General features: G+C 38.3%; 3 protein-coding genes and 1 long non-coding RNA gene across 8 annotated transcripts; all 4 read right to left on the reverse strand.

The window, feature by feature from the left end:
• Nucleotides 1-1103: 1103 nt before the first annotated feature.
• Nucleotides 1104-24284, reverse strand: b3galnt2 (beta-1,3-N-acetylgalactosaminyltransferase 2). Its single transcript, NM_001011210.1, is given in 12 exon segments — nt 1104-1306; nt 1810-1866; nt 5093-5252; nt 6316-6441; nt 11750-11933; nt 13128-13206; nt 13751-13861; nt 15348-15443; nt 16584-16774; nt 17143-17243; nt 19946-20093; nt 24058-24284. Coding segments are annotated over 12 exon segments (1467 nt in total). The 5' UTR covers nt 24137-24284; the 3' UTR covers nt 1104-1171.
• Nucleotides 24285-47270: 22986 nt separating this feature from the next.
• On the reverse strand, nt 47271-68279 carry gng4 (guanine nucleotide binding protein (G protein), gamma 4). Of its 4 annotated transcripts, none has more exons than XM_012963128.3 (4): nt 68039-68279; nt 66990-67128; nt 55160-55267; nt 47271-51345 (listed from the first exon to the last, which is right to left on the reverse strand). In XM_012963128.3, the coding sequence occupies exons 3-4, from the start codon at nt 55256-55258 to the stop codon at nt 51217-51219; spliced, it is 228 nt and encodes a 75-aa protein (XP_012818582.1). In that variant the 5' UTR covers nt 55259-55267; nt 66990-67128; nt 68039-68279; the 3' UTR covers nt 47271-51216. The 4 variants fall into 4 exon arrangements, with proteins under 4 accessions (XP_012818582.1, XP_012818583.1, XP_031757631.1 ...); XM_012963129.3 differs by lacking the exon at nt 68039-68279 and adding an exon at nt 67516-67645; XM_031901771.1 differs by lacking the exon at nt 68039-68279 and adding an exon at nt 67218-67492.
• A 7300-nt stretch (nt 68280-75579) lies between these two features.
• Nucleotides 75580-229649, reverse strand: lyst (lysosomal trafficking regulator). Of its 2 annotated transcripts, XM_031902458.1 has the most exons (53): nt 229464-229649; nt 210162-210360; nt 187604-187694; nt 183728-185780; nt 181133-182045; nt 176855-177013; nt 175500-175653; nt 173164-173375; nt 171214-171280; nt 169624-169733; nt 169105-169504; nt 168678-168819; nt 166311-166484; nt 163061-163221; nt 160347-160537; nt 158436-158681; nt 155583-155756; nt 155046-155195; nt 150205-150342; nt 136004-136202; nt 135125-135256; nt 132997-133624; nt 131642-131819; nt 131191-131360; nt 129510-129740; nt 127326-127492; nt 126864-127016; nt 122360-122521; nt 120899-121090; nt 119804-119982; nt 117138-117344; nt 115720-115896; nt 113805-113881; nt 112655-112843; nt 111430-111575; nt 110940-111036; nt 110424-110485; nt 109489-109544; nt 108589-108741; nt 107081-107325; nt 104740-104806; nt 103270-103426; nt 99423-99563; nt 97443-97660; nt 93724-93954; nt 93071-93260; nt 92808-92944; nt 89847-89945; nt 84761-84900; nt 84564-84661; nt 80000-80156; nt 78694-78765; nt 75580-78044 (listed from the first exon to the last, which is right to left on the reverse strand). In XM_031902458.1, the coding sequence occupies exons 2-53, from the start codon at nt 210351-210353 to the stop codon at nt 77906-77908; spliced, it is 11373 nt and encodes a 3790-aa protein (XP_031758318.1). In that variant the 5' UTR covers nt 210354-210360; nt 229464-229649; the 3' UTR covers nt 75580-77905. The 2 variants fall into 2 exon arrangements, with proteins under 2 accessions (XP_031758318.1, XP_002935877.2); XM_002935831.5 differs by lacking the exon at nt 122360-122521 and having other exon boundaries at nt 77906-78044; nt 229464-229648.
• A 5684-nt stretch (nt 229650-235333) lies between these two features.
• Nucleotides 235334-238325, reverse strand: LOC108647668. Its single transcript, XR_004222829.1, has 2 exons — nt 238114-238325; nt 235334-237320 (listed from the first exon to the last, which is right to left on the reverse strand). It is a non-coding gene; the product is annotated as an uncharacterized LOC108647668 (long non-coding RNA).
• Between the last annotated feature and the right edge of the window lie 50033 nt (nt 238326-288358).

A 288358-nucleotide genomic window follows, 5' to 3' on the forward strand; every position in this document is an offset into this window, starting at 1 on the left:
AAAATCCAGCGCAGAAAGGGACAGATCAATACTGCCAAGATTATTATCAGATATTAAGCATCATTTTATTTTTGGGTCCTTATCCTAACTAATAATTCTGCATTCACTAGTATTTCAGTTGACAATAGAAATCAAAGTGTTTCAGTGCTAAGCTCCATGGGGAGATTTTGTCTGATGGTGTTGGACTGACAAAAAGAATTCTATAAGTTGGATGTAGTTACATGGGTCAATATATAATGGGACCGATAGAAAAATCTGATGTATCATCCGCCATGACACACTTGTAGGAATGGAATACTGCATGTAGTGCCTCCATTCAACAAGATAAAATCTTATTGTGTCTGACAGTTTTTTTTTCCTCATTAAAATACGACTGTCAGATACAGATGCACAAGTTTCTGAATTGATCCGACTGTACATTACAGCCTATGGAGATCAGATTTTGTAGGATCCAACAAAATCTTGTGCTGTTGCATGACAGATAAAATCTGACGCACAAAATCTGATCAATATCTTCAGTGGTTTAGCCCTTACTTGCAGCAGACTGATTAAAGATAACTTCTGATTGGTAGTGTGACAGATGGATTGCAGTCCAGAATCATGCAGATTTTGAGGCTCCTATGAATGGAGAAATGCTGTTTATTTGAATATGCAACCTGTGAAACAGGTATCAAACTCCTAAATGTGCACACACTGGAAGTTGGCTTTGCCTGGTGAAAACCCACCGTTCTAAAAAGCTATTTTTTCTTGGTTGATGGATGTTGAAAATACCACTTTTTTTAAGTAAGAGCTCGGAAGTTTGCTTTGTCCTTTTAAATATCAAAGAACAGGAATTTTGGACAGCTTAGAGGTGCTGTCAAAACTCCTTGTGTGCTAGAGCCTGGTTTTTATACAGCATTTCCCCTCCTAGCAAGACTTAAAGGCAGTTTTTTATCAAAATATGAAATTAGAGCTCACCACAGAACTCACCCACTTTCCATTCATTCCTATGGGATTTTAGAAGCGTATATATCTAATCCAACTTTCACAATTCTAATCTCATATTTAGATCAACCTGCCCCTTAATCTTAAATGCTCTAAAGAAATTATTTTATATACAGAAATTTTGCAGTATAAAATTTATTATAATATGCATCGGAAAGTCATTTCTATGAGAGGGCAGGTTCTTTGGTCATCTGTCTTCACATGCACAAGGATTCCCACATCGTTCTTTCTGTTGCCAAAGCTCCAAGAGTTCCTGTGGAGTGTACTGTGGTGACGACAGCATCCCAGCCTCGCACTTCTTTTCACACAGCCAGTGACTATCCTAAATATAAAAATAAACAAACAAATCCTCCACCTTCTGTGATAACCAAAGAAAAAGTGAGTAAAGCTGTTGCAGAGAAAGGTGGGGTCTAGAGTAAATATGTAATGTTATGTACTTGATTTGTAGTCATCCTTGCAGTAAATACTCAGTATCTTACTAAACAGTAGTATTTTCTGTCACCTGTTTTAAAGCAAAAAATCGTATTGATGGCCGAAGGTTACAGCACCTGGGCAGACTTTGTGCCTTTACTATATATGAGAGTTTGCATTGTATTATGTATTCCACTTTATAGAAATAGGTTCAGTCGTTGCTTGCTGCCCTTGAACTTTGAGTTGTAGGTTTTGTATAGTACCTGACTTTGTGGGTGATATCCCTTTTTAAGACTAACAACCAGGCCCAGAGATTAGCAGTTATAAACAGAACACCAGACAGGCTGGAATATTGCAATAAATGCTTTCTAAATGCTGAGCCTATTAAAAGCTTTATTTTGACCAGAATCTCACCTGATATCGGCTTGGACCAATTGCAGACATCCAGATGCCCATACTCACGTCTTCACCCTACAAAGGAATGATTTCTGGTAAAAACCATTGAACCAGAAGGCACTGGGTTTCTTATATAATTGCCTAGCTTTAAAACAAATTTTTCTTTTAGAAACAGACATTCAGTAGCTATTAAAAAGGGAATGTATACCAGGGGTGGGCAAACTACAGCCCCCGGGCTACATCCGGCCCGTTGGCCTTTTCAATCCGGCCCACTGACTCCGGCCCCCTTAAAAGAATGGTGGGCCCTGATTGGTTGCACCCTGTGTGTGCGACATCAGCGTGCACGGGGTGCAATCATATAAAAGAATGCAACGGTGAGCCGGGGGACAGAAGCAGCCAAGGACAGAGGAAGCAGCGGGTCGCTGGATCAAGGAGCCGCAGGTCATGGAGGATGCTGGGGGGAGGATTTTGAGGAGAAGCTGGAAGATGTTGGGGTGGGGAACTGCAGGATGCTGGGAAATGGAGCTGGAGGATGCTGGTGGGTGGGGGGGGGGGGGGAGCTGAGAGACCCTGCGATTTCTGATGGCAGTCCTGTGCGTAACGCTGGTCCGGCCCGTCTGTAAGTCAGTGTGGCCCCTGAGCCAAAAAGTTTGCCCACCCCTGATGTATACTGAAAATAGGGTTGAGTATCATTCTTCCAGCTAAAAGGTGTGAGGGCAACTGTCCTATTTGGTACTTTGACTAAGCCATTCTGCAAAACTACACAGTAATCGTTTTATAACCTTAAGCGATACTTTATGTAAAATTAGTGTCTGCCCTTGCACACTTCGTAGTTGCCTATAATCTTTTACATCTCATCTGTCAGAGCCCTAAAATTATCTTAATGATATCCATTGACCCCCCTTTGAAGCAGCCCTACCAACTCAAGGACTTTATGTGCATTTTACTACTTTTCATTGGACAGGGACACCCATTCTTTTACTTTTAAAAATGGAAGTTTTATTATACTTCTAAGTGTCAGTTTAGGAATGCTCTCTATCTTCAGAAAAGCTACACAGAATGTAATTTAGCAGCAAATTTAAACAAACACAGAACTAAAATAATAATTCTCTTGCGTTTCTTTATTTTATGTATTGAAAGAAATAGCACAAATATTTCTGCTTCTATGAATTGATGCCTTTTTCATGCCCAACTCTAAACACCAGATGGTGCTGCTGTCAAGTGTTTGTTTGACTACCACTTAACTGGCTAATCAGTGTTAACGGACATCATAGCAAAGCAAATTTATGGAGTTTCTCTAAAGTGATATTAGTGACTCCACCTGTATTGAGAAAACATTAAGGGACCTGCTAAGCAAGTTCTGCAAAATGTTTTACACAAAAAAAAACCTAGTGAAAATAAAATGAGTTATAAAGCATTGTTATTTTTCTTACTCATGATTAAACACTATCCATCACTGTATCTGCAATCAGAAAAAGATTTATATTTAAATAGTTTATATTTCTGGAGTAAATCTTAAGTCTACTTTTTTGCTACTCGCATAGCTGCGTCTTGGGACAGTGCACTCACAAGTTCTTGGAATATGTTTGCACTTTTTTGTATATTTTCAATCACATACCCCTCATGTATGCCAGTGGCTAAACATTTTTTTATTATGGGCAACATTTTGTAAGGGCTCAAACTCACAAGGTAACTCTCAGCGGCAGTGCTCTTCTGCGTTCCACCGCAGGGAAGCGCAGGAAGAAATGCACCCCATTCTTCATAATGGGGCTGTAGTACAGGTTAAACACACCAAGTTGTTCCTGTGTTAGTACAGCCCCTTTGGGAATAATGAGATTTGTTTCTTCCAGCGCAGGCAGGAACACTCTTGCCCTAAAGTGCAAAATGGTTACTGCACCTGGACAGATTTTGTGCCTATTATTACATGCTGTATCGGGGAAAACAAGAGAAAATGAGAGTCAAACTCTGCCTTTTTGTTAGAACAGGCAAATTGAGTAATGGTCACTGCACCTGAGCAGATTTTGTGCCTATTATTATATGCTGTATAGGGGGGAAAAACAAGCTAAATAATGACAAAAAGTCAACACGAATTTGATCATTTTGATCATAAAAGTGTATTTAAGTTACACTTACAAATGCTTGGAAACTAAGCATCAAAAAGTCCTCTTCTTATGAGATCCCAACTCCCTTTGCTTAAACTCTTTACATAAGTAACAACTGACTAAATGCGTTGGGTTTTTCATTTGGTCCGACACTGCAACTTAGATGCCCTTGAGAACCAAGTTGGGTGACGCAGGGACTCTCATAGGAGGAGGATTTATGCTTGATTCCGTCTGTTTGCAAATGTAGTTAAAACACACTTTATGTTAAATTCACATCAGAGCCTGTTCTTTGTATTTTATATTATACAGCTTGATATCTGGCCCAAACATAACAGATTTATAACTGTAATATATTATTGGTTTTAATAGATTTATTTTTTTTTAAATATCATATTGCATTTTATTAAGATTTCCAGTGGCTCCCCAGTGCCCCCTGTGTATATGTGTATTGACATAAATAAATATCAGAAAGGTAAATAACTGTAATACTCAACAGGAATGTGATACCTCTATCACAAAACTGAATGAGAATGCCAAACAGTCATATTCCCGGAACTGGCTTGAGACTGAAATAGTATACTGAAAACAAGCGATACAACTATCTAAAATGACAGCAATTTTATTCTCATTCCAGTTGGGTAAATGCAAGAGACCCCTGCCAGGCCCTTTAATATTATGTGCACAGCTAGTTGAGAAATCCAAATTGTGCTTATCACTGGCATATACTGTAAAAGTTCCTGCATAACATTAAAGTATCCCTGTGTATAGTCTGAGAAAACCTAGGGAGACGGCACTGTAAACGGAATTCTAGGGACAGGCCCCAAAGACAGAGGGCCCCAATTTATTTTTTTGATAGGGAACTAAAATGGAAAAGTGAAAAAGGTTGCAGCCACTCAGAATTGAAGGCAATGCCAGCTTAGGAAAGATTAAAACCATATTAAACCAATTACAATACTAAATACATTTAATATAATATATTAAACACAGCCAACAGAAAAATAACAGTAAAGTATGGTGGTCCTGTTATTTTACTGGTTTAAGAGCTCAGTTCCTAAACATAGATGCAATAAGTTTTGATCCCTGATTAGCTTGCAAGTACTAAGCCAGTTTCATCCACACTTTTTTTTCCTCCAACCCCACATCTATAAAATTGAAGAGGTGGGTGAAATTCTTAGAGGATATAACAAAGTACAACTTACCTGGTAAGTCTTCAGTCTTTGAGAGTTGCTTGCAAGCCACTGGACAATATCTTGTGAAATAACATACCCAGAACCACAGGCAAATGCAGGGTAGGCTGGGCTAAGATATTCCAGTTCCTGCCATTTTCCAGTTCGATCAACAGCCCAGTTCAACCTAAAACTAAACCAATCTAGGATGTTAATGTAAACTTAAAAACCACCGATTTATTATTAACTGTAAAGATTTGGTTGTAAAGTCCTGCCATTTTTATTGCAACCCTTGCTTACTATGAGGTAAGCTGTTTTGAGAAATTATATCAGTTTAGGTAAATGACATCCTCTTTATAAAGCCACCAAACTCATCCTGAGTTAGGGGTGACACTAAAACTATTGTCTTTATCAAACAGCAGCGCTTCATTATGTCACTTACTTACACAAAGTGCAGACCTTAGAAGTCTGAGCAGGGCCACCATCATTTATCACTGGGAACCATACTACTAAGTTAGCAGGGCCCTCTCCCCAGGTTGCCCTAATTATTAGCCAACTGGGCTCCTAAATTCCTGGGATTGTGGGATCTGCCAGCAAATAAAGTTGGGCCCCCAATGAAAAAGGAGTCTAGTACCACTCCAAATTACCCCAAACCTCGCCCTGTTTGTAACCTCTGAAGTATGCTTTTCAATCTCAGGGCCCGCGTTTGCCATGGGGCTGCTGACCGGAGTACCCCCTTCACAGAGAACCTGAGTAGGTGATCATTTTTGAAAGCATGAGGTTGCAACCTAAGGGCTGATAACAGAACATCTTCCATCTATATGATCCCTACCGTCTCTGCAGTGCAAGCTCTGGCAGTACCTTAGATAATCCCTTGAAAAAGGACACTGCGTTTTAAAAGTACAACAGTTGCAAGGATACACTGACACCATTGGTGCTTTGCAAAATATATTTTGAATACCATAATTTCTCACTTTCAAAATCATCCCTTTTTAGTCTATTTTGAACTATTGGGCCCAATTGTATTTTAAAGGTTCACCTTGCTCAGTAAAGCGTAAAGCTTAGATTATTCAGCAGAGGGACCAAAAATAAAATTAATACTTTATCTTTACCAAAAAAAATTTATTACAGACATGAAATATTGGATTCCCTGTTCCAAAATCAAACTAAAAAAATGGCCTGGTTTAACAGGCATCTGGTATGGCTTTCTGAAAGATGTAAAGGACTAAAACGAAAAGTGACATTATATGACTTACTTTCCCCACCAAGTATTTTCCTTCTGTAGCTGCTTATGAGCAATCTTCTCTAAAACATTTTCAATGTCAATGAAGCAGTCATCATCAGTCTTCAGCAAAAACTCAAAGCTTGTAAATTCTGCAGTCCTAATCAAGGAATGGCCACATTTAATTACTTCACACAGGCAACACTAAAGAATAAAATAAAGTCATTAGGAGCATTAGGACATTCATTTATAAAAATTATTGTATAAGACTACTTACTGGTAGATGCACATAGCAAGTACTTTAGCAGTCCTCTGTATTCCTGCATTACTTAACCAAACATATAAAGCTAGCTAGAAAGCCATGTAATGTGATACAATCAATATTAAAAAGGGCTTAAAAATAGGAGGCTAACGCATAAAAGAAATAGGTGAAATATTCATGGTTCGGAAGGATAGCTGCAGTAAAGATGTCTATTCTCCCAAAATTCCTCTACCTATTTGAAACACTGCCAGTCAAAATCCCACCTAAAACGCTCAACGAACTGCAAAATAACTCTCCATAGATTCATCTGGAACCACCGTAGACACCGGATCCCACAATCAGTATTAATGTCCCCACTCCAATATGGAGGACTAGGGGTACCTGCGCACAAAAAATATTAAGAAGCGGCACACTTGATGCAGTTACTGGCCTCGTCCCATTGGACCCCACGAACCACCTGGGGCCTAATAGAAAACGCTATGGCAGGGGACATTCACATTAACTCACTTATCTGGTTTACAAACCAAATTTCAAAATACCATCAGCCTTACTAAATTCAGCACAATTGACATTACAACTATGGAACAAGCTGCAAGGACAATAAAACTTAAAATCAACACATCCCGGAATTACAACATATCTTAAAAACTCTGCCTTTGAACCAGGCACAACACCTTCATTTTACAACAGATGGTCAAAGACGGACCTCTTCACTTATTGGTGACTTGATAGATCCACAAACTCATACGATCTACACTTACCCCAAACTAAAAGAAAGAGCACCAAATGTAAAATTACTATTCTTTGAATATCTCCAACTTCGCAACTTTATAACTACATACATCAAACCAACAACACCCATCCAACCTACAGCATTTGAAATAATAGCTAAACGAGGCCTTCCTCAAAAGAGCCTAATATCAACTATATACTAGATATTAACTCAACCACTATCAGACCAACCACCTCACCATTCTTACATGACCAAATGGAATGCCGCACTTCAAACACTTCTCTCTGAATTAGACTGGGACTCCATATGCTCCAATGCAAAAAAAAATGGTAACATGTGCACGACAAAAGGAAAACATCTACAAAGTAATGATGCACTGGTACCACACCAGACCAAACTCCACAAGCTGTTCCCAGACTGCTCTCCCCTATGTTGGAGAAATTGTGGGGTACAGGGCACCCTAATCCATATATTCTGGGAATGCCCACTTCTCTGACCACTATGGACAGAAGTAGCCAATATGCTAAACCAGTCCCTAAGGAATATCAACCTTTCTACTAGGCAAGCCCTTCAAGCAAATTACATAAACACACTCAAGCATTATTCAATCAAATTCTCACAGTTACAAGGCTAGCAAAAGCCTCCAAATGGAAGTTAACAACCATACCAATGATCGCCGAGATTACAAAAAAAGTAAACGACAATAGACTCTTTGAATCCAGAATGCTCGCTATACAAAATAAAACAACTACCTACTTAAACATCTGGTCCACATGGGAACTAAAAGGATATGTCACCTACCCCTAAGACATCACTCTAAAGCTCCACAGACCGGTATTCCCCCAAGATATGAGAGTAAGCTCCGTAGAACACTATCTACAAATAGCAACAAACATACCAACAGAACAACCGCCACCAAAACAAAAATGCAACGAATGTGTCTTTTATTTTATATACGCGCTATATATTTTGTTTGTATTAATCCCCCCCCCCTTCTTTATAAAACTCAATAAAAATTATGTTACAAAAAAAAAAAAGAAATAGGTAAAACACTTTACATCTTGAAGCAGCTAATATTAATAACTTATTTTCTTCTACTACCCCCATTAATAATCCCGGAGGCTATAGGTCTTCCCTCTACATCCTTTTAACCTCTTTCCCACCTAGCATTGAGTCTACAAGTTTTTGCAAAATATGAGAATCCAGTTATTACACAATAACCTGGTAAAAAAAAAAAAAAAAAGACATGCATCTATCGAGCCGATGCGGTCACCGATCAGACAGAAAAATCAAACCTGCCTGATTGAGTTCTGCTCAAATTTCAGGCCAGATGACAGTCCAGAAGGCCTGTTTGTGGTGCCCATACACGGGCAGATAAGCTGCTGAATCGCTCTAAACGTCCAATATTGGCAGCTAGAATCGGCCCATGCATGGCCATCTTTTCGGGGACAATTCAAAAATGGCAATCGGACCAGTCCCTGGATCAACTTTAAGAGGTATATTTATCATGCTGTGTAAAAAGTGCAGTAAAACATTACCAGTGATGTTGCTCATAGCAGCCAATCAGATACTTTGCTTTGGTTTTCTAACTGTTGAAATCTAATTGCTAATTGGTTGCTGTGGGCAACATCACTGGTAATGTTTCACTCCACGTTTTACACATCATGATAAATATACCCCTAATCCTTATGGAGTGTCAGAGATTGTATCATTTTTGACATTTCCCATTTCAAATGTTCCCAGAGATTTCAGTTTGGTGGAGGAAGGGTGACTATGAAGGAGTCAGGACTTGTTGCATTTCCTTAGACCTCAGGTATTCTTTGTGCAGTTTCTGTGCATATTTGAGCTTATTGTCCTGCTGGAAAATGAATTTAGCCTCTTTGCAGAGCACAAAGAGAAGTGGTATTTTCTCTCTCAATATTTAAATTAACATGAAAAAGGCATGAGCTCTAAAAAGGTGAAACACCACCAATCCACATGTAAAATGTACCAATGCTAATGACTAGGCTCGTGCTCTGGGATAGGCTGCTTTTCATCAGCAGGGACTGGGCAACCTGTTAAAATAATTCAAAGAATATGGTGCAACAGAACTTTTCAGTGAGATGAGCAAACATTATTTTTTAGCAGGCTAATACTTTAAACAGAAGGCCAAAGTAACAATGGAGCAGCACAGAAACAAATATGATAGTATGTTCTGCCTGATCTTAACCCAATTCCCTTGAAATATTTGAAAAAACTAAAGGTGGGCAAGCATCAATACCAATACGTGATTCTGCAAAATCCCAGCACATTTATTGGTTTGCAAGACTCAGATTTTGGAAAATCTTTTTCCTAAATTGATTGCAAATCCTTATTATCTTGTGACTTTATGGACTTCTAAAATCAAAACAATTTTGCTAACAGATTTATGCAATGTCTATGAAGGTTTTCATTCATCCAGGTCATGGTATATCTAGTATAAATAAATCTAAAGCAACTGGACTTGTTTGGTAATCATTGAAGACGTTTCACTACTCATCCGAGCAGCTTCTTCAGAAGCTGCTCGGATGAGTAGTGAAACGTCTTCAATGATTACCAGATCTGAAGAAGCTGCTCGGATGAGTAGTGAAACGTCTTCAATGATTACCAGATCTGAAGAAGCTGCTCGGATGAGTAGTGAAACGTCTTCAATGATTACCAGCTCTGAAGAAGCTGCTCGGATGAGTAGTGAAACGTCTTCAATGATTACCAAACAAGTCCAGTTGCTTTAGATTTATTTATACTAGATAGATTATGCAATATTTTAATTTTACTAAAATTACAAAAATTTTGCAAAAACTGTGGATTTAGTAGATGCCCAACAATAAGGCAAAATCACAAGGTGAAAAATCTGGTGCATACTTACCCCAAAAGACTTAGGGCCCGATTCACTAAAGTCCGAAATAAGGAGTGCTATTTATAGCATGCGTTAAAAATCTTATCATCACTTCTTATTTTTCGCTCGATTCACTAAAAGGACACTTGTCATAATTAAGAAGCGATGTTCTTGGCGTTATTTATCTTACGATGACATATTTTAATGAAAAAAACTATGCGATAAGCGTTATAGGGGCCGATTCACTAAAGGTCAATAACGCTTATCGCATAGTTTTTTTCATTAAAAAGTATCGATTCATCAAAGTCATTTCTCATGTGTTAATCCGCATATCGCATGCACAAAAAAAAACCGCATTGCGTTAATTAGCGAATAGAAATAGTACTAACGCATGATTCACATGCGTTAAACGTGCAAAATATCGTGTTAATCTGTGTGAATATTAACCCTACTTGGGGTAGGCGGTACTTAAAGAAAATTGCGGTTCATGAGCTATTGGCAACACAACATGGAGTTTGCAGTCGTATTTTTTCAAGTATATGTTGGCCCTAGAGTGATGCATCCTCCAGTTTTCAGGGAAATGGTGGTTTTCAGAAAGTAATGGTTATGTGCGTAATATATTGCGCTCTGCGTAAAATATCGCACGCTGCGTAATATCTTCTGCGCTGCATAATATATTGCTTGAAAATATGTCATCGTAAGATAAATAACGCCAAGAACATCGCTTCTTAATTATGACAAGTGTCCTTTTAGTGAATCGAGTGAAAAATAAGAAGTGATAAGATTTTTAACGCATGCTATAAATAGCACTCCTTATTTCGGACTTTAGTGAATCGGGCCCTTAATCTGTTATTTCTAAAGTTCTGTTCACAGATTAATAAAGTGTGGGCACTAAAAACAAAGAACATACCGTATATACTCGAGTATAAGCCGATCCGAATATAAGCCGAGGTACCTAATTTTACCTAAGAAAACTGGAAAAACTTATTGACTCGAGTATAAGCCTAGGGTGGGAAATGCAGCCGCTACTGCTAAGTTTCAATAATCAAATTATTTAATAAAAGGACACTCACAAGTGCTTACATGACTACCATATTAATAAACACAAGGTATGGGCTGGAAAATGAGGCGCATTTTATTTTTCCTTTTCTTTGTTCACAATTTATCTAGCCAACTCCTATAATTATGTGACCCACTTGTCGCAGCAGGTCCACACTAATGTTGCTACGTATGAGCTGCCCCGACAGTATCAGGATACCTAAATGATTCTGATACGAGCTACTGAAAGGTTACTTTAGACTTGTATTTTACCTAAATTATTATATGGTACATATTTCAAAATATTTCCCCGCACTTAGAGCCTTCTCACATCCTTGGATTAATAATTATTATGTGCACCGGTTGAGAGAGAGGTGCACAAGAAGTAAAGTAGGCCCCATTGGTTTCTATACTGTGAATATGCAACGTTTTGTTTTTTTAAATGTAAATGGCACAATACTACTGGATGATCTGTCACCTATCTTCTGTTTATCCCTTCTAACTAAAAAAAAGCCAGTAGACAATCAGAAGGCCAACAGAATTCTAGGCACAGTTAGAAATGAATAATATAAATGCCATACCATTGATAGAAATTTAGTAGTTTAGAAGGAACATTTCTGTACGTGTCAACAACGTGAACAAAAACAATATCTTGAAAAGTTGTGCTTTCCTCCTGTAATAAGGCATCTTCTTTTTCTAGTGCAGCTAAATGGATCTGAATTCTTTCTGGACGTGTCTCTAGAGTATTCAAAAGTGCCTCACCTTCTGTAAAGAGAATTTAGTCCTTAAATGTGACATTCAACTGGTAAATGTTAACACTGCTTCCAAGAACTGTTCTGTTGTAAAATGGCTCTGAAATATGCCAAAAACTCACTAGGGAACACTGACAAGTATAAGGTTGGCACAATCCTATCATATTTAGTAGTATTGTAAAAGAAGGTTTTTATAGGAGAGTAGAGGAGTAGGAATTGCCTACTTTTTGACAGCTACATACACAAAAAGACCTAATTTTATTCCCTATGTGTAGAGCCCAGTATAATTCATAAAATATCCATTTATTCCATAAAATGTGCAAAAGCATTTCTGATCAACTAAAAAAGAAAAATGTCATGTAATATGTTAAACTGTGAAACCTTGTAATATGACAGAGAATCATCTTCATTACATAGCATACCTATGCACTACCTTATAGAGTAGTAGTAATACCACTGTATTCCCTGACGGCAGGAAATTGAAAGAGGGGGAAAGTTTTAGAAACAAATCTATTTCCAGCATAACTTTGTCTGCCTTAGCCTGAAGTAGTTTGTATGAATTGGCAATATTCATTAAAAGGCTTTTCTGCACTGTAATGCAGGGGTTCTCAACCTTTTATTATACTGACAACCCAAATGGAACATCACAACTGAAATTATATTAGGCTGCAGGTATTGCCATCATTTCTGTTACAAAGTTAAATTGTTTCCACATAAAAAGTCATTACTGGAAACATAATTTATAAAGTAAACAGACTTTATATCTTAGAGATAAACATAAATTATTCTAGAATTAGTTCTAGAATCAAATCTAGATTTTGGATAATTTTTAGTCCAGAACCAAGAAGGGCAAGGAGGGCACTTGTGCCTTACGAGAATTAAAAGTGTTTCGTAAGTGATGTTGGATTTACAGTTGAAACATTTGTCAAATATCTTTCGTACACTAGATAAAAAGCCTAAATGAGCACAAGGGGGAGAATCCCCTCAGGTTTTGAGGTAAACCATTTCTATAACTACTAGCAACATCAACCGCCCAGGTCTGGATTAGATCTGACCATCTGCATTTACAATTACTAGCTGTCATACTGATTAATCTAGCAAAAAAACGTTACACTACTTATTCAGTTCATAAAACAGAATACATGATGTGACAAAATCAGATTAAATTTAGTGTGATGAAGGCCAGAACAGATTATAAAGACCTTACCATGAATAGTATATGTAAATCCTCCTGCAATGCCTTCAACACCTTCTGTGAATTCATAAGGCAACAACCCCTCTTTAACCTAAATAATCACAAACTTTAATGTCAGTGGCGCTTTTTTATGTATCAAAATAAAAAACTGACAGCAAATGTATTTAGCCCTATATGGGTGAAAAGGAGCAATGTTGCAGTAAAACTAGGAAAAAACATGAACATTACTTAAATAGAAAATCCAGTTATACCAAAAAAAAGGGGGATGCACTCACCAAAAGTAATAGGAGCCCAGGTGCTCACGCCCCAGATGGTTAGGATTGTTATTACTAAATTACTGGCATCAAATTCAAAACAAGCATGTGTTTTTCAGAAAGTTATAACGTTTCTCAGTTTCAACATTTTACATCTATTTAGTCTTTGTCCTATTTGCAATTAAACATAGGATTAGATTGTTTGCAAATCATTCCATTCTCCTTATATTTTTAACATTTTACAGTTTCCCAACTTTTCCGAAAACGGGGTTGTAGCAAGTGCTCAACTAGAAACTAAAATGGAATGATTTGTGTGTAGGTTAGAATGTGCTTCTACGGTCGCGTGTTATGTTTATAACCGCTGCATTGTAAATTACTCACTGTAGTAATCCTGAATATCCCACCTCCATCATTTACAATGACACGGTGCACATTTCCTGAAAGTAGACCTTCTGGGTCATGGCTCTCCCATACTACAGTACCTTCAAAACCCTAAAGAAAAATGGGAAATAGCAACCTGAACTCTGCTTATCTGGTAAATTAGAGCTGGTTAGAACAGAAAACAATTGTGTGATTAAATTACCTTAATTATACATTTACTTTCCCTACAGTTGTTTAAAGGTAGAATCCAAATATTCTTTTATTGTGGTTTAAATAGACTGTCTAGTGAATAGCCCAATCATTGGCTAAAAAAGGAAATTTATTTTGGAGCATCTGGATGTAAAAGCTCTTTCCATCACTGGAAGGGCTGGAGATGTATTTTACTTTTATGTCCAGGGAATGGGTTAGAGCAGTGCTGTCCAACTTCTGTGGTACAGAGGGCCGGAATTTTTCCAGCCTACGTGGTGGAGGGCCGATAATGGAAGCCAGTTTTGATCACTCCCCTTTTTAAACCACACCCACTTGAAACCACACCCCTGTTATCACATGACCATACCCATATTAATGGTTGTAGTACAGCAAAAACCTGCCATACTCTGCTTTCCCTACCCTGCCTGTGTGTGCCATACTCTGCCTTCCCTACCCTTTCCTCTGTGTGCCATACTCTGCCTGCCCTATGTTGCCTGTGTTTACCATACTCTGTCTTTCCTACCCTGCCTGGGTGTGCCATGCTCTGTCTTCCCTACCCTGCCTGTGTGTGCCATACTCTGCCTGCCCTATGCTGCCTGTGTGTATGGCACACACAGGCAGCATACATTGACACAATGCTGGCACTGCTCCTACAGTCTGCACAATAACTATATATTAAAAAAACTTTTTAATTGCAGTTCCACCTCACTATATGTAATTTTTGTAGTGTGCAGGGTTTATTTGTGGGTGTCTGAGGTGTGAACAGGGGAACAATGTGGGTGATTACAGCCTGAGCCTGAGGTGTGAACACTGCAGGGGGTGAACAATGTAGGTATTAAAAGGTGTGAACAACATAGGGGATTACATTTTTAAACAATACAGGGGATTTACAGCCTGAATCTGAGGTGTGAACCATGCAGGGGGGCAGTTAATCTCAGTACCGATACCATTTAAAGCTTACACAAGAGTAAGCCATCAAAGCAGCCAGACAGGTGGGGGGGCCACACAGAGGGGGGTCACGGGCCACTAGTTGGACAGCACTGGGTTAGAGGGTACTTTATTGGTGAAGGATTGCCACTTTCAGCTTGGAAATCTGCTTTTTCCACCTAAGGCAGTGTATTTTACCAGTAAATAAATTACCGCTCCAATTGAAAAAATGGTCAAATATTTACATTTAACCATGCATGTAAATGGGTAATTTAGACTGACCTATCTATGATAAGTCAGATCTCTATGCAGAACTATGGGCTCATTTACATCCACTTCTTGGGCAGTATATTAGATCTTCCATATTGCTTGATATAGATAACTGCACACACTAGCCCACAGTAGCCCTCATACAACATAATACGACAAAATTGTATGTAAAATCTGGACATATATGGATCAGCAACAGCGCCTAACTCACCTCTGGTAATATGAACTGTTCCACAGGCTTGTACCATATTCCGTTTACTTGTACACCAGAACTAGCAGGACTAAATCGAGCACTAAAGAGGGCTTCCTGGTCAGAAAAAAAGATGCATATATTGAAACCATTACAAAAGAAGAGATAGGTAAGGCTAACTGTGCATCTGATCTTTAGGAATTTGTAATCTAAGCACAGCAGTTCATAAATAACTACTTATTGCACTAACATGAACTTTGAGACATTTATATTCTTAGACACACTATATACATATTCAGGAGCTAAGTGGTTAAAACAGGAAACATCTGAATTTAAATCAAATTCTACGTTTGTCTCAAGTAATTCCTTGCAAGCTTCTAGCTAATGCAGGCAAATTGACTCCATATTTATTTCTGTTTCACAAGAGGAAAAACAGCCTACTGGAGGAAAACCAACGGCCTTTCACCAATTACAAATAAGCATATTAATAAACATAATATGGCATCACCTCAAGCATATTTGCACAATTTTTAGTGGTTTCTTAGATATTAGTAGTTTTGCCTGCAAATAAGAGAGGAAAAAGTCAGCTCATCAGGTCATGTCAGATCACTAACAACAGCTAAAACTCTGGTGTTTGGAGCCATAAACTGCTGGTTTCTAAGAAATAGAATAAGAGGTCTTTCCGTAATTTGGATCACCATAAGCCAACAGGATTGTTTTGCCTCCAATAAGGATTAATTATATCTTAGTTGGGATCAATACAAGGTACTGTTTTAATTACAGAGAAAGAGGAAATCATTTTTAAAAATTAGAATTATTTGGTTAAAATAAAGTATATGGGAGATGGCATTCCCGTAATTTGGAGCTCTATGGATAGCTGTTTTCAAATAACGGATCCCATACTTGTATAAAAAAAAAAGTATGTAGACTTGAAATAAAGAGATCAAAGCACAACAATACATGCTACTGTAAAACCAAATCAAATCATATAAAAATTGTTCACCCTACCAGAGATGTAGGTAAAATTTATGGCCACAGTTTAAAGTCATCATTAAATTTAAAACATACAGTAAGTTAAAACACAGTAAAAATACATAAATAAATAAATAAAATAAATAAATAATAATAAATAATAATTTAATTATTAATAATAATAATAATAAATAAAATACAGTAAGTTAAAACATACAGTAAGTACTCGAAAATAAAAAAAAAACTGCACTGCTCATTAGTTTAATAATAAAATGACAAATATACCTCATGTTCTGTTTGGAAAAGTTTAACGGTTATATTTCTGTGGAACCCTGCAGCACTGTCATGCTGAAAAACCCCCAGTCTGGTGATTACAACAGGGTACAGAACACGAAAGTTTACGTTGACAACATGGTGCTCTGTAAGTAAAGCAGCGATATCTGGGATACTAAATGATTCTATTTCCTGTTTGAGTGCTGTAAAAAAAAAAAAAAAACCACAAATAAATAATTTTACAAATTCTATCATTTCTAGATTTATATACCGTAACTAAGGGCCATATTCACAAATCTTTATGGGTCGAGTGACTATGGCTCATATTTAAAGGTGAACTCTACCCCCAAAATGAATACCTAACCAACAGATAAACTGTAATAAGACATGATAAAAAACAAATGTTGCCAGTGTTAGAAAAGTTTAGGTTTAAAGAAGACAAATACCTATTACATGCAAACCTATAGGATAATAAAAAAAAAATTGCTGAATAAAGTTCCAGAAGGGGGAAACTTCTTTCCTGACACACTCAGAATCAACTTAGAAAGAGCATATATTTTCTTGTGCATACTTGGGTTTGTGATGTTTAGGAGTTTGCAGGAATAAGGATCTTCCCGATCTTCCACAGGGATGTCACACCCATGAGATCCTATTATGAATTTAACAAGGATGCTGCAGGAGAACAGAAAAGAAAACGGTCAAATCAAATATTGGTACCATCCTGTAGAATTTACACCATTTTGATGCCATCCCATGGGAAAAGTCAGACAGCAACCCTAAATGGGAGGCATTTGATATGGGGGTAATTAGATGGCAGATTGAATTAAAGCACTTCTGTTAACTTCTATGTACATGCATTTGGTCCTTATGAAATGCAGATATCTGATTGGTCATTGGTCATTTAGCATGCCTTTGTGGGAAAAGGGGTTGATATTAGTGAGCCAAGAGTAGCTGGATGGGCTCTGAAAATTTTTGTTGTATTCCATATATAAAATAATGACTTGTGGTAACATGAAATAAGACATGAAGGGGCCCCAAAGATATATGCAGGGCCACTGTATTCAGGAGCCCAGTGTTTCTTTTGTTCTTTTTTTTTCCAGAAGCACTTCTTGACAACATTGTGCATGAACAGATGAACCCAGAAAAGTTTAATTGTTTTGTTCATAACATATCTAATAGTGATGAGCGAATTTCTTCAGCAGGCATAGATTTGCAGTGAGTTTCCACATTTCGCCTTTAGTCGCGCGTCGAAAAGAGTCACGTGTGACAAAATGGTCGCATGACACCCGGGACAGATTCGCTCATCACTAATATCTAACACATAAAAAATACACAAATGGAACATGCAGGAAAACCATTTGGTCCCTGCAGCTTGCTCATTTATACTTTCAAACTTTTCATCTATACATTTACAGATTTTCATGTTGTCATACAACATTATGAAGCCAGGAAAAATTGGAATATGTCAGTACAGAGTAGAGCAGTGAAGAATTCACAATTTAAGGCACAAAATGCATCATTTCCTCTGGTGTAGAATGTCAGTAGTGAATATCATAGTTTTGTTCTTTACTGGTTAGTATTAAAGGAGAACTAAAGCTTAACTAAAGAAGTAGGCTAGAAATGTTGTACATTATGTTTGGGGCTTCTGTACCAGCCCAAGGAACCACAGCCCTTTAGCAGGGAAGATCTGTGCCTCCAAATATGCCCCAGTAGCTCCCCATCTTCTTTTCTGCTGCTTCCCTACACATGCTCTGTGCTGCTGTCAGTTACTGAGCTTAGAGACTGATACACAATATACTGTGTATATATACAGAATTTTAATTATTATTACTAACAAGTATTTATAAATTGCCAGCATATTACCCAGTGCTATGACCCCTAAACTTAGCTTCTCAACAACTGCCCAGAGCATACTCAACATGTGAGTACTGCAGACACTTCTAACAGATTCTAGTATGGTGTGACCCCCTGTGACAACTTTGAAGTACTAGAGCAGTGCTGTCCAACTTCTGTTGTACCAAGGGCCGGAATTTTTCCGACCTACGTAGTGGAGGGCCGATAATGGAAACCGCACCCACTTGAAACCACACCCATGTTATCACATGACCATACCCATATTAATGGTTGTAGTACAGCAAAAACCTGCCATACTCTACCTGCCCTACCCTGCCTGTGTGCCATACTCTGCCTGCCCTACCCTGCCTTTGTGTGTGCATTACTCTGCCTTCCCTACCCTGCCTGTGTGCCATACTCTGCCTGCCCTACCCTGCCTATGTGCCATACTTTCACTGTGTGTGCCATTCTTGGCTGGTTTGTGCCATACTTGGCCTTTGTGTGCCATACTCTGCCTGCCCTACCCTGCCTGTGTGTGCCATACTCTGCCTTCCCTACCCTGCCTGCGTGTGCCATACTTTCACTGTGTGTGCCATTCTTGGCTGGTTTGTGCCAAACTTGGCCTGTGTGTGCCATACTCTGCCTTCCCTACCCTGCCTGTGTGTACCATACTCTGCCTTCCCTACCCTGCCTGTGTGTGCAATACTCCTATGCTGCCCTATGCTGCCTGTGTGTATGGCACACACAGGCAGCCTACAGTGACACAATGCTGGCACTGCTCCTACAGTCTGCACAATAACTATATATTAAAAAACTTTTTAATTGCAGTACCATCTTAGTATATGTTCTTTTTGTAGTATGCAGGGATTATTTCTGGGTTTCTACTGCTCCTCCTGCTCTGAGGTGTGAACAGGGGAACAATGGGGGTGGTTACAGCCTGAGCCAGAGGTGTGAACACTGCAGGGGGTGAACAATGCAGAGATTAAAAGGTGTGAACAACACAGGGGATTACATATTTAAACAATACAGAGGGTTTACAGCCTGAATCTGAGGTGAGAACCATGCAGGGGGGCAGTTAATCACAGTACTGATACCATTTAAAGCTTACACAAGAGTAAGCCATCAAAGCAGCCAGACAGGTGGGGGGCCACACAGAGGGGGGTCGCGGGCCGCATGCGGCCCGCGGGCCGCCAGTTGGACAGCACTGTACTAGAGCATTACTATAGAGATACTGAAGCTTTAGGCTGATTCAATAATTCAGTATATAAAATAAGACATTTCTAGCTATTTTTATTTTTAGGGTTAGTTCTCCTTTAAACAAATGAATCAGACAAGGAAGCATTTAGAAAGTTATCAGAGCGTTAACTGTGTTTAAATTCTGTATTTCAAGTATTTTAGGCTAATGGCATGCAATGCCTTTTTGCTTCTGGCAGAAAAGCGGATTTAAAAATTATGCAAGAGTAATGTTTTCTTGGTTTTTTCTTAACAGAAACTATAAATACTGAAACATAACTGTAATACATTTAAATAAAAAGTTTTACCGTTGACTTAATGATGAATGTTGCTTTAAGTGCTGAAGCCACGTGTGACGTATGACATTTCGCAGTTCATGATTATGTCGAGCAGATAATACACCCACAACAATATCATAACTACGTTGACTCCATACAGGGAACCAAGTAAATAAACCTGTAAATTAAAGGCAGAAAAAAAAGATTTATTATGAAAATACAGAAAATGCTGAATAAGTTAAGAGAAACAAAAAGCTACACAAATTGAGAGGTAACTACAGGCCAGAGGAACAAAATGGGTTTATTTGTTATATAAAGGGGCTACAGTCCCAATTCCTCCAAGGAGCAGTTCCACACAGAATAAGAAATTATTCAGCTAACCTCCTGGCCTCCTGTTGCATTCTGCTAACTTAATTCAGTCAGAAGCAAGTGCCATTGTAAAAGATACTATTTTTAGAACAAAATTTTATATTTTTTACCAGTAATGATCAGTAATTATCAGTTTTCTACTACATGAGATATACCGTTTTTACACAAATTATACATTTTGAAAGTATTATGCTTAAATATAAATGTATGTTAATCTTGATGTATATAGTGACAACCTGGAGGGCATTTTTTTTAGCTTTTTCTCTGGTGTACATTGCGGCTTGCTAGTATCTCTGGATTACAGCATTTTTTCATAACCCTAAATACTAGCAATAGAGCACAAACAAAAAAAATATTATTATTATAATAATAATGAACACATACAGACCATCTAATATAATGAACACATACAAACCACCACAGTATTCAATGCAAAGAGCAGATAATAACAAGTTGTTGATATAGGTGTTTAAAAAAAGGGGCAGAGATTTTTTTTTTTTTATAAAATTGTGCCCGTTCTAATAAAGATCCAAAGGTTCCTGATTCTTCTTCCTACCCCTAGTTTCAGCCCTCTACTAAGGACCAACGTTCTATAATGATTCACTTGCAACTGTACTGAACTTATTTTGAAGTGATGAGAGAGCACAAACTGGCATAGTTTTCCATAGTCAAGTACATCCAGAGACAGCTGGCCCCATTGTGACCCATGTGTTAGCAGTAAAAATGGCATCTGCAAATGGGGTATTGTAAGATTTGAGCAAATAGTTTTGGTCGAGACATACATTTCCCATGTGCTTTAATGGCTGATGCAAAAACACTGCCTGCAATACTCTAGTCTAATTAAACATAGTATCTATACATATTGGAAAAAAAGCTAGTCCAACCTTTAGGCCCTTTCAATATTGACGGCTCTCAAAAATGTTTTTTTTTTATAGCTGTACACAATTATACCTACATTAGTCATCGCACAACAAATAAGGGTTTAAAATTGTGGCCTCCGCAAGTAATCTGGTTATTTTTAGACAATAAGTTAGATCTTAAGATGCAACCTACACTGATTCTGTTTTTAAGAATGCCTTTTTTCTTTGTTTTTAAATATCTGTTGCAGATGCATATCCTTAAGTGTCTATACAAACATAATCAAATAGATGTAAACTTACACAAAGTGCTTCTCTGCTCACTTTTAAAATTTACAATTTTTTTTCAGGCACTTAGCACACATGCATTACCTACACTGAAGGGAACAGTAAGCGCTTTGAGTAAGTGCCTGAAGCTATTAGCATATCTTCTCTGGGAATCTTCCACACCTCCCACATGCTTATGCTAGGTGGCAATATTTTCAATAGCCTAGAACAGTGATCCACAACCAGTGGCTCATGCTAGCCATCTGTTGGATGTTGCTCCCAGTGTTTCCAAAGAAAGTGGTTATTTTTGAATTCCTGACTTTGTAGCAAGTTTTGGTTGAATAAAAAACAAGAATTACTACTAAATAAAGCCCCCTGTAAGCTGATAGTGTGCATAGAGGCTACCTAATAGCCAATCTTAGCTCTTATTTTGCACCTTCATGAAAATTTATGATGCTTGCGTTGCTCTTCAGGTCTTTTTACATCTGATTGTGGCTTACGAGTAAGAAAGGTTGGGGACCCCTGGCCTAGAACAAATTGCATATCACAGATTCATGCAAATACTTCCACTATATGGCCAAAAGTATGTGCACACATTGTTTGCCAAAATGTCTGGACTCTCCATCTAAATGTTCCTTAGGGCAAGGGCATGTGGTGTGTAAATCCGCTTTACTCAGTCCTGCATTTTTCGGCCAGGCTGAGAGCAGCAGATCTGCTGGTCTACGCTGCACCATGTGCCTGCATTACCTGCATTAAAGGAGATATATTGGATAAATGGAAAAAACCCTAATTTTGTAGGCAACTATGAAAAATATATGGTGCTGGTTTCACTTTGGGCTAAAAATGAATCCAGTCTGTAAAAATGGCCCCTTTATTGGAGCTCCCTATAGATCCCATCAGTTCTCTGTCTGTGTTTCAAATGAAAGTTGGGCGTGTCCTAACAATTCCCGCCAGAAGCACAGCAGGAGGGGGATAGCCAATCACAGCTTTGCACTCATACAAGCAAAGACGGGCTTCAGTTCCATATCAGGTCAGCCTAGCTGCTGATTGGTTCCTATCCTACAGTGCAGTGAACTGAGAGCCGCTGGCTCCCCTGCACATCCAGAGAATTCAGCCAGCATGAAGTGGAACAGATGGGCGGGACAAGTGGGCTTTTGGTGGAATTTCTCAATAAATCAATCCGAAACACAACTTTTTTAAGCACAACCCTTCTATATTTAGAGAAGTATAATTCACTGGTACATTCTTAATTTTTTATATGATATGTCTCCTTTAAAAACAACAGCAACCACCAATGTGGGCACACCAAGCATAGTGGATCGGAGGTTGGCATGGAAAACATCCATTTTCACAGTTTTCAGGCAGACACTCAATCCACTCCACTCGGTGTGCCTACTCTCAGTCAATTACAATAGTTTTTTATGCAGACACACGGAGGAGTGTAGGCAAGCGGATCTGCATCTCTTAGCCTGGCCGAAAAACACACAGGGATGAGAGAAGCGGATATATGCACCGTGTGCCCTCGTCCTAATGGACATTAAGATGGAGAGAACAGACATTTTGGCTTGGCAGTATGATGGAAAAGCCTGGGTTTGGCAGATGCAACTAGTACACTATGGGGCCCATTCATTATAGCACAAACTTTCACTACTAAAAAGCATGATAATTTCTGATGAGCGAAAATTGCGAGAAAATTCTTTTCTTGGTTGTACAAAAATATTGTGTTTGCGAACCGAATGTCACAAAGTTTTCGTATCTGAATGATCGTAAACGGCGCAAAAACCTTTCTGGCTTTGAAACAAATGTATGATGTTGGAAGCCTTCCATAGGGCTCAATGGCATTCTACAGATCCAACCTGGCGAAAAGATAGTCATGATACCAAAGCTGTAATGAATAATTAAATTTTCTTAGTTGTTGTGAAAAGTATGACTTTTTCATGGAATAACAAACGTATGAAATAATCATGGATGTTACAAAATGTTCTATAAGTTAGAAAAAATACAAATTTTTTTCGTAGTCAATCGTACTTTAATGAATGGGCCCCTATGTGTCTGAATGCGTAATGCCAACAGTAAAGTTTTGTGACACCAAAATAATGGTCTGGGGCCATTTTCTATTATTTTGGGCTAGGGCCCCTGGTTTGAGTCAAAGCAAACCTTAAGGTTACAGAATACAATGACACATGTAACAATTTAGTGCTTCCTACTAGAGGCAACAATTTAAAAAAGTCCCACCCAGTCCCAGAACAATAATGCACCAATCAACAAAGTCAGGCCTGACTTCAACCCAACGTAATGCCTGTGGGATGTATTTGAACACTAGGAGACAGTCCTTATCCCAAACATCAGTGCCAAACCCTCACTAATGCTCTTGTGGCTGAATGAAAGCAAATTCTACCAACATCTGGATAAATACTTTTCGAACTATACTTTACTGCAGGTCAACCTAGTCAGAGCATCCTAAAGTGACCATTCAATGCTATACATAGGAATTCTGCTCTGTCTACCCATGATGCTCCAAGTCTCACAGATCCTGATACACAAAACATATTAGGTGTATGTATTATCTTGGACCTCGGAGGGTTATTTGAGTCTGTGCCGGGTGTACAAGGTCAGAGCAGCCAGGAGATGTTCATGCTACCAGCCTACCTGAGAAGTTAAACAGCCAGAGATGGAAGGCGACCCCGATCGCGCAGGGACACAGGAAGAGAAGGAGAAGATGTCGCATTGGCCGCCCGTTCCGGGTGTACACGAAACATTGGGCTGCACCCCTCAGGCCTGCGGCGGTTCAGTGCAATGCTACCCGAGAGCATTAGACTTCCACACAGCCCCTACACAGTTATACACACAGCCTTCCGCTGCTAACTGGAAGCTGCTTGATCGGGAAGTGAGTATATCCATGCAGCCAATAGGAGCGCGGGATTTCCTCAAACTGCAGGCAAGGGCGTGCGTCCATCGCTCCTATTGGTTATTGGCTGCGAGAGGCCGGGTAGAGCCGTCTCTATTGGGCAAGGGGACTAAACGAGGCGGTCTTTCTGTTGACGCAAAGGTCTATTTTATATTCATTTAGAAGCTATGTCTGCGCTGTACTGTTTTACAGTATCACAAATATTATTCCCATGAAGTAAATACAATTTAAGCTGGGTTAAAGTTCTGTCAGTGTGTCATTTGTACAGTATAGCAAGTAGGCGTTTTTACAGTACACTGAAATAGATGCTTTTACATGATGGCGGAGTCTGGTTTAGTGCCAGCGTCCCCTGTGCCAAGCAGCTAATAGCTCTGAGCTCAGTTTCTAAATATAGAATGTAACCTACCAGAGCAAATGCTTGGTGAATAACTGATTTTTAATAAGGAAGAAAGTTTATAACAGATGAGGGTGCTGCAGGTGTCTTCCCTTAGCCCATACCTCCCAACATTTGAAAAGCAAAAGGAGGGACAAAAATATCTGCCACAAGGAGCGCAGCAACATATTTAGGCCCCGCCCACTTTATGGCCCCACCCCCACAGGCCCATTTTACAAAACCACACCTGTAAAGCATAACATACCCAAAGCGCACCAGAAGACAGACACGTGGCGGCCCCAATCATTTTATGACATATTGTGGCCCTAAGGATTTCATTATGCACTGTGGCACCTGTATATCATGACAGACTCAGGACAGACATTGGTAGCCAGGGCCCCCTAAAACATTGGCAGCCAGGTGTTATGTTTTGCATTGGTGCCAGAGCAGGGACCCCCTAAAACATTGCTGGTCCTCCCCCAGTGTCCCCATACTATGGGCCGCTCTCCACCCACTGCAGTATCCTCCCCAACATCCTTCAGCTCCCCCCAGCATCCACCCAACATCCTCCAGCTCTCCCCAACATCCACCCAACATCCTCCAGCTCCCCCCAACATCCACCCAACATCCTCCAGCTCTCCCCAACATCCACCCAACATCCTCCAGCTCCCCCCAGCATCCACCCAACATCCTCCAGCTCCCCCCAGCATCCACCCAACATCCTCCAGCTCCCCCCAGCATCCACCCAAAATCCTTCAGCTACCCCCAGCATCGACCCAACATCCTCCAGCTCCCCCAGCATCCACCCAACATCCTCCAGCTCCCCCCAGCATCGACCCAACATCCTCCAGTTCCCCCCCGGCATCGACCCAACATCCTCCAGCTCCCCCCCGGCATCCTCTAACATCCTCCAGCTTCCCCCGGCATCCACCTAACATCCTCCAGCTCCCCCCGGCATCCATCCAACATCCTCCAGCTCCCCCCGGCATCCACCCAACATCCTCCAGCTCCCCCCGGCATCCACCCAACATCCTCCAGCTCCCCCGGCATCCACCCAACATCCTCCAGCTCCCCCCGGCATCCACCCAACATCCTCCAGCTCCCCCCGGCATCCACCCAACATCCTCCAGCTCCCCCCAACATCTTCCAGCTCCCCCCAGCATCCAACCAACATCCTCCAGCTCCCCCCAGCATCCGCCCAACATCCTTCAGCTCCCCCCAGCATCCTCCCCAACATCCTTCAGCTCCCCCCAGCGTCCTCCCAAACATCCTTCAGCTCCCCCCAGCATCCTCCCCAACATCCTTCAGCTCCCCCCAGCGTCCTCCCAAACATCCTTCAGCTCCTCCCAGCGTCCTCCCCAACATCCTTCAGCTCCCCCCAGCGTCCTCCCCAACATCCTTCAGCCCCCCCAGCGTCCTCCCCAACATCCTTCAGCTCCCCCCAGCGTCCTCCCCAACATCCTTCAGCTCCCCCCAGTGTCCTCCCCAACATCCTTCAGCTGCGCCTTACCTTCCTCCAGCAGCCTCCCAGCATCCTCCAGCTCCCCCCGGCATCCACCCAACATCCTCCAGCTCCCCCCGGCATCCACCCAACATCCTCCAGCTCCCCCCAGCATCCACCCAACATCCTCCAGCTCCCCCCGGCATCGACCCAACATCCTCCAGCTCCCCCCGGCATCGACCCAACATCCTCCAGCTCCTCCCGGCATCCTCTAACATCCTCCAGCTCCCCCCGGCATCCACCTAACATCCTCCAGCTCCCCCCGGCATCCATCCAACATCCTCCAGCTCCCCCCGGCATCCACCCAACATCCTCCAGCTCCCCCCAGCATCCTCCCAAACATCCTTCAGCTCCCCCCAGCGTCCTCCCCAACATCCTTCAGCTCCCCCCAGCGTCCTCCCCAACATCCTTCAGCTGCGCCTTACCTTCCTCCAGCAGCCTCCCAGCATCCTCCAGCTCCCCCCGGCATCCACCCAACATCCTCCAGCTCCCCCCGGCATCCACCCAACATCCTCCAGCTCCCCCCAGCATCCACCCAACATCCTCCAGCTCCCCCCAACATCTTCCAGCTCCCCCCAGCATCCAACCAACATCCTCCAGCTCCCCCCAGCATCCACCCAACATCCTCCAGCTCCCCCCAGCATCCTCCCCAACATCCTTCAGCTCCCCCCAGCATCCTCCCCAACATCCTTCAGCTCCCCCCAACGTCCTCCCCAACATCCTTCAGCTCCCCCCAGCGTCCTCCCCAACATCCTTCAGCTGCGCCTTACCTTCCTCCAGCAGCCTCCAACATCCTCCAGCTGCTCCTTACCTTCCTCCAGTGTCCTCCTCAGCGTCCCCCTGCTTTCTGTGGCTCCCCCTGCTCCCACCACCACCCGCCTGCTTCCTCCGGCTGAGCCCCTGGCTCTTCTTCTCCTCCTCGTGACGTCACATGCTCGTCTCTTGTTAGCGCCGCAGCTTCTGCACCGTGAATCCCTAAATGTTAGAACTGGACTGAGCGGCGCAGGGGCTGCGGTGCTAAGGAGAGACGTGCGTGTGACATCATGGGAGCAGAGAACTTTAGAAAGCGGGACAGATCGGCAGCTATCCGGGACTGCAGGACAGGGTGACAAAATCGGGACTGTCCCGTGTAAAGCCAGACAGTTGGGAGGTATGCCTTAGCCCATGGGCTTGTAACCATGGCATCTGTACAGGGCAGCAATAGCCTACCCGTGCATGTTGGAAACTTAATAGATACTACTCTAGGTCTAGGGCATATAGCTCCCACCACTGGAAAAATGTTGAGGGACAAAAAGAAATGCGGAGAGTCGCCCAGAAACATTTTGACCATGCCCATTTTGCGACCACACCCTTAAATACCACTCCCATTTTATAACATTTGGCATGTTATTTAAAGTTTGAACACGTTTCTGGGGGTTTTGGGGTCGTTTTATGTGTTATTGTGTTATTACAGTTTTGGTAATGAAGGTGAAATTGCCCTTTAAGCTGCAAGTCTCAGTTCCCATAAGAGACCTGTTTAGCTTATTAGTTACAATTGTATCTAAGTGCAAGTGTGGCTTGTTAACTTTCTGGGTTCTCTGCCAAAATCCCACTTATTTAATTAAGTCTGAGAAACAATGTATCTAAGTGTAGGTGTAGCTTGTTAACTTTCTGCCAAAAGCTGCTTTTTAATTAAGATTGTATCTTTTTTTAGGTTCAGTGCAGGAGATCAAAGGGAAATGAGGGACTTTTCAGTAAGAATTGGGACTGCAGGTTGAGCTGTTAAAAGAGGGACTGTCTCATGAAAATCAGGACAGTTGGGAGGTATGCTTAGGGCTATACTTATTAATGTAAGCCTGTACATAATGTTAATGAAATAACTGATGAAATGCCATAAGGTGTCATTTAAAAAAGAACTAAACCCCCAAAACAATATTTCCTTAGGAAATCTGGCAACAGAGCTGAAGTGACATCACTTCCATGACATAGGTAGCACATGTGCTCTCAACTTTTTTTTTAGGTGAGCAGCGAGCAGGGCAGGAACAGACTGCCTGTGAAATTGCAAAGCCCCGCCCACTCTATGCATATTCACTGCACTTTAAGTAGCTCTGCTGTGTCAGTGAAGTCTTTCAGGGCAGGTGGCTCAGAGCCACATACTGAAGATTCTAAACCGGAAGCTTGCAAAGGGTCTGGGCAGAGCACAGCTTTCAAGCAGTTATGGACATATTTAAACCCAAAGGTATTAAAAATAAAAGCACTTACTTTTATTTTACATTATTTTACATGGTTTAGTGCATTGTAAACATTTATGGTGTATATATATCCCCTTTAAGCGGGTAGGTAGTCCACCTTTACATTAACTTTTAGTATATTGTAGAGAGTGCTATTCTGAGACAAGTTGCAATTTTATAACATACTAAAGGTGAAACACCCCTAAGTAAGACTTTTAGATAATATAAATATTCCGAAAAATGCTTCCAAAATACAAAATATTCATATGTTCTAACATGAATTTTATGGAGGCTTCACCTACTACAAGATCTTCCTCCTATGATGCCATATTTCATTGGTAAGCAAGTACATAGTAGTAGTAGGCAGGGTAGGCAGACCATGGAACACACAGGCAGCATAGGGCAGGCAGAGTATGGCACACACAGGCAGTATAGGGCAGACAGAGTATAGCACACACAGGCAGCATAGGGTAGGCAGAGTATGGCAAACACAGGCAGTATAGGGCAGACAGAGTATAGCACACACAGGCAGCATAGGGTAGGCAGAGTATGGCAAACACAGGCAGAATAGGGCAGGCAGAGTATGGCTGAAGTATGAACAGGTGAACAATGTGGGTGCTTACAGTCTGAGCCTGAGTTGTGAACAATGCAGGGACTATGCAGTACTATGCAGTATGGGCCAGACAGGTGGGGGCCACATGGGGATGGCGCAGGCTGCCAGTTGGACAGTACTAGAATTTTTAACTTTATTGATAGCTGACATTTTAAAACCACTATATGTCAGTGGAAACAATAAATAAAGTTACCCTGCAATGTTACACCACATTGACTGTGTCACACTGTTTCCCAAGCTGCACCTTAATGAATATTGTCATAGGAAAACATGTTTTTTTCAAAACAAATCAGTTAATAGAGCTTCTCCAGCAGAATCCTGCATTGAAATCAGGTTTTTAAAAGTGCAAACAGATTTTTTATTTAATTGAAATTCCACATGGGGCTAGCCATGTTCTTCATTTCCATGTGAATTGTGCTCTGATAAACTTCAGTCACACTTTACTGCTGAGCTCCAAGTTGGAGAGATATCACCCCCGTCCCAGCAGCCAATCAGCACAACAAAAAAGTACACCATAAAATCATGACAGGATCCCTTTAAATGATAAGATCATAAAATCACACCTAATCTTTAATTCAAATAATAGGGATGCACTATTGTACTATCTGACTGATCCCCAAATCCTTTGTGAAGGACTTGGCCAACTACTGAACCGAATCTGAATCCTAATTTGCATATGCAAATATAAGACAAAGTGTGTGGTGACAGTTTTTCAACTTTTGCATTTATATGACAAAAGGTAACGTGATTTTGTGGATTCGGTTTCGGTTTGGCCAGAGGCATAGATTCGGGCAAATCCGAATCCTACTGAATCCTGAAACGAATCTTGGATTTGGTGCATCCCTAATTATGATGTCATAATACATTGCCTAGTCAGGCACAGCAATAAATCGAATGCCTGCCCGGACTATAAACTCTCAAAATGTATATTCTAGCCATGTGTTGTTCTATAGATCTTTCTGATGGTTTGCCTAGTCATAATGCATACAGTAGCCAGGAATAGCAGTTAATAAACTAATGTCTTCACCTATTATAAGGTTAGATCTCATCTTCTCTCCATGTCTTGCACAACACCTAATGCATGCTTTACTTATTAAGAAGTCATAATGCATTACCTAACAGACATATCAGTATAAATAATGCTTCCCCTGAATGTTATGATATTATAAATTATCTTGTAGCCATAAATTACATTAGAACAGCTGCTGTGTACTCTATCTTTTATGGTGTCCTAATGTGGTGCCTTGCCAGTAGAGTGAATGCCTGACCTGACTTTTAACCATTCTGTGACCATGAATTCCATTAAAGCATCTTTGCATGCCCCACCTCTCATGATGGCATGATGTAGCAGAGCAACTTATGTCTGCCCCCCTACTATGCCATAATTTAGGGATTCTTATCCTATGGCTTGCGACTTAAAAACAGTCCCCATGCTGTTTTTGGTTTGGTGACCATGACCCCCCACCCCCGACAGTGAAATATATGATTTTTGGGTTGTGAACTATTTCTCTGAATGAATTTGTTTGCCCTAAGAAAGAAGGTTAAAGAACTGTGATAATGTATTCTCTGCCTGTGAATTTAGTTAGAGCATCTAAAGTAATATCCATCCCAACTGTTCTAAAATCATAATGTATCCTCTAGCCATTACTTTTACTATAGCTGTTAAGTGTTGTCTACCTATTATAATCCAAAAAAATACAGTATATGACATGCACTCATAGATCCCATGAACAGTCGTAAAAGAAAAAAAATCCTGTATTGCAAAAGCATGTCAGGTCCAAAAATAGCTATATGTGTTTCATGCTATAGCTATTAGTCTATGGGGCTGATTTACTAATCCACGAATCCGAATGGGAAAAATTCGGATTGGAAAACGAACATTTTGCGACTTTTTCGTATTTTTTACGACTTTTCCGTAGCCATTACGACTTGTGCGAATTGTCGCGACTTTTCCATAGCCATTACAAATTTCGTGAATTGTCGCGACTTTTTCATAGCCATTATGACTTTCGTGAATTTTCGCGACTTTTTCATTGCCATTACAAATTTTGTGAATCGTCGCGACTTTTTCATAGCCAGTACGACTTTCGCGAATTGTCGCGACTTTCGTGTTGCGCGCTCGAAAAAGTCGCAAAATACCGATCATTACGAAAAAAACGCATTCGGACGCTTTTCAGAGGTTCGTGGATTAGTAAATGTGCCCCTTTGACTAAGTGTGCTCTAGTACGAACCCCCTACAGCTTTTTTTGTACCTGACATGCAATAAAGCATTATTTTCTTCTGTGGGATCTGTGAGTACCTGCCATATAAAGTATCCTTTTGAATATGGATAACCTTCTGAAGTTGAAGTTCTGGGTCCACACATTTCATGGTTAGCCCTAACTTTTAGGCCTATACATTATTTAATATATTCTATCTGTTATAATGTCATAGACATATGAAGCATGCTGTGCAGTTTATGACATATAATTCCTGCACTAATTTATCTAGTAGACAACAAAACCCTTTTTTTTTCGAATAAATAGAGGACTCAGTGCAGCTTTTCTGTGAGTGCTTATGGCTGTATTTACATAGACCTTTCTGATAAAGCTTACTGAGTTTTTACCTTTCTTTCTCCTTTAAGAAGAATATTAATGAGCTGGAGAGAGAACAGAGATGTACTGGGGTTGGGGTTGGGGTTGTTTTGTCTGGAAAAAAGGCCCTTGCGAGGGGACATGATTACTCTGTACAAGTACATTAGAGGGGATTATAGGCAGATGGGGGATGTTCTTTTTTACCATAAAAACAATCAGTGCACCAGAGGCCACTGCTTTAGATTAGAGAAACGGAACTTTCATATGAAGCAGCGTTTTCCACGGTGAGGGCAGTGAGGTTGGGGAATGCCCTTCCTATTGATGTTGTGGTGGAAGATTCTGTTAATGCCTTTAAGAGGATGAGTTCTTGAACATAGTATCCAAGGCTATTGTGATACTAATATCTACAGTTAATATTGATATTAGTATGCAGTGGCTATAAAAAGTGGCTATAAAAAGTCTACATACCCCTGATAAAATGTCAGGTTCCTGTGCTGTACAAAAATGAGACAAAGATAAATAATTTCAGAACTTTTTCCACCTTTAATGTGACCTATAAACTGTACCACTCAATTGAAAAACAAACTGAAATCTTGGAGGGTAGAAAACCAAAAAAACTAAAATAATGTGGTTGCATAAGTGTGCACACCCTTAAACTAATACTTTGTTGAAGCACCTTTTAATTTTATTACAGCACTCAGTCTTTTTGGGTATGAGTCTATCAGCATGGCAGATTTTGACTTTGCAAGATTTGCCCACTCTTCTTTGCAGAAACACTCCAAATCTGTCAGATTGCAAGGGCATCTCCTGTGCACAGCCCTCTTCAGATCACCCCACAGATTTTCAATTGGATTCAGGTCTGGGCTCTGGCTGGGCCATTCCAAAACTGTAATCTTATTCGGGTGAAGCCATTCCTTTGTTGATTTGGATGTATGCTTTGGGTCGTTGTCATGCTGAAAGATGAAGTTCCTCCTCATGTTCAGCTTTCTAGCAGAAGCCTAAAGATTTTGTGCCAATATTGACTGGTATTTGGAACTGTTCATAATTCCCTCTATCTTAACTAAGGCCCCAGTTCCAGCTAAAGAAAAACAGGCCCAAAGTATGATGCTGCCACCCCCATGCTTCACTTGTGGGTATGGTGTTCTTTTGGTGATGTGCAGTATTGTTTTTTTGTGCCAAACATATTTTTTGGAATCATGGCCAAAAAGTTCAACCTTGGTTTCATCAGACCATAACACCTTTTCCCACATGCTTTTGGGAGACTTCAGATGTGTTTTTGCAAAATGTAGCCTGGCTTGGATGTTTTTCTTCGTAAGAAAAGGCTTTCGTCTTGCCACTTTACCCCATAGCCCAGACATAGCCCAAACATAAGAAGAATATGGGAGATTGTTGTCACATGTACCACACAGCCAGTACTTGCCAGATATTCCTGCAGCTCCTTTAATGTTGCTGTAGGCCTCTTGGTAGCCTCCCTGACCAGTTTTCTTCTCATCTTTTCATCAATTTTGGAGGGATGTCCAGTTCTTGGTAATGTCACTGTTGTGCCATATTTTCTCCACTTGATGATGACTGTCTTCACTGTGTTCCATGGTATATCTAATGCCTTGGAAATTCTTTTGTACCCTTCTCCTGACTGATATCTTTTAACAATGAGATCCCTCTGATGCTTTGGAAGCTCTCTGGGGACCATGGCTTTTGCTGTGGGATGCAACTAAAAAATGTCAGGAAAGGACAACTAGAGCAGCTGAACTTTATTTGGAGTTAATCAGAGGCACTTTAAATGATGGCAGGTGTATGCTGACTCCTATTTAACATGATTTTGAATGTGACTGCTTAATTCTGAACACAGCTACATCCCCAGTTAGAAGAGGGTGTGCACACTTATGCAACCACATTATTTTAGTTTTTTTGGTTTTCTTCCCTCCACCTAAAAGATTTCAGTTTGTTTTTCAATTGAGTGGTACAGTTTATAGGTCACATTAAAGGTGGAAAAAGTTCTAAAATGATTTATCTTTGTCTCATTTTTGTACAGCACAGGAACCTGACATTTTACCAGGGGTGTGTAGACTTTTTATATCCACTGTATATGGTTTATGTATGTGAGTGTATAGATAGGTCAGTATAGGTTTGTGTGTGCTGGGTTCACTTGGAAGGGTTGAACTTAATGGACTCTCAACCGTATGTAGTTATGGAATAAGGAAAAGTTGAGTTTTTTTAATTTCTTCTGCAACTTTTTTCGTTTGTGCTTTTTCAATTCGGATTTTTTGATAAAGGACTGACATTCCTGGAAATTAGTTTAGTTGTGGTTTAAAAAAATAAATAAATAAAACCCAAATGTTAATAAATCCCCCACCCCCCTAATGTATGATCTACTCCTTATGATATCAAAATGTGTGGCATACTCTGGAATAACTATCTGCCCAGCGTAGGATATCACAATACATACTGTAATGCTGTCTTTTATTACAACACCTAATACATACTTTACCCTTAAGGATATATATATCAGGGTGAAGGGTCATGCTTCTGCTGGCCAGCGCATAATAATGTGCTATTTTTAGATTATCTGGTTCACCATTGGGCTCTTTGATCTTGCCATGTTGCATCCTGCTAAACAACTACATGGCACAATATAGATCAGTTAGGAAACTGAAACCATAAAAGGGGTCATTTAATATGTGCTGAGCAGGAAGCAAAAATGTGCATAGTCCGCTATGATTTTTCCACTTTGTGCCCTCCCTGCACATAGCCCATTCACCGCGTCTGTGCTCCAAATTTGAGCACACAGACCTGCGTGCCCCTCCATAAATACAGCACTGCCTGCATTTGGCAGCACTGTATTCATGAGGTGCAGGTGGGGAAAAGGCACATAGATGTCTCCCATCCCACCCCATCTGTAATTTGGCACATCATTCAGACTCACAAGTTAGGGAGTGCTTGTAGGAGAGAGTCCTCACTTCTATAGGGCAAGTGGCAAAATTTTGTGCAATTTTTCAGTGCAAATAAATTTGGCTCAAATATGACCTTAACTGACCTTCAAGCTGCGATACTAGGTTTGAAATAAGAGATTGGCATTCTCCCTAAATTACACCCTAACTGGCTTTAAGGTCAAGCCTCCCTGACTGTTCCAAGTCCCCCAAAACTGATGCCAAGGCAACTAGGCAGAGAGCACGGGGTCTGGCTGCACTTTGCACCTTGTGCCGAATTTAAAAATCTGGCACACGGTGCAAAACACAGCTAATCTTGCTATATAATCGAAAAGAAAACACAGGTGGGACACTAATAGATGCACTAATGTATATTAGTCTTTATATCTTGCTAATATAGGAACAGCGCCGAATTTCGCCACCCTCTCTTCCACCCACCCCCGGCGCATGCGCATTCGCGGACACACCACCACTCTCCCCTGTAAGCGCATGCATGCACAAACGCGTGAGCCTACATTTAAATTCACATACGGAGCAGTGGGGAGAGGTCCCCATTGCTCCATACGGGAGCAAAATTTTGGTCTCGCCACAAATCCAGGCCTGTATAGGAAATCTCACCACTGTACAAAAAGAACTGCAAACGTATGGTGCCCGAGAATGAATGTTCTCAAAGTGCCAAATTTTAATTAAGATAATGGGAACGGCATATGCTAATAGCTGCCCTCAAACATTAATTACAATTGTTTCTACATCTCCTGATACCACACCTCAGCATCAGTAGGGAGAGACTAAATATTACATTTATTAAAACAGTGATTTTTAGCATAACAAAGCAGGATAAAACCAATTTGCTTTCAAGGACACCCTATCCACTATTCAGGTATAATTAATTAAAAGCCTACCTAATTATTTCACAATATTTCAACAGGGATCACTTCTACTCACATAAATGCATATGTAATAAATCTCACGCAACAGACAAGCTTTATAAATTTATTTATACAATTGTGTTCAGAATAATAGTGTTAAAAAGTGAATACCGCAAATGCATTGGGAACACTGCATATTCTGTTCTAAATCAAAACATAAAGAAAAATGTATCAAATTAGTATTATTCCTTTACAGAAAGTGAAGAAAAAAGAATATTAGACTGTTCAAAAAATAGCAGTGTCTTCTTCTTTACATTCACTGTATAAACTGAAAAATGTTTCAAGACTTTGCTTTCCTTTGAATCACTTCATTAATACAAGTATCGGACCCCTTATCCGGAAACCCAATATCCAGAAAGTTCCGAATTACGGAAAGGCCATCAGCCATAGGCTCCATTTTACTCAAATAATTTACATTTTTTAAAAATGGTTTTCTTTTTCTCTCTAATAATAAAACAGTACCTTGTACATGATCCCAACTAAGATTTAATTCATCCTTATTGGAGCCAAAACAATCCTACTTGGTTTAATTACTGTTTAAATAATTTTACTAACAGACTTAAGGTAGGGGATCCAAATTATCAAAAGACCCCTTATCCGGAAAAAAAACCCGGGTCCTCAACATTCTGGATACCGGGTCCCATACTTGTACACTTAGTTGTATAACCACTCATTCTGAGAACTGCTGCACATCTGTGTCAACCAATTTCTGGCACCTGTGAACAGGTATTTCAGCCCAGGATTACAGAACTACATTCCACAGTTCTTCTGTATTTCTTGGTTTGCATCAGAAACAGCATTTTTGATGTCATCCCACAAGTTTTCTATTGGATTAAGGTCTGGGGATTGGGCTGGCCGCTCCATAACATCAATCTTTTTGGTATAAAACAAGCTGTTGCTTGTTTACTGATGTATTTGGGGCCGTTGTCTTGTTGAAACTCAAATTTCTTCGGCAAAAGACAACAAGACCTCTTTAAGTATTTTCATCTATTCAATGATCCATGATCCCTGATATGTGATAAATTGGCCAAACCACCATAGTATGAGAAACATCCCCATATCATGATGCTTGCCCAACCATGCTTCACAGTGTACTGTGGCTTGAATTCAGTGTTTGGGGGTCGTCTGATAAACTGTCAGGCCCCTAAACCCAAAAAGAACATTTCATCATTTTCATCAGTACATAAAATGTTGTGCCATTTCTCTTTAGGCTAGTCGCTATGTTCTTTGGCAAATTGTAACCTCTTCAGCGTGTCTTTTTTTCAACAATGGGATTTTGATAGCTTGGCTTCACATAGGTGTGTTCTAATTGTAACAGTACTCACAGGTAACTTTAGACCTTCTTTGATCTAACTGGAGCTGATCATTGGCATTGCCATTTTGGCTATTCTATCCATTAGAATGTTAGTTTTCTGTTTTCTTCCATGTTTTGGTTGCCATTTTTAAAGCATTTGATATCATTTTAGTGAAACAGCCTATCATTTTCTGTACTTCTTTATATGTTTTCCCCTCTCCAAACAACTTTTTAATCAAAGTATACTGTTCTTCTGAATAGATTTGAAACAACCTATTTTATTCAGATTTTCAGAGAGAAATGCACTATAACCAACATGCACAACATTTGCTGCCTTCCTTAACCCTTTAAGTGCCAGCCGAATTCGTCATTTCGGTTCCCCCCAGTGCCAGACGTTTTTTAAGCATTTTGTACTCATTCGCTTTAACAATGTTTTTTGGTAGGAAAACCTCCATGAAACTAGGGAAATTATATATCGTTTTTTTTGTCACTAATTGGGCTTCGACATACATACCAAATTTTATAACTTTTCTGGAGATATGATGTGTATTTTGGGTGAATTATGTAAAAAAAAAAAAAAATTATGAAAAATTTCTGTATATTTTGAGTTTTTTTTCCATAGAAAAGTTAATTTTACAAACTTTTTTTTGTTGTTTGTAAAAGCCCTGATACTCCCAAGTCCAACGATACCAAATATGTGGTGGTACCCCACAGTTCCTGTCCAGAAGTAACCCCCAAACTAAGGCAATACTTAGTACAATATCACACCAGAACAAAGCAGAAAAGCGCTTGTAACAGTTAATGCAGCATAACTTATATGTAAATCTAAAATATCCCCTCATGTTTGGTATCTTTAGAAACTACAGACCTTCAGGTTTCTAGGTGCAATGTAGTTTTCACTAAAAAGCCAAATACCTTTTGTCAGTGCATTGTGAAATTTGGAAGTTTTTTTGACATTTTTTTTTTTTTCTAAAACGTAAACTTGGACGCATGATCAAATGTGGATTTGACAAAAAAAAATCTCATAAAAATTTTCTAACAAAGGCAAATTTGAAAGACAAATTTCTACTGAATAAAATGATGCCCCATATGTATGGGTGCACATAAAGACATGGGCACCAAACACTCCAAAGCAGGGGCAATGCACAAGGGCAATTACAGCTAAAAATGTGGGTGCTGTGCTCTATGTGCACTACCTGCAGTTTTTCAGTGTTAACCCCCCCTACTTGTGAAATAACCCCCACAAACTATATATTTCTGAAAAGTGCACACCTTCAGCTATTCAGAGACACCACTCTTCTCTTTCTACATAGAAAATTGTGGCCGCAGTCCCTTGCAGAAGTCAGCGCTTTGGTCAGAAATCGAGGAAAAAACTGATAAAAAACCTAGATTTCTCCCCAAAATCTCCATGGCAACTACCAAAAACTTACTAAACATCAATCTGCAAGTTCCCCTGAATAAAACAATACCCCATATGTATGGGTGCACATAAAGACGTGGCCACCAAATGCCCCAAAACAGGGGCAATGCATAAGGGCAATTTCAGTTGATATTTTGGGGGCTGCGCTCTATGTGCACTTCCTGCAGTTTTTCAGTGTTAACCCCCCCTACCTGTAAAATAACCCCCACAAACTATATATTTCTGAAAAGTGTACACCTTCAGCTATTCAGAGACACCACTCTCCTCTTTCTACATGGAAAATTGTGGCCGCAGTCCCTTGCAGAAGTCAGCGCATTGGTCAGAAATCAAGGAAAAACCAGATACAAACCTAGATTTCTCCCCAAAATCTCCATGGCAACTACCAAAAACTTACTAAACATCAATCTGCAAGTTCCCCTGAATAAAACGATACCCCATATGTATGGGTACACATAAAGACGTGGCCACCAAATGCCCCAAAACAGGGGCAATGCATAAGGGCAATTTCAGTTGAAATTTTGGGGGCTGCGCTCTATGTGCACTTCCTGCAGTTTTTCAGTGTTAACCCCCCCTACCTGTAAAATAACCCCCACAAACTATATATTTCTGAAAAGTGCACACCTTCAGCTATTCAGAGACACCACTCTCCTCTTTCTACATGGAAAATTGTGGCCGCAGTCCCTTGCAGAAGTCAGCGCATTGGTCAGAAATCAAGGAAAAAACAGACACAAACCTAGATTTCTCCCCAAAATCTCCATGGCAACTACCAAAAACTTACTAAACATCAATCTGCAAGTTCCCCTGAATAAAACGATACCCCATATGTATGGGTACACATAAAGACGTGGCCACCAAATGCCCCAAAACAGGGGCAATGCATAAGGGCAATTTCAGTTGAAATTTTGGGGGCTGCGCTCTATGTGCACTTCCTGCAGTTTTTCAGTGTTAACCCCCCCTACCTGTAAAATAACCCCCGCAAACTATATATTTCCAAAAAGTGCACACCTTCAGCTATTCAGAGACACCACTCTTCTCTTTCTACATGGAAAATTGTGGCCACAGTCCCTTGCAGAAGTCAGCGCATTGGTCAGAAATCAAGGAAAAACCAGATACAAACCTAGATTTCTCCCCAAAATCTCCATGGCAACTACCAAAAACTTACTAAACATCAATCTGCAAGTTCCCCTGAATAAAACGATACCCCATATGTATGGGTACACATAAAGACGTGGCCACCAAATGCCCCAAAACAGGGGCAATGCATAAGGGCAATTTCAGTTGAAATTTTGGGGGCTGCGCTCTATGTGCACTTCCTGCAGTTTTTCAGTGTTAACCCCCCCTACCTGTAAAATAACCCCCACAAACTATATATTTCTGAAAAGTGCACACCTTCAGCTATTCAGAGACACCACTCTCCTCTTTCTACATGGAAAATTGTGGCCGCAGTCCCTTGCAGAAGTAAGCGCATCGGTCAGAAATCAAGGAAAAACCAGATACAAACCTAGATTTCTCCCCAAAATCTCCATGGCAACTACCAAAAACTTACTAAACATCAATCTGCAAGTTCCCCTGAATAAAACGATACCCCATATGTATGGGTACACATAAAGACGTGTCCACCAAATGCCCCCAAACAGGGGCAATGCATAAGGGGGGGGCTGTGCTCTACCTGCAGTTATTTAGTCTAAACACCCCCATACCTGTGAAATAACCCCCACAAACTATATATTTCCAAAAAGTGCACACCTTCAGCTATTCAGAGACACCACTCTTCTCTTTCTACATGGAAAATTGTGGCCACAGTCCCTTGCAGAAGTCAGCGCTTTGGTCAGAAATCAAGGAAAAACCAGATACAAACCTAGATTTCTCCCCAAAATCTCCATGGCAACTACCAAAAACTTACTAACCATTAATCTGCAAGTTCCCCTGAATAAAACGATACCCCATATGTATGGGTGCACATAAAGACGTGGCCACCAAATGCCCCAAAACAGGGGCAATGCATAAGGGCAATTTCAGTTGAAATTTTGGGGGCTGCGCTCTATGTGCACTGCCTGCAGTTTTTCAGTGTTAACCCCCCCTACCTGTGAAATAACCCCCACAATCTATATATTTACGAAAAGTGCACACCTTCAGCTATTCAGAGATACCACTCTTCTCTTTCTACATGGAAAATTGTGGCCGCAGTCCCTTGCAGAAGTCAGCGCTTTGGTCAGAAATCAAGGAAAAACCAGATACAAACCTAGATTTTGGTCAGAAATCAAGGAAAAACCAGATAAAAAACCTAGATTTCTCCCCAAAATCTCCATGGCAACTACCAAAAACTTACTAAACCTCAATTTGCAAGTTCCCCTGAATAAAACGATACCCCATATGTATGGGTGCACATAAAGACGTGGCCACCAAATGCCCCCTAACAGGGGCAATGCATAACGGGGGGCTTTGCTCTACCTGCAGTTATTTAGTCTAAACACCCCCATACCTGTGAAATAACCCCCGCAAACTATATATTTCCAAAAAGTGCACACCTTCAGCTATTCAGAGACACCACTCTTCTCTTTCTACATGGAAAATTGTGGCCGCAGTCCCTTGCAGAAGTCAGCGCTTTGGTCAGAAATCAAGGAAAAACCAGATAAAAAAACCTAGATTTCTCCCCAAAATCTCCATGGCAACTACCAAAAACTTACTAAACCTCAATTTGCAAGTTCCCCTGAATAAAACGATACCCCATATGTATGGGTGCACATAAAGACGTGGCCACCAAATGCCCCCAAACAGGGGCAATGCATAAGGGGGGGCTTTGCTCTACCTGCAGTTTTTCAGTGTTAACCCCCCCTACCTGTGAAATAACCCCCACAATCATATATTTACGAAAAGTGCACACCTTCAGCTATTCAGAGACACCACTCTTCTCTTTCTACATGGAAAATTGTGGCCGCAGTCCCTTGCAGAAGTCAGCGCATTGGTCAGAAATCAAGGAAAAACCAGATAAAAAACCTAGATTTCTCCCCAAAATCTCCATGGCAACTACCAAAAACTTACTAAACCTCAATTTGCAAGTTCCCCTGAATAAAACGATACCCCATATGTATGGGTGCACATAAAGACGTGGCCACCAAATGCCCCAAAACAGGGGCAATGCATAAGGGCAATTTCAGTTGAAATTTTGGGGGCTGCGCTCTATGTGCACTACCTGCAGTTTTTCAGTGTTAACCCCCCCTACCTGTGAAATAACCCCCAAAATCTATATATTTACGAAAAGTGCACACCTTCAGCTATTCAGAGACACCACTCTTCTCTTTCTACATGGAAAATTGTGGCCGCAGTCCCTTGCAGAAGTCAGCGCTTTGGTCAGAAATCAAGGAAAAACCAGATACAAACCTAGATTTTGGTCAGAAATCAAGGAAAAACCAGATACAAACCTAGATTTCTCCCCAAAATCTCCATGGCAACTACCAAAAACTTACTAAACCTCAATTTGCAAGTTCCCCTGAATAAAACGATACCCCATATGTATGGGTGCACATAAAAACGTGGCCACCAAATGCCCCCAAACAGGGGCAATGCATAAGGGGGGTCTGTGCTCTATGTGCTCTACCTGCAGTTATTTAGTCTAAACACCCCCCTACCTGTGAAATAACCCCCGCAAACTATATATTTATGAAAAGTGCACAGCTTCAGCTATTCAAAGACACCACTCTTCTCTTTCTACATGGAAAATTGTGGCCGCAGTCCCTTGCAGAAGTCACGCTTTGGTCAGAAATCAAGGAAAAACCAGATACAAACCTAGATTTCTCCCCAAAATCTCCATGGCAACTACCAAAAACTTACTAACCATAAATCTGCAAGTTCCCCTGAATAAAACGATACCCCATATGTATGGGTGCACATAAGTACATGGCCGCCAAACCTGAAAATGCATAATATTGGGGCTGCACTCTATGCACCCCTTTTTTTTTGCCTGCACCCGAATGAATGGAATACGCTCGGGTGCAGGCACATGTAGCCGATATACGCATGAAAACGCGTGAGAATGCAAAGTCTCGCGTTTTCATGCGTATATCGGCTACATGTGCCTGCACCCGAGCGTATCCCATTCATTCGGGTGCAGGCACAAGTAGCAGGCGTAGGGCTGAATTTTCGGCAAGCGTTTTTCCACTTGCTGAAAAAATCAGCCCTACGCCATGTGTGGCATCAGCCTAACCCTTGGCAATAGAAACTACCAGAACAATCTTAGCACCTCTGGACCTTTCTAGAACAACTGAAATCAAATGAAGTTAAAATGGAATAAAACCACTAAAAGCAATCAAAGAACAATAATTGCAATGAAATCGGTGATCAGAGCCCTGGATCCACCAATGTCACTGCAAAAGCAACCTTTTTGGGGCACTAAATACACAATAAAGAACAATGCAAAGATAAAACACCATAAAATCAGTAAATTCAAATAAAAACCGCTCAAACCAACAGAAGAACAATTATTGCAATGAAATCGGTGGTCAGAGCCCTGGATCCACCAACGTCACTGCAAATTCAGCACCCAATAGCAATACAAAAGTTACAGTGCAATAGAATAATTCAAAAACAGAAATCAATTATGAAAATGCAAAAAAAACACTAAAATGCAACCAAATAAATCAGATAATTATAGAGCAAGATCAGAAATAAAGTTTTAGTAAAAAAAAAAGACTGCCAGAGAAAGCAAAGAAAGAAAGAAAAGAAAAGAAAGAAAGAAAAAAAAAAAAAAAAAAAAAAAAAAGTGTAAGTGTAAGTGTGTGTGTAAGTGTCTGTGTGTGCTTGGGAAAGTTGTAAATAAGTGTGTATGTGTACAAAAGTGTAATAATGACAAAGATAGAAGAAGAAATGGAAAAAAAAAAAAAAAAAAAAATTTTAGACAGTTGAGGTTGAAATAAGCAAAATAAACAGTGGTTAGAGAGTTGTAGTTCAGCTTACACAATGCAGGTAGGCGATCAGGGCGACCAATCTGGCAGGAAGGCAGCAGGAAGGCAGCAGGGGGGCTCCAGCAGTCTCACGTGGCAGCAGAGTGAAGAGGCGACGGCGGGGGCGGCGACAATTAAAGGGACAGCAGTGGACACGTCATCAATGCGTGTCCACTGCTGTCATTGGCTGAGGACCCGGATCGGTAAGTATGACCTTATATGCTCGTTGCCTAGGGGGTTGTGCAGGCTTTACAAGCGCTGCGCTGCTTTAAAAGCGAGCGCAGCGCTTGTAAACCCGTTAGTGCTGTAGGACGTAGATTCTACGTTCTATGGCACTTTGGTCCCTTGGTACCTAGGACGTAGAATCTACGTCCTATGGCACTAAAAAGGTTAAATAAGGGCTGTAATTGACACCTGACTTCACTGATTGAACTCCATACTGCTATTATTTTGAACAATAATCTATTATTATGAACAAAAATCTGTATAACTGAATCAATTAATGATTCAATTACACAGAATCAGCAGCATGCATGTCTTGACTGTTGGTTTTCTATTACTCTACTACACCTACTAGTAAATTATTTGCCATGTAGCAAATAACAGTGATTGATCAGGTTAGTGATGTTGGAATGCTATTATTTTGAAGACAACTGTAAAGCATCTTGCAATCTGCAAATAATACATTTTGGATGAAAAGGGCCATGTTTTATATTGAGAATGCAGCATTTTTTCTCCAGAAATTCCGACATGCAAACACTAAGGGGCACATTCATGAAATCACAAGTTCGAATCCCAAATGGGAAAAATTCGGATTGGATACGATAATTTCTGAAGATCGCAAATATCACGAAAAAGCCTACGAAAAATTGTATTAGTCACGATAATATCGCATTGACGGTATTTAGTACTGAACAATTGTAAACAGTGGGAAAACCTTTCCGATTTTGATCCTTCTGTGCATGATTTTGGAAGCCTCCCATAGGAATCAATGGCACTCTGCAGCTCCAACCTGGCCCAAGGAAAGTCACAATAATGAAGCTTGAATGAATCTGAAACTTTCATACTCGGCGCGACAATATGATTTTGTTGCAAAAATTTTGTCGCAAAGTACGAAAAAGTTGCGCAAGGTACAAAAAAGTCGCAGAAAATACGCTTACAGCGTTCGTGTATTAATAAATGTCCCCCTAAGTTTTGTCTGCCGCAACTTGTGTGCCCCAAACAGGTGATCATTTAAATCCATTTTGGTAAATCGCATTCAAGTGTGCATTTCCCTCATTGTTTATGTTTGAATGACATCACTGAGTTGTTCAAAACAGTATTAGCATCTAGTTCATTTGCTGCAAGTTGGTAGCAACAATGAGTGCCTACTGCTGAGGAAACCCTGGATTCACCAGCAGGATTAGGCTGGTGGAATTCCCTTGCATTAATATGGTTACTCAAAGTGCACCTATCACCCGAAAATTGATTCCCCCAGCAGAGGTCTGGGCTAACGGAGCCTGCTAACCAGGCCACCCGTACCAGGAGGGAGCTCCCAGTGCAAGCAGCCATGTTATTCCGTGTATGCATGTGATGTAGGAGCTGTGGATGCTACCTAGGTCACACACATGCGCATAATGAGAAAGTTGTGGCACTTGCTCCTTATGCACACGTGTGCCACAACCTGGCTGCCCACACCGGGAGCTCTCTCCTGGTGCGGGCAGCCTAGCACTGTAGGGGGCTATTTAAAAAAAAAAAAAAAAAAAAAAAAAAGACTATTGTCTCCCCCAACTGGAGTGTGGGAAGCAATTTTTGAGTGATAAGTGGCCTTTAATGTACTTCATCATAATAAACTTGGTGGGTGGAATGGAGTGTGCTGCAAATGCTTAGGAACCTTTATGAACAGCATCAATTTAGCATTTATTTGTGTGCTTAACACATGAGCAGTTTTGTCTCTGATCACCTTTGAAAGATATTCAAAGGTGATAAGAAAGATGCCTAGTGATATTGTGACCCATAATTGTATACCTTTATAAAATGATTTCAAAGAGAAACGATTGTTTATTACCAATTTTACAAATAACACTGTACTGAATTAAAAAAAAAAAAAAAAAGGTTTTGTCTCCCAGTTTGCAAAGGACATTCAAAGAGTAAAGCAAAGTACATTCAGAATGTATCACTGTTCACATTAGGTCTATAAATATATATGATCAATATAAAAGCTGTGTGCTGGCACAAGGCAAGCATGTCTCGTGTCTAAGTAAACCATTAACGACTCTGCTTTAATCAGTTCAGAAGGGGTATTGGTTGACAGCTTTTGTTTGTTGCACATTGTGGTAAGCTCTTGCATGGAACACTCTCTGTACTACCGGCATCAGCAGGTTTATTCACAGAGATTATTAAATAAAATTGGAAACTAAATTTGGTGTAGTATATTAAACTAAATTGATATACCAAGGGACCTAGATTGTATAAAGAATTATGCCTGACTGGCATGTAAATCTTGTGCAAGCCTCTTAGTTGTGAGTTATTTTCTGTCCGACACAAAAACAGAACACAATTTGCAAGTGCATAGTGTATGACAATCTGAGAGCGCATTTTGTGGCCTTTAGTACACATGGTGGATCATCAATCTGCTTCTGCCTGAATGCTGCTACACTAAAAGAAGATTGAGCCAAAAATGCTGTTTGTGTCTCTGCACCTAGTTCTTTGTTAAGTAGGCCTCTTATTTGTTATCTGCTTCACAATTGTGGCCTTTAGAAACTTGGATGGCAGCCACATGGCTAGATACAGTAGTTTTTGTTACCAGTGCAGTGCAAATAATAACATTATATGTAAATACATACAAAATCCATCAATGGTTTTTGTTACTGACACAATTGTCAGGACCCAGTTGGTGCAATCTATATTCCTGGCCATTTAAAAAGCAGCTGGTTCCAATTCCACTTTTATTTTGCCCCTGCAGAAAATCATTACAAAAATCTTGATATTTTGTAATTTATATTCATTTTTTGTTTTTAACGGTTGCTATTATTGACAGTTTTAGACAGATAATGGTAGGCTTTCTTCTCAACTTTTTGAAGGTCAGATTGTCAGCGATCCTAACTGTCTATATCTGGGGTTAAAGACTCTCTTTCAGACAGAGATGAAAATTGCTGATTGCTGTGAAGTCTAAAGCTACTAACATCTTACAAACTGCTAGAAGTACCAATTGTAATGTAAATTGCAAAAGTGCTAAGAGAAGCACCCTGAATACATTTACATTAGTAGGACTTAGGATTTAGATTCCCTTTAAAGTGACACTGACACAAAAAAAACTACTTTTCAGAATATGAATGTACGTTAAAAGTTACCTATAGGTTAATCATTTTTTTGCTGATAAGGCTGCTTTTTTCATTGTTAATTAAAGGTCATAAACCTGACTTTTGCCAAACTGACTGTACCATCTCAACCTGTTAAGAGTTTCTAATGCTAACAGGCTACTGCTGCACAAATATGGCAGCCCCCTTATAGAGGAAAATGAAGGATTAGACAAGTAATGCATTTGCATTGGGCAAATGTTTTTAAGGCAAAATTATAAATATCATGCAAAAACAATGTATGATAAATGTAAAAACAGTTTAATTTCAGGTGTCAGTAAGGATAGCTTTGATTTGCCTACCACCAATCTTTATTATTGTAGATGCCCAAATCCTGTACACAACCATACTTCTGCTACCTGGGCCATTGAGTTCATGGAAAGTTTCACAGCAGTTGATCAAGAACTACCCCAAATTTTCAGGAGTGCATTTTTTTGTGTAAATGCTTTAGGGTAATTTTATGTCCTTTAATATGTATATACTCACTGAGCTGTGTCCACATGTACAGGTCTTTAGAGACCAAAAATCCTTATTTTACATACATTGTTATCAGCTGAGTTGCAAAAGGAACACACCGCAATGCACCAAGTAACATTCCCCCTGTGTAATGAGCAAAAAGACATTGCATAAAACTCACCACAAAGATCATTAATCAAAAAAGTACTGTGTCATGACAGAAGAGGCACATCAAATTTAAATGCTGCTAAGATATGCACTCTGCAATAAAACTAAAATGTATATTTTGAAATTAGAGTGTTAAACCTGTGTGTAATTAAAGGAGAATAGCTCAGATTTGGACCATGCAGCACAAGTGCACAATTAAAAACAATACATCATTTTGTTTCAGTATTTTTATTTTGTAATTTGCTTTTAATTAATAAACAGCAAAGCAATAATTATCAAAAGCAATTGGCAAACAAGATCATATATGTACCTTTCTTCACACACTACTACTTTACATGCAAAGGGAAGAGAAAAAGGGGACAGAAAGTATAAAAGGCATTTCTAAAAGGGAATAGATTTTAGTAGTTAGTTTGTGTTGCTCAAATCTGGGGCATTCTCAGTATGACAACATTAAGCTGTTAGTATCAGCAGAGACTTCCTGATGAGGTACAGGAGAAGGTAGACTGAAATGCTGCTCTGCTTCCAAGGCAGATAGAAAGTAATTCACACAACAGTTAGTGACTTAAAAATCTTCTATACCTGGGAGGTAACATTAGTTCCAAGCAACATTTATTAGATATTTTGACCACTTGATAAATTATTTATTTGATCATTTGTTCTGCAACTCAGTGTTGTTCCCTGATGAAATACAAGAGTCGACATGTACTGCATCCTAAAGAAATGGATTTCCAGAATTCTGACTTTATAGCTGACCTGCAAGGGGTTCAGTACTTTGCTGCACATTTTGTGTTGTGTTTAAATCTGGTATATGGAATAAAATTCCTGTCTATAAATACGTTGTGAACCCTTGAACATTGCAGTTCTCTATAAAAATAAATCACATAAAAAGTTCATCTAAATAAACTATTTTCATATAAATGTACTTTTCTAGTAGTAAGTGCCATTGGGTAATCCCAAATAGAAAAGCTACCATTTTAAGAATTAAGTACGATTTCCTGGGCTTACACATACTGGTACATGCTGGGTTACATCAGCCAGTGAATGGCAGAATTCTGTCTTTTACACTTCCTGTTACAGTTCGAGCTGCATTATTTCCTGTCAGGTGATTTCTGATGGAGCACACAGTCCATCACAAAATGGTGGCTCAAATGAAAAGATTCAAAAAGCAATATTTACTGATATGTATATGCCACATTTGTAAGACTCTTTACTAGGGCACTTTTTATGATAAAAATTATATGCAGGTTAAGTATTCATTATTAAGGTATAGTTTTCCTTTTAAACCCAGCAGTGATCTGTATACACTTAAACAACTATTTGCAACAGTTTTAAATACAAGGTAGGCACAAATGTCAAATTTGATAAAAAAAATCTATATATTTGAGACAGATTCATTCCATGTGCTATACAAAAGCAATATACATAAGATCATAACTTTAGACCTTTTTTAGAATATGACTATGAAGTACTTAGCATGTCCAGTTGCTTTAGATTTACTTATACAGGTATGGGATCCCTTATCCAGAAACCCGTTATCCAGAAAGCTCCAAATTACGGAATGCCCGTCTCCCATAGACTCCATTTTAATCAAATAATTCAGAATTTTAAAACTGATTTCTCTTTTCTCTGTAGTAATAAAACAGTACCTTGTAATTGATCCCAACTAAGATACAAATAATCCTTATTGGATGCAAAACAATCCTATTGGATTTAATTGCAGTTTTATTGATTCTTTAGTAGACTTAAAGTATGGAGATCCAAATTACGGAAAGACCCCTTATCCGGAATACCCTTGGTCCTGAGCATTCTGGATAACGGGTCCTATACCTGTACTAGGTATACCTTTTTTAGAACTTCTATGGTTTTTATGCTGCAATTACAAGTTAAAGTAGATGAGGTTTCAACAAAAAGAACAGAAGCATCACACTGTAACATATGTATATAATATTTTTCAGCCTACTTTGTGTCCCTTGTCTGTAATATTTGCATTAATATCATTTATCAACCTAACAGGATCATCTAATAGGAGTAGTTTTTGCACCAGATCTAAGATTGCATTGCAAACAGATGTTTGTTTGCAACATGTGACCAGTAAATTCCATCAGATTTGATTGGTTGCTATGGGCTACTAGACCTGAGGGCAAATGTTGCCCCTTACATTTAACTTCACAGGGGGCATTATATTAAGGGTATATGATATTTTCCTCCCTTTTAGCTATATACATTTTTATTCCTTAGAAAACATGACTTTTCACCATACTTAATAAAATCTTATTTTATAATGTTTGTTTGTGAGAATCCATGAGTAACATGCCTTTTAAGGTTCAGATGTTTCTCTAGACTGGCTTTCTCAATTTGGAATGACTTGTACAAAGACCTTTTGGGAGTTAAATACCCTGGAATCTTGCTCCAATCAGCATAATCTGTTTAGCATAGCCAGCACGGAGTCAGAGACCTCATGGAGGTAAGGTGTTGATTGTATTAGCATGATTGCAGCTATTCCCAAAAACAAATTTTTACAAAATTTTGCTGTTGGCCCTCCTGCAACACACATGAGCTGCAAACAAAAATTAAGCACATATGCCACACCTTACATATAACCTATTGGTAATTTAATTGTCTACAGTAATAAGGCTAAGGTTTAAGCACCCCTTTCCAATAACTGTACGTTTGAAACCAAGGACCCTGAGATCTGATATGTGGCTAAATGATCATTCAAATACTGTACTTCTGTGCAGCTGGTTTGTTTTGAAAAAAAGGGCCACTCCCATGGACAGGGTCAAAACAGCAGGGACTATTCATGGAAATGGATGGCATCTGGCCACTACGTATACATTTTAGTAAAATACTGCTTAATGGGTCATTTACGACAGTTGCAAGGAAAATCTAATTCATTATAGGTACTTGCATCAATATGTACACATCTGTATAGTTGCGCTCAATGCTGCTGCTTTCCTATTGCCTTCTGTTTATATTTCACGCAATTGTACCTTCTGATGCAGAGAGACCCTGGAACTACCTCCACCTCAAAATCGGTAGCTCCAGGGTTCCCATATCACCCTGCAGCAAATGACACAGCACAGTTGCGCCGAAAGAATAGGGTGCACAATTCACTGTTACATTGGTCACCATAAATAACATCCAGATGTGTAAAAGATTTGGTGCAGTTGCGCCTGATTCACACTGAAGTACAAGCACAATTGCAACAGGAACACATTTCCCTGGCAACTGCAATTATGTTGGAATCATGAAGAAAAACACTGCATTGTGGGTAAAACACATTGCAATTGTACTCGAAATTGCACTTAGCCCAGTACAGTTGCAGATGTAAATAACCTCTAGTATTTTTAAAACCTTGATTACAATAATCTCAATACATTGATCTTACATTGAAAAAAAAACAGATCTAGCGAATTATATTATTTTTGAAACTACTGAAACTAAAATATGTTTCTGGAAATAAAATAGAATAAACTTTAAGGATAAAGAATTGGCACTTGCAAAGCATGCTGTTTGTTTATTATACTAGACAGGGTTTTAAAATGCTGTAAAGAATACTCATATATTTTATCAAAATCCCCTTTATGACATTTTTTTTTTAACTTTCACCTTAAATAAGTACATTTTTACTGTTCATAAAACTGAATGACATTTCATTCATTTAACTAGTAAGAGAACATAACAAAAACAAACTAAGTTTCTCCATTACAAAAATAACAAAATGGCTAATACTTTATAAAACAGTGAGTATTTACAGTTGTGGCTGTAGTTTGGCATTGGAGAGCAGTTTCAGTGAGTAAAGCCTCTATGATATTTTTCTCAGTCTCCCTTTGAGCATGTGAGAACATAATAAAAACGTGAAGAAATACTGAAATAGAAATGAATACTTCCATGAATTCATATTGCTGAATATTTGTTTTTACACTTACATGCCTTTTCTACTCCTATATTCATGAATGACTCAGCGCAATGATTACAACCTTGATTTAAAAAAAAAAAAAACAAAAAAAAAAACAAAAATCACATAAAGATCTCCAGTGACGATGCCTTGTGCTTCTAGAAATTCTGAGACAATGGTTTCAGTTGTCAATAACCTTGGTAAAGTTCTGTTAAGCTGATGACATGCTTAAACTATATTAGTATTCGACTAAGACTAATTCAGAGAATAGTACAAAAGAATTTCTTCTCTCTAAATGGATTTTCCGAAGCAGGCACTGGAAGAATAAGTGGGTCTTCTCTTACATGAGCATCGCAATAGGCCATTAAATCGGCAGCAGCCTTGGACACCTGGACAACAAACAGAAAATGGAACATAACTGAAATGAAACATTGTACCAATTCAAATTTTACATAGCAGCCATTACCATCCCCTAATTAGAAAGTAAAAAAATATTTCAATAGGTAAGTTAAAGAGGGAACTAAAACAATCAATTTTATTTCATTAGATGACCCAAGAAATATTTAATGCACCCCTTTAATTAACCATTACCATTAACAAAAAACAAATACAACAGAAGATTAATTGGTTTTTAATCTTATATATCATTTTAGAATAGTATTATATATAATACTTAATTATTATTATTGTGATCACATTTAGAAAAAAAAAAAGGGATTGTGAAAAAAATTGAATCAAAACTTCATCAAGTTTTTTTTCCGACAACCTTGGGACAAATATATATTTAAGTAAAAACTTAAATTACCCCAGTTGAATAAAGTCACAGAGACAATGTCAATTGAAAACCAAAGCAAATGAAACATATTAAACAAACATGCTTTGGGACACTGCACAATTTAGTTAATGATAGAACCATATTCTAAAAATTGTTTTAGTAACTCTTTGTTGTAGTTTCCAGCCAATCCATGCCAAACAAGTAAAGGAATGTTCTCTTAACTAGGTATAAGCATGGCAGGGCTTCTGCTAACCATTGATGTAGGATGGTTTCCTTCCAGGTGCTCTCAGTCTTTCTAAGTTTCTCTAAGATTTATAGAGTTGGATGTTGTGTGTGTTTTACTAACCAAACTCCATTCTGTTATCAGTAATGTTTTCCCAGAAATAAGTGTAATTTTCCCAGAAATAAGTTAAATGTAATGAATCTTTGGAAGAGAGGAATATTGAGCATGATGACCAGAAACAATGCACAACAGCCAGTTGCCATCGAAATCAAGGGATACCTGCACAGGCTACAAAATTGCAGCATCATACACAATATACTTGTGTCTTGACTTTACACACAGCAAGGCACAGAGAGTGATGCTACAGAGGTAAGGGAGTCCTGTACAGGTCAAAAGTACCTGCCAGGGGGCGCCCATGTGACACCGTTTTTGTATGCAAGCACTGCATTATGCATATTTTTTGCACTTTGCACCACCTATATGTAAATGAGTCCAATTGCATCTATGTTAATCAAGGCCTTCAGTAAGTAACCGTTCAGTCGTTGTGGATGGGGACAATTATACTGGAACATTGCACATCCATCTATACAGAAATGCTGAAAAAAAAGTTACCTCTAAATAGCTTTGTACTTGTTATTGGTATGTGTCATTTATTATTTATATTGTCCTTTAAAGGAATAAGAGACCCTAAATCAATTCTTTGTTTGGAGTGTTCTATCATATGGAAATGTTGTGTGTGTATTCCTGATGAGCCATATATTCTGTATCCTGTAGTTCTAAAGTTGCTGTCAAGATTCTTGTTTCCCAGTAGATCACTGGATTCATATTGTGGTATCCTGATAGGACTAATTTTCATATGGTGCCAATTCAAGTGTATCTTCCCACTATTCCCTCCAAGTCCTGTTATTAGACATTTTCCAGTTCTATACTCCTAATCAAGGTTTGTCTCTTGATTTGTATCCTGCTCTGTTTTATTCCAGCCACCCTGCCTCTGTCTGTTGGTTACCTACTTACTGTAGATCTACAGTATCTGCATAGATATAGTTTTCAGGACCACAGTGTAATATCTGTAAGTTCTTCCATGTCATAGGGATATTGATTGATTAAATGTTAGTGCACAATTACAGTGAATTATAGTGTGTATGTATATACATACACACGCATATATATATGACAATAAATATTCCGTGGCCGGCACACCGTTAAAATTTATCAAAAGTTTATTTAAGACATATTGTTAAAAAGAATCCGACTTTTCGGTCAATAGGACCTTTCTCAGAAATTTTCTAGAAAATTAAGTATTTTTCACAGAAAAGTATTGCAGTAACACATGTTTTGCTATACACATGTTTATTCCCTTTGTGTGCATTGGAACAGAACAAAAAAGGGAGGAAAAAAAGCAAATTGGACATAATGTCACACAAAACTCAGCTTTCTGACACCTGGCTCTACATTGCGACCCAAAATCCTTTGGTAATCCTCAGATTTCATGATGCCTTTCACATATTTAAGGCACCCAGTGCCAGAGGCAGCAAAACAACCCCAAAACATCATTGAACCTCCACTATATTTCACTGTAGGTACTGTGTTCTTTTCTTTGTAGGCCTCATTCCGTTTTCGGTAAACAGTAGAATGATGTGCTTTACCAAAAAGCTCTATCTTGGTCTCATCTGCCCACAAGACATTTTCCCAGAAGGATTGTGGCTTACTCAAGTACATTTTGGCAAACTGTAGTCTTGCTTTTTTATGTCTCTGTGTCAGCAGTGGGGTCCTCCTGGGTCTCCTGCCATAGTGTTTCATTTCATTTAAATGCCGACGGATAGTTCGCACTGACACTGATGCTCCCTGAGCCTGCAGGACAGCTTGAATTTCTTTGGAACTTGTTTGGGGCTGCTTATCCACCATCCGGACTATCCTGCCTTGCAACCTTTCATCAATTTTTCTCTTCCATCCACGCCCAGGAAGATTAGCTACAGTGCCATGGGTTGCAAACTTCTTGATAATGTTCCACACTATGGACAGAAGCAAATCTAGATCTCTGGAGATGGACTTGTAACCTTGAGATTGTGGATATTTTTCCACAATTTTGGTTCTCAAGTCCTCAGACAGTTCACTTCTCCTCTTTCTGTTGTCCATGCTTAGTGTGGCACACACAGACACACAATGCAAAGACTAAATGAACTTCTCTCCTTTTTATCTGCTTTCAGGTGTGATTTTTATTTGCCCACACCAATTACTTGCCCCAGGTGAGTTTAAAGGAGCATCACATGTTTGAAACAATCTTATTTATCCACAATTTTGAAAGGGTGCCAATAATTTTGTCCAGCCCATTTTTGGAGTTTTGTGTGACATTATGTCCAATTTGCTTTTTTTCCTCCCTTTTTTGTTCTGTTCCAATACACACAAAGGGAATAAACATGTGTATAGCAAAACAATTAATCCGGTGTTGCTGGTCTTTTTTTCCCGACATCTAAACCATTTACCTTGCACCCGGGATAAAAGTGCCACCCCTATATATATCCCGACAACGATCCTGTGGGGATCAAAATGTGTAGATAAAGGACTACTTTTTTTTTTGAGCTGATGCCGTGAGTGCTTTCTGCAGACACAGTATTTATATATATATATATATATATATATATATATATATATATATATATATATATATATATAGCAAGTGAAGATGTCCCACACTCACAGGTCTTAGGTGAAATAAAGGTGTTTATTCGATCCACATCTAACGTTTCGGCTGCCTCCGCAGCCTTTCTCAAAGACGAAACGTTAGATGTGGATTGAATAAACACCTTTATTTCACCTAAGACCTGTGAGTGCGGGACATCTTCACTTGCTATTATTCCTAAATCCATTGGGACTGCACCCAGGCATCGCTACTCTTTCTTTGACGTGAGTGCCTGTTTACAAGCCAAATGTATATATATATATATACATACCATCGTAATGGAAGGGCACTCTCCTAACGAAATATAAAAATTGCCTGGGTGCCACAATTGAGTATTAAAATTTACACAACTAGAGGAATTTCCAGCAGATCAAACCCTTTTTATAATCCAAGCATATATGGCAGCACGAACATGTCCAAAATATAAAACATAAGGAAAAATGGTAAAACAAGTAAAAAGAAAAACTGCAATTATGTTGCATCAGAAACAATGAATTTATCAATAAAAGTTTGCATAATCAGTACCTTAATCCTGTCCATACATGCTTCCATTTTAAGTTGTTCCACTGCTTTTCTTGCTTGAGATATACTAGTTGTACTATTGTTAGACATGCTGTCTTTCATTGTATGCTTCTGAAACAGAAAATATATATTATTTGTTATATACCCGTAATTATGTCCTACATGAGACAAGGATGAATAAGGTATTTTAAAGGAAAACTACCTCCCTGTTATTTTTTAACCATTAAGATGCACTATCCCCTCAACCTACCCCCAGCAAGTGGTTTTCAGTGTGTTTCAATGTTTCTGGTCAGTGATCAATACCAGGAATGTGGGACCGAAAGTAAAGTAGTAAAACATGGCAGCTGGGCAACCATGCTTCACAGCTCTGCGTCTGACTGGCAGGTACAAGGAACAGGGCAATTTTTGGGAGTCAATTTAATAAGGTTGGAGAAGGGGCTTTTGCAGCTTGTGCAGTGTCCCTATTGGTTAAAATGTAATAAAGGGAGCTTCTGTAAGAGCTATAAAATCTGCCCTAACCTCAAAATCATCTAACTGTATTTGTATCATCCTCTTTTCATCTCATTACTAAAATTTTCCTAAAAGTAAGGGGAATGCGCCAAAACCCACACATTGGGGCTGGTTGAGCAACATAGATAGCAAATTGCATAGCTGCTGTTGCCAATAGCAACCAAAAAAGTAATTGTAAACAATCTACTACAAGTTAGCAAAGACCTGATTGGGTGCTATTGTTGTTTGGGCAATTTATCATCTATCTTGATAAATCTACTCACTAAGTTTATTTTAAGCAATCTTTTTTAGACTGCAATCACTAATAAATTAAGACTTCTATTTGTACAGCCCTGCAAGAAATTTTGGTGCTTTCTAGGGATGCACCGAATCCCAGATTCAGTTTAGGATTCGGAAGACTTTGAGCCATTTTCTGCAGAATCACATGATTTATTTAGACCATGGGATAATGGAAGGTATTTTGCTAATGTACATATACAAATTATTGCTCAGATTTTGGACGATACTTCGTGGAGGATTCAGTATCTGGCCAAACCCAAATCAAGTGCTTTGTATTATAGTTATTTAAACTGCCCTTAACACAGCTTTAGTAACTCCAATATTGTTGTCATTGTAGTTTCAAGCCCCCAGTTAAGCCCATTTATGATTTATAATTTGACCCTTTCAATTCCGGAACATCACATAACTACACCAGTGTCAGCATGTCATAGTCCCCAGTACTTTGCAATACCTGTTAGGCATACAACCCTCAGTAAAACCTATGACAATATAAAAAAATACATATGTACCAGACTTCCTAGATAAATATGGCAATGTATTACATTATAACTATCTTTTAGTCGTGAATACAATAATACAGCCCAATTATAACAACATTTAAGGATGTTACATCCCATGAAATAATTGTGGAACACAACAACATTACAAAGTACAGGTATGGTATCCAGAAACCCATTATCTGGAATAATCATCTCCTATGGTGTTGGTAGAATGGATTTTTTTTTATAGCATTTAACATCATTTCACCTTTAAGCCAGTTTTAAGCAATATAATTTTGGCATACAGTAATGTTCCTTGTCTAGTAAATTAGCTTTTATTTCATCTAGTATTAATAAAACAATGCTACACTATGTATTTCTCTTCTTACGCCTGGCATAACCAGCTAAGCTTATATTACTTTATACTGAACAACTTGCTCTGTTGTAGAGATAATTAGCAATTTTGTTTTATATAATATGGCTTTTAAATGACTGTATAGCCTCATGTAAGCAAGCCAAGTCTTAAAATAATGCTGTATTATATTCAGACACTGAGGAATCAAATTATGGGCTGTGGAGCAGTGCTTGAAGTGAGGGACTTTATGTTTGATTTGTGTTTGGAACACTATGAGTTCTTTTTGTTTGTTTTACAAACTTTTTCCGAAGTTCATTATTTTCTTTTTCTTAGCTTTGTGTTAACAATGTGGCCTATGGCATAAACACAGCAGGGAGCACTCCACTACTGGCATATTCATGAAGGAAAAAATAGCTACTGCATTATGTAGTTAATTGTATTATGTCAGTATGATCTCGCTAACGCATTTATAGAACTAGCAGCTGTTTCAAATTAAAGGGACAGTCTCAGCTGCCAACCAAACACATTTATGTAAAATTGAAACATAGTATTTAAAAGGAAATACAAGTATAAATACAGTCACTTCAATCATTGCAGCCGTTGTGTTTGATGCTTATATTGCAGTCCATATACACACACACACACACACACACATATATATACTGCCTATTGAAAGCACTCACGGCTCCATGTAGTTCAAAAGATCAAAATATTTTATTGCTCCACACTCACTATAAAATATTTTGAACTTTTGAACTACATGGAGCTGTTTTTTAATAGGCAGTATATGGATTTTTTGGTGAGCACCCGGCGTGTATTTTGGAAGTGGCGAGTGCCGTCAAGGAGAGCCATATATATATATATATATATAGCAAGAAAGTGAGCTGCACACACCAGGACTTGGCAAAAAAAAGATAAGTTTATTTAAGCAAAGAAATCCAAATATATATATATATATATATATATATATATAGTAGAAAGAGTGCCGCACACACAGGGACTTGATACAAAAGAAAAAGTGGTTTTTCAATAAAACCACTTTTTCTTTTGTATCAAGTCCCTGTGTGTGCGGCACTCTTTCTACTATATTTTTGTTTTTTGACCTGCACCAAGGGCATTTGAACTTGTATAGGGTGTGCTCCTCCCTGTATACTATATATATATATATATATATATATATATATATATATATATAAAATCTTACAAATTGGAAGCACTCATAGAGGTATAGTGTTCTCCTTGAACCGTTGTCAGGATACCCCCAGAAGTCATGTAACCAGTTTTTATAGACTTTTATTTTTCACAACTGTAATTTCTTGATGATTGCAATATGGTAGGACTATTTGTCAAAAATGCCCCTTGAGAGGGCAAACTCAGATGACCATGTATTTTCACATACTCAATACTCTATGCTTTGTTCTTTTTTTATATAAGGAAAAGAGAAGGCTGAGATGGTTTAAGGGGGGAAGGGGAGATAGGCCAAGATGGACCAAGACAAATACAGAGGATAGGCCACATGTAGTGAGGGGATGTTTTAGGGCTCTTACACACAGGCATGCTATGGCTTCTTAATGCCTTCCACTGCATGGGAAGGCATAAATAAAATATTCTGTCTCACTTATAGTCTTATAGTACCCACTGTACCACCGAATGCAAATGGAATGCTCCATGTTGCATATCACCTACGTTTAGTGGTTCATTGCCATTGGTACTGTCAATATAGGGTAGAATGGCTTCTGAGGAACACATAAAGAAGCCACCCCACAGGACTGCATAAAGAAACACCTGTGTTTAAGTCATCGAACACTTAAAGTGTCTGAGAAGATGTAATCATCTGTTTTTGCCTGTTAATAAGGTACTCTAGTGTAAGCAAAACTACCTTTTGGAGCACTCACCCAGCACCTGACCAGGGAACTAGCACTTATATTGTAATGTCACCCACTGTGACCTACAGCACTTATACTGCATTTGCCTATTTGTGTCTGTAAGTTACCCTCCCATATAGATTGTAAGCTCTACGGGGCAGGGACCTCCATCCTCTTGTGTCTTTGACTCTTATCTTATTACAATTGTATCTATTATTTATTTGTGCTTATTGTAATACTTTGTATTTATCTATTTTAATACCCATGTTTATATTAATGTATTCTGTACAGCGCTGTGTACATAAGTAGTGCTTTTATAAATAAAGTTATACATACATACATACAAAACATTAAACAATATATCATAAGTGATTCATATATTGGCAATTCAATCTCAAGTGAAAACTTTTTGATGTATTTGAGAAAATTTGCAGTGAAATTAAGGGGATATGTCTTCCGTGATGGATTAAATTTAGCCCAGTATGGGAAATGCCATCTGGACAAAATGAGAGAATTGTTGAAGAGTGGATCTTTTTAAAATGCAGTTGCAGAGTTTATTTTACATAGGGGAGGTGGTAATGTTTGATAGAAGGGCTGAGGCACTGGAGGAGGAATTGACACTATTTTACTGAATCCACTGGAGAGTAGCAGGCACTATTCTACTAAGCAGTGGGCTGACATAGGAAGTGAAATAACAATAACCATGTTACAGTGACTTTGCCAGTGGCAGGAAATATGGCTTGAAATATTTTAAATACTGAATTTATTGCACCAGCCTAAAGGTTTAGCATCTCTATAGTAGTAATAATCCAGCTTTCACATGGGGTCACCATACTCAAGCAGTGGTGTATTAGAAGTGTCAGTGACATGCTCAGTGTGATCTGGACAACATTGGCTGAAGCTAAGCTTAGGGGTCGTCACAAATAATCAAGCAGAAAATGAGGGTGATGCTACAGGGCTGATTATTACTTTCTGATGCAAATTGCACTGGTTTCAGAGCTGCCATATACTAATAATCTGTATTATTTACTACTCAAATCTTATATTGTGATATTTATATTCTATATATACAGTATATTGTGAGTGGGTCCCTAAGCTCATGTAACAGATAGAGGGAGAGCAAGGAAGGGAAGGGAACAACAGAGAAAAATGAGAATGGGATAAAAAGGGGTGATAAATGAAAAGTAAAGGTGGTGAGTATGAATGAACAAAAAAGGCAGAGAAGTGAAGAGGGGAGAGAGAGAGAAGCATACATGAAAGAGAAAGGGAGAGGAGAGAAGGGCAAGGGAGGTGAACTGTGCAGAAGAGGAGGGAGGAGGGAATAGGTAAAGTGATAGGCTAATGTCCCATGGAGCTAGTTAGTCGCACGCGATAGATCTCTGTTATGGTGGGTTGCTCCGAAATGCCTTTCCAATGGCAATAAAAAAAAAATTAAAAAATAGATGCAATAAAATGTGACAGAGATTAAGATCTCTCTTACATTTTCTTACAATGATAACCACAAACCCCACGATCAATGAGTAATAAGCATTTCTTTGTACTAATTATACCCAAAGTGCATTGGGCCTATAACTAAGGACAATCAATAATAAGTTGTAATACTGATATTCAATATATACGGATACCCATTTTATACACAAAATGTAAAATTCATATTACTAGCAACACGCTAGAGTACCCCTATAGAAGTTCAAATTCTTGGATAATGTTGTAATATTTGGATACTGATTTGTTATTGTAGCCCAAAAAAACAATTACAATAAGTACCCACATCTCAATGAAACCACCTAAAATAGCAGATGAATGGATGCATACAGATCACTGTTTTTGCATAAAAGCATTAAAGTGCTTATTTGAACAGCGTATGCTTCATTAAAGAGCTAATGGATCATATGCCATTTTACTTATAAAGGAAGTAGCAAAACAAATATGATAAATATTAATATGCACAAATAAGAAGATAATAAGTGCCTATGTTGATGTGTTCTGATGAATAGATTCAGTAAATTGTGTTGGGATAAAATGCATTTTCCCTAGGAAAAGGGGTGCAAACATTTCCGTGACCCTTGGTTTCAACAATTTCACTGGACTTCTATATCTTGCAAACAGTTAAAACTGTAATTGAAAATGCCTGACTAATCAGTTGGAAAATGCTGCATTTAACGATTTCACAAACGAGAAGACAGTGAAGAATTCATTGTCATTTGTTCTAAACATGCAAAAAACAGAAAGAGGAGCACAACTAAAACCTGAAATCCAGCAGAGAGCTAAATGTGTCAGCAGATTTTCTGCCTGCATGCCTGCAGTCTGCATATGTTATGCCATTTTTTTTACCTTTAGGAATTGATTTAACTTGACCCAATGATTTCATTAAAAACCGCACTGCATTTTCTCTTATTCTGTCTATATCCCATATTCCTCACACAGCTACATCACATTATCTGAAACTGTTACCATGACATTTCACTTAGTATTTTATCTCAGTCCAAATTTGGTGGAGAAGATTATAACTCTCCATTGCTATCAACTAGTTCATAGATCTGGGGGGTAATTCAAAAAGTGCAACTAACCTGAATTTGGACTAAAGTGGAGTCATTTACATTGAAAAATCATCTAACACGAACATCCCAAATGTTATAACTCCACTTAAAAAAAAAGGTATTTAAAACATCAAAGTTGGACTAACTGTATTTCCAACAATTTAACTACATCTTTCTGTATTTAATGGCAAAATGGAGTCAGTGGGGCTGATTTACTAACATAGGCGCTTAATGTCTATTTACCAATTAGATTTCAACAGTCTACTGTAATTGGCAAATGCACTTGTACAATTTATTTCCATTGTCTGCAAATCAGCCCTAACATCACCAAAACAGTCAAAGAACTTCAAGTTGTTGTAAGATGTTCTGACAAATCCATGTGACTCTTAAAGCGGACCTGTCACCCTAAGAAATAAGTCCAAATTATTTTCTATATTGTTAGTTGAGCAAAATAAACTTTACTTACTCTATATAAATAATATAAATCTTGTTTCCTTCCATCTTGGAATTACTCAATCAAAGCAAGCAGGAAGGCACCATTTTGTGGACACTGTTATTAAGGCAAGCTTTGTATCATGCCAAAATCTTGTTTCTGTGCCAGAATGGGGGGACCTGATACCCATGCCCATGCACTGGCTACACAATCAGATGAGGAGGAGGGAGGGGAAACGTTAGATGTGCAGGGATATCTAGGAAGTGCTGAATGGAAAGCTAAAGTTATTGTCTGCCCCGCCTCTATTCCTAAGGCATAGAGGCGGGGCAAGCAATATACGATTGACAGCTGTGATTTTTAAATGCCTTTATAATGAGTTTGGATGTGTTAATATAAAAATGAATTTGGGTTTCATGTTTAATTTGAACAGGATTTTTATTATACAGATTTTCATGTCTGGGTGACAGGTCCACTTTAATAGCAATAAAAATGAATATAATAAAAATTACATACAAAATGATCAAATTTGCAAATCCTGAGTGAGGCTTATGTGCATTTAATGCCCTTTTTAATACAATTGTACTTCATTAAGCATCACTCCAGTTTAACTTACTCTACCTTTGTAAATAAACCCCTGATCTTTATAGTTAGCGTTTCAGAAGACCAGATCTCTATTGGGCAGGTTTGATTTTTACGTTGGATCGGGACCTGCATTGGCTCGTTGATGCAGTTCTTGAACCGCCAGTGAGTATGCCTGCCGTTTTAATTAGCCTCATATCGCCCACCCATAGGTGGGCATATGGGGAGAAGATTCGCTCACTTGGCGACCTTGCCAAGCAAGCGGCTCTTACAGTGTATGGCCACCTTTAGGGTGGAGACTTACAATGAATCCTTTGAACACGGGTCAAAAAAATTTCATTACAGTAATGATGCTTCATTGTTATTTGTATATGACAATAAACTTGAAACTTGAAAACTATTGGTGGCAAAACGTCCTACTAGCCTTATTTAATGTTTAAATTATGCTTTTATTAGACTTATGGTATGGTCATCCAAATTACAAAAAGATCCCTTACTGAAAACCCCAGGCCCCAAACTACAGGTCCAAAGCTTTCTAGAAACAATTAATCTACTTTAGTTATATGTGACAAAAAGCACATTTGTTATTTTAATGCAAAAGCCCTGATCTGACCACCCATATCTCATTTAAGTACAGAAGCAAAAATATTATCAAATGCACTGTTTAACCTAGGTGCTCCTAGACCTAATCCATGAAAATCAAACTGGTTTTATGCCAGAGATACTGATAGAGTATTAACCTGAAAATATTATTCTACAATATACAAATTAGTCATGATACCACTGGTTTTAAAGCAGTACTTTGAACAGATGTATTAAAAGTCCTCAGAAGATTATGGGAATACCTATGGGCAATCCTGGGCAGATAAGAGCTGAACCAACCACTATAAGCCAACTGCATGGTCTGGGTTTACAATAATGTTTTTAAATCATTCATGCTGAGTAGGGTTTCTGCTGTCCCCTCTGATTTCCCTGGTCTTTGAGCCATTGAACTTGTTTTTAAAAAAGAAAATCTCACTTCTTGTAGACAATATGTTGTTATATCCTTCAACCTGGGCCCTGAAACCCATAGAGTTAAAGGTGGACCAGCTGGCCTCTGTTCATGACATAGAACCAACTGGAACAAATTGTTCTTATGTAAAATAGACTTTGGTCCACTGTATCAAATGCCTCCCAATACTCCACTTCTATAAGTATCCATATTTCATAAGAATATACATAAACAATAATTTAAAATGATATAAGACTTCAGACCCAATGCTAGATACCAAGGTTAATAAATTTACCCCTCTTATCTAAACTGTCATTAACTTTTGGGTAAAATAAATGTTCTTTAAAATTGATATACCTCCAAAAGTATCTTTTTTTTTTTTTTTACAATGCCCCAGTATCAATAGAGACTTATTTTGTAAGTCAGTAAATACATTTTTCATACCATTTATTTGGAACAACAAATCTCCAGGCATTACTTAAGGCAGATTCTGCCCACACCACTTCTTTATATATTATCCTACAATCCAATGTCGCTTCATCTCTTGCTGGATCCTATTAGATTTGGAAAAACTCAACTCTAAAAGGTCTCTGTGGGCCAGCTTTCTTTTACTACATCTGTAGGCTACATAACTTCAGGTATATGCCATGTGGTGGAATTAGGAGTCTAGCTATTCTCTTACTTGGACCAACTTTCCTAACACAAGTAAAGACATTCTCAAAGGCCCATTCTTCAAAACTTTGAAGCAACATTTTGGACATCCAGGCTCAAAATTACAGTACTGTACAAAAATCTACCACAAACTCTCTAGGCCCTTTGAACGTGCATTTAAGAAATCTAAAACAACATACCCTGCTCTTTCACAGAATATTAAGAAGGAGGCTACATGACAGAGATTATTACTTGATCTCTACAATGGGTAAAACAATACACTATAAACCCCGCATCAGTTGTATATTACACCTAATATACAGACAGATATGATGGAACCCTGCCATAGGTGCAATTCAGAACATGCATAAAGTGAATTTATTTTCTAAACGTTGGTCTTCAGACGTTAAACTCTTTGACCCCAAATTAGTATTACCTAACATTTTGCCCCTGTAATATGCCATCTGGGAGTTAAGGATGATCTTGTACCCTCCAGAGCTTCAATATAAAATTATATTATACCTATCTAGAAAAAATAAATCATTTTGCAGTCAATAGGCCCAATCCCCCTTTAGTTTCTAAATGGCTCAGATTGGTATATAATACACTCTCTCGCATAAAGGGGCAATACACCCTTGTAGTGCAACATTGAGTTCATTGAATGGGGCTTGTGCTGAAAAAATCAATGTTTTTTGTTATTTCATGAGTTACTGGGCAAACAGGGAATCTGAAGGCAGGTTTAGTCCTTGTGAGGTTGCTACCTAGCAGCCCATAGACAATCCCCCTGAATAACAAACACCTGCTAACAATACAGTGGCAACAAAGGGTGATGGATTGTTGTTGTTGTTGTTGTATACTGTTAATCTAATTATCTACCTCGCAAGGACCAAACATGGAAAAGTTTTCATTTGGCCTGTTTAGCTTAAGAAATAACAGAAAACATTATTACATGTAATGTTTTATTTTGAGTTATCATTATTCCAAATATTTTACTTAAAGGAATACTGGGAAAACACGTTTTTTCAAAATGCATCAGTTAATAGAGATTCTCCAGCAGAATCCTGCATTGAAATCCTTTTTCAAAGAAACAGATTTTTAAATATTTAATTTTAAAATTTCACATAGGGCTAGCCATATTCTTCATTCCCCAGGGTACCACAGCCATGTGACCTGTGCTCTGTTTAACTTCAGTCACACTTTACTGCTGAGCTGCAAGGGATATCATCCGCCTCCCAGCAGCCGATCAGCAGAACAATGTAAAGTACGCAAGATAGCAGCTCCCAGTAGATATCAGAATAGAACTAAATAGTAAGAAATCCAAGTCCGGCTTGGGACTCCTCCAGTTACATGGGAGTAGGAGGAACAATAGGTTACCTGAAAGCAGTTCTAATGTGTAGCACTAGCTCTTTCTGAAAGTTTAGACTTAACCACAATGCACACCAATATTACAAATAAAAACAAATACATTTGTTGGTTCAAGGATACAATTTTAAATGAGTGAATTATTTGTAAAAAGTGTTCCATAAACCTCATAAAAGAATCCCTTTAATGGGTACTAGGAATTCAGAATCTCTTTAAAATAATCTACATAATGCATCATGATATGTGTCTTATAACATTCTCTACACATTCTCCTTTCTATGACCATTATTGTGTACTACTTTATTTATACTATCAGGTCAATGTTTGATGTGTTGTTTAAATAAAAATGAAATTACTCCTTTAAAATATTATCTGCAATTTAACTATGTTTTCCTTCAAATGTCTTCACTGTGTGAAACCTTTTCATTGAGAAAGGGCCTTCAGCTCTAAATGGCACAAGCTTCAGCACTGATGGGGTGGGTGGATTGTAAAAGATTAAACATACCTAAAGAGCTTCTGCTTAACCTAATTAAAGGGCAAGAATAAAAGAGTTCTACTCAATTACCAAGGCTTACTGCAGTTTGTATCAATAATTCCAAACCTTCCCAAACAATAATACTGACTGGTTACACAAACTCCAATTAATTCATTTTATTTGATTTACCAATATATTTTAAACTCTTGAGCACAATATTAAACAAGTATCCAGTTAACTTTCAATTAATTAAAAAAATATGTTTCATTTTATAAACGAAGTAAAGATTAAAAGTAAAACCAATAAATACAATTAGTCCAACATATTTTTTCTTCAACTGATAGAATTTCCAGTTTACAACTTTCTCTTTAAGTCAGTCAATGCCCACTGCTTTTAAAGAATTAATTTAATTTACTTCAACCTATTATGAACACAAGAATAGCAATTACCGATAAAAATGTCCATCTGAATATAAAAGGACTCATTTGCCAATAGGGCGCACTTTCATCACATATTAAAGGCAGAGTTGCACCTAACAGTGAATTGTAAGCCCCTTGGGTGTTAACAAGACTGTGCCGGTCTTGTACATTACGTTATCACATTACAGTACATTACTTGTGCAGTACATTATCCATAACACACAAATGGAGCACCTGCAAGTATATCTGAACCTTTTCTATTTGTACATTGTAATTTAAAGGCCACAATGTAGTGACCTTAAAACCTCTAGCACTTGTACCTTTTGCTCCGAGAGAGGGGAGAAATTGCTGCCTATCACCCCTATTAATAGTGAATGGGAAACATAGTGAATACAATTGTCCTGCTTAGAGAAATGTATTGTTTAAAAATGCAAAGGCGCCCATTTTCGACTGTTACTAAGCAGGACAAAGCAAGTCTCTGGTGTTTCTCATTCGCTTTTGATGGTAGAGATTTGTAGCATTTTGTCTCCCACACCCATAATGATAAACCATTGGGGTGTCAAAAGACTTTAAATCTCCCCATGCCATTAGTCTTAAGACTCCTAATTGCAATCACATTCATTTCAGCTTAACACATAATCAGAATGACTATAACTCCTGTACAGATAATTACAGCAAGGCAGCTGCAAACTGCCCTCCCAAATCCTAGCATTTAGCTTGTTCTACATTCTTTTCTAGTGGCAGTTGCTATGGCTCCACTCTCCAACCCCCAATTACAGTTCAATATTTCCATTGCAAACCATGATTTAATAAAGGTAAGTTAGTGGGCTCATTTTCCTAGAAGCATTTATTACTTAGCCTGAACAGTGGGTGTAGCAGAAGAAACACAACTCACCAGTGCCTGAGGTTGAATAATTTACAGAGAGAGGGTTTAGGTGTGAATTTCGAAGCACAAATAGTCCTTTTCATGCAAACCTTTTTTTATTTAGGGCAGCTGCAGAAGCAACACGGTCACATCATCCAGGGGAAATGACCTGCAAATAAATATGGATAAAAGGAAATACAGATAGACAATTTAGTGGGCTTGCTGACTGAAGCATCTGCACAATGCACAGAGAATGACCTAGATATCAGTAGCCAGCCTGACAAAGCCATAGCCGAAGGATCCACCGATGCCAGTGCCCAACCAGGGTCCGTCCAGCCCGACGTTTAACTACAATTCCCACACCTCAGAAAGATGACTGTGGTTGTAGTTCAACAAAAGCTAGAAGGCATCAGGCGGTATCAGGGATCTAAACATTCTGCCATCATAATCTTTATGCCGAAATGTCTAAATGAAGCCGCTAACTCCTTAATGCCTTATGATTCCCCTTCTCTCAAGCATCATCATTCATTCACACCCATTGACACGAAGCTCTAACCTAGGGAAATCTCCGCTTGCCTTGGCTTCTGCTCTCCAGCTCCTCCCTTTTCCTTCCCAGTACCACAGCTACCGTTCGACTTGGTGCTAAAAGGGATGCTCGAATAAAAGAAAGCAATTGCCCTCCCGGCCGCCTAGATATCACTCTCATGAACCCAGACTCACCTAAAGCGAAGGCTGTGGGAGAGCAATATGACATCCTCCCTGAGACAAGTCAGTGCATCCCGTCGCACAAAATAGGCTATGCCTGGTGCGACAAAGCATGCAAGGCAAAAAAATAGGAAATGCCCAGAGCGATTTGCCTATTCCAGCTCCCAGGCTTGAATACACCTCTAATTGATTCACTATGGAAACGCGCCGTCCCTCGCACCCACGCTGAAACCTCCCCCTCAGATACACCAGCAGCAGAGCCTGGCAGTGCCCTGGGGAAGACCTTCCCAAAAATCGCACACAGGCGCTCCCACACCCCTAATGGCGATACAAGGGATTCCCATGCACTTCACAGGTGCGTAAGCGCTAGCTACCATTTATATGAATGCTTGGCAACATTCTAGTCTTGCTTCCCTGCTGGGGTACCGAAAGAGCATTGTGCTTTGAGAAACCATTACAGGCTCAACGTGATGCCTGAGCTCCGTGACGTAACCATCGGATCCTCCGCGGCTTTTCCTGCTCTTCTACTGACGTCACAGGACTCAAACACCCCAGGATACAGAGCTGCTCCTGATTGGGCCGTGATGTGGGATCTGTATGGAATTATATCCGTGATAAAGATAGATCCAAATCGACACATTGTGGGAACCATCTGTTATTTACATTACCCTTACATACCTCCCAACATTTGAAAAATGAAAAGAGGGACAATTATTTTGACCACGCCCACTTTTGTTACCACGCCCAATTACCAAACCCCATTATTTAAATTAATTTTTTTGCACCAATGGCCCAATAGACAGTACCCTCCATAGACAGTGCCCCCCTACACAGTGCCGCATTTACCCCCACAGACAATTCCCCCCATAGACAGTGCCCCCAAATTGACCCATAGACAGGCAGTAGCCCCCATACACAATGCCCCATAGAAAGTACCCCCCATACACAGTGCCCCCAATTTCCCCCATACACAGTGCCCCCCATACACAGTAGCCCCTAATTGCCCCCATAGAGAGTACCTCCAATACACAGTGCCCCCATACACAGTACCCCCCATACACAGTAGCCTCTAATTGCCCCCATAGAGAGTACCTCCAATACACAGTGCCCCCCCCATAGACGCTGCATCTTAAGTCTCCTTCTCCTTATGCGGCTCCTTCTACGGCGGCAACAGGCCCTTTTATAAGGTTGCGCCCCGTGCGTACGTGTGACGTCACCCGTACGCACAGCGCAAAATTATAAAAGGGCCTGTCACTGCAGGAAGAGGAGCCGAGTAAAGAAGCAGGAGCCACAGAACGAGCCGGAGCCTGAGCGCTCGGCTCCAGCGAGCGCATCCCGCTGCCCTGGGATGTTCAATGAATGTTCTGCATTTCCGTAATGCGGGACATTCATTGAACTTTCCGGGACAGCGGGATGCGCTGTAAAAACCGGGACTGCCCCGCGAAAAGCAGGACAGTTGGGGGGTATGCCCTTAAAAGGGCATTAACTGCAGGGTATTGGTAGCAATACTGGTTTAAAGGGAAACTATACTTCCAAAACAATGTAGGTCTCTATAAAAATATATTGCATAAACAAGCTCATATGTAAAACCCTGCTTCATCCAAAGAAACCATTTTCAGAAAAATATACTTTTTTAGTATGCTATTGCAGGGTCGGACTGGGGGGTGCAGGGCCCACCAGGGCTCCCACACCATGAGCCCTGCAGGGGCCCCCACCGGCCACGTCCCCAAACCCACCCTCAGGGGCCCCCACCTGACGTCCTCCCCTGAGCACGTATACATTTAACGTGTCAGGGGAGGAACGGTTGGGCAGAAGGCGCGCTGGCAAGGGTCGGGTCTGGGCCTGTGCTATTGGGTACTTCTAAATAGAAAATTGCCATGTTAGGAATTAAGGACCACCTCCTGGCATCATAGGATTTACAGTGCACACAAACAAGCCAAGGCACACATACTGCTAGGCCCCATCAGCCAATTAATGGACAGAGTTCTGTCTTTTGCTCCCACACTACTTCCTGTTACAGTTAGAGCTACATTATTTCTGGTCATGTGATCTCTGAGGGAGCACCCAGCCAATCACTAAATGGTGTCTCAAGGGAAAAGATGTAAAAGGGCAATATTTACTGATATATATTCCACATAATATAACCTATCTATTGGTTAAATATTCATTCTGGGGTAGTAGTTCATTACTGCCCCATTCTGTAGTATGCTACATGCATGTGACCTAGTACCGGGTAAAACCTCAAGATACCTATGTTCACAGTTTTGAAGTGCCTTGCAAATTCTTCCCTGTTGTCCTAACAGAGAAGTGGGCCTACCACTTTCCCAAGCGGATAAAGTTGCTGCTAAAAATAAATGTGCAGTGCTTTCCATTTTCTACAATCTACAGTTGCAGAGAGTTGCCACAGCCTAAACTCTACCAGCACTTGTGATCAGATTTCGAGGGTCAGATTTTATCTGATGTTGTCATGCAACACCACGCAACAGCAACAGACTTTGTAGGATCTTACAAGATCTCCATAGAATGTAATGTCAGATTAGATAAAGTCAGATGGTTCCTGCATCTACATCCGATAGTCAGTGTATCTCAATGAAACATAAAAGTCTGACTGACACCATCAATTTTTATCTTGTCATATGCAGCGATCCCTTTCGACAGGCACGTCATGTTGGATGGCAAAAGTTACATGTAGTTTACACCCGATTTTTCTGTCAGTCCCATTATATTTTGACCACACGACTACATCCAACAACTTGTCGGATGTGTTCTGTCAATTTGACTGTGTCCTACAAATGGACGTGTGGAGTTTAACACTGCTACCACTAAAAAACAAAAAGACAAGCAGTCTTTCTGGGAATAATTGAAGAAGCAGTTTGACCATATAACTGCAGCAGGCAAGATGCCAAGGAACCACTGCCATGAGGTGGCAAGAAAGGGTGCAACCCAAAAAATAGCACTATGAATAAGAATTGGGTTGAATATAGATTCACGCTCATGGATACACTTGGAGAGCTATAGAGGAGTGATTGTTATGAAAATCCTGATAGAATGCTTCTGGCAGATTTTAGTACAGGACCACAAATTAAAATGACATTCCTTTAATAGGATTCTGCATACAAACGGAAGTCCTTCTGAGCATATGCTGCTAGGCCTAACATAGTAAGACTGGACTGGCAACAAAACAGCTGCTCCCTTTTCATTGCTAACTCATTTTTTTCAATAAGGTGATATTATTAACATATACAGTTTCTGAAAATATAACCTTGATTAAATGTGGGGTCTGCTAGAAACACAAGTTCCTTGCAATATATTCCCAAAATCAACCATAGTGCTGATGATGGTCTCTGTAAGCTGCTGCACAGTGTGAATAACAGTGATATTACTAACAACCAGCATGAAAGCGAGGCTTGAACAGCATGTGACAGCCAGGGGCATAATAACAAGAGGATACAATAATTGCTAGGAGAATAAAAGAGTAAAGATAAACTGTTTATGAAAGAGCCTGGCCTCCATCTTAGCAGAGTAGTATCACATGGTGAGCTAGAAGGTCTACTGAAGACCAGGGAAAATAAAGGAAGGTTCCCCTGCAGAGCTTTTTGAAGAGGAGGGGCTAGTGGCTCCACACCAGACCAGATGTCACTGTTGACAATGCAAGCTCAGACAGCTACCTTTTGCTCTTCATGTTAGAAGATACTGGCAGAAATAGAAGCTAATCACACTATTGCATAAATTAAAATTGTCCCTATATTGGGGGGACCAAAAAGTAGGTGAGAGATGGCTACTGGTAAATCAGGGTTATAACAAAAAATATCCTAATTTTTCTAGCCGGGAATAGTGGGAATATTGTACTGTTATTAGAGATAAAGATTTCAGGGTAAGACCTTGTGAGTAGACTGTTCCATAGTTCTCCAGAAAGGAACCATTCACCAAGTTCTCCTATTTGAACTGCCTACCTGTCAGAAAATATACCAATGTTTCCTTAATATCATACATCCAGGGTCTTTAAGAGAACTGTGCTAGATTATTAGCCAATAAGTGTTTATTTTAGAAATTCTTCATGCGCTTACCTGCCCTCAGGTGGTACTCCTGCAGCAGTGTCCTGTACACTAACAAGACCCAACGGGCTCTAGAGTGGGAAAAGATGTAAGATGATGGGATCACAACAGTGGAACAGGAGTAAGGATGCTTAAACCAAAAAGATCTTTTATCTGTGGCTGTAATAAATGGGTTAAGCACCCTTGCATAATTCAGTGTGTGAAGCTCATGTTGTTCTATCGTTGTGCTTAAATTGATGCTATGCCAAGCATCTAGGAAGATAATGCACCAGGTAAGAAATTTGGAGACAATGTAGGAACTACACATCAACATATCTGACTGCAATCCTGCCCATTATGCCTCCAAAGGAATCAGTGTTCCCATGTAGTATATCTATTTATCAGCCTCATCAAGGGTCATTGTTACTCTGTGCATCATTTGTATAAAGAAATTTAATGGTATATTATCCCCATATAATTAATTTTATGCATTTGTAATTAACTCTGGTTATTCTTTTGCTGCTAATTCTATTAATCTGTCAAAGGCGCCTAATCCAGTAATACAGTACACATTCCTGGGTGCGAGGTAGCAGTTGGATACCTGTGGTCTGAGTTTTCCCATAATAAAAATAGAATCTCAGTCATAAACCATTGCTGAATGCTGCTTAATGATTAAATGCATTCTGTGTATGATTCCATAAACAGACTTCTGTGTATTTTCTACATTTTACCTTTTTTTTCTAAAAATCTGTTGAGGATTAAATTACCAAATGGTGGAATTTTTTAATTCATTGCATACATTTAGTTTAGATGTTTGTTCTGGACATGGTTTTGTTTTTTTAAAATTTTTGTTCAAGGTAGTCAATTATGCCCTGCTGTTTTTTGCTCCTCTCATAAGAAGGAAGTCAGTAAAGATTAAAACAGCCACTGCTGTAGCCTATATGAAGTGACAGGGGCATGTAAGTGTTACTTATTCTTCTTTGGGTTGAGGAGAATATGAATGCTTTGACAGTAGTTCGTGTTCCAAAATCAACAGTTGTTTTTTTTTTTAAACAAACTTGAGCAAAAAACAGCTCAACCCAAAAGGGTTTCTGTGGTTCATAAGGAAATGGGACAAACCAGTATTGATTACATGGTAGCAACAAATCCCAGTTGTCTCTCTTACCCTCAAGCAGCAGCAATCGTGGATGCACAGCTTTAAAATTAAACCTATGGTTTACATTTTCCCCTCATGTTTGCAGTTCTGTTGAAAATTCTGAGCAAAAAGGTGGAAGCAATTTTGATCGTCCCATATTGGAGTAGACAACCTTGGGTTCCCCTTCTGCTAAAGCTTTAGAGAGGGAAACCCTGGTACTTACCCTCCAGAGTGAACCTCCTTCTCCAGGGGCCCCTTATTCTTTAGAACTGGGCTCTCTCTCCTTTCTATCACTGAAGTTGAGCAAAAGAGATTGGAGGAATTAAGCCTTTTGGAGGAAGTGGTAAAAATTTATCAGCCATGATGGGAATCTGCTTATCTGAAGAACTAGTCATTAAGTTATTTTTTTATGGTGGCTCTTTTTAAATAGCGTCCTCCAAGGAAGACTTTTGCTTCACCTTGGGATCTGCCTCTTGGCTTGAAATATTAAGCCTCCTCTCCTTTTGAACAACCAACAATCTGCAGCTTTACCTTAAAGGAAAACTAAAGCTTAACTAAAGCTTATGCAACATTTTGCGCAGCAATTAATTTATTATCTAATGGCAACTGCATTAGCAGACAACCCAGTTTTTTTTTTTTTTACAAACCTTGACTCCTTTCAAAAGAACTTTAAAAGATTTTTCATTATCACAACGGGCTCAAAGAGAGGTCTGGCTGCCTACTCATCCACGATATCCAGATGGTTGGTGATATTGATTTCTAAAGCCTATCAGCTGCAATCAAGCTAGCTCCTAAATGGTTAAAGACTCACTTGACCAGGGCATTGGCTGCCTCGTGTACAGCAGTGAATGCTCCAAGCAATCAGATTTGCCATACAGCATCCCAAGACTTCTATGAACCATTATCTTCTGAATGTGGGTTCCAGAAATAAGGACAGCATCTGGTGTTCTGATTATTACCTGCCCACCCAGTGTTTATACTGAAATATAGTGTGGTGTATGGCAGCGTTTTTCAACCACTGTTCCGCGGCACACTAGTGTGCCGCGAGATGTTGCCTGGTGTGCCGTAGGCAGGGCACCAATGTACTAGGGGGGCACTGCTCTTGGCACCAATGTACTAGGGGGGCACTGCTGCTGGGCACCAATGTACTAGGGGGGCACTGCTCTTGGCACCAATGTACTAGGGGGGCACTGCTGCTGGGCACCAATGTACTAGGGGGGCACTGCTCTTGGCACCAATGTACTAGGGGGGCACTGCTGCTGGGCACCAATGTACTAGGGGGGCACTGCTGCTGGGCACAGAGTTAAATTTTTTAACATTTTCTAATGGTGGTGTGCCTCGTGATTTTTTTCATGAAACAAGTGTGCCTTTGCCCAAAAAAGGTTGAAAAACACTGGTGTATGGGAGGGAGTTTCTGGTCTGATTTTAGGGGCAGGGAATCTACACAGTGTTAATGTTGATATAATTTTCCCTAATACTCTCTGTGTCTCTGTGTAACAGGAGTCAGTGTGTTTCCAGGTCTGTTAAAGGAACAGTAACATCAAAAAATTATTATGTTTTAAAGTAATTAAAATATAATGTGCTGTTGCTCTGCAAAAAAACTGGTGTTTTTGCTACAGAAAAGCTACTTTATAAATAAGCTGCTGTGTAGCCATGGGGGCAGCCATTCAAGCTGGAAAAAAGGAGAAAAGGCACAGGTTACATAGCAGATAACTAGTAGATAAGCCCCATATAATGGAGGTTTGTCTGTTATCTGCTAAGTAACCTGTGCCTTTTCTCCTTTGAATGGCTGCCCCCATGGCTACACAGCAGCTTACTTATATAAACTATAGTAGTCTTTCTGAGGCAAGCAAACCAGTTGTAGCAATGCAGGGCAACAGTACATTATATTGCAATTACTTTTATACACTTTAATTTTTTGGTGTTACTGTTCCTTTAATTAGCTGGCTTCTCCTACACCGTTTCAGAAGTCAGAACCAGGACAGCAGAGAATGTAAACGGTCAGACATGCTGCTTTTTATAGCAATTACATTTTTCAAATATCTTTTAAATCATTGTTCATTTTTAATGAATGTGTATGGGAAAATTCCTTCAAATTATATTTTCTTGTGCATAAACACAGTTTTTTTGCATAATAAAAGGAGGCCCTATCCCCTAAAATTTCCCTCCACCAAAGAAAGAAAGTTGCGCTATCTGTGGGAGATGCTGTTAATCTGATGTGGCACCATGGCTTATATATTTTATCCAAAGTGAGGTACTAACACCTCATTTTTTGTTAAAAATTATTTATAAAACATAAAATTGCACAATGCAATTATTATTGTTCTCTATGTGTGCAATATATAGTTTTTTTTAGCTTCTATCAGATGGTGAACTCTATGTAGGTTAGACCAAGAGGGTGCTTCTAAGTGGTGGATCGCCATACAGCCTATCCGAGTAATGGCCCAGGGCCTGAAATCCCCAGGGGGCAGAGTGTTGTTGAGTGGGGGCTGGGCATGTGCAGAGCTAGGCATGTATGGAGCAAGGGTGGGATGTGGGTAGAGCAAGGGTGGGATGTGGGTGGAACAAAGGTGGGATGTAGGAGGGTCATGGCCCAGGGCCCACTTAAGATTTGATCTTCCCTGGTTCTTTAAGCAGCTAGTTAACAGTTACAGCTTGAGGTACACCATTTTATTGTCATTAATATACTTGCGCTAGGTACTGGAAAGTTTGGATCCATTTCTAAAGTAAACCCAAAACAAAAACATACCACGCAAATAAACATATTTATTTAAAGATGCCCAACTAATTAACATATAACAGCAGACATGTATAAGAATACTGCGAAAGCAACTTTAAATAACATTACATGTAACACTCACAAGTAGGAGACTATTCTTTGAAGAATGATATGTCACTGTATATTCACTAATAACACAATAGAAAAAACAAGAGAGAGAGGCAAAAATTATAACAAAACAAACATCAAATCAAGACAACAATGAACTGAACAATATTATGGCTTAGTCATTGTAACGGCTACAATTTTGTTGATTTTTGTAAAAATGGGAGAAAAATGGAATTGTCAAATGAATTCATACACTTTTTTCTATTTTACAGAAACAGACACAATTTCCCAGCATGCAGCATTGTTATGTTTGGAAAAGCTAGTAAAGATTTTTATGTTGCTAAAAAATTATGTTAACTAATTATATTTTAACTTACAAAATCTGAAGCAAGACCAAGCCATGTTCAATGTTTTTTTAACTAGTTATTATTTGTTGAAATGCAAGGTAAAAGGAAAGACATAATCAGAATTTGATTCCTCCACAGGAAGATATCTTACCCTTATCTTAACTGGTTGTCATATGTAACAGTGAGCCATGGCCAGGCAAGACAATATGCAGAGATCTAGAAAACATACATGTCTCAAAGAAACTAAGCAAATTCAGTGACCCTTTTGGAGGTGGACATTTTGGTATGAACCAGAGACACAACGGGACAATGGTAAAGCAGGTGTTGGAGATTTAAAAGGGGTCATTTACTGTATGCAAGTGTAAAGGGTGCCCCTTAATACCTCAGCACTTGTGGTCGTGATCTTACTAGAGCCAAATTTAAACTCCATCTGAATGAGGCTCAATTTAGGGAATGGGTATACAGGGGAGAGGGAGAGAGAGAGAACACCCGTTACCCTGGGTGCAGGTCAAAAAATAGACATATAGAAAAAGAGTACCGCACGCTCAGGGACTTGGTTGGAGTTTATTCAATAAACTTTCTTTCTTTTGCACCAAGTCCCTAAACGTGCGGGATTATATATATATATATATATATATATATATATATATACTGTATATATATATATTATAAGACTGGCACACCCTATAAAAGCAATCACAACTTAATGAGAACACATGGCACAAAATGTATCCGACGTTTCGGTCCTCAATAAGACCTTTCTCACTGATTGCTTTTATACGGTGTGCCAGTCTTATAATTATTTTTTTGTATACCAAATTTGACTGTGCACCCCACTGTATACAAATTTCTAGTATCAGACACACCTCAATACAATATAGGTTTACTGGTGCAAGGTACACTCAAAAATAACCAAATAACACTGTTATTTTTACACTGCCCAGTTTTAGTCATATTAGAAGTAACCAATTCACTTTAATTACACAATATTTGAAATCATGATAGTATATTTCCTCCAAAAGAACAATAAACAATCAACTTCTATTAAATAAGACATGATAGTGCAGAACATAGAGGTTTACATATTGCTTCTCATATGAAGCATAAATGCTATATTCATTAAGCAGTAATACTCCACAGGATACACTTCAGCACTTCTTAGCAAATATCTGCTCTTACATCCCACTGAGTGAGGGAATATCATGTCTTCAGGAACAGAAGACATTCAGTAAGTATAAGACCCACTCACTTAAATGGAGGAATAAAGTTTCTTCCAGTATGGAAGGTACCTTATGGAGTAGGATTTCTTTGTAAACACACAGACTTTACTTTTTTTTACCTTTACAAATTACTGTCAAGTAGACACTGTTTTTGCAAACGTAAGACTTTAGCACTAAAACAGTGGCTTAGAAAGAAGTCTATTTTTATATGAAACAATGTAGAAAATATTTAGGAAATCTTTAATACTTTTAGATATGTACTAAATGTAAAACCTCAGTTTTACATTTGCAGCAACAAAATGTTATCCTGTGGACTGCTAAATATCCCCATATAATACAATTTTTTAAATTTCCCACTAAGTAATTTATTACTAGTTTTTGCATTATGACATCTGGCTTAATATATATGCATAGTATTTTATAAACCCGTCTTATTTTTTATATAAACCAAATTATAAATAAATGACGTCTTTACTTTTCTGAGTTGTTTATATTTAGACCAGGAGTCTAAATATAGACGATAATACCAATATGCATGTATTCAATATCACACTTTGGGTCATTTGGTTTATCTGAATGAATAACAATTCTTAAATGAATACCTTTTGAATGCTACTGTAATAAAAGCTTTAATTCAAGAATATAACTGCAACAGAGACTTTATGGTGTGTTGATGAATCAGCCAGCTGCATAGTTGCTAAGGAATGAATAGAACATAGGCAATTTTAGGCGTTGTTGGTCCTTGCGACACCAAGCGATCACTGTTCCTTCACTGTTTGCTGTATATAAATGGTGACCATCGCAAGAAAATGTAAGGCTGAATAAAGACAAGAGAGGCACCCAGTGACATTTCGTAATTACAAATAAACCCTAAGCTTATTAAACCCTTTATGACAATGCATTGTATAATGGTAAAGCATCTCACACTGCATCATATATGACATAACCCTTATTTTAAAACAATAGGATATTAAGGGGTATATTTATCATGCTGTGTAAAAAGTGGAGTAAAACATTACTGGTGATGTCGCTCATAGCAGCCAATCAGATGCTTTGCTTAGATTTTCTAACTGTTGAAATCTAATTGCTGATTGGTTGCCCTGGGCAACATCACCGGTAAAGCTTCACTCCACTTTTTACACAGCATGATAAATATACCCCAGATGCAGTCAATAGACAGGAATGACACTGACTTACTATAACTGACTTTAAAAGGTCTTTTTGAGCAAAAGGATTTATTTTCTGGACAGCAGTAAATTACATACAACATTCCACCAGGTAAAATATAATAATAATGATAAGCAATAATATAATAATAATGATAAGCAATAATGATAATTTTAAAAACTAATAAGTAGTCTCCTAAACACATATTCTTGCATGCCTTTGCCGCCTCCACTGATGCGGATGTTTAAATCAGTACATAAAACAACATAAATTATCAAAATAACTAAATAAACAATTACCTGACAATTGGTTTATTGGATTTTGGGAAAGTAATTTCTCGGACTGGTTTTAAGTCCCAGGTACTCCATAACCTTTAAAAAAAAAATAACAGTCAAATAACATTTTTTTTTAATTAAGAATACATATTTGAAGGCTATCTGTCCAGGATCTTGTTGAACTGCCGGAAGTTCTTCTTTAAAGGGATATTGCTATCAAAATATAAGGTGTTTACTTATGATGAAAATTGTGATGATGGGATACAGGCCCGGGACCAACGTGCCAATGCACTCCTCGTTCCCATGGGATTTTAAACCTGCCTGATTGACATCTGCCTGAGTTTGGTGTTGGTATCTTCAGTACACTGGCAGACAACTTGCACTTAAAGCAATTGCGCACACTTTTATACATTGCCTGCATTTGTGCCAGGTGTATCGCCACCTTACAGTCTCAATTACACTGAAATTGTGCCAAAAATGCAGCACTGTAGGCATTGCCTATTAAAAAAAATGCTACATTGTGGTCAAAGTAAACAGCAGAGAATCACTCAAACATATTAAGAGTACACACATTTTTTTTTTTTTAGAATAAAAAAAAAGATTTTTCCCCTGCTGATATTTTATAATTCATTGTTTCATAGTAGCAAGCAGCCCAGCCCTCCTGACAGAATTGGGACAGGAGCTACTGAGCAGTAAATTATGTACTGTTCTTTACCCTGTAGGTTTGGGTTAATGGTAAGTAATGTCATCATTTGCATTCATTATTTTTTTTTTTTTTTTTTACAACTTATTAAAAAAAAAAAGTTGATTCGACGTTATGGTATCTATACTTATATGCATAATGTACTTCCTTTTGCCTCATCCATACATGAAAACACTAGATAAAGAAGCAAATGATCATGTTTAATATACTATTATATAACATATGATTATCTAAAACAATGTATGTTTCCCCAAAAATAATATAATCAGCAAACAAACAAAACAGCAAAACAAAACCATGTTTGTGTGTGTGGACTCTTTAAACGCTAGTGTTGAATGACATTCTATTTATTATGTCAGGATTGGAAATGGTAAGTGTAAGTGTTTATAGCCAAAGGGGAAGTCATATAATCATACCCCCTTTGTCTCCAGCACAATCTAAGTGCTCAGTCCTCAGGCCAATTTACTGAATCGTGAATTTGGCCATTCAGAATATGGAAGGTCACTTGCAGAAGAATTTCTCATACTGAATGCTGGCTGAATGCTATGATCACAAAAGAATCAGAGTGTATACAGGCAGCTTGAATTAAAAGTATTAATAGCAGGATTGGTAAAAAAAATTTCATACCGTACAATCCCGTTTTCCAGTCCCCCTGCAATGACGTTGACAGATACTCCCTCAGGTTGATTAGAAAAAGCAACAGAGCAAATGATTTCTCTACAATGAACATGTCCAATAAGATCACCATTTACTGTCCAAAGTCTCAGATCACTGCCGCCACCAACTGAAAAAGAAACTTTGTATTGTTATTTATCATCAAAGAAATTAAAGGGGGAGGGTGGTTAAAAAGATCCTTAACACCATAGACAATTTTCTAAATAGATAATATTACCTGTACTTGTTTTTACTAATGGCTCATATAATTCAACATATTGTGTCCTCTTCAGCATTACATATATGATCAGAAACCCAGTAGTTTACTGGGTGGCATGTTTAACTTGATGCATGCAGAATATAGATCATTTGCTCAAACTACTGATTTACTTTGTAGTGCTTTAGATATCTAATATACCATGTGAAGGAGGGCAAATTATGTGAAAATAATATCAAGGTCTATAGAGCCCTGAGGGAGTTCCAGGCCCATTAAATTCCTTTGGCAGGATCCAGCCTGGGGAGACCTGACTTTATAATGCAAAAGAAAGCTGTCCAACTGGAGTCTAGGGCTGTATTCAAAGCATTTTTCACCACACTTAGGCTCCCTAATCTTGACATGATATGACATCATTATATATTATACCATAGTATATCATAGTACAACATGCATTCACTGGCAAGAGTTTGATTTATTCCATCTCTTTAGATATATATCAGGGCTGGTACTAGGGGTTTGCAGAAGAGGCAAGTGCACTTTTCTGGTGCCAGCCATGTACCGCTTCTGCTTGCCCTTCTTAATAACTGACACAGGAGCAGGAAGCAAGGAGGCAAATGATAAGTGGGGGAGTTGAAAGGGGTGACAAGCCCAGGGGCTGGCCCCTCTCTCTCTTTCTGGTTAGAGGCAGTACATCCATCAATTAAATGTATGCTTTCCTTTGACATTAAAGATTATTTGGATGTGTATAGTATATAATAACATATCTGGTGGAAAACCAGGGTTGGACTTGGCCAGGGGAACATCAGGAAAAAACTTGTTGGGCCCCGCCAAGAAGCATCAGTGCCTTCCTGCTGACCTCCCTCCCATGAGCGCAACTAGGTAAGTATGAACTATGGGCGCTGGGGTGGCAGTTATTGGACGGCGGGGGCCCATGGGGGTGTAGGGGGCCCCTGGTGCGGCAGCCCTGGTGGGCCCCACACACCCCAGTCTGACCCTGAGCAAAACTGTCTAACTGCTAGTAGATCCAGCACATACACATGCATGCACGCACATACTCACTAACTACATGTATCCCTAGATATTTCTTTCCTTCCAATTCCCTTTTAAAAACATCCAGGGATCCTGCCATCTCAACATAACCAGGCAGCACATTCCACTGGCTCATTGCCTCATGGTGAACAACCTTATAAAGATTTACTTACAATTAAACAGTTAATACACAGTATTCTATAAAAACCACTGTATAATTTAAGGAGAATACGGTTCATGAAACAACAAATAAAATAAAAGGAAAGCATGTGACCAGTGCTGATGTTATGAATAATAGATCAACACTCACTGTTACAACATTTATAAACATGCCACACAGAATAAAACTAGCTACATTCAAGTCAATGCAAGATATATCTTTAACTACAATATGTATGCCCTACATTCTATGTAAGCTATCCTGTTTATGTTAAAATGTATCAGATAGCATTCCCAGCAGTTTGATCTTTTTCCTCATTAAACATTTTCCGGAGAGTCAGGAAAGGATTCTAATAATATATGTATCAATTCATCAGAATCTGGGGTGTTAGAGATCAGCAAGAAGAGCACCTTTTGAATTGTTAATCCTCACTACAAATTGCAAAGGGAGGACCTTTTTTTTCCTAAACTGGCACAATTAGGAATTTTTTAAAGTAAATTTGAAAAGCCTTAATTTTTTCATAGACCAGTAATGATGGGAAAGATGTTAAAGGACATCTATACCTGTTATAAATTTTAAAGATATCAGCTGCCAATCATATTTTGCCTTTGATGATTGAGGCACAGCAATTACTTTCATTTCTGGACTCCCTAGATATGACTCACCTCTTCACATGCCCCCGCCCTCCTCACTGTGTTGTGCAACCTCTGCAAGGCATGGGCATTAGCCGCCCCATTCTAGTGCATATACAAGATTTTAGCATGCAAAACTTGCCATAATAACAGTATGCACAAAATGACGCCTGCCTGCTTGCTGTGGTTGTGAATTCCCAGACTGAAGGAAACATGATTTATTCAATTTATAAAGTGTAAGTTAATTCAATTTTGCTCAATTGGAATAATTGGAATGGAATAATATTTGGAATAATTTCTTAGGGTAACAGGTCCCCTTTATGGGACATTATACTGACCATTTAAAGGACAAGGAAAGTCAAAATCTATTAAGCAGTCTATTAAATAGTACTACTATTGCTGTGTAAAAACACTATATTTCTGGCTTGTCTAATGAAAGATTTACAGAGATACACATACTAGAACCTACATACTTGTTTCAGTGAACGGCGCCGCCATCTTGTCCAGCATGTCTGTATGGGCTATTGCTGAAAAAGCACAAGCCAGCCCTCCCTCAGATCCCCGCACCTGCCACAAACCCCCCTGGCTCCCCACACCTGCCACAAACCCCCCCCCGGCTCCCCGCACCTGCCACAAACCCCCCCCCGGCTCCCCGCACCTGCCACAAACCCCCCCCGGCTCCCCGCACCTGCCACAAACCCCCCCTAGCTCCCCACACCTGCCACAAACCCCCCCTAGCTCCCCACACCTGCCACAAACCCCCCCCTAGCTCCCCACACCTGCCACAAACCCCCCCCAGCTCCCCGCTCCTGCCACAAATCCCCCCCAGCTCCCCGCTCCTGCCACAAACCCTCCGCTGCTCCCAGCACCTGCCCCCCCGCTCCCCCCACCTGCCGGGTCTGCATGTCACAGAGTTCTCTGGATGCTGCGTCGCCATGGCAACCAGGCGCTCCTGTTGTGTGCGCATGCACCGCCTACAGTCCCAAGTAGCCAAGTCTGGGTAGTAGCATTGCATTATGGGAATCTTCTCTACCCTGCTCAACGTTTTTTTTTCCTGTTTGGCTTCTGATCTTCTGAACAGGTGAAGTATGGGGAGACTTAAGGGCACTATTGAGACAACTGAAGGTATGCCTGCATTTTGAGATTAACTCTTTATTAGCCTTTCCTTCTCCTTTAAGTTTTGGCCATTAGTGGTAACCATTACCTTAAAGGAGAAGGAAAGCTACTAAGGCATTTTGTTGCCAATAGATTAGGCACAATAATGCAAGGTAGAAAGCTATATTTATTCTGTAGAATGCTTTACCATACCTGAGTAAACAGCCCTAGAAGCTCTCTCTTTGTTTAAGATATAGGTAGGGAACAGCTCTCAGCTCAGATTACAGGAGAGAGGGAAGGGGGAATAGGAAAAGGGAGGGGGAGAGAGGAGCAAACTGAGCAGGCTCGTGCTGTGCCCTGGATTTTTTTGAGAGAAGGATGTCTGACACGTCATACAGAATAGAATGAAAGAAATGTGGTGTTTCTTTTCACTGAGGATTCAGAGCAGCAGTTCTGTAAGTTTTTATGACTGTACCTTTCTGATAAAGCTTTCTTTTTACCTTTCCTTCTTCTTTAAAGGGGTGTTTTTACTTCTAAATTACACCGTGTACATTGCTAATAAGTAATTCTATCATTTAAAATGTTATTCTTGAACCCGTAAATGTATTTTTTAATTTGTGCCTCATCCTGAGCTTTCAGAAAGAATCAGCTCTTCACAATGCAACTGCTTTTCAATAAAGCAGTTGCATTGTGAATAATTATTTGCATGAAAATACAGATCAAACATGGTTGTTTCAACATGAAAATAAAGCCAATTATACAAATACTTTCTGAACATGTATTAAAAAAAAAATCAACTAATAATTCAATTGTATTTTCACATTTTGTAACATTTTACTGTGCATTTTGGAACAACACTGTGGGGCTGATTTATTAAAGTACGACAGGTACGAAATACCAAAAAATCGTATTTGTTCTGTGCGTATTTTCTGCGACTCTTTCGTATATTTGCCCAACTTTTTTATACTTTGTGACAAAATCGTATTGTTGCGACGTGTACGAAAGTTTCGTTATCGTGACTTTCCTTGGGCCAGGTTGGAGCTGCAGAGTGCCACTGAGTCCAATCGGAGGCTTCCAAAATCATGCACAGAAAGATCAAAGTCGGAAAGGTTTTTCCATGGTTTACGATCATTTGGATACGAAAATTTTGTAACTTTCGGATCGCCAATACAATATTATCGTGACTAATACGATTTTTTCATAAGCATTTTTGTGATATTTGTGATCATCAGAAATTATCATATCTAATCCGAATTTTACCCAATTCGGGATTTGAACTCGTACACTGATGAATCAGCCCCTGTGTGTTGTTGTACTAACAACCTAGCACAAGTCATGTAAGATCCTGTTAGATATGAGGTAAATCTCCCATGGCCTGTGCTATATGCATTCCTAGCTGTTTACCTGAATCACAAACTGTGGCAATATCTCCCGTTGTTTCACTTGCAGAGACTGCTGTGACTGGGCTTTTGTGGCCTGTGAGGCTTTGCACGTAGCATAACCTTGAAAATAAACCATAATAATTGTGAACATGAAAAATGTATACTTACAATAAATGTTAAAATTCATTTTTTTCATATACAAGTTTGGATACTACATACCTGTTCAAGTCCCATATAATGCAGGTTCCATCTTTGCTCACACTAATTAATATACTGTAGGGTTTGCAAACAAAGAGACTGGTTATCTCTGCAGTATGTCCATAGAGGTGGACTTGTGATTCTACTTCAATTTCTAATGGCTGTAAGGCAAAAGGAACAGAAATGTTATGAGTAAATGTAATATTTGGCAGGGCCACATGGGGGCCAGAGGTTTGGGAGCCTCTAACTCAGGGATGGGCAAACTACGGCCCGCGGGCCACATCTGGCCCGTTGGCCTTTTTAATCCGGCCCGTCGGGTCCCTTTAAATAATTTCTGGGCCCTGATTGGTTGCGCTTCGTGCGTGCTGTATACGCAGGGGGCACAACCATAAAAAAGGATGCAGCGGGGAGCTGGGAAACAGACGCAGCCTAGCGATGGAGGGAGCCGCAGGTCGGGGAGATGGAGGATGCTGGGGGGGGAGCTGGTGGTAGGACGTTGGCCCGGCCTGGCCCGCTTGTGAGTCAATGTGGCCCCCGAGCCAAAAACTTTGCCCACCCCTGCTCTAACTGATAACAGCCCACACAGTTTGTATGAGATTATCATTTTTATAATATCTGGCATCCAGACATTATATGTTACTTAATTGGCTTCCTAAATTAACACAATTGGACAGCACAGCTGTAAGGTATTATGCAAAACAGCAAGCTGCTTGATATATATGCCTAGTTATTATTAGCTTCTTCTAGCTGACCAGGAATTAAGAACTGTATTATTTAATGCCTGCCACAAGTGAGGGGGTGAAGGGGCAGGTCCCAAGTTATGACACTGATATTAACAATAATTTTATAAAAGAGGCAAAATATTGTCTATCACATTTTCTCAGTATTGTTAATAATTTGAATCTAAACTGATTGAAAACAGGTATAGAAAATACCATTATCAATGCCTGTGACTGTGCCCTTAGTCAATCAATGCAGAGTCATGCTCTAAATTTTCGTCATACAGTAATAAAATTATAATAAAATATAAAGAGTGCATCTTAGGAAAAATGCACCTGACACAACTGCAGACAATGCGTCAATAACGGACACAAATGCACTTGAAATCTGATGTGAATCAGATGCAATAGTGCTGCAAATTTTGCAACAGTCTGGTTGCACCCAATTTTTTTTTTTTTTTTTTAAATCATCTCTTACATTTGTGTGGGTGGGCATTTAGGGAAAAGTGATCGTAACATGGTCTCCTTTGACATAATGTTGTAGAGACAGCTCTATAAGGGCATAATCAACTGAGTTTGATATTTTTTCTGGATTCGAGTTTTTTGGCACTTAAAAAACTCAAATGTGAGTTACAATTCGAAAACTCAAATATATTTATTAAGTGCAAAATACCTGAAAACTCGAATGTAGAAATTCGGCATTTAAAAGCTTGTGAGTTTCTATAAAAGTAAATGGGGAATCGTCACAGGCAAATTCGAGCCATACGTCAAATGTTTTGAGTTATTAGAGCTCGTAAACTCGAAAAATTTGAGATATTCAATTATTTTGTTTGCCTTATGAATAAATAAGCGACCATTCCATATGCAAATGTTTTTGTTTTAGAAAAACAAACTCAAATTCACAAACTCGAAAATTAATAAATAAACCCCTAAATTTTAGATGTGGAGACATAGATATGCAGGGCATCTCTGCAATGTATCAACTAGGAAAGGCTTTTCACAGGGTTAAACACAGAAGAAAAATTAAATATCTTTAAAATGTTGCTTAATAAGTATACACTTCAGTATATTCCCCTTGTAAGTAAGGAAAGACATCACAAAGTCAAACCTTTATGGTTTCACAAAAGTGATTGAGGTTGGTAAGAAAAAACATGCTTTTACAGCATTCAAGTTAGCTGGAACAGCAGAAACTTTCATCAAGTACAAGGAAGCCAATAAAGCATGCATAAAAGCTATCAGACAAGCTAAAATAGAGATGGAAAGGGGTATTTCCAGCTAGGAGTAAAATTAATCAAAAATTATTTTTTAAATATTTACATAGTAATTTAATGAAGCAAGACGGGGTGGGGCCCTTATTACCACAGGGGGGGTCAGTTGGTTGATGAGAACAGAGAATAAGCAGAAATTCTGAACTCTTATTTTCATCTGTCTAAACACCCAAGGAGCCAGCTAATGAAGGCTTCCTTTTAAATACACCCAGTTCTAGTAATATAACTACTAATGCATGGGTCACTCGGGAGGAAATTCAAAAGATAATAAACATGTAATGGTAAACAAAGGTCCAGGCCTAAATGGTATTCATCCCAGGGTTTTAAACAAGCTTGGTGCTTTAATTGCCAAACCTCTTCAATTTTTCAGGATTCATTGAGGTCACTGACAAACCGACATGGTGCCATTATTCAGAAATGTATCCTGTTTTCAGGCCTGTTAGTCTGACATCAGTGGTAGGAAAGCTTTTTGAAGGGGTAATAAGGGTAATAATACTTGAATACATTGCAAATCACAATACTATAAGTTTGTGCCAGCATGGTTTTATGCGTAACAGATTGTGCCAGACTAATTTAATTGCCTTTTATGAAGAGGTGGCAAGGAGGAACCTTAATGCTGGGATGGCAGTTGATGTCATCTACTTCGACTTTACTAAAGCATTTGACATAGTGCCGCACAGAAAGTTAATGATAACATTAAGGAATATTGGCCTGAAACATAATATTTGTAATTGGATAGAAAACTGGCTGAAGGATAGATTACAAAGAGTGGTGGTAAATGAAACATTTTCTAATTGGACCAATGTTGTTAGTGGCATCTGTCCTTGGTCTCTTGCTTTTTAACTTGTTTATTAAAGACCTGGACTTGGGCATTGAAAGTACTGTTTCTATTTTTACTGACTATAAGTTCCATGCAGGATGCTGCCACTTTGCAGATCCATTTGACAAAATTGGCAAACTGGGCAGCAAAATGAAAAATTAGGTTCAATGTTGAAAAGTGCATTTGCATTTTGGTAGAAATAATTCAAATGTGAGTTACACTCTAAAAGGTTGTGTGTTGAGGGTATCCTTAATTGAGAAGGATCTGGGGATTTTTGTAGATAACAAGTTGACTAATTTGAGGCAATGTCATTCAGTGGCTACTAAAGCAAATAAAGTGCCGTCTTGCATAAAAAGGGCATTGACTCAAGGGATGAGAACATAATTTTGCCTCTTTATAAGTCCCTGGTAAGGCCTCACCTTGAGTATGTGGTGCAGTTTTGGGCTCCAGTCCTTGGGAAGGATATTAATGAGCTGGAGAGAGTGCAGAGACGTGAAACTAAACTCATAAAGGGGATGTAAAATTTAAACTATCAGGTTAGATTGTCAAGGTTGAGGTTGTTGGAAAAAAGGCACTTGCAAGCAGACATGAACAAGCATTAGAGGGAATTATTATAGTTACATAGGGTTGAAAAAAGACCAGAGCCCATCAAGTTCAACCCTTCCAAGTAAACCCAGCACACACAACCTATAATTACCAATCTATACTATTACATACATAACCTATATATACAACCACTAATACTAACTGTAGATATTAGTATCACAATAGCCTTGGATACTATGCTTGTTCAAGAAGTTCCGTTCCTCTAATCTAAAGGGGTGGCCTCTGGTGCATTGATCGCTTTTATGGGAAAACACAACCCCCCTTATCTGTCTATAATCCCCTCTAATGTACTTGTACAGAGTAATCATGTCCCCTTGCAAGCGCCTCTCTTCCAAACAATCCCAACCTCGACAGTCTAAACTCATAGCTTAAAGCTTCCATCCCCTTTACCAGTTTACCAGCTCATTAATATTCTTCTTAAGGACTGGAGCCCAAAACTGCACTGCATTCTCAAGGTGAGGCCTTACCAGGGACCTATAAAGAGACAAAATTATGTTTCCGTCCCTTGAGTCAATGTCCTTTTTTATACAAGACAGCACTTTATTTGCTTTAGTAGCCACAGAATGACACTGCCTGGAATTAGACAACTTGTTATCTACAAAAACCCCAGATCCTTCCCCATTAAGGATACCCCCAACACACTACAATTCAGTAGATAGTTTGCATTTATATTATTTCTACCAAAGTGCATACCTTTGACCTTGTCCACATTGAACCTTATTTTTCATTTTGCTGCCCAGTTTTCCAATTTTGTCAAATCGCTCTACAAAGCGGCAGCATCCTGCATGGAACTTATAGTTTTGCACAATTTAGTGTCGTCAGCAAAAATAGAAATATAAACAGTACTCTCTTTGCCCACCTCCAGGTCATTAATAAACAAGTTAAAAAGCAAAAGGACCAAGGACTGACCCCTGCGGTACTCCACTAACAACACTGGTCCAATTAGAAAATGTTCCATTTACCACTACTCTTTGTAATCTATCCTTCAGCCAGTTCTCTATCCAATTACAAATATTATGTTCTAGGCCAATATTCCTCAATTTGATCATTAATCTTCTGTGAGGTACTGTATCAAACGCTTTAGCAAAGTCCAAGTAGATGACATCAACTGCCATTCCAGCATCGAGGTTCCTGCTCACCTCCTCATAAAAGGCGACTAAATTAAATTAGTATTATTATATGTTCTTTTTTTCCATAAAAATGATCAGCGCACCAGAGGCCACCTATTTAGATTAGAGGAACAGAACTTTCATTTGAAGCAGCGTAGGTGGTTTTTCACAGTGAGGGAAGTGAGGTTGTAGAATGCCCTTCTGAGTGATGTTGTGATGGCAGATTCTGTTAATGCCTTTAAGAGGGGCTTCAATAAGTTCTTGAACAAGCACACTAAAATCTACAGTTAGTATCAATGTTGGTATATATAGTTTAAGCACAGTATAATATATTATATATATATATATACATACATACATACATACATGTGAGTATATAGTTAGGTCATGATAGGTTTGTGTGTGGTTAAACTTGATGGATTTTGATCTTTTTCAATCCAACTTACAGTAACTATGTAACTGAGGCCACTGTAGGAACCTTAAAGCTACCACCTGGTTTAGAGGTGACTCCTGCACATATAAAAAGAGAACAAGATAAAAAGAAATATTTGTCTGGACGCAAAAGGTCAGACACTGTACACATACCGTGCTGTTCGTGAAACGATTTAAATACGCTGTGATGACACCACATTTGCTTCCTGTGAAGAGCTGACAACTGTCTGGCACCCATGCACAGCTTGTGACCTTTAGTGAGAATAAAACACTTTACAATACAATACCTTTGTAGAAGGTTTTCCTTCTAAAATTATTGTCGGTGAAGATGATTCTATGGTGCTTTAAACATTTCCTAACAATGATGAATATCAGCATGATACATGATCTGCCATGAACACTACTTATTATCTTTGCAGTCTAGAAAAAAAGGTATCATGGCAAGCAAATTCATTCCATTCCACACAACATAGGAGGGTTTTCTTTGCAAAGTTAATGAGGAAAAATACAGATGCCACAGATTTGTAACTCAATTCTTCTTGTTGACATATATTGACTACTACAACTCTGTCTTGATCTGCCTGTCCCCCCAGTCCTTAACCCAGGCTATAATGAGTGCTGCTACCTCAGAAACTGCTCCTCCTCTACCCTGCCATTTATATATATATATATATATGTGTGTGTGAATATAAGAATATTATATATTCTAAACATTAGTTTAAAGTAGGTGCAATAAAGCATTTGAATTTTTTAAGTGATCCATGTTTGCCTTATAGCAGTGATCCCTAACCAGTGGCTCGTGAGCAACATGGTGCTCACCAACCCATTTAATGTTGCTCCCAGTGATGACCTCAAAGCAGGTGCTTATTTTTGAATTCCTGGCTTGGAGGCAAGTTTTGATTGAATAAAAAACAGGTATACTGACAAACGAAGCCTCATGTAGGCTGCCAGTCTACATAGGGGCTACTGAATAGCCAAATACAGCTCTTATTTGGCACCCCTCTAGCAGTGGGTTGGTGAGTTGCTCCCCATTTCTTTTTATTTCTGAGTTCTTGTGCATTGGCCCAAAGCCCAAGTTTTCAAACCCAGTGGAGTCAGGTGGTCATACACTGTTACAGCTTTATGACCTCATCTCCCCCATTCTAACAACACAATTTATACTGCATATATCCCCTCTGTTCACCAGTACCATCACAAGCAGAACATACTTATAAAAAGTTTTGCTTGGACTGTGCCCTGTAAGGAGGTTAGGAGAAAAAAAACCTGTTTCTCTGACAGAAGACACAGCTAGAGCTAAGTTTCTATAGAAACCTGCAGTACCATCTCTTCACTGGTTGCTAGACAGGAGGGCATTCTTGGCAACCTAAGCTTGAGCATGGCCAGTAGCCAACAGCCAAAGTAAATTCCCAAGGAAGATGGCCAGTGGGATAGAGGAGGAGGAATTCTATTATTATTATTATTATTATTATTATTATTAATAACATGTATTTATAAAGCACCTACATATTCCAAAGCACTGTACAATAAGTGGTTTCATACATTGGACATACAGAATTACATATAACGCAACCAATACAAGAGGTGATTAAGGGGATGCTGCAGTCTTTATATTAGCCTTTTAACAACCAATATCTGGCCGAAAACCAGGCAGGTGTCGATTGGGTAGGTTTAATTTTTTTAGTCATTTCAGGGACAGCAACAGCTCAACGAAGTGGTCCTTGCACCGACCATTCCTATGTCAGTTGTTGCAATTGTTAATTCGGCCCTAGGGTCACGCACAGTTGCCTGCAGGAGGAAACTTTGCACGACTTTGCGATACTGAAGCAATGTGATGGCCTTTTCACCAGCGACTCTTATGGTGGGGTCTGCTGCACAAAAAATTCCCCCTCCTCAGCCCCCTTCCCCACGGGAAAATGTAAATCCTCCAAAGAATTTTTGTGGGGGGGACAGACGACAGCTAGTTACACCACTGTTTACTGCTCAGATGCACAATAAATTAGTAAACCCTTTTTGTTTGCCTCTGGAAAACTTTTGTAGAATTGTGCATATCATCATGCTCATTAAGTGCTAATAAAAGATCTGCGCATACATGAAACATTTAAGGGCAGTTGCCCATAAATATGTTTAACCAAGTTTATTAAAAAAAAAATGCAGCTTTAGGGTAAAAAATTCAAGGTGTAGATCTAGACTCTGCTTATGTAACCTGGCCCTAAACACTATGAAAAAGTACAATATTTATTCATAGTCTAATTATTTGCCAGGTTTTACCTGGCCATTAAGTTATTTACTTTAATCTTCATTTGCATCAAATTATGCAAACAAAGTGGCTTTTAAATCTAAAATAGGCATTTGAAAAAACAGTTCTGGTGCAGTAACTACTTTATGTTTCCTAATTCTGGATACATCTGTTGTCACCACTAACTGTATAAACATAAAAATATATTTTGTTCCATGCCCATTATCAAAATGAAGTGACATGTGTACTGAGGCAAGATTCTAGACAAGAGTCAATTTTAATGCCCCAGTGTATTAGTCACTAAGATACTACTACTCAGACAATATTTTTCTGTTGTGACAAAAACAACACTTGATAATATAGAAGCACTTTAGTTGGCTACATTGAGTTATATGACTACATAATTAAACAGAATTTGGCTGAATTGTCTTAAAATTGCTCAGTGGTGGGGGTCCCTTGGGAGACAGATTTGAAAGAGCATTGTGCAGTTAAAAGCATTACAATCCCTATGGAAAACAAAGTATTTAGTTTGCAGTGGTGCTCTCAGGGAGAATTTTAAAAAGGTCAAAGCAACACTGGCCCTCACTGATAATACCAGTGTCTACAAAAGTCAGTGTGTATTCCATTTATTCAGAAGGGAAGAGATTTCAGCTGGAAAATTGTGTTTGACTGCTACCATGTTTGTGAAAACTATTTTAACTATATGCCTCTGTTTCTTCTGGCCTCTGTTCTTAGGTACTGAGGGCATCCCTGGCTGGGCCTGGGCTTAGCAGGTTAAGGAAATGGCAATGCTACCCTGCTAAGTGTAAGTAGGATTAAAATTATTTAAAATTTTCAAAGCCAAAAGTTAAATATATTTAAATAGATCCCAGAATTACCTGATGCAACTCTGAACATTGAATGAAGTTTACTGGAGGTTCACTTTGTTTGCTTTTCAGTCTTAAAATGTTATCAGCATATCCCCAGCTTAGAATTGCAGACCACTGAATATCTGTACTGTGCATGCTTCGAACACCTACAGTGAAACATAATGAAACAGCAAGCTATGTTACTTATTTATATAGCATAATTTTTCATGCAGTGTTGTAGTCTTGTAATATTTCAAGTAATGAATTTAAATGTATTTACTTTCTTCCCATACCTTGTTCCTTACTGTAAATCATCATTAAGCAGAATTTTCCTGACAAGCCACATACAGCCCTGGTGGGTAATGCTTGTAAGGATCCAAACCTCTCCCCATGAGGCTGGCTGAAGCAAACACTGGGATCTGGAGCACTAGGAGAGCCCACATATTCTCCCCATTTCAGCCCTTTAATCCATGGCAATGGACTCTATAACAACAAATTATACGCAATGTTAAGTAAAATGTATTCTCAATAACACTGTAGGCAACAGAATGAGCACTTAAATATGAATTAATATAGTAAGTATGGCTTTAACCAGTACAAATGTTTTTTTAAGATACCATTAAAATCTATACCACCACAGAAACATGTCTAAACCTACCTATTGTTTGACAAATAATATTTGTAAATAATACTGACAGAATTGATGGTATTAAAAATCAATTGATATTAAAAAAATTGTATTAAAAAAATGCAAAAGTAAACACTCTATAAAGTGAAATTTATTTCTACTATGTTTAATATTTTATTTAATAAAAAATTCTGATATAATAAAAACTCTATATTCTGCTTCAGCACTGAGCATAAACTATTTTCCTTACAATTTTGACACAGCATATATATAGCATGCACATATAAAACAAATCAGATTAAAAAAAGTTTTACATACTGGATGTCCAACATCCCTAGAGGTGTCTCTGCTGTCTCTAAATGCAAGCTGTACCAGAAGTCCCATAGCTGCGGGAAGTTCACCTTCCATCAGAAGTTTGGACCCTGGCCTGCTCACATGTGCAGAATGAAAAAGCTGACGTGGAGTTTGTCCATATGTTTTTATCATAGTCTCTAGGGCTCTTCTTTGAACAGGATCTTCAACTGCAGAAACATCCATTCCAAAGTATGTCTGAAAACAAAAATAAAACATTAACCTTCTTCACCATTTAAATGATTATATATATATATATATATATATATATATATATATAGCAATACATATTCTGTGACCGGCACACCCTTTAAAATCGTTTATTAAAAGTTTATTTTAGATATATTGTTTTAAAAGAATCCAACATTTCGGTCCTTAATAGGACCTCGGACTGGAACCTTGGCTCCACAGACTAGACAGGCCACTCCGGTTTGCAACAAAACTAGCAGGCTCCTGTCTGTGCTTTATTTTTAACAGCAAAATAACATACACGACAGCTTCATTTTTGACAGGAAAAAGTTCAACAAAACAGAATCTCACCACGAACGGTATAACGAAAGTCCACACTGCCAACCCCAGGCAGCCTTTCTCCAGAGTTCCAGAATCAGGGGAAGTTTGCTTCCCAGTCTTCCCCTCACAGCCTCTTTAAGTAACTCAACTCCTGCTGCACACCCAGGCTCCCTTTAAGTACTTCATGTGTTGCCTAATTGGCTTCAGCATTCTCTAGCCATACTCCAGGGCACTAGCCTATCTTGCCCTGGAGATTTAAAGGAGCCTGTACCTCAGCCTGAGTGATAAATATCTGCCATCAAACAGAAAATTCCCGATCAAAGGCAAAAATTCCCCAAGTGCACAGTCAAAACTTATGTATAAAAATATTGCTAGACCTTTTGTGCGATGTGCTTAATTAAGGAATAAAGTTTTAATAAGGGTGTGCTGGTCTGTGTGTATGTATGTGTATGTATATATATATATATATATATATATATATATATATATATATATATAAATATATATATATAAGGGAAGGGGAGTGGGAGAGACGAGCAAGCTGAGCAGACTCAAACCTGTGCTCTGGAGATTTGAGCTGAGAAAAGCAAGTCTAATACAAAGAACCATGTGTACACAATACAAGAAAAGAAATGCTGTGTTTCTATTGACAGAGTACTCAGAGCATCATTACTGTGTTATATATTAGTGTACTTACATAGACCTTTCTGATACAGCTTACATTCTACCTTTCCTTTAAAATAAAACATAGCTATTTAACTTTTTGCATGTAATGGATCAATTATCTATTACATGCTCACAGTTACCACATGCTTACAAGCTAGATCCTAGATTTGCGCCAGAGAACTTTTCTTAGAGCTTTCACACCCATCTCTTAGAACAGTCAATCAGTTCAAAATAACATAAATATACAACATACTTACATTTTGACACCCCTTCTCAAAACCTTCATTTTCCACCCAGTAGCATGCCCTTGTTTTTTCTCCTTATGCTAATTTTCTGTTGAGTATATTATCTATGTTCCTGGGATTATATTTTATACACATCTTTAGATATTAAAGGAGAATGCAAGTCAAAATTTAAAAAGCATACTGCCCAATAGTCCTCCTATTGTTTAGGAAAAACGCCACACTTTTGGCTCACCTAATCAAATATTTACTCAGTCACACTTACTTCACATTTTCTAGAACAGGCAGCCATCTCTAAAAAGGTATTCTCCCTTCCTTTCCCTCCTTGCTTCATACTGCACATGTGTTTCATTCCCTCCCCCCCTCCCCTCTGCCAGATCAGCTTCTGATTGGCTGGTGGGCATGTGTAGCTCAGAACAGGAGACAGGATCAAGTTACACACATGCTGAGAGAATAGGAAGGCTGCCAGCACCATATCTCAGAGAGGCAAGCAGGGATCTGGGAATTTAGATATGCAGTAAGTACTTAAAAAGAATGCCTTTAGACTTACTTTTAATTTATATTAAACTTTCCTTGTCCTTTAAGTACCTTATATAAAACTATAATATTAAAAGAAATAATAAAAAACAAAATAAGTTAGCCAGGAAACTCTTCTGGTACCTCTGAGACCTACAGGTTTAAAATAGTAAGGATTCAGGGTGTGTGTATTTTAGATACCAGGTGGTCACATGCTAACCAAGCACTGTGGCAACTCAGTTCCAGTACTATGTCTTTTGTGAGTCAAAGGACATAGGTGCAGTGTGGCCCCACTGTTATCTTTGGCAGACATCAGTTTAAACTAGGCCTATACAGATTAGCCTGATGTTATCAGTATTTATTTTTACTATTCCCTCCTTTATCTGTTGCCTACTTAATACACCTGGTGGGACTGATGGGACCTGATTCATTTCCATGAATCCTCTTTTTTTTTTTGTTCCAGCAGCCATTTTTGGAGCATTGGCACTTATTCCTGGAAAACAATGATGTGTTTAAGTTTCAGTTGAAAGTGGGTAAAATAGAAAACAGTGAGGGGATTAACTTCCCCTTGAAGCTCGGTGAAACTGAAATCAATGCGGGGATTAACTTCCCCCTTAAACTAGGTGAAACTGAAAACAATGAGGGGATTAACGTCTCATTGAAAGATCAAGAACAGGCTGTCACGACTATTCTATTCGTCTACTATTCTAAGCCTCCATAGGACTCAATGGTACTCGACAGATCAAGCCTGCCCAATTTTTTTTGGCAAAAAAAGTTAACGAAACATTAATAAATCACGAATTATAGGAGTTAATTTAAAAAAAAAAAAAAAAAATTTCGGGGAACAACAACAAAAAAATCGACTTCTGGTAAAAACCCATTTGTAAATCTTGAAATTATCTAGAATTAAGAAAAAATCCAAATATATCTCAAAATTTCTTGGTAATTGTGTGCCCCTACATGTTGGAGAGCTTTTCCAATCAACTTGTGCCTGCCAAGTAAATATAAAACCGCATGACAGGCAGCATGGGCAATATCAGTGCAAATGGAGGAATCGTGTAATGGTGATGAAAAACAAGGCATTGTATAACTAGTAAAGCCAAGTCCCACAATGCATCTTCCGTGATTAACAGACTTGGGAAAAATGAAACAAATGTGCAAAGAACTGTGTTTGTCTTGGCTGGAGGAGAGCCCTGATCATTTTTTCCCCTGCAATATCTAAAGGGAATAGCAAAGGACAGCTGGAAGTGCTTTCATCTGCAATTTTTACAAATAACTTTAAAATTGTTGAGAATTAATAAAAAACGTATATTACAAAGTGGCTTTGAAATGTATTTCTGTAAATTTAATTATGCAAATTTGTAGGAATCCTCTTTGGTTTGGACATGTAGCAAATTCTATAGGAAAAAAAGCATATAAGTGAGATGAGTAAAGCACAAATGAAATAGAAAGTGCGGAAGAGGAGGGGAGAGTAGAAAGACAAGGGGGTAGAAAAGTAGTGGTTGTAGAAGCATGAGAGAAAGTAGGCATGGAAAGAGAAGATTAGAAAACAAGGGGATGGGTAAGGAAGCAACAAAAAATGGAAATGGGGAGTAAAAAGGGGGGAAATAAGAAAAGATAATGGGTATAGTCGACAAATAGCAAATGTAAAAAGAGAATATCTTATTACATAATAGTAATGTAGACAATGGAACAAAAAACAAAATAAATGTTAGTGCATATATATGTATGATTAAAATAAAAAACACTTACTGCTGGATGGAACACATTGATAGCTTGCACTGCTGCACGGCCCTTCTGCTTATAGCCAAACACCAGATCAATCCAATGACATATTGTTTGAGATACATTATCTGACTCCAAAGCCTGACGATGAATAAGGATAAAAAGCCGAGGATCGTTTCGGGCCCAGGGCGGTAGATTGACATGATTTACACGTTCACCATTTTGACGCAAACCAAAGTCAAAGCCTAGAAAGGTTAATTAGGAAAATTTTTTATAACTATCAAACATAAATCACGGATGCTCTAGTGTTTTAACCCACAATCCTCACATTGGTTTTATATCAAAGTCTGCATTTTGGCCAGAGCCCACCAAGATAGGATGCCCACTACCACACCTTTGTCTGGTATAACTTTTGGCTAAAGCTGGCTATGCACGCACTGATAATAATCGTACAAAACGGATTTTTGGACCGCGTGTGGGCTCCAAATTATCTTTATGATAATTTTGTACCATGTCGATTGGTTATTTAGTTAATCAGACAGGTTAAAAAATTTATTTCAAATAACAATAAAATCTGTGCAGGTATAGTGTATCTGACAATATATTGTGGGGACCTACAATGCATTTCCAGGAAGTCATTTTTGTACAGTTGGTGTCTGCCAACTATTTCATGTTCAGAACATCCTCCGATTTCTACAATTTATCCTACAATTTCAGTCGGAATGTTGGTCTTAGATTGTTGCAATTAAACGTACGACTGATATCCAAAAGATTGTCGGAAGACTTAAATATGAACCGAGTATACCGACCTTAAAGCATAACCACGTGAATTTATTTTCTTTTTTTCCCTTAAGGGACATATTTAGTGGAGACTTTTTTTTTCTTATGGTGTTATTACAGTTTATCCAATTTCATGGCTGTTGGACCTCGCATATTCAATTAACACATATACCATTTCCTTATTGCCTACCTCATCTTCAAGATCACCTGCTTGAGGTTAGTTCTATCACTAATGTATTGGGCCAGTAGGGGCCCAACCATGAGATTTTTTGCCCTGGGCCCACTGGTACCTTAAAGCACTCCTGGCAGAGGACATAATGGATAATGATGAAAGCGTTTAGTGGTTACTGTACATCTGGGTTTTACAATAAATCTATGTAAGCCACCATCACCTGTGATGTTGCCTATAGCAACCAATCAGCAATACATTTGAACGCTTACCCATAGGTTAGAAAACAAAAGCAAAGATCTGGTTGGTTACTATGGGCAACATCACCAGTAACAATTTGTCAGAATTTAGCAGTAGATATGAGTAAAGTAAAGCAATGCAAATCTAATACTATACCATTAATTGATGCACATACATTTATTTTTAAAGCAAGAGAGCGGTGTTTCAGATATAAAGTGCATGCTTACAGACTGGTCAAGTCTCACACACAAAACAGATGCCGACATGTGGTGTAGCACCTTATTTGATTCACTTGTATTTAGGGAAACTCTAAGCTTCCTATGTGTATTGCTGATACAAGATGATGAACAAGGGTTATGTTATGTTCAGGGTTATGTTAAAACTTCACCGATCATTGTATGCGATTCACCTACTGGAAAATTCCCTACCTTTCCCCATATGCTAAATGAAGTGCTTTCTCTAATGTAGATTAGAATTGGTCTTGTGACCATGACCACAGTGCCAGTCTGTTGATATACAAAAATGCCATAAAGGTGAAATCTATATTTTGTTTTATAAACCTAGGTTCCACTAAAATAAAAAAAAAAAAAACACAGCTTTAAATATATAACAATGTTTAAACTGATACTAAACAAGTTTGCTATATCATCCAAAACTACTTTACATTTTATACATACTGTTAAAAATGTAGGGTTAATGATTTAACCATTTCAAATAAACTTTCCTTTGCATGCAGTATCTATGCTTTTTATGCACGCTCTTCCCAAAATGTACATTCTTCACCTCTGATGAAATATGGTGTAATAGCTTTGGCTTACCCTCTCTGTTTACCAAAAACTCTGGTAAATAAAAAAATTCTGGAATGAGCTCTTTTACATCAGTCATTGATTCATAAGATGACAACCTCCATGTTGTTTTCATGGAATGGAATGTTCTATCTGGAATATCAAAACTTTGATCTACAATGACAAAAACAAATAGGTTATTTGCTATGCATAACTTAATATACCACCCAAACTATTTTTTTTTTAAACTTTACATATTTGAAGATGGGGGTGCTTACTGGAACAATGTGGCTTACTGCAACAGCAGGGCTTATCTGGGACCCTTAGTTCAATCATATATATCATCAAACATATATATCATCTTTGTTTAAATTTGGTAGCCCACAGAAACCAATCAGATACCAATCAGATACTAGACATCAGTTTAATAATGTCTTTAAGGAATGCACCTGATTGGTTCCTATGGGTTTCTGCACTATGGCATATTTAATTGACAGATTTTTCTTATTTATTTTCTTGTTCCAGTTATCTTGCATTTGTTTAATAATTACCAGAATTCTGTAACAGCTTTTTGTCCAGCTGGGAAAGAACGAATCAGAAATTAACTACAGACTAGTCAGCCAAGCTAAACCCTCACAACCAACTGTTGCTAGTATTGCTGTGCACCTGCAGAATCTTTTTTCCAGCTATTATTGTGCACACTGCAAACAGATATATATGTTTTATTAATACACATTAAAATCAAGTTTAAAGCAAAATTACATATAATAGATTCTTTATACAGAAATGTTCAACATAAGTGTGCAATCTAGTTTATATTGATACCTTTTCTGATCTAAAATGGTATTGTCTAACCATGGGCGTCCGCAGAAAATTTTCCAAGGGGGGTCAAGTAAGCTAGCATCATCCTGCAACAGACAAATATATATATATATATATATATATTTTTTTTTTTGCAGGATGATACTAGTTTACGTGTGTCTGTATGTAAAAATATACAATTGTAATTAAATATATTTTAATTAATGAATACATTTACAACTGTTAGTGCCTTTTACAACTACTCTGCTCTACTCAGCTACCTACTATTCACATAATTCAGTACTCAGAAACACACATTAGATGGATCAAAATTATCATGCCACATAAAAAAGCCCCCAATTGCCCCCCATGTACCAGTGCCAACAGCCATCATATTGCCCCCATGTATTTGTGCCAGCACCCAACATATTGCCCCCATCTGTACTGTGCCAGCAGCCAAGCCCCCCTCATATTGCGCCCCCAGGCCCCAGCATCTGTACTGTGCCAGCAGCCAAGCCCCCCTCATATTGCCCCCCCATCTGTACTGTACCAGCAGCCAAGCCCCCCTCATATTGCCCCCATCTGTACTGTACCAGCAGCCAAGCCCCCCTCATATTGCCCCCATATGTACTGTACCAGCAGCCAAGCCCCCCTCATATTGCCCCCCCATCTGTACTGTGCCAGCAGCCAAGCCCCCCTCAAATTGCCCCCCCATCTGTACTGTGCCAGCAGCCAAGCCCCCCTCATATTGCCCCCCCATCTGTACTGTGCCAGCAGCCAAGCCCCCCTCATATTGCCCCCCCATCTGTACTGTGCCAGCAGCCAAGCCCCCCTCATATTGCCCCCATATGTACTGTACCAGCAGCCAAGCCCCCCTCATATTGCCCCCCCATCTGTACTGTGCCAGCAGCCAAGCCCCCCTCATATTGCCCCCCCCATCTGTACTGTGCCAGCAGCCAAGCCCCCCTCATATTGCCCCCCCATCTGTACTTGTGTCAGCAGCCAAGCCCCCCATCTGTACTGTGCCAGCAGCCAAGCCCCCCTCATATTGCGCCCCCAGCAAGGCCCCAGCATCATTGTGTACCTGTGTCAGCAGCCAAGCCCCCCATCTGTACTGTGCCAGCAGCCAAGCCCCCCTCATATTGCGCCCCCAGCAACTGTACCTGTCAGCAGCAGCAGTGCCTCGAAATCCCAGTCCCAGGTGCCAGTCAGCCAAGGCCAGCAGTCCTGCTCACTCAGCCAGCCCACACCACAACCGACCGCCGCCGCACCCAGGCGCCTTCTGGCGCCTTGTGTTTCAAAGACACGCATGCGTAGGGGGGGCAACATTGCCCCCATATGTACTGTGCCAGCAGCCAAGCCCCCCTCATATTGCCCCCCCATCTGTACTGTGCCAGCAGCCAAGCCCCCCTCATATTGCCCCCCCATCTGTACTGTGCCAGCAGCCAAGCCCCCCTCATATTGCCCCCCCATCTGTACTGTGCCAGCAGCCAAGCCCCCCTCATATTGCCCCCCCATCTGTACTGTGCCAGCAGCCAAGCCCCCCTCATATTGCCCCCATATGTACTGTACCAACAGCCAAGCCCCCCTCATATTGCCCCCATATGTACTGTGCCAGCAGCCAAGCCCCCCTCATATTGCCCCCATCTGTACTGTGCCAGCAGCCAAGCCCCCCTCATATTGCCCCCCCATCTGTACTGTGCCAGCAGCCAAGCCCCCCTCATATTGCCCCCATATGTACTGTGCCAGCAGCCAAGCCCCCCTCATATTGCCCCCCCATCTGTACTGTGCCAGCAGCCAAGCCCCCCTCATATTGCCCCCCCATCTGTACTGTGCCAGCAGCCAAGCCCCCCTCATATTGCCCCCCCATCTGTACCTGTGTCAGCAGCCAAGCCCCCCATCTGTACTGTGCCAGCAGCCAAGCCCCCCTCATATTGCGCCCCCAGCAAGGCCCCAGCATCATTGTGTACCTGTGTCAGCAGCCAAGCCCCCCATCTGTACTGTGCCAGCAGCCAAGCCCCCCTCATATTGCGCCCCCAGCAACTGTACCTGTCAGCAGCAGCAGTGCCTCGAAATCCCAGTCCCAGGTGCCAGTCAGCCAAGGCCAGCAGTCCTGCTCACTCAGCCAGCCCACACCACAACCGACCGCCGCCGCACCCAAGCGCCTTCTGCGCCTTCTGGCGCCTTGTGTTTCAAAGACACGCATGCGTAGGGGGGGCGTGCCCAATACGCATGCGTGTCATGGGCGCACCGCTCCAGTATAGGGAAGGGTGGGAAGGTGGTGCCTGCGCTCAGTTCCTGGGACCTTTAGAGGGGGGTTTGGGCGGCGGTTTTATAATGGCCAAGGTGGGGATATAAATAATGTTACAACTAAAAAAAAAAAATTAAAAAAAAAATTCTTCTCCCCCTTCTCCCCATTTTTTTTGCTACTTTTCCAGGGGGGGGCAAGTGCCCCCTCTTGCCCCCTTCTGTGGACGCCCATGTGTCTAACCATAATACAGCCATATCGCTGATCCTTTGCATGCCACCAGATACATTAAAATGGAATAGCACTAACTTTAAAATACATATTGTATGAAAATCAAGAATACGCCAGGGCATTATTCTCCTCTAAATACAGAATTAATGTGCTGAGAAAAGTTGTGTTTCAGGTTGATTTATTGAAATTTTCCCCCAAAACCTCACTAGTCCCGCCCATCTGTTTCACTTCCTGCAAGCTGCTTTCCCAGGCTGTACAGAGGAGATGGTAGCACTCACACACTGCACTAGGGTAGGAACCAATTAGCAGCTAGGCTGACCTGACAGGGAACTGCAGGGCTGTGACTGACAAACTCCTACTACTGTGCTTCTGGCAGGGACTGTTAGGACACGCCTACCTCACATTTGAAATACAGACAGGGACCACAGAGGATCTATAGGGAGCTCCAATAAAGTGGTATTTTTTTAAAAATAATATAAAATTTTGGCACAAAGTAAAATCAGCACTATATATTATTCATTATTATAAATTATTATTATTGCCTAGAAGATTGAAAAGGCTTTTAGTTATATTATATGTCTCCTTTAATCATATACTTACCTTGGTATGCTAAAAACATTTTGGTGAAAGGAGGCATTCTGACTAAGAAATGAAGTACAGTCCCACTGTTTGAGTAATGGGATCCATAATGGTATGGCTGTACAGGAGGCATTGGATCATCTTCTCTATCTCCTTTGCAGTACTCATCCTCTAAATACTGAAATAATTCAAGTCATATTCAGTAGGGAATAACAAAGAATTATTTACTTTCTAATGAAAGTAATCAAAAAGAAGGCACACACTGATATTTAAACTGCTGGGACATTTGGATATTAAAGAAAATAATGCATATAATAATGGCAGTTCTACAAAAATATCTAATAATGTAGTGCTAAATACACCGAGCAGACTGTGCATAATACACTGGAGGCTGATTACATACCTGACATTATCTGATACAGTGTTTTTTTAGAAAAAGACTACTGTTGCAGGTAAAGATGGCCATACATGGGCAGATTTCAGCTACCGATTCGGGTTCTTCAGAGCGATTCGACAGCTTATCTGGCCGTATATGGGACCTGACCGATATCTAGCATGAAATTGGCTAGATCTTGATTGGAAGGGTTTCAATTTCCCCTTGATTCGGGGACCACATCGGCTCGTTGATGTGGTCCTCGGTATGACGCCCCATATTCCCACCGTATTAATTAGATCGTTTGGCCCTAGAGCGACCTTGCAAAACAAGCATGTATGGCCACCTTAAGTTATTTGCAATAAAACATTAATTGTAGTATTTAATAGACAGTCATCAGTTGATTCTGGACTCAAGTAAATGGAACACCCTCTTTTACATTCTTTTATTTGAGAACTGCCCCATGTTGCTGACTATGAACAGGTCCATAGATTTACCTGTGCTAGTTCTGAACAGATCCCAGCATATATTTACAATATTTAGTTATAAATGTTCAGATTATACTAAATGACAGAAATTATATCAACTGTATTTTAGGAACTTCAATTTGCAGAAAGTTATCATGCACAATGCCCAGCACTGGCTGGAGTGTTTTTGTTTTGGAGTGATGAAGTGTGCTTTAAAATCTGTGTGATTGGCAAATCTGAATCTGGCAGATGTCAGAACACTTTTGTCGTTAAATAATATATAGTGTTTTCTGGTCAAATGTTTAAAAGCAAACATGTTTATTGGTTGCTATTGGATACTGCTCCTGGGCAAACTTTGTGCCTTGTATTTTTATATTGATATAAATCAAATCACCCCCCAGAAAAACAATTTAGGAAATCTTATTTTCTGAGACAGGTAATCATTTGGGATAGCTAAATCTCCAACTCAACATTATTTGATACATTTATTTAAAAATATTTTTCAGTCACTTATTTATTCATTTTATATGTGAATAATGCAATATAACAGCATATTTATATTTTTATTTTCCCATATTTTTACAATGTTTATGGCATTGTAACAGCCACCAGTCTTTAAATATTATATTTAAAAATGTGGGGGTAACATACCTTGTAATTGTCTATATAGCGATCCTCCTTTTCCTTTGATTGAACAGCAATAGGTTTTGCAAGATTTCTGGAGATAAAAGACAGCTGTGTAATTATAGTAAACTAGCATTCTCTCTACACAAACAGCCTTTGTTTGGTTATATTTCTTGCTGGTAGATCAGATTAATTTGCTTTAGACTTAATTCACAAGACAGCTATGACTGAGCTGATCCCTTTGAATTAAGACTTTTATTATCAAAACTGCTGTGATAAACTCCATTAATTGGAGGGGTCATTCACAAATATTGGTGGTTTTGCTTACTGTACAACCCATATCAACAAATCTGAATTTAACTTCTACAAACTTAAAGGAATACTGTCACGAAAAAACATTTTAATTTCAAAACCTTATTTATTAAAGTGATACGGACATGAAAAAACTACTTTTCAAAATAATAATGTATGTTCAAAATTACCTCATGTTGGTCATGTTGATCGTTTTTGGCTGATAGGGCTGCTTTTGTAAGTAATTGTTACCTGAAGTTCCTAAACCTGACTATTTTGCCAACCTGACTGTCCCTTCTCAAATTCAGTTATAGCTTCTAATGCTAACAGACTCCTGCTGAACAGATATGGCCGCCCCTTCATAGAGGAGCAATGGGGATTATTTTGGTAATGTTAACATATCTGGCAAATACTTTTATGGCAGAATTCTAAAGCTCATACAAAGACAGTGCAATGATAAATTTAAAAAACAGTTTAATTTCAGGTGTCAGTATCTCTTTCAGATCACTGCTCTAGCAGAATTCTGCACTGAAATCTGTTCTTAAAAAAGAAAAAATATTTTTTATATCTAATTTTTAAAACTGACATGGGGTTTCCTTACTTTCCCAGGTGCACAAAAGCCATGTAACTTGTGCACTGATAAACTTCAGTCTCTCTTTACTACTGCGCTGCCCTCCTTTCCCCCCCCCCCAGCAGCCAATCACCAGAACAATAGGATGACATCTCCCTGACCTCTCTGCTGAAGGATTCAGCTGCCTGAACTGATAGTGCCTCCATGGGCTGGTACTGTTATGAATTTTAGCACCCAAAATACAGTCAGAATGATTTCTGACATCAAGACCCTTACCCTTTTAAAAAGCAGGTTTCCTGATGGCTGGGGAGGATTTCAGCACTATAGCGTTCAGAACTATTTCAGAAATCATTTGCATTGGTAAACTAACCCCAACTAGACATAAGAATAGCACTCAAGCAGGAGCAACCCTATTATGATATTATGTGACCCGGGTCATATTGACAGTACACAATAGCTTATCTGAAAGCAGTTCTGTTGTGTAGTGCTGGCTTCTTCTGAGACTTTAAAAAATGTTGTTTGGTTCAAAAATAAAATTCAAAGTAAATTATTTGAAATGTAATTTAAAAATAAAAAGTAAACCATACAAATCACGACTGATCACTTTAATTCCTTCAACCGTATTGCTGAAGGGGATTTCCCAAACAGAGCAAGTTTAATTTAAAGACATAATTGTAGATCTCAATTTTAATTACAATGGTAATTTTTGATGGAATGCAACTAGAGGTATTTCAAATTAGCACTAATTTATACTTAGGTAAACCAAGTGATAGCCACAGAACTCATGGTAACTGTTAGTATGGTAATATCAGTATAAAATTTCAGTTGATAGTCATAGCAGTGGCCATGGAAACCATGGCGACACCTGAAATGGATACAGTTGGCATGCAGAATACAGTGTCCATTTTCACTAAGACAATGCCATGGTAACCGTTGCTATGGAAACTAGTACTCATCAAACCCAATGAAACCAGTAACAGTAGAAACAGAAACAGGTTACATTAAATGGTTAATATGCAAACCATGATAACGGCTATCATGAAAATTTAATTGCTGTCATCACAACAATGTTGACAATTGTTGCTTTAATAACCATTACAGAAACCATGGGGACAGCTATCAGAAAAAGCTGTTATGGAGGTCCTGACAGCTGCCGTGTAAACAGTTGCCATGGGGTGCATGGTGACCATTTCCATGGAAACAGCTGTCGGGGAAATCAATGGGAACACAGAGACTTTCATCTGCCTTGCCCTACAAATGCCTGCATTTGGCAAGCATAAGCAGGCCACACAGAGCCCTCTGTCTACTGCCTGACATAAGGCAGGAGGCAAGCACATGGATGCCTTTTGCCTGCCAGAGATTAACTCTGTGCCTTGCACCTGATTGTTTATCTAGAGAGAGATTCAGAGCACAGCCAGACCAAGTGCTTGGGTGCAATCACCACCTGACTCTGTGCAGTGCTACTTTCATGTTTCTGTATAATTTATGAAAACACAACTTTATTACCTGTAAATTGCTGAATCGCTTAGGTCAAGGGTTTCATTAAAGTAATCACTAAGAATGAAGGGAAACACTGGGTACTGCATTAAATCACTGAAGGACCGCCCGGCATGCTTGTTTAAATGAGTAAGGTACTCAAAGTTGGTGATCTGTCCAGTACACCACAGATGTGTAAGAGCAGTGATATTTCCATACTCCAGAAGATTTGGAAGATTGTTATTCAGAATGTTGTGGTAAATATCATCACGTATCTTAGAAAAAAAATAAAACATTTTAAATATTTTTTTCTACCAATTAGGTTGGGCCAAAATATATAAAAAATAATAGAATTGTATACACTAACATCTTGTCACTTTTATAGCATTACTAGTTACATTTGTTATGTTCTACCCACAGAGATGTAAAATTTGCAGACCTGTTGCACTTCTAAAAGATACAGGGGACCAGAAAAAAAACTGTACAAAATCCAGGAAATGCATTATATATTGGTGGAACAACAAAATAAAGGTGAAATGAGGGAAAACTTGAAATAAGGGAATGTAATATTCACTGTACAGGTATAGGACCCGTTATCCAGAATGCTCGGGACCAAGGGTATTCCGGATAAGGGGTCTTTCCGTAATTTGGATCTCCATACCTTAAGTCTAACAAAGAATCAATAAAACTGCAATTAAATCCAATAGGATTGTTTTGCATCCAATAAGGATTATTTGTATCTTAGTTGGGATCAATTACAAGGTACTGTTTTATTACTACAGAGAAAAGGGAAATCAGTTTTAAAATTCTGAATTATTTGATTAAAATGGAGTCTATGGGAGACGGGCATTCCGTAATTCGGAGCTTTCTGGATAACGGGTTTCCGGATAAGGGATCCCATACCTGTATCATGTTATCTGGGAGCTGTTGTTGTCAGTGAAAGGACTTAGACCAGATGAAGATTTGAAATCAGTACAAAGTATTCTTATGCCTGAGCATTATTCTGAATGCTAATTATAGTAATGTTAAATACGCAGTGTGAAATGTTATATAAACCCCTAAGTAAACAGAAATCCGTTACTAAAATTGAAAATAAAATTATCAGATACAATTGTAGCTCCCTTTTTTTCGTTTATCAGTGCACGTTCAGAAGTTACCATGGCAACACTCAAAACCACTGTCTGCATTTCAGTGTTCAAGTGTCAACAATACTTCTTAAAATAACTGTTCTGGCAGACTGAGTGCACTGTGCAGTACTTATATAAATCTTTCTTTCTACCTTGATATACCTGAAGCTCTTTTATTGTATCCATTGTAAATAGCTGTTTGTATTTCATAATGGTAATATTATATTCTCACCAATATAAATTCTTCTGCTAAACTTTAGCTCTCAAATAGTAATTTGTGTTATTAGGAGTTAATAACAATATCTATCAAATAGCAGATTTGATGTTAAAAAGCATAACCAGGAAAGAAACAATGAGCAAAGCAATGCTAGTTAAGAAAATTAATACTGATACATAAATGTTCACATTTACTTTTGTGTTGTCAAAAGCCAGAAGCAGGGTTCTTCCATTTGTTAAAAATATTTCGACAGCGTTATCTCTTAACTGCCACCAGCGCTTATGGACCTCCTTGATTTCTTCATACGTCCAAGCAAAAGATGCTGCTTCTGTTTCACCATGCAGAGACTATAACAAAAAATTAAAAAACCTTGCAAGTTTCCCACCAAGAAATACTTATACAAGACGGGCGTGCATTTTCTCTAGCCACATTCTTACTAAAGGTGCCTTTTTATTAAGCAAAATTTACACCTTAAATATCAGTGTATAAAAATATACAATATGGGTTCAAGTAATGGAGTACTCTTCCACTTGGAAGGTGCAAACAGCAGGTGCTTTGGATTAATATTCAGCTGACTGTGCAGATAATGTGCCATAAATTGGTGCTAACTACAGGGCTCCACAGCACCTTGTATCCCTCTACACTGCCTAGCTTGCATGTTCTGAATATCTTGCATGTTCTGAATGCTGCCTCCCACCCCAACAAAGAACCTTTGGGGGCACATGCACCCCCCAACAAGATTGCTCACTCAATTGGGGGTGGAAAGATTAAAACCGAAGAAGAGGCTGGGGAAGTGGAACCATGCAGCAGGTACATACTGCTAGGAGCATTGTGTCTAAGGCCGTAACACAAATGATATCATACAAACTGCACTTTGCTTCTTTTTGGTAATGTGTCCACTGTCCCCTTAAAAAGTGCCAAAACTTTAAAATAGTAAACAACCAATTCTGCATGAACAAAACTGCAGCTATCTATATACTACGCTGGTTCCCAATGCAAACTAAACATTATTAAAATAAAGTTATAAATGTAAATATAAATGTTTTAGTGCAATAATAAAAATTAACCTGAAAACCCCAGAACCTTAAACTTACGGTAGATTCTACTGTATCACCTGCATTGTCTTCAACAAAGTACATCCCCGAATTTCCTAAAAAAGGAATAGAAAGGCATAATATTAAAATATAGCCCAATCATGCTTCCAATGAATTACTGTACAATTTCAAATGAAAGATGCATGTAGCACTTTTATACTGCTTAGCATTTTATTGCTTACTTTAATTAATTACTAAAGGTAAAGTTACATTCTACTTCCTGTCTGTACAAGCACAGTCAAAACAAATCAAGTGTCAAAAGTGCAGCGTCTGTATAAATAGACCCTTCCCTTTTCCAAGCTGCATCCTTTTTTGAGATAAAAAGCAGCCCATCTAGTGATTTGTTTGGACAAACAGGTAGCAGAATGTGCCCTTACTTTCAAATTTAGATTTTGCCATGTTTAGTGCAAGAATTAAAAACTATGCATAATTCTTAATTAAGACAATATTCCTATTCATTGAATTTATGTTGAAAAAGGGAGTACAGTATACTGCTCCTTTGATTAGAACAGTGACAAAGATAGAACACACATTTTAGGGCTTTATTATGTGTAAAAAAAAAAAAAAAAAAAGAACAAGAAATGCACATTTAAGCAAATTTAAGGGAAACTTGGAGGTGATGGATGTTCAAACAGCTTATTATTTCTAAATTAAGCCAAGAATGGATCATGTACCTTTCACCAATTACTGTTCCCAAGTCACCATAAAATCCAGATGTAACATTTAATGTGTAACATATACAGTAAAAGCCTATTAGCAAACGTCAATTTAGCAAGTGTACCACTTTCTCTTAAAAAGCCATGATAATCTCATATTACAGGACATGTATATAAATCAGCATATCAGGACCTGGGTTTGTGGCCTTTTTTAATACTGACAATGCTGCAGATCGTTTTAGGTACTAATAACCTGAAATTACAATGACAGAAACTCACCTAATAAAAGTTCTCCAAAGGTTTCTCTGGATGGTGCCACATTGATGCATCGTTGGGTAACCCTATACAATAAAATGCAAAAGCTTTAATAAGAGTACTAGTGTTTTATGTGCACATTAACCATTTGACAGCAATGACTAAAATGTGTATTACTATCTGAGAATAATTTATAGTTTCTGATTAAAGAAAGGTGTTGTGCTATGATCAATGGGTTAAATGCAGTGCTAGAATTTTCTTGTTTTTGCGCTTTGTACCACTGAACCTCATTCACCGATTCAAATCTTCCCACACTATAACCTATAAGCAAGCAAATAGGCATTTGGTTTAAATTAGAGAGAATAATGGTTCCATGGGTTACTGCACTAGAACAAAACTGCACATCACAATAAAGCAATATTTATCTCCTCAAATGACAACAGTAAATAACAGGTCTTTTTCAGGCAAAAAGTAGCATGAGACCCTGGAAAACACTTAGCTTGTTTGCTCAGCAGGAAACAATTTATATATAATATTTACCGTATACGTTCACTTGCTGCCTTATCTTTTACAGTAGATGAAAATGAGGAATGTGTTTTGTCTTCAAAAAGGTATGAAAGCGGTGGCTTTACAGTTTCTGTTGGATTTAAAAACAATGAAATGAAATATACAGAAATCAGTGAAATAAAAAAAACAGCCTCTAGTGTGTGACTATTTGGCCCGCAGGCCAAATGAAAAGATGCTGTTTGAGTGAAGCATTGGCAACCTTCCTACTGTTCTTTTCAGGCTGACAATAACAAACCAATACACTCCTAACTTAAAACCTAGTGCACTGTTGCAGCAGTTTGTACCTTATGTCAATTAATGGCATGTTATGAAAATAACAACTAAGACAAAAGACTGCAATTTCATGTATTTTGGTCATTGTATATATATATATATATATATATATATATATATATATATATATATATTATGTATTTTAATGTATTTTTATACAGAAATAAAGCAATTGATGAAGGGCACATACCTTCTGGTTTTTGCCTGTCCCTGAGTAGGTATTTATTTGGAATGGTTAAGTAGCACCTTTGTAAACGTCTTCTCTCTCTATTTGGACCCTCGGTTGGATCCAGTTGCCAGGAAGTTGGGTAGGACTCTGGATCATACCAAACAGCCCTTTAAATCCGTTAAAATAAACAAAAAGTTAACTTACTTCTGCTACATACAAATACAATATTTTATTTATGCATTAAATTACTACCAGTTTTGTAAAAAAAATTTTTTTTTTGTCTATAGCCTTATATTACTCCTTTTGAGCAACGGCATAATTTAATGGTATCTTTCTGGTATTTATTGGTGTCACTGAAAACCCATGTAGTTGCCCCTGCTATGGAGCATTCAGTTGATGGGCCTGTTTGTTTGGTCAAACCCATAATGATGTCAAAACACACCCAATCAATTGCTAAGCCAAGATACAAAGAGAAATATATATGAAATACAATAAAGGAATTGAAAATATGAAATATTTTATCTTTAAGTTGTGCAGTCAATGCATAATTATTGCTCCTTGTATCTTTTGTCATTAGCTTTGAGGATACCAGCTACTGCACTGCTGAAAAGCTAAGCGATATGAAACTAAAGTCTTACAGCACTTATGAGGATTTTTAAATATAAACACAGTGATAAAACATTGTAAAGATCGCAGAAGGTTACAGAGTAATTTCTGCTATTCTTTCTGGAGATTTAAATTTGAAATAATCTTTGAGGCCTCTTACTCAGTTTGGGCAAAGATGAAGTTCTGTTTTTGTTAAGCCAGAGCTTTCATTGGCCAACACTGTTAAAACTAATCCTTTGGGTTGATCTAGACAACTACCAGTGGAAAGTTTGCTAAATTTGCTACTAGCTTTGCAGAATGATAAAGGACTGTAAAAATAGCCATTCTGAAGAACTATTTGTCCAAAACCAGCAGAATTCTGCATTTTATATTATATGGGAATTTCCACCTATAAATTTATATTTTTATTATGTTTTTGTTATCTTACTGTTAAAAGAGTCTTGTATTATTTCTACATAACAAGAAAATATAAAACATCATAGGTTATTTTAAGGTTCAATATTTTCACGTCATATGTTCTAAGATTTTATTATTTTGTTATCTTTTAGAGACAAAAAAACTTTTCAAGCAAGATGATTTAAACAACGCAATCCTTGAATGCACTATGAAATCAAAACATAAATTATACTGAGCTGCTAACCTGTCATGAGTCAGTTGCTGAACAAGTTCTTGCCAATGACGACTTGCACTTAAATCTACTTTGTACATACTTCTGATGTGCTGAATAACCTTCTTCCTTTCCATGCCCTGAGATAATGACACACTTTGTGTTATGTCTCCTGCTGTTTTGGAAAGGTCTTTTGATCTAGCATCTAGACGCTGGAAGAGTCTACAAAAAACACAAGGGGGCAGTTTAATAAAAAAGCACTAAGCCAAGCCTATCATTAAATATGATTAATTATTATAACAATTTATTTATATAGCACCAGTACATTGCACAATGCTTTATAGAGCGGAAATTCGCTGCGAATCCATGCCTGGCAAATAAATTTGCTCATCACTAATAGCAAACATTTCAATACACAAAGGATAATTCTCTTATGCATAAGTACACACATACACACATCAGACAGACAGATAGATACCAAGTCTATAATGATGAACCTTGGAAGATATTCTTTATTCTATCAGAAGAGATATATACTGCTAGCAGGGAACAAAAAAAAGCAGGGAGCTGGGCAGAATGCACAGGATTTACATCTTAAAAAAATCTTTAATTGAAGTAATAAAAGCAAAGCCATTAGACCCCACTGGACAGGGAAATGGCAAAAAAACTGTAATAATAAAAAAGTAGTATTTAAAAAAACTGATACAATTAGTGCAGTTTTATTTTTAAAGTTGGACTTTAATTTGAGTTCTATTTAAGTTGTATACATTTACAAAACTATCCATATAAGGAATAAAATATGTAATTTAGGAAAACTATATATCTCAGTATTCATCAGAATTTAAGCACTACACTTTGGCCATATTTTGACATGATGAAATGAATCCTTTTAGTGATGTTTGCAGTGTTAAAGGTGGTCAACCCTAATATAGAACTTACTGTGCCCAACAGCAGAACCTTTAAAACCTCCACCATCCAACCTTTTAGTGAATTATCTGTTTTGTACACATATACAGTGCTATGTAAGTATGAAAAACTATGCCTTGTTGACATCTGTCCCAGTAGCCACTGAAATAGAGAGGGGTGCATTGATTCTCTATTAATGTTTATAATTTACTGAACAGTGACAAGTTCTTATCAAAAGATTGTCTCAAACAAATTACTAATTATATTAGGCTCTTACTTTTGCTGATTATTAATAATAGTTTTTCTCCAGGCAACTCTGTTTTCGTTTTCCTCATTCTCATACTTTTTTTGCTCCTAGAAAAAAAAAACAGATGTAAGTACTGTATGTTGCATGGAATGAACAAAGGAAGCAAACATCTATTGTTTGTTATGATTCTTCAGCCTATATTGAATCCCATCAGGTTAACAAGATGAATGATTCCACAAACCGAAAAAAAGTATTTTCCATTTTGTCATTCATACCACTGCCTAGTTGCTAGTATCTATTAGTGTGTTCCACTATATGTTTCAGGCAAAGCCCTTTTTCAAGGGCTTTGCCTGAAACATGTAGTGGAACACACTAATAAAAATTTGCAGCAAAGCCCTGCAGTGTCAGGTGTCCTCCATGATCTTATATGATGTCTACATGCAATTAGTGCTACAACAGGAGTACAGGAGTGATAGCCTGCATGAATGAGGTAGCTGAACTGGAATACTGGATTTGGAAAGATTTTGGTTGCTAGTATTAAAGGGATCACAGAAACAACACAACAGCGTACAAAATGGAAATCTGCAGAACAGTGATATTATAATAGAATTTGTAGTTAGTCACAAGCATTTTTAATGTATTTTTGTAAATTATATTACTTTAAAGCAAATTTCCTCTTTAAATAACCAAAATGAAACTGTAATGTTTTCAGGGAGAACTGCAGTTGCCAAAACACTCTCTAATTAAAGTAATTCCCATTAATATTAATAATGGTGCTGTCAGGCTTGGATAGCTAAGGAACACTTCAGCAAGGGCAGTTTAACCTCTGAGATTTTCTCTTAAAGTACTGCAGCACTCCAAGATTTCTAAAAAGCAAAAAAAATGCATTTAGCAGGCCATCTGGGGGCAGATCATAATTATGTATTATCTAAGACCTAACTTACTACAACAGACGGTGTGATGACAATGGTTCAATAAAAACCCCCTTTCCACAGCCTTTCCTTATACAGGATTATTAAAGGAGAAGGAAAGGTAAAAACTGAGTAGGCTTTATCAGAAAGGTCTATGTAAATACAGCCATAAGCACTCACAGAAACGCTGCACTCTGTCAAAAGTTCTCTGTCAAAAGAAACAGGATTTCTTGTCTCTTTGTTTTCCTGTGCCAGAGACATGCAGCTCTCTCCCCTCTCCTGCTCCCCCTCCCTCAAGAATGCTAAGAACTCACCCCCCACCCCCATGTACAGCATGTACACCTGTCTTGGTGCAGGAGTGAGGCATTATGGGAACTTTCTTTACACAGCTCAGCGTTTTTTTTCCTGTGAGGCTTCTGATCATCTGAACAGGAGAAATATGGGGAGACTTAAGGGCACTATTGAGAGAACTAAAGGTACGCCTGCAGCTTGAGATTAACTCTTTATTAGCCTTTCCTTCTCCTTTAAGATGCTGTTTGCAGGTTTGTCTGTTCCACAAGCATGCATATTAATTCATAAAATTATGGAATACAGGTATGGGACAGGTTATCCAGAATGTGATCTTGGCGTAAATTGGAACACAATACCTTACATCTGCTAAAAAAATTTTTTTAAAACATTATATAAACCCAGTAGGATTCTTTTGCCTCCAATAAGGATTATATCTTAGTTGGGATCAAATACAAGGTACGGTTATATTATTATAAAGAAAAAGAAAATAATTTTTACAAATTAGAATGATTACATTAAAAAGGAGTCTAGGAGTCTATGGGAGATGGCCTTCCTGTAATATGAAGCTTTGTGGCTAATGGGTTTCCGAATAAGGGATCCAATACCAGTGCTTTATAAACTATTTGATTAAAAAATAATAAAACTATTTTGCTGTTTAACATAATTTGATTTTAATCACAGTAAATTATTTTATTTAACCTAGTTTATTATTGCACAACTTCAAAACAGACTTTTTACTATACCTCACTGATTGCTTTAATTAAGTCCGGCTTTGGAGGGGCACTAGGAGGGATACATCTGTAACCAGTCAATTTCAAAGCATTCATGAAAAGTCCTCCTGCTACCTGCTCTTCTTTTGTTAATTCCTCCTTGTGATCATGCATTAATTCATACAAATATAGAGCTAGCTTGGGTCCATGCTGAAAATCAAGATCATAAACAACGTTAGGATTGTACCCTTTTAAAATTATATATGTCATGCTAATCAAATACATAATTGTAGCACATAATTGTATAGTCATGTTGTTATTACATGTGTAATTGGCTAAGTATGCCACACTTTATATATGTTTTAGGAAAAAAAAAATAACCTGTAGAAAATAATGTTAGATATATCCTCCTAAGGTAGCAAGATACTCATCTAGAGTTGCAAAACCTTTATGGAATGTATAATAGCAATGCTGGCAAGTTTGTCACCACAATCCAGTCAACTGTAGCCTTAAATCAATCATAATTTAAGATTAGGATTTCGCAAGAGGGAGATTTGTTTCAATATGCCCTTATGACCAAATTATATTAAAATGATGATGTCATACAATGAAGTATAGGGCTGGGGGTCACAACCAGCCTGCGGACTTCCAGTTGGACATCTCTGATTTACAGGAAGCTCAAAATATTCCTGTCATGACTTGATGGTATAAGGACCTTTCAAGCTGTGAGAAATTTGATTTTTTTTTTTAAATTGAATCAGTCTTATATGGTTTTGTGAGGACATTCTCAAAACCATTTCAAGGTAGGGGGGGGGGATGGATAAGTGCTGTTTGAGCTGCCATGTATTCTTAAAGGTTCAGAAGCCCCACGCCTTTAACAGCTATGGTCCTAAAAATTATTTTTCAACTAATTGTGGCACCCTCCCCTTCAAATGCTGGGCCTAGCAGAAGGTGTTCCCTAGGGCTAGGCATGCAGAAGAGGTACATGCTTAGCATCCCTCCAAGTTGCACCCTAGGCATGTGCCTCTTCTGCCTGCCTCTAGTTCCGTCAGGCCCTTCTGTATATGAGGCACTTAAGAAATGTAATAACTTAGAAAAAGCTCTTACTGGTCCACAGCAGTCAGAGCAAGTAAAGCAAGAGGGAAATGAACAGCATATCAGGTTCTTTTAAAAAAAAATGGTACAGATTTTTAAATGAAGGTATTGGGAAGATAGGTTTCTTTTTGAGTAGAGAAAGTGAAAATGGGATTTTATTGTTTGCATTCACAACCCCTTTAAAGTGAAATTATTATATGCTGACTGTGGGTAACAGCAGTCAAAATGCCCTGTGTACTATTTATGTTTAATTAGACAAGAAGCTTCTTTATGATTTTTTACCTTGAATGGAAATATGCTTTTGTATAAATGAGCACAGTTGCACAAAATAAATTGAAATTGAAATCATATCTTACTTGTAGACCTGGACTTAAACAGTCTCTTAGTATTTCTTGGTGTTTAGGTTCTTGGACTATATCAAGTGCTTGTTTTCGAACTTCAAGTGGCTGAGATGGGGATAAAAGGTGAACAAGAAGTCTCCCAAGTTGCACTCGAAAAGTATCCTTACAGGACCAGAGTATAGTTTTCCACTGATGTTTGGGAGAACTGCTTCGACTTGAACCCTGTATAAAAGTATAAAAACATGAGACACTTCTAAATTTACTGCAAATACAAGCATTACAATGTTGATTAAGATGATTATATATCAGCATATTGTACCATAATTAGGAGAATTTATGGGAACAATAAAAGCTGGAGGAACAGATCAGAATGCTTACAAAAAAACCTATCACTTAACAAAGAAATTCCAGAATGGAACAAAAGGAAATCTACAAAATATATTTAATAATAATAATCTCTAATCGTATTATTTTCTTTTTAATAAATAAAAGTTTAAATGGTCAAGACTGCCTTTTTATATTTTTCTTTGAAATAATAACAGCTAATTCAAGTCATTGTTTGTGAAACATAAATATATTTAAATCTTGTCTATGAAGATTTTCATTCATCCAGGTCATGGTATATCTAGTATAAATAAATTTAAAGCAACTGGACTTGTTTGGTAATCATTGAAGACGTTGAACTGAAGAAGCTGCTCGGATGAGTAGTGAAACGTCTTCAATGATTACCAAACAAGTCCAGTTGCTTTAAATTTATTTATACTAGATATATTTAAATCTTCATTTCCTATGTACTCCTAATGAATATTCTTAGATTCTGGTAGTGTATTTCATTCATGCTTTAGTTATCCTTTTATTATGTCCTTAAATTTGCTTAGTTTTTATGCAGAAAATTTATTTAGGACTAGAAAAAGATCTGCTATAATGAATGCATGGTACAATGGTTTGGACAGACTGGCAAACCTTGACTCTGTATACAGGTATGGGATCCATTTTCGGGAAACCCATTATCCAGAAAGTTCCAAATTACGGAAAGGCCATCTCCCATTATAAGAAAATAATTCTAATTTTTAAAACTGATTTCCTTTTTCTCTGTAATAATAAAATAGTACCTTGTACTTGATCCCAACTAAGATATAATTAATCCTCATTGGGGGCTAAACAATCCTATTGGGTTTAAATGATGTTTAAATGATTAGTAAGTCTTTTTAAGAAATTGCTCTGTGTGTGACTTTCATGGTAAATATCATGGATATTGCTAAAAGTATTTTTATATAAAGTACCCCAGTGCTGTACAATACATGGGTGGATACAATGGACTTTTCATACAAGAGCAACTGGTAACTGATACAATGGGAAAAGAGGGCAATTCACAGAAGAGCTTACACTCTAAAATTCAAGGTGAGCTCCAATAAGGCTGACATTTGACATTTGCGAGCAGCAGAAAGCATCAATACTTTAGATTACTCCAGATGGCAGTACTGGGTAAATCAGCACTAAGAAGCATGATTTATCCCTTAAGTCTTGAATTTCTGTAAATGAGACCTGCTCATAAGGCCAAAAAATGTCCCCTCACTACACTCCTCCCCTGTACCAGGGATATTAACTACAACTATGAACTATGTAGTTCATATAAATAAGCTGCTATGTTATGAGGCAGCCTTTCAAGTTAAATAGGGCAAACATGCACATTTTTACACAGCAGATAGCAAAAAGCTTTGTAGAATGCAATGGATTTAGCTCTTACACAGAAAGATAAAAAAAGATCAAATGGCTTTCTACAAGACTAAAGACTAATAATGTCACATAAAATAGGATATTTGTTCACTTTGGATTCCTCCTCTAGCCCACTTGGCCCCCTTCCTCAGGAATGGACTGGCTGTTAGCTACTGAAGCATGCAGTTCTTCTCAACTCAGGTTACCAAACACACCCTCCAGTCTACCAGCCTATGAAGAGAAGGCACAGCTGGTTTCCATAGAAACTCTGCTCTAGCTGTGCTGAGAAATATGCAGTACAAATGGTATAGTTTGGGTGGGAGATATATACATGTATATATACATGGTAGGAAAATGAAGGGTTTACATGTCCTTTAAATCCCATCCACATCTTTGGTCTGTTCTCTTGCTATTTCCTTACCACTGGTACCGACTACATGCTCAACTTTAACACTGTTGTAAGCCACCACTCCATGAGCCCTTTCCCACAATGTCTTGCAAGCTTCTGCAATAGTTTGACATCCAAAGTAGGTATAAGGAACTGGAAATCAACTAGCTGCTAAAATCCACAGGCAATGTCAGGTATACCATCCCCTTAATTTTTGTAGTTAGTGTGTTGAGGTTACCTCTATTTTGGTAGTGACCAGCACCAGTATTCCAAGAAATGTTGGTGGATCCATATTTCTAAACATCCCGTAACTGTATATATATATATATATATATATATTCTCATGACCTTGTTACAACAGAAAACATTAACACTATATATATATATATATATATTATTAGATTTCTTTTTTTCTGAACTATTACTTGGATCTCTGGAAATGCTGTATGTGTGTTGTGTTCATACAAAGTGCAACATTATAAATAATATCTCTTCTATATGTTCTACATATGCATGTTTTACTTACTAAAAATCCAAAAATTGTTAAACCAAGCTTTCTATAAAAATAAATACATACTAAAGAAAGTGTGATTCCTTCAATCATGGTTTTAAACAAATCGTTTTGAAATTTGTGTTTAATGTGGTAAGGATCCAACTGCACTTCTTCTTCAGAAGATTCAAACTGTGATCCTGAAAACCTCTTTTTCTCCGGAGTATCAGATGAACAAAGATCAGCAGTAGAGCTGTGAGGAATATCTAAATTGAAACAAAGAAAAAAAAATTATGTAATTAAGTAATGCTCAGACAATATATGCATAAATTTAAATGACCTAAAGTTATCAAGGACTGACGCTACATTAGTTTGTACTAGTTTGTTAATAACGTATTCCTTTGGAACATGTTAACATATTCACTTGTATATTGTTTCATTGCTCAAGCAATGATCACAAATCACAGGGAAAAAAAATCAGCTGGTGCGAAAAGATGCAGAAATATTGACTGTCCATTTCCTGCACTGCATGTCTCACTTGCACAGCTGAGGTTCATTATAAGTCTAAGCCAAAGTTGGGAACAAAACTGTGGTAACTGGTGCCCCTTTCTCTATATCGCAGCATTTAAAGGGGTGGTTCACCTTTAGGTAAACGTTTAGTATGCTATAGAATTGACTATTCTTAGCAACTTTTCAACTGGCCTTCATTTTCACTTTATATAGTTTTTGAATTATTTGTCTTCCCAAGGTTTTCAAATAGGGGGTCACTGGCGCCAGCAGCCAAAACACTGTTGCTATGTGAGGCTACAATGTTATTATTATTTTTACTTTTTATTACTTTATCTTCCTGTTTAGGCCCTTCTCTTTTCATATCCCTGCCTCTCTTTCAAACCATTGCTTGGTTGCTAGGATAAGATGGCAGCTTTTATTCCAACTGGGGAGCTACTAAACAAAAAGCTAAATAACTCAAAAACCGCAAATAATAAAAAATGAAGACAAATTACAAAATGTTCTGAATAACACTTTCTACATCATACTAAAAGTTACTCAAAACGGGAACTTTTAGTAAAAAAAGTTTTCTTTGCCTTAAAATTACTTATCTATCCACTGTGACCTTACATGTTTTTACTGCTTTATAATAGCGATTATTTTCATGCATACTACTGAACAATACAAAATTACCTTGGTAAATTAACCTATTAACAGATAAAACTGTCAGTCTCTGAAGTCTCTGCACAAATTCAGATTCAGAAGCCCTTATTGGATTTTCTTGACTCATTCTCCTCTGCATCAATACTGTTAGCTCGTTGCTCGCCACTGAACGCATTTTCATCAATAAAGGATCAGACTGTGCAATTGATAACCTATGGGCACCTGATAAAACATAACATAAAATTATATACAAATGTACAGTTATTTTGGTAGTAAATAGTGGATGTGTTTAATGTTCTTTGAATTAAAATGTTTCGCGTACAATATTTCTGAAATTAAATTGCAAAAAGGGACTAGAGGTTGATTTTAATTGCTAATCAAATATAAATATACGGATATTAGTTGCCTCTTATGATGCACAGAATGGTGGTATGTTTAATTTTATAAATATTAACATACACATATCTCTGCTCAACTCATATTTATTTAGTTCAATCCACTGAGGGTTATTACCTCTGCTGACACATTGCCCCTCAAAGTCACCGAATGCAACCCATATTATTTAGAGGATATTAATAGTACACATGCTAATTCACTAGATATAGTAGAAAAGACTTGCATAATAACCTCTACTACTTTGCCTTTCTATGCAGTTTGGCCTCAGCATCAAGTAAATGTATATCGTGTAACATACTCACCTAACTACAAAACCTGTTAGACCTGCCCTCGTATCATGTGCACAGAAATAACTGTGCCAGGCCTCAAAAAGTACAATAATATCTGAGAATCATGAAATATATTTAGAACTTAATATATTTAATATATACTCCACCTGTAAAAAATAACTTGAACTAAGAAAGAACAACATCAGGTCCCTTCTGCATTTTCTTATTATCAGAAGTACTATACACATGCATTCTTAAATCAGTAATATTGAAAATCAGATGGTTAATGAATGGTAATAAAAGTATTAGACAGAAGCTAAAAGACACTGATACTGTTCATCAAAATTAGAAAATCATGAGAAGATAATTGGAAACTTGGAAATGCTAAAAGCAAGTGCAATGAGTACAGCAGGAAAAAACATTTGTCACTTGCAGTTACTTTGTTGGCAGATTTGGCAAACATCAACATTAGCTAACTGAAGTCTGAACGATGCCCACAATAGATTACCATGACAGAAAAGAATATAGAAATATCTATTGTAAAACAAGAAGCATGACTTATAGGGCTAATGTTGTCTTCATGCGAAAACCACATTAGATTTTACACACAAATATTAGTTATAAATTAGCAGTTTTTATTTATATAAAATACATATAGTTAGCATATGTATTATATATACCTAGGTATGTAACGGTAAATGACACATAAATAGAGTAAAAAAATATATTAATGCATGCACTGCTATAACTCTGCATGAAAACATTTCTGCCGAAATGTTTTTTTTTTTTTTGCCAGTGGCATAGCCTGTTGCTGTCATTACTACACCTGTTTCTTCAGGGAATGTATATGGTGTGAATCCGTTGGGTGAATGAAGGGGTGATTCTTGGCTTAAAATAGAGTATGATGGGGGCATCGGAAGATGTCCATAGGAGCAAAAGTGCTTTCTTGGAATTCGAGGAATAATGGAATCTTTCATTGCAAATGAACCTTTGTTTCAAACAATCACAGCATTTGCATTATTTCACTGTAAATTTTTTTGAATCCCATTCTTTTTCTATATATTTCTATGTATAATATAATTTAGATATTTAATTATAAATATAGAGCAAAAAAAAAAAAATTACAAATATATATATATATAATTCAAATAATCAAAATATGTATAGCAAAAATAGAATACAACTTGGGGATTATTTATCATGCATTGTAAAAAATGGCAAAAGAATTCACCACACGTCACCAGGTTTTACTGTGTAAAAAACAGCGTCATTTCTTAATGTTTTTCCTTAGAGCGACTTTTACTGGAAAAAATGGCATTAAATCTGTTGTTCGGATGGTTTCTTTTCAGTGAATTTCATTTTACACAGTATAATAAATAGACCCCTTTGTGTTATGACTATTTACTTCACACGTACTGAAATCCAACACAAAATACAATACAATACAACCAAAAATAGACAACTTGTAATGTTTCTGCTACATAGCTAGATCACAGGGGTGAGACTGGCAACACTTCCATAGTAAAGGTTTGAAAAATACACTTTTCACAGCATAAGTCAATTTCAGATAGTGCTGACCTCTTTACTGAATTGTAATTTGTAGTTTTCCATGGAACAACTGTATAACCCTAAATGGCTTAAAGTTTAAGTGAACAACAATAATACTAATAATAATAATTTGAACTTAATAATAGTCTGACATTAGGGATATACCTGTCGGGGTGTTGGTCACATGCCAGCACTTTCTGCAGGATTCTGATCCCACTGAATCCTAAGTAAAGGATGTGGCATTGTTCACTTCCAAAAATGGTTTAGGGAATCTCTATTTGAAACTTTACTCTCTTTTTGGAAAAAAATCTGCCAAGTATGTCTTCAATGTATAAATATCTTTAATTTTCAGTGGGATTAAAGTTGGCCACACATTACACAGGTATGGGACCAGCTATTCAGAAACCCATTATCCAGAAAGTTATGAATTATGGAAAGGCCATCTCTCTGACTCCGACTCCATTCTAATCACATAATTAAAAAATTTTAACAATGATTTCCTTTTTCTCTTAATAATAAAACAGTACCTTGTTCTTGATCCCAACTAAGATTAAATGAATCCTTATTGGAAGCAAAACAATGCCTTTGGGTTCATATAATGTTTAAAACATTTATTAGTAGACTTAATACATGGTGAACCAAATTATGGAAAGACCACTTTTTTGGAAAACCCCAGGTCCCAAGCATTCTGGATAACAGGTCCCATATCTATACATAATGTGAATGCAATTTTAACACAAGTCCTATTTATAGTGCTCATTTTCAAAAAAGGTGTTTTTATGTATAGTGTCCTTTTATGTTAGGTTTATGCAGAATATAGCTTCACTAGTATACATTATATGGATGGAGATGCAGAATTAAGACTGAACTGTATAGTACATCTCTTGAAATAAACAGCTTCTTGAGACATGACAGCGTCCACAACTAGCACTATTAAGAAATCACTACTATGCAGTTCCTGCATATCAAAGAATATCAAGAATATTTTTAGACAACACTAAATTTAAAAAAACCTTCACAAACCTTGCAAAAATGTAAAAAAAACTTTTAATTTTGCTTGAATTGTGGTAATTGCAATTCCATTATTAAAGGGTATTTCAGCACACATCCACATAAGGCACAGGGAATCCCAATTAAGCAATACTACACTTATAATTCAGATTCTGTGGTATATGTACTCAAATGCCTTTGTGGGAAATTGTACAGTATGTAGGACAAACCTCACATCATGTGAAAATCAGGATTAATGAACTTAAAAGATCTATTACATAATTTGATCCAAACAATCATGTTTAGGATAAATGGTCCTCTGGCATATTCCTATGCCACTTTAAATTATAAGCGCTAGAGGCAGGAAATTCCTCCAACTCTGTTATGTCTTAATAAATCTCCCCCTTAATCTAGGAAGATTAGGAATGTAGCCAAGTGGAATAAAACATTCAACACAATTAAACCTAAGGCTAGAAATGCTCTTATGAAAATTACATTTTGGTCAAATATTGTAAATTATTATACTATTAATGTTACACTATTTCTTTTACAGATTGAAGTAATCCAGTGATCTTGCTATGTTAATATATAGCCCATGTTGCAAAATGGGCTGAATTATTAACTGTACGTTTCCCATTGTTTCTATATTTACTATTCTTCTATTGCATATAATGCAAATACTAGTTTCACTAATGTACAGTGGAGGAAATAATTATTTGACCCCTCACTGATTACTACCTAATGGGCAGGCACAGCAATTACATTAGCTTTATAACTAATGGATACTACCACACACCTCATAAATATATTCATATATACAGTGGAGGAAATAATTATTTGACCCCTCACTGATTTTGTAAGTTTGTCCAATGACAAAGAAATGAAAAGTCTCAGAACAGTATCATTTCAATGGTAGGTTTATTTTAACAGTGGCAGATAGCACATCAAAAGGAAAATCGAAAAAATAACTTTAAATAAAAGATAGCAACTGATTTGCATTTCATTGAGTGAAATAAGTTTTTGAACCCTCTAACAAAAAAAGACTTAATACTTAGTGGTAAAACCCTTGTTTGCAAGCACAGAGGTCAAACGTTTCTTGTAATTGATGACCAAGTTTGCGCACATTTTAGGAGGAATGTTGGTCCACTCCTCTTTGCAGATCATCTCTAAATCCCTAAGGTTTCGAGGCTGTCTCTTTGCAACTCTGAGCTTGAGCTCCCTCCATAGGTTTTCTATTGGATTAAGGTCCGGAGACTGACTAGGCCACTCCATGACCTTAATGTGCTTCTTCTTGAGCCACTCCTTTGTTGCCTTTGCTGTATGTTTTGGGTCATTGTCGTGCTGGAACACCCATCCACGACCCATTTTCAGTTTCCTGGCAGAGGGAAGGAGGTTGTCGTTCAGGATTTCACGATACATGGCTCCGTCCATTTTCCCGTTAATGCGAATAAGTTGTCCTGTGCCCTTAGCAGAAAAACACCCCCAAAGCAAAATGTTTCCACCCCCATGCTTGACGGTGGGGACGGTGTTTTGGGGGTCATAGGCAGCATTTTTCTTCCTCCAAACACAGCGAGTTGAGTTAATGCCAAAGAGCTCTATTTTGGTCTCATCAGACCACAGCACCTTCTCCCAGTCACTCACAGAATCATTCAGGTGTTCATTGGCAAACTTCAGACGGGCCTGCACATGTGCCTTCTTGAGCAGGGGGACCTTGCGAGCCCTGCAGGATTTTAATCCATTGCGGTGTAATGTGTTTCCAATGGTTTTCTTGGTGACTGTGGTCCCTGCTAATTTGAGGTCATTAACTAACTCCTCCCGTGTAGTTCTAGGATGCTTTTTCACCTTTCTCAGAATCATTGACACCCCACGAGGTGAGATCTTGCGTGGAGCCCCAGAGCGAGGTCGATTGATGGTCATTTTGTGCTCCTTCCATTTTCGAACAATCGCACCAACAGTTGTCACCTTCTCTCCCAGCTTCTTGCTAATGGTTTTGTAGCCCATTCCAGCCTTGTGCAGGTATACAATTTTGTCTCTGACATCCTTGGACAGCTCTTTGGTCTTTCCCATGTTGGAGAGTTTGGAGTCTGCTTGATTGATTGATTCTGTGGACAGGTGTCTTTTATACAGGTGACTAGTTAAGACAGGTGTCCTTAATGAGGTTGACTAATTGAGTAGAAGTGTCTAACCACTCTGTGGGAGCCAGAACTCTTAATGGTTGGTAGGGGTTCAAAAACTTATTTCACTCAATGAAATGCAAATCAGTTGCTATCTTTTATTTAAAGTTATTTTTTCGATTTTCCTTTTGATGTGCTATCTGCCACTGTTAAAATAAACCTACCATTGAAATGATACTGTTCTGAGACTTTTCATTTCTTTGTCATTGGACAAACTTACAAAATCAGTGAGGGGTCAAATAATTATTTCCTCCACTGTATATATGAATATATTTATGAGGTGTGTGGTAGTATCCATTAGTTATAAAGCTAATGTAATTGCTGTGCCTGCCCATTAGGTAGTAATGGTACTCTCAGTCACTTAGTATGGTGGTTATTGGATTTATAGAATCATTATATTGTACAGGATGAGTGTTCTGTAAATTAAACAAGGGGGAGGAGCCCTATGGTCCAAAACATGCATTGCTACTGTATGTATCTCTATTTAAACCACTTAATTGCGTTGACTAAGCACTCCAGTGGATTTCATTATCTTATAGTATTGTTGCAAGTACATACTAACTTCTGTTCTCCTAACTCTGTGAAACAATTGTTTATAAAAATTACACAGTAACTCACCAGCAATACTTTTCCTCTTTTGGTAAATTGCATGGTGGGGTGTGTAAGAGAAGTGGAATGAGCTGGCAAGACCTTGTGAATCTTGATTTGCTGTTGTCTTTATAAATTCTATGGCAGACTGCAAAACTTTGAACTGTAGTGAAATTGCCATGCCTAGAGCAAGGAAATAAAGCAGTTGTGAAAATAACAGTATGAATAATAAATAATGTATTAATTTCTGTAAAAAAATCTGCAATAAAGAAGTGAGCAAATACATATTCCACACATTCTGCATGATATAAAATAAAAGATTGATTGTGTTGCGTCCACTATGAGTGAATATATATATATATATTATAATACAGATAGTAATCATTTTATTTCAAGGTATTACAAATACTGAGCAAAATATGATGCTTTTCTTATGGCTGCCCATGTTCATTTTCTAAAGAACCTAAACTTAAATGGTGAGTAAAACCTTACTTTGCATTTTTTCATTTTTGCTTTCATGTAAATAGCCAAGTAAAATAATCAGATCTTCAACAATGCGAAAGTATTGGGAGCCTGAGGAGCTGCAGGAATGTATGGTGACAGCAACCAAAAGTTGCTGAATATCACAAGCAAGCAAAAGGTATTCATCCAAAGGAACACTGTAGGACACAAAGACAATGATGCTTAAAAAGAAACTCATTTTGTGCATAACAATATAAGAATTTACTAGGGACTTCTTTTAACAAAGTGTTTTATCCAAAGAACTCATACTAATCAGAAAATATTTGTTGATCATTTTAAAAATAAATAAGCTAATCTTTAAAGGATACGGAAAGGTAAAAACTAAGTAAGCTTTATCAGAAAGGTCTATGTAAATACAACCATAAACACTCACAGAAATGCTGCACTGATTTCTCTGTCAAAAGAAACAGGATTTCTTGTCTCTTTCTTCTCCCCCCTCCCTCAAGAATGCAAAGAACTCACTTCCCCCCCCCTTAGGAATGTGTGATCTGAGCCAATCAGCAGGACGCTTCCTCATAATCTTACTAACTGGGCATATACACCAGTCTTGGTCTTGGAGCGTGGCATTATGGGAACTTTCTTTACAGAGCTCAGTGTTTTTTTTTCTATTAGGCTTCTGGTCATCTGAACAGGAGAAATATGGGGAGAACTGAAGGTATGCCTGCAGCTTGAGATTAACTCTTTATTAGCATTTCCGTCTCCTTTTAAGTAAATGGCACACTCTAAATAGCTCTTGCCCCTTGATGGGCATCAATCACATGTCCAGGGCAGTCAATTGCAAACATCAGAAAAAGATTCTTGTAGTACAGTTTATATCACTGCAACATATTACTAGAGATCTAAATGTCATTGTGTTGTACATTTTAGGGCCTCCAATAAAATGCTGTATGATATCTTTAAAGTTAGGGAGAATTACGCCATTTAAATTGCCTGTATTCTAGCTTTAATTTTGTAGCTTTCAGAAAGAGAAGTTGGAAGAAGCACCTATATAAGAAGAAAGGTTAAAACTAAGTAAGCTTTATCAGAAAGGTCTATGTAAATACACCAATTAACACTCACAGTAATGCTGCTCTGAGTCCTCTGTCAAAAAAAACCCCCATTTCTTTACTTCTATTCTGTATACTTGGGCTTCTCTACAAGACTTTCTCTCTAAAACTCTGTTTCCTGCGCAGCATGCCTGTGTAGCTTGCTCCTCACTCTTCTCTCCCCCTCCATTCTCCCTCCTCCACTCCCTGCTGTAATCTGAGACTAGAGCCAAGAGCCAGCCAGAGACTCAAATCAGGAGAAGAAAGTTACATCACACAAAGGTAACATGGCAGCAGCTTTTTTTAAATAAACACATAGTGCTTCTAAGGCTGTTTACACAGGTATGGTAAATCATTCTCCTTAAAGAATAGGAATAGATTCCAATGAGAATGGAATTTTAAAACACTACTACTACTACTACACCCCAGGTCTCAAGGGCAAGTGGTGAAATTAATAAAATAGGATATTCCTGTTTTAATCCTTTTAACTATTTCTACAATTGGCTTCTTATTTGTTTCTAACATTAAACATTACAACACAGCACAATACTGACTGCAACCAGGTAGCTTACCCCTTTTAGTACAGCTACCACAAAGGAAGAATGTGTCCACAGTGCCACATAGTTAATGTGTGTGTGGCTTGTTGTACATTATCTTGGGTGGGTTTTGTGACCTCTGCCTGACATCAAGAGAAGTTAAAGCAGTATTCCTGCAAATGTGTTTTAAATGTGGAGGTGCAGCCTGAAATTTGCTTTCCTCTACACTGATTAGAGTGTCATATCAGCAGTCAAATGCACAGTAAACTCCCTATTCTAGATAACAGCAATATAAGTCACAACAGCACACAGGATTCTGATCACTGTAGCACAATTTTTATGTTTTCATATCAAATTACATATTTACAGTATTATAAGTTTTCTGCATTACACTACAGTTAACACTGTCTTAAAATGTTCTGCTTGGTAAACTTTAGATGCATAATGTAATCAATACACTGTTCTAAACAGAACATTTAATAAAAAGACCCATAATAATATAAACTCATAGAAGTCTAGAAAGAAATCTAGTATTTATTTATATGCAATAATACAATAAAAACAAAAAACAATTGATCTGAGTCCTTACATACCTTGTTTCAATTCCTCCTAAAGCTGCTAATGTATTACAAATGGCATATAACAGATAATTATCAATTAGCATATCTGCGACTTTTGGGCAAGAGTTGAGAATCTGAAGCAAAAGACAAAATGAATTATGTAGTAATGTAACATCATATAAAGAATTCTCAAGTAGCCCCAGTATAGGAATCATGCTCCACTTCCGGAAGCTATTTGTGTTTTTAATGTCTTCCACATCAAATCTGTTGAAAAACACAAGTTACATTGTGTTAGTATACAACATATTCTATAACATATAGCCTTTTATATATTTTTTTTGTGTATTTTAATGTAGAATCACATTATATACCCCTGATTCAGTGCTTGCCTATTACAAAATAAATACAGTCAACACAGGTATAGGATTTATTATCTAGAATGCCTGGGACCCCGTTTTCCACCTATGGAATTTTTCTATAATTAGGGTCTCTATTACACAAGTCTACTAAAAGTCATTTAAACTTGAAATAAGTCCACTAGAATCTTTTGCCACCAATATGGATTCATGCAGCTTAGTTAGGATCAAGTACAAGCCACCATTTTATTATTACAAAGAAAAGGTGCATTAGCATTATTTGCTGAAAATGGACTCTATGAAGATGACTTTCCTGTTAATCTGAGCTCTTTTGATAATGGGTTTCCAGATATAAGATCCTATATCTGGCGACTGGCGATTAATCGCTTCTTTGATTTCCATCTTAATAATATTGTTGCATTTCCATTATTAGTGGGTTACACCTTAATGATATACACCATACCATGTTGTGTATTGAAAAGTGTGAACTGTTAGGTGTCTAAGAGCTGGTGGGAAAGGGCGTAAGTAAGTTGTCCAGGTATCAAAATTTTTTTTTAGTTTTTTGTTCTTTTTTTGGTTGTGCTTTCTATCCAATCCATATGAAATATTTAGTGTAGCTTCGGCTTAACTAATGTTATAGAGGGAGTTTTAGGGGAGAGCCAGTGTTGTAATAATGTTTTTTGGGCTGCTGCTGCTAATCGATTCCCTGGTTGTCTATCAGATTTTGTTACATTTTCATAAAAGCTAGTGTCACTGAATAGTGCCCAGGTAATTTGTGCCTGAATGGATTTTCCAGCGATCTGAGTCTAGTACGATCTGGACCTCTAACCAAAAGGATTGGAGTTTGGGACATAACCAAAAGGTATGCACTATGATTATACTTAAGAGCTTTTTAAATTTGTGACCCATTTGCAAATATTTGTGCACAATGCACAATACAAACTTTATAAGTAGTGAGAATGTTAGGAAGATCTCTGAGCTGGGCACAGAGAAGGAAAGCTATCTGCCTGTGTAAGGAACTCCCAGAGGGGGTGTGGGGCAGCTTGACACTGCAAGGAGCAGAGGAAGCCTTTGACCAAGTGACCGAGAGTCTGAGTCACTGAGGAATTGAGGCTTAGCAATCCCCCCAAAGGAGTATCGTGAATACAGGGGTGGCCCCAAACATTTGTGTTTTTTTTCAACAAGGGGATTTATGTTTTGTGTGCTGAAATGGTCAACCTGTGTTTGAAAAAAATTGCTTTAATTTGAAGAAAGTGTCTATAGTGGATCCCACAAGCTTACACTATTTGGAAGAAAATTGCTTCTGCATTTGTAAAAGAGAAATATATTAATTCAGATGAAAGTACTTTCTCACTTACTCTTCATCCATTCCAACAGGTCGGCTAAAAAACATTTCCAAAAAGCACTCAATCACTCCTTGAGTTCCTTGATGAAGATACAACTGATTGGCTAATAAGGAAAACCCATGTCTTTTAAAGAACTTTTCTTTTTGATCTTTTGATGCACGGTGAAAATATGCATCTAAAAGCTGAAAAACAGTAAGGAAAGAAACAATAGTTACATGGTATTGTGGTATAAAATTTGGATAAAATATAGCTTTATTTAATAAAATAGCGTTATTTTATTAAATACTGCTGCCAGTATTACACCAGTCAATACTTTTAAATATAAAGGCCTTTTGCCTTGATCTGGAAGTTTGAGTGGGATAAATCAGTGAAACAAACTGTGCAACCTTTTATATTTTAGTAAATCCTAAAAAGTGTTTGGATTTCATAATTTCAACCTAATCTGGTAAAAAGTAATACTTACTTTTAAAACACCTTGTTGTATCAGAGGAGATGGGTGATTAACCAAAACTATCAAGACATCAGGTTGTATAACACGGTCAAGAACATCTCCTAGCATGATATCTGGCATAGTTAGAACAACACCCCGCAGGAGATCATAAAGGCCACAACAAATACGAGTGATGCAATCATCCATGGATCTTTAAAAAAAAGGCAGAATTAAAACTGTTTTAATAGCAAACATATCACAGGTATCAGATTTATTATCTTGAACACAAAAGTAGATTTTTTATCTGATCTGCTCATACAATTGCCTTAACAATGATAAACCATATAAAAAAATGTATCACAGTTCTTTACATCTATACAAGGTTATACAAGGCACACTTGTGCCTTTTTTCAACATTTACATGTGTTTTTTTTCTTGAAAAATGTGGATAGTTCTGAGCATTTTCTTGAAAAATTTGTATAATTTTTGTGAAAACCACAAATAGTTGAGATTTATAAAACTTTTGACCTTTTTAGATTGACAAAAAGCACGCCAGCTTTAAGCTGCCGAGAACCGCTGACTCCTATGATGGCTTAGAATACACATTATTGGTTTCTATTTCACACATTTTCAAGGGGAAGTTTATCACATCATTGTATTCTATTTCACACAGCTTTAAGGGGAAGTTTATCACATCATTGTTTTCTATTTCACAGAGTTTCAAGTGAAACTTAAACACATTATTGTTTTCTGAGAATGAGCACCAATGCTCCTAAAATGGCCCCTGGAGAGGATTCGTTAAAATCAACGTCGATTTAAATGTCGTGATTTTTTTGAGAAATGCCAATATATTCTTGAAAATTTCAAAAACTTTCACAAGAATTTTGCAACATTTTTGCATAAAAATAACATACAATTTGAAACTTTCGTCCAATCAACTTACAAATGATTGTGACTATTAATAAATACATCATTGATCAATATTTTTTTAATAAAAAAAACTCACATGAGTTTGCGAGTTTCTAAAATATAAATATTTGATTATTTTCTAAATCTGCCCATTAGAGAGGCCACCTACCTAAAATCTAATTACCCTGATGGTGTGTTGTAACTATATTTTAGTATAAAAACTACTACTAACTCACAATGGAAAAAGTAATGGTAGTGACAACTGTGCTTCTATATTTAGTAAATGTGGTGCTGTTTGTTTTGGATAGTTCTCTTCAAACTGAGATTACACATTTAGAACTATAATGAAAAGAATATGTTAGAAAAATACATTAAATAGATGTAATGCAGAAAACAGAAAGAGTTTAGATAATTACAAAGTACTTTATGTTTGTAGCATGTCTAAAGTAAATGGTGTATCAAGTAAAAAACATATTTACCTTTCATCCACAGTGTCTGCACTAATTTGCCCAGGATCAAAAAATGGAGAGAACGGGAAGATATCCCACTCATCAGAAGCCTTTTTATCAGAAAGATTTGCCCATCCCGGAGTGGATGCTTGCACACTAGAAGGGAAAGCTAGGCTTGAAATATTACTTTGTCCTCTCTTAAAGGTGTAAATTCCTTTTAAGTGATCAGGACGCTGTAAAAGTTCATCTGTGCTGCTACCATAGCTTGATTTATGATCTGTTTCATAATTTTTATTTTCTAATTGTAGCACTGATAATTCAACATCTTCTTTTAAATAATCTATATTTGTGACATCACCAGGGAGCACTTCAGATTCACAAACAGTTTTTGCAGACTCACAGCTGCTAACATATTGATCTTCTCTCCTTCTTAAGGTCTCTGAACTCCCAGAAATACTACCAGTTCCTTTCTGGCTTGCTGGGTAAATCCCTTTATCATCTGTCACATCAGTGGTGCTCCTACCCAGGCTTCCTCCAAAGCTCTTTGGCGGCAGAACAGGTGAAGTAGTAAGAGAGGTTGGTAGGCTTCTAGAACGTGACCTCCCCACTATTGAAAGACATGGCCGCTGCTGTGAGGAAAATATTGAGCCATCCTTGACTAAAAGAGAGAATTAACAGTAGTAACCATTACCAATCAACATTATAAAAATTTTCAGAAGATATGCAACATGCTACATTCAGACACAAATGTATACAGTCATGCAAAAAAGTATGTGCACCTCATTTAAAGTTTTTTTCTTTGAAAAATAGGTGTGCATATCAATATTACATATATTCATTCATACAATTATAAAGGGAATGTAACTGAACAGAAAACAAAACTGACCTTGCAATCATTTATTCAACAAATATATTTAATTTCCTTCTTTAGAAAAATAAGTGCAGGCAGGCCCCACACTTGCTTGCTTAAACCCACCACCTCTGCATGCTCCCCCACCAACTGCTTGGTCCAAATAGTTATTTTCCGCTTCAGCTGATCACTTCCCTGCAATTGCCTCCCTCAACCCATTGTTATAGTGGCATGTCCCCTTATTGCCTTCTCTAGTTCGAGCCCTGGTTTTTATAATGGTCTATACCTCTTCAATGAAGATTATTTTTCAGCTGTGAGATGACTGAGGGGTATCTTGCATACTCAGCCTGTTTCAAATTCCCACACAGCACCTTGATGGGATTTATATCTGGGCTTTGCCATTCCAGAACCCTCCATTTTTTCCAGCCATTTCTTGGTGGATTACTGGAATGTTTATGGTCAATGTCATGCTGCAAGATCCACTTTTTGATACTTTCTGGACAGGAAAGGTTTCTTTACGACACACCTCCCATGTAGTTCTAATTTGTGCAGCCTCTTTCTAATGGTAAACCCAAGCACTCTGACATAATTCGTAAAATCAACATGAAATTCTGGTGTTCTTAGAGACTTCTTTCATCATTATGTGTTCTGCTCCCATGCTGAAACTCTAAACTCGTAAATAACAAGCAATTGTTTGGCTATCTTTTAAAATCTCTTTCCAGACTAACTGGCATCTATAACATTTGTTTTAAAGGTCTCAGAGAAGTCTTACAATCTAGTAATGATACCACACACTTCAAAAACAAAGAGCAAACCAATCTAGAAATTATATCACACAATTAAAAATAAAAAAGCAAACCAAACTAAATATCTGAGGTTTAAATACAGGTCCCCATACACGGGCCGATTCTAGCTGCCGATATTGGTCCCTTAGACCAATTCGGCAGATAATCGGCCCGTGTAGGACACTACCGACGGGCCTGCCCGACCGATATCTGGCCTGAAATCGGGCAGATCTCGATCGGGCAGGCTAGAAAATCTAGTAGGTGGGGATATCGGGAGAAGGTCCGCTCGCCAGGGGAGCGGATCTGCCTGTGTATGGGGGACCTTAAGTCATGTTTTCCAGAATCCTCTCTAAAGGTGTTCTAATCATTTAAGCCTCATCTGGTGCATCTGATTGTAATTTTAGGCATTTGAGCTAGTGATAAATGTAGGGTGTACTTTTTCACATGCATGTACTTACGTTTAAATAAAAAACAAAACTACAAAACATGAACTTTCTATAGCCAATAATTTATTTTTTTTTACCTTTAGGCATTGTATCTGAGATGTCTGAAGGAGTCCTGATTGGAAAGCCAGGACTAACACTAGATCGTCCGCCAAAGCTAAAATGTCTTTGGTATACAAGTGTTTTAACTTTTTCTTGAAATATTTTGCCATCTAAGTCAAAAGAAATAAAAAAAGTTACCTATTGATGGTACATCTGTAACTGATGCACAGTTTCAGATAAACATAAAAATCAGTTTTGTTAAAGTTAATTTATAATGCATGTTTTATTTAAAACTGTGTGCACCATATGTAGGCATGGGCCAAGAACAGACCTGCCTTCAAAACCAGTCCCCAACCATTCACCATCCTGCCATTTTTTCTGCCATATAAATCCTCACTCTTCAGCCCTAGTGCTTCTTTAAATCTAACTACAAAAGCTTTTTCTGCTGGGTTCATATACACATTCACAAAGACATGAAGCCTAATGTGAGTTTTGGTTCTGGCATTGCAGTAAACTGCAAAAAATGGTGAGCAACATATGGGGGGGGGGGCAGATTTATTAAAATTGTTTTTTTCAGATTTACATTTATTTGAAAGTTTATATCATATTATTTGGCCTATTAAAGAACTTATAATATCTTTATAAGAATCTTATATATCTTTATATATAATATATATACAGTATGTTGCCCTTTTACATCTTTTACATTAAGCCACCATTTTGTGATGGTATGTGTGCAGAGAGGAGTTTGACTTAAAAGTGGCAAGTCAAACTCTTTCTAGCCTTTAAATTAAAAATTTGCACTTACTCAAAAGTAATACACAAAATATTGAATGACTATGTAAAAATAATATTTTAAAGAGAATCAGCAAAAGGATTTGTAGAATGTATCAGCATAATGAATAAAATGACCATACCTATATGTAATGAAAAGAAGAAGTTGCTTGGATTGTGACACACATAAGTGTTGGTTGCTGGGTGAACAGCTAAAAGAAAACTAAATATGAGCTTCAGCAGTTCCAGATCTGGAGGTGATCCAAGCACTTCTTCGATTATTTTTATATATGACATACAAACTTCTTGTGGAATACAGGTAAGATGTCCTTCTCTGTGTTCCTGAAATACATAGAAAAAGTGTTTACAGCGATAGACATTTACCTAAATATGTAATTGAAGGGGTAGATGGGCAGCTTAAAGTCTTTTATACAGTGTTTTTTGTTATCAAGATTTGAAATGATCCCCACCATCTATTTGCACTACAAAATATATTGCCACAGCAGACTCACCACTTTCTCTACCCTATGATATGACGGTTTGTAAGACACTCATAAACCTTGCAGTGGCAGTGGCCAAACTATCTCTTTACACTGGTGTGTCCAGGTGCATTGCCTTTGACCTTTAGCACTAGTAAGTGGTTGAGACTGTATACCATCTAGAACTACAGCGAGACATTATCCTACAACATTCTGCTGGGTAGTGAGGAAACGTCAAGTATAAGATATTATGGAGATAAGCATCTGACGTTCTACTTGGATAAGAGGAAATGAATGGTACTGTTCATTCCCCCCATTTCAGTGTCCAGGGCAAAATTTTCCCACCATCATTTACTTTCCCCTATTTCTGGGTTCACTGTTATATTAATTAGAAAAAAATGAAAGGACAAAACTGTAATAGGAAGTTTCAACTTTAAAGGGATTCTGTCATGATTTTTCAGGTTTAGTTTTTATTACTGTATTACACGGTTCACGTAGCAATAATTCATTTTAAATATTTAAAATGTTATTCTTGAACCAATAAATGTATTTTTTTAGTTGTAATATTGTTGTGTAGGCAGCCATGTCAGTGCTTCTGAGCTTTCAGAAGGAGCCAGATACACATTAGAACTGCTTTTAGATACGCTATTGTTTCTTCTACTCAATGTAAGTGAAGGAGTCATGAGCCATACATGGACAAATACTATTCTCATAGGGAGCATTTTTAGCAATGCAGCTGTCAGTGAGCTGTTACAGATGAAGCGCAGGTTTAGACAGCAGGTGGTGCCTGGAAAGTAACGTTAACATGCACAGTAGGGGGTCCATTTTGACACCAGACTTCTCCAGCCTTATCTTTTTTCTGGAATGTGGGAAGTGCTAAGAGTGATTAAGATTATCCCCTGGTAAAAGCAAATAGAGCACTAGTCTCTCCTGTGGGTAATTACACACTGGGCTGTTTCTGGGAAAATCCAGTTGGTACAACGTGTATCAGGCGCCAGGGCCGGATTTCGTTCTGAGGCGCCCCGAGGCCGCCCCTGTAGGTGTCCCCCTCTGCGCATGTGCGAACGCGCCCCCCGTGCGCATGCGCGAACGCGGCCTCTCCACAGTGCGCATGCGCGAACGCTCCTTTAAACTCCCATACGGAGCAGTGGGGAGAGGTCCCGACTGCTCCGTATGGGAGCTAAATTGAAAATTTTTTCTGGCGGCGGGGCGGCGTGCCGCCCCTAAACTTCTGCCGCCCTAGGCCCGGGCCTTTGTGGCCTCTCCACAAATCCGGGCCTGTCAGGCGCATAATCATATATTTTTAATACTGTAGTTTGGCATTTTTCCCTCCTCTTTTCACATTATGCAATTTTGTTTTCCTCAATCATTTAACTATTAGAGTTCCCATATCCCTGCAAAGAATGGGCCCAGACAATACATAAGTTCCCTTTTCTCTGTAATAATAAAACAGTACCTGTACTTGATCCCAACTAAGATATAATTACCCCTTATTGGGGCAGAACAGCCCTATTGGGTTTATTTCATGGTTAAATGATTCTCTTTTCTCTGTAATAATAAAACAGAACCTGTACTTGATCCCAACTAAGATATAATTACCCATTATTGGGGGCAGAACAGCCCTATTGGGTTTATTTCATGCTTAAATGATTCCCCTTTCTCTGTAATAATAAAATAGTACCTGTATTTTAAACTGGGTTTTTTTTGAGGTTAGGATGGTTTTGAGAGAGGGCCATTTGTAGCCTGCAGCCTTGTGCTTTATATGGGCACAGAACCCCTCAGTGACTTCTAAAATCCTTATTTACAGTAGGGGGTACATTATCCCTTATAATACACGAGTGATACTCAGAGTTCCCTGTATAACTCAGCCTGCAGCCTTGTGCCTTTATATGGGCACAGAACCCCTCAGTGACTTCTAAAATCCTTATCATTTACAGTAGGGGGTACATTATCCCTTATAATACATGAATGATGCTCAGAGTTCCCTGTATAACTCAGCCTGCAGCCTTGTACCTTTATTTGGGCACAGATCCCCTCAGTGACTTCTAATATCCTTATCATTTACAGTAGGGGGTACATTATCCCTTATCATACATGAGTGATACTCAGAGTTCCTGTATAACTCTGCCTGCAGCCTTGTGCCTTTATATGGTCACAGAGCCCCTCAGTGACTGCTAATATCCTTATCATTTACAGTAGGGGGTACATTATCCCTTATAATATACGAGGCCTGCAGCTTTGTACCTTTATCACAGAATGCCTCCAATATCCCTTTTAATACATAAGAGATTATTACAGCCATGTTTTTCATTTATAGTTATTAAGGTTAAGGCCACAGGCAGTGACAGCAGCTTTGGACAAGTATAAATGATAAATAAAGCAGACATTATCAATAGTTAAGAAATATATCTTTCCACAACTTGGGACAACCTATCTGTACTGAACCCAGTGAGTTTCTTACGCCCTGTAGGCAACACTGACACCCAACACTGCACCACACCATACCTCCCAACATTTAAAAATTAAAAAGAGGGACAAAAGTATATGCCGCGCTAAGTGATGCAATATTTTTTGACCACGCCCCTCTGACCACACCCACATTACAAAACACCCCCATTTTCCATGGTTGGAATGGCAGCATCAGACACACCAAGTGCACTAGTGTTTTAACTCTTTTACTGCCAACGACGTATGGCATACGTCGTGGCAGTAAAAGGGCTTAAATGCCAACGACGTGTCCCATACTTCCTTGGCATTTAAGCGCAGCTCTCTGCAGCGGCGGCATGTGCCGCCCCTGCAGAGAGCTTCTATCCATGACAGTCCCCATGGCCAACGTGCCAGGGGGGCTGTCATGAGGGTCCTGCAAGACGTTCGCTCGCAGGACCCTCCAGGAAGCAGCAGACGCGATCGCATCACGTCTCCTGCTTCCTCCTTCCCCCCTGCCGGCCGGCCCACTGAAGAGGAGGCGATCGGGTCTTCAGGACAGGTAAGAACTTTTTTTTTTTTCATTTAAACACTTACACACACACTTACACACACACTTACACACACACTTACACACACACACTTACATACATTTATACACACTTACATACATTTACACACACTTACAGCACACATTTTAGCAGTTTTTTGTTTCATTTTTCACACTTTTATACACTCATATACACACTTACACACTATAACAAAACTTTTACACATGTACACACATGTATACACAAACACTTTGGTTTTTTTTTTGTTTTGTTTTGTTTTTTTTTTCATTTTGCCACTTTGTTTTTAGTTTCTTTTACCCAAAAACTGTTTATTTTGACAGCGTGACTATTGGATCAGATATTCTGACCACTAATTACACTGTCATGTGACTTATTTTGTTGTTTCACTGATTTGCACAATTTTTGTGGTTTTATCGCATTTTATCCCTGTATAAGTGTTCCTAATCTGTTTTTAGCGTAGCTTTGCCAGGTGTAACTTTGGTGTACAAAAATAACTTTGCCTATTTTGAATTCATCAGAATGTGTACTTTCCAAAAATATATGGTTTCCTGGGGGTCTGTGTATAGTTAGGGGGGGGTTACTGCACATAATATGCTGTCAGGGGGCTCTGTGTGCAAAAGCTGAGTTGGCAGGCGAGAAATCCTTATGCGCTATTTTCATTTTGGGGTCAGTACACACCGCAGACTTTGGTATATCTATGCATATTGGGCATCAAACTGTTCAGTAGGCCTCTGGTGTTCCTATTTGGGGTGACTTGCCTTTGTACGCAAGAAATTGTGTGAGATAAATGCGGCAAATTGCAACATTTTTAGGCGATTTTCTGAAATGTCATAAAAACCAATAACTTTAGGAAAGCTTTGCAGATTGGTACTTTGGTGTAGAAAGGACTCTTTACCCTTGTTGGATTTGTCAGAATGTGTACTTTCCAAAAATATATGGTTTTGTGGGGGTCTGTGTATAGTTAGGGGAAGTTTCGGCACATAATACACTGACAGGGGGCTCTGTGTGCAAAAGCTGAGCTGGCAGGGGAGAAATCCTTATACGCTATTTTCATTTCGGGGTCAGTACATACCGCAGACTTTGGTATATCTATGCATATTGGGTATCAAACTGTTCAGTAGGCCTCTGGTGTTCCTATTTGGGGTGATTTGCCTTTATCTGATCTTTATCAAGAAATTGTGAGAGATAAATGCAAATCTGCAAACTTAGGAAAGCTTTACAGCTTGGTACTTTGGAGCAAAAAGAAATGTTTACCCATTATAGATTCGGGGGGATGTGTACTTTCCAAAAATATATGGCTTTCTGGGGTGAGCGTACTTTTTTTGTAGCATTATCCCACATAAAGGATGTAAATGTGTTGATTTTGCAGGAGCTGAAATGATACATCATATGGGGGTATGTTCCCATTGGGGCCCCTACATGCCACATACTTAGCTAAACCTATACATATTGGGCATCAAACTGTTCAGTGGACCCCTGGTGTTCATATTTAGGGTATTTTATTTGGTTACTTTATGACCTGTAGGAGATAAGATACTATAGACTGGAAGTTTTGAAGCAATTTAAAAAAAAAACCACAAATTTTGATAAAAACCAATAACTTTAGGAAAGCATTGCGACTTGATAGTTTGGAGTAGACAGACAGTTCTGCCTATTCTGTATTCCCCAGAATCTGTTCTTTCCAAAAATGTACAATTTTCTGGGATAAACCTTCTGTTAGTGGAAATTTTGTCCTTGAAATCTAAGGTATGCCGCTTTCTGGAGCAGCGCTTTGGAAATTTGGTAATGTACTGCTGGGAGTTTTTGAGAAATCTCCATAAAACTATATATATTTGGTATTGGCACGTTCAGGAGACATGGGACTTTCCAAATCAGTTGTATATTCGTGCATAAAATAATTTTTGTTTCTAGTATGTGTGTTTATATTATGGAAAATTAGATTTTTTTTTGCATTTTTAGACATTTAGAAGCCTATATCTTGTTACAGAATTGGAATTACACAAAAATTCTACCATATTTTGAAAGCTTAGGTTGTTCTGAAAAAAACGATATATTGTTTTCCTGAGTAAACTAAAAGTCCCCCCGAAGAAAGGCCCCTAAAGTGAAACAGTGCAAAATGTTCAAAAACTGTCTGGCAATACAAGTTCCGCTTTGACCAAAACAGCTGGCAGTAAAAGGGTTAATAGCTGGCATCATAAATCATGAGCTTCCCTTGAAAATACAAAAAGGAGGAGGCCAGGACGCGCCTGTGGCCATCAATGGTCCTTCATAGTTCAATTCCCTTGGTGCGTCTGCCTCTATCAATGGGGCTCAATGCTGATACCATTTCTGATACATGCCCTACCTAAGGCATCAGCTTTGAGACCCAAGGAAGCTCAGCTGCCAGGGCGGGACTCGAACTCCAAACCTTACGGGGTAGGAATCGAACTCCAAAGCCAACGGGGCAGGAATCGAACTCCACACCCGGCGATGTAAGGGCGTGCGCTCTACCACTTCGCTATCCTTCCTCCTCCCACTTGTAACATGTTTCTTCGTAATCTTGTCTTCTGCATATTGGCGGTTGGTGTATCCTAACCGACTGACTGAAACACTCAGGGTTAGAGCCTGCTGCTTGCCCCAAGCCCTATATAACTAGGGGGGCTGTTATAGTAAGGGGGAATGAATCCTCCATTTATCAACATTCTCTGGGGGGGGAATGAATACAAGGGTATAAGTTTTACCCCCGGGGCAAGAGAGGTCCCCAAATTTGCCCCATTGACTTATGATGGGGATTTTGGCAAATAACTAGTTTGTCGTAGACCCATGAATGAGGTGTCAAACCGTGCGGCTTATTCGGGAGTGGGGTGCAATGACTTTTCTGAGGCGTGGGCAGTTAATTGCCCCAGCAGGGGGCAATTATCCGCCCATAGACTTAACATTGAGACCAACTTTGACTGAGTCCCGCACCGTTTTTCGTAGACCCATGAATGAGGTGTCAAACCATACAGCTTATTTGGGAATGGGGTGCTATGCCTTTTCTGAGGGATGGGCGGTTAATTGCCCCAGCAGGGGGCAATTAACCACCGTTTGTCGTAGACCCATGAATGAGGTGTCAAACCGTACAGCTTATTCGGGAATGGGGTGCTATGCCTTTTCTGAGGGATGGGCGGTTAATTGCCCCAGCAGGGGGCAATTAACCACCGTTTGTTGTAGACCCATGAATGAGGTGTCAAACCGTGCGGCTTATTCGGGAGTGGGGTGCAATGACTTTTCTGAGGCGTGGGCAGTTAATTGCCCCAGCAGGGGGCAATTATCCGCCCATAGACTTAACATTGAGACCAACTTTGACTGAGTCCCGCACCGTTTTTCGTAGACCCATGAATGAGGTGTCAAACCGTACAGCTTATTCGGGAATGGGGTGCTATACCTTTTCTGAGGGATGGGCGGTTAATTGCCCCAGCAGGGGGCAATTAACCACCGTTTGTTGTAGACCCATGAATGAGGTGTCAAACCGTGCGGCTTATTCGGGAGTGGGGTGCTATGACTTTTCTGAGGGGTGGGCGGTTAATTGCCCCAGCAGGGGGCAATTAACCACCGTTTGTCGTAGACCCATGAATGAGGTGTCAAACCGTACAGCTTATTCGGGAATGGGGTGCTATGCCTTTTCTGAGGGATGGGCGGTTAATTGCCCCAGCAGGGGGCAATTAACCACCGTTTGTTGTAGACCCATGAATGAGGTGTCAAACCGTGCGGCTTATTCGGGAGTGGGGTGCTATGACTTTTCTGAGGGGTGGGCGGTTAATTGCCCCAGCAGGGGGCAATTATCCGCCCATAGACTTAACATTGAGACCAACTTTGACTGAGTCCTGCACCGTTTTTCGTAGACCCATGAATGAGGTGTCAAACCGTGCAGCTTATTCGGGAATGGGGTGCTATGCCTTTTCTGAGGGGTGGGCGGTTAATTGCCCCAGCAGGGGGCAATTAACCACCGTTTGTCGTAGACAAGGGGTAGGGAACCTTGGCTCTCCAGCTGTGATAAAACTACAAATCCCAGCAAGCATTTTCCTTAATTAACCATGACTGTGGCTGTCAGACTCCTGCAATGCATTGTGGGACTGGTAGTTCCATAACAGCTGGAGAGCCAAGGTTCCCTACCCCTGTCGTAGACCCATGAATGAGGTGTAAAACTGTGCGGCTTATTCGGGAATGGGGTGCTATGACTTTTCTGAGGGGTGGGCAGTTAATTGCCCCAGCAGGGGGCAATTATCGACCCATAGACTTAACATTGAGACCAACTTTGACTGAGTCCCACACCGTTTGTCGTAAACCCATGAATGAGGTGTCAAACTGTGTGGCTTATTCGGGAATGGGGTGCAATGACTTTTCTGAGGGGTGGGAGGTTAATTGCCCCAGCAGGGGGCAATTAACCACCGTTTGTCATATACCCATGAATGAGGTGTCAAACTGTGCGGCTTATTCGGGAATGGGGTGCTATGCCTTTTCTGAGGGGTGGACGGGTAATTGCCCCAGCAGGGGGCAATTAACCACCGTTTGTCGTAGACCCATGAATGAGGTGTCAAACTGTGCGGCTTATTCGGGAATAGGGTGCTATGACTTTTCTGAGGGGTGGGCGGTTAATTGCCCCAGCAGGGGGCAATTATCCGCCCATAGACTTAACATTGAGACCAAGTTTGACTGAGTCCCGCACCGTTTTTCGTAGACCCATGAATGAGGTGTCAAACCGTGCGGCTTATTCGGGAATGGGGGTGCTATGCCTTTTCTGAGGGATGGGCAGTTAATTGCCCCAGCAGGGGGCAATTAACCACCGTTTGTCGTAGACCCATGAATGAGGTGTAAAACTGTGCGGCTTATTCAGGAATGGGGTGCTATGCGTTTTCTGAGGGGTGGGCGGTTAATTGCCCCAGCAGGGAGCAATTAACCACCGTTTGTCGTAGACCCATGAATGAGGTGTCAAACCGAGCGGCTTATTCGGGAATAGGGTGCTATGACTTTTGTGAGGGGTGGGCAGTTAATTGCCCCAGCAGGGGGCAATTAACCACCGTTTGTCGTAGACCCATGAATGAGGTGTCAAACCGTGTGGCTTATTCGGGAATAGGGTGCTATGCCTTTTCTGAGGGGTGGACGGGTAATTGCCCCAGCAGGGGGCAATTAACCACCGTTTGTCGTAGACCCATGAATGAGGTGTCAAACTGTGCGGCTTATTCGGGAATAGGGTGCTATGACTTTTCTGAGGGGTGGGCAGTTAATTGCCCCAGCAGGGGGCAATTAACTACCGTTTGTCATATACCTATGAATGAGGTGTCAAACTGTGCGGCTTATTCGGGAATGGGGTGCTATGACTTTTCTGAGGGGTGGGCGGTTAATTGCCCCAGCAGGGGCACGAGTTTTGCCACGGCAAGCACAACTCACATTTTCTTCAGGAAATGTACCTATCTAGTTATTATTGTTGGGGCAATTAACCGCCCACCCCCTAGAAAAGTCATATCACCCCATTCCCGAATAAGCCGCACGGTTTGACACCTCATTCATGGGTCTAGGAAAAACGGTGCGGGACTCAGTCAAAGTTGGTCTCAATGTTAAGTCTATGGGTGGATAATTGCCCCCTGCTGGGGCAATTAACCGCCCACCCCTCAGAAAAGTCATAGTACCCCACTCCCGAATAAGCCGCACAGTTTGACACCTCATTCATGGGTCTACGACAAACGGTGGTTAATTGCCCCCTGCTGGGGCAATTAACCGCCCACCCCTCAGAAAAGTCATAGCACCCCACTCCCTAATAAGCTGCATGGTTTGACACCTCATTCATGGGTCTACGACAAACTAGTTATTTGCCAAAATCCCCATCATAAGTCAATGGGGCATATTTGGGGACCTCTCTTGCCCCGGGGGTAAAACTTATACCCTTGTATTCATTCCCCCCCAGAGAATGTTGATAAATGGAGGATTCATTCCCCCCTACTATAACAGCCCCCCTAGTTATATAGGGCTTGGGGCAAGCAGCAGGCTCTAACCCTGAGTGTTTCAGTCAGTCGGTTAGGCTACACCAACTGCCAATATGCAGAAGACAAGATTACGAAGAAACATGTTACAAGTGGGAGGAGGAAGGATAGCGAAGTGGTAGAGCGCACGCCCTTACATCGCCGGGTGTGGAGTTCGATTCCTGCCCCGTTGGCTTTGGAGTTCGATTCCTACCCCGTAAGGTTTGGAGTTCGAGTCCCGCCCTGGCAGCTGAGCTTCCTTGGGTCTCAAAGCTGATGCCTTAGGTAGGGCATGTATCAGAAATGGTATCAGCATTGAGCCCCATTGATAGAGGCAGACGCACCAAGGGAATTGAACTATGAAGGACCATTGATGGCCACAGGCGCATCCTGGCCTCCTCCTTTTTGTATTTTCAAGGGCAGCTCATGATTTATGATGCCAACTATTAACCCTATTACTGCCAGCTGTTTTGGTCAAAGCGGAACTTGTATTGCCAGACAGTTTTTGAACATTTTGCACTTTCACTTTAGGGGCCTTTCCTCGGGGGGACTTTTAGTTTACTCAGGAAAACAATATATCGTTTTTTTCAGAACAACCTAAGCTTTCAAAATATGGTAGAATTTTTGTGTAATTCCAATTCTGTAACAAGATATAGGGCTTCTAAATGTCTAAAAATGCAAAAAAAATCTAATTTTCCATAATATAAACACACATACTAGAAACAAAAATTATTTTATGCACGAATATACAACTGATTTGGAAAGTCCCATGTCTCCTGAACGTGCCAATACCAAATATATATAGTTTTATGGAGATTTCTCAAAAACTCCCAGTAGTACATTACCAAATTTCCAAAGCGCTGCTCCAGAAAGCGGCATACCTTAGATTTCAAGGACAAAATTTCCACTAACAGAAGGTTTATCCCAGAAAATTGTACATTTTTGGAAAGAACAGATTCTGGGGAATACAGAATAGGCAGAACTGTCTGTCTACTCCAAACTATCAAGTCGCAATGCTTTCCTAAAGTTATTGGTTTTTATCAAAATTTGTGATTTTTTTTAAAAATTGCTTCAAAACTTCCAGTCTATAGTATCTCATCTCCTACAGGTCATAAAGTAACCAAATAAAATACCCTAAATATGAACGCCAGGGGTCCACTGAACAGTTTGATGCCCAATATGTATAGGTTTAGCTAAGTATGTGGCATGTAGGGGCCCCAATGGGAACATACCCCCATATGATGTATCATTTCAGCTCCTGCAAAATCAACACATTTACATCCTTTATGTGGGATAATGCTACAAAAAAAGTACGCTCACCCCAGAAAGCCATATATTTTTGGAAAGTACACATCCCCCCGAATCTATAATGGGTAAACATTTCTTTTTGCTCCAAAGTACCAAGCTGTAAAGCTTTCCTAAGTTTGCAGATTTGCATTTATCTCTCACAATTTCTTGATAAAGATCAGATAAAGGCAAATCACCCCAAATAGGAACACCAGAGGCCTACTGAACAGTTTGATGCCCAATATGCATAGATATACCAAAGTCTGCGGTATGTACTGACCCCGAAATGAAAATAGCGCATAAGGATTTCTCGCCTGCCACCTCAGCTTTTGCACACAGAGCCCCCTGTCAGTGTATTATGTGCCGAAACTTCCCCTAACTATACACAGACCCCCACAAAACCATATATTTTTGGAAAGTACACATTCTGACAAATCCAACAAGAGTAAAGAGTCCTTTCTACACCAAAGTACCAATCTGCAAAGCTTTCCTAAAGTTATTGGTTTTTATGACATTTCAGAAAATCGCCTAAAAATGTTGCAATTTGCCGCATTTATCTCACACAATTTCTTGCGTACAAAGGCAAGTCACCTCAAATAGGAACACCAGAGGCCTACTGAACAGTTTGATGCCCAATATGCATAGATATACCAAAGTCTGCGGTGTGTACTGACCCCAAAATGAAAATAGCGCATAAGGATTTCTCGCCTACCAACTCAGCTTTTACACACAGAGCCCCCTGACAGCGTATTATGTGCAGTAACCCCCCCTAACTATACACAGACCCCCAGGAAACCATATATTTTTGGAAAGTACACATTCTGATGAATTCAAAATAGGCAAAGTTATTTTTGTACACCAAAGTTACACCTGGCAAAGCTACACTAAAAACAGATTAGGAACACTTATACAAGGATAAAATGCGATAAAACCACAAAAATTGTGCAAATCAGTGAAACAACAAAATAAGTCACATGACAGTGTAATTAGTGGTCAGAATATCTGATCCAATAGTCACGCTGTCAAAATAAACAGTTTTTGGGTAAAAGAACTAAAAACAAAGTGGCAAAATAAAAAAAAAAACAAAAAAAACCCCAAAGTGTTTGTGTATTCATGTGTGTACATGTGTAAAAGTTTTGGTATAGTGTGTAAGTGTGTATATGAGTGTAAATAAGTGTATAAAAGTGTGAAAAATGAAAAAAAAAACTGCTAAAATGTGTGCTGTAAGTGTGTGTAAATGTATGTAAGTGTGTATAAATGTATGTAAGTGTGTGTGTAAGTGTTTAAATGAAAAAAAAAAAAAGTTCTTACCTGTCCTGAAGACCCGATCGCCTCCTCTTCAGTGGGCTGGCCGGCAGGGGGGAAGGAGGAAGCAGCAGACGCGATGCGATCGCGTCTGCTGCTTCCTGGAGGGTCCTGCGAGCGATCGTCTTGCAGGACCCTCATGACAGCCCCCCTGGCACGTTGCACAGGGGGGCTGTCATGGATAGAAGCTCTCTGCCGCCGCTGCAGAGAGCTGCGCTTAAATGCCAAGGAAGTATGGGACACGTCGTTGGCATTTAAGCCCTTTTACTGCCACGACGTATGCCATACGTCGTTGGCAGTAAAAGAGTTAAAACACTAGTGCACTTGGTGTGTCTGATGCTGCCATTCCAACCATGGAAAATGGGGGTGTTTTGTAATGTGGGTGTGGTCAGAGGGGCGTGGTCAAAAATATTGCATCACTTAGCGCGGCATATACTTTTGTCCCTCTTTTTAATTTTTAAATGTTGGGAGGTATGGTGTGGTGCAGTGTTGGGTGTCAGTGTTGCCTACAGGGCGTAAGAAACTCACTGGGTTCAGTACAGATGGGTTGTCCCAAGTTGTGGAAAGATATATTTCTTAACTATTGATAATGTCTGCTTTATTTATCATTTATACTTGTCCAAAGCTGCTGTCACTGCCTGTGGCCCTAACCTTAATAACTATAAATGAAAAACATGGCTGTAATAATCTCTTATGTATTAAAAGGGATATTGGAGGCATTCTGTGATAAAGGTACAAAGCTGCAGGCCTCGTATATTATAAGGGATAATGTACCCCCTACTGTAAATGATAAGGATATTAGAAGTCACTGAGGGGTTCTGTGCCCATATAAAGGTACAAGGCTGCAGGCTGAGTTATACAGGGAACTCTGAGCATCATTCATGTATTATAAGGTATAATGTACCCCCTACTGTAAATGATAAGGATTTTAGAAGTCACTGAGGGGTTCTGTGCCCATATAAAGCACAAGGCTGCAGGCTGAGTTATACAAATGGCCCTCTCTCAAAACCATCCTAACCACAAAAAAAAACCAGTATAAAATACAGGTACTATTTTATTATTACAGAGAAAAGGGAATCATTTAAGCATGAAATAAACCCAATAGGGCTGTTCTGCCCCCAATAAGGGGTAATTATATCTTAGTTGGGATCAATTACAGGTACTGTTTTATTATTACAGAGAAAAGAGAATCATTTAACCATGAAATAAACCCAATAGGGCTGTTCTGCCCCAATAAGGGGTAATTATATCTTAGTTGGGATCAAGTACAGGTACTGTTTTATTATTACAGAGAAAAGGGAATCATTTAACCATTAAATAAACCCAATAGGGCTGTTCTGCCCCCAATAAGGGGTAATTATATCTTAGTTGGGATCAAGTACAGGTACTGTTTTATTATTACAGAGAAAAGGGAACTTATTTATTGTCTGGGCCCATTCTTTGCAGGGATATGGGAACTCTAATAGTTAAATGATTGAGGAAAACAAAATTGCATAATGTGAAAAGAGGAGGGAAAAATGCCAAACTACAGTATTAAAAATATATGATTATGCGCCTGATATACGTTGTACCAACTGGATTTGCCCAGAAACAGCCCAGTGTGTAATTACCCACAGGAGAGACTAGTGCTCTATTTGCTTTTACCAGGGGGTAATCTTAATCACTCTTAGCACTTCCCACATTCCAGAAAAAAGATAAGACTGGAGAAGTCTGGTGTCAAAATGGACCCCCTACTGTGCATGTTAACGTTACTTTCCAGGCACCACCTGCTGTCTAAAAATAGAATAACAGCCTAAGAAGGCTTTTTTTCCCCTGACACAGCAGGGAGATGGCACGAGATAACACAACAGGATAGCCTGTGTTATCTTGTAACTAGTTAAGTTTTTGGAAAACCTGCGCTTCATCTGTATCTTGCTACCCTCCCATTGTTCTGCTGGTCGGCTGCTGGGGGGGGGGGTGATATCACTCCAACTTGCAGTGCAGCAGTAAAGTCTATGTCTAGCTCCATGTCAAGAAATGAAGACCACCTGAAAGGAATTGACCATTCTATAACACTGTAAATGTTAACTTAAAGCAAACCAGCAACTTGAACAACCCATTTAAGCACACTTGAAAAAAAAATAACAATGCAATTCAATTAGTCTGTTCTGCTATATTTAAGTAGTGGCATTTCTCATTTTCTCAGCTGTATTTGCAATTTGTCAATTGGCTTAAAAAACAAACTACATACATACAAAAAAATAAAGGCTTAAATTAAAGGCTACTCAGTAAATAATGGTTTGTAAGGTTAAAGAACAACCTGGAGAACTTGACATGTAAGCAAGAAGTGATGCACCACTCTTCCTTTTAGTAACTGTTGTATGTTAAACATCTGATGTGGGTGGTTATCTCTGATAAAAAGCTCCAATGCAGCCAAAAGGTTTTTCCAAACCCCTGTCTAAAGAACAAGAGAAACCAGAACTTGAATTAGTTTTTATGTCTTTCTGTGTATTGCTGTAAACACACACATTTTAACTTTGAATAATAATACATAAGACTTCTGTTTTTACACCTAACCCACCAGTGATTAAGATGTATTAAGCCATATTTTTGCCTATAGTATCAGTTTGCAGCATTACTTGCATTAAAGTCGTATATAGGAGTGGCGGAACATTATAATAAAGGGAAGGAGCAACAGGAGTCACAAGGTGCTCCCTATACTTAATGTTTTTCATGCCAAGTGAAACACAAGTTTACTGCACACTGGTGCACGCATGCATCTTGTGTTGGTACAGGAGCCACCACAGGTGCAGGTTTCTCATAGACATTTATTTTTGCAACCCTTACATACGTGAAAGGTGTAAATTAAATAATGTGTGGCTATAAGGAAGATGCCACAAAACAGATCTTCAGACTTCAGTACATTCTGTTTTCATAAAAAGCTGCAAAACGACAAACAAAATTAATGTATGATGAGTGCATTTCACATGTTGAAAATGTTTTCATCCTATTAGGTTGGGTCACTTAGGCTGTTTAATTGTGGCATTTAAACTCGGTGACAAAGAATAGCTGACAAATTTGTATTAGGCCCCAACAGGGTGCTACCACTCTGCAGTGACAGGAGTGTGTTTAGAGACAACCCCTGGTAAGCTTTGCAGCAAAAAATTAATCACCACAACATTTTGTATTTATTGTGGAAAGCTCAACTCCTTATCTGTATTGCCCACTATTGCCAGGCATGCATATGAAAATATTGTATAAACGATTTGATGCATCATGTTGCAGGCATACCTGGAATGTCATTAGTGAGGGTGTGTGTACTCTCAACACATATCCTGATAAACCCTTAGGCAGCAAATACATTGCCCATATATGTTGCAGTTTTGGTCCTCACTAAAGCAAGCTACAGCAAACAAAGCTTAATTGGTAACTAAGTTGCCCATGTTGCATTAATATTTGATGTTTACTTGTTGGGAAATTATTTGTTTTGGGCTACTGTTTCTGGTCATATGTATGCAAGTTATGATGATGACTCTACAGTGTGAGTTGATTACTCTTAATATTTGGGTCCCATTTTGCAGCTTAAATGATTCATAAGAAAGACTTCTTATGCAAATGGACTCCTTACATTAATTCATCCTGAAAAAAGATTAAGAATTGTTTCAGAATATGACAAAATTTCATGTCTAAAGCACTGGCACCATATTTTGGCTCCCAGAAATATTAACTAGTACCAATATCCTATGCAGATATGGGATTCAGGTTAGTTCGGTTATCTGGCTCAAGTGTCTGCAGAGGATGCAGTATTTTTACTAAATCTCAAAACTGGATTAGTTACATCAGAAAGATGTTTGGTTTTGATTATGCTGATCTGAAAGCCCCTGATAGTATGATCACCCTCATGCTAAGAATCCCTTAAACAAACATGCAAATCTTCTTCTACATAAATCTCCAAATCTACTGGTAGGACTAGTTGAGGTTAATAATTTTTAAAGGAGACATTTCATATCACCTTCATATTCAGTTATATGATTCATCTTTCTTCAATCTATGTAATCTTGCAGAAAAAAAACGATTTGAATGCATTTTACCTGCTAAAATCGTTTTTATATCAGAGCTGCAGAGAGATCTTCACTCCTCTGAAGCTAAACTGAAATGAGAGATGGGAGTGTCTCTTCATTCTCCCACAGGAAATGGTCACAGCACTGACTGACAGGCTGAACTCTGCTGTAGCAGGGAAAACCCCTCCCACCTCCCTGCCTGTGTATCTGTTACCAGTCTGCACATAGCTGTCCTGTGCTGCTGCCTGATCTTTACAAGTTGCAGGGAGTTGTTGCAGGAGAAAATACCAAAAAACAGCCAGTTTAGGTGTCAAAGTACAAGTTGCAGGGAGTTGTTGCAGGGGAAAATACCAAAAAACAGCCAGTTTAGGTATCAAAGTACAAGTTGCAGGGAGTTGTTGCAGGAGAAAATACCAAAAAACAGCCAGTTTAGGTATCAAAGTACAAGTTGCAGGGAGTTGTTGCAGGGGAAAATACCAAAAAACGGCCAGTTTAGGTATCAAAGTACAAGTTGCAGGGAGTTGTTGCAGGAGAAAATACCAAAAAACAGCCAGTTTAGGTGTCAAAGTACAAGTTGCAGGGAGTTGTTGCAGGGGAAAATACCAAAAAACAGCCAGTTTAGGTGTCAAAGTACAAGTTGCAGGGAGTTGTTGCAGGGGAAAATACCAAAAAACAGCCAGTTTAGGTGTCAAAGTACAAGTTGCAGGGAGTTGTTGCAGGGGAAAAAACCAAAAAACGGCCAGTTTAGGTGTCAAAGTACAAGTTGCAGGGAGTTGTTGCAGGAGAAAATACCAAAAAACAGCCAGTTTAGGTGTCAAAGTACAAGTTGCAGGGAGTTGTTGCAGGGGAAAATACCAAAAAACGGCCAGTTTAGGTATCAAAGTACAAGTTGCAGGGAGTTGTTGCAGGAGAAAATACCAAAAAACGGCCAGTTTAGGTGTCAAAGTACAAGTTGCAGGGAGTTGTTGCAGGGGAAAATACCAAAAAACGGCCAGTTTAGGTGTCAAAGTACAAGTTGCAGGGAGTTGTTGCAGGAGAAAATACAAAAAAAAACCCAGTTTAGGTGTCAAAGTACAAGTTGCAGGGAGTTGTTGCAGGAGAAAATACAAAAAAAACCCCAGTTTAGGTGTCAAAGTACAAGTTGCAGGGAGTTGTTGCAGGAGAAAATACCAAAAAAACCCAGTTTAGGTATCAAAGTACAAGTTGCAGGGAGTTGTTGCAGGAGAAAATACCAAAAAACAGCCAGTTTAGGTATCAAAGTACAAGTTGCAGGGAGTTGTTGCAGGAGAAAATACCAAAAAACAGCCAGTTTAGGTATCAAAGTACAAGTTGCAGGGAGTTGTTGCAGGGGAAAATACCAAAAAACGGCCAGTTTAGGTGTCAAAGTACAAGTTGCAGGGAGTTGTTGCAGGGGAAAATAACAAAAAAATGGCCAGTTTAGGTGTCAAAGTACAAGTTGCAGGGAGTTGTTGCAGGGGAAAATACCAAAAAACGGCCAGTTTAGGTATCAAAGTACAAGTTGCAGGGAGTTGTTGCAGGAGAAAATACCAAAAAACGGCCAGTTTAGGTGTCAAAGTACAAGTTGCAGGGAGTTGTTGCAGGAGAAAATACAAAAAAAAACCCAGTTTAGGTGTCAAAGTACAAGTTGCAGGGAGTTGTTGCAGGAGAAAATACAAAAAAAACCCCAGTTTAGGTATCAAAGTACAAGTTGCAGGGAGTTGTTGCAGGGGAAAATACCAAAAAAACCCAGTTTAGGTATCAAAGTACAAGTTGCAGGGAGTTGTTGCAGGAGAAAATACAAAAAAAACCCAGTTTAGGTATCAAAGTACAAGTTGCAGGGAGTTGTTGCAGGAGAAAATACAAAAAAAAAACCCAGTTTAGGTATCAAAGTACAAGTTGCAGGGAGTTGTTGCAGGAGAAAATACAAAAAAAACCCAGTTTAGGTATCAAAGTACAAGTTGCAGGGAGTTGTTGCAGGAGAAAATACAAAAAAAACCCAGTTTAGGTATCAAAGTACAAGTTGCAGGGAGTTGTTGCAGGAGAAAATACAAAAAAAACCCAGTTTAGGTATCAAAGTACAAGTTGCAGGGAGTTGTTGCAGGGGAAAATACCAAAAAAACCCCAGTTTAGGTGTCAAAGTACAAGTTGCAGGGAGTTGTTGCAGGAGAAAATACAAAAAAAAACCCAGTTTAGGTGTCAAAGTATAAGTTGCAGGGAGTTGTTGCAGGAGAAAATACAAAAAAACCCCAGTTTAGGTGTCAAAGTACAAGTTGCAGGGAGTTGTTGCAGGAGAAAATACAAAAAAAACCCCAGTTTAGGTATCAAAGTACAAGTTGCAGGGAGTTGTTGCAGGATAAAATACAAAAAAAACCCAGTTTAGGTGTCAAAGTACAAGTTGCAGGGAGTTGTTGCAGGAGAAAATACAAAAAAAAAACAGTTTAGGTGTCAAAGTACAAGTTGCAGGGAGTTGTTGCAGGAGAAAATACAAAAAAAAAAACAGTTTAGGTATCAAAGTACAAGTTGCAGGGAGTTGCATGTAAAAACAAACACATTTCTTTTCATTAGGTACAGTCTATAGAATAGACTCCTTTAGTATGAAAAACGTTTTTTTTGGCAAAATATTATTTTTCAATAAAGAGATTTAAGAGGCTTACTTACAAGGATCGAGTCACAGATGCTGCCAGCCAAGTGAACAGCTTTTCAGGAGGGCTGGGCGGGGCTGGGAGCAGAACAAGAGAGAAGGACCCCAGCGTGACTGACGTGGGCGGGGAAATGACATCACCAAAGTCCCCGCCCACATCTCACGCCCACTCCTCTCTCATTGGCTGCAGCGTGTCTATGGGAAAGAAGCTAGGGCCGGCGGCCCGAGCTGAAGATAGAGACATGCTTCTGGCAGGAAGCCCTGTGGATGGGAGGGGCTGCAGTGTTTCAGCAGGGATTTAACAGCCTTCTTGAAGAGTAAGTAGAAAATAAACTTTATTGTATTCAATTTTTCTGTGTTAGCTGCTTTTTAAGATAAAGTGAAAATTTATTGTATATGTCTCCTTTAAATGTTATTGCATAAAAGTTATATCCATATAAACAAAGTAAAAGTAAATACCTCTGCCTTTGACCAGATCTTCCAATCTAGCAGCAGATGTTCTAATAACCTGACATCCTGTATGACAGCAATGGAATCTACATTGAGGTTTATTTGTCCAGACTCACACATATTAAGCATTTGCTCTCCAGTACATCCCTCGAGAAGAGTCTAAAAAAGTGAAATAATTAAACAACCATAAAACAATGTAAATATAAAATAACTAAAAACTATATTTTAAGCTAAGCAATGACTTCCTGTTGAAGTAATACTGATAAGTTAGCATCAAGTTTCTAACTAATGCAGAAGTGATATGCCTAGGACCTGATATCCTAAGTTTGAACAAAGCTGCTTTATTTATTGTGCTAGAACAGCACAGGATTACACAGGAACACAACATTCCAGAGGGAGCTTCTAAACGCAGTTAAGTCTACATTTTTGTGCTGCTCTAGTTATGAAAATATAGCGATTTTGTAATCTACTAGATAGCAATTCAGAATTAGTTAGAGATCTTTACTGGTTTAAGTCTGACATTACAAAATGTATGGTTTTACTCACCTTTAAAACATGAAACCCAACAATGCATTTTGGTCTTATTAGCACTTGATGAATCATTGAGTAAACATCACAATTTTTACTCTCTAGAATTCTCTGTTGGTTGCACTTTGTCAAAGTCAAAAGTATGCGTAATCCTAAGGACTGGGTCTCTTCCAAACTGCTGATCTCTACCATCTAAAGCAACAGATGAAAGATAATTCAGTATATCATAAAACAATACTGGGGGAATGTAATATATGTCGGTAACGAAAAAAAGGGTAGCATTGGGCAAAAAATGTCTCTTTGCAACAAATTTTGAATTTGTGCGACAAAAAAATGTACTGTTTGCCAACCCATTGCATTTCCTGCGATGGTAGGTATGCGATTGCATATTTTTTCGTTTGCACAAGTGTGTATGTAAAACAACTTCTTCACTAATTTTGCTTTAAAGAAGGAAAGTCATTTTGGCATTTTACTGCCAATAGATTTGCTACATTAATGCCACCTAGAACACTACATTTATTCAGCAGAAAACACTACCATGCCTAAGTAAAGAGCCCTAGAAGCTTTCTCTGTTTGTTTAAGATTGCAGCACCAGGCACCAGCCCGGGATACAAGGTAAACGATTAAAGTCACTTGGGGGTGCCTAACATTTTGGCACCTCCAAGTGACTTAGGCTTTCCTTCTCCTTTAAGTAACTTCTTGCTTGCAGCTCTAGCCGTTGGTAGCTCAGATGACAGATTCCTAAGGGTGGGGGGAGTGAGTTTTATGAATTCTTATGGGAGGGGGGAGCAGGAGAGGGGAGAGACCTGCACAGACTCTTACCCCCCCCCCCCAAATGAATGATTTTTTTGAGAGAGGAATTCAGATACCCAAGGACATGTTTACAAAAAAGGGGACAAAAAATCATGTGCAAAACTATAAGTTCCATGCAGGATGCTGCCGCTTTGCAGAGCGATTTGAAAAAATTGGAAAACTGGGCAGCAAACTGGAAAATGAGGTTCAATGTTGATAAGTGCAAAGTTATGCACTTTGGTAGAAATAATATAAACGTGAACTATCTACTGAATGCTAGTGTGTTGGGGGTATCCTTAATGGAGAAGGATCTAGGGGTTTTTGTAGATAACAAGTTGTCTAATTCCAGGCAGTGTCATTCTGTGGCTACTAAAGCAAATAAAGGGCTGTCTTGTATAAAAAAGGGCATTGACTCAAGGGATGAGAACATAATTTTGCCTCTTTATAGGTCCTTGGTAAGGCCTCACCTTGAGTATGCAGTGCAGTTTTGGGCTCCAGTCCTTAAGAAGATTATTAATGAGCTGGAGAGAGTGCAGAGACGTGCAACTAAACTGGTAAAGGGGATGGAAGATTTAAACTATGAGGTTAGACTGTCGAGGTTGGGGTTGTTTTCTCTGGAAAAGAGGCACTTGCGAGGGGACATGATTACTCTGTACAAGTACATTAGAGGGGATTATAGGCAGATAGGGGGTGTTCTTTTTTCCCATAAAAACAATCAACGCACCAGAGGTCACCCCTTTAGATTAGAGGAACGGAGCTTCCATTTGAAGCAGTGTAGGTGGTTTTTCACGGTGAGGGCAATGAGGTTGTGGAATGCCCTTCCTAGAGATGTGGTAATGGCAGATTCTGTTAATGCCTTTAAGAGGGGCCTGGATGAGTTCTTGAACAATCAGAATATCCAAGGATATTGTGATACTAATATCTACAGTTAGTATTAGTGGTTGTAATATAGTTTATGTATGTGAGTGTATAGATTGGTAGGTGTGGGTTGTGTGTGCTGGGTTTACTTGGATGGGTTGAACTTGATGGACTCTGGTGTTTTTTCAACCCTATGTAACTATAAAGCGCAAATGAAACGCTCAATTAAATAAAAGTCTTATATAAAAATATTACAAATATTACATTCATTCCTATAGGATTTTTAAGACCATATTTATCAATAGGTAATATTTATCAATGGGTAATAGTGTTCACCATTTGATAAATTTGCCTCTAAATATCTCACTGGAAAGAAAGAGCTCTATTTTCACACTTTGATAAATCTGCCCCATAGTGAGCTTCAGGTACTGAACTAGAGTCCTGTCTTGCATGTACAGGGCATATCTATATATATTATAAATGTATAATATTATATATGAATTTACAAAGCCAAAAGAGTAAGATGGCAAAAATGTTACTATGTGCACCTGTAGGGTAATGTGTTGTTACATTCTAATTAGTTAAACTAGATATAAAGGAACCCGATTTAAAAACAGTTATTTTAAAGAAAATAAAGTATTTATAAAAAGTAGTTTTAAAATCTTTGTTAAAATGTTTTTAACGCCAAAGCAAATGCTTCAGCAATACCAATTACTACCAGGTTCTTTTTTTTATCTACGTTTATTCAGATCCGTTATTATCAAGGCAGACTGACCAGTAAGGGTGAATGCAAATTACATCATGAATATGGCGTGTATGCCATAATATACCAAATAAAGATATAAAAGCTCTGCAATGATAGCATAAAAACACTCACAATATCCTCTCATTACCATCTACGATAGTTTGTCAGGAAATTTTGTCTACAAATATGATTGCACGTGTTTTCAGGACAGGATTGCTTGTATTGTTTATTTCAAATGGTTGCCATAAAAGGCAAGATAAGTTGCAACTTTGGGTGCTTGATACTGCATTTTTTTTTATCAAGGAAATAATCCAGAATGCAGAATTCCCAAAATTGCCACAAGTAGTTTTAAAAAGCTAAGGTTACAGTTAATTTAAATAGACTACACAAAAGAGAAGCTTAGAAAAAAGTAAGGTTTGGAAAGCAAAATAACCATTTATTGCTTTAAGAAGAAAAAGTGTTGCATAAACTATTACCCTTGCAAAGAGAAAGACAAATGCTCCAATGCCTCCAATTTCATGTAAAATGCTTTGAATGTTTTTCAGGTCAAATGGCTGTATCGTCTTTAAAGCTTGAGAATCCAATATGTTACTAGTTACATCTTTTGTGCTAAATGGCCTCTGTGAAGGTGCAGTCTTTATACTTCCTTTCATCCTAATGACTGGCTCATAGATGGTATACTGAGATGGACAACATACATCATAGGCAACAGCCAGATTTTCCTGAGAAAACATAATGTGATTTTTATGTAATATTTGATTTATCTCACAAGACATCAACATAAATTACAATTATATGTTAAAACGTCCAGTCATGCATCATGTCCCTTTCTGATATTTCTTGCTCTGATGAGAGGCTAGCTAAAAAGTACAGAGATTGCATAGATATTATCATTTGTGGGCAGAAGGTTTGCTGGTGTGTGAGGTCCTTAACACACATCACATTCAGTGGTGTGACTCCAGCCACACAGAGCCCTTCAGCTCACTACTCTAATTTCTGCTCAACCTATCGACAGCCTATGACACTGTTGATCATTCCTTCTTGCTCTAATTCTGTACTTACTGGGGATCCAAGAAACTGTACTATCATGGATGTTTCCCTATCTTTATAATTGATTCTTCAGTGTCTCCCATACCACCTCCAACTCCTCAACCCGCACTCACAGTCAGGGTACCTCTAGGATCTATTCTTGGACACCTCCTATCCTACAACACTGTTCATGGCAAGCTGATCAGCTTCTTTGGGGTTTTGGTATCATTTATATGCTGATGATACTCAAATCTACCTCTCTTATTCAGACCTGCCCTTATTTTAGCTTGTGTTACAGACTGCATTATGGACATCTTGATGTCTAAAATTCAACAGAAACAAAACAAAACTGGTCATCTTCCCACCTTCTACTTCTGTTACTGACATCACTATCAGGGTGGAAAACAACCATATACCACAGTTCCCTATTTCCACTGCTTAGGACTCACTTTTTGACTCTGCCTTCTTATTCAAATAAAAAATTCATGCCACTTTTACTTTTAGAACATTACTCACATTCCACCCTTTCTCGCACAGCCGACAGCCAAACGCTAACAGTTGCGATACAGTTGTATCCCATATACACTACTGTAACTCACTGTTCTGTGGACTCTTCCTGTTTAAACTGACCTCACGTCAATGCATCATGAACACTGCTGCCCAAATCATGTGTCTCTCTGCACTATACTATTAGACACTACAGAGCCTACAGGTTTTTAAAAAAAATTGCTTCAGACCATTTAATTCAAGCATGTAACGAAGCCCTCAACAACTTGACCACTGACCTAACACCTTTACTCTTAGCTCGTACACACTAACTACTAAATAATATATAGTGGCACTTTTTACCAAATAGGTTTACTAACTTTGTGTCTCAATTAGGTACAACTAAATACAAGAAGACTAAGTGGTATAACCAGTGAGTGCATACAACCAGGCAGTGAAGTCCCCTAGGGTGTGTTCTAGTTGTGTGCACTTCCTTATTAGTTTCCCTCAAAGGGGATGAAAAGGCATCCTAGTAATTTAAGGGATTCTGTAAAAATTGTAAAGTAGAAGTGATTACACATGGCATGATGTCACTTTTAGAAGCCATGTATACTTGTTTCCAATTTGCTTCTCTCTCTACTATCCTTTTAAATAGTCTTGATTTTTTAAAAATTGGTTTTACAATTATTTGCCTTTCTATTCTTCCTCTTTCTGGCCTATAACTGAAAATGCTTTTTGGTTGTAGGAGTCACTGACCCTGGTAACATGGACTCATCTTACAGTCTGACTTTATAACTGTTACACAGCATTTTTGTAGCCCAGACCATTTTCTACAATCCTTAACATGCCAAGTATGCTTGTTTATTACTTACAATGAGAGGGCCTTTATCAATTTCTTTATTGTTCATTAGAAGATCTTTTAATTCTTCATTCTTTAGAATTTCCTTAGATATATACTTGGAATGGTCTACCACAGTTTTTCCATATTTACAAGGCATTAAAGAGGTAAAATCTGGACCTCGACAGTATAAATCAAATGCTTCTGCTGCACCGATTCTTGCACCTATGCATGAAGAAAAATATGAGAATATAAAATGCTAACTAAACTAAACTTCCTGTCTGGGTGTACATAAAATTATACATGCACAAAAAGAAATAATTTTCCTTTTCCCAATTAACTTGGCATCGAAACCTACCCTTAGCCATTTGCTAATTTGCAGTAGAAAAGAACATTAAAGGAGAAGGAAAGGCTAATAAAGAGTTAATCTCAGGCTGCAGGCATACCTTCAGTTCTCTCAATAGTGCCCTTAAGTCTCCCCATATTTCTCCCGTTCAGATGATCAGAAGCCAAATAGGAAGAAAACACGCTGAGCTGTGTAAAGGAAGTTCCCATAATGCCTCACTCCTGCACAGACACCCAGACCAAGTGAACATGCTCAGTTAGTAAGACTATGGGGCTGATTTACTAATCCACATATCCGAATCCCGAATGGGAAAAAAACGGAATTGGAAACGACTTTTTCATATTTTTTTACGATTTTTTCATCACCGTCGCAACTTTTTCGTAGCCGTTACAACTTATGCGAATTGTCGCAACTTTTTCATAGCCATTACGACTTTCGTGAATTGTCGCGACTTTTGCATAGCCATTACAAATTTTGTGAATTGTTGCGACTTTTTCATAGCCATTATGCCTTTCGTGAATTGTCGCAACTTTTTCATAGCCATTATGACTTTCGTGAATTGTCGCGACTTTTGTATAGTCATTACGACTTTCGCGAATTGTCGCGACTTTTTTGTATTGAGCGCTCGAAAAATTTGCGATAATTTGCAAAATACCGATCATTATGAAAAAACGCATTTGGACGCTTTTCGGACGTTCGTGGATTAGTAAATGTGCCCCTATCAGTCAGCTTCCTGCTGATTGGCTCAGATCTACATTCCTGAGGGTGGAGTGAGCTCTTAGCATTCTTGGGGGGGGGGGGGGAGAAGGAAAGAGCAGAGAGCAGGGAGCTGCGTGTCTCTGGCAGAGGAAAACAGACACAACTAATCGTTTAACAGGGAACTCAGTGCAGCATTTCTGTGAGTGCTTATGGCTGTATTTACATAGACCTTTCTGATAAAGCTTACTTAAACCTTTCTTTCTCCTTTAATAACCCTACACTGCTGTCAATGCCAGGATTGTGGTGGAAAAAAGGAACCATTTACCTCCCCAAAATGCGCCATATTTTTTTTAGTACTTTTTTTTCAGTTTTTATAAATTTAACAGCTCAAGAAAGGCACCAGATTGCTGATTTTCTATAGTTACAATTTAATTTATTAACTGATCCATTGCTAAGCAGTGTCTTCAGTCTGTACTAAAGCTTTACTAAAGTATGACACAAGTTTGCTGTCCTGGCTTGCACAGAGAGGCAGAAAAACTAATCTATTTTTAAAATCTACATTTCAGAAAAAATGCTTTTTAAAGCCTAAATTTCAGAAAAAAATACCAAGACATAAAATGAAATTGAAAAAAAAAAAAAAAATTATTTGTGGTATAGCCCTCTAATATAATACATTTTTTTGAAGGTGAACTGCCCCTTCAAATACACTAAAGGCCACTTAAGCCATGGGCCAGCAGTTAGTTGCATGTAAGATATCATGTAATTATGTGAGAATGCTTTCTTGAACATTTTTGCATGATTATGTGATTTAAGTGTTTTACTTGCAGCGATTCATTGTTGGTGGGATAATGTTGCCCAGAGCTTGCCTCCCTCTGAGAGAACTGGGGAAGGCAGGTCGGCTTGGGTTATTAGGTCTCTTTTTAAACTGGGTTTGGTCTGGGTTGATATGGTTTAGATTATGGTAGTGTGACCACTCACCAGAAAATTATCAGCACCTGCTAAAAATAACCATCACGCCCAAGCTGCAGATACTGTTTATATTAACATTGTGGGGACATTAACAGATTAAGGCAGTCAAAGTTTTTTTGGTATCTGCAGTGACACAGCTGGAGGTGCTCATAAGGGCAATGACAAACCAGGATATGAATCTCCTTCAAATGCTTTCCCAAATAATTAATAATGTAAATCATCGATGGGAAAGGATAGATGTCGCTTTGACTTTTGTGAAGTAGCCCAAAGTTGCCCCTCAAGGAAACTTTGGGCTATTTTGCAAAGCTAATGTAACAATGCATGTTTTCCCATTGGCATTAATATAAATCTCCAGTGTAAAAACATTTTAAGGAGATTAGTCATCCGCGGTAGAGAAGATTTATCGCAAATGACTAATCACCTGGTGTGTCATTGCCCTAATTTACCTCCTGTAGAATTGTTTTAGAAGGTTTTTTTATTTTTACTTTTATTTTAAAATTAAATTAAGTTTATAGACTACAATTTAATTAAATGAGTAAATTCTAACCATTAGTGTATTATTACTAGTTGTTATAAATTATCATCTTATAATTGTGAAGTGCAATATAACTATATGGCATAAAAAGTGCATCCTATTAATTAATGTTGCAATAAATAACCATGCATCTCAATTTTTATTAAAGTTCAAAAACATACTGTAAAGTATACAAAATTATGTTTTTTTTTAATCTTACCATTAAAAAGAAGTAAATTCCCCAAATACAATCTTCCTGGCAAATGAAAACTCTCTTCTTGTGTTGATGTGCAATGGCCAATCATACAGTAGGTTTTGTTGCTGTCTGATGATAAACTTGCTTTTCGTGGCTGAGAATATTCCACTGAAATCTCTTGCTTCCTGTTTTTTTTTGTTTTTTTTTTAATTCAAAATACACAAATTGTGTAAAATAAGAGGTTATGGATATGTTCATACAGTTCAATAAAGAGTAAATATTTTAAGTAAATTGCATTAGGCCAGACAGAATAATTTCCTTTTTGTTTGAAGACTACAGACTGTGGCTAAAATGCTAATACAGGTATGGAACCTATTATCCAAGAACTTTCTTGATAATGGGTTTCTGGATAATGGATCCCATACCTGTAGTAGCTTCCTGAGGCCTGGAGTGTTACTTAAGAAACCAGCATAATTTTTTTAATCATACAAATATTTCATTTTATAGATGTTTAATTTGACCCAAATCTCCAATTACACAGACCCCAAATTTAAAATAAAATCCCTGCAGAGCAGCAAAGCATTGGTTATATGAAATAAGTCTTTGTACAGAGAACAATAGTTCAGTTAGTTCAATAGTCCAGTAATAGCCAATTTACAAACCAAAACATATGCAATTCAGATGACCACACAAGTCATGTTTAATAGACTGTTACAAACTAATCAGAATGAACAGAATTATACAGGCTGGATTTGTAATGACTGAGGGCAAAGTATAACCTTTACATTTATTGGTCAAAGCTATTAACATTAAAATCTAAAAATAGACATTTCCGCTTCTAGTATATTTATGTAACAAAATGCTGTTTAACTCATTAGTGATGCATCGCTGAATTAAGTATTAGAAATGCTCATGCTGTGACTGCTAAAAAAGATCATTACAAACCATTAGCTGCAATGCCAGCCAATAACAAAACCATCCACAAATTTTCTGGTACCACAAATAAATTCTCTTCACAATAATGTTTCTTTCCTTCAGATATAAGTGGAAATAAACTCACTTAGTGCATAGGTCATGAGATGATTGAGCTCTCAACAGTTCTACATATATTTCTAAAACTTATTCTTTAGAGCAATAGATTTAAAAAATATTTATATTTCTTCTAGTTCCACAAATTAAATAAAATTAACATGTATTTAATATAAAATATTTATCATGCACTTTCTAATCTGTGCTAGACTGTAAAGAGTAAAATATAGCTCTCTACTTTACCTATAGAATCTGCAGAGTCAGCTGCTGATCATTATTGGTATAGATGTCATACCGTTAAATGTAATTAGAAGCTTAGTTTGCAGAGGCACAGCAATCTATAGCAAACAAAGTTTGCTTACAAACAAATGTACAAAGGTACACCTGCTTATTGGTTGATATGTGACTGCAAACAAAAAATATGTAAAATATGAAATAGTTTATAAAAAATATTGCACTTACAAGTATAATATGCAAAATTAGCTCACCAGACACAATTGTGCTTCATTAATAGTTTGATTGCCTCAGGATATAAGAAAATTTAAAAAATACTATAATGATTATAAATAGTATTCTGGCAGATTCTGGATATCCCACCTAAACTGACAAGCCATACTTGTGCACTTATCATAAGTGAGTGTATCAGTGGAGCACATGGAAACTTGGCCACAAAAATAAAATAACATAATTGCTGACATCTCTGTCCACTTGTACATTATAGCAAACATACTATGCCACACAAGGAAGGGAAGGTTACCACTTCCATCATGCTGACTCAGATTCCACAGTGCTCCCATCATGACCTGCTAAGGACACAAAGCCAAATGGACATATATAGTACTTAAAGGAGAACCAAACCCTAAAACTAAACATGGCTAAAAATGCCATACTTTATATACTGAACTTATTGCACCAGCCTAAAGTTTCAGCATCTCAATAGCAGCAATGATCCAGTACTTTAAACTTGCCACAGGAGCTCCACATCTTGGAAAGTGTCTTTGACACACACACACATGCATAGGGGCTGATTTACTAATCCACGAATCCGAATGGGAAAAAATTGGATTGGAAACGAACATTTTGCGACTTTTTCGTATTTTTCGCAACTTTTTTGTAGCCGTTACGACTTGCACGAAAAAATTAAAAAATACCGATCATTACGAAAAAAACACATTTGGGCGCTTTAAATCCGTACGTGGATTAGTCAATCGGCCCCTTAGTGTGCTGAGCCAGAATCAATAAAAACACGGAATGAATTTAAACAAAAATACAAAAACCTCAAAATCCAAGTTTTCGTAAGAATTTTCTTACAATCTAAAAAATTAATCTTAACCTCTAAAACCCCAAATGAAATAAAGATTTACAATTTACCTAGGGCAGCTCCCACTGACCTCGCCAGGTTTTAGATGCCAGTTTTGTATTAGTGTTTTTCATAGTTTTCAATAAATTACAATTTTTTCATGTTTTAGGGGCACATTTACTTACTCACGAATGACCCGAATGCGCCTGATTGCGTTTTTTTCGTAATGATCGGTATTTGGCGATTTTTGTCGCGAAATTGTCGCGACTTTTTCGTAGCCATTCCGAATGTTGCGACTTTTTCGTAGCGTTACTACTTGCGCGAAAAGTCGCGACTTTTTCGCAGCTTTTGTGCCGAGTACGAAAGATTCGGATTCATTCAAGCTTCAGTATGGTGACTTTTCTTGGGCCAGGTTCGAGCTGCAGGGTGCCATTGAGTCCTATGGGAGGCTTCCAAAATCATGCTAAGTCTGAAAGTTTCGCCCGCCGCTTACGAGCGCTCAATACGAAAAAGTCGCGACAAGATACGAGCGAATCGTAATGGCTACGAAAAACTCGAGTTTTTTCGCGCAAATCGTATTGGTAACGAAAAAGTCGCAACAATTTCCGAAAAAGTCGTAAAGGCGACGGAAAAATTGCAAAAAATACGAAAAAGTCGCAAAATGTTTGTTTTCCAATCGGAATTTTTCCAATTCGGATTCGTGGGTTAGTAAATGTGCCCCTTAGAGTAATTAGTAATTTTCGATTTTTAGCACTAAAAAAAAATATGATTTGTGAAAACAAAATACAAACTTATGTAAATAAGCCCATTAAAGTCATTCGAAAGGATAACGGTATAATGTATAGCACTCAAGTTTAGTGAAAGGCAAGTCAAAAATGTTTTTTTTTAAAATGCAATTTTAAAAGTTGTGTACGCAATATTATATTGTAATTAAAAGCACCATACCTTTGACCAGACACCCATAAAATTATTTGGCTACTGGTTTTCTTCTTATTTTCGGACTGCTCTTTGTATGTCAAAGCCAAATGTTGCCATTTTCCAAGAAGGAAGGTATTTTCTTCTGTTTCCGCCTGTGCTAGTAGACCACTTTTTACTTCCTCACATGGATCCACACACACTCTGTTAAAAAGAAAGAGTGTAAAAAATAAATCTGTTGAACTGGATTTGAAAGCCTTCCCTTAATATGTTTTGTAAGGAGCCAATACTTGCACCAACATTTTTGATATTCTCCCTGCCCAGTACCCAAGAGGTGTAGTAATTTGGTTTTCCTTGTATATACCCCCAAAAAATCAACAACCTACTTCCATGTACCTTAGTAGGCTGAAAAGAATGTCAGCCAAAGGGTATCCTTTAAAGCTAGGTTTAATAGCATGCTGAGCCTAATCTTTTCATTATCTTCTATAAATAAGCATGACAGTTTGTAGTAAAATGGGTACACCAATATGTATATAATTCAGAGAGAATGTTAGAATTGTGTAATTTTTCATGCAAATTTTCTCATAATCCCATACCTTGGATAGGCTCTAATATCTGAATTGCTTGGGATCACAGGTTTTTCCATACAGTATTTCTGTAATTTGGTTCACAAAACCATGCGTCTCTCTGATGGTTTTAATACTGACATTTTAGTAATAGCTTTCATTTAGCCTTTTCTTTTTTTTAAACCACGAATAAACTCGTTTCCACGAATGCCAGACATTTAGCAAAAAATCCGAAGTGAAAAAGCACATGCAGGAAAAAGTTGCAGTAAAGCGGTGAAAAGCACAACTTTTTCAAACTGTAGCACAAAAAAACAGTGTCAAAAATCCAAAAAACTCAAAATGTTCAAGTAGAGCTGGGCGGTATGACCAAAAATTTATATCACAGTATTTTTCAAAATTATATCGGTGTCACAGTATTTGACAGTATTTTTTTTTAGGTATGCAGCTGTTCACAAAGAGATGTTCTCCACCCTGACTGGGGCATGTAATATCAGCATTATAAAGCATTTACAGAAGAAAGAGCTACTGATGCTGCAGCCAATACTATGGAAACAAGAAGAGCATCTCTGGTCCCCACAGGGCTCTATGTTAAAGCATAGTGCAGCAAGAACAGTCGCACAGCACAGCGAGCAGCAGCAGCTTTCCCCGCTAATCTGCCAGAGGATGTGGTTGAAGACGCTGCGCTAGAACTGCGATTTCCCTCCTACAATGCTGCAGCCAGGGGGACCGTGTAGGAACAGACACATCCATCTCTAGCGATGGTGCCTCAGCCTTTGGCTGCTGGCGGAAGCAGAGAGATGCAGAAGCACAGGTAGAAGAGCCCAATGCAGTCATATCATGCCTGGTGCCAGTCCCTCAGCCATTAGCCGTGCCACACACCAACATTAACACAAAGAGCTACGTGCGCACCTGCTCGGTTCCCACAATGAGGCTCCCCAGTCCCCCGATATAGTCACTCTCCCTAATATTCTTGACGCCAGTAGCAGCCGCTCTCTCCCCCTCACTGCTGACCTTGTGTCACCCGTGCGCTCATTTCTTCCCCTTCTGCCCAAAGACAGGTGGAGCATGCAAAAATGAACCTTCACCCGCACTCCCTCCGCTCTCCAAAATCCACTCACCACTCGGTGCACAGTGCTTAAAGGGATCGGCACCCTCCCCACAACTTCCAAATAGATAGCAATGGCACTCAGGAGCTTAATACGGGACTCAGCCCTTCAAAAGTTTTACTGCGGAAAATGCAACGTTTCGAGGCAAAGACAGCCCCTTTGTCAAGCATGCTTGACCCCATATTAAGCTCCTGAGTGCCATTGCTATCTATTTCAAAGACAGGTAGAGACAGGCCCTTTTATAAATTTGAGCCTGTGCGTACTGACGTCACGTACGCACGGGGCACAACCCCGATCTACACCGGTATGGGGGTATTCAAAAAATTAATATCAGTTTTTTTTAAAAAAACGGTATTCGGTATATGGCGGTATACCGCCCAGCACTATGTTCAAGACAAAGACACGTTTTCCAGGGAAGGGACATCTGCTATCGACTTCTACATGACTTCCACAAGTTTTAGGTGGAGAGTTTTTGGTGTTCGAACTGTTGCGTAAAAAGTTTGCAACTTTTCCACATCAGTAACCCCAACCTAAAAGGTTATGGTTTAGTAAACACCCCCTTTCATCACAGATTTTATCATTTTTGCACAAGAGGGGAACTGGGGGAAGTATTTCCACTTTTTATAAGCAGGAAAGTGTGCCACTATTTCATGGTAGCCACATATTATATTATTTTCAAAACATTTCACTTTTCTTCACATCTTCATCTTATGCAAATAAATTACCTAAATATTAAGCGTCCAGTATTTATATTGGCCCATATTTGGAGCATTAGGGCCTTTGAACCCAAAGAAAGGATATGTAGACATCCATCATCTAAAAACTTGTCAATGACAGGGCAGTCAGCTCCAAAAACCTTCTCACTTTCTGAAAGGGAAAAGTAGATACATTTCAGCAACCAATACAGTGACAATATAATAATGAACCGAAATGAAAAACATTGCCACCTCAAGCAATATCAAAATACTTGCATTTTCATATCTACCCATGCAAAACTAATCACTCGTAACTAGCTTAGTTTCAGCAGATGATGGATTATTCTCCTAGCCCCTTACACTTGTGGATACACCTTCTGGGTGCTAGTGGTTCAAACCATCACACAAGTTCTATAATAGTACCAAAACACATAAATAAAACATAAATAAACTGTACCTGTGTTATCTGCATGTGAATGAAATGTTCTCTTTTTCTTTGGCTTTTTAATTCTTTCAACCAAACTTTCAGCTTCTAAGTTACTTTCTAGTTGAAACCACAGAGTAAAGCTAAATCCATCTGACATATGTGGCCAACAGTTTTGACCAACCAGTGGCAAATGAATAGGTGCAATATGCCAAGAAGAGAAGAGGAGACTGTCCCCAGGAAAATCTTTGTTTTGCAAAAACTTTGACCTTCTTAGAAATCCTGTCATTTTACTACTGGCATTTCCAGAGGATTTCTGTGAAACATTACTCCCTGCAACTGGAATCTGCTGCAGTGGAAACATAATGTACTTTAGAGGCATCATGATGTTGTTCGACTCAATGATGTTCAGAATTCCTTTCAGCATTAATTCCTAAAACAAAAGTAAAAGTCAAAACTCAGGATAGCGTAATAATACAGATGTATAATTTTCAAACAATGAATGTCATGTTATATAAGCTTTTAAGAAACAGTATTCTGTATAGTACTTACAAAAGGCGATGTTTTTTCCAGAAAATATCTGAGGAAGAGTATTAGCTCATCTGCACAAGTTCTGTGGCTCATTAATGCAACCAAGAGATCAATAAGCACTTTCTGACACTCTAAAAAAACAGGCAAAATTATAATGGAAAGAATCAATAACATACTGGTTTGTTCCGCAAAATGTTTTAAGTTAAAATATTTTTAATTAATCTTACAAGCAGTATATGTAAATCTTGTATGATGTATAATTCACAAACTAAATACAGTGTATAGCAAAGCAAAGTCAATTATAGCATAGGGAAATATATGGTAAATATACAGTGTATATAACAGTTTTTATTACAAACAAATGTATACATACATAGGTATGGAATTTATTATTTTGAACCTAAAAAGTTTCATTAGTAATTTCCTTTTGTCTTTAATAATAAAACAGTACCTTGAACTTTATGGTAAGTTAGCTAGCATAAATCTGAGTTTGTGTAAAAACAATCTTCGTTTATTTAAAAGTTTAAATTGGACAGATTTATCAACCTGTGGAATTAGAGCTCAGCATAGAGAAATTCACCCACATTCAATTCATCTATAGTATTTCAAATGAACCCTACCTTTCATCCACTGATAAATACACTTCTAAAAATCCCCTAGGAATAAGCAGACAGTGGGGGCATTTTCTGTGGTAAGCTTTAATTTTACACTTTAAAGGAAAACTATACCCCCAAAATTAATACGTAACCAACAGAAAGTTTATATTAAGTGACCTATTAAAGAATCTTGCCAAACTGTAATGAATATATGTATATGTATATATATATATATATATATATATATATATATATATATATATATATATATATATATATATATATATATATACACACACACACACAAATTCTGGGCTGGGGAGCACTCCAGAAGTAGGAGAAGATACCTGGGTGCCAGAGCTTAAATAAATTGTATAAAAGCAATTGTCAAGCTGTGTGTCCGCACTCTAATGGGTGCTGAAGTCAAAATATGTAAATACCTCTAAACAGGACCAGCACACCATTTAACAGCAATTCTTCTATTTATTCATTCCCCGTGTGTTCCCACCCAACGCACAGTGAATGAATAAACAGAAGAATTGCTGGGAAATTGTTTGCTGGTCCTGTTTATAGGTATAGGTATATATATCAGAAAATATTTTCTCTTGAACTTCCATTTTGTGATGGGTTGTTTGCTCCCTCAGAGATCACATTATCAGAAATAATGCAGCTCTAACTGTAACTGTAAAGTGTAGAAGCAAAAGGCAGAACTTTGTCCATTAATTGGCCCTTAATTCTTAAAATGGCAATTTTCTATTAGGCTTACCCAATGGCAAATACTAAGAAAGGAAAATGGTTTATATAGATGAAGCAGCATTTACACATGGGCTGGTTTATGTAATTTATTTTTTTATAGAGACCTACATTATTCAGGGGTATAGTTTTCCTTTAATACATAATTAATGTATGGAGATCAAAAATATGGAACCACCCCTTAAGTGGAAATCCCAAGCATTCCAGATCCCATATTAGTATACATTTTCTGTTGCATTTATTACAAAGAAGAACCACTAACCTTGGAAACTAGGATCACTGTTTGTTAAAATGTGTTGAAATCCAATCAATAATGTTTTTATTGTCCCCTATAAAAATAAAAACAATCATATAAACTAATTGCATTTTTTTAGTTTTGATCTTGTTTATTGAAAAACAAGACTACCATGGCACAACAGGCTATTACTAGAAATTTATTAAGAAAAAATGTATAAAGATTTTCCTATAGTTAAACTTCTCTCTATGGTATCCATCCAAAAATAATTAACATTAAATAATAACAATGAAAATGAATCTTTGCTAGCAATCAAATTTATTTTTGACGGGGCCCTAGCAGCCAGATGTAAAAATTGGCAAATAATTAAACAGCAAAAAAATAAACTTAATAATAAAAAATTTAAAGGGGATCTTTCACCCACACATAAAAAGCTGTATAAAAAGTCCCTTGCAAATTAAACATGAAACCCAAATTCTTTATTTATTAAAACATCCATACCTGTTATAAATATATTTAAAAAGCTGAGCTGCCAATCATATATTAAGTTGGTTTTTTGCCAATCATATATTGTCTGCCCCACCTATTTGCAATTACTTTCACTTTCAATTCAGCACTTTCTAGATGCCATTGCATTTATGTATACTGTACATGGGCATCAGATGCCACACTGTAGTGCGTAAATAAGATTTTGGGATGATGCAAAGCTGGTCTTAACTGTTTACAAAGCAGCTGCCTGCTTGCTGTGATTGTGTACTTGCAACAACATTTATATTATTTATGTAGTGTAAGTAAAGTTTACTTTGCTCAACTAATAAGCTAAAAAGGGATTTGGAATTATTTCTTAAGGTGAAATATTTTGTACAGTTTAATTATTTTCATACAATGCTTTACAGAGACTGCTCATCACATACATCAGTCCCTATAACAGAAGAGCTCAATTTTTCCCTATCACTTGCACAGGTAGAAACATGCAGGTCGTTTAATTTGAAACTAATTAAACTGCCTGTATGTTTCATTAAAGAAAAAAAAAGTACCTTAGAAAACTAATACAAACATGTAGAGAATTCCATGAACCCAGCAGTGCAAGGTGCTAACCCCTGAGTCACCTTGACACCTTTAAGCTGGCCATACAGGCAACAATATAACTGGTGACAATAATTTGGAGTCCACACACAGTGGAATCAGGCCCGGATTTGTGGAGAGGCCACAAAGGCCCGGGCCTAGGGCGGCAGAAGTAAAGGGGCGGCATGCCGTCCTGCTGCAAGAAATTTTTTCAATTTGGCTCCCATAAGGAGCAGTCGGGATCTCTCCCCACTGCTCCGTATGGGAGTTTAAAGGAGCGTTTGCGCATGCGCACTGGGGAGAGGCCGCGTTTGCGCATGCGCACGGGGGGCGCGTTCGCGCATGCGCAGAGGGGGACACCTACAGGGGTGGCCTCGGGGCACCTCAGAAAGAAATCCGGCCCTGAGTGGAATCTGTCCAAAGGTAGTTTTGTATGATTTCCGGACCAGAATGACAATTCATCATAATTTGATCTGTATATGGCCAAGTTATTTTATACTAGTGTTGAAAGGAGAATGAAAGGTTAAATCACTAAAAATGTTAGGCAGTGGAGTGAAAAAGACAGCTTTTTTCCCTCTAAAGTTCGGCATTCACTCTATGGCACATGTGCCTATCCAAATCACAAAAACAGATGTAAGAAAAGGGTGATGAGGTGCTTTGACAGAAATAACCCAGGCTGTTGCAGTTTTTAGCAAACAGGGTCACCAGACTGGGGTATCAGTTAGGGAGCTTTCCTAACATTTATGCACCCCCCCCCCACCCTGTGATTTAACCTTTTCTTCTCCATTAAGGTAGAAAGAATTAAGAACACAAAAAGGCCACAATTAAATTTAACTAAACCACTGAGTAAAAGAAAAAAAAAAATGGCGATTTACGCATCACAACAAAACATTCACTGTAGACATTACATGCCTGCTGAATTAGAAGCATTGCATTTTTCTTCTTTATCTTCAATATATTTAAAAATCTTTTAAAAACATGGGTTGACAAGCATAAGTTTGTGTGGTCTCCAGAGAGCAAATTTAGCTCTAATGCACATATTTCCGGATATAATAAATCTCCATTTCTGCTCAACTCTCCTTGCTCGATAAAACTGTTTAGGTCTCCTGATTCCATTATCTTTTCTGCAAATGAAGACAATTAAAAATTGAGATGTAGATAACTGAAAGATATACATCCATTTATACATATTTAATAGAATCTTCACTAAAACGCTATATAATCAGGATAAGTATTTTGTACTTCCCTATACTATGATATTTCTGTAATAGATATCACAACTGTTTAATCTGAATAATAATAGTTAATAAATAAATAAAGCTCCAAATTATGAGAAGGCCATCTCCAATAGACTCAATTTTAATCAAATAATTCACATTTTTGAAAATTATTCCCTTTTTCTTTGGAATAATAGAATCTTGTATTTGATCCCAACTAAAATATAATTAATCCTTATTGAAGGTAAAAATCCTATTGGGTTTATTTAAAGTTTCAATGATTATTTAGTAGACTTAGGGGCTGATTTACTAAGACACGATTTCGAATTGGAAAAATTCCGATTGGAAACGAACATTTTGCGACTTTTTCGTATTTTTTGCGAGTTTTTCGGCGTCTTTACGATTTTTGCGTAAAAACGCGGGTTTTTCGGCGTCTTTACGATTTTTGCGTAAAAACGCGAGTTTTTCGTATCCATTACGAAAGTTGTGCAAAGTCGCGATTTTTTCGTAGCGTTAAAACTTGCGCGAAACGTCGCGCCTTTTAAGTTTTAACGCTACGAAAAAGGCGCGACGTTTCGCGCAAGTTTTAACGCTACGAAAAAATCGCGACTTTGCACAACTTTCGTAATGGATACGAAAAACTCGCGTTTTTACGCAAAAATCGTAAAGACGCCGAAAAACTCGCGATTTAACGCAAAAATCGTAAAGACGCCGCAAAAATCGTAAAGACGCCGAAAAAAATCGCAAAATTACCGATCATTACGAAAAAAACGCAATCGGACGCATTCGGCCCGTTCGTGGGTTAGTAAATGTGCCCCTTAGTAGATCTAAATTACAGAAATACCCCTTATCCAGAAAACTCCAGGTCCCAAACATTCTGGATAACAGGTTCCATACCTGTACTTGATAACATTAACTTTATTCCTCTATTGACTGTACAGGTTAACAGACATAAACAGAAAAACTTTAAATTTACTTATTTACAGAGTAATGCCTATGCACAGTGACAGCTAGCAGAAAAAAAAAATACAGGTATGCCATCCCTTATCCAGAAAGCTCCAAATTACAAGATGGTCATCTCCCACAGAGCCCTCTTTAAACAATTATTGTAATTTTATAAATGCTATCTCTGAAATAAAAAAATCCATTGTACTTGATATCCATCCAATAATCCATATTGGTGGCAAAACAATCTTACTGGGTTTATTTAATGTTTAAATATTTTTTTGCATTATAGGGTGATCCAGATCCCAACATTTTGGATAATAGATCCCATACCTGTACCACAATATCCACAAAAAAAGTCTCCAAGCTGAACACAATTACACAATAACTGAACCAGGGTGTAAGATTACTGTCATTTCTGCTCTGTGTATAGTTTAACAATAAGGTTTGTAATGTGAATTTGCGCTATTAATCCAAGGTTGAACTAAGTCCATTACTTCTGCTATAACAGACTAGATAGGTCAATATCTAGTCTATTTTGTTGTGTAGTATATTAGAAGTATGCACACTATAGCATAAATGGAAGGGCTGCTTTTGTCTTCTATTTACTGGTGGTGGAAAAAATAACAAAATAAATGGAAAGGGCATTAAGTTTAAAGCAGCTAAATCCTAACTGCAAAGACAGCTATGCTAGTAAGTTGATTAGCAGTTATGTGTTAGCTATGACAGAGGCCTGCCAACTAGCACTTTCATGTGCGATTTTTTTAAAGCACCATAAGCCAACAGAGCACCAAAGAACAGGTGAAAAGGTCACAAAAAAACCTCAAAAGTATTTAATGCGTCAGTTAAAGCACCTCTCGGACTAAGTCCCAACAAACATTATTGACTGTGATCTTCAAAACAGCGAAATTTATTTTAGGGTTGCTGTTCATAAAAACACTCGCACTCAAGGCCAGTGCACAAAGACACATGGCCTGGTGTAAAGTGCACAAACCTGGCTTCTTACGCAATTCTAAAAAGTAAGTTCGATAAGTCATTCTTTTCATGTCTATGACCACTTAAATACCCATTAAAAAAAATGCTTACCATTATCATCAGATGCATCCTCTGGATTACTTTCACTATCAGCTTCATAGCCTTCCTCTTCTGCAAAAAAATTCAATGTGCAGCTCTGCAGTTCACTGGGTTCTTCAGGCAATTCCACTGTCTGAACTAAGGATTCTTCATCTGTTTTATGGGCCTAAAAATAAAGAGCAACATGAAATTAACATACTTACACACACTGTATGTCTATAAAAATTATTGCATAGCATACTGTAATTGCGATATTACAATCTGATCCTAACAAGAAAATCTTCTAGATTTGTGATAAATTTTAAAGGGGATCTAAAGGCTAAAATGAAAAATCTATACTGTGTTATGTAAATAAGTAAATCATTAATAGAAATGCATTATTTTTTCTTTTTGTAGAAGCACTTCTGTTTTGCGTTTTTCCCACATCCTTCCCGTTCAGCTCAGCTCAGCTCAAAACCTTTATGAGCAAAGGCCATCTGTTCTGTGGTGGTAACCCATTCAGTAGGCATAACTTATTAACATGCCTATGCCTCTTACTCGCTGTAGTAAACCAAAGTTTTATATTTCAATAATGTGCCTGAGTGAAGAGTTTTCAAATTGTGCTTCACATATATAGCGTACATAGATACACATTGGCATTTTACTGCCAATAGATTACCTACAATAGCTAGAACGCTATATTTATTCTGCAGAATATTTTACCATACCGGAGTAAACAGCCCTAGAAGATCCATCTGTTTGTTTAAGATAGCAGCTGCCATTTTAGTTTGGTCTCAGTAGCTTCCTTGCTGCAGCAGTAGGTAGCTGCAGGTAGCTAAGATTACACAGCACAGTTTGGAGGATGAGCAAATTCTGATGGGAGGGGAAGCAGGATATGGGAGGGGGAGAGGGAGAGAGAAGCAAACTGATCAAACTCCTGCCTGTGCCTGAATGATTTTTCTGAGAGCAGGAAGTCTGATACTGAAGAACATGTGTACAAAAAAGAAGAAAAGAAATCCTGTGCAGCTTTTCTGTGAGTGCTTATGGCTGTATTTACACCATTTAGACCAGTGGTTCTCAACCTTCCTAATGCCGTGACCCTTCAACAGTTCCTCATGTTGTGGTGACCCACAACCATAATATTATTCCTAAGGCCATCAGAAATATGTGTTTTCCGATGGTCTTGGCGACCCCTGTGAAAGGGTCGTTCAACCCCTAAAGGGGTCCCGACCCACAGGTTGAGAACCTTCCTTCCTTTCCTTCTCCTTTAAAGTGCACACAATGGTGATAGGCAGATTCTGAGAAACTTTAACTTTAATGACACTTAATGGGACAATGAAGATTAAGGGCTGCATACTATGTAAGAACTTTTATGGAATTAAACATACCTTTTCTTCTTGTTCTTCAAAATGGTCAGAATCATTTGTACTTTCCACAGCAACGTGAAGAAGACAATCGAAAACAGGTTGTGCAAGACTGGTGTGAAGTATTTGTGATTTTGAAAAATGATCTTGTATTCCAATAATTAAGTTCTGAGCTGATATATTCTAAAAGAAAATAAATGGGTTAATATGCATAATACAGCAACCAGAACAATTATAATATTGCTTATATTTACATTAAAGGAAGTACAAAATGCATATAAAGCATTATCTCTTACTAAATATAGGTACTATTTTCCCATTTACTTACTGTTCTTTTGCTACTAGTTTCTTTCATATTCCCCCCCCCCACCCCTTAAGTGGGCAGTGCAGTTTCAAGATGCCCATGAAGGAGCTCATGAATCTGTTTTATGTTACCCTTCATTCCTAAACCACTTGTGTAAATGCCCAGTGAGCAGTTCTTGCTTATTCATGTCCTTGAGTTCAAAACTACAGGTATAGGACCTGTTATAGAGAATGCTTGAGACTAAGGGGCTGATTTACTAATCCACGAACGGTCCGAAGGCGTCCGAATGCGTTTTATTGGTAATGATCGGTATTTTGCGATTTTTCCGTAAATTGTCGCGACTTTTTCATAGGCGTTACGACTGTTTCGCAAATTGTTTTGCCTGCCGTTTACGAGCGCTCAATACGAAAAAGTCGCGACAATATACGAGCAAATCGTAACTGCTATGAAAAAGTTGTGACTTTTCGCGCAAGCCATAACTGCTACGAAAAAGTCGCTACAATTTACGATAATGTCGTAACGGCGACGAAAAAAATCGCAAAAAATACGAAAAAGTCGCAAAATGTTTGTTCCCAAAATCTTTCCCATTCTGATTCGAATTCGTGGATTAGTAAATCAGCCCCTAAGGGTATTCCGGATAAGGGATCTCTCCGTAATTTGGATCTTCATACCTTAAGTCTTCTAATAAATCAATAAAACATTAATTAAACCCAACAGGATTATTTTACATCCAATAAGCGTATTAAAATTAAGTAAAATCAATTTTAAAAATCTGAATTATTTGATTAAAATTGGGTCTATGGGAGACAGGCATTTCATTATTCTGAGCTTTCTGGATATTGGGTTTCCGGATAACGGATCCCATACCTGTACAATGTAATATTCTGGGAGCAGTTTCTTATAAGCTTGTTTTTGTGTGCTGTGATTAAAACATCAGAAAAATGGGCCCAGTTAATCAAGCAACTGTGGGGTAATTTAAGATAAAAAATACAGGGGTCATTTCTCAATTTGATAGACTATGCACCAATAACATCAGATCAAACCAATTTACAAAAACAAGTTAAACAAGCTACAGCAACTCTACTTTGGCTTAACTTACAACATCTTACAGTACTTTGCATTTTTAACTTTAAATAATAAGTGGCATGATCGTGCTTTTGTGTAGATTATACCCGGCCATATTCCTATAGAGTCAGTTCTCCTCCAGGTGTGCCAGTTTTTGCTACAGTGTTTCAATATTCAGTCAGTAGTGCAAAAAATGTAGACATCCAGACAAATTCTACAAAAAGTTCATTAAGATATACATGTAAATAGCTTAGAATGACTTTCTTTTTATTAGCCAAAAATGTTTTTGGGTAGAGGACTGCTTAGATTATGTAACTGAAAATATTGTTTGGCAGTATTTTTTTATTTTCAGTCAGAAAAATACAGAATGATTTGCTATGAGGTCCCTGTTCGCTAACAAAGATTATGGTCTTAGGTGGCATTAGGAGAAAAACCTAGTTCTAAGCCTATTGTCTTAAAATCTGAATGGTGGAAAGTACCATTTTTTTTTATTGCTGTAATGTACCATAGCCTTTTGAAGACAATACTGAGCTACTGTGATCTACAGTACCATCTAAAATTCTAGTTGTAGATTGCAATTTCTTTTGGGAACCACTGTATTATAGCGTATAAACAGTGTTCTTAAAGGGGTTGTTCACCTTTGAGTTAACTTCTGCTATGATGTTGAGAGTAATATCCTGAGAGAATTTGCAATTGGTCTTCGTTTTTTATTTGTAGTTTTTTTATTATTTGAATAATTGTTTAGCAACTCTACAGTTTGGAGTTAGAAATAGATATCTGGTTGCTAGGGTACAAATTACCTTAGCAAGAGGGTGTGGTTTGAACGAGAGACTGATATATGAATAGGAGAGGGACTGAATAGAAAAAAGTTAAAATAACAATAACCCTCATTTGAAAGCAACAAAGAGTTTGAAGAAGGAAAATCATTTAAAAACTATAAGATATAAACAATGAAGACAAATTGAAAAGTTGCTTAGAATTGGTCGTTCTATAACATACTAAAAGTTAAATTAAAGGTGAACCCCTTTAAAAAGCTGAAATATTTTTGTTTTTAGGAGAAATATAATCTGATACATAACCAAAACCTCAATATGTAAACAAAAAGCAATCGAATATCTTATCTAGAGAATCTAATAAAATGTAAAATAATATGTTACAAAGTTATGTTAAAGAAGCATAAATATTTGTCAGTATTTGTTTTTTTGGTACACTGAATTTAGTCTTAGTCAAATTAGTTACATTTGGAGTCATATAGCATTAGTGATCCCCCACCAATCTTGTAGGAAATAATGAATAATATATGGTACTGGTTTCACTCTGGGCTAAAAATTATCTTTAAAAATTGCCCCTTTATTGGAGTCCCCCATAGATCTGCTATGGTCCCTGCCCATGTTTCAAATGAGGGGTGGGTGTGTCCTAACGGTCACTGCAAAAAGCATAGTAGGAGAGGAATAGCCAATCGCAGCCCTGCTGTCATGCAAGCAAAGACAGGCTTCGGTTCCCTATAAGGTCCGCCTAATTGCTGATTGGTCCCTATCCTACAGTGCCTGCATTGCTTGCCGTTGGCTTCCCTGTATAGCCTGGGGAAGAGGGCAGCAGGAAGTTGAGCAGGGCAGGACTAGTAAGGTTTTTGCAGAAATTTTCAATAAATCAACTTTTCTTAGCACATTCCTTCTATATTTAGGGGAATTAATGCACTGGAGGGTGGCAAATGTTAGGCACACCCCAGAGATTGTAATTGCTTACAGGTGCGGCTTTCTCCTAACAGAAGCACTAGCCTGGGGTAGCTGCGAGCCAGTGATCCTCTTCCTTCTCTCTTCTATGTTTGGGATCACAGGGCAACGCATGCCCAGTAGAGTGAAAAAGATGGCTTTTTTTGTTAAAGTTTGACTTTTCACTCTACTACTGCGCATGCAGAAATGGTACGAAAAAAGAAGGAAGAGGATCACTGACTCGCAGCTAAAAGGTAAGTGATTACAATCACTGGGGGGGGCACATTTGGCACCTCCACCCCCCCCCCCCCCCCATGATGAGCAATCATGCTGGTTTTTGTGACTGAAAATAAAACAGTTTAACTAATATGCACCAAAACAATAAATTGAGTGATTATTCTATTTCTATAATTGAAACAGTAATCTAAACAATTTATTTATTCGCCTAATGATATAAAATCTGATTCTAAGCAACTGTCAAATATAAGACACAAATTGAATCCTGTAAATGGAAATCTCCAGAAAGCTCCAAATTACAGGGAGGGCATTCACTATAGAGTCCATCTTAAGCAAATAATTCTAACTTTAAAAAAAAAAAATCTGTAACAAGAAAACAGTACTTTGTACTTGATTCTACCCATTTTGGTAGCAAATCCTATTGGGGTTAATTTCAAGTTTACATTTTTTTTAGTTGGTATAATAGTCCAACTAGAGTTATGGAAAATCCCACGTCCCAGTGACTGCAGTTAATAAATTCCACACCTGTATCATTAAAAATTTTCATTGGTTTCAGGGTTATTTGTAAATACAATTAATACTGTATCAGTCTGGATTCTTTGTACTCTGACGCAATATAGAAAAAACTCAGCTCTTTAACAGGCCTGGAGAAGTAGTCTTTTGTTACATTGTTCCAATAGGCCACAGAAAAAAGGGGCACAAGGGATAGCAATTGCATTTACAAATAACTTCTTTTAAATATGGTATTGCTTACAATTGCACTTTCTTTCATTATGTAAAACATGTTTTGGGTGGAGGGCACAGTTACCTGTCCATTGATAATGTATGCAGCTGATAAAAATCATACTATACCTTGATAATAAGGTTGATATGCCAAAAGAGAGCATTTAACAGCAGCATTATGCCTAATTCTGCTAAATTACAAAGAATGATTTTATTAAATCATCCAATTATATCTACAGTAAAAAAATATTAATAAATTACCTGAGATGGTCCTTCAGTTTCCCCTTTCTGTTCATTTGTTCTTGTACTATGAAGACACATTGCTAACAAAGTCTCGAAAAGTCGCACAATATGTTGCTCCCACTCTTCAACTACAGCCTGGTTGTTTAAACTGGGTACAACTGAAGCACTTGGAGTTTGCAGTTCTTGGGGTCCCATTACACTTTCTCGGAATAACTCCATGGAACAGCTCTCCTTTGCAGCTCTGTCCCAATTATCAGGACCAAAATTCTGCAGATTTTTATTTTTAACCACTTCTTTGTAACTGGACAACTTTTGGATTATCAATATTACTAAACTATGGCATAAGTCAAAGCCTCCAAGCTTAAAAAACTGTTTCTGGAATGCTGAACTTGAGATAAATAAGCGATGGCACATGGACCAAATATCTGCTGCCCTGTGCATATGCTCTGAACTTGGTAAAACCAGGCTTTCAATAGGCAGCACTGGCAAGATATTCCTTAATGGTTCACTTGCTGTGCTATCATAACCAGAAGTGTCTTCAGACTCATTTAAAGGCTCATGGTCAAGCTCACCCTCCTTGCTCACACACAAAAATGCCAAACACAGAAAAATGTTTATCATGTTAATGGTGTGATGCTCATCTCTCTTTTTCTTTGGATAAGCTTCTTTCAGACCCGCATAGAATTTGCTGAGGCTTTGAGAACCATCCAGATATGACTGTTGAGCATATGTCTGGGATGCCATAATAATGTCAACTTTATCACTGTTGCCATTATCAACTTCAGATGCCAGGTAGGTAGTATGTTGTTCTCCAAGGCAAAGGATGAGTGTCTCAAACACTTTCAAACAGAGACACCTTACAGAGTCTAAATAAATAAGTTCAGTGATCTGATTTAATCCATTTGAATTCAAAAATATTTCTCTTATTACCCTGTTGGGGAAAAATGAAAGGTGTTTTATTTATATTTTGTGAGTTTGAGGTCCTGCAATTCAAAAGGTTCCAGTCAAACTAATGAACAGGGGGATGCAAGTGGTAGAAAGTAGTAGGGTTTGTCAAAATTACCATCCTTTTGTATGTCTATCTATGCTAATATAAAACAATAAAACAGTGATTCCCATCCTATTGTTCTGGATGTTGTGCTTAATATTCTAACATCAGGTGCTCATGTTTTTCAGTGCATGAAGACTAACAAAAAGGGTTACACAAACACACAGGGCTGCAGCTTAATATAAGCTGGTGGAACTATTATTCACACATTTGACCACAAACTAGCATGTACACGTTACAGCATTTTTTCTTTTGGCCAGTGTGTGTGCTAATAGCGTATTCACAGCATCCATAACGGTAATAGGTACTTATCACGTAAGAGTGTTACTTGATTCTAGGGGTCTACATTTGCATTAGGCTGAACCAGCACACTGGCACAAGCTGTAAGTTGCTATGACCTTTGTGAATGGATTTTAAGCACTTTCAAAACAGGGTGTGATTTTAATATAAATTCTGATACAGCTGGCTAACTACGTCAAAGTCAATCAATTATTCAATGCACACCTACTAACCACAACTGGTGGTATGTATATTATGCATTGTAATTGTATTTACTGTTTTGTGAATATTTACCATATAAAGAGCATTATATGTTAAACATACCATTTGCTGCCTTTTTGTGGTTAGTAGGTGTGCATTGAATAATTGATTGATTTGTATTAATATTCTGTTTGCCCCTATGTGGGTTTGGGGAACAGACTTTCATTTTCACCCTTTTTTCTTCTTTTTGCTGTCTTAGTTTTAAAGCCAGCTATTTCTGTTTTAGAAATTGTGGTGTGCCCTCCAAAACTATTTATTTTAACTACGTCAAAGTCTCCAGACCAGGCTACCCATTTCATTCCCACCCAAGACTGCTTACCCGACCCTACCCACCAGGGGTGAAAGGGACGTCATGAGATGGATTAACCAGGCTAAAAAAACATATATTTTTCCACGTGAGAGAGTGGGGTGCAAATTAGTAATATCAGAGCTACATTTTACATAGTTATCCAGGCATGGTACCATACCACCTCATTTTCGGTTTGAAATCCAACCACTTAGCTAGTATTTTGCAGGTACCTGATCCAATGCAGGAGTCAGACCAAAGTCATCCTTGGTCTGTCCTACACTGATCTGACTCATTAGGAATTCTTGAATTACTTTAGGCATTTCTGCAATAACTGAGCTTTTACATGTATATTTTATTATTATACTACACAAGAGCCATGAATATCCTCTAAATGATATCCTTATAAATAACACTTATCAATGTCATCATATATAATTGGTGCTTGGTAATGTCGTTTCTGTTACATGACTTAACTTGTGTATTACCAAGTACTTCCTGTAGTAAAATATGAGGACATTTTGAGTCATCTCAAAGTTCCACGACCTGTATAAAAGTACTTGGCCTTTGACCTCTATGCTTTCATATGGTCATTGAACTCCTTGGTGACTTATAATACCCTTATATTTTTCAATAGGGGGTAAATTATTCACTATATAATATATACACAAATTTATCACTAATGAAAAATACATAATTGCTACTCTACAGGTTAGAAGGAAAAAAAATATCCACAAACCTGGATTTTAATAGGTCGGGTAAAGTTTGTAAATAAATCTTGAGAACTTCTTGCGGCAAACATTTGCTGTGGAAGCTGCATGCTTCACTGCATGGCGTAGTTATACCCAAATGCTGAGAATGATGAGCAATCTCCACCCCTCTCTGAAAGATGCCATTAAAGATAAAGGAATATAGTTTTGACTGGACAATGCCATTTCCACTTTGTATTAACTGGCAAATATGGGTAGAGATTTGCAAAGTAAGCTGTAAGTCATTACCGAAAACTACATCCTGGTAAGCTTGCAATGCATCCCATTTCCATATCATGTCTTCAGATCCTCCACTTGGCAAAATACCTTGAAACTTATAGGAGGGACTGCACAATGAACTAGAATCAGCACCTCGCCCCTGAATTGTTTCTTGCAAGTCAGCAAACTGATCAGAATCCACAATGCATATATTGCATGTTGCTTGTTTAACATTAGGTGGAACTTCCCTACCCCCCAGCTGATCTAACACAAGGTTTGTGAGGAGAGAGATTATATGTTGTTGAAAGTTTTTTAACACCGGTAATTTATATACATAAAGTAACGGAGCAATAACAGACTTTGGATCCATACAACAGCAGATTCCAACATTACGAATACCAGAAAGAATCTGTATGTATGTTTGAGTCAAGGAAACTTGTTGAAGTAGACGTAGGCATTGGTGTGCACACACAGCAATACAACAACTTCTTTCAGAATAATGGACCTCACCATTTGCATTTTCTTCAAAGGGGTTTGTAAACACCTGGCTCTTGAATATTGAAACAGGAAGACCTGAAAGATCCCTATGATGATGCATATAATGTGAAAACTCACACCTCCGATGCCTTTTTCTTGTACACATGGACTGATGAAGCTGCTCAGATTTCACTTTTTTGATTACACTAATTATTTTAATTACACTGTTAATAAGTCTCAAAAGGTGAGAAGAAGCTTGTGATGCTATATTTTCATCTCTGGAATATAACCATTCCATTTGAAGCACTGTTTTTTCAACTAATTCAAATCCATTGTGTAGTATAAATTCATGCAAAAGCTCTATTGATTGGCTAAAATAAAAAGGGTTTGGTGCAGCAGACTGAAGGCACGAAAGAATAATTTGCAAAACACCTTCAAGAAGCTCTGGCAACAATAGAGCTTGATGTCGATATTTTGAAAATTTAAATTCTTCTTGAACTTCCAGAAGTGTTTGTTTTTTTCTTGGAACAAAAGGGTCTGTCTTGATTTCTAAACAAGATTTCATTTTTACAGAGGTCCTTAACAAATCAATAAGATTCTTTCTTAGGTTGTCAGGCATGGCTTCTGCACTACTGATGTCCACAGAGAGAAGGTGCAAGATTGTACGCAACAACATTCTTTGCACTAATGCCACAGGTTCATCTGTCCAGCCTGCTGAAAGGGACTCCCACTCAGTAGCACAACACTCACCAAAGTTAGACAGGAACTCTGTTAATCTGGGAATTACGCAAGATGCAAGTGAAGAATTATGGTTCAGCATAATGTCAAATTTACAAACTTTCTCCAGCAATGAAAGCAAGACATTACAGAGGTCAAAAGGTGAGTTTTCCATATTATTTACAATTTGCAAAGCAGCTACATCATTTAAAACTTCATTGCCATTGTCCTCCGAGGAACATATCAGTTTCGAGACATGTAAATCCATTGTGCCAAGATTCATCCTGGATTCTACTTTGTTCTGTAGAGGACTTCTGCCAGGTAGTTCATACTCCTTGCTATTGTATAATGTTAATGGCTGTGATCGTCTCTGCTTTGTTGTCATATATACTTTATCATCAATATTTGCATCTGAATCAGATGATGATGATTTTCTTGAATCCTTTCCTGAATAACGATGGGTATTTCTGCTTAATCGCTTCGTTTTGCGATGTGGCAGGTTGCGTTTTGATGGATTAAGGCTCTCCAAATTAGAGGTTCCTACAGCATCTGACTTTTCCTGAGATATTTCTGGATTTGTGTTTACATCTTTGGTCACAAATAATTCCGGCAAAAGAGGAAGATTGAAATCTGCAAAATAAATCAAATAAGCATAAGCATTGCTTATGTAATGAAGTTTTATGTGAGAAAATTTCTGTTTACAACGTGTATACTATAAAGTGAGGAGGTAGTACCAGATTTACAAGACCATTTGATAAACTTAAAAAATGCATTTAAATTTTTGTATACAGATTAAGATTTTTTTTCACCTTTCAGGTAAATTTTGTGTGTGCCAGGCCCTGTATTAATCTATTAGTAATTACTTATGTGTCGCATTCTTGCCAAAATACAAAAGGTGTCAGCATATAAGAAAGAGAATATATTATTAATAAAAAATGCAGGGTCTGCCTAATCTTTTGTTTATATTGTGCCACCACATTTATGCAGATCTTTATAGGGATTATTACATCAGTCCATGCTTTAGGGAAGCTCAAAGTCTAAGAAGCCAATAAACCTGTTTTTGAAATATAGATGGAAACCAGCCCAGGCAGGCATAGGAGAACATAAACACTGCTTGCAGATAGTGCTCATGACAGAATAAAAGTAAGGACCCCAGTTCTGAAAGGCAGCAGTTAATTTCTAATGTGATTTTTTATTTACTTGAACTAATAAGCCCCCTCTCTTTGCACTGTTGTATATAACACAATTTACAACAACTAAACAGCAATGAACAGTAAAGTAAATCAGTTGTCACATTGTTCTGCAAGATTTTCTACCCTTATGAATTCCCAGTACTGTTATACATAGGAGGTGATCTGAATTTTCAGTTTTATAGAATCCCCAGATAGCCCATGCTGTGTTCTCTCCAGGGCATTATTGCTGGGCTGGTCGTCTGGCACTTTTTTGTGTCCATCCTGCTCATCTCCCACCTGCACCTCACTTGCTCTAATAAAAGACTTTTAACAGAAGCCATTATGACTGTGTGGTGTATATTCAGAAGTGCAAAGTCCTACCAGATTCTGTAAAGTCTTTTTATATTACAATAAGTTTTGCTTTATTTATTTATTTTTAAATATTCCTGTCCCGCCCAGACATTTATGTCTGTTGTTCTGTTTACAACAGAAAAAATACATTTTCTTCTCTAATTATTTTCACCAAATGTGTAACCACTACATTTACTTATAGGATATTTAATGTAGAAACCACTCTGTAAAACTGGTTTTCTTTTATCACCTTACAGTTGCCCTCCCTTTTACTTCATGAGCCATAATATGCTTATGGAAAACACTTTGTGACAATTTAGAGCAGTACTACAACATAGAAAAATACGATATAAGAGGAGCAGTTATTCAGAAACTGAAAGATAAAATGCAGTGATTAGTGATGTAAGCACTGCATTATAATAAGATATATTGCAGTGCTTAGTGCTGTAACTTGTAACATTGTAGTCCTATGAGTTAACTTCTAATATCCTTATATTTTACAACCTGGTGTTTTTATAAGACAAGTTTGTGTGAGCATGTTACAAGTTGCATCACTAAGCACTGATTATAACTAATAACATCATCAAGCACTGTTTGTAAAGTAATATAATTTACAGGATATTCATTGCATTTTATCTTAGAAATAGCTGCTTATATTAGTATAATAAACAGCATACAAGTATAAACATGATGTCCTTAATTCATGTTTAATGTCATGTAACTTCCCGATAACTTCTAATATACTTATATTTTACAAAATAGAGTCTTAAATGGGTCTTTCTAATATTTCATGTAAAGCATTGTTTGAATTAAATGACTCCCCACCCATATAAATGCAATATTTTCAAATATTAAAAGCTTTTAAAATTGACGTAAAGAGAGTCTAAAAGCAATCTAAGTGACTAGAACAAATTATTTATCAAAGATTACCTTTTGCTTTTTCTTCATTTACAGGAATCTTCCAAACCAAAGGTAGGAGAGACAAAATTAAAGTAAGCAGTTCTTCTCGGCATGTTAATTCCTACAAACGGAAAAAAAAGAATATATCGTTTTTTTTTTTAAAGCCACAATTACAGCAAAAAATATGCATACTAAAAATCAGCAGAACAGTACAACATTGTCTGGTTAGGGTTGTACATCAAAAAGGTTAAAAACAACTGAGCCCAATGATTTATTTGCAATGAAGATCATGCCCTCAACAATCCTACCAATGAAAAGCTAGTGTTGACATGTAACACATCTGTGCAACTCAAGCAATGGTATATGCACACTTTCTAAGTTCATAGCATTCCTCACCTAGTAGAGAAAAGAGCAATTGTAGAAGATTAAATGTCAATAGTTAATGTTAGGCAGAAAGGAAGGTTTAATTTACTTGCAAAAATCTGTAAGTAAAAGTAATGAGCGTTTTTTTTTTGTTTGTATACAGAATACAACTGCTTTTAAATTCTTCACCAAGTCAAAGAGATATCATATTAAAATAAATGAAAGCAAAACTATGGAAGCATTTGACTGCTTATTTTATGTACATGATATCTTTGATATGAAAAGCTAGTGGCTGCCGTTATGCAGAGAAACATGCTAAATTCACTTTTATGTCAATTAGGTATTAATAGGCTGAAACTGCACCTATCATATCAACGATATGTATGCCTTATGTGTTAAATAAAGCTGAGTATGGTCATGCTAATTAAAAGAAAGAGATACTTTAGGGGACAATCACTGCTTGTGGCACAAAGTATGCAGAGAAGGGTGCAACATGCAAAAAATAGAAGCAATGCACCATCTGTTTGGACTTTGCACCTGCCTCGCTGCAGAAAAATTGCAGCAGGTCTCTGCTTAAAAACAGCGCTCGGAGACCAGTGATCACCCTAGCAATCGCCTGCATTCAGCAGAGCTGTATTTATGAGGGGTGGAGGGTTCTGAAAGCATACACATGCCATCCCTTAACTTATGCATCATGTTCTTATAGTGCTTCTTTGAAGCCTGTACTTTAGCACTTTTCCTCGCACCAATTTTTTATCCAGTACGAGGTGCAGAGTGAAGTTAGACTTTGGGTGTAAGTGCTTTTTAAATAAATACTAAGGGGTTTTCTTCTCTTTTGTGCACTTGCACTTGATTTTGGGGTGTTTTGCCTCTAGCAGTAAGTCAGTCCCACGAGCACTGTAATTGCCTGAAGAAGAATGTCAGCCTCTTAAGCAGTGAGTTATTGCCCCTAGCACCACAATTTATTGCCACCCCACATATCTTATTGCCTTCAACAGTGTGTTTCAATTCCACATTTAGCATGAACTTGCCTCTAGAAATCTCAGTCCCCCGCAAGCAACATACTATTTCTATCATCTGTCCCACAAATAATTTATCAGCTCCAGTGTTATATTTGTGCATTTATAACACTGGGTCTTTTATATTTGCTCTTAAATTATATCAGTGCTTAAGGCATTATGCCCAGATTATTGATGTGCGAATCGACCCATATCCACTTGCTTCTGATCCTCACCTAACCCTAACTCACCAAGCCTCCAATATTTATAGACCTACACCTGACCCATCCACCTCTGACGTTATCGAAGGGAAGGGGTATGCAGACACGAGTTTATAACTGTCAACGTCTGAAGGTGAAAGTGGGGCATAACAAGGTTGCTCGTGGGGTGGGTAGATGGTAACATTTGGCCCAAACATGCCAGTGACCCGCAAAAGATGTGTGGTTTACCTGTGGGTTGGGCAAGCTTGGGATGACCCACACATTAGTAGTCTTGATATATGTATGTCCTTCATTTTGCATAATGCTCTTTCTAGCTGTAATATGGAGTGATTATACTGGAAAAAAAAGTTTCCTCTGAAGAAAAATTATAGTATGCTTTGTTAATCACCAAATGTAATTCCTTTTAAAGAGAACAGACTTGAGAGGGTGCATGTGAAAAATATGGGCATTTAGAGACACTATTCCATCTATTATTTTTATCCACTTGTTTAATGCAACATCTTGAGAGAATTTTTAAAATGGTTAAGTGCATTATTTAAATGTAAGTGGAACTAATCTTGACTGCTACAGCACACTTTAAATGTAAAGCCATTTGACAGTATCAGAGGATGTGGTGACATCTAGTGCCACCCTCAAAATGGTTTTAGCAGGCATGAAACTGGTATGAACATAATCATTATACATACCTTCGCTTAAAGTGGATATTCATCCAAATAATAACATTAACTAATAAAATAAATCAAAATTCTAATCATAAATACCCCAGTAACAGGGGGTGTCATAGTATCATTTTGCCCCCATGACCATAGGTGTCTAGTTCGGCTCTTACTAATCAGTTACTTAATACTGAGAGCCATAGGTTTCTGTCCCTCTGTATTCTAAACTGTACTAAGTAAACCTAAGTAGCAGTAGTCAGTAGTGCGGGTCGGGCAACCTCACCACGTCAACTGCGGGTTGCGGAGAAATGGAGAGACCTCTCTCCATTTCTTACACATAGGAAATATATACCCATAATCCCACCCATAAAATTGCCATATCCAATGGCATCCGTTACAAACATATACATATTCCATGAACTAATTAGATGTGCCTGTTAAGTAGTTAATTGTTCACACAGTTTTATATCCTGAATTTTTCAGATAGTCAGTTAAAAAAGAAACTACATAACATTATAATCGCAGTTACAATCCTTTAGATAAACACATTGTTGCAGCACATTAATCAAACTATGAACTGCTTTTAAAAGTAACAGCTTATATCAAATGTTAAATTCAGCCCTTGAGGTTGCCTTGTGCACAGTTTATAAATCCACTTCACTTCTGCCCGTAACAGTTTTGATTGTATATCGCCCCCTCTAGGTCCTGCGGTCACTTTTTAAATTCCCTGCAGCCTCACATACCCTACATTACCATTACTGCACTCACTAAAGTGCCTAGAGACTGTTGTAGTTTCACTTCTTGATTTTATTAAGTTTAAATGTTCTCTAGCCCAGCGTTTTTCAACCGCTGTTCCGCGGCACACGAGATGTTGCCTGGTGTCCCGTAGGCAGGGCCGCAATTTTTACTTTCAAAGGGGGCCCGGCGATGCTACAGTTTTTCTTAGTAGCTCGGGCCCCCTTTAATAAAATCCGGGCCCTGTCATTGGTTGCGCCCCGTGTGTACGGGTGACGTCAGTACGCACGGGGCGCAACGTTATAAAAGGGCCTGTGTGCGGTCGTGTGTAGGCAGAAGTGCAGAGGCGGCGCGCGTGAGGGGAAGATGCTGCTGAAGCCGCCGAAGAGCAGAAGTAAAATGCTGCTGGGCACCAATGTATTAGGGGGGGCCACGGGGCACACTGACTTATGGGGGCACTGCTGCTGGGCACCAATGTACTAGGGGGGCTGGCTCTTGGCACCAATGTACTGGGGGGCACTGCTGCTGGGCACCAATGTACTAGGGGGCACTGCTCTTGGCACCAATGTACTAGGGGGGCACTGCTGCTGGGCACCAATGTACTATGGGGGCACTGCTGCTGGGCACCAATGTACTAGGGGGGCACTGCTGCTGGGCACCAGTGTACTAGGGGGGCACTGCTCTTGGCACCAATGTACTAGGGGGGCACTGCTGCTGGGCACCAATGTACTAGGGGGGCACTGCTGCTGGGCACCAATGTACTAGGGGGGCACTGCTCTTGGCACCAATGTACTAGGGGGGCACTGCTGCTGGGCACCAGTGTACTAGGGGGGCACTGCTCTTGGCACCAATGTACTAGGGGGGCACTGCTGCTGGGCACCAATGTACTAGGGGGGCACTGCTCTTGGCACCAATGTACTAGGGGGGCACTGCTGCTGGGCACCAGTGTACTAGGGGGGCACTGCTGCTGGGCACAGAGTTAAATTTTTTAACATTTTCTAATGGTGGTGTGCCTCGTGATTTTTTTCATGAAACAAGTTTGCCTTTGCCCAAAAAAGGTTGAAAAACACTGCTCTAGCCCTCTCCTTTAGTGGCCTGGTGGTACAGCCAACATATTGCTTTAAACATCTCGTGCAGGTAAGCAGGTATACAACTGACTTCGTATTGCAGTTTATATAGCTCCTTATATCATAACGCTTATTAGTCACACTGCATACAAAAAAATCCGAGACATGTACTGCTGTGCACGTCACACATTTCCTTGCACCGCACCTATACATCCCTTTACTTTGTAACCAAGTGGTTCTTTGATCACCCCGCACATACAGACTAGGAGCTAAAATAGAACCCAAAGTGGGAGCCTTTCTCGCTACCATCCGGAAACCTGAATTGAGAACTCTTTTAAGGGCTTGGTCAGCATACAACACCGGTAGATATTTTCCTATAATCTGTTTAATCTGGTCAAACTGTCTACTATACTTAGTTATAAGCATCACTGGGCTAGCCTCTTTTCTTTCTCCGAAATTCATATCACTTTTCCTATCTCTCTTAAGCAATTCCTGTCTATCAGTTTCTAGTGCAAACTTAAATGCATCAAATAGCGACTTCATAGCATAGCCCCTGTCCAGAAACCTATCACGTAACTTGCAGGCCTCCTTAACAAATTCCTCATCAGAACTACAGTTCCTGCGCAATCGCAGAAACTGACCCTTTGGGATACCCCTATTGAGATGCCGAGGATGGCATGAATCGGCTCTCAATAGGGATTTTCCAGAGCAAGGTTTTGTATATACCGTAGTCTCTATCTTCCCTTCTTTAATAGTCAGTGATAGATCCAGATAAACTATTTGGTTTGCACTACAGACCAAATATTCCACTAACAGAAGGTTTATCCCAGAACATTATACATTTTTGGAAATCAACACATTTACATAATTATATGTGGAATAAAGCTAGTATAAAGTATGCCAGTACTCCAGAAAGTCATATATTTTTGGAAAGTACACATTGTCTCGAATCTAAAATGGGTATGGTATAAATGGTAATGGTATATACTGACCCCAAAATGAAAATAGCGCATAAGGATTTCTCGCCTGCCAACTCGGTTTTTGCACACAGAGCCCCCTGACAATGTATTATGTGCTGTAACACCCCCTAACTATACAGAGACCCCCCAGAAAACTATATAGTTTTGGAAAGTACACATTCTGCCAAATCCAGTGTGGCTAAAGAGTCCTTTTTACACCAAAGTACCAAGTCAAAGCTTTCCTAAAGTTATTGGTTTTTATGACATTTCAGAAAATTGCCTAAAAATGTTACAATTTGCCGCATTTATCTCACACAATTTCTTGCATACAAAAGCAAATCACCCCAAATAGAAACACCTAAGGTCTACTGAACAGTTTTATGCCCAATATAAATAGATATACCAAAGTCTGTAGTATGTACTGACCCCAAAATGGAAATAGACCCCCAAATATATTTTTGGAAAGTACACATTCTGATGAATTCAAAATAGGTAAAGTTATTTTTCTACACCAAAGTTACACATGACAAAGCTATGTTAAAAACATATCAGGAACACTAATACAGGGATAAAAAATGCAATAAAACCACAAAACATGTGCAAATCAGTAAAACAACAAAATAAGTCACACGACGTGTAATTAATGGTCAGAATATCTGATCCAATAGTCACGCTGTCAAAATAAACAGTTTTTAGGGAAAAGAAACTAAAAACAAAGTGGTAAAATGAAAATAAATAAATAAAAAAGTGTTTGTGTATACATGTGTGTACACATGTAAAAGTTGTGTGACAGTGTTTAAGTGTGTGTGTGTATATACAGTCATGGGCCAAATTGTTGGCACCCCAGAAGTTTTCCAGAAAATCAAGTATTTCTCACAGAAAAGTATTGCAGTAACACATGTTTTGCTTTGTTTATTCCCTTTGTGTGTATTGGAAGAGAACAAAAAAGGGAGGAAAAAAAGCAAATTGGACATAATGTCACACAAAACTCCAAAAATGGGCTGGACAAAATTATTGGCACCCTTTCAAAATTGTGGATAAATACGATTGTTTCAAACATGTGATGCTCCTTTAAACTCACCTGGGGCAAGTAACAGGTGTGGGCAATATAAAAATCCCACCTGAAAGCAGATAAAAAGGAGAGAAGTTCACTAAGGGGCTGATTTACTAATCCACGAATCCGAATCCCGAATGGGAAAAAATCAGATTGGAAATGAACATTTTGCGACTTTTTCGTATTTTTTGTGATTTTTTTCGTCACTGGCGCGACTATTTTGTAGCTGTTACGACTTGCGCGAATTGTCGCGGCTTTTGCATAGCCATTACAAATTGTGAATTGTCGCGACTTTTGCATAGCCATTACAAATTTCGTGAATTGTCGCAACTTTTTCATAGCCATTATGACTTTCGTGAATTGTCGCGACTTTTGAATAGCCATTACGACTTTCGCGAATTGTTGCGACTTTTTCGTATTGAGCGCTCGAAAAATTTGCGATAATTCGCGAAAAAGCCGCAAAATACTGATCATTACGAAAAAAGCGCATTCGGACGCTTTTCGGACGTTCGTGGATTAGTAAATGTGCCCCTTAGTCTTTGCACTGTGTGTCTGTGTGTGCCACACTAAGCATGGACAACAGAAAGAGGAGAAGAGAACTGTCTGAGGACTTGAGAACCAAAATTGTGGAAAAATATCCACAATCTCAAGGTTACAAGTCCCTCTCCAGAGATCTAGATTTGCCTTTGTCCACAGTGCGCAACATTATCAAGAAGTTTGCAACCCATGGCACTGTAGCTAATCTTCCTGGGTGTGGACGGAAGAGAAAAATTGATGAAAGGTTTCAATGCAGGATAGTCTGGATGGTGGATAAGCAGCCCCAAACAAGTTCCAAAGAAATTCAAGCTGTCCTGAAGGCTCAGGGAGCATCAGTGTCAGTGCGAACTATCCGTCAACATTTAAATGAAACGCTATGGCAGCAGGCCCAGCAGGACCCCACTGCTGACACAGAGACATAAAAAAGCAAGACTACAGTTTGCCAAAATGTATTGAGTAAGCCACAATCCTGGGAAAACGTCTTGTGGACAGATGAGACCAAGATAGAGCTTTTTGGTAAAGCACATCATTCTACTGTTTACCGAAAAGGGAATGAGGCCTACAAAGAAAAGAACACAGTACCTACAGTGAAATATGGTGAAATTTGGTGGAGGTTCAATTATGTTTTGGGGTTTTTTTGCTGCCTCTGGCACTGGGTGCCTTGAATGTGTGCAAGACATAATGAAATCAGAGGATTACCAAAGAATTTTGTGTCGCATTGTAGAGCCCAGTGTCAGAAAGCTGGGTTTGCGTCCAAGATCTTGGGTCTTCCAGCAGGACAATGACCCCAAACATATGTCAAAAAGAACCCAGAAATGGATGGCAACAAAGCGCTGGAGAGTTCCAGTGGCCAGCAATGAGTCCAGATCTAAATCCCATTGAACACCTGTGGAGAGATCTTAACCCTTTAAGTGCCATGGGACGTAGATTCTACGTCCAAGGCACTAAAGGACCAAAGTGCCATGGGACGTAGAATCTACGTCCAATGGCACTGTCGGGTTTACAAGCGCTGCGCTCGCTTTTAAAGCAGCGCAGCGCTTGTAAACCCCTCAGATCCCCCTAGGCAACGAGCAAACATAGACATACTCACCGATCCGGGTCCCCGAGCCGCACCGATCGCGTCGCCAGCCAATGACAGCAGTGGACACGCGTTGATGACGTGTCCACTGCTGTCCCTTTAAATAGCGCCGCCTACTGTCGGCTCCCTCACTCCTGCTGCGCACGTTGGACAAGATGGAGCTCCCCTGCTGCCTTCCTGCTGGATTGATCGCCCCTGATCATCTGCCTGCCTTTTTTTTTTTTTGCATTTTTTCTTCTATCTTTGTCATTATTACACTTTTGTACACATACACACTTATTTACAACTTTCCCAAGCACACACAGACACTTACACACACACTTACACTTTTTTTTTTTTTTTTCTTTCTTTCTTTCCTTTTCTTTCTTTCTTTGCTTTCTTTGGCAGTCTTTTTTTTTTACTAAAACTTTATTTCTGATCTTGCTCTATAATTATCTGATTTATTTGGTTGCATTTTAGTGTTTTTTTGGCATTTTCATAATTGATTTCTGTTTTTGAATTATTCTATTGCACTGTAACTTTTTTTATTGCTATTTGGTGCTGAATTTGCAGTGACGTTGGTGGATCCAGGGCTCTGACCACCGATTTCATTGCAATTATTGTTCTTCTGTTGGTTTAGGTGGTTTTATTGGATTTTACAGATTTTATGGTGTTTTATCTTTGCATTGTTCTTTATTGTGTGTTTAGTGCCCCCAAAAAGGTTGCTTTTGCAGTGACATTGGTGGATCCAGGGCTCTTACCGATTTCATTGCAACTATTGTTCTTTGATTGCTTTTAGTGGTTTTATTCCATTTGATTTCAGTTGTTCTAGAAAGGTCCAGAGGTGCTAAGATTGTTCTGGTAGTTTCTATTGCCAAGGGTTAGGCTGATGCCACACGAGGCGTAGGGCTGATTTTTTCAGCAAGTGGAAAAACGCTTGCCGAAAATTCAGCCCTACGCCTGCTACTTGTTCCTGCACCCGAATGAATGGGATACGCTCGGGTGCAGGCACGTGTAGCCGATATACGCATGAAAACGCGAGACTTTGCATTCTCACGCGTTTTCATGCGTATATCGGCTACATGTGCCTGCACCCGAGCGTATCCCATTCATTCGGGTGCAGGCAAAAAAAAAGGGGTGCATAGAGTGCAGCCCCAATATTATGCATTTTCAGGTTTGGCGGCCATGTACTTATGTGCAACCAGACATAGGTATCGTTTTATTCAGGGGAACTTGCAGATTGATGGTTGTAAGTTTTTGGTAGTTGCCATGGAGATTTTGGGGAGAAATCTAGGTTTGTATCTGGTTTTTCCTTGATTTCTCACCAAAGCGCTAACTTCTGCAAGGGACTGCGGCCACAATTTTCCATGTAGAAAGAGAAGAATGGTGTCTCTGAATAGCTGAAGGTGTGCACTTTTCGTAAATATATAGATTGTGGGGGTATCTCACAGGTAGGGGGGGTTATCACTGAACAACTGCAGGTAGTGCACATAGAGCGCAGCCCCCAAAATTTCAACTGAAATTCCCCTTATGCATTGCCCCTGTTTTGGGGCATTTGGTGGCCACGTCTTTATGTGCACCCATACATATGGGGTATCATTTTATTCAGGGGAACTTGCAGATTGATGGTTAGTAAGTTTTTGGTAGTTGCCACGGAGATTTTGGGGAGAAATCTAGGTTTGTATCTAGTTTTTCCTTGATTTCTGACCAAAGCGCTAACTTCTGCAAGGGACTGCGGCCACAATTTTCCATGTAGAAAGAGAAGAGTGGTGTCTCTGAATAGCTGAAGGTGTGCACTTTTCGTAAATATATAGATTGTGGGGGTTATCTCACAGGTAGGGGGGGTTAACACTGAAAAACTGCAGGTAGTGCACATAGAGCGCAGCCCCCAAAATTTCAACTGAAATTGCCCTTATGCATTGCCCCTGTTTTGGGGCATTTGGTGGCCACGTCTTTATGTGCACCCATACATATGGGGTATCGTTTTATTCAGGGGAACTTGCAGATTGATGGTTAGTAAGTTTTTGGTAGTTGCCATGGAGATTTTGGGGAGAAATCTAGGTTTGTATCTAGTTTTTCCTTGATTTCTGACCAAAGTGCTAACTTCTGCAAGGGACTGCGGCCACAATTTTCCATGTAGAAAGAGAAGAGTGGTGTCTCTGAATAGCTGAAGGTGTGCACTTTTCGTAAATATATAGATTGTGGGGGTTATCTCACAGGTAGGGGGGGTTAACACTGAAAAACTGCAGGTAGTGCACATAGAGCGCAGCCCCCAAAATTTCAACTGAAATTGCCCTTATGCATTGCCCCTGTTTTGGGGCATTTGGTGGCCACGTCTTTATGTGCACCCATACATATGGGGTATCGTTTTATTCAGGGGAACTTGCAGATTGATGGTTAGTAAGTTTTTGGTAGTTGCCATGGAGATTTTGGGGAGAAATCTAGGTTTTTTATCTGGTTTTTCCTTGATTTCTGACCAAAGCGCTTACTTCTGCAAGGCACTGCGGCCACAATTTTCCATGTAGAAAGAGAAGAGTGGTGTCTCTGAATAGCTGAAGGTGTGCACTTTTCAGAAATATATAGTTTGTGGGGGTTATTTCACAGGTAGGGGGGGTTAACACTGAAAAACTGCAGGAAGTGCACATAGAGCGCAGCCCCCACATTTTTAGCTGTAATTGCCCTTGTGCATTGCCCCTGCTTTGGAGTGTTTGGTGCCCATGTCTTTATGTGCACCCATACATATGAGGCATCATTTTATTCAGGAGAAGTTTGTCTTTCAAATATGCCTTTGTTAGAAAATTTTTATGAGATTTTTTTTTGTCAAATCCACATTTGATCATGCGTCCAAGTTTACGTTTTAGAAAAAAAAAAAAAATGTCATAAAAAGTTCCAAATTTCACAATGCACTGACAAAAGGTATTTGGCTTTTGAGTGAAAACTACATTGCACCTAGAAACCTGAAGGTCTGTAGTTTCTAAAGATACCAAACATGAGGGGATATTTTAGATTTACATATAAGTTATGCTGCATTAACTGTTACAAGCGCTTTTCTGCTTTGTTCTGGTGTGATATTGTACTAAGTATTGCCTTAGTTTGGGGGTTACTTCTGGACAGGAACTGTGGGGTACCACCACATATTTGGTATCGTTGGAATTGGGAGTATCAGGGCTTTTACAAACAATAAAAAAAAGTGAGTAAAATTAACTTTTCTATGGAAAAAAACCTCAAAATATACAGAAATTTTTCATAATTTTATTTTTTTTTACATATTTCACCCAAAATACACATCATATCTCCAGAAAAGTTATAAAATTTGGTATGTATGTCGAAGCCCAATTAGTGACGAAAAAAACGATATATAATTTCCCTAGTTTCGTGGAGGTTTTCCTACCAAAAAACATTGTTAAAGTGAATGAGTACAAAATGCTTAAAAAACGTCTGGCACTGGGGGGAACCGAAATGACGAATTCGGCTGGCACTTAAAGGGTTAAAATTGCTGTTGGGAAAAGGCACCCTTCCAATAAGAGAGACCTGGAGCAGTTTGCAAAGGAAGAGTGGTCCAAAATGAGAGGTGTAAGAATCTTATTGATGGTTATAGGAAGCGACTGATTTCAGTTATTTTTTCCAAAGGGTGTGCAACCAAATATTAAGTTAAGGGTGCAAATAATTTTATCCAGCCCATTTTTGGAGTTTTGAGTGACATTATGTCCAATTTGCTTTTTTTTTCCCCCTTTTTTGTTCTGTTCAAATACACACAAAGGAAATAAACGTGTATAGCAAAACATGTGTTACTGCAATGACTGTAAGTGTGCAAAATGAAAAAAAAAAAGCTAAATTGTGTGCTGTATGTGTGTGTAAATGTATGCAAGTGTGTGTAAGTGTAAAAAAAATTACCCTTACCTGTCCTGAAGCTTGCCTCGGTACTGCAGTCCTGGCCCTCATGCTGCAGGAAGTCAGTGGGAGGCGACGCTGAGGGGAAGGAGGAAGCAGGACCAAGCAGCAGACGTGATCACATCTGCTGCTTGGAGGTCGGTCCTGCGTCGAACACGTCGCAAGACCGACATGACAGCCCCCCTGGCTCGTTGCCAGGGGACTGTCATAGCTAAAAACTCTCTGCAGAAGCGGCACATGCTGCCTCTGCAGAGAGAATCTTTATTTGCCAAACATTTTATATTTTTATTAAATATTTTGGCATCTGCGGGAAATCTTTGCAGTATAAATCAATGAATCAAGGATTCTTGCCAGAGATACTTTTGCAATATAATACACAGAAGGGCCTGTTTATAAACAATAAGGGTCACTTACAACCTAAAGTGCCCTGTGCAAAATGCAATTTCAGAACACAATTTACCATGCTTTCTACCCATAACACAGCATTTCCCCCCCCTACAATTATACAGCTCCATTACAATAAATTACTATTTACCAATACCTTAAAAAGAAAGAGGCTGCCTGATTTAGAAATGAGCCCTGTAAAATGCCCCACGCAAGATTTTTTCATCTAGAACAGTGCTGTCCAACTGGCGGCCGCGACCCCCCTCTGTGTGGCCCCCCACCTGTCTGGCTGCTTTGATGGCTAAAGGTGGCCATACACGAGGCGATTTCGCTCGTTGTGCGATGAACGATTATATCGACAAACGATCGTATGGCGATCGAGTTCCCATACGATATGCCATCCACGGGCAACGATAATTCGGGAAAGATTTTGTCGCATCATTATCGTAAAATACCTACGATCGTACATCTACGTACGATCGATGTCGTTGCTGGCAATCGTGACATGCGCAGAGAACAATCGTTGAAAGACAAATGTCTGACACTCACACCAACTGGCAGATTTTATCGTTAAACGACAAAAATTTTTAAACCTGGCCGATCGATTTTGGGGACGATAATGTCGGCTCGTTTAGTGGGCCGACGATCGTTCGTACACCACCAACTATACGATAACTTAACGATAGCATCGGATCGTTCGGGAATCGGTCGTTTGTAAGTAAAAAATCGGTCCGTGTATGGCCACCTTTACTCTTGTGTAAGCTTTAAATGGTGTCAGTACTGTGATTAACTGCCCCCCCTGCATGGTTCTCACCTCAGATATATTGTTTAAATATGTAATCCCCTGTGTTGTTCACACCTTTTAATACCTGCATTGTTTTCCCCCTGCAGTGTTCACACCTCAGGCTCAGGCTGTAATCACCCCCATTGTTCCCCTGTTCACACCTCAGGAGCAGTAGAAACCCACAAATAATCCCTGCATACTACAAAAAGAACATATACTGAGGTGGTACTGCAATTAAAAAGTTTTTTAATACATAGTTATTGTGCAGACTGTAGGAGCAGTGCCAGCATTGTGTCACTGTATGCTGCCTGTGTGTGCCATACACACAGGCAGCATAGGGCAAGCAGAGTATGGCACACACAGGCAGGGTAGGGAAGGCAGAGTATGGCACACACAGGCAGAGTAGGGCAGACAGACTTTTCGTAGACAGACTTTTCGTAAATATATAGATTGTGGGGGTTATCTCACAGGTAGGGGGGGTTAACACTGAAAAACTGCAGGTAGTGCACATAGAGCGCAGCCCCCAAAATTTCAACTGAAATTGCCCTTATGCATTGCCCCTGTTTTGGGGCATTTGGTGGCCACGTCTTTATGTGCACCCATACATATGGGGTATCGTTTTATTCAGGGGAACTTGCAGATTGATGGTTAGTAAGTTTTTGGTAGTTGCCATGGAGATTTTGGGGAGAAATCTAGGTTTTTTATCTGGTTTTTCCTTGATTTCTGACCAAAGCGCTTACTTCTGCAAGGCACTGCGGCCACAATTTTCCATGTAGAAAGAGAAGAGTGGTGTCTCTGAATAGCTGAAGGTGTGCACTTTTCAGAAATATATAGTTTGTGGGGGTTATTTCACAGGTAGGGGGGGTTAACACTGAAAAACTGCAGGAAGTGCACATAGAGCGCAGCCCCCACATTTTTAGCTGTAATTGCCCTTGTGCATTGCCCCTGCTTTGGAGTGTTTGGTGCCCATGTCTTTATGTGCACCCATACATATGAGGCATCATTTTATTCAGGAGAAGTTTGTCTTTCAAATATGCCTTTGTTAGAAAATTTTTATGAGATTTTTTTTTGTCAAATCCACATTTGATCATGCGTCCAAGTTTACGTTTTAGAAAAAAAAAAAAAATGTCATAAAAAGTTCCAAATTTCACAATGCACTGACAAAAGGTATTTGGCTTTTGAGTGAAAACTACATTGCACCTAGAAACCTGAAGGTCTGTAGTTTCTAAAGATACCAAACATGAGGGGATATTTTAGATTTACATATAAGTTATGCTGCATTAACTGTTACAAGCGCTTTTCTGCTTTGTTCTGGTGTGATATTGTACTAAGTATTGCCTTAGTTTGGGGGTTACTTCTGGACAGGAACTGTGGGGTACCACCACATATTTGGTATCGTTGGAATTGGGAGTATCAGGGCTTTTACAAACAATAAAAAAAAGTGAGTAAAATTAACTTTTCTATGGAAAAAAACCTCAAAATATACAGAAATTTTTCATAATTTTATTTTTTTTTTACATATTTCACCCAAAATACACATCATATCTCCAGAAAAGTTATAAAATTTGGTATGTATGTCGAAGCCCAATTAGTGACGAAAAAAACGATATATAATTTCCCTAGTTTCGTGGAGGTTTTCCTACCAAAAAACATTGTTAAAGTGAATGAGTACAAAATGCTTAAAAAACGTCTGGCACTGGGGGGAACCGAAATGACGAATTCGGCTGGCACTTAAAGGGTTAAAATTGCTGTTGGGAAAAGGCACCCTTCCAATAAGAGAGACCTGGAGCAGTTTGCAAAGGAAGAGTGGTCCAAAATGAGAGGTGTAAGAATCTTATTGATGGTTATAGGAAGCGACTGATTTCAGTTATTTTTTCCAAAGGGTGTGCAACCAAATATTAAGTTAAGGGTGCAAATAATTTTATCCAGCCCATTTTTGGAGTTTTGAGTGACATTATGTCCAATTTGCTTTTTTTTTCCCCCTTTTTTGTTCTGTTCAAATACACACAAAGGAAATAAACGTGTATAGCAAAACATGTGTTACTGCAATGACTGTAAGTGTGCAAAATGAAAAAAAAAAAGCTAAATTGTGTGCTGTATGTGTGTGTAAATGTATGCAAGTGTGTGTAAGTGTAAAAAAAATTACCCTTACCTGTCCTGAAGCTTGCCTCGGTACTGCAGTCCTGGCCCTCATGCTGCAGGAAGTCAGTGGGAGGCGACGCTGAGGGGAAGGAGGAAGCAGGACCAAGCAGCAGACGTGATCACATCTGCTGCTTGGAGGTCGGTCCTGCGTCGAACACGTCGCAAGACCGACATGACAGCCCCCCTGGCTCGTTGCCAGGGGACTGTCATAGCTAAAAACTCTCTGCAGAAGCGGCACATGCTGCCTCTGCAGAGAGAATCTTTATTTGCCAAACATTTTATATTTTTATTAAATATTTTGGCATCTGCGGGAAATCTTTGCAGTATAAATCAATGAATCAAGGATTCTTGCCAGAGATACTTTTGCAATATAATACACAGAAGGGCCTGTTTATAAACAATAAGGGTCACTTACAACCTAAAGTGCCCTGTGCAAAATGCAATTTCAGAACACAATTTCCCATGCTTTCTACCCATAACACAGCATTTCCCCCCCCTACAATTATACAGCTCCATTACAATAAATTACTATTTACCAATACCTTAAAAAGAAAGAGGCTGCCTGATTTAGAAATGAGCCCTGTAAAATGCCCCACGCAAGATTTTTTCATCTAGAACAGTGCTGTCCAACTGGCGGCCGCGACCCCCCTCTGTGTGGCCCCCCACCTGTCTGGCTGCTTTGATGGCTAAAGGTGGCCATACACGAGGCGATTTCGCTCGTTGTGCGATGAACGATTATATCGACAAACGATCGTATGGCGATCGAGTTCCCATACGATATGCCATCCACGGGCAACGATAATTCGGGAAAGATTTTGTCGCATCATTATCGTAAAATACCTACGATCGTACATCTACGTACGATCGATGTCGTTGCTGGCAATCGTGACATGCGCAGAGAACAATCGTTGAAAGACAAATGTCTGACACTCACACCAACTGGCAGATTTTATCGTTAAACGACAAAAATTTTTAAACCTGGCCGATCGATTTTGGGGACGATAATGTCGGCTCGTTTAGTGGGCCGACGATCGTTCGTACACCACCAACTATACGATAACTTAACGATAGCATCGGATCGTTCGGGAATCGGTCGTTTGTAAGTAAAAAATCGGTCCGTGTATGGCCACCTTTACTCTTGTGTAAGCTTTAAATGGTGTCAGTACTGTGATTAACTGCCCCCCCTGCATGGTTCTCACCTCAGATATATTGTTTAAATATGTAATCCCCTGTGTTGTTCACACCTTTTAATACCTGCATTGTTTTCCCCCTGCAGTGTTCACACCTCAGGCTCAGGCTGTAATCACCCCCATTGTTCCCCTGTTCACACCTCAGGAGCAGTAGAAACCCACAAATAATCCCTGCATACTACAAAAAGAACATATACTGAGGTGGTACTGCAATTAAAAAGTTTTTTAATACATAGTTATTGTGCAGACTGTAGGAGCAGTGCCAGCATTGTGTCACTGTATGCTGCCTGTGTGTGCCATACACACAGGCAGCATAGGGCAAGCAGAGTATGGCACACACAGGCAGGGTAGGGAAGGCAGAGTATGGCACACACAGGCAGAGTAGGGCAGACAGAGTATGGCACACACAGGCCAAGTTTGGCCCAAACCAGCCAAGAATGGCACACACAGGCTGAGTAGGGCAGGCAGAGTATGGCACACACAGGCCAAGTATGGCACACACAGTGAAAGTATGGCACGCAGGCAGGGTAGGGCAGGCAGAGTATGGCACACACAGGCAGGGTAGGGAAGGCAGAGTATGGCACACACAAAGGCAGGGTAGGGCAGGCAGAGTATGGCACACACAAAGGCAGGGTAGGGCAGGCAGAGTATGGCACACACAGGCAGGGTAGGGCAGGCAGAGTATGGCAGGTTTTTGCTGTACTACAACCATTAAAATGGGTATGGCCATGTGATAACATGGGTTTGGTTTCAAGTGGGTGCGGTTTCAAAAAGGGGAGTGGTCAAAACTGGCTTCCATTATCGGCCCTCCACCACGTAGGTCGGAAAAATTCCGGCCCTCGGTACAACAGAAGTTGGACAGCACTGATCTAGAATATAAATTTGGCAAGAGAACAAGGGTTTTAAGAACATAGGTTTGAAGAATATAAAAAGAACTGTATTTTGTTAAAAAAAAAAAAACTGTAAAACTGTAGCAAGCGTATTTCTGGAACAAATGCTGATATTGTTTCCCTGTGTGTGCAAATATTTGTTCACCACATCATATAACAAAGAAAATGTTCTTATTTTCCACTTGAGATGTGTCGTGCACAAGCTCTGCCCATAATCCTTGTGACTGAGTTTCCTATACTCTGACTGTCTATTTTTCCTAACAGACATGGTACATCAGTTTACCATTTACTTTTTTCTAAAGATCTTTGACAGAGACACAAGATAAACTAGATAACAGCCTATTTATCAATGGTGCCAGTTTATTCAATTGTAGATGCTGGAAAAGATTAATCTTGAACATTGTTATTTTCCGAGGCCAGTATATTGCAAAAACAAAATTAATGGAGATTAATTTAGGAATTTGGGTCTTATATCCTTTTACAGATATGGGATTAGTTATCCGGAAACCAATTATCCAAGAAGCTTTGAACTGTTGGAAGGCCATATCCCAGACTTTATTTTAATAAAAAAAATTTTTTTTAAAAAGATTTCCTTTTTCTCTGTAGTAATAAAACAGGTCAGGTATGGGGCCTATTATCCAAAATGGTCAGGACCTGGGGTTTTCCGGATAAAGGGTCTTTCTGTAATTTGGATCTTCATATCTTAAGTCTACTAAAAGATTATTCAAATAATAAATAAACCCAATAGGATTGTTTTGTCTCCAATAAGGATTAATTATATCTTAGTTGGGATCAAGTATAAGGTACTGTTTTACTATTACAGAGAAAAATTAATCATTTTTAAAAATGAAAATTATTTGCTTATAATGCAGTGTATGGGGCTAGGCCTTCTTGGATAACGGTTATCCGGATAATGGATCCCATACCTGTACATTGTAGTGATGTGCGGGTGCTACCACTGCAAAATTCTGCAGGTTAGGGTTGGGTGTGGGTTCAAAATTTAGGGTCAAGTGGGTGTTGGGTTTTTCCTGATCCGCACATCACTAGCACACTGTACTTTATCCTAACTAAGATATAATTAATGCTTCCTGGAGACAAGACAATCGTATATATGATTTATGTTAAAATATTTTTTTTTTTAGTAGACAAAGTATGGAGATGCAAACTACAGAAAGAAAATCCCAGGTCCCACGCATTCTGGATAACAGGTTCCACACCTATACCAGAAAAGAAAAATGCTTAAAATGCGTCAGAATGTAAAACAAGCAAAACTACATAGACCAGTGCTGTCCAACTTCTGCGGTGCCGAGGGCCGGAATTTCTCTAGCATACATGGTGGAGGGCCGCTAATGGAAGCCAGTTTTGACCACTCCCCTTTTTGAAACCACACCCACTTCAAACCACACCTATTTTATCACAATGGTGGTAGCACAGCAAAATCCCAAATGCTTGGTGCTTACTGTGGGGATATCAACCATCATTCATATGTGAAAGAATTATGTCATATTAAGATATACCCTTAAATTCCATATGCCTTCTCCTCCCCTGTGGATAGCACATGAACCCCCAGCAACATAATTACACACCTTAGGGACCATTTAATGGCTATTTCCAACTGCTAACAAACTCCCACAAACCCCTGCCAGGTTCACCTCCCACAAGCAGTATAGGGCAAGCAGAGTATGGCACACACAGGCAGCACTCTGCCTGCCCTACCCTGCCTGTGTGTGCCATACTCTGCCTGCCCTACCCTGCCTGTGTGTGCCATACTCTGCCTGCCCTACCCTGCCTGTGTGTGCCATACTCTGCCTGCCCTACCCTGACTGTGTGTGCCATACTCTACCTGCCCTATGCTGCCTGTGTGTGCCATACTCTGCCTGCCCTACCCTTCCTGTGTGTGCCATACTCTACCTGTCCTATGCTGGCTGTATGTGCCATGCTCTGCCTGCCCTACCCTGCCTGTGTGTACCATACCCTCCCTGCCCTATGCTGCCTGTGTGTGCCATACTCTGCCTACCCTATGCTCCCTGTGTTAGCCATACTCTGCCTGCCCTACCCTGCCTGTGTGTACCATACCCTCCCTGCCCTATTCTGCCTGTGTGTGCCATACTCTGCCTACCCTATGCTCCCTGTGTGTGCCATACTCTGCCTGCCCTACCCTGCCTGTGTGTACCATACCCTCCCTGCCCTATGCTCCCTGTGTGTGCCATACACACAGGCAGCATAGTCCAGGCAGTACCTACATAGGTACCTACAGTACCTATGTCTGAGGTGTGAAGAAGTGAACAATGGGGGTGATTACAGCCTGAGCCTAAGGTGTGAACAATGCAGAGATTAAAAGGTGTGAAAAACACAGGGGATTACATTTTAAACAATACAGGGGGATTACAGCCTGAATCTGAGGTGAGAACCATGCAGGGGGGGGGCAGTTAATCTCAGTACTGATACCAATTAAAGGTTACTCAAAGGTAAGCCATCAAAGCAGCCAGACAGGTGGGGGGCCACAGACAGGGGGGTCGCGGGCCGCCAGTTGGACAGCACTGACATAGACCATATACTGTATATATAACTTCTTAAATGTCTGTTTTTTACTACTTTTTCTACTAGTAAAATTTAAGTTTTTCCGTTTTCTTCACTTTAGCACCTTAGTGTTCCTTGATCCTGGTAAATTGTATACATCTATTTTATAAAGGTGTTGTTTACCTTTAGATTAATTTATGACATAGACATCAATATTCTGGGACAATCTGCAATTGGTTTATATATTTTATTGGTTTTTCAGATAGTGGTTCAACTTCAGTGTAACGTTTAGCATTATACAGAATTGCCTATTTTTAGTAAGTTTTCAACTGGTCTTTATTTCTTATTTTTTTAAGTTTTTGCCTTTCTGTTCTGACTCTTTTCAGCTTTCAAATGGGGGTCACAGACCCCAGCAGCTAAAAAAAAACAAACTATTGTTTAGTAAGGCTACACTATTACTATATTTATTGATATTGCTACTTTTTACATATGTATGTATGTATATCTTTATTTATCAAGCGCTACTTATATACGCAGCGCTGTACAGTAGAATACATTAATACAAACAGGGGGTTATTATGATAAATACAAAGTATAACAATAAATACAGATAAATACAAGATAAATACAAGTTGCAACAAGTTAAAAAGCAAAGACACAAGAGGATGGAGGTCCCTGCCCCGTAGCTATACGGTGCAGGTTATACATACATACATATTTCTGAAAAGCAAGACAGTGAGCAATGTGACCCATGTACCAATCCAGTCTCCCCTATAAGCTAGATATAAGTCCACAAATATTCTGCAGATATTTTTGAACTGGTCACCAAGACTGTAACACTTAGGCGTCTGTCATCTCTATATTTGTTTTAAGAATGCAACAGATAAACACTGAACTCCTTATTTTTACAGCCCTTGAAGCACATCAAATTAACATAGGTCAGCTTAGATAATTAAAGTGATAAAATGGCCATGGTCATATACATACTGGATATCATTGTACTCTGCAGGTCTAAAAAATAGTGTAAAATAAATGGTGAATTTCTAATGTTGTGCATTTTCTTTCATGAACTAAGATGCTGTATTTAAAATTGTTATATTTGTAGTATAATCCATGTCAGTGGCAAAAATGTAGGTGGTAAGTAAAGTTTTTGCTGGAGGATCAAAGGGGGTCATTTGTCAACACTGAACAGTGCGATCAAATGCTGATATGTGGTGTATTTGGTTGGCATTTTTTTTTTACACATCAATGATAAGTATGGGGCATAGTACAAGAGCAAAAGGATCTCATTTATGAGCACAGCCCCTAGTGGTTGCACTTATTTTCACCTATTTTATTGCTCCTTACTCCAATTTCCTTTAATTTACACTGTTTCTTTGAGGTCCCACCAATATATAATGCATAGTGAATTTTCCTGATTCTACACCATTTTTTTCTGTGCCCCTGAAATATGTAAAATGGGGTTGTACTGTACACATAACCATCATACAAAACAATGCAAATACGTACACTTTCCTCATTGTCTTCATTTTTTGTCGCAATTTTTAATTAAAGTCAAAATACTATAATTTACCTACTGTAAATTATAATGAATTTCTTTGTGGTATTTTGATTTGGTTGCTGTGGTCTGCTGCTAATATTGTGTAACTCAAGGCTATTTCCTTTGCCGACACATGAGGTAGGTTACATTTTTTTTTCATCTCTTGGGCTGCTGGGTGTATTTTACTGGCACCTAGCATTAGGTCGGTGGGGTTATGTGTAGGTATGGGCAACTAAGAAAAAGAAATACAGGGAGTTTTGTCGACCAAAGGAAATCATAATTTGTATTGTAGATTATGGAAACTGTCTGTTCCAAACCAGCCCGATTGCAATAAAATTGCATAAAAACACACATGAAAGTAATATAGCTGTGAACGCAACCCATATTTTTTTCTCCTTCATTGGGTATTGGGATGGGTGCCCATAGAAAACCTTTAAGATCAATTATCCCCCATACACATGCAAAAGTTTTTTTGGTTTTTTTTGGTGGGTTACGTGCACTTTTTTTTTTTTTTTTTTTCAGTTTTAACTTTTTTATTGGAGATAACAAAGTACATGACATATTCAGTGACATTTCCAGTTGTAAATCATTGTGTCAATAAAGAGTACCACTGTTGATCGAGATTGGTTTTTACGTGTCGTTACACATGCAAAAGTTTAACACTCTGCAACTTCATCAGGGATGTCACAGGTTGGGTGCAACTGGCATTCATTTTCCAGTTTCAATGTTGACAAGAACTGCAACTTGCTTCTTGTGCTTAAAGGAAAAAGAAAGTCACTTGGGGGTGCCAAAATATTATGCACCCCCAAGTGACTCTGACCACCTACCTTTTACCCCGGGCTGGTGCCCCTGTAAGGAGGGAACAGCACCAGCCTGGGGTAGCTGCCGGCGCTTCCTTCTTCCTGATTCGCTGCGCGCGCATGCCCAGTAGAGTGAAAAGCCGAACTTAAACATTAAAGTCGGCTTTTCACTCTACTGCGCATGCGCCCACCGCTGGCATTCCAGCAACGGAAGCCGGAAGAAGGAAGCGATCCGCTCCAGGTGCCCCCGGGCTGGTGCTGTTTTCTCCTAACAGGGGCACCAGCCCGGGGTACGAGGTAAGCGGTTAAAGTCACTTGGGGGTGCCTAACATTTTGGCACCCCCAAGTGATTATGCCTTTCGTTTCCCTTTAAACCTTTTAAAATAAATAAATCTTGGCACATTTTAGGTGTTAAGATTTTTATCTACTAAAAAAAAAACTAGCTGTGGATAAAAAAAAATAAAAAACAATCAGAACTTGAGTATGCTGTTTCGGGCAAAAATATGCTTTGTGTATCTGCACCTGGGTCGGATTCAATGCTTAAAAACTTAAATGGTTTTTATGGCAGAGGGGCTGATTCTCAGCAAGCGTTTTTCCCCTTGCCGAGATTCAGCCACATGTGGCATTAACCTTAAGGTTTGTAGAACCAAACTACTTAAATATCCATGGAAAACCCCTGGTCCCTGGGCATTTGGGATAACAGATCCCATATCTGTATACAGTAAAGCTTACTGCCCATTAATAATCCCATGCAAGCACACACAAAAAATGTATTGACTAATGTTGAATGAATACTTTACCTGGTCAACACTGGCATTCAGTGTACGAAGTAGCCATAACCCACGTCCATGTATGAGGTATTCTCCAAGGACAGCCATATGGTTTTCTTCTTCTTCATCATCTCTTGACTCTGCTCCTTGCACCCCAGCATTACAAAGTTGGTTGACATCAGTTAGGAATTCTCGAGCTAAGTTGTTACAGGGACTACCCATTATGCAGCTGCAATAAAAAAAAAATATATATTACTAAAAAAAATTACTAAAGAAGCAAACATAAAAACACTATATTTACAAGAGTTTAACTATTATACTGGAATCATATATTTACTGCAGCTCCCTGCTGCTCACCTCTGTTTACTTTGGCTGACAACACACTACAAGCGTGATTGTCACAAACAACTGCATAGTGGATACCATGACTCCAATAAGCCCTTTGCACCTATATAGTATCCAGACATTAGTTGGTGCTTGGGGGTTGGAGACTGTGAGCATCTCACCATTCTACATACTAAAATTATGTCACAATACAAAAATCACAGCTGTTCAATAGGCATGGACTATCTTGGAAAATATGTTCATATTTGAACACTTATACAGTCAGAGCAAACATTAAAATAAACCCTCAGTCATAACTTCTCATTTGTCATGGATTACTTCACACTCCAATGGTGAGTTATTTGTGTGAGATCAGGCTTTGCAATTGCAAAAATCTTGAAAACTATGGTTTCTGAGGATAATCGAAGCAGATCATGCCAGGTAGCTTTGCTTAGCAGATGCAATGGGGTGCAGCATAATGGGGCACAGCTTCAAGGAATTCACTAACGACCTTTTACTATGTAGATGTCACCCTTCCTTGGCAGATGGAAATGCTTTGCTACAAGAAAAAAAAAACCCTCCACACTCCATTTTTCTCCTTTGTTGTTAAAGGGGACATACTGTACAGTATAAAAAACAAGAATGTGCCAGTGCATTATACTCCTCTTAATATAGAAGGATTTATTGAAAACTTCTCCAAAAACCCTGCTAGTTCCACCCACTTCCTGCTTGCTCCTTTTTCAGGCTGTGCAGGAAAAACAATGGCACACAACACAGCACTGTAGGAAAGCAACCAAACAGCATGCACTGTAGGACAGGAACTCCGACAGGGAGTTCATGCCTGTCTTTGTGTAAATTAAGGGCTGTGATTGGCTATACCCCTCTTACTGCGCATCTGGCAGGGACAATTAGGACACACCCACCCTCATTTGAAACTCTGACAAAGACCATAGTGGATCTATAGGGAGTTAGAAAGTTAATAATAATTTTTAGTGAAAGCACCATATATTATTCATTATTGCCTAAAGGGGATTTTCAGGTATGCCTTCACTTAAAAGCAAGTTTCTTTATCAACACTTACAAAGTAGTAACCTCCTGTAAGAGTACACCATTACTTGCTACTCTCTGGTTTCCATGGATTGTACAGTATTTGGATATTCAGGCAGGTACATTAATTCATATCATATCTTTTTTGGACATTCAAGAGCATATTATAGTTCATCTCCATACACTAGCTAAGAGAGAAGCTGGACTATATACAATACAAATCATTTACAGACTCTATGACAGGGATCCCCTACCTTTTATACCTGTGAGCCACATTCAAATGAAAAAAGTGTTGGGAAAAAACACAAGCATGAAAAATGTTCCTGGGGGTGCAAATATAGCTATAATTTGATATGTCCATTTGGGTTGGCAGCCCACAAAAAGGCATTACATTGGGTTTTTATGGAACCAAAACTTGCCTCCTAACCAGAAATTCAAAAATAAGCACCTGCTTTGAGGCCACTGGGAGCAACATCCAAGGGGTTGGTGAGCAACTGCTTGGGGATCACTGCTCTATGTTATCTGTTACTAATTAGTATATGTTTGCATGTTTTTTTTCCATAATCTGTTTTGCACTTCACTGCAATACTTACATTTGTTGTAATTTTTCTACTTTCAATGAAGGCATCAGCCTGATGGTATTTTCTTCATTTTGCAGTTTACACTTATTCATGTTTTATGTGTACAGAGGTACTATCCTGTTATTTGTTAACAACTCATGCTTAAATGTTTAGTTTGCTTTTCAAGTTCACAGTTTTTCCATGCTGACATGGCACACAGTCAGAACAGTAAAACTTAAAGGTGTCTATGTTTTACTCTGATATATAAATCAATCCTAACTCATCAAATATGTGTATTATTTATTTTTTTTAAATGATGACAAAAAGGAAAATACTACGTGCAAAACTGACCCTTTTTAAAAAAGATTGATAGGAAACAGACAGATTGGACAACACAGATTGTCTGAAATTTTTCATGTTTGCATGTGAATTATGAGGAAGTTCTTTATCAGCTATCTGGACTGTACGAATACTGCCATTTACTCTAGAAGAGAACATTGGGTGGAGATAACGTCCTTTAACACGTTCGTTATTTATGTGGGTTTTTTTTTTAATACAGATGAAGTTCATCTTAAAGAGAGCTTCCAGTAAATTACAGATGCACCTTCTCTATAAAATCAATGGTCAAAACAAAAATTATATATATATATATTTTTTTTTTAATTTTTAAAATTTTTGGGGGGTTTTATATTCAATCCAACTTGCACTGAATATAGCAATAAGTAACATTTAAAAAAAAATAACAGGCATAATAGGCACAGTGAGGTAGATTTGAGCAGCTTTTTGTTGCTCCTACTGCCTTTTACATAAAAATGCAGAAAAAAGAAAAGACATAAGAAAGCTGTCCGTTGTCAGAGCTGTTTATAATTGTTGGATTGGGTTATTATGTAGGGGGGAAGTGGGGAGGAGGGGGTTCTAGGCGGAAGATTGTCTAGTAGGAGAGAAAAAGATAAACATCAAAAAGCACAATTTGTACTTTATTCAAAGCCTAAGTAGCATTTGTACCAACATTAAATAGTTCCTTAGCCCTTAGGATTGTTTCACGGACGCGGTCCGGCAGAGTCAACACTCATAGTAGCATTAGGTGAGTTTGTTTTCCATATGTCCAAATATGCTCGCCATAGTCGCCATGTGGCCCAATGGTTTTGTGTAACCTTGTATGAATCTGTGTGTAAGTCCTCAAATTTGCGTATGTCCTCCATCTCTTGGATCCATTCTGTAACAGTGAGTAATGTTGTCGATTTCCATTTACGGGGGATTAACAGTTTAGCCACATTGAGTGCATATTGGGTAAGTGATTTTTTATAAGTTGAGACTGGCTGAGCGTTGTGATCAGGGCTGTGGAGTCGGTAGATAAATTCTCCGACCCCGACTCCTCAGTTTCTGATACTTCCGACTCCGACTCCTCTGTTTTTAATATGCTAATGTATTTTATACATTGATACAGTCAATGAAAAGCATGCTTCATGGTCACTCAACGTGTTCGTTTATGCACTGCGTGCATTGGGCTTTATTCTTATAGCAGAGAAGTAATTAATTATGACTGTTTGTGAATTGGGACATTTAAACTTGCTTTATTTTTTTTATTTATTCCCATTTAAATTTAGTAGGAGTCGGAGTCGGTTCATTTTTTGCCGACTCCGACTTCAGGTACCCAAAATTGCCTCCGACTCCACAGCCCTGGTTGTGATGTAATAGGACTGTTGCTGGATCATTATTTATTTCCAAATGTAATTTGTCATTGCAAATCTGTAGAAGTTCAGTCCAAAATTTTTGTATCTCGGGGCAGTCCCATAGTATATGAAGTAAAGTACCTGGTAATTGTCCACAGTGCCAGCATCTGTCTGACACTCCTGGGAAAATTTTGCTCAGTTTGGTCGGTGTATTGTACCAGCCTGTAATGATTTTGTAGTTATTCTCCAATATTCTGCAGCTCCTTTGCCCGGTTAATGACTTAAGTATTATTCCTTCTAGTTCTTGTTCTGTGAAATGCTTGTTTAAAGCTTTTTCCCATTTCGTAAAATGTAGTAAGCTTGTGGAAGAAGGGTTTGCCTGTGCTAGTAAGATTTGGTATATGGAGGAGACACATCGTGCAGGAGGTGCTTTTTGGCGACACATATTTTCAAAGCTTGTGAAAATTTGATCCGCGGTAATGCCTCTGAGGATAGGTAGTATAAAACTCGCAATTTGTTGATACTTGAAATGGTCTTGTTGCGGCAAGGTCAATGTGTTTTGTAACTGTTCCCAATGAGGTAGCGAGGCTTTGGGACATAGTTGAAAGAGCTGTAGTGTTTTATCCTGTTGCCAGTTAATGAAATAATCTGTCTGTAATCCAGGTAAGAACGCAGGATTATTTGTTAGAGGAGTCAGTAAAGATTGTTTTGCCATAAGCTTAAATTTGTGTTTTATTTAGTCCCATATGGACAGAGCATAGGAGCGTGATGGGTGTTTGTTCCAGGAGTTGACTCGGTGTTTAGGTTGGAGCCATGGAAGCAGTTTTAGAGGCTGTGTGGCAAATGTTTGTTCGGCTGGTATCCAAGCCTTGTGGTATTCATGATAGGTCCAATCCATAATACGATGTAGAACACAGGCCTGGTGATAAAGCTGAAAATTTGGTAATCCCAGACCTCCTTCTGTTCTAAGGCGGTGAAGAGTGGTTTGTTTGATGCGTGGTGGTTTGTTATTCCATATGAATTTGCGAGTTAAGTTGTTCAGCATAGGAAAAAAATCTGAAGGTGGTTTTAATGGGATAGTCTGAAAAATATATAAAAGTCTTGTTCATTTTGAGAGTGTTGACTCTGCTGAACCATGATAAGGGCATTTTAATCCAAGCATCAATATTGGTTCTAATTTCTTAAATGATAGCATGATAATTAATGGAGGCCCATTCTTTATAGTTAGCCGTCAAAAGGATACCAAGATAGGTCATGTTATCTGTCGTCCAGGAAAAGAGAAATTTATCTTTTATAGCAAGTACAATAGAATGGGGAAGACTAATATTGAGCGCACTTGATTGGTTATAGTTTATTTTGAAATTGCTCAATAAGCTATAACGGTCTATTTCCTGTATAAGGTTAGGTAAAGTAGTAATTGGTTGGGTGAGGGTGAAAAGCAAATCGTCAGCATAGGCACAAATTTTATGATGAAAAGTTCCTATTTTGATGCCCTGAATATTTGGGTTATTCCTGATGGTTGAAAGCAGAGGTTCTAGTGTTAGCACAAATAAAAGTGGGGAGAGGGGGCAGCCCTGTCTAGTGCCATTTTTTAAGAGTATAGATTCAGAGAGGGAGCCATTTATTTTGAGCCTGGCTGTGGGATTGGAGTATAGTGAACCGATCCATCTCAAGGAATTCTGTCCAAGTCCTATATGCCTCAAACAGTGAAACATGAAGTCCCATCTTACTCTAATCAAAGGCCTTTTCGGCATCAGTGGAAAGGAGAAAAAGGGGAATGTTATCACGTTCTGCTGCTAATACTACATTAAGTACTCTATTAAGATTATCCCTGGTTTCCCTGCGAGGAAGAAATCCAGCCTGGTCCATATGTATAAGTTTGGAGAGTCCCGGTTTCATCCGGGTTGCTATAATATTCGCTAAGAGTTTCATGTCGTTGTTGATTAACGAGATAGGTCTGTAACTAGCTGGAGAGGCTGGGTCTTTTCCTTTCTTCAATACTAAACTAATATGGGCTTCCAAGGAAGGTGGGGACCAGGAGTGGCCGTTTTTTATGGCGTTGAATGCTTTGACACAAATCATATTTTAACCAAAAAGAAAAAAAAACTTCTGCATCAGGTCAAATTTTCTTAAATCAAATTTTCTACCAACTTTTTGCTGTCTTTTTTTAAGTGAAAAATGGTGCAGTTTCATAAGGCGCCTACACTATAGTTCATGACTATAAATCTAAATCAACCTTTCATTACTTGTGAGCCACAGTCAAATGTAAAAAGACATGGAAAGCAACACATGCATCATAAAAGTTCATGGAGGTGCCAAATAAGGGTAAGATTGGCTATTAGGTAGCCTTATGCACACAATCAACTTTATTTGGTAGTAAATTTTGTTTTACCAAAACTTGCCACCAAGTCAGGAATTCCTAAATAACTACCTGGTTTGGGGGCTCTGAGAGCAACATCTAAGGGCTGTGACACACGGGGAGATTAGTCGCCATGTGACTAATCTCCCCGAAATGCCATCCCACCGGCTAGAATGTAAATCACATTTCCTTGCATTTCCTCTCAAGACAACTTCAGAAAATCGCGACGCCGCGTATGCCATCCCACTGGCGATTTACATTGTAGCCGGTGGGATGGCATTGCGGGGATATTAGTCGCTGTGCGGTTGGTGAGCAATGTGTAGCTCACAAGCAACTCATTGGGGATCACTAATCTAAATCCTTGCTAAAGTTAGCAGTTTTTATTAGCAGCTTGAAATCCTCAAATCTTGCCTTTTGCAGCATTTAATATCGGACAGGTCCACAGCCAGCAACTGAACAATAAAGTATAGGGGCCTAAAAAGATAATTTGTCTGTGCCAGATTCTGCAATTGATTAATTATATAAATCTTCTAAGTCCTTGCAGATTGTGCACTTTGGGCCAAATTAATCAAAGTCCGAATTTCGGATCATTAAAAGTACAAGTTCAAAAAATTTGGATTAAATACGAAAATTTCTGATGTGCATTAATTGCGCAAAAAATCATATCGTGGTCACACGAAAATATCATGGTACGATCCGAAAGTTACAAAATTTTTGTATCCAAATGATCGTAAACGGCACAAAAACATTCAGTGCTTGAATGCTTGAATGAATAACGAAACTTTTGTACTCATTGCGAGAAATATGGTGGTTTCCAGGAAAAAAGGTGAATTACCGTATATACTCGAATATAAGCCGAGTTTTTGAGCACTAAAAATGTGCTCAAAAAGTAAGCCTCGGCTTATACTCGAGTATATGGTATGGATGTGCCTGATGTGCTCAATGTGGCGATGTGCCCCCCCCCCCCCCCCACGGGCATGTGTCCATGCGTACCTGCGCGCTTGCGCCCTCGCTCTGCCTATGCCAGCTTCCCAACGGCCAACTGTGCGCTCTTCTCCTGTGCGCTCTGCTCTTCTCCTGTGCGCGTTTCTGATCTGCTTGGCGCCGCAGTCGCGCCAGTGACGTCACGCGCCCCCTTCAGTTACTCATGGCCTGATCTTAGACCTTGTAAGATCAGGCCATGAGTAACTGAAGGGGGCGCGTGACGTCACTGGCGCGACTGCGGCGCCAAGCAGATCAGAAACGCGCACAGGAGAAGAGCAGAGCGCACAGGAGAAGAGCGCACAGTTAGGATGGCCGTTGGGAAGCTGGCATAGGCAGAGCGAGGGCGCAAGCGCGCAGGTACGCAGGTATGCATTTCCCAAAGTAGAACTTGCTACAGACTGGCGGCTGGGAGGTGAGTTCTCAGAAACAAAACAGCACTTTGAAACTCCTTGGTGACTGCAGCAGCCTCTCCTTAAACCTTTCCAAGCTCACAGTGTTCCTAGGCAATGTCTCAACAAAAATGATGCCTTTTCAGCTTGCTTTTCAAAATTACCAAATCAAACAGACAGAAATGTGGGGCCCCAGATGCACAACTTGCTTATTTTAACCTTATTAGAATTTATTTTTTGAATGTTTTTAAATTATTTGATACCAGAAATCCTTGCAAACAGAATACCTTTGGGGTTAATATTAGTTGTTAGTCGAGCCAAGAAACATCCAGTAGGGGGCCCTTTATCCCCTTTATCCATAAACTGAGTAGGTTATGGGGGTCTTTATCGACTTATGAAGGGTAACAAATTGAATATAACCAGATTCAGACTGGGATTTAAAATAGACCCTCTACTGATCTTTGCCCACTCCACCATGTCTAGTCCCTTTCTAGTACCTTTCTTAAGCCACCACTGTCTAAAACACTCTATACCCTATATATATTTCTTAAGCTAGACATTGGGCAATTTTTGGGATACTCAACTAAACCAAAGTGTGAGAACACTTTGTGTGCTGGCTCGCTCGCACCAGCCCTACTGGTGACACCCTAGGCTTATACTCGAGTCAATAGGTTTTTCCAGTTTTCTTAGGTAAAATTAGGTACCTCGGCTTATATTCGGATCGGCTTATACTCGAGTATATACGGTAAATTAATTAAATTTAATATTATAATTAAAGGAAGAATATTTTAAAGGATAAGGCTGGCAAAGTAAACATTAAACCTGCATATTGTGAAAACCTGGGAAAAAGTTAAAAATGTTTTATCTCAATATATTTTTATATAAACTTGAGGATATAGAGTTTTTATGCAATTTATCAGATATGACATTATATAATGCTGTATTACTAATTATATTACATTGTGTTCTGGATCATGTAATCAGTTCACCAGAAGTCATTAGTTACACAGGGTTAATCAAGGCCCATCTTATAACTGTGTAACATGCAACAAAATTTTAAATGAAAACTAGATCGTAATAAACCTTCTAACTTGAAAACCTTGTGAACCACATCATGAACCACGTAAGTGGGAGGGAGAACCTATGTAGATTCAGATATATTTTGTGCATAAAGTGCATTGTACATATCTGCATCAACTCAAGTCTTCTACAGTAATCAGAGAGGAGCACTTGTGGATAATCTATGCCATATCCATATTTTATCCATGAATCCCAGATTAGTAGAAATTCCTTGTGGAAATCTAGAAGCATACCAGACATTTTTTTGTGTGCCACGATCCCATCTACCCTATTTTTAACTGCCTCAACTGGAATATTCTTAGTTTTCCCATGGCTTTACAATTGTTCTTTAGGCAGGAACCATAATAGCAGTATATAATTAAAATTGAGTAAAATTCAGCTCAACAGTATTTTTACATAACAGAATGGTAATGTGATGCCTGAAAACTGAAATACCGTGTTCCACTGTATACCATGTTCAGAACCTCTGAACATTAAGGCATGTCCACCACACATGAAACATGGTTCCACTTTTTTCACACCCTCACAGATACTGTGAAAAGAGGAGCTTGCAAGGGGACAGGATTACTCTGTACAAGTACATTAGAGGGGATTATAGGCAGATATGGGGTGTTCTTTTTTCCCATAAAAACGATCAACGCACCAGAGGTCACCCCTTTAGATTAGAGGAATGGAGCTTCCATTTGAAGCAGCGTAGGTGGTTTTTCACGGTGAGTGCACTGAGGTTGTGGAATGCCCTTCCTAGAGATGTGGTAATGGCAGATTCTGTTAAAGTGGACCTGTCACCCAGACATAAAAAGCTGTATAATAAAAGTCCTTTTCAAATTAAACATGAAACCCAAAATAATTTTTTTATTACCACATCCAAATCCATTATAAAAGCATTTTAAAATCCCAGCTGTCAATCATATAATGCCTGCCCCGCCTCTATGATTAGAGGTGGGGCAGACAGTTACTTTCACTTTCAATTCAGAACTTCTTAGATGTCGCTGCCCTCCTCACATTCCCCCTCCCTCCTCACCATCTAATTGTGTAACCAGTGCATGGACATGGGCATTAGGTCCCCCCATACTGGCATAGAAACAAGATTTTGGCAGGATGCAATGCCTGCTTTGATAACAGTGTCCACAAAATGGCCCTTGCCTGCTTGCTGCAATTGAGAATTCCAAGGCTGAAGAAAATAAGATTAAGATAATTTATATAGTGTAAGTAACGTTTATTTTGCTTGCCAAACACAAGCAAAAATAATAATGCCAAACAATAATGCTTTTAAGAGGGGCCTGGATAAGTTTTTGAACAAGCAGAATATCCAAGGCTATTGTGATACTAATATCTACAGTTAGGGGCACATTTACTAACCCACGAATCCGAAAAATTCCGTTTGGAAAACGAACATTTTGCGACTTTTTCGTATTTTTTGCGTTTTTTTCGGCGCCTTTACGACTTTTCGGAAATTGTCGCGACTTTTTCGTTACCAATACGATTTGCGCAAAAAACACGAGTTTTTCATAGCCATTACGATGCGCTCGTATCTTGTCGCGAATTTTTCGGATTGAGCGCTCGTAAGCGGCGGGCAAAACTTTCAGACTTAACATGATTTTTGAAAACCTCCCATAGGACTCAATGGCACCCTGCAGCTCCAACCTGGCCCAAGAAAAGTCACCATACTGAAGCTTGAATAATTCCGAATCTTTCGTACTCGGCGCGAAGGCTATGAAAAAGTCGAAACTTTTCGCGCAAGTAGTAACGCTACGAAAAAATCGCCAAATACCGATCATTACGAAAAAAAACACAATCGGACGCATTCGGCCCGTTCGTGGGTTAGTAAATGTGCCCCTTAGTATTAGTGGTTGTATATATAGTTTATGTATGCGTGTGTATAGATTGGTAAGTATAGGTTGTGTGTGCTGGGTTAACTTGGAAGGGTTGAACTTGATGAACTCTGGTCTTCTTTCAACCCTATGTAACTCCTCCTCACACAACTGACTGCCAGGGTACTTCTGCCAACATAAAAAATAAGTCAAAATCTTAGGGGGAAGTAGTTACAGAAAAAAAAAACTCTGTATAGGCGAGATTACTTTAATTAAGGGTGTGGTTTATCAACGGTCAAGTTGATTTTTTTTCTAGATTTGAGTCTTTTGGTGCTTAAAAAACTCGAATCCGGATTATGTTTCGAAAACTCAAATGTCTGGTATTTATTAAAGGGGTGGTCCAACTTTAATTTAACTTTGAGTATATAGAATTCTAAGCACCTTTTCAGCTGGCCTTCATTATTTATTCCTTGTTGTTTTTTAATGATTTGCCTTCTTTTTCAAACTCTTTGTATCCTTCAAATGGGGGTAAAAAAAAACTATTGCTCTGTGAGACTACAGTTTTATTGTTATTGTTACTATTTATAACTCTTTCTATACAGTCCCTCTCTTATTCATATACCAGTCTCTTATTCAAACCACTCCTTGGTTGCTAAAGTAATATAGACCCTAGCAACCAGATAGCTGTTATAACTCCAAACTGAAGAGTTGCTTAACAATTATTGAAATCATTCAAAAATACAAATAATAAAAAATTAAGTCCAACTGCAAATTGTCTCTCTACATCATACTAAAAGTCAACTCAAAGTTGAAAAAAAAAGTGCAAAAATAAGCCCCTAAGTTTTATATAGTTTCTAGTAGAATTAAGCCTAAAGCAAACATTTCACCACTGAAAGTGGCTTCTTCAGTTCAACTGAGTGGTATAGAATTCCCTTGGCATTTAAACCCTTAGAGTCTCAGACAATTACACTGTCTGTACTGTACTACTCTAAAACCCCAAGGGTTTAAATGGCAGGGAATTCCCTATCACTCAGCTGAACTGAAGAAGCCATTTGGATGAGTGGTGAAACGTTTCAAGAAAACTCAAGAATCCAGTTGCTTTAGACTTAATTCTACTACATACTGCATATCATGACCTGGATGAATAAGAATCTTCATAGACATAGGTCAACCTGGTTCATGCCTTATATAAGACAGCAACTAGAAAGAAATGCTCGGTGCCAGGCACAAAAAAGTATGGGCCTGTCCAAGGCTGTGGAGTCGGAGGCAATTTTGGGTACCTGGAGTCGGAGTCAGCAAAAAATGAACCGACTCCGACTCCTACTAAATTTAAATGGGAATAAAAAAAATAAATAAATAAAGCAAGTTTAAATGTCCCAATTCACAAACAGTCACAAAATTAATTACTTCTCTGCTATAAGAATAAAGCCCAATGCACGCAGTGCATAAACGAACACGTTGAGTGACCATGAAGCATGCTTTTCATTGACTGTATGAATGTATAAAATACATTAGCATATTAAAAACAGAGGAGTCGGAGTCGTGGAGTCGGAAGTATCAGAAACTGAGGAGTCGGAGTCGGAGAATTTATCTACCGACTCCACAGCCCTGGGCCTGTCAATGAAAGTAGGTTGATAATCACATACTTGATATTGTGGTCTTATATTCCAGTTTTTCAAAGCTTGTGTTTGCCCCTTTATATTTTTCAATAAACAATTCTGAAATAAAAAGTGCACTAAACTCACCGTCAAATCTCAGCAAATTTAAAGCTATATGAAGATGGTGTCTGCTTTGGAAACAAACCAAGGAACTACTGGCTAGGAAGCTGACGCACTATCCCAGCCTGCCACTGACAACAAGAATTAGGATACTGTTCAAGTTTGGGTCTAAATCTATAACTAAGCCTATGTAATTGTGTTTTTTTTATTTTAAGAAACTAAAAACATTCCTTAAACCTATAGTTTAAACAAAAGAAAATTAAAACAGTAAGATTATAATAGCTCAGCTGGAATTCACACTCACAAATATGCACTGGGCTTTACTCTTAATATTGTAACATGTTTTTTTTTTCATTACAATTTATTTATCAGGAGTCGGTAAATTTCTACTGACTCCGACTCAAGTACCCAAATTTGCTTCTGACTTCACAGCTCTGATACAAACCACGTAAGTGTTTGACAAGAACAGACAACACGAAAGACTTGCACTCACAAAAAAAAAGTTCTTCCAAAAAGTGCACATCAGCACTACAAGTGGTGGGAAAATGGTAGTCACATCTGCCTTTAACCATTTCCCTGCCAAGCTCCTCTAAAATAACTAACATTAACTGTGAATTTTGTCCTCTGGTACCAAGTCTTGAAATAATGTAGTGAAAAACAGTTTTCCAACAGAGAATTTGATTTAAAGACATTTTCAGTAAGGGTGCAATAGGCACAGCCTTGGCTTCTCTTCTCTCGCCTGTGCTCCCATCTGCTCCTCTGTGCATCTGTACAGGCACAGCGTCCAACTGTATGCAGACACAGAGAGCAAATATTGGAGAAAAAAAATGTGTGTGTATGCATACAGCGGAAAGAAACCATAGTTTTGCTTCATGTGCCATAAGCTTTAGTACACTATCCCTACATTACCAGCATGCTTGACCTTTAAACCGAAGGACATTTAATTCACAACTGCACTTCTTTCCCAAAGTTTCTGAGAAAAGCATTTGAGATCCTGCTCTAAAATTAAATAATAAGATCAAATGTAAATAATGTATTTTTGTACTTTCCACATGGCAGCTCACATGTATTACTTCCTTTTTATAATTTTTCTGATACGTCATTCAAAGATTAAGAAATAAAAACTTCCTCAAACAACTGCACATTGTGTGTAATGTATAAAGTAACGCTGTTAGCATAACTTAACATAGAACAAAAAACAATACCTAAAATGTTTTAAAAGAATATTGGCCACCTAGCAGTTCTGCAAACGGTAAAAAACTGTACATTAGCCATACATTAGGAAAAAAGTTTCTTTTAATTAAAATGAAAGTTTTATTTAATTATCTTACAGATGTGTTTTTGATAAGTAGGGGGATTATAGAGTTCCCTTCATATCCTTGGCAGTTCAAGTAAGCCCTTTTATCCCATTGTCTGATTAAATTGCACATGTTTATTCTGGCTAACTGGTCTTGCAAATATGGGAGGGTGTTGCTCTGATCTCTAAAGTGTTGTTATGGCATGTGTTCTTAAAGGAGATGTAAATGTTAAAAAAACAAATCATATATTTAGCCTAAGACTACTATTCTCTACACTTTACAATACCTTAATTTTTAATATAAGACTATCTTAATCCACCATGTCCAGCACTTCCCCCTGGTGTTTTGCAGTCACATGTGCCATGTTTGAAAGTCTTCAGAAGGAGCAGAAGCCCCCACCCTCCTGGAAAAAAAAAAGCCTGCTCATACACAGGCTGGCTCCTGCTGCCTCCAGGCATGCGCAGAAGGGGCTCTCCCCTGCCGACAAGTTGTCGGTGTAGTGAGAGACCTGAACAGGAAGTGGGGTGGAGCTTCACTCTGAACAAGGAAGGAGTGGAATAGAGCAGAATGTAACTCAGCAACCAGGTAAGAAAGAACAGAGGGACAAAGGCAGGCAATCTGGGAAGCTGTTTAGAGTAATTGTATTAATTATTTATTCTTTAAACCTGGATTATTTCTGTAGGTTTCTCTTTAGAGGGTATATTATTGCCCTGTAGGTGTTGGTGTGCATATAGTTTTTCCCTAGCCTTTAGAAAAAGTATTTTAAAAGATTTGTTAAAGGAACAGTAACACCAAAAAATGAAAGTGTATAACAGTAACTAAAATATAATGTGCTGCTGCCCTGCAGTTAAAGGTTGTGTGTTTACTTCAGAAAGTCTACTATAATTTATATAAGCTGCTATGTAGCCATGGAGGCAGCCATTCAAAGGAGAAAAGGCACAGGCACATAGCAGATAACAGATAAAACACTATTGTATTCTACAGAACTTATCGGTTATCTGCTATGTAACCTGTGCCTTTTCTCCTTTTTTCCAGCTTGAATGGCTGCCCCCGTGGCTACACAGCAGCTTATTATATAAATTATAGTAGTGTTACTGTAGCAAACACACCAGTTTTACCAGTGCATTATATTTTTATTACTTTAAAGCTCTTTAATTTTTTGGTGTTACTGTTCCTTTAAAAGAAGAACTCTGGTGCATGTAATTAAGGGATTAAAAAAATAGAAATGGAATTAGTGGAGGTTATGACACTATCTAGATTTTGTAGAAGAATAGGGAGGAGTCTAGGGTCAGGGACATCAGTGGTAAAATAGAATTAGGTCAAAGTAATATTACTCAAATCAGCTTTGGAATCATTAAGTGCCATACTTTTTTAAGTAGCCAAAAAAAATCAGCAGAAAGGCTCCTTAAAATCCTGCCATAGACAAATATTTGCGACCATTTGTCAAGTGGGTGCTCATACCAGTGCTCATTAGGTGATGGTTGCCTGAAAAAGCAACTTTCACATTTAAAAGAATAGGAAACACTATAGCATATGATAGTATTTACAGGGATACTTAGGAACACCAAAGGGAGAGTTCCCTACAAATATAGAGCAAAAATGCTGCAAGATATTAATTTTCGATTTATCCTATGTAAATATGTTTCTATTTCTAGCTTGTCCGGGTTATTAAACAATCCATTTACAAGTTTGATCAGCTGCAAACATGCCTGAAATATATAGAGATTATGCACAAGCCTCAGGCAGAATCATTCTGGGTAACTAAATCTAAAGTGACTGGATATACGAATGTCTAAATCACATGTAATCATGTGTTCTCACATGGCAATCAGTAGGAGCTGTTGTACTCTGGTGCCTGGCATCAGATAGATGACATTTGGTGCATTTCTGTAACTAATTCTCAGCTAGCATTGACTGCACAAAAAAAACAAAAACAGTTCCCACCAGGGAGACACATTTTTTTTTACTTCTGTGGAATTACGCCAGATAATATTTTGGTGTAAAAAAATTACAGATGCAATTTCTGCATTGTTACTAAAATATTAAAACAAGGAACAGCTTTAGTAAAGACAACAATGAAAGGGGCCTGGATGAGTTCTTGAACAAGTAAAACATCCAAGGCTATTGTGATACTAATCAGTAGTATTAATGTTTGTGTGTATATATATATATTTATATATATATATTAGTTATGTATGTGTTGATATAGATTGATAAGTATAGGAGCCTTTCCGTAATTCGGAACATTACGGATAACAGATCCCCTACCTTTACCAGCTGTTGTTGCACAACAACCTTACTATATTTATTAGCCACAAAATATTTTGCACATTATACAAAAATGGTCCAAAAGTTTTTAAATATTATTAAGTTTTCAAGTGTGTTCTTGTAGCAAACTAGAATCCAGAAGTGCCTAAAAAGTGATTTTTCCTTTGTGAAATTAACACCCAAATAAAAGGTATGCTGTTTATTAGGGTGTAATCTATTCATATTAAAAATAATGATTCTTGTTAACAAATTTTGCCAAATTTAGTAAATTTAAAAAGCAACAAACTAAGCTAAGAATCGCCTATATAAAAAGTGAATTTTCCTTTGTGAAATTAACACTCAAATAGAAGATATTCAGTTTATTAGATCATGATCAATTCATATCAAAATATTTTTGCATTGACAGTTTATAAGTCACTGGACAAGGATCAAAAAAGGTGTTGGCATGTATGATGTTCAAGGGGTCCATATTTACAATTTTATACCTATATATATTATAGTAAACATGATTCACAAAATAAGAGTTTATGATACCAGGATGTCAGTGCAATTTAGAAATATACAGACTGAATAAAAGCACTAACAGGATTTTACACTAAAAATATAATGATCAAAGTGTGGTTTATTGAGCCAATGTTTGGATCAGCACAGGAACCTTCATCAGACAAACCAAAGCATTGAAATTAGAAACATCGAAAAGGGCTAAAACAACTTTGGTAATGCAAAAGGCAGCTAACTATATTTACTGACAGCCTTGCACAACTACAGGATCCTACTGCCACTTTTCCTGGTACTCCTCTGATATCCCCCATATGGGAAAAAACAACATTTTACTTGCCTGTCCCTCCTACTCAAACGTAGACTGGCAATGTATAAAATAGAAAAAAGAAAGGCACAATTTGCTTCATAGAAATAAAGGGGTTGTTCATGCTTAAATTAATTTTCAATATGCTGTAAAGAGTGATTCTGAGGCAGTGGTTTGAATGAGGGACTGGTGTATGAATAGGAGAAGACCTGAACAGAAAGCTAAAACAATAACTATGAAATTGTAGCCTCACAGAGCAATAGTTTAATGGATGCTTGAGTCAGTCAGGCCTGGACTGGCAGGCAATCTGTGGATTCTGGAAAATGCCAGGAGGGCTGCTGTAAGACACCATAGACAGTCACTACTTAGTGGAAATTCTAGGCCTGTCATTTGCACACTAGAATTCTGCACCCCAGGTGGACCACACCAATAAAACTAAAACTGCATATCTCCCCTGATTTTTTTCTACATGGTACATGGTAAAAAAAAAATATTACCTCATACATAATTCTATAGAGTGGAAAACAAAAAGGCAAATAATGCAAAAAAAAAGCTCATCATACAATGATTTAATGTGAGGAATGGACCCTAGCATTGTAGCTTTGGTTTTATTATGCGTAACTTGATGTTATTGCAGCTATTTTTAATGTTTATTGCTGCTGCTTGATGGTGCTGCCTAAACCTGAAACCAGCCCTTAATATGAATCTGCTTTATGGCTGCCACAATATAATTGTCTAAATCATGTAGATCCTGAATTTCCCCTTTAAAGCAACATGACTTACCACTAATTCTAATTGATGAAATCATATGACTTGCTAGTGTGAATCAGCTATGCAGTATCAGAATAGTCAGGAGGCAATGAAAGCATGTGTGTGTACACAACACATGATTTTGCAACCCCAAGACAGAATTACAGATTTGAAATTGAAATTATGCACACCCAAACTGGCTTTCAGTCAATTTAATATTCATTCCCAGATTTCTTTTGATGTGTACAGCATACTGATCCTTACTGATCCCATACTATAAAATATCAACAATAAAACAAGATTTATTTATTATTTTTGTGCAATACACTTTTAGTTTTTGTTTTCCTTTAAAATAAACTAACTTTGGCCATATAAGATTTATTACCAAATTTAAAAGACCGTACAAGATAGGCGATATGTAGGCCTTTTCACTGGCGACTCCTATTGTTGCCAGTGGAAAGGCACTTCAGAGCGGTTAGTCTTACACGGTTGCAGAGATCACGGGCGACTAAATTGCTCCAGGGGCCATTACCTTTAGCGAGTTCACCGTATCTAACCCCTGGCAATCAGGTGTAAACTATGACACAACAAAACAGAGAACGAGCTTTTGAAATGTATATACAATGGTATATTCTTCTTTTACACATGAAAATTCACTGTGTAAAACAAATCAATCGCAGTATATTTGTGCCTATTACAGAAAACTGCACTTTAAAAGGGACCTCCAACTAAAAACTGTTTTTAAATAATTAATGAAAATACAATTCCGAGCAGCTTTCAAACTTTTAATTAAATTATTTAGAGGAGAACTAAAGGTATGATCACTTGGGGGTGCCAAAAACTTAGGCCCCCCTCAGTAATTATAATCGCTTACCTGATACCCCACGCTGGTGCTCCTGTAAAAATGGCACCAGCATGGGCTATTTCTGTAGAAGCTCATTGTTGCTATCTTCTTCGCCACATACGCAGCAAAGTGAAAGCTAAACTTAAAGTGGCCATACACGTCACGATTTGCTCATTTGGCAAGGTAGTCAAATGAGTGAATCTTTAACTGATATACCCACCTTGAAGCCCAAACAATCAGATCACACTGATGGGATGCAGGCCATTGGGGTGAGGACCGCATCAACACGATGATGCACTCCTTGCCCTGATAGGATTTTTTAATATGGCCAATAGATATCCGGACAATTTTTGGACAGATATCGGTCGCCAATCCAGGCCTGGAGAGAAGAAAGCAAAAGAAGATTGCAGCAAATAAGCTTCTACAGAAATAACCCAGGCTTGTGCAATTTTTAGAGAACAAGATCACTGGCCTGGTACAAGTGCTTATAATCACTGGGGGTACCTAACATGTCTGCACCCCAGTAAACAGTTTTCCTTTAAATGTACATGTTACATTTTGCGTTTGCTATAAAAACCATTATCTGTCTGGCTATTTACATTTCGGCACCTCTGGCCCTGACTCCTGAAACAATGTAGAAGCTGCTGCTTATGATGCGATTGGAGAACTGATTTCTGCAACATTGTTTCAGAACCAGAGAACAGGAACTGCATATTAATTTACAAATAACTTTAAAACCACTTAATATATTTTACAAATGTATTTTGGAAAGATTGTTTGAAACTTATTTTCTTTTATTATGCAAAAAAACTGTTTTTGGATTGAGGACCCCTTTAAACAAGTCATATAAGAAAAAGTTGTCTGTTCTAGACCATTACTGCTTTCTGTTGTTGTCCACAACAATGTTCATGTGTTACAGATAACACAAATAAGAGGAATATGCTGTGAAGTAAGAGGGGTAAGCAACTCACAACCAGAGAATGGGAAACCACAGGTTACATCCCTGCATGCATTAATGCAATTAAATTTACTGTACTGAACGCTACAGGACTGCACAAATTCTAATTAGTATACTGAACTATACAAACATTTTTTTGCAATTATTTGAAGAGAACATAAATATCATTTCAAATTATACTTGTTTTATATCCCCTGTCAGAGGACTTAAATATAAAGACTAAACAGTTACACTGGACATGCAAGATGGCTTTGTGTTGGCTGATTTTGCTTGCACATTGCACAACTCTGCACAAGGAAAAACAGAAAAAGACCATCATAAATAATAACACAATTTAATCTGCTCTCAGTCCAAAACTAAACCCCTTTTTTTTTTAAAGTAGCATGGTTAGGGATAAACAAATTGGAATGAAGGATATTATTAATATTACTGCATGACTGCAAGGAGTACGATAAATTACTCACGGCGTTTCGATGACAAGAACTAATTCATAAGGATATCTGTTACCACCTCTGCTCCTGCTGCAACCTGACAAGGATCTATGGTAGATGTTAGAACGGAGCTTCCAAGAGGCCTTGATGTCACAACCATGTGACCAGTATGTGGGCGGGCGGAGTGATGTCACGTAGAGGAAATGTCAAACTCATATCTCCGTTAAGGACCTGCTACGTCATAGCGCCACGTGACAGCCAGGAGGCCGGAGCTGCGGCTTGCTATCTAGAATAGGAGGGGAGATTTCAATGTAGCGATGGTCGTTGCGAGGTTGCGTGAGGGTGTACATTTTGTTTTTACCAACAAAAAATAGTAATAAAGCCCCAGATTTAATAAACGCTCAGCATTCTGAGAGCGCTTACCGGAACCACTGCGCAAGAATTATAGTTACCGTCTCTTTTTACGGCAATTGTATTCTAACTCCTTGGGATGCGCTATGTCCCATCTAAATCAAGAGCAGGGAAGTAATGCTATGCTTGGATAGTAGTATGATACTCTGTATAGGTTATGAGCAGGGAAAGTCACCGTTCCTTTTAGATTTTGCGAAGTGAAGAACAATGCCTTTGTAACATTATGTACAGCGTAACAGCACAAAAATGCCTATTGGTCTTATGGTATATCTTTGTGCAACATTGAAAACATTTAAGTAAGAAAATCTCACCCAGGGCCGCCATCAGAAATCATGGGGCCCCTCACAAAAAAAAATTCTGCTAAGGATGGTGTTACCCTAGGGCAGTAATCCCCAACCAGTGGTTTGTGAGCAACATGTTCCTTCCCAACCTTTTGGATGTTGCTCTCAGTGGCCTCAAACAGGTGCTTATTTGAATTCCTGGCTTGGAAGCAAGTTTTGGTTGTATAAAACCAGTTGTTCTACTAAATTGAGCCTCATTTAGGCTGCCAGTCAACATAGGAGCTACCAAATAGCCAACCACTGCCCTTATTTGGCATCCTCATGAACATTTTTCATGTTTGTGTTGCTCTCCAACTCTTTAGATTTGAGTGTTGCTCATGGGTTAAAAAGGTTGGGGATCCCTGCCCTAGGGCATAGTGCAGCTTTAGCACAGGGAAATGTCTTCTGCCTTTTCCCCTGATTAAGCCAGATAACTGAATGTAAAGTGCTTTACAGGCGGCAATACCCATTCGTTTGGATTGTTGCCTGCAGTTATGGTGATCTGTAAGTGACAAAGCACTCAGCTCCAATAGCTGCCCCTATAGCTACCCAATAATAAACTGTAGGCAAATATTTGACCACATTCATTATTATTTAGAAAACTCTGAATTTCAGAAATGCCATTTCTTAAAAAGAAAAAAAAAATTCTACTTAAAGGGGAACTCCAGCTTCTAAAGCAAAATGTGTTAAAGAGCCTCACAAAATACAGAACTTACTGTATTCTGTTCCTTGAAAAAGTATGAATAAATACCATTTTTATATGCTAAAATCCAGCTTCAAAACTTCTTTTTCTGCATCATTTGAAAAACTGGCAGGGGAGAAGGGACTAAAACATTGATATTACAGACAGCATACAGGAATTACATAACCCACAATGCATTGCACCTTGATGGTACTTTTCTTATTGTGCAGGGAATTGTGGGATTTGAAAGAAGCAGGCTGAAGGCAGGCTGTTCCAAAACGTATTATTACATTAACAGTCATGAAAAGGCCACATATTTCTTAAACATACCTTCATTTCTAATTAATCTTCTTTTTGTGAATAATAAGCCAGCACCTAGTACTTTATTATATGAGGGTAACATAAACCTATGTTGGTGGCAAAGTAATTCCACTTCTTTATCTTTAAAGATGAACAAAAGGTTAAATCATTGGGGGTTCTAAAATGTTTGGCGCTCTGCTCCTATTAGCAGAAAGCTGCACCAGTTCAGGGTATTTCTGTGAAAGCTTTTTCAGGAGTGATCTTCCCTTTTCTTTGGGAAGGCGCATGCGCAGTAGAGTGGGAAAGCCAGCTTTTTGCATCTACGTTCGACTCTTTTTTTCAGAGTGAATTTCGCCAGCTTTTCTCATTTGGCTTCAAAGTGTTTGTGACTGCCTCCTATTCCTATTCCAGGAACAAGTGCAAGTATGAGACATTTTGGCCTGAAAGTCACAGACATGCTCAAGTGAATGGAACAAGTGCAAGTGTGAGACATTTTGGCCTGAAAGTCAAAAACATGCTCAAGTGAATGTGAGCTAAGGGAGGAGATCACCGTTGTAAGATAGCCTGGGAGACTGACGCGCCTCCTTACCTCTTGGTGTGCCTGTCTCTAGGTTCATTTACTGTGATATCACTTTGCTGCCTATTTTGATTTGAAAGGTCCCTTCTATCTGATAACATTGCCCAAGATGGCTCTGTGTTCCTAGTTTCTACCTAAGCCTTTTTAGTTCCTATTTGATCTCCTGGTATTAACCTTGTTTTTGTTTCTAATGATTGTTCGCTGCCTGTCCTGACTTCTTGCCTGAAGTTGACCACAATTTTGTTTTTGCCCTTATCTTTTCCAGGGCCCTGAAAGTGCATCGGTGAAGACCTGTGTTGAATATCAGTTGGCTTCATGATATTAGCTTTAGACAGCCCTTGTTAAGGTTGGGTGTTATAGTAGAACTTCTTCATAATCTGATTCATAATCTTCTTGATGGGGGAGGAAATCCCAGGACTGGATTGAAGGATGTACTGATATGAAAGCCTACTGCTTACAGGACCACTATCTTTTATTTAATTGAAGATGAATTTCACTGTCGATTTTTGGACAGTGAAATGCCTAATTAGACTACTCTGATTTGTCTACTCTGTTCAGTTCTGTTACTAATATAAGAAATTATTTCAGCCTGATTTTGAAAATTCTTTTTTTTCATGACCCTTCTTTGCTTCTCCCAGTTTGCTTTTCTTGCATGTGTTAACATTTATGCTTCAATCTTTTTTATTCATTAGTTCAATTAATTGGGCTTGTACGAAACAAGGATGAGGCAAAATTGTAGTCAGGAACAGGCTATAAGTCAGGCCTGCAAGCAAGGTAAAAAATCAGCAACAACACACTATAACAGGACCTGGAGTAAAAGAAGCCAGCTTAGGCAGAAAAAGAGTGCAAAGGGAATTTATAAGCAAAAGGGCGCCTAACAGAAAAGCTGCTGAAAAATAGAGATGTAGCGAACTAATTCGCACGAAAATCGGGTGTTCGCAAGTTCGCGAACTTTTAGCGATGTTCGCAATTTTGGGTTCGCCTTAGCAGGAGCCAAATTTTGACCTCTCACCCCAGAGCCAGCATATACATGGCAGCCAATCAGGCAGCTCTCCCTCCTGGACCACCCCCGGACCACTCCCTTCCATATATAAACCAAAGCCCAGCAGCCATTTTACATTCTGTCTGTGTGTGCTTGGTGAGTTAGCATAGGGAGAGAGCTGTGCAGGGGTTTGAGGGAGAGTTTAGGTAGCTTTGCTGACTAGTAATCTACTTTCTACTGCTCTGTATGTAGCTTCTGTGGACAGCTGTCCTGCTGATCTCATCTGCTGTAACCCAAAAGTCCTTGTAAGGACTGCTTTTATTTTCTGATTACTGTTACTCTTCTTTTCATTGTGTACTGCAGCTCCGTCTGTGTGTGTTGGAGACAGGTGTGCTGCTCATAGTAGTGCATTAAGCACCAACCACACATTCACATCATTTTTTTTATTTGTGTTTTTTTACTTTGCTACTGTAATTTATAGTGCCCAGTGCTATTAGTCTAGCTGTGTTGGGGACTGGTGTGCTGCTCCTAGTAGTTCACCCCCAGCACCAACCAGAGATCACTTTTTTTTTTATTATTAATTTTTTTTTTTTTAAATTTAACTTACTCTTCTTTAACGTGTCCAGTGCTGTTTGCTGTTATTCATAGTAGTGCACCAAACACGTTACACATAGTAGTGACATTGCATTGCAATAAAATCACCTGAACGACATTTTTCCACCAGCAATAATATATTCCGTATCCACTACTGCGGCGTTTTGTCTTTGCGTGTGAACCGGCTGTCACCTTTACACAACTTGATTGGCATGTAGACGCCGGCTGTTTTAAAGCAGTTTATTACACAAGTTTAGAAATGTAGTGTGATTTCTGCCCTTTACATCACAAAATGCAACGCTGTGTCAACAAGGTATTTTTCAGAGAAATGTTTGCCCTTGATCCCCCTCCGGCATGCCACTGTCCAGGTCGTGGCACCTTTTAAACAGTTTTCTGGCCAGAAATGGCTTTTCTAGGTTTTAAAGTTCGCCTTCCCATTGAAGTCTATGGGGTTCAAAAAGTTCGCAAAAGTTCGCACTTTTTGGCAGAAGTTCGCGAACGGGTTCGCGAACTTTTTTTGTGAGGTTCGCTACATCTCTACTGATGTATACAATAGTGTCAAAATGCACAAAAGTGTTGTCATGCATGGGTGCCAATGTTGCTGTTGTGATTAGAAGAACACCGGAGGCATTTATGCAAAAAACGCCACATGCCCCTCCGCCTTACAATGTATTCATGCCAATTGCCCATTTGCAAATGTGTTTTTTTCATTTAAACTCGAAAATTGATGAGAGCGGTGATCAAACCCAGCTGATGTATAGTACCATCTAAATATTATATTTAATATATTTATCATTTAAACTCAAAAATTGATGAGAGCAGTGATCAAACCCAGCTGATGTATAGTACCATCTACATATTATATACTGTTTTAAGTGTAGTTGTCCATACAGTATAAATATTCTTTTATTAGGTCTGCTTTTTACCAATAAATCTTTTAAATGCACACAATGGTTAGATGTGTATAATCACAAAATGTAAATTTTCCCGGGGTGGCCCGTCCTGTCAGTGCAGACATCTGGGGTTAAATCTGGTCACCTCTGGAGGCAGGACAAAAGTATAATATCTGTAGCTCTGCCTTGCCCTAGTATCCACAGGACCACTACCTCCTTATGGCAGTTTTCTTTTGTCCTGCCATAGTAGGTGGGCTCTGGGGATTTTCCCCAAGTTTCTCTAGTGTACTGAAGTTTATATTTCATGGAATATTATATTTTATTTCATGGAAATGCGTGTTTTCCATTTCCCAGGGGTCTGGGATGGGCCACCCTTCTTGCCAACTTATCTGCCAACAGGGGAGTACATTTACACCACACAGTAATTGTGGGGTGACTTCAGTACCCAGACAGGAGGCAAGAAGAGGACTAGGGCAAGCCTGCCCCCCATGCAGAGAGCAGACACCTTGCCCTTTACAAGCCAGACTCAGGAAACCCCACTCATTGAGATTCAGGGACCTCTGTTCCAAAGCGCTTTCCCTTAACGTGACATTTATCCTCCTGGTCTTTACCCCCTCCCCCTTGCTTACTACATGCATGGGCTCTTCCAGTTTTGGGGCACACTACTTCCTCTCCACCACAGTCCACATTGCATTGCACACCTGGGAGCGCTCTGCAGTTTACCGGAGTGGATCACCGAAGCTACCTTTACAGGCAGCTCCATCTCTCCAACATATAGGTGAATGCTCAGGCATTGACACACGGCATATAGTTATCAAAGGGGAATTAGCCTTTTACACTGCATTAAGCCACCCCTTCAACCTGTCGGTTCCACAAGCACTTTTAGAGCTTATTAAGCATATGCTTGCTCCCCAGATTCACTGAGCTCTGATTCAGAGGCTTCAGGATTAGAGGTGGACACTCCTTTCCAGGCTTATACTGAACAGGGTGGCAGACTACTTAAAGACATGCTCCAAACCTTGGACATAAAGGATACTTCTGACCATATTTCAAAAACAGAAAAAAAATCCAAGTGTTTTCCAGTTTTCAAATCCATCACACAGAGTATCGATGACGAGTGGAGAACACCAGAGAGGCACATGAATCTGAGAAAAAAATTGTTTACTAAGTTTCCAGTACCCCAGGAATATGGAACAAAATGGGATAAACCACCGAAAGTCGATTTGGCGATCTCTCGCCTTTCTAAATACACAACATTAACAAAAGAGTATGCCATGGGATTCAAAGACCATATGGATAAAAGAATAAAAAATATCCTCAGATGAAGTTACATCAATGCAACAGCCATTTTTGGACCAGCACCCAAATCAGCAAAGGTTTCTGAGACTTGGAGTGGCACAGGAGCATTTCCAGTTCAGAGCCCTACAGTTCGGCCTGACTGCTGTCCTACAAGTACTTACCAAGGTCTTGACTCCAGTTGTAGCCATCCTGAGAAAGAGGGGTGTTATGGCACTACCTTACCTGGATGATATACTCATCAAGGGCCCATCACTTGAGGTGACACCCCAACACATGCAACAAACACTCCAAACAACAGCAAATCTGTTTCCTCAGAATGATCTTCAGTTACAAGAATCAAACAATGTTCCTCCCAGAGGACAAAATAGCCAATCTTCAGATATCGACTCAATGATTTTTGGGAGAAGAGGATTGCTTGAGGCTCCTGGGGCTAATGGTCTCTTTTCTAGAGGTGATTCCTTACTCACATTTTCATGAGAGCTCTGCAAACAGCGTTCCTCAAAACATGGAACAAGGATCACATTGATTTTTTCCAGATCATTCCCCTCAGCAAGACATTCTCAATCTATCTCTCAGTCGTCTCTGGGCACTTGGAAAATGATAAGTATGGACGCCAACCTGTCTGGCTGGGGGCATCCTTGGAGAACCTATCCTGCCAGGGCCTCTGGCCCCCAGTGGAAACAAGCCTGTACGTCATTGTTCTGGAGATTGAGCTGTACACAATGCCCTTTGCCATTGGGAACCTCTATTCAATGCCACACCTGTCCAAATTCAATCGGACAATGCTACCTCAACCACCAGGGTGGAACAAGGAGCAATGCAGGAAGTGTCCAAAATGTTCCATTGGGCAGATCAATGTGCCGGCCATTTCAGCGATCTTCATACCTGGATAAGAAAACTGGGAGGCTGATTACTTAAGCAGAAACATCAAGGGGAGTGGTCCCTCTTATTTTCACTTTTGTTGTGAAAATTATTTTCTGAAAGAACGTCTTAGGAAATCAGAAAAAGTGGCCTTGCTAAAACTGAACTAAGCTCTCTAAATACTTCATGTATTTCTGCTTAAACATTGAAGTACCATAAACCTGTGTTAGCCCCAGACAAGTTTGAGCTAAACTATGTGTACTTTTAAAGTCTTTACGGTGAGGGCAGATTGTGAAATACCCTGCCCGGTGATGTTTTGGTTCAGTCAATGTGTAGTAATTTGTGGTATAGAGTTACTTTTCACTTTGTTACATAGTTACATAGTTAATTGGCCTAAAAATAGACAAAGGTCTATCAAGTTTAACCCCTCCAAAAGAACCCCAGTGCTCATATATAGACAAATTATGCAGACCTCGCATATATAAACTATATATACCAATACATATAATAACTAGCTATAGATCTAAAGATCACAGTAGCCTTGGGTATTTTGCTTGTTCAAGAAATCTTCCAAGTCACTCTTTAAGGCATTAATAGAATTTGCCATCACAACATCACCCAGCAGGGAATTCCATAACCTCAGTGCCTTTACCCTGAAAAACCACCTACACTGCTTCAAAGTTCTCGTACTGTAGTCTAAAGGAGAGGTATTTGGTGTGTCGATCTTTTCTATGGGAAAAAAGATCTCAAGATCCCCCATTATCTGTCTATAATGCCCTCTAACGTACCTGCAAAGAGTAAGCACAAGCACCTTTTCTCCAGAGAAAACAACCCAACGTTGAGTCTTTCGTCATTTTTTTAAATTCTCTGTCATGTCCAGCATAGTCTCTGCACTCTCTCCAGCTCAATAATATCCTTATTAAGGAATGGAGCTCAAAACTGCATACTCAAGGTGAGGTCTTACCAGGGACCTATAAAAAGGAAAAATTATTCCTCGAGTTCTAGCCCTTTTTATGCTTTAATATCCACTGAATGACACTGCCTAGAACTACACAGCTTGTTTTTTACAAAAAGTCTCCTGATCCTTCTCAAGCATACCGCCAACTTACAACAGTTTAGTCAAATCCCTCTGCAAAGTGGCAGCATCCTTCATGGAACATATAGTTTTGCACAATTTAGGGGCAGATTTATTGTAATGTGAGTTTAGAGCTTAATACATAAAAACTCACCCACGTTCTACTTATTCCTCTGGGATTTTTAGAAGTGTATTTATCAATGATATTTGATAAAAGCACTTCTAAAAATCTCATAGGAATAAATAAAACATGGGTAGTTTTTAGGTATTAAGGTACACACATCTTGATAAATCTGCTGCTTAGCATCATCAGCAAAAATAGGAACTGGGTCTTTTAAAAAGGAAACCTTCTTTAGATGGTTTCTCAGTTGTATAGACAGATGAAAAATAACAGTTAAGAATCTCTGATTTTACCCTGTTCTTATGCTCTACTTTGCAAGGTCACATTGTAAGATTTGAACTATATATAATAATAATATAATATTAATAATAATATTAATCACCCCTCTTACTAGGGTTTCGGTTCTTTTGAGAAGCAGACAAATAACCCACACCAATAAGTGTATATTAAAATGAATATATTGAGTAGCAAATCAATGGATTGTTACAATTAAAAGATTAATTAACCAAACAATATATATACATAATTTACATTTCCAGATTAATGACAAAATCTACATTATAGCTACCGATGAACAAAGAACATGGTGGTCTGATTCCTTGCCATGGCCTCCTCTCTGGTCTCTCTCACATCCTGCCCAGTCACTTCTGATCCAGTCCTCAGGTGCTCCTCCCAGGTTCCTCTCCCAGGTTGCTCTTCCCAGGTTGCTCCCTTGACCACTGTCCAGCCCACATTTATGCACCTTTCAGCCACTGCCCCCCACATACCAACTGATCAGATGGGGGTTGATACAAACCACACCTTGCCCATTGTTCAGTAACTGTTGAGTTTTATGGCTTCTCGGAGACATACTGTCCCACCATCCACAGAAAAAATCCTTTGATATGGAGATTAACTTGAAAAACTGGTTTATATTAATCATTAGAGCTACCCTCTACACAGTGTATGATACATAAATATGTATAGAGGCACAAACACATATGTATATAACACAAATAATGGCACCCAAGATACATGATTTCTTACAACATATTTTTTCTTTAGTTATAGTTGAGACTTCGGTGTCTACACACACTTTCTCTTTGTTCAATAAGTGCCATGTTGATGCCTGGTCTAGCAAAGCAGCCATATACTATGTTTCTATATGTGGTCAATCAACAAAGTATTCAGTGAAATAAACAACCATTTATTGGCTCAAAATTAAACAAACAATTCAATAAAGCAAACATACTATACCAAACAATGGATAGGTGCATCCCAGTGCCTCATGGTACCCACTCTCCTAACAAGTTTCGCACCATTGGGTGCTTCATCAGAGGAGGTGTCATTCCCACTTTACTTTTTAGGTAATTCCATGATATTTTTAGTTTTCTGCTTTAATATTCCTTATGTATTGGTTACAGTAAGGTCCCTTTGTACTTCTTAAAATAATTAAAAACTTATATGTTTATACAGCCACCTACTAGCCACAAGTTTCCATTAAGTCAATTATAAAATGCCTAGTATGTAGTGGATGTAAGAATTTTAGTCCTCAGCCTTTTTCATCCCACTAGCTAATTTTTGGGAACAACTAGACTGTAGTGGTTATAAGAATACAAGCACTTAAGTTCCTCCAACTGATTACAATCGAACTGTCTTTTGCATAAGCCAAATACATTGTAGCGATTTTGACAATGCAATGCCTTAGACAGCCTCACTGTGGTTTTATAGACGAGAATGCTTAGGCAGTTTTATCCTACCCACTGCTTTCTAGCTCACTCCTGAGTTAGTCATTAGATACTGGATAATGTTGTGATGCATAGAATAATTATCATCCAAGGGTGAACAGAAGCACCACCAAAGGGTGGGGGGTGGGCATACACATCTAGATGATAACTGTATTCCAGATTTATAAAGGCTACTTCAATAAAAATGTATTTTGTCAATGCAGTATTTTGATCATCTAATCTAATTTGGTCCCTAATCTCAAGAAATGACATTGCGGACAATTACATTTATTACAGGATATGACTAAAAAGTAATAATAATTTAGGTTGGAAAAGACATACATCTTTGAGTTCAATTGAAGCATTTTACTTTCCAATATTCTTTGAGGTCTGGCATGGTGAAGAGAGATTGGCAAATTGCTAATGTAGTGACATTATTAAAAAAAATGGCATCCCATTCTCTGCTTGAAAACTATAGGCCTGTAAGTTTGTCATTGATATTAGGAAAGCTTTTGGAAGGGGTAATAAGGTACAAGTTATTGGAATATCCTGTCCCTTATTGTGTTTTTCATAAAACATAAAAGCGTATACATTAAAGGTGATATAAACCCCAAAATAAATTGTCTAATGAAATAAACTACACTTTAAAACCATTAAGGCACTTATACATTTCCCTGCAAAAGTATTCATACCCATGACAAATTCACTGATTCTACCAAATGCCAATCCTGCAGGAGCCTGATTAATAGGCCAGTAAAGAAGCTAGCAATCCATTGTGGGATTCAAAGTCTTGGCTAAACCAACCAGCAGTCATTGCAGACAATAGCTAGAGGCGGACACTGCTTTTATTAGCAATTAATTACCAAAAACTTTCACACAACTGAAAATTTTTAATAAATGTATATTGGATAGTTGCTTGGAATGGTATTTTCAGTTATTAGATAGCATTTTATTTTGGGTTTACATCCCCTTTAGTGCTTTGAGATAAAAATGTGACAGAGAAAAACATTTTAGATATGTTATTCAGTAAAATGAGCAAGTTTGTCAAGGGTCTGTATACTTTTGCATAGCACTTTATATAATAGAATTACCGGTGTACCAAAATGTTCCCCCAGTGATTGTAACCACTTACCTGATACCCCAGTTCGGTGCTCCTATTAGCAGAAAAACCACACCGGTTCAAGGTTCCTGTGAGTGAGTGATCCTCTTTCTTCTGCCTTTGCGCCGCTTGCACACGCACAGTAGAGTGAAAAGCTGAACTTAAACAAGAAAGTCAGCTTTTACACTATACTGCACATGCGCCCAGATTCCAAAGAGAGATGAGGGAAGCAAAAGGATCATGGTTACATGAACCCTGGGGCTGTGCAGTTCTCTGCTAATATATGCACCTGCCCGGGGTATCAGGTAGGCTATTACTATCACTGGGGGGTGTCTAAAATTTGGCACCCACTAGTGATTGTAACTTTTCTTCTCCTTTAAGGGATTTTGATACTATAAAATCAAGTCCACATTTGGAAAGTATGATGTCAAATATCAAACAGGGTTGTTTGCACAGCATAGGGCTGATTCACTAAAATGCGATAAAACGTGCGCTATTTATAGCGTGCGTTAAAAATTTTATCGCGTCTAAATTTTCACGACATCGCGCAATTCACTATAAGCATACTTGCGCTAATTTAGGCGCGATATTGCATGCGTTATTTAACTCGCGAAGACTATTTTCGTTCGGTATACGGTACATGCGCTAATTAACGCCCGTGTATAGTCGCCGCAAATAGATAGTAGCCGCATATGAATTGTCGCCACATATAAATGGTAGCATATAAATGGTAGCATATAATTAGTAGCTGCTTATAAATAGTGATGATCGAATCTGTTCCGTTTATCTTTATCGGAACATTCGCAATGTCGTGCGGCCAAAAAAATTGTTGCCCGCGACTATTTATATGTGGCTACAATTGACGAAATGTTTTGGCAGGCATGGATTCGCGGTGTTTTTTTGGCCGTGCGGCAAATTTTTCCGCGGCAAATTTTTTCATGCGTTTTGCCATTGGCGGATTGTTTTGCAAAACGCATGAAAAAATTTGCCATGGAAAAATTCGCCGCACGTCCAAAAATTCGCCACAAATCCATGCCTGGCAAAACATTTCATCAATTGTAGCAGCATATAAATAGTCGCGCGAATAAACGCACGCCATGTTAGCCATACATGCCAATACTTTCGTAAAATTACTGTATTAAAAATGACCCTGCAAACTGGAGGCTGCGTCACTCTAGGGCCAACACATACTTGAATAAATAGCACTGCAAAGTCAAAATTTTATTGCCAAAAGCTCATTTACTGTACTTTTCTATAATTATCGCCTGCCTCAAGTAGGTGTTATTTTTCGCATAGCCTAATGCGATATTTAGCGCGCCTAAGTGATTGTGAATCATGCGTTAGTATTCTTTTCAGCGCTCTATTTAATGCATGCGTTAAAACACATGCGGTTGCGCAAAAAATAACGCATGCGATGACTTAATGCACGCGGTAATACTGTAGTGCAGTGCTGTCCAACTTCTGCGGTGCCGAGTGCAGGAATTTCTCTCGCATACATGGTGGAGGGCCGCTAATGTAAGCCAGTGTTGGCCACTCCCCCATTTTAAACCACACCCATTTTATCAAAATGGTCGCTGCAGGGATATCAACCATCATTCATATGTTAAAGAATTATATTAAGACACACCCTTAAATCCATATGCCTCCTCCTCCCCTATGGATGGCACAGCAACCCCCAGCATATAATTACACACCTTAGGGACCATTTAATGGCTATTTCCAACTGCTAACAAACTCCCAGAACAAACCCCTGCCAGGTTCACCTCCCACAGGCAGCATAGGGTAGGCAGAGTATGGCATACACAAGCAGCACTCTGCCTGTCCTATGCTGCCTGTGGGTGCCATACCCTCCCTGCCCTATGCTGCCAGTGTGTGCCATACTCTGCCTGATCTACCTGTGTGTTCCATGCATACAATGTCTGAGGTGTGAACAGGGGAACAATGTGGGTGATTACAGCCTGAGCCTGAGGTGTGAACTCTGCAGGGGGTGAACAATGCAGAGATTAAAAGGTGTGAACAACACAGGGGATTACATTTTTAAACAATACAGAGGGTTTACAGCCTGAATCTGAGGTGTTAACCATGCAGGGGGCCAGTTAATCTCAGTACTGATACCATTTAAATCTTACACAAAGTTAAGCCATCAAAGCAGCCAGACAGGTGGGGGGCCACACAGAGGGGGGTCGAGGGCCGCATGCGGCCCGCAGGCCGCCAGTTGGACAGCACTGCTGTAGTGAATTGCGTGCTAATTTTTGCGTCTATTTTAACGTAAAAAAGTACGATAAAATTTATCACACTTTAGTGAATCAACCCCCATGTGCTTTATCTGTAGCATGACTAATTTACTTTTAATATTGTGTATATGCAGAGAAAAATGTATTTCTAGCCAAAAATAGTTTATGTCAGACTACATACGTGATTGAATAAGTGTGAATTTCCTTTTGTTTGCAAATGCAGCAACTTCCTCTGTGTCTGTTTAAAGGCTGTGTATGAGCTAGCTTGAAGCTGTGTTTGCCTTGTCCAGTGTTAAGTCAAAGTAATTTCAGTTTAAAATTGAAATTAAATCACTTCTAGGCCAATTTGCGTAACTTATAGTTCCAGGGTAAAGCAATTAGGTACTTGTAAACTCTGTCAAACATAGTACTTTTTACACAGAATGCCTTATGTCAGTGATGCTGCTAATGCAAAACCAAAGGGTTCATTTCTCTGTTGAGGTTAACCTCTGTTGCAGATTCCCTGATGTGGTATTGCTTCACTGGTAGCTCTACAGTTTTATTTGAAAACACTGTAAAATGTTGGGTGTCTGAATGCTGGGGTTTGCAGTATCTCACTCTAGCTTTTAAAGTCTTAATGAGTTTCAGTTCCTGATTATATAGTTTCCTTACATACAAATAATATACTTATTGAAAAGTCACTCATTTCCCTTTGATCTTCTATACTGAACACCAAAAAAAATACAAAGTTTCTCAAACTTAATTAGACAAGTAGGCTTTTGGCAGAGAGCCCAAAATACTCTCCAGTCAACGTCTGCACTTACAGTATGTGTGAGATAAGGTGCTTGAAAGTGGAAGCTTTGAAAAGATTTTTAGCATTCCACCAAAACCGCCAATTTTGGGAAAGCACTGTAACTACATAGTTTGGAATAGAAATATATGGGTACCTATTTTACTTTCCCCCGAATGTGTACTTTCACAAAAAATGCAGTAAATGTGTTGAATTTTCAGTAGCAGAAGTGATCTCCAGGGTAATTTGTATGCACTTCCTTTTGGGGTCTCTAAATGCCAGATACTTTGGCAACCCTATGCACAATGGGCATCAAACTGTTTAGTAGACCCTTGGCTTTCATATTTAGGATGTTTTTTCTTGGTACCCAATGCTATGTGGAAGATCAGGTGCCTGAAAGTGGAAGCTTTGAGGCGATTTTTTAGAATTTTCATACTTTTTATAGAACTGCTAAGTTCAGAAAAGGATTGCTGTTTGGAACTTAGGAGTAGAAAGACATGATTACCCATCTAGGGTTTGGCAGAAAGTGTACTTTTGAAAAATATATGGTTCCAGGATTTTTGTTTTTTTAAACTATAGTATGCTGTATTCTGCTGTAGTGCTTTGAAAATTCAGTAAGTTACTACTGGGAGTTTTTGATCTTTAGAAGTCAGGTTGTCGCCATAAAACTATACACATTTGATACTGGCACATTTGAGAGACATGAGGCTTTCTGAATCAGTTGAGTTTTTGTCCACAGAATAAAATATTTTGTGGTATAAATCCATATACCGTGAAAAGTAGCAATTTTCATTTTTTTTTTGGTATTTAGAGCAGAACCTGTGTCTAGTACATTTTAACATGCATATTTGGTGACATCTAGTGGTGCTTTTATAGTATTTTTACTCTTCATGATTTTTATTTTTTTTTACATTTTTAATTTAGAAATATGTATGTTTTTGTTCTTGTTGGCACTAAACAAGAATATGAAGCCAGTCTTAATATAGCACTTCCTGTCACTTTGTAATCCTACAGAGGAATGGAGGAGCTAATAATGAATTAAGCTTCCCCTGATAATGAGCTGCTCCAAGGCTGCTGATTAGAGAAGGAAGGGGTTTGTTTATGTAGATAGAAAGGCGGTAGACTGGAAGCGCCGAACAAATTGCCCTGTTCATAAGGGACATGGGAGGGGAGCTTATATTAGCGAAAATAGTCCAACAATCACATAAGTGCTTTATAATGGCAAAACAATGAAGTTTTAACATAAGTTCTATTTATTGTGTCCATTTTTTAGCAAAGGTGTACATGTGTACACTGCCCAGTGCTGCAACTATACAACAAAAAGAGGAAGATGATCATTAAGAAAAAACAGAACGATGAGGGTTGGGGTTAATTATCTGTTATGTCAGATTTTGTATACGATTGAACCAGAGTTTAATCCACTGTATAACTGCCTCGTGAATTACTATCTAGTGGTAATCACAAATTATCTAAACTGCATATGTTATGTTATATCATTAATTCTAAAATTTCTCAATTGTGCAACCTATGTTATATACTAAATATCTGTGAGTTTTTGGTAGGTGAAAATGGGTGCTAGCTTGAATTGCTCAGCAGCAACATGGGGGTGGGTACAATTCATCTTTTTATCAGTATGAATAGCCCCACAGCAGTATGCATCGGTCTTATTTATGCAGTGATATCTTTGCTAAAATATCTCTTGAAAGATGCTGGTATAGCACTGGTGTTGGAGTTGCAGATACAGCCAAGCCAAAATGCATTCCCATTCTGTAAATAGGTTGAGGTTGCACATATGTAAGGTGCTGCGGTAGCATATATGCTTGCTCTACAATATAGTGACTACATGTAGTGACTACAAGTAGTGTTCTCAATGCAAATAATATATAAAGTTACAAATCTTGACAATGTTCATAAAACTTTACAGCTTGTTCATATGGATTCCTTGGAGTGAGCTCACCATGTAAAACAGCGTGATTGAGTTAATAATTTTTCATTTTAATAGAACACAGCATTTGCTCACAGCCACTTAAATGTGTCTCTGTGGTGTCACGAATCCCCAACAGGTGAACAGGGTGATGTCAACCTGTACTTTAGGATCAGCTGGCACTCATTGCTTCTTTGTGAGCCTCAGAGTACTTGCTGAAACCTGCAATACTTCCATGTGCCTACATCCCACTACGCCCCTTCATTCAAGTATGCTTTTAAAGATAATTCAGTGGTTTCTTTATAGATCCATGGTAAGCCGTGCAAAGTGGTAAAGGGGATGGAAGATTTAAACTATGAGAGTAGACAGTCAAGGTTGGGGTGTTTTCTCTGGAAAAAAGATGCTTGGGAGGGGACATGATTATTTTTTACAAGTACATTACAGGGCATTATAGACAGATAGGGGAGGATCTTTTTTCACACAAAAGATCAAAGAATCAGAGGCCACCCCTTCGACTACCCTCCGTTTGAAGCAGCAACAATATTTCTTATTGGTGAGGGCAGTGAGGTTGTAAAATGCCTTGTCCGGTGATTATGTGAGAAGCTTCGATGATTTCTTGAACAAGCATAACAAACATAATATCCAAGGTCATAGTGATCGGTTAGTTAAATAAATATTTTTTCATACGTGAGTGTATCAATAAATAAGTAATCATAAATATGTACCTTGAATCATTTGAACTTAATGAACTATGGTCTTGTTTTTACTCAAATTATCTATGCAACTGTGATCAGAATATACCACTTAATCAATTGCAAAAGGATAAAAAAAGTACTGGCATTGACTAATTACAAATAATGTGCATTAGACAAAGACAAACATGCTTTATTAAAGAATCATTATCCAAAAGGAATCATGGTCATATGAGCCCTTGAAACTCCAATGTTGCCATACAGCATGGTGCCTAAAAGTACATTTAGTTAGAAAACAATTTCTTGTGTCCTATATGCAATAATATCAAGGGAAATAAAGAAAGCGGACATATTAGTATGGTGTAGAAAGATGTCTTTATTTTGAATTTGTGTACTTTTTGTGTCCAAAAATATATGGTTTTCTGGGGGTGTCTGTACAGTTAGGAGTTCTTCAGACACATAATATGCAAGCAGGGGGTCTTGTTGCAGAAGCTGAGTTAGCAGCCAAGAAAATTCACATTCTTTTCATATTTATAACATTTTCTGCAGCCTCCCAATCTGTGATTTAATAACATTGTGAGTTCTGGCAGAACTGTAGGAGCATGGAGAAGATGCATTCTTCCAGTTTGAGAGAAAACAAGCCATTAAAGTACCATGGGTGCCTATTAGGGTAGGAAAACCAAGTTTTTCACTGAAAGTTCTATGCCAAGGACACAAGATGGTCTTAAAAGGATTTGTAGCAACATAGATACAAGCTCTTCTTATTAACTTTGGGTATCCAGAGTCTGTATAGGTTTCTTTCAGACATCCTACCCTTTGTATGCAAAAAAAGAATCTAAGAGCTTCTAAGTCTACAATATATGACTACATTTAGGCCCAGACTGGCAATCTGTGGATTCTGGCAAATGCCAAAGGGACTGCTGTAAGGTTCTAAAGACTATTTTTTGGGCTGGTGGGTGACTCTTTGGGCTTCTGTATACTGTAAATGCCAGGGCTTATTCTGGGTCTCAGTTCAGACCTGTCACTTGGTGATAACAAACACAGGCCTAGTATGCAATACTGGGGAAGCGCTAGGCCTGGCACATTGCACCCCCTCGTTGTTAGGATACGTGCTCGCATGCAGAAATGAACAAGTACATGTGCACTGACAGTGTGTGTGTGGGGGGGGGGGAATGGGAGAGGTGGCCGGCCGGCTGGCTAGGCCTGGCACTGAACACAGTAATATATTTAACAACTCAGAAAGTCATGTGACACAGCACTGGTTATAAAAAAATAAGCGTTAACCACTAATAACCCTTTCTAAGGATATATTACGGGGTTATTAAAAAACAGACTGTAGATTACTTCAGTCCTTTTGGCCCCCATATATCAAAAAAATATACAATGCAATGAAAGGACAGTAAATATGTATGTAATCTATATAGCACTAAAATCTTTTACTATTCGTGTCTATTCAGGTATGGATGTGCTGTTTTCTATATAATGTATGCCAAGTAACAAATTCATAAAAAAGGTTAATTTGTTCCGCATTGACTTTATATACAGCAAATTTGTGTTTGCTCGTCACGAGAGCTCTGTTGTTTACAATTCAAAAAAATGACCTGTAAGAGAATTTATTTTAATTTATATTTGTTTATAATTGATTTAGTTATCCACACCACCAAACTTTTCAGGACTTCGTTGAATTATATTGCTGTTTAAGATGATTTATTTTAATTTTGCTGCTACTGAGTTGTGTGTAGCCCTGTCTTTGATTGTTATTACGAATATAGCTGTATCTGTGCCATGTCTACCATTGTATCCAAGTCTCACAGAAGGGGTAGAATGTCTAGCTTAGATTAATTATCAGTTTATATAGCTCTAGGTTACTCAATGCTTTGCAGTTATGATAACTTTACTATATTTTTATTGTTAATTTTGCTGCTACTGAGTTGTGTGTAGCCCTGTCTTTGATTGTTATTACGATTATAGCTGTATCTGTGCCATGTCTACCATTGTATCCAAGTCTCACAGAAGGGGTAGAATGTCTAGCTTAGATTAATCATCAGTTTATATAGCTCTAGGTTACTTAATGCTTTGCAGTTATGACAACTTTACAATATTTTTTTAACAGCAACAAATAATAGAAATACTGAAACTGTGCTAATCACAGTGGAATTCCTAAACTATAGCATTTATAGAATGTATTCTTTTTTTATAATGGCTTTTTTTTCTGCCACGTAATAAGGACGTTTATTCTAGCATGTGTCCCATAATATTATTACAAGGAGAACACAAGCAAAATCTTTAGCAAGAGCTTAATGTATCACATCAGCTGCATTTTGTTTATCTGGATTAGTTACTTCTTGAATTAAGCTAATCTGATTTCTTTGGCACAGACCTATGCTTCATATAACCGCAAAACCTCTCTGTCATCATCACCATTACAATGTAATTACTGTTTATGATTTTCTTTCGGGCTTGGGTAAAGGGCTTCTGAGGAGAGTGATCTCAAGCACTGGTAGTTTCCATGGAAACAGCATGCGTTTTCTACTAGGTCTTTGTAGATCAACCATGGCAGCTTATATGACATAAAAGCCTAATAAAAATACATGTATCTTGATATAGAAGGCAAAACATTCCTGCACAAGTGAAAGGAGGTGCCTCTGCCTTAGCAAATTCTTGATTTTGTTTCTCTTTCCAGGCAATGATAATTAATAGTAGCTTGGTGCTTTTGTGCTAAAGTCTGACCTGCATCACTAATCTGCACACAAGATTTTAAAAAATAGCTTCTGGCTTTAAAGCTTCATTTTCATGTGCCTGCATTCATAGTCTACTTTCAATTTATATTTTTATGAGAGTAAAGTATAAATCTAGCTGTCAAGTGGTAATGGACCTATGGGTCCAGACCTTATAAAGAGCTGTAAATGGGTAACCTTGGCCAGATGATTTTTCAGTTTACCCAATTTATACATTTGAACTAGATTGTTATTGTACACAGTACATACATACAAGGTCCAAAGAATGAAATAACAGCTATTTTCTTATAAAAAATAGCATTAGCTAAAATATAATGTAGATAGTACCAGATATCTAAAAATAGTAGTACATTTATACATTTATTGCTAAGTTCACTCTCTAACCCATTAAAACAATAAAGACATGAAACAGAAGGTGGCCCTTTGCATTTTCTAACAGAAAACTGAAAATATCAAGGTAATACAAAGATATATGTAAAGTAAACTGGTGAATAACAATCACTCATTTAAGTGAATCAGGGGGGGGTCAAATGTCAGTGTGATATAATTGAAAAATGTATTGGTTCCAAGGAACCTACTGTAAACCTGACAATGTGGCATATTTACTAAAGTTAAAATATGTTTTATTTTCTAATATCCACACTGTGAAAATAAATATTTGGATTTATGAGTGCATTGCTACAAAAAGAAATCCCGCTAGACCCATGGCTAGGACTACTATTTTGCTCTCTTACCAAAAAAGGTTAAACTTTGCTCCCAAATGTGCTTTGATTCCAGGTATGCGCTAAAAAAAACTTTCTGAAATAAAATATGGTGGATCTCTTCTATGGAAATACTTTTTACACTAATGCACCATAAACTGGATAAATACAATGAATTCTGGTCCCCATGGACAACTTTGTGTGAAAGTCACCCTGCAGAGTCTGGTGGCAGATTGTCTGGCTAACTTTCATGTTTACTTGGAAAAACACTGTATATAAAAAATAGCTTGTTGGTTTCAGTGATTTATCCCTCAGTATACACTGTCGTGATTATACTGTGCATATTGGGTGAGAATCCCCCCTTTCCATCCCTCGCATCCCCTCTTATCTATACACCCCTTTTTTGTGTAATAATTAGTGATGAGCAAATCTGTCCTGTTTTGCTGAATAAATTGCATTAACGGCGGGAAACTTTTTTGATGCGCACAACTTTTTTTTGCTGCACAAGACTTTTTTTTTTACACAAATCCATGCCTGCTGAAAAACTTTACTCATTTTAAGTAATAATTATAAAAAGGCACTATGTACAAGTCTTTTTTGGATAATATCCACAACAAAGTGCTTTACCAGGACTATGTAAAACCAATGTAGCAATTTACAAATAAAACTTTTAAAAAAATTGTATTATTTTCACTAAACTTTGCCAAAACATTGCCACTTTACTAAATGCAGAGTACCACAAGTTTTGGCAAATAACCACATTGGTGAACGTTCTCTTCACATTTGCAAACAATCACATCTTTTAACTTGGTGAAGTTTGTCCACAAAAAAAAGTTGTTTATTCACTGATATACTAAGAGCACAAAATATTACAAGAAAAAGTTCTGCAGGTTTAGGTCGATGAACTGCCATTAAATAGATATAGCATCCACCATGAATCAAGGTGAGCATCTAGCAGAGAAAATTGACACTTTAGTTACTATGCCACAATGACTGCAAATCCTGTAAATGCTTTAAGGGTTATAGCATCAATGCAGATTAAAAAGAAAATTGTGTTTGTAAAGTCACATTAATCCATTGAAAATAAAACGTGACTGCAACCAAGTAACAAGACATGCTGATAAAATGATAGTTATTGTGTTGGAAAATAAGCATTGTCCCATGTATTACTTCCAGCACAAAATAAATAAAATGTGACATTTCACACATGCAGCTAAAAACATTTAAAACATTTTAAAGAGGCAGTAATTGTAAAGTGTACTGAGAAACACTGAATGTTGCCAGATACTGAGGTCCCAAACATGGCGTTTATGGACTGAATTTTTCAATGTGTGCAGCCTTTAGACATTTTAAAACCTCTACCGATGGTAAACAAAATTGTTTTTGTATTGAACCAGTTGTTGAGGCATCTGGTGAGTAGATTTGAGTGATAAAGGAGAAGCAAACATTGCATTTTGTACGAGAAGATCAACTGGTAAGCCACAGACACACAGACATAAGCCACAGCCTGTTAATGTTAAGTAGACCCAAATCAACACTGTGAGATGGTGTCAGGGATAAGGCAAGCTTAAGGTCACACAGATCTGGACCAGGGCAGGCAACATAGGTAAAAAATTTCAAGATAGGCAGTAGGTCAGGACTGGCAGCAGAAAGTCTGAAAACAGTCTGGGTCACAATGAGAAATAAATATATCAGAAACAAAGACTAGGCTTTTAAGATTCACCAATACAACACAACACCTTAGATAGATAAAATATACCAATGGTCATAGGTGGAGAGTGTTTTTTTGTTTGGGAAGACTAAAGTTGGCTATACAGCTTTCTCCTTCCATTTTCTTATACTTCTCAACTACTATTCCCCACTCACACCAGTGTTTGCCAGTCTTTTTCTATTGGTGGCTCTGAAATCTGAAACAATGTGTCAGGAAACTCGAGGGGTGCGGAGCTCAAATATGAGGGAAGTCTAATATGCATATAACAGCCCACTTAAATTAATGCAAATGGGCTACTCACAGTCTCAAGTAGCCTAAGGACAATGCAATAGAATTCAGGCAAAGTCCGATTAACAGGCAAAGGTCAGTCCAGGCAGAGTTCAGGCAAAATCCAGGAATCAGACAGAAGTCAAACACGGAAACAGGAAACCAGGAGTTAGGCTGATAACCAAGCAATGATTGAAACCTTCAGCGTCATTTAAACGTGAACTTTTGGCGCCAACTTGTGCGCTGTGAGTGTGCGCGCTGCTGCACGCAACGGCCTGAAAGTAGATCCTTTGTCCCTTTTATTAAAGCTGTCAAGCTAATATCCATTTCGCTCCTGATATCTGGTGGTTCTTAAAATAGATCTATTTACACCATTTTTACAAGAGCAAAATACATACAATTTATGCAGACTTTGCAATTACAAATTATGCCTATTCTTTTTTTTTTTAACTATATCTGGAAATGATTGCCAGAAGCAGGACGTTAGTAACATGGAGTAACTTTAGTTTCTCTGTGCTGTTTAGCTGAAATCACTAATCCATAAATACAAGTATTTTAAACCTATGTTGCACAAAATAACAATGTCAGAGATCGACACACAACACAGGGACAGCTCAAAGTAGATAGTTGCCTCTTAAGCCTGTTAATATGTATGCTATAATGCAAAATGCTTTATGTCTAAAAGGTTGTCTGACCACAAGATTACTTTCCAGTAGGAAAATATCACTTTTGAGCAGATCGCTTAGGGTATTGGTCCACTGGGTAATAACCAGGGTATGAACTTCAAGTATCAATTGAAAGTTTTTGTGAAATTGACAGAAAAATTTGCTGCAAAAATGTTTGCCATGACAAATGCCATAGAAAAGATAGCCAGAATAAAAGTCACCAACAAAAAGCTGCAGTGAAAAAACACCTGTTCACTTCAATGCGTTTTGCAAATTTCCATGCGGTTTCACAAATTTTTACACAAATTAAAATTAAACAGATTCTTTCATCACTAAACTCAATAGATACAATTCAATTTGATACAATTAGGTATAACTGCCATTTAATTGATAAAGCACTATTGTTGCATTATCTATCACGCAACAGTAAAAAGGTTTTTTTTTTTCCACATTACAAAGTAATTACCAAATAATAACAAATGCACTAACTAGAGCAAGTTTCCATTACAAAGTGTATTTTTAGTATGTATGGTTACGGTATGTACTTGTGTGTGTTTCCTAGCCAAGAAAGTCTGTTTAAGCATCATGGCTAGATGTTATGCATTACTTTTTGACAACAATAGTTATATGCTCCTATTAGCTCATACATGGAGCAGTCAGAGTATTCATTACTTTTATAGTGTCAATCATTTTATCTATTGAATTTCATTCTGTGACCTTGACACCACTGTAGTTAGCTCTGAGATTGGAATTTCTATCATACTGTCTTGAAGACTTTAATTCTATAGCATTACTCTCACTTAGACTGAACAAAGAAAGTCAGAAAAATAAAAGAACAGCACCATGACTCCATCAATAAAAGATGCAGAATAAATATAAAAATGTTCTTAACAAAACATAACAAAAGTAGTTTCTGGGATTTTTTTCATGGGAATTTTTAGCAGTTGTATTATTCATAACCTTGTTCATTTGGAAGGAAGTAGCACAAGTTTATTTTTCCTTTGATGGTCTTTGATCTGTTATTCCCCCTGTTAGCTAGGTATACAACAAAAAATTATAGGCTATAATTTAAAGGTGAACAATTATTTAAAGTCTCCAGTTGTATATATATCAAAAACATTATTGTCGAATTCATAGACACTAAAAATCAATTAAAATGTCCATATCTTTATTAAAGTGATACTGGTGCGAAAAAAACTAATTTTTAAAATATTAATGTCTATAAAAAGTCGCAAGATAAATTAAAAGAAGGGTGCGCTACCTGGTGTCGTACAATCACATACATTTATTAAGTAATAAAAATGTAGTGTTAAACTTGCTCATCAAAAATCAGTGCCGCAATGCCCAATGCTTTTCATTGTAAACAGACTTCATCAGGGGCAGAAAGACTTCTTATGTATGCACAAATTTTTGCTATTTGCTGCACGAGTGACCATGTTTACTTTGCCAGTAGAAACATGATGCGGTTTCCTTTTCCGTCCACACTTTGTTGCTCATACATTTAAGGCCAGTTGCTGTTGCTAGTAAATATGCAAGCTTTGGAGAAATCTTTCTGCCCTTGATGAAGTCTATTTACGATGATACATGTTGGGCATTGCTGCATTGATTTTTGATGAGCAAGTGCATTTTTATTACTTAATAAATTTATGCCAATGCACTAGACCAGGGGGCGAGCCCTTCTTTTCATTTACCTTGCAGAGTTTGATTGTTTTGACCAACCTGTGAAGACGCTGCACCTACTGGGTTTTTAGCAACTAAGACTGTGACAGTATAGTGTGTATTGGATTGTACTACTTCTTTTGGCATTTGAATTTTGTACAGGTTTCTCTGTATCCACATATCATATTACTATTGGTTAATAATTAACTTGCCTTGCCCAGAAGCGCCCCTTCTGTTTTATTCTTATTGCACATAAGAAGTTACCTATAAGTCATTTTGAGCATTTTTTACCAATAGATTTGATTTTGTAAGTAATTGTTAATTCAAGTTCCTTAACCTGACTGTTTGCCAACCTGGCTGTCCCCTTTTCAACCGGACAGAATTCTAACACCACTGCAGCATTAATATGGCAACCCCCTCATAGAGGAACTTGGGGGATCTGATGGTAATGTAAAAGCATCAGGAAATTTTTAGTTTTATAACTTTTATGGCAAAACTATAAAAGCTCATGGAAATACAAAGTTATGATATATTTAAAAAACAATTTTAGATGTCAGTCAAATTTGAACGACTCAATACTGGGAACCACAATATAAGAAGAGACACAAGGCTACTCATCATTCATTTCATTCCGGGAAAAAAGTGGTCAGAATATATTATTCTTATCTATATTAAATACTGAATATCCGAATTCCCAAAGATCCTAACAAAAAAAAACATTTAGAAACTTTGTTTGTTCAATTATCTTTTTTACCTTTTTTATTTAAGGAGACAGAGATTGCAGTAGAGGAGATAAGCTAAATTAAAAAGAGTAAAGAAACATAAATTGCACTCTCACTAATTAAATTGCTTGATTACAGTACTACAGAAGTTAATATTTATAGATGATATTGAAAATCAAGATTGTACTCTTGAACTGTTGAAATTTAAATTGATAAAAACAAAACTTTAGTTAAAAAATGAATTCATTGGCTAATTTCTTATGTATTTCATTCATTGATTACCATTAAATTAGTGTAAGTGCATGGTTGAATAGCGATGTGCATGAAAACAATGCAAAAGTTTATATTCTAACAAGTGTAGGAATCTGAAATTTAATAGGCCACACAGGACAGGTGTTATAAGCACTTATGTAACTCCTTGGTTTATACCTCAGCACTAATTAATACTTATACTTAAAGGGAAGGTGCCAATTACGATTATCTGCCCCCTCAGTGGTGCAGGCCAACAATTTGCTGCTGTCTACATTACTTTTGTACCCCATTTTTTATGTATATTTGTATATAATATGTATATGTATATAAGTCTAGTATCTATATAACAATTGTCTATTTTAATCATTATATGTCTTATTTGGACTATGTTAAACTTGCCTCTACTGGCATTCATGGCATTCTCCTTCTCTTGTTTAAAGGAAAAGTAACACTAACATTTTTTAAGTGAAAAAGCTATTCTACCCTGCACCAATAACTGCCTTATCCTGCAAACCCCTTAGTGTTTTGAATGCTTTAAAAGAAAATACCTGTTAAAACTTGGCTTCCTGTAATTGAACTAAGACGATACGGCGAAGAAAGGAGCAGCAATCACTATGCGACAATCGATTGATCGAGTCTAGCCTTCCTTCTGTATAGAAAGGAGTCAGACTAGACTCGATCAATCGATCGTCGCATAGTTGATGCCTGCTCCTTCCTTCGCTGTATCTCCTTAGTTCAATTAGGGACAGGCCACATACCCCCCAACTGTCCCGCTTTTCGCGGGACAGTCCCGGTTTTTACAGCGCGTCCCGCTGTCCCGGATTGTTCAATGAATGTCCCGCATTACGGAAATGCAGAACATTCATTAAACTATCCAGGCCAGCGGGACGCGCTGGCTACAGCGGATCGCTCCGGCTCCTTCTTCTTGGGCTCCTGCTCCTTATTTGGCTCCTCGTACGGCGGCGACAGGTCCTTTTATAAGGTTGCACCCGTGCGTACGTGTGACGTCACAGGTACGCACGTGCGCAACCTTATAAAAGGACCTGTCGCCGCCTTACGAGGAGCCGAGTAAGGAGCAGGAGCCCAAGAAGTCTATGGGGGCCGCTATGTATGAGGTACTCACTATGGGGGAAATTGGGGGGGTACTGTGTATGTGGGGCACTGTATGGGGGCACTGTGTATGGGGGGGCTCTGTGTATGGGGGGCTCTGTGTAAGGAGGGCTACTGTGTATGGGGGGCACTGTGTATGGGGGGACACTGTGTAAGGAGGGCTACTGTGTATGGGGGGCACTGTGTATGGGGGGCACTGTGTATGGGGGGGCACTGTGTATGGGGGCACTGTATGGGGGGACACTGTGTAAGGAGGGCTACTGTGTATTGGGGGCACTGTATGGGGGGGCACTGTGTAAGGAGGGCTACTGTGTATGGGGGCACTGTGTATGGGGGCACTTTCTATGGGGGCATTGTGTATGGAGGGTACTTTCTATGGGGTGCTGTCTATTGGGCCATTGTGGGCACTATTTTAACTATTTTAAAAATGGGGTGTGGCAATTGGGGCGTGGCCACAGTATTTTTCAAATGTTGGGAGGTATGAGGCCACAGTATTCCCAGGGTGGATGTAGCTGTGACTGGCTCAAACTAAATAGTCTATGAAGTTGCTAGGCTTTGAAACACATAAGTAAAAGTCAATGATATGCTCACATTTATCAGGAACCCTTTTAGGTGGATTAACCAGAATCCTTTACTGTCCCTGGTTCAAATCTCAGTCTTGCATCTTTAAGCAGATGATCCCGATTTACCTGTCTGTTCCAGATTGTCTTTTGTACTAGCCTAAGTCACAGATTGCTTCTCTGCTCTTTAATCTTGAATGGCATAGTACAACCTAGCCCCTGTTACAGGAGTCCTGAATGCTGAGGAGTCTTAAGCCGCTCAGATTTTAAGAGTTAACAATGTTATCTTTCTTTCAATCACACAAACTCTAAATTTTCCTATACCGTAGCCTATATTACTGCCTAGATTGAAACTAACTTCTTGATAACTCCATAAAATGGAGGCGCTATATAATACAGGTATGGGACCCATTATCCAGAATGCTAGGGACCTGGGGTTTTCCAGATATGTGGTCTTTCCGTAATGTGAATCTCCTACCTAAAGTCTGCTAAAAACATTATTTAAACATCAGTGTTGTTTTGCCTCCAATAAGGATTAATTATATCTTAGTTGGGATCAAGTACAAGGTACTGTTTTATTATTACAGAGAAAAAGGAATCATTTTTAAAAAGGTGAATTATTTGATTACAATGGAGTCTATGGGAGATGGCCTTTCTGTAATTTGGAACTTTCTGGATAATGGGTTTCCGGATAAGGGGTCCGATACCTGTAAATGATAAAAATTACAAATAGTAATTTCTATATAAAAAATACTGTATTATATGGATGGCAGTTTGCCAGCTTTTCTTACAACTAATATATGGGGTCTAGTGTCCTTGAATTCTTAAGGCATAGCACATAATAATATAATGGCTATGCTGCTTCAATTTATAAAAAGGGATGGACATGAATGTGAAATTTTGCACTATAGTAGCTAGGAAATGTTTTGTTGGTGCAAATTATACTGTAGCTACAATTCTATAATTGTATTAATTGCCTGATGTACTGGTTTAGTTTTGTATTAATTATTGATATTTGTGTTTTACTATGTAAAGGAGCCCTTTCCCTTGTTTTTAGTAAAGTTGTCAGTGGGATATTGGTATTTTATGTCATGCAACTGTCTAAATATGTGGGTTGGTCTTCTGTGCTATTTTGGCTTGAACTGCCTCCCTTTTACCTTTGTTTCTATATTTTGCCAACACTGCTGCATTTCCCAATGCAAAGCTACCGTAGAAATCCATATAATTTTGGATTTGTCAAATCAAAAATGGGTAAATATGTAATTCTACTCCAAATTACCAAACCATAAACTTTTCCTGACTTTGGCATTTTTAAGAATTTTCTGAAAATCACCTCAAAGTAGTGATGAGTAAATCTGTCCCGTTTCTGTGAAAAATTTGCTAAACTGTGAAAAAATTTGCGGCGAAACATGACACATGGCAAAAAAAAAAAAATTGTTGCACGGGTCAAAAAAATTACGCATGAAACAATTTATTTTGAAGTGCTGTGAATTTTTTCTGTGGTGAATTTTTGCGCCTGTTTTGCAAAAAAATCAGCTGTCAACTTATCCCCACATTTCATTAGGTATGATGGTAAAACATTTAAAATAAGAATTCCAGGGGAACACTGAAAAGTTAAATGCTCATTATGTGTAGGTGTACCAAAGTATTTTCTTATCTGTCAATTTTAGGGTTGCCAACTGTCTGGTTTTGACCTGGAGAGCCTGGTTTTTGGTAGGGCTGCTGGGTCAAAACTACCTGCCTTGTTTTGCCAATTTGAAAACCAGGCAGGATTCTCAAAGATTGATGCGGCTATTGGTCAATTGCCGATCAATGCGTCATAGCCCCACCCCAATGATGTCACACCCCACCTCCCTGCCCAGAGCTTCTGGGCAGGTGAGGTAGCAACCCTAGCCAATTCAGATTCTGCTAAAACAGCAGACTGACTGCATATTATGTGTCAAAAGACATTTCTGAAAATCTATTAAAAATTATCTCACAAAATGTCTCACAGACAAATATAAACACATCCTAAATATGAATGTCAGAGGTCTACCAACCAGTTTGATGGCCAGTATACATAGATTTTCCAAGGTTTGCGGCATGAGGATCTTAAAATGAAAATCGTACATATGAATTTACAGCTTTTGCAAACAAAGCAGCCTGTGTCCTTATTATGCATAGTAAGCCTCCCTGAAGACACCTAAAAACCAAATATTTTTTAAAAGTACACATTATGACAAATCCGAAATGGGTAAAGATGTCTCTCTACTCCAAATGGCAAAGCTATTTTAAAGAACAAATTACAGTGCAAGGATAAAACTCTAATAACATCACAAAAATTAAATTAAAATTTTCAGATCAGTGAATCAGTGACAACAAAAGACAAAAGGAAATAATGAAAAAAAGGTATATGTGTGTATGTGTATGCTTGTGTGTACACTTTTAAACATTGTGTAACTGTGTGTATATGTGCGAGTTAATAAAGTAAATGTGTGTGTAAATATATGGAAACTGTGCAAAAGAAAAAATCCAGAAAAGCAAACAAACACTTATTTTTGTAAATTGTGTATTTCTGTGTATAAATGCACATATTTGTGTGTAAATGTGTGTACGTGTGTAAATAAGGATCACTTACCATTTTTTTTTTTGAGCAAATGAGCAAGAGTATTGTGCAGCAGAAAGTGAGTGGACAGCATAAGGGGCTGTAATGACCAAACAAGGGGGACTGTAATGCCCAAACAAAAGTCATGTAGTGTATGCATAGGGGGTTGGTCCTGCAATGATTGCGGTGCTGGGCTGCTTTAACAGCCCCCTTGGCTCTTTGCCAAAAGGGTTGTTGTTCCATCTGACTCTCTACACTGGTGGCAAAAGCCACCAGTGCAGAGAGGAAGCTAACTGCCAAGAAACATATCCTGTACATTTTTGACAGTTTTAACCTTTTGCTGCTAGCACGTATGAGATACGTGCTTGGCAGGTAGAGTTAAAAAGGTTTTTACATTCTATTGGCTAGTTATTTAAATGTAAGAAAACTATCATTTGCTCTTAAGAGAAAAGGGACAAATAGTAATAAATAAAACTGCCTACATTCCTCTCATAAACACCATTTTTATTGAAATCAAAGAAACACCCCACCTATATTTATTAACTTTACTACCAGTCCTATAGATTCTATGTTTCTATCTTTTCTTGTTCTATGCTGTACTGCTTGTTGTCCTATTCTATTGAGATTTTTTTTGAAAAAAAACCTGTTGAACTTTTATGGTTACAGTAGCATTCATGTTCTGTCACTAAAATGCGCCGTATTTTTCTACTCTATGATAATAAATCGGTTAATACTTACTGAGACCTTTCTGTGTGAAAGATTTTTCAGATCACAGCAGAGCATTACATATTTATGTAGATGACACTCAGATTTACTTGTCTATTCCAGATTGTCTTGTGTACTAAATTGCCTTGCTGTACAGAGCCAAATGTGGAAAGTTGCAGACATTGAACTGCACTGGTTGTGTGAACTAACACTCAACAGTCATTATTATCACTGTGACTGTGACTTGAGGGGGCAATGTAATATGCTCAGCATTGTCTATTGATACCATAAAAGTGCACCTCCTGGGAATTGCCTAGCAACCTATACAAAAAAGGGGTGTTTTATAGAAAGAGAAACCAGAGTCAGAAGCCAGGTAAAGAAGATAAAAAAGACAAATATAATAGCTGAATGTGCACAGACATTTGCTACTATGTCGATAATGACATAACAAAGCTGTCTCCTGCTGGGACCTCTGTCTAGACATCTTCTTAAAGCCTTAATGACAGGACATTAGGGAATGAGGTAAAAGAATCCCTGGATTTGAAAGAATAATATTAAATATTAAAATATTATAAATAATAAGGCAAATATAGTGTGATAGATAAAATACAGTGCAATAGGTTTTTGTTTTTCTGATTGAGGGGGAGCAAATGTATTCTAATAAAGCTATCTTTATTTTATGAAGTGGTAATGCACAAATTGTAAGTAATAAATATATCAAAAAAAGAGGTGACTCTCCATGCACATTTTCTGTCTCCTTGTTACATACTGTACATACAGTACTTTGTCAAACTAAACACCCATATTGTGGTCCCAAAAATGTACCTCTGGTCATCTTTTTTACAGGCTGGCATCTCTCTGCTCTGTTTAAGTTCTGCAAAAAATGTCTCCTCACCAAAGCATTGTACTGATTCTCCCCCACTTTAGCTTTTGAGAGAATGTAAGTGCTCACCAAGACCATCAGTTAGTTTGTAGTAATTTGACCAGATTAGTTTTACTTCCATTGTACTTTACTGTACTTTATTGTACTTAGCCTTGGAGTGCTTCCACCACCCCCTCTTCTATTTCTCAATCCTCACTTGGCAGGGGCCACTAACTGGTTAACATTGCACTGGGAAAGGAAATAGCAAGAGGCCTATAATGTTCCCTCCAAGACTCCCAATTCATCTTTTTTTATCCTTTTGATGTGAGGAAAGATTCTCCTAGGGGCTAATTCTGATGGGTAATCATTTATCAGGAGCCTTGTGACCAAGGTGTTGCTGTTTGGGGGGCATTAAATGCACAGATCTTTGATTTGGCAAGTTACACTGCAACTGTAAGTAGCACACTGGATGTACTGGGTTAGTTTGGCAACTGCTGATTCAATTGTATACGTGGCCTGCAGTGCTGGTGGACTAGCCTGCAGTGAGCATGCCACATTTATTAGGTCTAACCAGAAGGGGCCACATAAGTCTTACAAAGAATCCACAGTTATTGCATACAATTGTATTCTGCCTAGAAAGTAGCTGTTTTTTTCAGCTATGAGCTCCAGACGGTCACACTCACCTTACAGGGAATGAGTTTCACCTTTCCTAGCACAGACTTTTCTTTGTGCTGAACTAGAGGCTTATAACATGTTTTTCTGTTGATTCCAGTGATAGCCACTATTAGGAATAGCACTAAAGAAAAGCAGCAAGGTAAGAATGTGAAGCTTTCAATAAATATGCAATTGACAAAAAATTATGCCTCCAATGGCAAATCAATAGATATGAACCAATACAGTTTTGGACAAGTTGGTAAGAATCTCTTAGTATTAAAACATCTACTAAGCAGGATTTTTTTCATCAAAACCAAAACTCTAAATATAAAAATCTAAATCTTAGAAAGCTTTTAGGGAAGGTGTATTATCAAAAAAGTGGAGAAGGTGTATCACTTTCTGGGTATTTACACCATGTTATTTCTTCAAAAGGAAACCTTTGAGGAGTTCAGTCCTATCCTGGTTTCATTCACAGAGGAATGACCATAGTTCAATAAATTTGGAGGCATAAAGGTCAGTATAGACCTTACAGATGGTTATCAACATATTCCCATAGCAATGAAAGATCACAGATTCTTAAATCTGTATATTCTAAATCAGTTATTTTTGAAATCCTGACTTGGTGGCAAGTTTTGGCTGAATAAAAACAAGATTTACTACCAAATTACCTCCTGTAATCTGATAGTATGCATAGAGGCTGCCTAATAGCCAATCTTAGCCCTTATTTGGCACCTCCATTAACTTTTATGATGCTTGTGTTGCTCTCCAAGTATTTTCACATTTGACAGTGACTCGCCAATAAGAAAGGTTGGGGATCCCTGTTCTAACAATCTTAACAAATCATTGGGAAGTTGGTATTAAACACTGAAGAACTAAGGTGGGCAATGTGTCACATAAGGTCTCCAACTTGGGTTGGAACAAAACAGAAAATTTGCCATGATCCATTAAATTAAGCCCAGTCACCATGCAATATCTGAAGTGGTGGCAGAACAACTCTAGAATAGATTTAAAAGAATGAATAGTTTAAAGGAAAATATAAGTAATCAATTATTATTATTTCAATTTAAGGGTCCTAATGAATAAGAAACGTTGCATAAAGGATTCATCTCTCTTCTGGCAAAAACCCATTTGTAAATTTTGATATATCTAGTAAAAAAAAAAAACTTTTTCAGGAAATTGTGTAGTAAATGTGCTTCTGCTTGTCAGCAGGGAACATACTATGTAAAAGTTGGTTCTGTGCATCTTCTCCTTCATTGTCTATGTGTGCACTGTAATGTTTACATGTACATGATGCATCCGAGTCAGGTGGGTTGGTAAAAGAGGCTATACGGAATTTTCACTTCATTGGGGACAGTGAAATCTATCTTATGTTTTTTTAATTCACTGGCAGCCAGTGGAGTTTGCCCCGTGCCTGCCCCTGTCAAGCTTTAACTGGGCTTGGCACAACAGTACCCCCTCATGATGGCCCTGGATGAAACTCCAGTGATTTCCCATGAACCCAAAGGTTTGCTTCTTAACGGCAGTCCACAGAACAATGAGTATATACAGTTCCACTGCCAAACAATAGATAGTCCCACAAGATCCTGCAAGTTTTGCTTGTGTTGGCAACTTTTACATTATGGAATCCTTGCTGTTAAAGGGGCTAAGAGACCACTCGCTAGTACAGTAAGTTTAGTATACAAAGCATAGCATTTCCAGACAGACTCCTTTTTGTTTAGTTTTTTCTCATACTTGTTTTTTCTTAACTTTTCAGTAGGTTAAGTCTGGGCAGGGGGGGTGAAGTTTTAGGGGGCTGTGTCAGGGCAGTTACATTAGGGGGCAGGACTATGGCATCGTAATTGGATTATTTTTTTCTTGCATATGTTTCAGATGTTCCCTAAATCTTTAAGCTCTTGTGAACAGGGCCATTTGAACCCATTCTTTGTTACAATTGTTTGTTAAATTAATATAAGACCCCTGTCTGTGATAGATTAATGTAAGTGGCTTTGAACGTGATGCCTCTATATAAATATATGGTGACATGGAGAAGGATAAGCGCAGAATAATAATTTCACTCTTAACAAGCAATGATTATTATTGCTTTAGCGCATGTATACCTTTGTCCACCAGATGGCACACACGTGTTAAGTGTTCATTTTGTATTCAGGCTTTAAATGTATTGTAAACCTGCCTTGAGAGCAATAACAATATTTGACTAAAATGAAAACAAATGTGCATGTGTATAAATTGCAAATTGTACAAATGTTTATACAGATAAAATTGAATAACATAAAAATAGCACTGCAAAATAGCTAAAATAACAATACAATACTTAAAATCACATTAACATCACACACATATGCATGGTTTTTAACTTAACTAACCTTTATATATAATTGATATACCTTATCACATGAATCATAATTGATAATAAACAAATTGCTACTGATAAATCTAGTATGGATCATAAAAGTCCAAGCAAGCTTGATGCACAATGATCCAGGTAATTAGCAAGGAATATTATCCTTGCTATGTGAAGAATACTAGTAAATAGCATTGGCCTTTGTTTTGTTTGTTTGTATTTCTCCAGCAACAGTAAGGTGTCAGCTATTCTTTTTTATATATATATACAGTATATATATATATATATCCATAGGGTGCACACCATTTGCAGCAACAAAACCTGGGTGGTAGTACAAAAAAAATGCATAGGAACAAGGACAGCAGGACTGGAAGACGTGTGCCTCATTTGCCTACCCCTAGTTCCAGCCCTTCACTCACCATCTAAGGGGTTGGATTTAGGTGGGGGACTGGGCATCCATATCCATATGCCATGTAAGTGGTGGCATTTTGGATGGGCCATGGCTTCTACTACTCCATTACAAACGGAACTTCTGGAAGGAAAGCAAGTTTGCGCAGGCAATACCTGCAAGGTGACCTACACGATTTGTGTAATAGTAGGAGAATAAATAAGCTCCTTTGTAAATTTTATTTGGTTATTATAGCTTAAGCACAAGTTGAATACTGTGAAAAGATCAGGACAATCTTCAAGTTATTGTGTGAAAAGGACAGCTTCTGTTTGGTAATATGTTCCACTTATGCTGCCTTTTTAGCTCTGTCACAGCATGTCAATGTTTATATACACCAGTGGCTAATCATAGGCACTTTCTAGTGGTCAGTACTTTAGACAGTTTGAGACCCAGCTGTTGGTCAGATACCAATCATAAACCTGATTGTGTATATTAGCAGTCCCCAGACATTTTTATATATTTAAGTCAGTGTGGAATTGATAAAATATAAGCTGAAAGAAATCTTCTCGCTTGCATTGCTTTGCCCTGGAGCTAGTATTGCCTGACTGCTTTAGTTGATGGTCTAAAAAATGCTTCTTTCATGCAAACTGTACTAAGGAATAGGAATATATATCAATAAGAATGATGTCTGCTCAAGAATGATTGACTCAGTGTCCAAAAAGAGAAGACAATCCATAGTAGTAGTGCAGATAGGGGATGGGAAGATGAACGCAGGTGAGTAAATAAAACATTATACAAAGCAATTGATAGATAAAAGGAAATGGTTGAAAGCTAAATATGTAATTTATGCTGTCATATGGTGAATATTACTTGTGTTTAATGACAAAATGTATTGTAGTCATGAGATTTTACTCAGACACTCTATTCTTACATAGTTATATGTGTCTGGTTCTGAATATTGTTTCTAAAGATAATAAGGCTCATTTGCAGTAGGCCATGTTTTTTGTACTTGCAGTTTCATTTTAGATCACAAGGAAACATGAGAACCCATTGATGCTGCCCATAAGGTATTTGCATCTATTTACTCTCTCTTGAATTTCCTATGAGGTCCAATAAGATCCTTTGGTATGCCCTGATCAATGATTATGCTTGAGTTCTGAGGAAAATGCTGCGTTATGGTTAAAAATGGCAACTGGTGTCCAACAGGTGCACTTTGTAGATTGCACTTTGCTTGGAAATGCTTTGTGTATCTGGGTCTAAATACTAACCATGCACATAATGGGAGTGGTAAGCTTAATAACTCTGGGCATAAATTTAGATAGGTATCTTTGTTTAAATGCAATGGAAAATTAATTGTGCATTGCGAATGTTTAAGACATGCTTGATGAGGGTGTAATAGAAAAATAATCAGTTCCGTTTTTTGTTAGGTTCAGTTTGAGGTGGTCTTGGTTCATACTGTTGGAGATTGCTAGCAGGCAGTTAGATATCTGAGTTTCAGTTTCAACTGTTAATGAAGGGGTTGAAAAGTATAGTTGGATATCATCAGCATACAGATGATATTTAAAGCTAAATGAGTAGATGAGTTCTCCCAAAGACAGAGGTGTATATTTATCATTCTGTGTAAAAAGTGGAGTAAAACATAGCAGCCAATCAGATGCTTTGCTTTGGTTTTCTAACTGTTGAAATCTAATTGCTGATTGGTTGCTCTGGGCAACATCGTTAGTAATGCTTCACTCCACTTTTTACACAGCATGTTAAATATACCCCAGAGTGTCTTTGGGGAAAACTCAGAATTTGGACATTGTTTGTCTCTCAAGACTTCATATTTTATGTGCTCTAAGATTTCCTCATGTCCTTTGTCAGGGTTGGACTGGCAGATGGTAAATGACAGAGAGACTGCTGGAAGATACCATGGAGAGTCACTATTTATTAGGCCTGTGGGGGCTGTTTTTGCCTCTTTGTACTTTGAATCTCAGTCTATATCTGGACTGTTATTCTGTATGTTAAGCTTGTCCTGTAGTGAAAGAACAATATCTATACTAAAATCCTTTTCTCAGTCTAAGATTTTCTTTGACATCTATGGGTCTCCATCATCACCTTTATTTCAGTTAATTCTGGTAGTTAAGTTACGTGTATAACTGGTTATAAACCAGATCTTGGGTTTTTAAAACTTAATTTAGGACAAACTGTGGTGCTCTCTGATATATATACAACATTCAGCTCATAGATCAAATAACCAGAAAAAATTATTATATTAGCAGCCACTATGCGATGATCAAGTCTAGTCTTGCTTCTGTATAGGAAAGAGTTAGGCTAGGTTTGATCAATCGATCGCCGCATAGTGGATGCTTCCCCTGATACTTCCCCTGCATCGCCGTATCGCCTTTCTTCAAATGACCGGAAGCCAAGTTTTAACAGGTATTTTGTACTAAAGCATTCAAAATAATAAATGGTTTGCAGGATAGGGCAATTATTGGGGCAGAATAGAATAGATTTTTTACTTAAAAATTTTTAGTGTTACTTTTCCTTTAAAAGCAGTGTCTGCCTGTCCTTTCTATTCTCTGCCCTGGTGGCTCTGGCAATTGAAACAATGTAACACAAGGCAGCAGACTGACAGCCATGACTTGCTGGAGGAGGCTGGCTTTTGCAACATTGTTTAACAAGTAACAACCAGGAGTTCAGCAAAGGCTGAATAGCTATTTTCTATAGCAATTACATTTACAAATAACTTATAAAGCACTAATAGTTTTTAATAAATGTATTTTGGAAACTTGGTTAGAATTCTGTTTTCTTTTAGTAAGCAAAAAATAATTTTTGGGGTTGACATGCTCTTTAATACAGAAATGTATGTATAATTCTGAAGAATAAATTCCTAACACCACATTCCACATTATATCTAATGTTTACTTTCTTTTTATCTAATCTAATGCAGAGAGAAAGTAGATATTTAGCTTGAGACATGGTTTATATGCAGTTCATTTTGATATGTTGACCTTGTTGTGATACTGTTATTTGTCAAACTGTTTACTTTAAAATATCAATACATACAGTTAAATATGCACTTTACCCTGTAACTAAAAAATCAGAAAGGGTGATCCTATATTGAAAAATACTGCCCTATATTTTATTATTCTTTTATTTTTTTTATTTTTTTTTTAAATCAGTTTGTCCTCCTGGGGTATTTGGAGCACTGGCATTTTTGCTGAACCTCTGAACACCATTCAAAAAGGGAACCAGTTATTTTGGGGTAGTTAGTAGGTTTGGTCACTAGATTTTAGTATTGTTGTTAAGGCAATGTATTAGTTTAGATAAGGGTTAGTTTTAATGTCTGGCCACCCAGCAACGGATTTCTACTGGGGGCGCCCCCCTATCGCCCCCCCTTCCCCCGTGAATGCCACAAATCTGGGCCTGTGGCCACCAGAGAGAAAAAGGGAATTCCTAGAAGGGTGTGGCTAGGAGGGTATAAAGAGAGACCATGCACAATCGGTGTGAATCAGTGGTCTAAATAGTGTGCATTTGACCCCCCTGAAAAAATATCTTCCGAAGGGCCCCACACACAGCTATCTAAGCCTGATCTGCCACCTGTCCCTGTCTACCTATGCACTAACAGCAGGAAGCAGACCCCACACCTCTATATTTACGCCACTGTTGTGAATGCCTGACTGATAACATGTGGATTTTTGTGAGGATATATTGACGGGTGTATGTGAAAAGAATAAAGCGTTTATGGTTTCACAACTCCCAGCACTGGTCACTAGATGTTAGTATTGTTGTTAAGGCAATGTATTAGTTTAGATAAGGGTTAGTTTTAATGTCTGGCCACCCAGCAACGGATTTCTACTGGGGGCGCCCCTCTATCGCCCCCCCCCCCCGTGAATGCCACAAATCGTATTTCATAGTGTGGGTTCTGTTAATCAAAGGGAATCACTGCCTACAAGTACATAGCACGTTATGCATCACACACACTTACAAGATCACTATGCAGTGTCTGACTGGGGTGCCAAGGGCCCACCAGAAAACCTTAGACCATAGGCCCACTCTCCCACTCACTTTCTTTAGTATCTTAATTACATCTTTTTACATGCTATTATCTATCCTTTCCTCCATTTCTTCTGTTTCTTCTTATATAGAACTGAGTAACAGCCATGGTATAGGCATACAAGGCAAATGGTCAGGAGCAGGAGGGCCCACTGACGCCTAGGCCCACCGGGAGTTTTCCTGGTATCCTGGTGGGCCAGTCCGACACTGTCACTATGCACATTACAATGTTGTGAGTTCTTAACATATTATCTAAGTAATACTAAATGACCTTCTTCCCTGCTGAGTAATCCTGAACAGTCTTCTTCAGTGGTTCCCTAAGCATAAGTTCCTTTTCCTCTTCTCCACCACTTCAACCTACCCCTCAAGAAAAGCAGGAACAATATAAACGTTATGCCATTTTTCTGTGTGAGCCTCCCAAAGACTTAATTTTTTTAAAGACTCTTTAACTTGGCTTGTATTAAATCTTTCTGATGGTAAATATGTTTATAAAAATTGATATAAACACAACTGATTGACATTGACAAGGTATATTTCCTGAACTAAATTCTAAGCATGTTATGGAGTTTCTACAAAATAAGAAGTGAAAAAAATTGTAAAAACAAAAAAAGCAAAAATTGGGAATGAAAGAATTCCCTTGTGAAGCAAGCTGGCTCAGTATTGTGCATTTCAATTCAAATTATGTTTTTTCCCCATTTCCTGGCCACCTTCCCTAGCCTTGCCTCTATTACATTAGAAAATAAAATGCATTAGAATTTACAAACATACAAAACTGAATCTTTAAACAATGCTCATTCACATATGCAGGAATAGAAGGTTTTTGAACCTATAAAAAGGGGTTTCAGAACCAAAAAGAATATAAACTGCACCTGAGGTCTAAAACAAGAAAACACTTTAAACCCGTTCAGTTTTACTGCACTGAAAATACATATTCTGTATGTCAAAAGCTACTGACATATCCAGCACGTTTATGGGCTTATAAATCAATTTTCGAGTTTGTGAATTTGAGTTTGATTTACTAAATCGAATAAACTCGCATATCGGATGCTTGCTTATTTATTAATAAGGAAAAGTTAAATGAATAAAAAACTTGAATACCTCGAGTTTTCAAGTTTACAAACTTGAAAAATACTTAAAAACTCGAATATTTCTTATTGAAAATATGGCTTGACTTTGCCTAGGACAACTCCCATTGACTTCTATAGAAACTCACAAGCTTTTACATCCAAGTTTTTTTTTTGTTTAATAAATAACAAACATTGGAATTCCTGAACCATCATTTTAATTTAAAGTTTCGTAGCACAAAAAAACTTGGATCCTGAAAAAAACTCAAACTTGAATATTGATAAATCGCCCCATTAATCTCTGTATATATCTAAATAAATATACAAACATTCGCTAATTACCATAAAATGAGTTAAGCATTTAAGGCACCTAAGTGGTGTGTATATGCCCACTAATAAACATAATAATATTTTATATATTCAGAAACCCAGTATTGCTTATCTAAATCACAAGGAAATAATACCAGGATGTTTAATACATTCATTCAAATAGATTCAGAGATAACTTATAAACCCTGTATGTACAGAGATAATTAAGAGGCACGTGATTGTTCTTCTTTAAAGGGATTAACCAGCAGGCATGAATTTATAATTAAATATTAGTAAGGGGGTAGCTTGGTGTCATAAGCCACCCCCGTGTAAAACATGCCTAGGAATAAGTGAGTGAGGTGATCAGAGCGTTAATGATAATTACAGATTGTATTGCATGTATTTATTTATTTACACAGCACCACAAATGTATTCAGTGCTATACAAGGTTATACAGGGTTATGGTTATTATTAAATTAGACAGTGAGAATAAATGCTTAAGTACTAGGATTTTTAATACACAGTTTTAATGAGATCCTTGTCCCAAAGAGCTTACAATATTGGGAACAGGAGACAGTCAGAAACAAAATGCAGTGTATAGAAAATTATGAATCTGCTGGAATCCGACAGTTAGAGCAGGTGATTGTGATTGTGATCTGTGACTGACTCACAACATCACAAAGTGTTGTTTGCAGTCATAAGAAAGTGTTAGCTTAACAGATTACAAATAATTTAATATCAAAACTGTACTGTACTATATCTACTAAAATAACTATTTATCATTTATTTTGGTTAATCTTATATAGTAAAGACAAATGCCCTTATTATATACCATTGGTTAAAAACCTGTGATCCTACATTAAATACCAGTCTTGGCCTGGCTTTTCATTATTCAAGGCTGCCTAAACCCTATATTATTATGAAAGAAAAATTAGTATAGAGGCATTTTAAGTTAATATTGATTGATCAGGGTCTATAATAAAAGGTATAATTTTGTAAGCTGTTTTGTCAAAATGTTAGCAAGTATTAGGGAAATTGGCACAGTCCATAGGATTTTTATTAGGCTTGGGAAGTACAGTTATCTTAGCCCTTCTAGTTGAGTCTTGCAGTCCCATCTAAGTTATCATCAAATAGTGATGAGTGAATCTGTCCCATTTTGCTTTGGCAAAAAAACATGCAAAACTACTGAAAAATTTGCAAAACAGAAAATTAGAGAAATGTGCACAACTTTTTTTGACGGGCCCCAACTTTTTTCTCACTTTTTTTTGTGGCAGTTTGTTGTTGCGCAGTTTTTTTTTTTTTACAGTTGCGAAAATTTTTCGCCAAAGTGAAGCCAGACAGATTCACTCATCACTATAATTAAATTATTTAATGAGACATGGGATCAGTAAGGCATGATATTTTAATGTGATGGACAGCCCAAGCAAGCCAGGATATATTCCTCAGTGGGAACTACTAGATGACATCCTGTATTACACTGTTATTATTTAGCCCCTCAAGTATAAGGCTCTCCATTAGTGTGATGTCTTATCCTTGTAGGTATTCCATTATGTCTGTTTCCTCTAATTGAATCTGGTCCAATATTCCCAAATAGTATGGCGGGACATAGCTAAGTTGGAAATTAATACTTTTTTTGCTATAGTTTATACAGGAGCAATGGCCAGCTTCATTTTGTAGCTCCCATCATTCCCAGCTACAGTCAGGTAATCCCACTGGTGGCCAATAAACTGGGCAACCATTTAGGAGTTTCACCCTTGGAAAGCAAGTTGCAGGTAAAACTTGAAAAATGTATTTTGAAGCAGCAGAATTCTTAATTCTGATTTCTTCAATCAGATGGATTGATGCAATGTATTGACAAACAATCCCTGTTTTGTTTAAAGTGGAGGTGATATATAGGAAGTGATATATAAGTATGTATGAGTGCAGTAGTGACTAGACATTAAACACAATTCAATTCAATGCAGATGGCAACCCCTCTATCACCAGAAGCAAAATAATATAGCTATTTCCTTCAAAAGTATACCATTCAGTGTGTATCTATACATCTGTGCTCCACGCTCATCAAGTTCACTACAAACGTTTTAGTTTTCTTAATCCATTTGCATTAGATCAGTTGGAATGGATTCATTCTACATCACTCTAAGGGGCACATTTACTAACCCACGAACGGGCCGAATGCGTCCGATTGCGTTTTTTTCGTAATGATCGGTAATTTTGCGATTTTTTTCGTATTTTTTGCGTTTTTTTCAGCGTCTTTACGATTTTTGCGAAAAAACGTGAGTTTTTCGTAGCCATTACGAAAGTTGCGCAAAGTTGCGATTTCTTCGTAGCGTTAACACTTAAAAGGCGCACCGTTTCGCGCAAGTTTTAACGCTACGAAGAAATCGCAACTTTGCGCAACTTTCGTAATGGCTACGAAAAACTCACGTTTTTTCGCAAAAATCGTAAAGACGCCGAAAAAATCGCAAAAAATACGAAAAAAATCGCAAAATGTTCGTTTCCAATCGGAATTTTTCCAATTCGGATTCGAAATCGTGTCTTAGTAAATTAGCCCCTTATTGTGATTGCTCCAACAGGAAAGAGATGATTGGAAAAATATTTATCTATGATTATCAGTATTTCTAGAATTGATCATTTCCCAAAACCTTCTATGGGATTTGAGATGCTAGAAAAGTGTTTATTTTGGTTGGGATAAATATCAGTACTGATATATCTGATCAAACTGGCCTATAGAATCCATAGGCAATGTGGACTGATTTCATTCAAGTACAAATGCAGGATCCCCAAATTGAACTGTAATAAATTAGCCCAATAATTTTCAAGTTAAATAAAACTGATTTAAATGTTTTCTTATTTTAATCATGCTTAAGTATTTGTGTTTGGTTTTTATTTTACCTTATTTGTAACAAAATTGCTTCTTTCTTTTCTATTACTGAACCTTAGTTTTTCTAAAGCCTGGGCACTTATAATTATTTTCTTACTATTCTTTCATTCGAGGATATTAGCAACATACAGGTTGTAATTGAATGTCCACAATAGCCGCTTTCTCTTGAGTGGATAAATATCAGCTCCTTTAGTTACCAGTGCTGAGATGTTAAACTCATAATAGTCTTGAATAATGAGCAAAAAGCTGCAGAGCTACGAATATATGGAGCCTGCAGGAATATTCTTATTATGTGCAGAGATATGTAATGACAGGTCCACTGTAGGCAGTAGGTTTCTTTATGCGTTCATGCTTTAAGGTGCTGCTGTTTAAACATAGCAGACAAAAATTGTGAGCACTTTTTTTCTAAAAAAAAAAAAAAAAAAAAAGCAAGCAAGAGTTGGGAAAAATATATGTATATTGTTTAACAAAGTTAAGACAAATCTAAATTCCGAATAAATATAAAAACATAAGCCAACCATGGTAAGTTTTTCATTAATAGTTGGGCCTTATGGAGAAATCAGGAAAGGCATAGGCCTGACCTTGAAGAAGATTATTTGTAAAGCACTGAAATGACATTGTTTCAGTCTGTAATATTATCCTACCTTAAAATAATTACATGCAGTTCTTATAGAACATTAATACACACAGTTCTTTTATACAATTTTAATACTTAAGACTACTTAGTCTTACCAGTAAATCTACAGAAATAAAGTACTTCATAATACATTTTATTCAGTGTCTGTGAATTTGGGGGGCTGACAGTCAGTCACATTATGCATAGTTGTTATGCACCACTGACAAAGACAACGTGTTCAGTGTGTCACATCACATAGAATATTGTGTGCAGTGTGTCACATCACATAGAAAATGACCTTTAATAAGATCATTTATAATACAAACCACACTTATACATACAAGGAGAAGAGTACTTTTTTTTCACTCTTTTTAGGTGCCTAGTTTAGAGGTACCTGATGGTCACAACCTGCGAGTTACCCCCCAAAATGTATCTGTAGCACACAGAAAACACATTATTCTGCACATTTTAATAAATAAGGAGTTTTACCGTCCTTGTGGTATTATTCTGATGAGTGATAAACAAAGAACTACTCTTCATGGTATGCACTTTTATGTGTGATTATCCACTGCAAGCACTGAGCATTTGCCTGTGTTAATATTTTATAAATTTGCCCCAAAGTATTTAAGCTGAACAAAGACACATGATCGTTAAGTTCATCGTTTTGCGCATGTTATTCTTACCTAGCTATTTGTGAATTCATCGAAAGGTAAAAACAAACACCAAACAAAAAACAACTGATGTTGCATCCAATTTGCCTGTACGAGGCTAACAAAAATTCTAGTAATGACTAACCCCTTACAAAATCACTTCAAAAGCTTTCTAATCTTGTAATCTCATTGGATGTGTTTTATGGAAAGATCTACTAAATAAGTAACTGGAAAATATCCCAAAACACAGTCTCAGCATAAATAATGCCAGCTTAGTGATGTTTTATTAGTTTAGTCACCCTTCTCCAAACGTAATTAGTTCCATAATATTCTTTTTATCCATACCATTGTCTATACCCCTTGGAAATTTTGGAAGTTTTCCACATCACTTCAGTCCATCTTAAATAAGCTTGGGCCCAGAGATGTTAGCAGTGTTTCTGCATCATGTTTATATATGGTTTCTTTTTCACAAAACAGAGTTTTAACTTGCATTTGTGGAAGCTACAAACTGTGCTCACAGAAAATAGTTTTCAGACGTATTTCTGAGCTCATGCAGGATCATGTCTGATGAAATCCCTAAGTTCTCTGCAGTTTTATATTTGGGACCATTTTAAAATAATTGCAAAATTTGCCAGTGCAGTTTTACAGAGCAGTGTACCCTCTTCTGGGATGCTGTTTTTAGCATTACCTAGCTTTTCTAGTCTTTTGTTACCCTCCCCCAACTTTTCTTAAATGTGTTGCTGGTGTGAAATTCAAAAAGAACATATATATTTTAGAAAGCAATAACATTTCTTAGTTTCAATAATTAGATATGTTGTCTTTGTACTATCTGCAATTAATTATAGGGTTTAAATGATTTACAAATCATGTAATCCAATTTACAAAGGAGGTTGTGCTTAAATTGGAAAGAGGTCTGCTTAGTTTGCAGCATTCAAAGTGTTTGCTAAGAAAACTGTTATATGCTTTTGTTCAAGATAGTTTGGTGATTATATACATATGTATAACCCCTTTTGGCTGTAAAACATGACACAACAAGTCCAGCTAGATTGATTAGAGCACGGGGTAGATTAGACTCTCTTTCTTAGGATGGGCCTTTGCTATGTCGAAGAGTATGTATGGGTGGTGTTGTATTGAACTAAACTTTCCACTGCCAAATGTAAAATAGTGATGGAAAAAGAACACCAGGAGTTATTTTTCAGCAAATTCAAACAGAACTAGTTTATTGTCCAAAACAAGGATCCACAAGGATAAGTATAGCAATACACACAAATGCAGAGTAATGGATTGTTTCCCATACAGCAGACCTGGCTCAGGGAGAATAAATCTCAGCCTGATAGCCTTGTCACTACTGCGGTCCCTTCCCTAAGGCAGCAGAACCTTATCTGTATCTCTCTTGGTTAGATCAGAGAAGTCCTTATTCACGAGGTCCCTGCTCCTTGACTTCTCTAGGGGTCATGGTTCCCCCTAGAGCCGAACACTTCAGGGTTGTGTGGATCCCAAGCTTCCTGGAGCACATCCACACAGATCAACTGCTGAAGGCCAAGTAGGAAGATTCACCCCTAACCAAACACTATATTAAAGTGTTGCAGGAAATGGTCATAAGCTATGGGCCAATAATACAGAAATATGTAATTACAGAAAAAGATATAAGGGCATCTTCCCAGCAACAGGAAACTAGGAAGTGTAGGGTTTAAAGCCATAGCATATTAACCCTATGAGTCTCTATACATGCAATATTAAATCACTTAAAAGACTTGTGGTACCTAGGTATACATATATTTGTTTTTGTATGAAAGAGAAGAAAGCGTTAAAGATTAAAGCTCTGAGTTGCTGTTGGAAAGCAGGAAGGACTGAGTGGTACTGAACACAACTGTACTGACTCATATACAGTAGTATTGAAAGATCATGTAGGAGATACAGTGCTATATATGTAACTTTTGTGTGTATATATATATATATATATAAATGGATTTCTATACATAAAACAAAATATTTGTATAGTTATATTGGGTGTTTTTTATTTGTTTGGGATGTGAAAAATTATTACATTGTATACAGAGTATATACAAATATTCTAGAATGATATAGGTATAGGATCCCTTATCTGGAACCAGATATTCAGAGAATTCTGAATTACAGGAAGCCCATCTCTCATAGATGTGATTTTAAGCAAATAATTAAATTTTTTTCTCTGTAATAATAAGATAGTATAAGGATTCTCACTGTGTTCGTCGCGCTGTCCGCCATCTGTGTGGGGGCCGATGCTCAGTGCATGTCGTGACCGGAACGTTGCGTCGCATTGTGCACGCTCCTGCGCATGCGTCTTGACAAGCGCAACTATGCGTGGAGTGCGTCTGGACGCGCGACGACTATACGCGGCGTGCGTTTTGACGCACAGCGTGTACATGCACGCATCTTTACGCTTCCCCTGGGCTATTTAAGGCTGGCTGTAATGGCTATCACTGCCTGGTTATCTTGGCCTACTCCTAAGAAACCTAGCCTGTTCCTGTACTTCAATTTCTTCGGTTTGACCTAGCCCTGATTGACCTTCCGCCTCTTCTTCGCTCCTGATTTGGCCTGTTAACCCGCTCAAGAACCTCTGCTGCCTGACTCGACCCAGATCCGTCTGACCAAGCTCTCGCCTCATCCTTGTGTACCTTGTTATCTGGCCTCATCGGCTACTCGTCACTCCCTCAGTTCCCTGTACCATCCTCAGGTGAGCCTAGGGCTGTGTGGGGCGCTTGTGGGTCTCTCTGTCAACATACTTGATCCTTCCCGGTAAGCCTGACAGATAGTATCTTTTAATTGTTCCTAACTAAGCTGCAAAGGTTTACATATATCTAAGGTGGCAAAACAATCCTATTGGGTTAATGTTTAAATGTAAACAGGCTTGCTTAAGGTATAAGGATCCAAATTATGGAAAAATCCCTTATCTGAAGAACCCTCAGTCCTAAACATTCTGTATTACAGATCCTATACCTGTATAATAAAAATGTATGAAGTTGCGATTTTCCACAAGTACATCATTTATAAAAATTTTCCTTGCAACTATTACTTACACTATCCTCTTTAGCACAATAAAATAAACCACTTAATTACATTATGCTCACTTTCCCTCTGTCTCTGAGAAAATATCCCCAGAGAGTGCCTGACATATTTATCTTTACATTAACATACACAAGACCCCATGAACTTGCTAACTGATTGACCTCTAATAAATCCAGCACTGCTATCTGTAAGACTAAGCTTTAAACCAATCCCTGGCTCAGGTGTGCTGAACAGCTGCTTGTCTGATGTTTGACCAATCAACAAACTCTGCTGAGACTTTATATCAGTTTTAATTTGCTCAGCCAATGATGATGGATTAGTTGTGTGCTGTATTTTTTCCAGAAAAGAAGTGTTAAATATTTTGCATAATTATTGTGTCCATTTAAATTGCTTGAATAGAAGCAGCAAAAGCTGCAGTGTATTTGTAACAGTTATATTGCAGGTGTTGAAACATAGTTTGTAGACTGATCAGAATATCATATATGTATTGGCTAAAATTGAAAGTTTATTGGGGAGCATTTAACAGCATTTTCTTGGCACTTTCCCAGCTGTTTGAACTTTTAGACCTTTTCCTGAAAACTGTACTGATTTAGCTCATTTATCCAAGCATTTTCTTACTCTGACCACTGTCTTTTATTGTCAGAAATTGGTAAAAAGTAGTAGAATTCTATTGTCTCCCGGGGCAATAATGTATGGTTGTGCAAAATCCTAATAGCAAATTGATTAGTAAAGTTGGTGAAAAAGATTAGTCATTATGCAATGTCTCTGTCAACTTACTATAAGTTGGTTAAACCTTTACCTATATTTTAATCACTAAATAATACTGAAAGAGATTTGTTAACGTTTTAACTATAGTTATTATTTAAAGTAGAAGTATAATGTATGTTGGCTACAGAGAATATTGAGATATCATATTTGATTAATGAAGTATTATTCTAAATGGTTTGTTGTTAGATCATTTTAAGAAATTGGTTTTGAAGAATAATATCAGAGTCAACATGATTTTATGAGGACTACACTTTGCTACATGGTTTAACTTACTTTTCCATGTAAAGAGAAGTAGAAAGTCAATAACGTCTACTGCCCACAGAAATTCTGTGGGCAGATTTGAGAAGGATGAGTATTAAGAGAATTTCTGAAGCATTAAAACCCCCATGAACTTGCTCTGTGTTCATGTTTATTGTAGTTAATTTCTTGGGACTCAGTGGGGGTGTTAAAGCCTCTAATATCCCATGGAACAAAATGGTGTGTGACTGCATATTTAAATAGTACACATTTTGATTAACTAACATAATCTGCTTTCATAAATCTGCTAGTTCATTGAAACACTTTCTGGACTGTCGCAAAAGTGTTAAGAAATGTGATATTCAAACATTGGAAATCCTTGGGGATTTTCAAGTTAAAATGTATGGACGCACACACATACACACACACACATATATATAAAAGCATAGTACCGCGCACAAAGGGAATACTTGTAAATTTTATTGAAAAAAAGGGTGATGTTTCGAACACCAACTGTGCTCTTTTTTCATGGATAACAAACCAGACTGTGACCAACACAAACTGCTAAATACCCTCCACCAAGTGTGAATGGTGCCAAAAAACCTTGGTTGTCACAGCAAACACTGTAAACATGTGTGGAACTGTGTATTAGACTAGAAAAAAGCAAATAACAGTATAAGACAGAAAAAAAACTATATACATACATAGAAACAGTTGCAAATAGAGTAGTTAAGTTATGTGATTAAAGACATGTGCTGTTTGCAACATTGTTTATAAACAATGTAGTCAAAGTCTGATCAAAGTCCTAGTAACTCCCACATATTCTTTAGACTTAAACCAACTTGACTGCCAAGCACATCAGGTTTTAGAGCATTAATGAAGCTAAATGTGTGCATGCACCACTGTTTGTAAGCATCCGTCCGGAGCAGTTCACTGAAGAGCACATTGGCATATCAGAGTCATTAGACCCTCTAGAGGAAAATATCCTGCTTCCCAGTCATATATGCGTGTGTATATAAAGAAATTCTGTTTGTCTATGGCATGGATAGAGAGCTGGCTAAAGGATGACATGCATTGAAAAACTATTGATGGTCTGTTCCTTAAATAAAGTATTTAAAGACTTTATTTTTTTTTTTTTTAAAGTTTCTTAAAACCCAGGTTAAAAGCAGTATTATCTGACAGCACTATTTTTGTTGCACTATTTTTGAATAAACAGATGAGATTTATGAAGACAGATGGAAGGTTTACATTATGGTTTAAAGGAGAAGGAAAGGCTAATAAAGAGTTAATCTTAAGCTGCAGGCATACCTTCAGTTGTCTCAATAGTGCCCTTAAGTCTTCACATATTTCACCTGTTCAGAAGATCAGAAGCCTCATATGAAAAAAAAACGCTGAGCTGTGTATAGAAGATTCCCATAATGCAACACTCCTGCACAGACACTACGACCAGATCCTTAGCTTGCACATGCGCACACAGCAGGAGCTGTGTGACAGAAGGCGGAGCATGACAGACACAAGTAGGTGGAGCAGAGCAGACATGTTACAATATTAAAGTACATTTTCGGAGCGAAGCGGAGCATGGGGGGGAGGGGTGTGGTGGCAGTTTGTGAGCCGGCAGGTGCGGGGATCAGAGCGAGGGGGGGTATGGGTTTGTGAGTCGGCAGGTGCGGGGATCCAAGCGGGAAGGGGGGGTGTGGTTGTGAGCCGGCAGGTGCGGGTGCTTTTCAGCAATAGCCCATAGTGCTGGACAAGATGGCGGCACCATTCACTCAAGTATGTAGTTTCTAGTATGTTTATCTCTGTAAATCTTTCATTAGGCAAGCCAGGAATATAGTGTTTTTACACAGCAATAGTAGTACTGTTTAATAGTGTGCTTAATAGATTTTGACTTTCCTTGTCCTTTAAACATTATGGAACTAGATACTGTACAGAGATGGGTCACTAAACTAATAAAGAAAATGTAATGTTTCCTTTATGAAGACAAACTGTGCAAGTTATTATCAATGAACAATTTTTCTAGAGTTAATTAGGATAATATTTTCATCTGTTTTTTTAAATGTGCCTCTTTATTCTGGTTGGAAGAACAAGACTGTAAAAACAGAAAAGGCAAACAAATGCTCTATGAAGCTTCTTAGCCTGTTTAAAGCATAGCAGTGCATATCTTATCGACTTATGGCCATAGCAAACTAAATCTTTCACAAGTCAAGCATAGTTATAGCCAATTCATTTTGCTTTCCCATATTGTGCTCTTGAATATGCAGGATTTTGCGGACCAGGATTTAATAATAATAATAATAATAATAATAATAATAAAAGACATAAAAAAACCTTTGCCTATATTATTGCATACTTCCCATTTTTGGATTACAAATGTGTTAATATTGTTGGGCTAATGTCTGTTATACTGGATATATTTTCCAGATGCTAGTTGACAACTTTTACAACCTTTTTCCTTATGTTATTATTATGTGTTTATGTTTTATTCTCTGTGGTGTTGATGTTTAAGTGTTTTCACATAATAAAGCCCTTACAGTACAGCATCTTAACTTAACCAAGGCATATAGCAACTTGCTTTCCAGGGTTAAAACTCCAAAATTATTGCCCTTTATATAGAATATATATATATATTATCTAGATATATTTCTTGTTGCTTGATAAAGAGGCGGGAGCCTCTAAACACGGCCAACACAGATGAAACCACCATCGGATAATCAAAAATAAAGGCAGAAGATCCACCTAAACTCCTGTACAAACTCCAAAATATTGAATTAATCTGTGAGTATGGCATCTGTGTTGGCTACCTCCTGTGAACTATTGTGGGCTTTGTATCCTGGCATAGACTTAGACCATATATAAGAGTGCCTGCTTTTTATATATATATATATATATATATATATATATATATATATATATATATATATATATATATATATATATATATATATATATATATATATATATATATATATATATATATGTGTGTGTGTTTATGTATAATTCACTGTAATCACTTATCTATCAATTTTTAGATTGTAAGCTTATTTAGGCAGGGCCCTCTTCACCTCTTGTGTTGGCTATGGGTTGCTTTGTATATAATTCTGTCCTTTTATTATCCATTTATTGTACAGCACTTTGGTATATATATTTATAAGTTTATAAAAACTTGTTAATAATAATAATAACAGTGATAATAATAATGCTTTAGGTAAGAATTTAGGTATAGTAACCAAAAAGGTCTTGGAGACTACTAGGTATTCAAAAACAGGTGATGTTATTTAATTGCATAAGAATAAGTTGCCAAAGTGCAAAATGTGTTTGAAATATTGAATTTAATATTGAATGCGTAAATGTGAACTCTCATGAGACGTTGGAATAACTTGCTACTGTAACACAAGTCTTGTCTATTTATCCTTATTTCGTTATATAACAGTGTTAACTCTTCTTTTATAGTGTAAATCAATTTTCTTTGTCTTGCAACTCTGCAGCTTGTGATAATATAATTTTATTTCATTCTGTACACTAAAGAAATCAGTAGGAAAAAAATCCAATTGCATAACTAACTGGGACAGAATTCATACAAATTAAATTTAGAACAAAAGGCAAGAATCAGCTGGGTTTTTAAAACAATTTCTACATTTTAATTCTTTGTAAGTATGACTCATACCATTTTTTAATATAAATTATTTTACTGTAGCCTGTAAGCTTTTTATAGGAATCTTTCCCTTCATTTACTGTTTCCATTTATATCTGCACCCGCATTGTACGCCTTTGTCTTTTGAATATTCTATCTCATGATCTAAAGGAACCTGTCTCTGCTGGAAATGATTTGCAATAAAATGTGTATATGGTAATCTGCATTTTATGATAGTTAAATCTGTGCAGCTTTTAATATTTCAAAACATGGTTAGTATTAACAAAGGTTAAATACTCCCTTTGGTGTATACAGAGTTGGACTTGACAGAACAAGTATGCTTGAAAATGCCCTGCTAATAAAAGGCATTTTTTTTACACTCACAAATCCAAAATCATTTTCCTTAACATGTTTGTTGAAGTAGGAATATCTCAGTAGACTTGAAAGAGTGATTAGGGGATATAACAAACTAATTACTGTTTTACATTAAAAAATACAAAGAATGCATTCTAAAAAGAAAAGAAAGGAAAGCAAAGCACATACTCTGAGAATATATAATGAATGCGCTTTCCTAGTTCAATTATTTAAAGTAGCCAAGCAGTTGGAATGCATAGAAAAGATTGTCACATTCTGACAAACTAAAATTTTCATATCAATGTGATTGATTCTGATTGATGCAATCAAAAGTACTGCATCTCAAAGAATGTACATACTTCAGTTCCCTGGGGTATTCCTTTGCTGTCTTAAAAAGCCCACGCCAGAAGTGTATTTACCAAGCAGAGTTGAAAATGTAAAATCCCAACAGAATAAGACAGATGGAGTTTTCCCGTGGTTTTTAGGCAGCAAAACATTAATATATCTGTTTTCAGTTTGCTGTTCTGTAAAACATGTTTTAGCACAAAGTATATTAATGTTATCTTGTTTATAAGAAGGATATATTACATTTGGGAAACAAATGAGATGAGAAGGTTGGGATAAAAACATATCCACAGATTTTTCAAAGCAGGGGATTAGGGTACTGTTCAGTTCTGAAGTTTTAATTGTATGGTATGCAAGTCCTGGGTGATCAAGAAGGCAAGTTATAGGGATGCTTCAAAGATAAAACAGTGAAGTTCATCGCTGAGGAATAGGATTACAGCTTTTAAAATATCCGCTGGTGTGGGAAATCAGAGAACTTCACAGAAAGTATTGAGCCTTTGGTAGAAATAAGCTTTTTCTTGCTTAAGTTAAAATATGCACAGGATTTAGTTCAGGTCTTTGCGAGATTGTTTCAAATGTTTTTCAAACGTTTCAAAGTATTTATCTAAAATACAAACATTCAGCTTGTACTTATTAAAAACCTTACAACTGTGTACTGTTTCCCATGGCAGAAGAAAATAGAAAAATCAGTTATAATGAAAAAGTACATTGTAAAACAACATTTGAAACATTTATTATTTTCTTGTTTTGTTTTGACATCTTCTGCCTATTATGTTACATTGTTTTTAATTCCATTTCCTCTGTTTCTTTCAAAAGAAGCCAATCAAACAACAAAAGGAATTAAATCTCTGTTATTGTCCCTCTATATGCAATATCACTGCCCCATGGTCTTCCCTACTTTGCCAAATCAGTGGCCCTAGGAGTTAACTGGCTCCCTATGTGCAAAACTACATGACAACTTGAAACCATATAATTTGCCCTTATAATTTGTATCCCATTTATATAAAATGACATTACAGTCTGATATAAAATATGTGCACCTCTCTCCCTCCTAAAAAACAACTTGGATCAAATATGAAAAAGATGCATTATGCAGTCTAAATTATAACTAATAGCAACTTTAATACAATTAATTTGGTAAAAGAATATTTGGAGTTTATATGGTGTGTCCCCAGAAGGACCATGGCTTCCCTCTGGATCAGTTCTCATTCTTACCTAGCCCCATTACATTCTGCTGTCCTTACTTCATTTCCACAGTGCTTTACAGCATCCATGCCCCAGTGGAACTTACAATCTAAGATCACTATTACATTAACACACAGCTGATGCAAGACAAATATTTTAGTTATTTCATTTTTCCTTTGTGTGCAAAATGATTACAAAACATTATTATTATTTTATTAGTTTAGTGATTACAAAACACTAGGGATGCACCGAATCCAGGATTCGGTTCGGGATTTGGCCAAGATTCAGCCTTTTTCAGCAGGATTTGGATTTGGCCGAATCCCTGCTCCTGGTACGAACCGAATCCGAATCCTAAAAATCACATGACTTTTTGTCACGTAAACACGGAAGTTGAAAATGTAACCCTTCTGTACCCTAATTAGCATATGGTAATGACGATTTAACCCTTCTATAACCTAATTAGCATATGCTAATTAGGATTTAGATTCAGTTTGGTATTCGGCCGAATCCAAAAAAGTGGATTTCTATTATCCCTACAAAACACAGCAATAAATTTGATTATATTTAACTTTTATTGATGCATATATGATTAACAGTCGATCCTGTAAGAATAAATCCCAAGGTGATTACAGTTTGGGTAAATAGGCTTAAAGGAACAGTAACATCAAAAAATTAAAGTGTTCTAAAGTAATTAAAATATAATGTGCTGTTGCTCTGCAAAAAACTGGTGTTTTTGCTACAGAAAAGCTACTATATAAATAAGCTGCTGTGTAGCCATGGGGGCAGCCATTCAAGCTGGAAAAAAGGAGAAAAGGCACAGGTTACATAGCAGATAACTAGTAGATAAGCCCCATATAATGGGGGTTTGTCTGTTATCTGCTAAGTAACCTGTGCCTTTTCTCCTTTGAATGGCTGCCCCCATGGCTACACAGCAGCTTACTTATATAAACTATAGTAGTCTTTCTGAGGCAAACACACCAGTTGTAGCAATGCAGGGCAACAGTACATTATATTGTTATTACTTTTATACACTTTCATTTTTTGGTGTTACTGTTCCTTTAAGAGAATTTAGATCAGTCCAGCACATCTACAAACAGGTAACAATTTGAAGAAAGACATCCAAGGAAACGAGTGACATTTCATTCCCTCCATAACTATCCCAAAGAATTGTTCTAAATAAATTCCAAATTAATATCCCAAAGAAATACCCCAACGAATTATCTGCAAAGAGAAATATAATGAAAATATCCCTTAAATGGGACTTTAATACCCCTTTTTAGATGGAGGGCAACAGAAAACGTTTAAACATTATTCATTTAACCCATTCTAAGGTTATAACTAGGGTTGTTTAACTGTGAGCTTATTCTATAACCTCACAAGCCTAACTTTTCATTAACCATTCTGTCCAGTATACTGCAGTTATACTTCACTTATATCAGCAGTCAAATAACCTGCCTGTATGTTTTGGAAAGTGTGGAAGTGGGGAAAGGAAACTGGAGTACCCAGACAAGGGGTGAATATACAAAATCTTTGTGAATAGCACCCTGGCTGCAATCAAATTTAGGACCTTAGTTCTGCAAGGCAGCAGTGCTACCCACTGAGCCACCATGCTGCCACTTGCTGCCAATTACACTATTGCTGTCTCTATGTTTATGAAGACATGTCTGCTCCTCAAAACTATGTTATCACATGGTCAGAACTTATGCCTTTGTTTTAATCCTGTTGAGAGAGTTTCTTATATATTTGTCTCAGTTAGCCTCAGTTAACAGAGAAAACTGATGTTAGACTTTTAAGCTGCAAATTAATATATGCAGTTAGTATACAATATATCCTGTGGTTCTGAATATATTAAAAAAGATTGAAAGGCATATTTTTTATGATATATTGAAATATAATGTAAACATGTTATTTTATTTTCATGAAAGTTAAAATCATTTGTAAGACACATTTCCTTAGAAGTGTGGTTTATATATTAAGTGTCAAGTGTTCTATATATTTTGAGAAATAGTGGGAAAATAATAATAATAAGAAAAAGCGGAAGAATAAGCTGAAATCGAAGAACAGTATGTTGGGGTTTTTCAACCCAACACATTTACTTATAAAAGCAGCCCTATCAACATGACCTATAGGTAACTTTTTATGTACATTCATATTTTGAAGAGTAGTTTTTTTTGTGTCACTTTGAAATACATTTCACCTTATGTTTTAATCATGAAAAATCTACGGTTTTGAAGTTACTTTATATTTACTTGCAAGACAGATAATTAAATTACCAGCGTACAGATAATCCCCTGCATAATGAACTCCTGACCCATAAAAGGGTGAAGGTTGGATACTAGTAATCTAAATATCTAATATGAAAAAGCCAAACATTAAGTATATTTAGCACAAGCGATATTTATTGCCCTATGTTGAACAAAGGGGTATACTGTCCCTTTAAGTTCCTATTGGTACTGGCATTATATGTCTGTTACATAAACATGCTCACCTCTCTCTCACTTTACAGTACAGTACCTCACAGAAGGTTAATGATCAAATTAAGGAATATTGGCCTAGAACATAATATTTGTAATTGGATAGAGAACTGGCTGAAGGATAGAGTGGTTGTAAATGGAACATTTTCTAATTGGACCAGTGTGGTTAGTGGAGTACCGCAGGGGTCAGTCCTTGGGCCTTTGCTTTTTAACTTGTTAATTAATGACCTGGAGGTGGGCATAGACAGTACTGTTTCTATTTTTGCTGATGACACAAAATTGTGCAAAACTATAAGTTCCATGCAGGATGCTGCCGCTTTGCAGAGTGATTTGACAAAATTAGATAACTGGGCAGCAAACTGGAAAATGAGGTTCAATGTTGATAAGTCAAAGTTATGCACTTTGGTAGAAATAATATAAACGCAAACTATCTACTGAATGGTAGTGTGTTGGGGGTATCCTTAATGGAGAAGGATCTAGGGGTTTTTGTTGATAACAAGTTGTCTAATGCCAGGCAGTGTCATTCTGTGGCTACTAAAGCAAATAAAGTGCTGTCTTGTATAAAAAAGGGCATTGACTCAAGGGATGAGAACATAATTTTGCCCCTTTATAGGTCCCTGGTAAGGCCTCACCTTGAGTATGCAGTGCAGTTTTGGGCTCCAGTCCTTAAGAGGGATATTAATGAGCTGGAGAGAGTGCAGAGACGTGCAACTAAACTGGTTAAGGGGATGGAAGATTTAAACTATGAGGTGAGACTGTCGAGGTTGGGGTTGTTTTCTCTGGAAAAGAGGCTCTTGCGAGGGGACATGATTACTCTGTACAAGTACATTAGAGGGGATTATAGGCAGATGGGGGATGTTCTTTTTTCCCATAAAAACAATCAACGCACCAGAGGTCACCCCTTTAGATTAGAGGAAAGGAGCTTCCATTTGAAGCAGCGTAGGTGGTTTTTCACGGTGAGGGCAGTGAGGTTATGGAATGCCCTTCCTAGTGATGTGGTAATGGCAGATTCTGTTAATGCCTTTAAGAGGGGCCTGGATGAGTTCTTGATCAATCAGAATATCCAAGGCTATTGTGATACTAATATCTACAGTTAGTACTAGTGGTTGTATTTATAGTTTATGTATGTAAGTGTATAGATTGGTAGGTGTGGGTTAGGTGTGCTGGGTTTACTTGGATGGGTTGAACTTGATGGACACTGGTCTTTTTTCAACCCTATGTAACTATGTAACTATGTAACTTTATGCCATTCAATTTAATGAAAACTCAGTTGAAGTTTGTGGGACTACCTGGAATTTAATTTGAAAAAAAAATGATGCTTTTCTCCTAAAATTGAACCTAGCCCTTTATTTACTTGTAACTTCTTAGTTTACGGGGTTTACACAACAGAAGCTGTTTTCTAAGCTTAGACTTTATCTAAGCCCTCGCCGACAGTCTTTATTTTATTTCCTATGACCCTTTAAAGGAGAAGGAAAGGCTAGTAAAGAGTTAATCTCAAGCTGCAGGCATACCTTCAGTTGTCTTAATAGTGCCCTTAAGTCTCCCAATATTTCTCCTGTTCAGAAGATCAGAACCCAAACAAGAAGAAAAAACGCTGAGCTGTGTAAAGAAAGTTCCCATAATGCCTCACTCCTGCACAGACACCCAGACAAAGTGAACATGCTCAGTTAGTAAGACTATGAGTCAGCTTCCTGCTGATTGGCTCAGATCCACATTCCTATATATTCCCGAACATACATTCTCAGGCCTGGATTTGTGGGGAGGCCACAAGGTCGGGGCCTAGGGCAGCACAAATTTAGGGGCGGCATCAGCTGTACACATACTGGTGGTGCCTGATAAGGCCATTGATGGATGGGAAAGGAGTTATGACCACATAATATTGCAGGCCATAGTGGCAGCATAGAGCTGATCTTACAGCAAGAACCTCTAATATTTGCTTTATAGGGGTTTAGGGGCTTAGATTAATATTTCTTTTTTTTAATCTGGCAATTACAAGTTTTTGTTTCTTGTGTCTGCCACATATTTGTTATTGCAAGATGATGTTTAAAAGATTCCATCTGATTACTTAGCCAGAAATGGTGTGAGGCAAACGGTATCCTACGTGAAAGGACTACACCATGGCAATTATCACACTGGATATTGAAGCTATCTCATGGAGAGAATAATGTTTGGAAGCTGCCACGTTGCCATTTTAGACAATATTAAAATAGATACCAGCTGGTCCTTCAGCATAAATAGATAAGCAATGAGGCATGACAGAAATCTGACTTTGGCAGGGCTGTTAATAACTAGTGCTGATTTACAACAGTCAGTAGGGCTTGTAACAACATAAATTGTGACCCAACCAGCCACCATTTACCACTAAACACATTGGGACTGTGTACATTGCTAAACTGTAAACAATAAATTGTATAACAATAAATTAAGCTTTGGCTTTATTTCACCAGAACTGTCTACCCTAAAATATATAGTCCAAACATGGATGAACCATTTCATTCAGAGCCACAGTTTGAAGCATATGTTTCAGAATGGTTTAGTAGCTCAATATGGTAAAAATAAAGGTTCACAACCCAGCAGCTGTCATTTCTAGGTAGGCATCCTTATAGACCTAACAGTAACAGCTTGGTGTACCCCCAATAAAAAATGTCAGGATTACTAACGGATTGCTTATCAATGACTGCCATAAATCCCATCTCATATAATATGAATCTATATTTTCATGAGATGTCCAACATTTAAATGATATAGCAATAGGGTATTCACCTTTGCCGAATATTCCTCCTGCAGAGCCTTCTAGAGATTTAGGGTATGCATGGGTTAAATACAATATATCCATTGTCTGAACAACTCTCACTGCCATTTACTGG

Source organism: Xenopus tropicalis, chromosome 5 (genome assembly GCF_000004195.4).
Source record: "Xenopus tropicalis strain Nigerian chromosome 5, UCB_Xtro_10.0, whole genome shotgun sequence".
Taxonomy (NCBI): Eukaryota; Metazoa; Chordata; class Amphibia; order Anura; family Pipidae; genus Xenopus; species Xenopus tropicalis.

Coding starts and splice junctions, on each gene's coding strand:
- gng4 (XM_012963128.3), bottom strand. CDS start 55,258: ATGAAAGACAGCATGTCTAACAATAGTACAACTAGTATATCTCAAGCA. Junction 51,346..55,159: donor CATGTATGGACAGGATTAAG/GTACTGATTATG, acceptor TTTGTTGTCCAG/GTGTCCAAGGCTGCTGCCGA.
- lyst (XM_031902458.1), bottom strand. CDS start 210,353: ATGGGTAGTCCCTGTAACAACTTAGCTCGAGAATTCCTAACTGATGTC. Junction 112,844..113,804: donor ATTATTAATAATCAGCAAAA/GTAAGAGCCTAA, acceptor TGTTTTTTGTAG/ACTCTTCCAGCGTCTAGATG. Junction 93,955..97,442: donor TCAATGTGTTCCATCCAGCA/GTAAGTGTTTTT, acceptor TTTTGTTTTCAG/ACATACTTTGGAATGGATGT.